At 42.0% G+C, this 288,358-nt stretch overlaps 4 protein-coding genes across 4 annotated transcripts in view; 3 read left to right on the top strand and 1 right to left on the bottom strand.

Annotated features, from left to right (window-relative positions):
- hint2 (histidine triad nucleotide binding protein 2) overlaps positions 1 to 1,502 on the top strand; it is a 4,917-nt gene extending 3,415 nt beyond the window's left edge. The window contains 1 exon segment of the mRNA NM_001292867.1: positions 1,327 to 1,502. Within this exon segment, the coding sequence (NP_001279796.1) occupies positions 1,327 to 1,418 (92 nt within the window). The 3' untranslated portion in view covers positions 1,419 to 1,502.
- Positions 1,503 to 42,987: 41,485 nt separating this feature from the next.
- Positions 42,988 to 63,662, top strand: LOC103181008 (long-chain-fatty-acid--CoA ligase ACSBG2-like). The gene is made up of 13 exons (XM_007897191.2): positions 42,988 to 43,198; positions 46,476 to 46,759; positions 47,972 to 48,060; positions 48,916 to 49,036; positions 49,821 to 49,901; positions 50,171 to 50,320; positions 53,169 to 53,342; positions 54,275 to 54,456; positions 56,991 to 57,224; positions 60,506 to 60,723; positions 61,160 to 61,299; positions 62,013 to 62,259; positions 63,367 to 63,662. Exons 1-13 carry the CDS (start codon positions 42,988 to 42,990, stop codon positions 63,441 to 63,443), a joined length of 2,208 nt encoding a protein of 735 aa, XP_007895382.1. The 3' UTR covers positions 63,444 to 63,662.
- A 23,940-nt stretch (positions 63,663 to 87,602) lies between these two features.
- On the top strand, positions 87,603 to 106,578 carry LOC103181022 (long-chain-fatty-acid--CoA ligase ACSBG2-like). The gene is made up of 12 exons (XM_007897211.1): positions 87,603 to 87,881; positions 88,588 to 88,676; positions 90,593 to 90,713; positions 91,788 to 91,868; positions 93,275 to 93,424; positions 94,482 to 94,643; positions 95,557 to 95,660; positions 98,416 to 98,649; positions 98,918 to 99,135; positions 99,764 to 99,900; positions 100,380 to 100,626; positions 106,517 to 106,578. Exons 1-12 carry the CDS (start codon positions 87,603 to 87,605, stop codon positions 106,576 to 106,578), a joined length of 1,884 nt encoding a protein of 627 aa, XP_007895402.1.
- A 3,908-nt stretch (positions 106,579 to 110,486) lies between these two features.
- On the bottom strand, positions 110,487 to 233,779 carry LOC103181023 (probable E3 ubiquitin-protein ligase HERC1). Its single transcript, XM_007897212.2, has 78 exons — positions 233,744 to 233,779; positions 220,469 to 221,410; positions 219,007 to 219,102; positions 216,773 to 216,952; positions 214,650 to 214,961; positions 214,088 to 214,184; positions 213,264 to 213,407; positions 211,776 to 211,903; positions 209,181 to 209,325; positions 205,594 to 205,765; positions 204,987 to 205,121; positions 204,075 to 204,240; positions 203,802 to 203,927; positions 202,552 to 202,761; positions 202,306 to 202,458; positions 201,425 to 201,557; positions 200,350 to 200,541; positions 199,128 to 199,340; positions 198,539 to 198,712; positions 198,026 to 198,137; positions 196,224 to 196,350; positions 195,034 to 195,187; positions 193,864 to 194,158; positions 192,096 to 192,189; positions 190,580 to 190,627; positions 189,323 to 189,562; positions 187,330 to 187,539; positions 186,464 to 186,584; positions 185,689 to 185,926; positions 183,351 to 183,523; positions 179,428 to 179,583; positions 178,750 to 178,847; positions 176,452 to 176,547; positions 174,662 to 174,829; positions 173,960 to 174,199; positions 172,952 to 173,035; positions 172,067 to 172,596; positions 169,938 to 170,695; positions 167,418 to 167,631; positions 163,047 to 163,204; positions 162,545 to 162,646; positions 161,355 to 161,568; positions 160,571 to 160,698; positions 159,222 to 159,454; positions 158,042 to 158,307; positions 153,869 to 153,921; positions 153,165 to 153,356; positions 152,067 to 152,238; positions 150,837 to 151,107; positions 150,187 to 150,400; positions 149,544 to 149,803; positions 148,494 to 148,621; positions 147,341 to 147,468; positions 146,101 to 146,307; positions 145,063 to 145,193; positions 142,240 to 142,439; positions 141,142 to 141,250; positions 140,742 to 140,888; positions 139,429 to 139,530; positions 138,399 to 138,572; positions 136,943 to 137,227; positions 134,850 to 134,915; positions 134,281 to 134,406; positions 129,366 to 129,504; positions 127,140 to 127,321; positions 125,561 to 125,716; positions 122,887 to 123,009; positions 122,105 to 122,207; positions 121,709 to 121,878; positions 121,133 to 121,271; positions 119,827 to 119,996; positions 118,883 to 119,052; positions 117,948 to 118,113; positions 116,221 to 116,297; positions 114,325 to 114,577; positions 113,360 to 113,512; positions 112,238 to 112,543; positions 110,487 to 111,452 (listed from the first exon to the last, which is right to left on the bottom strand). The coding sequence occupies exons 1-78, from the start codon at positions 233,747 to 233,749 to the stop codon at positions 111,267 to 111,269; spliced, it is 14,439 nt and encodes a 4,812-aa protein (XP_007895403.2). The 5' UTR covers positions 233,750 to 233,779; the 3' UTR covers positions 110,487 to 111,266.
- Between the last annotated feature and the right edge of the window lie 54,579 nt (positions 233,780 to 288,358).

Genomic DNA, 288,358 nt, shown 5'->3' with positions numbered 1-288,358 from the left:
GGGATTTCTCCCTGTATCCCGGCCAACAATCCTTCTGATAAAATTGATCATTCACTTCATGGCTGTTTGTGGGACATTGCTTTGTGCAAATTGTCTGCCTACAAAATACAGTAACTAGACTTAACAGTAAAAAAAGAAGCTCTTTGAAACATTTTGGTGATGTAATAAGGCGCTATAGTAAATGCAAGGATTATTATTAATAAAACAATATTAGTTACGTAAATCGCATAAACCTCCAGAGCCTATGTTCCTGGCTCTTAGACTTCCTCGATTTGATGCCTAATCCTTTAAAATGCATTTGAAAGAACCTCCTCCAAAAGCTCAGCCTTACAGATCAGGGGACTGCTAGCTTTAGTCCCCAAGGAAGCCCTCGGTAAGGTGATAGTTATACCCAGGCAATAGTCGTTATTCAAAATTTATTTTTGCTTTTGCTTAATTTTAACATCATAATCAGAAGTTGTTAAGCAATATAGTGTGTATTTCAGTCAAATTACATCTATCTTGTCTTTATTGAACATGTATTAATGTTTTCCATTGAACATTTTAATGCAAATGTTCTACTGTACTGTCCCGAGTTTGACTGAGCTCAGACCTCCATAGACAGACAGTTAGATGATTCCCTTCTGAAGTCAGTCAGGGTTCCCGCTGCTAATGCTAACCCGTGATCTCCTTCCACACCCCCCCAGCCTCCACACTCACCAGGTGGTGGTATGTGTGGATGTGTCCATTCAGTGAGAACAGGATCGGGCTGGTCTGGAATGCCCTGGAATCAAATAGTCTGTCAGTGATAACACATGAGCAATAGTCACTTGGGCAAGATGGCAAAAGTCCACACGATTCACATAAAAAATGAGTCGAATGCCATCAGGAGGGAGAATAATTATTTCGAGGAATTTTGATCTGAGGAACAAATGAATGCTGAGGCTCTGTGTCGTTGCGGAGAGGAATGAAGCATTTAATTTTCCACCACATTTCAGATCAAACCTTTCACTTTTTCTCTCTACCATCTTGAGTAAAAGCAAAGTGGTGTATTAGTAAAATAATAATAATAAAACTAATCCTTACATTTGATAAAACGCCTCTCATGTCGGACAGTCATCTCAAAACGCTTTCACAGGACATATTTCTTTCCCCTGACCTGAAGCATCTGATTCCTGGCTGGGAATTAACATTCCACAGGCACTTGTTGCCCATTTTTACAAATTGAAGGTAAACGCCTATAAATCTAGATTTGTCGATTTTAGCTCGATTTTTTTTTTAAACCGCCTTTATAAATGCTACCGTGTCAACTGTCTAATGCAACCCTTGCTCTTTGTTTTTTTCCAGTGATTAATGATGGAAAGAATGGATCACAGTCCGTATATCACCTACATATCCATGTCATTGGAGGTCGGCAGATGGGCTGGCCACCTGGCTAGGCAGAGCCAAAGTTATTGTGTGCCAATGGGATCTGTCACCAAGTCCTGAATTTGCCCTCATGGTTAAATAAAACATCAGTTCCGAAGAAGTTAAAAGAAGCGATTAACTATTTTGCTTCCCATCATAACTTTGGCTAATTATTGGGTTCCCTGCAAAACACTATAGAATTCAGTAACAAACTGGAATAGTATCTCATTCCCTATTAAGGAAAGAACTTGAATTTTTATGGCGCCTTGCCACATAGAATGATCTCAAAGTACTTTATATGAATTACTAACTTGTACAGACTGTTTTATGGGCGCCCGTAATATCTCACATAGAACTATGGGTTGAGTGACTAAATAAACCTAGTTATAGAATCTTAAACACCCATGAGATGTTGAATGTCTACTTGGAGAACAGACAAGAGGCTCTATCAACCTGATCCCATGCACTTATACTCTAGGTTGTCTTGTTTCTGCAGTCAGACACTCCCCATCACTTAGAATCACAGAGAGATTCTGCACCACTATTTTAAAAATGGTAATAAAAATAATCAGAGTCAATGATATCAAACAAAATGCACTCTGTTACTTGTGTTGCACCCTTGCGTGCAGTAAACCATCATTAGAGCAAAAGATATGTCTGGAATGTATGTCCAGAGAAGATTGGATGAGTAGGAAGAGTGAGATCAGGATGTGGATTCAGGCCACCCTTGGACACTTGGATTTGATTGCTGAAGTTACAAGGAAGGGTAGTGTAGAGTTGGGGGAATGTCTGTGGCAGACCTGAATCAAAAAGTGGAGATGACAAAAGAGTCATGAAGAAGGCTCTTCAGTCCATTTGATCTCATCCTTCTACAATACCCATCTTCCCATCACAGTATCAAGCTGGTTCACAAAAGAGTTTAGGTTCCTGGCTTTAACCAATGATTAAAGTTCATCTCAATGTCAACTCAATGATTAAAAAATTCCGCCGTCCTTGTCCTCATCCATACTAGCCTCTGCCCTTCGACCCTTTGGATCTCAGCTCTCCAGAATACGCACCCTACCATCCTCCCATAACAACATCAAACCGCTTTTCAGATAAGTCCTGGCAGCCTGTCCTGTTGTTAATTACCCACTGGATAAAGAGAAACATCCTGGTATCTGTCCTAATATTGCACTTTGCAACTCTAAGCCTATGTCCTCTTTTCCTGCTGTCTTGATACATCCTAAAGTAATAATAATAATCCTTGTATTTGATATAGTGCCTTATCACGTCTTCGAGACGTCTCAAAGCGCTTCACAGGATATACTATAAAATGAATTAACTATATTTTGTGGGCGAAATGCAGCAGCCAATCAGAAACAGCAGTGTCCCACAAACAGGATTAAGTGATTTTTTTTGAATAGATTTCTACCACCAGAAAAATGATCTGCCAATCGACTAACAACCGGATTCGGAATCAAACCCAGGACTTTTCGCTTGCAAGGCGACTTCTCTAACCACTAAGCTACAGGACTCCACAAGTATTGATCTGGATTTTTTTCAATCCCATTTAAAATTTTGAACACCTCTTTGAAGGTGGCAGTACAGGTAGATAAAGCTGTTAAAAAGCATATGGGATACTAGGCTTTATAAATAGGGGCATAGAATACAAAAGTCAGGAAGTTATGATGAACTTTTATAAAACATTGGTTAGGCCTCAGCGAGAGACTGTGTTCAGTTCTGGGCACCACACTTTAGGAAAGATGTCAAGGCATTAGAGAGGGCGCAAAGGAGATTTACCAGGATGGTACCAGGAATGACGGGCTTCAATTATCAGGAGAGGCTAGAGAAGCTGGGATTATTCTCCTTGGAGCAGAGAAGGTTAAGAGGAGACTTAATAGAAATTTTCAAAACCATGAAGGGATTCGATAGGGTGAAAAGGAAGAAACTATTTCTACTGGCGGGTGGGTCGGTAACCTGAGGACACCAATTTTAAAATAGCTGTTAAAAGAAACAAGAGGAGAAATTTTTTCACACAAATTTTTTCAGGCATTGCCTGAAAGGGTGGTGGAAGCCGATTTGATAGCAACTTTTAAGAGAAGTAGATAATTATTTGGGGAGGACAAGTTTGTAGGGCTATGGGGAGTGAGATTGATTTGGAAGCTCTTTTCAAAGAGCCGACACAGATATGATGGGTCGAATGGCCTCCTTCTGTGCTGTATAATGCTATGATTCTATGATATGGTGCCCTCTGAGTTGTCTTCTTTCAAGACAAAATTGTTGGTCATAGCTCCTTCCTCTAACACTGGGGATCATACTCGCTGCTCTCTTCTTCATTGCGCTTTGGCAGTGCCGGCATGCTGCGGTGACCAGAACTTATGCATTCTCTTGGTGCAGCCTGACCAGAGCACGATGGAGCCTGAGTATGACCTCTGGGGGCCTAAGCTCAACAACTTAATGATGAGAAAGTGGATCTGAACTGCCTTTGAGAGTAACTTTACATTCAGATTTAATCTTGAACCAATTTGTTAGATTGCGTAAACAGAGCCTTAGGGCTGTTTTATGGCAGATGGCTGACTTATCTGTAATTCTGCTTTCTGAAGCCAAATAGACTTGACCAAATTTAACCCTTGGTTATCCAAGAAAAATCAAGGATGCATCTGTATTGCTACCGAGGGTCCCATACCTTAAGCTATACCACACCTCAGGCACTGGCTATATCAACATCCACAGATGCATACTCCACCTTACCAAGCCAGTCGGGAACCTACTCATCTTGTTCAATAACAACAACAATTTGGATTTATATAGCGCCCTCCACGCTGGACGGCGTTTCAGAGCGCTTCACAGTAATGGATCCTGGGACCGAGCCAGGGGAAGGGGGAGGAAGATGACCAAAGGTGCGGTCGAAAGGAAAGGTGTTCAGCAGAGACCTGAAAATGGGAAGGGTGGGAGCGAGATGAAGGGAGTGAGGAAGGCAGTTCCAGAGCCTTGGGGCATAGTGGTGGAAGGCACAGCCACCGAGGGTGGAGCGGAGGACTCAGGGGACAAGGAGGAGGCCAGACCAGGAGGAATGAAGGTAACTGGTGCTGTTTTGAGGAGAGAGGAATTCAGAGAGGTAGGGGGGTGCAGAGGAGTGCAGGGACTTGAATACGAGGGTGAGGATCTTGAAGTCGATCCTCTCTGGGAGAGGCAGCCAGTGCAGTCTGGCAAGGACTGGGGTGATCGGGAAGCGGAGTTTCGTGCGGGTGAAAATGCGGGCGGCAGAGTTCTGAATGAGTTGGATTTTATGGATGGTAGTGGATAGGAGACCGGTGAGGAGGGCATTGGAGTAGTCCAGCCAAGAGGTAACAAAGGCATGGACCAGGGTTTCAGCGGCTTTTGGGGAGAGGTATTGGCGGAGTCGGGCGATGCGACGGAGGTGGAAAAAGGCGGTGCTGGTGAGGGACCGGATGTGGGGGAGGAAGGATAATCGGGGGTCGAACCTAAATCCTAGGTTGGTACGGGTTTGGAGAGTTTTAGGGGGAGGTCGGGTAGGCGGAGGAGGTGAGAGCCGTGAAATTTTAGACATTAACGACATGGAAGTATGGCTTCCATCTTGTCAATGTTCAGTTGAAGGAAATTTGCGTTCATAACGCAATCATAATTTTCCTTCTTTAGATCATTCCTACCGGCTGCATTAATCTAGGGCTATCAGACACTTCCAAATCAGCAATTCCATTTGCCTTGGTTAATTGACATCTCAACTCCGATGGTGCACTCCTAGTTGCTGATAAAATTCCTTTCAACTGGGACGACACAACATTTATACAGTGGTGAATTGTACATTACATCAAGCATTTGTTGTTTTCGCTTGGTTTTCTCCCCCCCCCCCCCTCACTCTTTGCTCCACACCTGTAAGATGGTGCATATTACACTTAACAGATGTGCTCTTATCTGATCTATTCCCAAAGACTAGAATTTCAACTTAGTTTAGTTAGTCAGCATTCTCAGAAATGTTTGCAGTATTTGGCTAATACGAAACTCCTTCTACAGTTTTTAAGATGACAGACCTTTATTAACAACAATAATAATCCTTGCATTTGATATGTTGTTGAGATGTTCCAAAGCGCTCACAGAATATATTGCAAAATATATTACGAATATATTGTAAAGTGGATTGACTGTGTATTTCGTGGGCGAAACACATCAACCAATTTACAAACCAATTTATACCCAATTTATAGCCAATATAAACCAATTTATAACCAATCAATTTACAACCAATTTTTACAACCAATGATTTGATTGGCATGATTCCTACACTACTCTTTAGTAGTAAAATAGCTTTTCAAAATAAAAAGCAGCATTCGAGGGGGATGGGTTTCAGCTTTACCTTTCAACTCATATTCTAGGAGAGGAATTGTGACCCAATTAATAGTTCAGATAAAATAGTTGCACTATACAATTGGCAAGTTGGAACAATCAGTACTTTGCTGTGAGACTCTTGTTTACAAACCTGCTGTTAATAATTTAGAGTGACATTTTCCTTTGAGATCCAGCTGCAGATTATAAAGTTACAGCAGTGTCATGTTGACCTAAGAAGCATAGGAGAAAGGAACAGTACGAACCATAGAAATTTACAACACAGAAGAAGGCTATTTGGCATGTCTGTGCCTGCTCCCTCAATAGCAATTCTTCCAGTCTGACTTACCTGCCCTTTCCTCATACCCCTGTAACTGACTTTTTTTTGACCCCTTTGCACACCTTCCTTCCCACCTATCCTTATTCTTCCTCCCAAAATGTATAGTGCTATGTAAGTGCAAGTTATTGTTGTTGTAATTTGCTTTTGAAAGATTGATGGCATCCAGAAACATAGAAACAGGAGTAGGCCAATCAGCCCTTCGAGCCTGTTCTACCATTTAATTAGATCATGGCTAATCTGTACCTCAACTAATCCTGTCAATTCCAATTTTTTGCTTTTGCTCCATATCCCTGACCTAGCAAAAATCTATCAATCTGACTCTTATTGTTTTTCTTTTACAAAGAAAAGATGACCTCAGTGTTCTGGGGGAACGAGTTGTTGAATTGATGACTGGTTCTGGTCATGTTGATTAAATGCCCATAAATGTTGTGAAGAGCAGCAGTTGATCTACACAGACGAGCAGCTCATTCACATTTGGCAAAGCCTGTTCATTCAGTTTTCAGTGCAGAACAAGGCAATTTCACCCATTGTCCTGCATTGTCTGTAATAACCTCCTGTTTACTCCCACTCCCTGTTTTCTCCCTATGCCCTTTCCATAATTTCCCTTGTCATATGCTTGTCTAATTCCCTTTTAAATCCCATTATGGATTCGGCTTCAACCACTGATTTGGTGTCAAGGGCCCAACCGGAGATGTTTAACTGTGTGAAAGACACTATATAAATGCAAGTAGTTGTTGTTTAACGGGACAATCCATCATCTAACAAATTCTCTTAACCACACTCTCTTTCTTGATAAATAAATTAATCTAACTTGAGGAAGCTGAACATTGACGCTGATTAGAAATGAGTCATTGAAGGCATTGGCCGGTGTGTACACAGTATTGACTGTTTCAGACTGAAAGCTTTCAGGTTCAATTCCCAGGCTGTTCTAAATTAGCCGTTTACATGTGTGATGCTGCAGGTATCCCCATTAGCCCTGAAGAGAGGGCAAGGATTATTATTCTATTAAGTCAGCCCTGGTGCCTAATTTTGCTGGATGGATGTTAAAACAGTGAACAGATTGAGACTCTGCTGTGATTCCCTCAATGTTGAGGACCCTGCTAAGACTTGAATGGCCACTTGGCTGAGTACTGGAAAGGCTGCGCCATCAGCCAATGGGTCCCTAACCCAATGAGAGCCAGCACCTTCCAGAGAGTAGGAGGGGAGAAATCTAATCTTGATCTTGTTATCTTCTGTCTGTCATTCAACACATGGTGGTGCTATTGTGATATGATCCATGGTTATCTTCATTCACATGTACATTGCATTCAGCAATAACAGCTTGTGTTAAATGCAAGAGGGCGAAACCTTGGGCAAGTTTCCTTACTCTACACGCCTAATAATAATCCCTCCAAAAACCAAAAACAATAATAAATTGGTCATTTTCAACCTACGACTGTTTGTGGGACATTGCTGTGCGCAATTGGCTGCCGCGTTCGCCCACAAATATACAGTCAATTCACTTTACAGTGTGTTCTGTGAAGCGCTTTGGGACGTCCTCCCGACGTGAAAAGCGCTATATCAAATGCAAGGATTATTATTATTATTATTAAGTTGTTTTGTGGCATTTATATAGCTCCCTTCACGTGGGATAATGTCTCACAGTGCTTCACAAAGACTGGGGGAAGGAGGGTACAGGTGCAGTTTAAAGAGATACGTTTTAAGAGGGATAGAGAGGGATCGAAACAGATGTTTAGAAGCAAGGAGTTTGAGAGGTTAGGGTTGTAATATCTGAAAGCCCAGCCACCACCACCACAAACGACAACAACTTGGATTTATATAGTGCCCTCCAGCCGGACGGTGTCTCAGAGCGCTTCACAGTAACGGATCCCGGGGCCGAGCCAGGGGAAGGGGGAGGAAAGTGACCAAAGGTGTGGTCGAAAAGAAAGGTCTTCAGCAGAGACCTGAAAATAGGAAGAGAGGGAGCGAGACGAAGGGAGTGAAGAAGGAAGTTCCAATGGTGGAAGGGAGAGCACAGGGGATGTGCAACAAGCATGAGTTAGTCGAGCAGAGGAGTGGGGTAGGAGAAGATCACAGAGGTGTGAGGGTAGAATGATGAGGATTTTGTCAGATGCCCAGCAATGTCAAGGATGTGTTAAGCTTCTACCGTATAAAATATCGGCGTTGGGTATATTGGACAAGCAGATTTCTGAAATCTGCATTAGCACTCAACATTTTATTCTTATAAGGGTTTCCCATAACCGTGATAGTTTGAAACCATTATTTGTATAAGAACCTTGCGGTATCTAATATATCTTATACAAGTGCTCTGGGATGCTAACTTGAGTGAGAAGCGTTATCTATATAAATGCAAGTTGTTGTATCTAAAGAGCCAATTCTCAACTCATGAGAGACGTTCAGAACACAGTGCTACAAAGAGCAATCCAGAACAGCTTTCTAAGATATGAATGTCTGAACAAGAAAGATATAAAGGGATTTGGGGAAACGGCAGGGAAATGGAAATACGCGAATAGCATTTTTTTTCCAGAGAGCTGGGACAGGCATAATCGAAGAGAAGGTTAATGGTCCTGTACATATTTTGCAAAGAAATTGTGGATGACAGGACTCTAAAGGGGAGAGATAGTTCCAATGTTACAATTTAGGGATTGTTAAAATTATCATTATTCAGAATGAGAAAGGAGTTTTCCCCAGTGTCTTGGCCACCAATCTTCTAGATTCATGGGCTGTTCTCTGCCTACAAGGACACTAACTACAATTGATCGTATTTAACAGCCTTCTGAACAGGCGGATGAGAGTACAGGCAGTTTAATGCCATATCCCAAAGAATGGCAACTCTAACAATGCAGGATTCTTCTATCATTCTGGACTGGAATGATAGCCTGACCACAATTTCTAAGTCCCTTATGCAGGACTTAACCAACAAGTTTCTGACCAAAGACAGAGTGCTATCCATTGATACCTTACAGGAGGACCAATTAATGGTGGGAATCCTCAATAGTGAGTGAAGCCTTTGGTAGAATGTGGTTTGAACCCTTGGAATGAGTCGATATACTGTAGGAGTTTGTTTAATTTCTGCTGCCAATAGTGTTAATAACATAAGCAAGTATTATTATCTATACTAATAAAGACAAAATGTCTGTCTGTCAAGAATGTAATAACTGATTGATGTAGAGACATGATTTATACCTCATCGGATAAGTCTTGAATAGGGGAGTGTCATGGGCAGATTTTTGGGGGGAATCTCCCAAAATGAGTGATATTTGATGAGCTGTATTTAAAAAAAATACTTTAATAAGCCCCAAAATATGAGGTATGCATGGTATTCTGCAACAAAGTAGTGACAGAGGAAATCACACACTTCTAGTGAGATACATCTAAATTAATATAATCTGCAACAAAGTAGCAACAGAGGAAAGGTATGGTCTACAAGTTCATCACTTATGCATACACTCCAACCAGGAGTCCTCCCAACCAGGAGTCCTCCTAACCAAGTCTTCCCACTAAGTCCTCGCAGCTGAGTATAGATAAAGATGAAATGTCTTGTCTGTGTGTCAATCTACATTGCATATTGGATCCTTTGGTTGCAAGCAAAGCTTCAATGGGTACAGCTAGTTATTCAATAATATGATAACAATCCTTGATTTTGAAGTAGCGCCTTATCAGATTGCTGAAACATCTCAAAGAACTTCACAGGATTTACTGTAAAGTGTAGCGACCATGTATCCATAGACAAACACAGCAGCCTATTTGTGCACAGCAATGTCCCACAAGGAACTATGAAGTGATTTATCAATTTTGTCTGAGGAATTACTGGCCAGGACTCTGGGTGAAACTCATATCTCTTTTTGAATAGTACTATGGGGCCTTTAAAGTCCATCTAAACAGGTAGACAGGACCTCAGTGTAATGTCTCATCCGAAGGAAGGCACCTTTGACAATGCAGCAACCCTCAGCATTGCACAGGAGAGGCAGCCCAGACTATGAGCTAAAAGTCCCAACATGGGACTTGAACCTACAAACTTTTGACTCAGAGGCGGTTTGTTATCAACTGAGTCAGACTGATAGTATTAAATGAGGAAAGTAGCGGAAGCCATTATCTCCCCAGCAAATCTCACCAGACTGGTACAGTGTGAAGGTACAATAAATATAAAGTGGTGACATTTGCAGTTGATGTTTAACATGCAAATGGATTATTAATCTCTTGTCCCAGTACACTTCAAACATATACTTTATACTTGGGTGTTTTTTATAGATGATTGTCCTCTTTCTCATAAGAATTCCAAGCACTGTTTTGATTTGAAGTGAAATGTCTACGGAGCATTAACCGTTTCTCTGCCCAAAAGCGTTGTTTGTACTCTTGTGCTAAGAAATGTTGCAGATAATCCCTAAGGCATGGTACACTTGAGAACGTCATGGTCACTTGAACAAGTAAGGCTAGGCGAGCTGGTTCTCTCTTATTTGCTCTATTTCCACATTGAAGGCCCTTTTGGGTTGAAATGAGGAATCTTAATTAGATTTGCTGTTTCTTATCCTCTAGCGATCAAAAAGAACACAAGATGCATGCTCAAAAATGCAGTTGCAGGTTCAGACCATGTAGAATCAGATAAACCAGCAGTGATTGAGTAAAGTCAGCCTTTAGCTACTGAGAAACCACAACAGCAACAAATTGCATTTATATAGCACATTTTGTTTTGGGAGGATGGCACAAGGTGCTTCAACACGCAGCATTATTCAAATAAAAAAGGGAGTTTCTCCTGATGTCTCGTCCAGATAACGTTGGCTATGGCTGTTTGAGAGGCATTCATTGTATCGCATAAATTGGCTGCCATGTTTACCTACAAATATACAGTCACTACACTTTGAACTGTCCTATGGAGGACCTTAAGACATTTCAATGATATGATAAGGCATTATATAAAATACTTGGATTATGATTAGTAATAATTATTATAATATTTATTCAGATATATTTAACTATGATTGATCAGGAGTTTCTTTCAAAATATTGTGTGTGACAACAGGATCATTCCTTTCTTTTTGTTTACAATTAGTGCCTGGAGATTATTGTCATCTGGGGAATATGAGAGCTTGGTTTAACATTAACTGAAATTTATTGATTCTAACAATTTATTCCCCTCAACTCTCAGTGCACTGAGATGTCAGAGAGGCTGGAGAGAGTATGTGAACAGGCAGTAGACAAAGTCGGAGTGATTGGAGAAAGCAAAGGGTTTCATTTTAAATTTAAGATCATAATAATCCTTGAATTTGTTTTTTAAAAACCTTGCATTTGAGAGAGCGCCTTATTAAGCCTTCAAGATGTCTCAGAGTGCTTTGCAGAATATATTGTAAAGTGAATTGATTGTATATTTTGTGGGCAAAATTGTGGAATCATGGCAAAAGTCTTCTATTAAGTCCGATTCTGGAAGCTGTTTTTCTGCACTTTTAAACAGAACTGACTTCCAAATTACGATTGAATTGAAGAATTTTCACCAATTCTGCCCAATCTTAAATCTGAAATAGTCTCACATGGTGCAATTTCAGGCTCTATCTGAGTGACAAGTTATATAAAATATTGCTTTAGCAGGGAGATAAGAGTACAGGTGTAAAAAAAAATTACTTATATTACATTATGTATTATTTATTATTAAGGTAATAATCCATTCAAAAAAAATAATAATTTGATCACTCAATCCACAATTGTTTGTGGCATACTGCTGTGTGCATTTGGCTGCCACATTTCACCTACAGTAATTACAATCACTACACTTTACAGTATATTCTGTGAAGCGCTTTGAGATGTCTCGAGGATGTGATAAGGCAGTATATCAAATGCAAGGATTATTATTATTATTTTAGTTATTGGTTGGGTGCTAACTGGAATATTTGAGTTTTAGTCACTTTATCTTAGGAGGGATGTTATTGTTCTTGCTAAGGTACAGAGACAGGGAACCAAGAAGTTACAATAATAGCAGGTTTTAGGAATTTAAATTATGAGGCAAAAGTGAAGAATTTGGGCTTATTCTCTTTGCAAATGAGGAGCCTGCAATTACAGGATAATTGACATTTTTGATTATGAAAGGCTTTTCTGTCCAATGTGATTCGGGCAGATTTTTCAGTTTGCTAAATGTCTCGAAAATCCAGGGAACTCCGATTAAAAATGGAGATGTTAGGAGAAAGAATAGCAGTCAGGCACAACTTTCTTTTTTCCCCACAAACAGATTTGTGGAAACTTGGAAACGCACCCATTTGTGACTCAGTAAGAGGATATGGATATTTCACCTCTCTCGTAGCCATTGAATGACTTGATCAATGCAGCTGTTGCAGAAGAAACAGCAATCTCCTCACTCTTCAGTGTATTAGTTTCTCACTAGCAGTGCACAGGAAGTGATGTCAGGGTAACCTGATGACCCGGAACGGCTGACCAATGACCATTTTTATAGTATGACCCATTATAATCCAGGTTCTGATTTTATGGACCCAAATCATCAAGGTTCAAATGAGTCTGGCTGAATAACAACTTCAAGTCAACATGGGAATAGGAAGGGGGAGCAGTTTGGCACATAATGGAAGCAACACCCAATGTCAAGGCTCAAACATGATTTTTTGTGGGGTCAGACAAATAACTGATACTTGGGAAACACATCACCACACTTAAGAATATCTAAGCCGAAGTATTGAGAGCCCCACACATGTAAGGGACATTTCAACATGTGGATAATGTCCTCTTGGGTGAAGTACAAATTGATGATCTGCCTAACTAGGTGGAATGTTCAGGTGGACGTTAATGATCCAATGGCATTATTCAAAAAGAGAAGGGAATTTCTTCTGGTGTCCTGGTCAACAGGTAAAATACCTCAGATAAAATTGATAATTTGTTTCCTGGCTGTTTGTGAGATATTGCTGTGTGAAATTGGGCTGCCGTGTTTGCCTAAAGTACATAGTCACTTTCCTTCATAGTAAATCCTGTGAAGGCTTTGAGACATCCTCCTGATGTGAAAGACACTATTGCAAATGCAAATATGATTATTATTATACTTTAGCAGCATGTTAGGATGACCCCTCTCTTTACTCCATATGATTTATAACAAACAAGTGAAATGACCTGACAACTGATAAGTAATGGACAGAATTTTCATGCTAAGAATGTCCTCCAATATTGCCTCGACCTGCACTAAGTATGAATGCAGCCTCTCTCTATTCATTTGTTTTGTTGTACGCTCTTTTACAAAATTATTAAAAATGTAACCAAACTGCTATTGACATTTTAACTCATGCAACAAGGCACCATATTTGCTCCAATATGAATAAAACAATATCAACTTGGATTTATGTGGTTCTCTTCACCTCCACTTGAATTCAGATTGACGCTTGCCAACTTAATTTCAATTATATTAAACCAATCTGTGCCTAGTTGATAAATTCATTAGTATCTAACTGTATATAATTTAGGTAACTGTCTGAAATAAAGTTTTCTTGTAAAAACATTGATTACATTTAAATGACATTTGAACATCCAAACCAGAGTAAAATCTATGAACAGTAATAAGTATACAACAACTTGCATTTATATAGTGGCTATCACACAGGATGGCACCTGGGAGCGCTGCACAGTGGCTGGGCAGGGGAAGGGGAAGATGACCATAGCTTTCAAAGAGATAAATCTTAAAGTGGGATTTAGAGATAGATAAAGAGGGGGTGAGGCAGTGGGATTGAGGCAGGGAGATCCAGAGGTTAGAGGTGTAGGCCTGTAGGCATGGGCACGGATGGTGGTGCGGAGGGGTCGGGGGATGCGCAGCAGGTCGGTCTCAGTAAAGTAGTGGAAAAAGCTACAGATTATTCTTCAAAACAAATGTTTTTTCTTGCCGAGAGTACGGCTGCTAAACTGCTCGAGACAGAGACAGAGAGAGAGACAGAGCGATCGCTCACATCTTTCTGACAGATTATGATGTCACAGAGTCAGGTACTTTATTACATAAACAATATTGGAGGAAACCCAACCTATCGACATAACTAATCCCTGGAGGAATAATGATCGATTCACTTTCCTTAAATTGGGGCATTTTATTAGATTAATTACGTTTAGTCATTAAGCAGGAAAAAAAGGAACATCCTCTGTGTTAAGGACTACCTTGTAGTTGAAGAAAATCAATTTATGGTTAAAACTGGTGAGAACGAATGAGTCGCTAGTGAGTTCAGCCAGAGCCTGACACCCTTCAGGCATTGAAAGGCTACGTGCAATCTATCTACAACAGGCTGCTTTCAGTAAGTGGAAAATATTCTTTTTCAAGTATTGGCACCATGTCAATGAAATTCTGGCCCCAATCTAAATAGGTTGGATTCCAGAGGGGTGCTTTGTCTACCAATGCGAGCAACTATTTGTCTCCTAACGGTAAATGTTTATGCACAAATAGCAGGAGAAAAATCGATTTAGTCATACAGCTTTTTTGGGTGATTTTCAAGTGTCAGTCTGTTTCCTTTAGTAGGACTCTCACCTCAGAGTCAGAGCTTTGTGGGTTCAATCCCCAATTGGAACTTTAAACTCATAGAATAATAATCCTTGTATTTGATATACTGTAGTACCTTCTACAACAGGCAAATGTTTTAAAGTGCTTCACAAGATATACTGTAAACTGTAGGGACTGTATTTTGTAGACAAATGCAGCAATCAATTTGTGTATAGCAAGGTCTGACACAAACAGCCACAAAGGGAGTGATCAATTTTATTTGGGGGATTGTTGGCCACTACTGTTGGCTACCATAATTATTAGAAACCTAATGTTTACTCTTTGTTCTCAATCCATGTTATCCTTCTTCCTCTTTGACTACCATGTCTGTTATCGGATGCATAAACAATCTTTACCCTACTCTGTGCTGCATTTTGGAATCCAATTGGGTACTACATGCCCTCATGCTAGAAGAGTGAAAAGGGTCATCGAAAACACTGCAGCCCTCATTTTCCCATTACTCCCATCTTTACCTGGTTTCCTGTACCTTAAAATCCTTATCCATCCCTTTAAATCCCGTCATCGCCTTGCCCTTCTTATCCATGCAATTTTCTCCAGCTCTTTTTCCAGCGCATTCCTACACTCTTCTGATTCTGGCCAATTGCACATTCCTCATTCCGTTTGTCCTAAAATGGTGGCTGAGTGTTCAAGCACTGTCCCTGCCATGGCAGGGAGGGTGGGGGTAGGAGGGTGACTGAAGGCACAGTTGAAGAGGAAGGTCTTGAGGTTCGTGAAATACCAAAATGAAAGTGCGAGCCCATGGAAAGAGCAAGTCCTTGAATGAGATATTGTGTCCCTGAGGCCAAAGTTGCCCTGTCTTGAGTATTGCCAGCAACAGCAATGGTGGTGAGTTCAATTTTTTATATGTATATATACCAGGGGATTTCCCCTTTACAGTCCCTTGTTATGCTTGAGGTTGGCACCACACAAAGCTATGCTTTTCTGGGCTGGATTCAGGTGGTCACATCAAAGGGAGGAGGAGGCTGACAGTGGTGGCTCTCAGAGAGGAGTGATTGACATCCTGCCCTCCTGGGCAGGGGAAGGGAGGCGAGACTCACTCTCGAGTTTAATTGAGAGTGCTACAAAAGGACATGTTGTGAGAGGCTCAGCAACTGTAAGGTGGAGCAGGTCAGTTCACAGCAGCACAAAGCTCTCTCTCTCTCTCTCCCTGAAGTTTTGAGCTGTTCAGCTTTAAAGTGACTAAGTTGATTGTCATTTTTCTCTCTCTGATGCCAGAACAAGCTCAAGCTCTCTGCTGGTCGCCTGGGCTGCTACATTTCAGGTATTTAAAACTCTATACAACAAATACTGTCAATGACATTTATTATCTAAACTTTAATCTTTAAAGGGGACAACTTTTTAATGCGTATATCTTGCCATTCAGGTAATTAAAGACTCTTTCTCTGTGTCTCCCACTGTGAGCTGCTGAGTTTAAGGTGAGTTTATTTTAACTCTGTCTTAACTGATGCACAGAGCTTGTTGTTGTTGTTGTTCGTGTCTGTCTGTGCCTATTAGCAATTTAAATGGTGAAAATGGAAAGTTATGAAAATGTTAAAATTACAAAAAGTTTAATTATGAAACTTTTCAGAATTATAAAAACATAATAACAATTCAAATTATTCAAATGTAAGATAATCCCTTTGTTTTTTGCCTTTTTTCTGGTTGGAAATTTGCAGTGTCTTGAAGGAGAGGGTTTCCCTTCCCTCTTGTTATGTGTCTGTGACTTTATTGTGAACTTATTTCTTTATTGTCTTGTTATTGAGCACATACACACGCTATGAAGGAATAACATCAGCTGTACTCTGTCCGCTCCCTTAATAATAAAATAATCCTTGTATTTGATATAACACCTTATCACATCGTTGAGACTGAATCAAAGAGCTTTACAGGATGATAATAATAATAATCCTTGCATTTGATATTATAGCACGTCTTCGATACGTCTCAAAGCGCTTCACAGAATGTACTGTAAGGTGAATTGACTGTATAAGGATATACTGTAAAGTTAATTTTCTGTATATTTTGTGGGTGATTTGCCCCCACCTTTAACTTTACAAAATGTAATTGCTTTAATTAGCGATATCTCTGTTTCCAAAGCAAGGAAACTTGACGATTCACTGGCAACCTTAGGAAGTCTCATTTCGCCTCCTTGGTTTCAGCTCTTTATTATAAAATGTGGAAACAACAATAATTCTTATAATTCTTCTCTACATAGATCAAATTATTAGTTCATTTTATTATAAAAATAATAAATCTCCCGCCCAACCATCAGTGGCTGGGCTTTTAGCCTCTCTGCCCCTTTTTGGAACTCCATCCCACAATCCCTTCGCTTTGCTCCCTCTCTTGCCTCCTTCAAGGCAGAACTCAAGACCCTCCTTTTTGACCGTACCTTCAGCCACCCTCCTGCTCCGTCTGCCCTCCCTCATCCCAACCCTGTCCCCCCAAGCTCGGGTCCTGATCCCTGACTGTTCAGCGCTTTGGGAAGTCCTCCCGACATGAAAGGCGCTTTACAAATGTAATTTTGTTGGTGGTGCTGTATGAATAATAACAATCCTTATATTTAATTGAACTCATTTTACTGAAAGCCAGTGTGATGCAGACAGTCAGCCTCTCGTTGCAATCACCTGTGTCTGTGCTGCCACGAAAGGGTATCGATCCAGAAGTTGTGTTTGGTTTTGTGTCAGTCTTGCTGGTTTCTGTGTTATTACTGGGACCTGTTACCACTGGTCAGTTCACTTTTAATAATATGTAATAATAATCCTCGCATTTGATACAGAGTCTTTTCCCATTGTTGAGATGTCTCAAAGTGTTTCACAGAATATATTGTAAAGTGGATTGACTGTGTATTTTGAGGGTGAAACACAGCAGCCATTTGTGCACAGCATGTCCCACAAACAGTCGTGGATAGAGTTTTGGAGGGGAGGGATTATTACTTATTATTACCAAAAGCAATCTGTCAATCGACTAACAACTGGGTTCCTATTTTCTGTTAGGTAAACACAGGTGCGTGGAGTCAGGAAACTTGCCTAAGGTTTTACCCCGCCCGGGAATCAAACCAAGTCCTCTTGCTTGTGAGGCGAGTGCTCTAACCAATACACTATAGGACTCCACTTTAAGGCCTTTTGGATTCACAGAATGACACCTCATGGCTGTTTGTAGGACATTGCTGTGTGCAAATTGACTGCTGCGTTTGCCTACAACATGCACAGTGTCTCCTATGCTTCATGGTGTATCCTGTGAAGTGATTTGAGATACTCCTACCCCAGTGAAATATGCTCAATCAAATATAAGGATTATTATTCATAATAAAATTAACTAATAAGTTGCTGTATGCAGGAAGAATTATTAGAATTATTATTGCTTAAAGGCTTTAAGCAAGGGTTAAAAAGAGAGGGAGGGAGAGCTGAAAAGTTGTGTCATTTTGTTGCAGCGATACAGCCAAATACTGATGGTGTTTGGCATTGTACAGTTGCTGTACCCTTTCATGTCGGATATTATTTACTGTTCCCTTTCACGTCGGATATTTTGACATTAAATAAAGTCAGTGTGCTCTAATGGCCTGGAACATGAAATACTTGTGGCTGACGAATTGATTTTTAATAAACACAGTACAAAGAATGTGTTTAAGTGCAATAGTTATTGCAAAAAGACTGAGGAGGGATTGGGTACTTGGACCATTTTCAAGAATCACCCTTTCTAGAGGGTGTTCAGTTGTTGTGGCTGTGATGGATGTTAAAAATCCCATGACACTATTCGAAAAGAGAAGGGAGTTTCTTTCCTCTGGTGTCCTGGCCAACAAATCTCCCAAATAAAATTAGTCACTCAACTCCATGGCTGTTTGTGGGACATTGCTGTGCGCAACTGGCTGCCGCATTTAATCCACAAAAAATACACAGTCAATCCACTTCACAGTATATCCTGTGAGGCATTTGACATCTCAACAACAAGATGTTATATCAAATGCAAGGATTATTGTTATATTAAACTGGCTGCCTTGTCAAGGCTGATTCATTCTGTCCTTAGATAAATATACACAGAATTTTGTGCTTCGATTTTGTAGACAAAGGGGTCACGTAACCACCAAAATACTATGGTGAGCAACTGCTGGCAAATGGGTTGGTGCAGTTTAATGTAATGCTATTTAGATTCAAAAGTGCTTGAAGCTTAATATTTTCCTACTGGTATAAGTGATGCCCTTTTTTTAAGACAGGTGACTCATTTATCAGTTACACAATGGAACTGTAATGCCAGATTGTGTAATAGTTCGATTTCCTCTAGTGTTGTTTGCACTACCCAACTTATGTAAGTGAGCACTGGCATTGAACCATCTTCCTCCGGGCGTTGGTCAGCCTGGCTCGTATTGGTAGCATTCTTTCCTCTAAGTCGTAAAGTTGTGTGTTCAAGAAGCGAGAGCACTACTAATTGAGCCAGGATGACATCTACTTTTCCATTCTATTTCGGGAAAGTCCTTTTTAATTTGCATACGTTTGCTACAAAATTGAGTTTCACTTAACTTTTCTTAAAAAAACACAGAACAGGACGTTTAAAAAGCTAGAGTTGAGTTTGAAAAAATTGACCACAGTTGTGAGACAACAACAACAAATTGTATTTATATTCACCTTCCATGTTGGGAGGACGTCCCAAGGCATTCAACAGTCAAAGGTTTGCATGCGAGCTGCAGGCTGGAGTCAAGAGGGATGGAGGGCAAATGAATGGTGATGGGAATATGACCGAAGATGTGGTCGAAGGCCAGACCTCCGATGCTGGAGTGGGCAGATCAGGGGACATGGAGCAGGCCAGTACCCGCCAAGCGGAAGGAATGGGCAGTTTGGTAGTTGGTAGGGTTTTAGGAGGTCACAGAGGTAGGGCAGAGCAAGACTGTGGAGGGCTTTAAAGGTGAAGCAAGGATTTTAAACTCGATCCTCTGGGGAATGGGGGCCAGTGAAGTCAAGCAGGGATGGGGGTGATTGGCTTATGGAGTTTAATGTGGGAGAGGACATGCGCTGCAGAGCTCTGAATAATCAGCTGCTTGTGGAGGAACGAGTTGGGATGACTGGCAAGCAGGGAATTGGAATAGTCGAGCCTGGATGTTACGAAAGCACGGATAAGGGTCTAGGTGGCCTGAGGGGAGAGGTAGTGATGGAGGCAGACAATGTTGCAGTGGGTGTAGGGGAAGGCAGTACCGGTACATGGTGTGAGCCACTGCAGTGGATCTACAATCTGTGTCATGGGAGGGGGTAAGGAGGTGAGGTCAAGACTTATTTTTAGTTGCTAAACCATCTTGAATAACTGGCTCAGAAAATCTTTTCCTTTTTACGAATTCTAAGAGGAACTTGAATCATAGAATCATAGAATTATACAGCACAGAAAGAGGCCATTCGGCCCATCGTGTCTCTGGTGGCTCTTTGGAAAGAGCTTCCAAATCAATCCCACTCCCCCTCTCTCTCCATAGCCCTGCAAACTTGCTCTCTCCAAATAATTATCTACTTCTCTCTTAAAAGTTGTTATCAAATCGGCTTCCACCATTCTTTCAGGCAATGCATTCCAGATCCGAACAAATCGCTGTGTGAAAAAAAAATTCTTCTCACCTCCCCTCTGTTTCTTTTAACAACTATTTTAAAATTGGTGTCCTCAGGTTACCGACCCACCCGCCAGTGGAAATACTTTTTCGTTGTTCACCCTATTAACTCTCCTTATAATTTTGAAAATGTCTGTTAAGTCTCCTCTTAACCTTCTCTGCTCCAAGGAGAATAATCCTCGCTTCTCCAGCCTCTCCTGATAACTGAAGCCCCTCATTCCTGGTAACCTGATAAATCTCCTCTCCAATGCCTTGATATCCTTTCTAAAGTGTGGTGCCCAGAACTGAACACAGTCTCTCGCTGAGGCCTAACCAGTGGTTTATAAAGGTTCATCATAACTTCCTGACTTTTGTATTCTATGCCCCTATTTATAAAGCCTGGTATCCCGTATGCTTTTTTAACAGCTTTATTTACCTGTCCTGCCACCTTCAAAGATTTACTTATATGAACCCCCAGATCTCTCTGTTCCTTCTCCCCCTTTAAGATTGTACCATCAGCTTATATGGCTTCTCCTCATTCTTCCTCCCAAAATGCATCACTTTGCATTTCTCCACAGTAAACTTCATCTGCCACCTGTCCGCCCATTTCACCAGTCTGTCTCTGTCCTCTTGCACATAGTGATTGTGTGATTTACTCTCCTTTACAATATATCATTGACAATTTTATGTTTCCTTTTTTATGGATGGGAAGTTTGTAAAGAATAATAAGGCAGTATAAAACTGGGACTTCAGTACCGACTACAAATTCTACATTTCAATGAAGGGATTGGGGCATGGGTGAAAGAGTTTCAAATATTCATTCATGGCATCTCAATGTTCACCTATGCTACCCTATGAAGTACACAGTCAATACACTGGATTTACAGTAAATCCTATGAAGCACTTTGCCATCCAGTCTGACTGTATCAAAGGGCTTATGAGTACTGGCTGGATTGTTGTCCAGGGAGAAACTTCCTTCTCTTTTTGAGTAGTGCCACGTGTTCTTTAACATCCGCCTGAACAAGCAGACAGGACTTCTGTTTAATGTCTCATCCAAAGGACAGCACCTCCAACAATGCAGTACACCCCCAGGACTGCATTGTAATATCAGACGAGACTGTGAGTTCCAACATGGGGCTTGAACCCAAAATCTTCTGACTCGGAGGCGAAAGTGCTACCACTTGAGCTGGGCTATTTATCCTTTGTTCCACTAAGAATTCAAGTTTGTCAAGAATGTCCTCTTTTATCATTTCATTAGGATTACGAGTGTCAAATTTCTTCTAATATAAAAAATGCATAGAGTGCAAAGTGTTGCAGGAGCTATCAGGATTACACTGTCTTGATCGGGGAATGATAAAAGATAATCCAAATGAACTAAACCTGGGTTGGGGGTTTCACACCTGTTGGTGCTCAACAGCAGTGAGATCAAGAAAAAAAATGTTTGGTTCAGCACTTGTCACAACATGGGCAGGACACTGATGAATGAACATGAGTGCAAAAGAAAGATTTTTTGTGACTTATCTCGTTCATTCCATCCCCCTCAAGGCAATGTTTGGGAACAATTGCATCTGGGTTTATAGTCACTCTATTAATGTCACGTTTTAGGGTGTTCAGAATTTGGCAATGTTTCAAAGCTGATTTTCTGTGGGTTTCTTTTAAGAAATTTACAGTAAACTGATTTCAAAAGTCAGGATTGAGTTCAACAATTTGCTCCTCCCTTTTTTCTTACCACTGTTTCTGTTTCATTGTTCACAAAATATACAGTCTTTTCAGTTTACGGTATAATCTGTGAAGTGCTTTGAGAAATCTCAAAGACTTGATAATGCAAGAAGTATTAATAATAATAATAATCCTTGCATTTGATATAGTGCTTTTCAAGTCTTCGAGACACCTCAAAGTGCTTCACAGAGTATATTATAAAGTGAATTGACTGTATATATGTGGGTGAAACACGGGTACTAATTGCGCACAGCAGTGTAGAAAGTATTCAAAACTTCAAATACGAAAATCAACGTTTTAACTAATTCATTATTATTGTTGGAATTGTCTGACTGTCAAACATGAGCTCAGCACTGCTGAAGTTGGGAGCAGGAGTTTCTGATGCTCACCTGCGGGGTACCCCAAGGATCCATCCTTGGCCCCCTTCTCTTCCTCATCTATATGCTGCCTCTCGATGATGTCACCTGCAGACACGGGGTTAACCTTCACATGTATGCGGATAACACTCAACGCTACTTTTCCACCCCCAGCTGTGACCCCCAGTCCCCTGATGTTCTGTTATCTTGTCTGTTGGACATCAGGAGCTGGATGAACGCAAATTTCCTGCGGTTAAACTTCAACAAGACGGAAACCATACTCTTTGGCTCCCATTGACATCTTCTGTCCCATGGTTACGACCTCCTCAACCTACCCGACCTATTCTTAAAACTCTCCAAACCTATGCACAATTTAGGCATCAGGTTCATTCCCCAGTTATCCTTCCTCCCCCCACATCTGGTCTCTGACCAGCACCACTTTCTTCCACCGTTGCCACATTGCCCATCTCCGACAGTAACTCACCCCAAAAGCTGCCAAAACCCTTGTCCATGCCTTTATCACCTCTCGGCTGGACTACTCTAACGCCCTTCTCGCCGGTCTCCCCTCCTCCACTATTCACAAAATTCAGCTCATTCAAAACTCTGACACCCGCATTCTCACATGCACCAAACTTCGTACCCCGGTAACTCCAGTCCTTCCCAATCTCTACTGGTTCCGTGTCATAGAGTGGATCAACTTCAAGCTCCTCACTCTAGTATATAAATCCCTCCATTCCTTGGCACCCTCCTATCTCTCTAACCTCCTCTCTCACCACAGCACTACCCGTTGGCTCCGCTCTACTGGGTCCGGCCTCCTCCGTGTCTCCCGAATCCTCCGCTCCACCATCGGTGGCCGTGCCTTCAGCCACTACACCCCGAAACTTTGGAACTGCCTCTCTCAACCCCTTCGCCTCACCTCCTCCTTCTCCATCTTCAGGTCGCACCTGAAGACCTTCCTTTTTGACTGCGCTTACGGTCACATTCCCCTCCCCCTGGCTCGGCCTTGGGCTCCACCATTGTTAAGCGCTCTGAGATGCTGCCCAACTTGGAGGGCGCTGTATAAACGCAAGTTGTTGTTGTTTTAAGGACAACATTTCAAATCGTTTCTGGTCCTGTCACCTAATCAGGAGCACAATATTTTTAATAATAGTAATTAATTATAATCAATGCATTTGAAATAATGAATTGCTGAGGTTAGCTATTCGGAGGCTGGGTTTGGAGTGGTTGGGACACTGAAACATGGGGAAGTATTTGAGGCAAGTTCAATCTGCATTTCTGCTACAACAATACAACTGCAACAAAAATTACATTTGTACAGGACCTTTCACGTCGGGAGGACATCCTAGGCGCTGTGTACAACACCGTGGTAGGGAGTGTATAATACTAAGGTAGGGAGAGGAAAGAAGCACTGTGCTCCATTTCAAACCTTTAGATCAGTCTGCAACAAGAACAAGATAACAATAACAAAATTACATTTGTAAAGTGCCTTTCACGTTGGGAGGACATCACAAGGCCCTGGACATTCAGAGTTTTTCAGACCCGAGCTGGGGGTGAGGGGGAAGCAGGGAGTCTTGAGTTGGGTCTTGAAGGAGGCGAGGGAGAGGATGAGGTGGAGGAACTGCGGGAGGGAGCTCCAGAGAGTGGGGGCAGAGTGGCAGAAGGCCCGTCCTCCAATAGTGGAGTGAGCGAGCAAGGGACATGAAGCAGGCTGGAGCCCGCTGAGCGGAGGCAGCAAGCAGGATAGTAGCAATCTGGGTTTGATAGCAAGTGTAGAAAATCTTCAAAACTTCAACCACAAAAGTCAATTTTTTAACTATTTTAGGGGCAGAGAATGGAGAGAAACTCTGTGCTTTAGCAGGTTTTGTTAATCTGAACCGATGCAGACCCATTCTGTCTGATTGGGAAACTGCAAGGGTGGCAGAAAAAATGTCCCATGACATTTTCTAGGTTTAAAGCGTGAAAGGTTTTCTTTATCGTGCGGAAAAAATGTACGACTTGCACCTTGGGCAAAATGGTGATTTTGCACTGTGCATTTGTCAATTCGACATACTGAAGTGTTACTGATCTTCTCCAACATTCATCACCTGCGGCACGGTTCATATGAGGAGTATTTACATACTTTCATTTAAATAATAAAGAACCTCAGATTGCAGACTGATCTAAAGGTTCGGAATGTAGCCAAGTGCTTCTCTCCTCTCCCCAACTCAGTGTTGTTCACTGCAGAAACCTTGATAATAAAGAAATAATTCTTGCATTTCATTTAGCCTTATCAGGTCGTTGACATGTCAAACATTTTACAGTGTTTGTGTCTGTCTGTTTGCTGTAAATCAGCTGTAATTTTGGGGAAGCCTGGACTATACTTTGCAGTCAAATCAGTATTATAAAAGTAGCCTAGTTTGGGAGATTGGTAGAAATAGGGTACATCAGCTCTTAGATATTACCTAGGAGACTGCCCAAGCCCCAAGAAGTGGAGAGAACAATGCAGATGCTCCCCAGTGTTGGATGAATGAGCTGTGAGCTTATTAGATAAGCTGAGGCTGTTCAGTCTTAAGCAAAGACATCTTAAGGGATATTATAGAGGTGTACAATAACAGCAACAACTTACATTTATATGGTGCCCCTCACGCAGGGTAGTGTCCTAGACTGCTTGTCTGTATCTGCTTCCGTGACCGAACAGGTATAACATTTTTAAATGGGATTTAATGGGATACAAACCAAATAAATACTTTAGGATGCACCAAGATAGTCGATAGGACATAGGTTTAGAGTTGTAAAGAGCAATTTCAGGACGGATAGCATAAAGTTTTTCTTTGCTCAGAGGGAAATGAATGCAATTGGTGGAGTTTACATTGAAATAGTGCCTTTCACCTCAGGAGGACAGCTCAAAGTGCTTGACACGCATGGCCTGGGCACCTGAGCTGGGGCTGGAAGCTGAAGAATGTGAGATAGGGAAAGATGACCAAACGCGTGGTCAAAGGGTGTTCGTTGAGCAAATGGTGGGGCCAGGTTGGAAATAATAATCCTTGCGTTTGATATAGTCTCTAAGCGTTTCATGGAATATACTGTAAAGTGAATTGATTGTATGTTTTGTATGTGAAACGAGGCAGCCACTTGCGCACAGTAGTGTCCCACAAATAGTCGTGGATTAAGTTGTGGTAGTTGCAGAGATGGAGTGGGGCAAGACCTTGGAGGGATTTGAAGAAAGGAAAAAGGATTTTGAATTTGGTTGGCTGTGAAGCCAATGGAGCTGAGCAAGGATGGGGTGATAGGCTTGGGGAGCCTGGGACAATAATTAACAGCTGGAACCAGTTACCAAGAACAGTAAGGCTGAAACTCGTGTAAAAAAACAGCTTGATGCTGTGATGAGAGGACGGTAGACTAGGATATTCTGGAAGGATGAGATCAGATTAGCTCAAGGCCTCATTCTTTGGAACCTATCTTGTGATTTATGGTATCTGTGGTTTGTCTGTGATTCCGAACGCAGTGTGCCACCCTAATATTAACACAGGATGGATTTCATTCCTTGTAAAAACAAGTTTGTTCTCTTACTTCTCAGTTATAAATGATCAGGGTGTTGTCTGGCTCAGTTTTTGCCATTCTCGCCTCTGAGTCAAGACAGTCTGTAAAGGTCCTTCCATCACGCTGAAGCCAGATGACTGCCAGATAGCTTATGAGGAAACTCTGAGGAATGGGGCAACAGCTGCTGGAAGGCATTACCTGGAGTCCCAGTTTGTGACACACGTTAGTACATCCAGGGTCTGGAATCCACCGTGACTGGCTCATAGAGAGGCAAGCGGCCGCTGCTTCAACTCTGCACATCCAACTGGTGGAACCATTGCTCAATGGGAAGGGACGTGTCTCTGAACTGAGGACAGGAAGATGGTGGCAATGCTCTCACGCATTTCTTGCTGAGCTCTCAAGGAGTTCCTGGTACCTAGCTTGGGGAGATGGGGGCGGTTGTTAAGTGGGCTCTTCTTGGAGTTCTGAATATGGAATTCTCGGTTTGGTTTGGATGCTCTTAAGGACGGTGAAGGGTTTCCGCATTGTGTCAGACACCCAACTGACCCGCCAAAAAGTCAAGACAGTTGTGGGTTCAAGACATGCACTGGAACTTTGACTGCACAGTGCAGACTGACATGTAGTGCAACACTAGGGAAGTGCTCCATCATTGTGAGAGACTGCCTCAACTTCTGCCTTGGTGGAGATCAACGGTTAGCAAAAGGCAGGATTCAACAATAACTCTGGTTTAAAATTTGCGTGTGTTTAATTTTCTTAACAATTTGTCACAGACATTGTATTGTACTGTATTGTACAGACATTGTGTCAAAGTCATTTTGTGAATGATTGATGGTGGGTAGGGTTGTGGTATTTTACCAAGCATATAGTGGGAATGACTCCTGCGAGGTTAGACAGGCTAACTAGTGCCTCCAGTTTGCTGTACGGCTGCAAGAATTTGACAGATAAAATAATTGGCATGTTGTCTTGTGGAAAAGAGATGGATGTAATTTAAAATTGCTGTGGTTTGCGCAACAAACTGGGAGAAAGGGCAAAGTGGAGTCACATTATCTGCAGTAAGGTTGAGTTATGAGGATAGGCTGACCAATTTGGGCCTATATTCTCTAGAATATAGAAGAATTAAAGGGGATCTTATAGAAACCTATAAGATCATCAAAGGGCATGATAGAGTAGATAGTGGGAGATTGTTTCCCCTGGTTGGAGAAACTAAAACCAGGGGTCACAACCTTAAAATCAGAGGCCAGCCCTTTCGCACTGAGTTGAGGAAGAACTTCTTCACTCAAAGGGTGGTGAATGTATGGAACTCGCTACCCCAAAGGGCTGTTGACGCTCAGTCCTTGAACATATTCAAGACTGAGATAGATATATTTCTTATTGCAAAAGGGATTAAGGGATATGGGGATAAGGCAGGGTCAGGTTATTAGCTGGAGTTAGATTAGAATATCAGCCATGACTGAATGGCGGAGCAGGCTCGAAGGGCCGAATGACCTACTCCTGCTCCTACATGTTATGTTGTTGTTTGTTTGTATCCCATCTGAGACATCTTTTCTCAAGACTGAAGAGCCCTGTCTTGTCTAATCGCTGCTCATAGCTGATTCCTCTTTACAGTGGGAATCACCCTCATTGCTCTTCACACAGTGCCTCTACAGCTGAGTGAAACTTTTTGCAAAGTAACCTTCATTCCACAAATCGCCAGTTTCTTTCTTCCTCAACAATTATGCCCTGTTTCAGTAGGTGACTTTCAGAATTAGCTGCAAGCTGCAGTTTTGAAACGTGTGAATGTGCAGGACTGGAAAAGACAATGATGCGGTCCAACATCATTGTCTCAAGGGTTATCTCACTTAAGTAAATAAATGTGTAAATATAAATGATATATATTTTAAGAGAAGGAGGAGGGAACACTCCATTCTGCTGAGAATGGCAACTTGCTGCATGCTTTTGAAGTCTCGTACGTCTGACATTCATTCCTGTTTACTTTAACTCTTCCGAGACTGGTGCATGAGTTGGTTGAAGGAGGTCACAGATGTAGGGTGAGGTGCATAGGCAGTGTGTGAAAACATATTGTTAGGGGAATTGGTGGGTGAGTGGTCAGTGCTCTTTAAGACAGTCATAGCCTTGGGCCAAGGTCAAAGATGGCTGCCCCTTCCTCCTTCTCATTGCATAGGCTCCATGCCAGCTTCAAAGATGACCACCCTACCCTCCTCTTGAGATCCATCAGAGTTTGCGTATTGACGAGGCCGAGGTGGGGCGGGCAGTGTTATCCAGGGGATTGCTGGTCAGGACACCAGGAGAAACTTCTATTCGAATAGTGCCATGGGGTCTTTAACCTCCACCTGAACAGATGGACAAAACCTCAGTTTAATGTTTCGTCTGGTGTTAGTTCAACTAACTAATAATTGCCTGCAAACTTGTTTTCAAACCAGCTCTAATTACTGGTAACTAAATACCACGTTGCATTGTGCAATCTGTTGATGGGGTGGAAGGCGTTGTTATCTATATTTAGAGCTGCAGCTGGCTTCAATAACCAACACACAATAAATTGTAGTCTCGTGTTACAGATCGCTGGAGCTACTGTTTTTCAAATTCTGCTGCAAATTCCTTGGATGCTTTTACTGTGTTGTAACCCGGCTCATCCATTGCATTCTGCATTGAGAATGTTATGAAATGTGCTCTTTGTGAAAACAAGATGGAAAGTCTGGATGGGGTCCTGGATTCTGTGTGGCAAACACTTTCCCTCGTTTTCCGGTAACTTTTAATGATCAACCTGCAGACTTCTTCTTCTTCTTCCCTTGTGTTCAGTGTCTGCAACAACCAATGCCTGTCTGAAGCTAAATTCACAGCTAAATTGGGAACTCACAAGATTGATCTGGATGAAGAACCTCTTTTGGTAGATGCTACCCTGTGTGAAGGGCGCTGTATGGAGTCCTGTGGCTTAGTGGTTAGAGCACTCACCTTGCAAGCAAGAGACCTGGGTTCAATGCCCACAGGGCTAAACGTTGGGCAAGTTTCCTTACTCCATATGCCTTTGTTTACCTTGCAGGAAACGTTGTTAGTCAATTGGCAGATCGCTTTTCCAGGGGTAATAATTCCTTCTTAAAAAAAATTGGTTATTCTACAACTGTTTGTGGGACACTACTGTGCGCAATTGGCTCCTGTGTTTCTCATACAAAATATACAGTCAACTAACTCACTTTAACGTATATTTTATGAAGTGCTTTGAGACGTCTCGAAGACACAATAAGGCATTATATCAAAAGCAAGGATTATTATTATCATTATATAAATGCAAGTGGTCATTGTTGATGTTGTTGCCCCCCTCATTGCCTGCCTTCAGATCACACCTGAAGACTTTTCTCTTCAACTGTGTCTTTGTTTGATCACCTCCCTTTTCTCCCGGCTCGGTGTGAAGCTGCGAGTGAAGGGGACTGTGTGAGTGCAAGTTGTTGCTGTTGACAGATTTTGACAACATGATAATGTGCTGAGCTAAATGCAAGGATTATTAATCAAAGTCCATTGTTTTTGGTGAACAGGTTGAAATGACCTTCTTTCTTTAGTGCGCTTCTGACGTTATGTGAAATTTCTGTGTTTCGAGTGAGGGCTTCAGCTGTTGCTAAGTTGCATGTGTTCTGAGTGCCAGGGAGCTTGCTTGTTTAATAGAATAATTAGCTGTACTAATTCAAAAAGGGCTGCAGTTAGTTCAAAGTCTTCTCACTTTGACATGCTCTGTCTAACATTAGGAATTCCTCCCTCCCTAAGCTACCAGGTGGTTGGATAAAGCTCACTCAGAAGCTTGTACACCTGGATTTTTTTGGTTCTGTCTGTTTACCTCTCCTTAAAGTGACTCAGTAACTTGACATAACCCTAATGAAAATAACCATTTAGGATTTAGTTCAATGCTTATACCAGACCCAGGAATATTTGGAATTGTGAGTTGGAATGGGTGCAGTTGTTAACATTACAGTGTGGGTTACAGCAGAGGCTGTAAAATTTATGGTTAAAAGTAAGGAGCCCTTTCGTGACTGGCTGTTTTTGACACTTCTTGCTATTTGTTTTCAACCTGTGACACAAATAGGCAATGTGCTATATTTTATAGTTAATATGTAACAATGTGTTTCACAGGTAATGTGTAATAATAGGGGACCTTCAAACCTGAAATATTTTCACTTTCATTGTTTGGACTTGCATAAATACGGGATGAGGTATGATCAGCTAGGTAACAGGCCTGATTATATTGCTGCAAGATGCACTGAACAGGCATATTTCCTTTTTCCTTGTTTGTTAATGCTGGCTGGTCCCTTGTTTAACCTGTAGCACATAGCTGTGTGAAGCAGTAAGTACCTGGAAGACTGAAACCCTGAGTTCAGATTGTATTTGTTGTCTGCTTGTGTTGCCTGTTTTGCTTGCTGGACCACTACATAGCAGCAAATCACCTTTTGCATCAGAGAGAAGATTGTGGGACAGAAATAACTTATGAATAATGGAAGGGTGGTGGTGGAGAGAATGAGGTGGTTTTTCATCCTCAATGGGTCTTTGGCTCCACTGGCTCCCCATCCCCCAGAGGATCGAATTCAAGATCCTCATCCTCACCTACAAGGCCATTCATGGCCTTGCTCCCTCCTACCTCTCCGACCTGCTATCCCCCTAATTACCTGCCCGTAGCCTCCGTTCCTCTGGCTCCGGTCTGCTCCACATCCCCCACCCTAACTGCCCTACCATCGGTGGCCGGGCCTTCAGCCTCTCAGCCCCTAAGCTCTGGAACTCCATCCCCCAGTGCCTTCGCCGCCTCCTCCCTTTCCTCCTTCAAGGCCGGTCTCAAGACCTTTCTCTTTGACCGTGCCTTCAGCTCCCCTCTCGACTCACTACACCCTCCCACTCCCTTCTTTCCCCTCGCCCTGACCATTTCCCCCTGCTCGGGTCCTGACCCAACTGTCCAACGCCTTGGGACGTCTTCCCGACGTGAAAGGCGCTCTATAAATGGAATCTTGTTGTTGTTGTCTTCTACGTGTGAATATCATATCTGGTGCATTCCGTTCTTTACCTCTAGCGATATACTTTGTGTTAAAGGCATATTTAATTGAGCTTCTTACTGTTTAAAAGTTTTCAGTTGTTTTTGGCAAGTTCGGGTCCTTCATCGACAACTTGCAGCTTCCGGCAATGCATTCACAGTCATAATAATAATCTTTGCATATAATATAGCAGCTCCTTATTGCATCGTTGAGATGTCTTAAAGCGCTTCATAAAATTTAGTGTAAATGAGCAGGACTGGTCTGGAATAAAACTGAAGGGCAAATTATCTTCCTCCGGGGAACTGATGGAATATTGTCAAGGATACAGAGCCTGTATTAAAGGGGAGTAAGATTTACCCTCTTTTCCAGATTATCTTCTGCAGGGTGAAGGGGGAGAGAGGGCATTGCAGAGAGCTGAGGGCTGAAATTATTCATCTGATTTGAAGAATGTGTCATTAAGTTACATGAATCAAGGATTTGTACTGTGAAGTATAGTGATTGTCTATGTATAGGCGAATGAAGTGGCCATTTAGCATACAGCAATGCCCCATAAACAGCCATGAAACAGTCACCAATTATATTTGGGGGATTAAACACAAAATACCGCAGATGCTGGAAATCTGAAACAAAAATAGAAGTTGCTGGGAACACTCAGCAGATCAGGTAGCATCTACGGAGAAAGGAAAATGAGGCAAAGTTTCGGGTCCGTGACCCTTGGTCAGAACCTTTAATTCCCCCAAATATAATTGGTGGCTGTGTTCTGACGAAGGGTTGTGGACTCGAAATGTTGACTCACTTTACTTTCTCCATAGATGCTGCCTGACCTGCTAAGTGTACTCAGTGAGTTCTGTTTATATTTGGGAGATTGTTGTGCAGGGCACCAGGGAAAAGTTCTCTTATAATAATAATAATAATAATAATAATCCTTGCATTTGATATAGCGCTTTTCACGTAGGGAGGACGTCCCAAAGCGCTTCACAGAACACACTGTAAAGTGAATTGACTGTATATTTGTGGGCGAACGCGGCAGCCAATTGCGCACAGCAATGTCCCACAAACAGTCGTAGATTGAAAATGACCAATTTAATTATTGTTTTTTAGTTTTGGAGGGATTATTATTAGGCTCTGTGTGGAGTAAGGAAACTTGCCCAAGGTTTCGCCCTGTGCCTGGAATTGAACTCAGGTCTCTCACTTGCAAAGCGAGTGCTCTAACCACTGAGCGACAGGACTCCGTTCTTCATCTGTTCTTCGACAGGAATCTTCATTTTTTAACTAGTGCCGTAGCATACTTTAAGCCCACCATGAACAAGCAGACAGGACCTTGGTTTGTCTTGTCTGAAGGACGGTATCTCTGACAATGCGGCTCGGTGTTGGAGTGTCAGCCTCTACACTGACTACGCATTGAGGGGAGAGAATTAGGCGTGGACATTCTCTTGTGTGGTTGAAGAGAATAGTAGTGCTGACTTCCTAAACACTTGTACCAGCCTCTTGGAACAAATTTAATGTCACCACCCACCCCGTAGTGTAGTGGTTAGCATGCTCACCTCGCAAGCAAGAGTAAGTAAGTTTGGTTCCCGAGGGGCAAAACCTTAGGCAAGTTTCCTTACTCTACATGCCTCGGTTTACCTAGCAGTAACTAGGAATGAGGTTGTTAGTCGATTGATGGATTGTTTTCCAGGAGGTAATAATCCCTTCCCCAAAAAATGTGGTCACTCAATCGATGACTATTTGTGGGCAATTGGCTGCTGTGTTTCATCCACAAACAATACAGTTAATTCACTTTGAAGTACATTCTGTGAAGCGCTTTGAAACATTTCAATGACATGATCAGGCCCTATATCAAATGCAAGGATTATTATAATGAATTATAATGAATGGGCACCTCTTTTCACGTGTTTAGAGTGTGTAGCAGTGGTTAGAAGTGTTTTGATAGAGCTGAAAAATAGTGTTGCTCTTTTTAGGTAGATGAGCTTTTTGGTAATCTTTCCTCTTCTCTTTCCCCCACCAACCCCCCACAACCCAACCTCTCTCTGTTCTTCATTTTCATCTTATAAAATGCCTGTTTAAGCCATAATTCACTTGCTAACAAAAGAGACCAGTTCTACAGGTTTTAATCACACCACCATGTTGCCTTGAGCGTCATCTTGTACAGTATGGTAATTCGAGAAAACCATTCCTCTACTGAAACTTCAGTAGACCAGCTCTCATCTGTTTGGATGTTGAACACTCCCAATATTGTTTTGTTTTTGCCTTGATCTCTTTGACAACTGTCTCCATACCGATTTGTCTGCTCCCTCTAGGAGTCTAAACAGACTCTGGCCTGCTCCATGTCACCCGCCCTGCTTGCCCCAGCTTCGGTGGTTGGACCTTCAGCTTTTCTCCATCCCACAGTCCCTTTGCCTCAACTCCTCCTTTGCCTCCAATAGGCCTGTTTAAAGACCTTCCTCTTTGACTGTACCTTCATTCACTCTCCTGCCTTCCACCCCTCTTGATCCCAACTCCTAACTCGGGTACAAATCCTTGACTGTCTAAACCTTGGGATGGTCTCCCGACGTGAAAGGTGCTATATAAATATAATTTGGTTGTTGTTGTCCTCCAAACGTGAAAGGCACTATATAAATGTCAATTTATTGTTGTTGTAATTCCAAACACTTTGCGCGAAGATTTATTTTCACAAATCTCCATTTTTAGCAATTATTCCACATCTGTTATTTTCCTGGCTTGCTTTGGAGTTAGTTGTCTGTCTTGCTTCTTGTTTCCAAGCCAGAATGTTTTCATTATGTTTAGTGCAGGCAGGTGGGTGCCTTCGACCAGGAACTGATCTGATGACACGTCCTAGGAATATTCAATCCCAGCGAGTCTGGATAATACTCCACAGGATATTGAATATTCCTGTTGTTCAGTGTCTCCGAGTTCAATTCTCAGCACAAAGTTGCTGTAACAGATGCAATTGAGCAGTCTGAAGCAGGGGTCTGTGACGCTGTATTACAGCGAAAAATTTATTGTGACTTATCAATGAGAACAGTACTCCCTTCTAGGCTATGTTTCTCTAGTTTAGACATGCAGTCCAATATAATACAAGGAGAGCCTTCCATTGTCAGGAAAGCCACTCTTCGAATGAGACATTAAATCAACGTCCCTGGGTGTCTGCTTATTGATGTTCAATTTAAAGATACTATGGCACTATAGAAGGAAGTTTCTCTCAGTGTCCTGGCCAACAATCCCCCAGATAAATTGGTCATTTATTTCATGACTCTTGTGTGAGACGTTGCTATACGCAAATCAGCTGCTGAGTTCACCCACGAATGCACCGACTCCACTTTACAATAAACATCTCAAAGTGTTCCACAAAGTGTGGATTACTTTGAGACATCCTCCCAATGTGAAAAGTGCTATGTCAAATGCAGGGATTATTATTATTACAGTCTTTACATTCAACCCTATGGAACGCTTTGAGATGTTTTAACAAAGTGATAGGGTGCAAGGAACAACGTAAGGAATATAAAGCTTTATGAAAGTCTAAGTGAACGGTATTGATCTACTTTTTCCTTATTGCTCACTGAAACATTTTGACATATGCTGTCCTGCAGCAGAGGAGTCATGTACCTTGACTATTGTCTGACTTTCCAATTTTAGTTAGAAACATAGAAACAGTAGTAGGCTATTTGAGCCCCTCAAGTCTATTCCGTCATTTTATAAGATCATGGCTGATCGGTACCTCAAGTCCAGTTACCCGCCCTTGCCCATATCCCTTAATACCCTGACCTAACAATTATTTATCCAGCTCAGACTTGAAAATGTGAAGGGGGAGGGATAGAGAGAAAGAGAGAGAGAGTGCGAGTTGGAACCAGAAAAATGTCAAATAAATAGCATGATCTGGTTTGTTCAAAGAATATACTATGAATCAGCTACTGTGGGTTTGGATGGGACTAATGGAAAGTAAAAGAATAAGTTACAGAGGAACACAAATTTCAGGCTGCTGGCAAACAATTCAAAGCAGTGCAGATGGTGAGGATTAATGTGGGGAATTGAAGGGACTTTCCAGAGAAAGTGCCTTCCTTTCTTTAGAAAGTCCCATCACTTTCCCACATAATTCCTTACCATCTGCACTGTTTTGAATTATTTGCCAGTAGCCTAGATTTCCTGAATTTGCTACCATGTCTACGACGACTTTCCATGGAAAGTCCAGTTGTTGAGGCATGAAATTGAGTTGGGATTGTGAAATCTTGAACTCATTGATGTAACCTTAACTCCCTCCCTCCACCCAAAACTTTTAGTGGACATATTGGAGTCCTGTAGCTCAGTGGTTAGAGCACTCGCTTTGCAAGCGAGAGACCTGAGTTCAATTCCAGGCAGGGCGAAACCTTGGGCAAGTTTCCTTACTCCATATGCCTAATAATAATCCCTCCAAAACAAAACAATATTAAATTGGTCATTTCAATCTACGACTGTTTGTGGGACATTGCTGTGCGCAATTGGCTGCCGCGTTTGCCCACAAATGTACAGTGAATTCACTTTACAGTGTGTTCTGTGAAGCGCTTTGGGACGTCCCCCCGACGTGAAAAGCGCTATATCAAATGCAAGGATTATTATTATATTTAGTACAATAGCCAAGCACAGTTTGATTGCTGTAAGTCATTGCATGGCATGAGTGTAGGGTTCTTTTTTTCTGCTCTTATTGTATGTACTCACATGCATATACTCACATGCATATACACGCACATGTACACTTTTCACTGGAGTTAATTGAGCAGTGCAGGAAAGAGACAGGTCGTCATCCAATCTTTCCCTGACAGATCACTTGGTTGTGATACGGAAGATGCCCTAAAATGCAGGATAACCATGATAATCCTGGAATTTGATAAAGTTAAACATCTCAAAGTGTTTCACAGATGCATGCGTATAGTGACCGTGAATTTGTAGGGAAATGTAACAGCCAATTCCAACACAGTGAAGTCGTACAAAAACCCATATACGACCAACCAAACAATTAATTTATCTGGTGGATTGTTGGCCATGACCATGCCCTTTTCTTTATGAGTAAGTGTAGTAGGATATTTTATGTTGGCGGAACTTTTTTTAAACGCCTCCTGAAGGACATCACCTCCAACGATTTAACAGCCCACAGTTCTGCACTGGACGGTCAACTTCAACTGTGGATTCAGTTACGGACTTGGGCTGGAACCCACAATACTTGGAGATGAGAGGGATGAGCCAAACTGTAATTCCACACATCTAAAGGCCTGATGTGGTTGTGGGGCTTGTAATAAAAACATGGCAATATAGTCACATGAAAAAAAGCATACCCTGAAATTTTAAGATTTTATTTCAAAGTAAGTTCTCCATTGGTAAGATGAAACTAGGAAGTCTTTCATGCTTTGTAAGATTTACTGTTTAATGAACAAGCAGCACATCACGTATCCTATACTTTAAAAGAATTTATCCTAGCTTCTGCAGTGGCTAGGATTGTAAAAAACAAATATGGATTTTATTCACCTCTGATATGGATTCTGTGTACAGCTCATTATTTTGGATCTCGCCCAAGCATGTCATGCACTTGACTCATATGCTATTAATTGGTAACAACTAGGTCAATAAAACTAAAGCCAACTCACACTTAAATGAAGACCATAATAGACCATAAAAGACCATATATATATCTTGTGTATATATAATATAGATGAGGGAAGAGAGACAGTGGAGGAGGATTGCATGATTGACTACATGAATACATACTTACATACCTAGCATTAAGTTGGAACCTGGTTGTTAGATGATTGGCGGATTGCTTTCAAGGGGTAATACTCACTACAAAAAAAAATGCTCACTCAATCCACCACTGTTTGTGGGACACTGCTGTACACAATTGACTGCCGTGTTTCACCCACAAAATACAGTCAATCCACTTTCCAATATATTCTGTGAAGCACTTTGAGACATCTCAAGACTTGATGAAGCGCTATATCAAATACAAGTATTATCATTATTAAGGATGGAGCATTGGGGAGCGCAGGTGACCGGGCAGGGGTGGGAAGAAAAAACATTTACAGAAAGTCATGGTAGTTGGTTAAGTAGAACTCGAACCAGGTGAGTGCGATTCCACTGAGTTGGATGAGGGAAGAGAGGCGGTGGAGGAGGATCGCATGATTGACATTGACAAATGCAGTGGCGAGGCCAAGGAGGTAGAAGGAACCCTGGTCACAGAGAGAAAGGACATCATTTGTGACTTTGACGAGCGCTGCCTCTGTGCTGTGGGCAGGGTGGAAAGGGACTGGAGGGGTTTGAAAAGGGAATATAGGGAGAGGTTTGAATGAAGTTGATTTTCAACAATGAGTTCCAGAACTTTAGTAAAGAAAGTTAGAAATGGATTGGTAGTTTGTAAATATAATAAACATTTAACTTAATTTTTCACTTTTGTTTTAATCATTTGTCTCCTCCAACTACTTATCTGGACAAATTAGCAGAATGCCTTTAGATATATATCTTCTAATAACACTGGCATTCAATAATAATAATAATCCTTGTCAAGTGAATTGACTGCATATTTTGTGGGTGAAATGTGGCAGCCAGTTGCGCATAACAGTGTCCCACAAACAGTCGTGGATTGAAGTGACCAAATTATTATTATTTTATTATTTATTTTATTTTAAATTAGGGAATGGGGCAGGAACAGGGGTGTTTGTGTTTGACAGTCTTGTTTTTAACATGTGTTTTTGTTTTGACATGTCCCCAGGTATCGTGACAGATTCGGATGAAGAAGGCCCCTTTGCTTTCAACCTTCCAGATCCAAGACTCATCCTCTCGTCTTCTCATTTGCAACAAGCTGCTTTATAAATGGTAACCAGTTCCTGTTCATTATTTTCTGTATAAAGAAATAATTCCTGGTGCCTAACTTCAACTTGCCTTTCACAAATCTGAATCTGTACCTTCTTGTGATTGTGACCTTTGTACATCTAAAAGAATTGTTCTGGGTTTATTTATCCCATTATATGTCTAGTAACATGAGAATATACAAAACGGGGGAAAAGACAACTGAGGTAGTCCAACTGGCCAGTCACAAAGCCATATCTATGAAAATCTCAGCCTTTGGTCAGTTTTCGTTATGATTATTTCCTTTCTTCTTCCAGTCGAAGAAGAACAACAACAAAATTACATTTGTAAAGCGCCTTTCATGTTGGGAGGATGTCCCAAGGCGCTGGACAGACAGAGTTGCGGACCCAAGCTGGGGCTCGGGGTGGAAGAGGGTGGAGGGCAGGGGGGGAATCAGGGAGATCAAAAGCACGGTCGAAGAGGAGGGAATTGAGATGGATCTTGAAGGTGACCATGGAGGGGGCAAGGTGGAGGGACTGTGGGATGGAGTTCCGGAGGGTGGGGACAGAGTGGTGGAAGGCCCGCCTGCCAATAGTGGGGTGAGCAAGGTGGGGGACGTGAAGCAGGCTGGAGTCCGCTGAGCGGTGGGCGCGAACAGGATGGTAGGGGGTTAGGAGGTCACAGAGGTAGTGGGGAGCAAGACCACGGAGGGCTTTGAAGGTGAGGACCAGGATCTTGAACTGTATCCTCTGTGTGATGGGAAGCCAGTGGAGTTGGGCAAGGATGGGAGTGATAGGGTCGTGGAGCCTAGTCTGGGAGAGGACATGAGCTGCAGAGTTCTGGTTGATCTGCAGCCTGTGAAAGGAGGAGTTGGGGAGGCCGACAAGCAATGAGTTTGCATAGTCGAGCCTCGATGTAATGTAAGTATGTTAGAGGGTTTTTGGCGGCCTGCAGTGTGAGACAGTTGCAGAGCTGGGCGGTGTTACGGAGGTGGGGGAAGGCAGAACTGGTCATGGCACAGATGTGGGGTAGAAAGGATAATTGAGGGTCAAACAAGCCCCCAAGGTTCCGGACTGGCTTAGTAAGGTGGAGTGTGCAACCATGGATGGTGATGCTGTCAGCGCCTGAGGTGAGGAGGTGCTGACGGGAGCCAATCAGAAGAGCCTCGGTCTTGTTGACTTTCGACTGAAGAAAGTTTGCTCTCATCCAGGACTTGATGTCTGACAGACATTCTGACAGGACTGCAGTGGTCCTGGAGTCAAGGGTGGATGCAGAGAGGTTGAGTTGGGTGTCATCCACATACATGTGGAAATTGCCCCCATGTCTGCGGATGATGTCGCCAATAAAAACTCTGTGGAGAGTTTTGAGATATTTCGACATAAGATAGAAATGCAAGGACTGTTATTATTAGTAGTAATAGTAGTAGTAATAGTCATATATTACCTCCAAATTGGGCCTTGATAATTTTATTTAAGGCCAATGTGCAATAGTTATTTTCCTAATTTTGGACATTTTCCAATCCTTAGAAGGAGAATTATTCCCTGTAACGTGCAGGAAAGTCTTGATGGTAACTTACTGAGTTACTCCTCTTGAAAGGGGAATAAGACCAGACTGTCCATTCTCAACCACCTTATTCAGTGCATTCACCAAAGATGTGTAATTGGATGGCATCGAGGAGGGTGGACTTGGTGGATCTGTTCCAGGTATTCCTGGCAGAATTGGGCACTTCAATTTACAGATTATATTGTGCTGCTGACAGACTCACCTGGGGATCTTATTTGCTGTACTCATCATCTCGAACACTGGGCCACTCAGTGGGACATGATGGTGAGTGCCACAAGTGCAGAATCACAGTTCAGAAGGTTTGAGAGGGTACCTTGAGGATATTGATTCGAAGATGAGATACAAAGGGCAGCAATTCTTCCTACTCAGCTCTTGCTAACCCTGTAGCTGGTTAAACTCAGCAACAACAACAAATTGCATTTGTATATGCCTTTCATGTCGGGAACAGTCCCCCTTGGACACTCCCAAGTCTTGGCTCTTGCAAACCTCTGCCTAATACTTTCTGGAATTAGCTAAGCAGGATGTGTACCTCCAAGCGGAGAGTGTATATGCCATTCCAAAATGAGAATTTCCATGTGTAGGTGGGATGCATGGAATTCTGTTTGGCTTGGATACTCTGGCATGGTAATGGGTGTCCACATGTGACAATACCCGGCTGACCAAAAAAAAGTGTAGGGTTGCCATTATAAGGCAATTCACGATGTGGAAAGCTCTTACGCTTTTAGCTCCCAAGTAACAGATCATAAGAACATTTTTTTTGTGTGTAACTTAAATAAATAAACTCAAAAAAAACCTGAACTTCGGATCAAAGGTGGTTAAATCTGTGGTTACTTTTGCAACTTTCCGTTTTTCCTTGGCGGATGCCAAATTGAGACCTGGCATAAAACTTTAATGTGGTTACAGTATGTAATATTGTTGCTACTAGTCATTTCTCATTTCCATTCCCATCATCATTGCAGAAGATTTATGTATGTTGTAGATTGTGGTAAGTCTGAGTGCTATCATAAATGTACTTCAGGAACTATAATGTTAACCATGGATCTCACCAACACAAAGCTTAGGGTTTGATTTACAGCACTTGGTCCCCTTGCACTCCCTTACCCTTTAGCCATTTTGCTCTCAGGGTTCAGGACATGTCCATACTTCTAAATCTCATTGTTCTCATCACCCCCATTCTTGCCCGACTTCACTGGCTCCCCATCCCTCAGAGAATCGAGTCCAAAACCCTCATTCTCACCTTCAAAGCCCTCCATGGTCTTGCTCCCCACTACCTCTCCGACCTCCTAACCACATATCAGCCTGTCCACTCCCTATGTCTGACAGACACCAGCCTGCTTCAGGTCCCCCACACTTCCCACCCCACCATTTGTGGTCGATCATTCAGCATCTCTGCACCCACACTCTGGAACTCTATCCCATGATCCCTCCGCCTCACCCCCTGGCTTGCCTCCTTCAAGTCCCATCTAAAGATCTTCAACTTTGACAGTGCCTTCGGCCACCTTCCCACCCCCAATCCCCAACTACCTCCAACTCCCAGCTTGGGTCCAAAAACCCATGATTGTCCAGCGACCTGGGACATCTTTCCGATGTGAAGAGGGCTATACAGTGTAATGAGTCGTCAACAGTGCATTGTAATGCCAATAAAACAAACAGTCACTACACTTTACAGTAAAATCCTCTGAATCCCTTTGAGACATCATCCTGATAGGTAAAGCACTCTCTCAAATGCAGAAATTACTATTATTATTATTGCAGGACTTACATTTACTAGCCTGAAGACTCTGTTTACCTTCCCCCACCCCTCCCTTGCAATCATGCCATTTTTTGACTGTCTCTTTGGACATAGCTACATTAACTATTGTAACTTTCATTTCTCTTATGCAAGATTCAAAAGCCAATTTTGCAGTTTTCTCAATTTTGTTTTGCAATGGGTTAAATTGCCAAGATGTCTGTGAGTATTAACACTTCTTCTGCAGATGTTGGCTTGAATATAGTAACAGAACCTTTCTCCAGGAATGAAAATATTTTGGAGAGGTTAGTAGAATTTTGCGTGTTTTTTATATAAAAAGGGAACATTTGCAAAACCTTTGGGAATTTTTGCAGTGTGTAAATACAGTAATATTTAGCAAGGAATTGTTACCACTTGAATTTGTTGCAATTTACAAGAACATTGATCCACAGGTGGCACTGTTGACTTTGCCCATCAGCAGTACTTATTATTATGATGATGATGATGTTATTACAGTTTAAATCACTTCGTAGAGGTCATCTCTGAGTGGATTTCAGTGATGGGTCAGCTAGACCAATAACACTGCTATGTCACATATGAATGGATGTTACTTATCTTAGTATACTAGAAATTCCTAAAATAGCTACTTTTTGCAGGAGGTTGATATTTTATTCACCAGGTATTTTATCAAACCGTTTCTGAATAGTGTTATTAACAGTCCTACTTCATTGATGATTATAGGAACTATATTTGATTTATGCTGCTACATACGTCCGCATTCAATTTGTAGATTGATACATTTCGTGATCTTCTCTAGTTTCTTATTTCTTGTGTTGTAGTCACTTGGGATAGCCACATCACCAATAATAATAGTAATAATAATAATCCTTGCAGTTGATATATCGCCATATTACGTTGTTAATATGTCTCAAAGCGCTTCACAGAATATACTGTAAATGTTTCGCCCACAAATATATGGTTAATTCACTTTACATTCTATTCTGTGAAGTGCTTTGAGATGTTGAGAAGACGTGAAAAGCGCCATATTAAATGCAAGGATTATTATTATTATAAAGCAGTTTTGACTATATATTTTGTGAGTGAAACCTGTCATCATTTCCAGCCCTAGCATAATCAGCATTGTCTCACAAACAGCCATGGATTGAGTGACCAATTTTATTTGGGGAATTGTTTGGCCAGGACACGGGAAAAATTCCCTTCTCCTTTTAAATCTTTCCTGAACAGACAGACGGGACCTTGGTTTAACATCTCACATGAAGCACGGCTTCTTTAACAGTGCAATACAGCCCCAGCACTGCGTTGGAGTGTCATCTTAGATTAAGTAATTGCAAATCCCGACATGGGGCTTGAACCCACAATCTTCTGACTCAGAGGCGAGAGTGAGTCTCTCAACTGAGATTTGCTCTCTTTAAGTTGGACATAGTTAAAAATGAGAGATGTGTATTTAGTGAGTATTTGTTTTGGTTTCCTCACCTGAAGGTGCTCGTTCTTGCTAGGATACGTTTTCACATGCATAACCACCATCTAATATCTCACCCAAGTAGCCATTTGTCACCTGTGAAAATAAGCAATGAGTGATAGTAGCTGAGTCCTGTCCTCAGCCGATGCCCACATTTTAGGAAGGGTCGCTGGATACAGATCAAGACTGAGAATCCTACATAATTTCCCCTTCTTTAGACCAGGGGGAGCTGACTTCAGCTCAGACCTGAGACTTTCCATCTCTGTGTGGCTCAGTTTCACTCCAAGCAAGGAATTTATCAAATGAACTATGGGCTCGAGTATGAAAGTATCTTATTTGCATGACTATTATCCTGATGATAATAATAATAATAACGATCTTTGCATTCGATATGGCACCTTATCACGTCTTTGAGACGTCTCAAAACTCTTCACAGAATATACTGTAAAGTGAATTGACTGTTTATTTTGTGGGTGAAACACAGCTGATGGCAGATGGTTCCTCTTCCCGCAGACTTTAGACGATTTCTTCTTTCAAAAAGAAACACAATAAGGATCCTTCCACTGTGCCCGGGCCTCAGTTCCTTTGCCAGCTCCAGCACCCGGCCAGCGAAGTCGGAGGCGACACCTGGGCCGCCTGCTTGCTCAGGGGTGGAAACGGAAGCATTCAGAAGCAGGTTTTATAGAGCAACTGGGCATGCCTTTAGGTAGCAAGAAAAATGAAAAGGTCATGCCTGAGCAAATTGAGACCTCGGAGACTAACACAAAAAAATCTGAAACCCCCCAAATCTCCGTGCTGAAGGAATTGACTCCATCCATGGTGGAAAATGATACTCATTCTGTGTCGACTGAGTCTCAGTATTCAACGTTCTCAGACTTAAAAATGGAGATAAAGAAAGCAGAAATGGGTAAGCTTGGCTCGGGTGACAACCAACCTTGGAAACCTTATGGTTGAACGTCCAGCTATTTTCTGTTCAATTTAACTTTTGTTTTCCAAAAGAAAGGGCCCATGTGTGTATATGTGGTAGGGAGTGTACAATCCCCACTGTAAAGAGGCTGGTGTATTTTATGTGTGTGGGCTCCAGTGATAGAACGTCCTTTGGGCTACTATCCTATTCTATGTGTTTGAAGTGTTGACTCCAGTCTTCTCCCCATCTCCGAAATAATTTGGTGATCACTTTATCCCATGAGAGCAGAGATCTTAAGGAACTAACGGGATTGCATTGTCCTGGACCATGATCTCTTTTCTCCTTCCTCCTCAAGCCCCTCCAAATCGCTTTTCCTCCCATCCACAGCACCAACTACCTTGAACAGTTACCAACCAAATTCTCCATCTGTGTCCAGGCTCCCTTTGCTTCAACAACAACAACTTGGATTTATATCGCCCTCCATGCCGGACGGCGTCTCAGAGCGCTTTACAGTAATGGATCCCGTGACCGAGCCAGGGGAAGGGGAGGCAGGTGACCAAAGGCATGGTCGAAAAGAAAGGTCTTCACTGTCCTTCTTGATCTTGCCTTGGTCAATGTGAATCACTCTGTCTTTCTCCACCACCTCTTCCCTTTGCTCCAGCAGAATTTTTGCTGCGAGATTTGCCCATTTAGCACCTTGCCAAGGGAATAGTTTTGTACCGAGTCGTAAGATTTTTTTCGTTCTCTCTAAGTGGAAGTTTAACTGGTGTAGGGCCAAACAGATCCACAAAGTCCTCTTACCTCCCGTTACAGTGATATGAGATCACGAAGGAGCTGAAACAAGCTGTCAGAGATGCATTTTGCCTCGTCACTCCATCATGTTACGGAAGATGGCGACAGATCATTAACTGCCATGAAAATTATAGTGCTCGCTCACACCGACCCTCTGGAAGTCTAACTACAGTTAAACACTTCTCCTGAATACTATTGAATGATTCCACATAAAATTATCATTATTCTTCCACATAATTCAGTTGTTGGTCAGTGCACTATGTTAAAAAAAAATCACATGCATGGGGGTAACAGGACTTTGTGGACGAGGTGGTAGCTCTTTCAAAGAGTTGGCATAGGCACGATGGGCCAAATGCCTCATTCTGTGCTGTAAGATTCAATTAATCTATTCCATATAACCAGGAGTAAGCGATTACTCCTCTTCATTGGATGGCGGTTTATTTTGGTGGATTCTTTCAACTTGTCTTTCAGTTAAGATGTTTGATTTTGTGTTCAAGGCGAGGAAACAAACTGCTGTGGGCAGCTCTGTCAATGTTCCTGCTGTAAACGTGAAGAAATCCGAGGTCAGGTATAGTTTGAGATAGATGCAGAGTATAGATCTCCCTCTACATTAACCCAATAATGTACCTTACATAACCTATGCTGCCCTACATGCTCCTGCTCAACAATGCTGTGCGCAGGCATGGCGTTAACTTCCAAATGTGCACAGATGCCATCCAATTCTATCTCTTGGCCTCCAGCCTCGACTCCACGACCACTGTTGTTCTTACCGATTGCCAGGGGAGCATCAAGTCCTGGATGAGAACTAACTTTCTCAAGTTGAATGTTGACAAGACAGAGGGTTTTCTGTTTTACTCCCATCAGTGCATTCTCACCTCAGGCACTGTCAGCATCATCCTACATGGATGCACACTCCATGCCATGGAGCCAGTGCAGAACCTTGGTGTCTTGTTCAACTCTCAACTGTCCCCAAAACCCCATAGCTGTACTCATGACCCATTCAGCTTTTCCCCACATCTGCAACATTCCTGCCTCTGCTACTACCTGTCCCCTCAGACTGCGGAGACATTGTCAATTCTCTCCTTTCCGGATATACCAACTCTTCCACAAGCTGCAGCTCATGTCTTCTCCTGCATAGGCTCTCTGAGCCTATCATTCCCAACCTTGCTTGGCTCCATTGGATCTCCATCTCCCATTGGATTGAGTTCAAGATCCTCGTCCTCACTTTTAAATCCCTCCACACTCTTGCCCCACCCTATCTCTGTGACCTTCTTAAGCTCTACCATGCCGCCTGATCCATCGGCGGCAGGCACTGGCCTGCTCCACGTCCTCTGCCCTGCCCAATCCACCATTCAGTCGGGCTTTCAGCCTTCCTGTCTCCATTCTCTGTACCTCCATCCTGAAGTACCTTCACCTTGTCCCTTTTCTTGCATCCTTCAAGGTCCGACTCAAGACCTTCCTCCTTGATTGTGCCTTTGATTACTCTCCCCCCCACCCACCGCCTTGTTGGCCCTCACTGGAAGCTGGAAGTCTCCTCCACAAATTGTGAGAATGGAATGCACTTCCTTAGAAGCTTAGAAGCATTAGATGCAAAATTAATTGGGATATTTAAATAGAAGATGGATGAATAATTGGGAGATAAGAGGTATTTAGGGGATAATGGGAAAGGGCAGGAAAGTGGGTTTAAAAGACCTGCCATGATGTAAAGCAGGGATGGCCAATCCATAGAAGAGTCCAGGCCCATGGGCCACAAGTTGGCCATCCTTGATCCAAAGAATGAGTATCCCTCCGCCCACCCCCGCTATTGCATCTCTCCCGCACCAGGCTGTGCGAGCCTATCACCCACATCTTCGCCCATCATCCTCGAATAAGATAGCCTTGTGCCTGTTCAGTAGAATGCAGTTGTTAAAATCTCTACATTTTAACCCACTGGGTATTTTGTTTCACAAATGTTTACTTGTGGAGGCCTGATACAGGATTTAGCAGAGATAAGGGCTGGAAGTGTGGGAAGAGAATATTCTATAGGGCAGAGGGAAGAGCTGTCACTATTACATAAGGCAAGTATTCAGGCTAAGGTGTTAATTTCATTGACATTGTTTTTAGCAGCTATAATTTCTGTGTCTCTGCTCCAGCCAACATTATAATTAATGCATTCAAGTAGTTATACAATAGTTAGCACATCATAAAATGGGCCACTTTAATTAAAATAGTAATATCTGCTTTGCATGTAATGAAGAATTCAGTTACTTTTGTGCATTGAAGGGAATGCAACCCAATCCCACAGTTATACTCAAATGACTATCAGAAGTTCTGTAGTCATTTCAAACTATCCTTAGTCAAGTTAGTTGCAATGGCTGCCTAGGGAAGAGGAAGCTTTCAAATAATCTCAGGGTGCAATGCAATAACCAAAACCCTGGTTTACCGTGTCACTATCACTTAAGTCACCACAATTTACTAACAGAGAATTCTCATTGGTTTGCTTCAGTTACAGTTACTCCATTTTCTGCAATTATTGTACCATCATTGCTTCACATTGACGCTTCAAACAACCTGTGGACGTCAGACATACGTCAGACAGTTAAGATCCGAATGGAGAAGTTTGGGCCTGGTTCAGAAGCTCCTATCACAATTCATCAAATGTTCAAGCACTCTATGGAGAAGTATCAAAAACATATCGCTTTAGCTTACAAGCATGAAGAGAACTGGCACAAGATATCCTACCGAGAATTCTACAATGAATCCAGAAGGGCGGCAAAAAGCTTTCTATATGTAGGTCCATATTGCCTAAATTAAGATGACATTTAAAGTTTTTAAGGTGATGACTGACTATTTTGGAAGAGGAATTGTAAAGTTTCATCAGTCTCAGTGAGATGAAATGTGTAGATCGAATCTAGCTCTTATCAGTTTTAAGGTCCTTTTTGAATCACAAATAGTTTAAATCTGTCCCTGGCTGCAACTGTTGGTAATTGTATTGCAGTTACACACAGCACCTCTGGATCAGAGCGGAAAAATTCAGTTGAGCCTCCTGTTCCCAATTGCTCTCTAACGTGGGGAAATTGGGTGAGAAAAGCATTGGACATCTCCCCCTCGTAGCTTCGGCTCCAAACTGAAGAATGACTTGCTGAGCTCTCAGGAAGCCTGGAAAGATATCCCTGCAAACATCAGCATTTTAATTCCATATCTGTACTCTGACCTGCTCAGCGTTCTCCCATATCGGAACCATCGCCCACCTCCACCCATCACCTCTCACTGAGGCCACCGAGACCCTCATCCCTGCATTTATCACATCCAGGCTTGATAGCGCAAATGCTCTCTTTGCCTCCCTGCACAAGCTGCAGACTTTGCAGAAGTCTGCAGCTACATCCTTTTCCACACCAGGCCCCGTGAGCCAAATCCCCCCTATGCTTGCCTGGCTCCATTGACTCCCTATCCTCTACCAGATGGAGATCAAGATTTTTATTCTCATCTTCAAATCCTTCTACAGTCTCACCTCACCCTAGCTCTGCAACCTCGCCAAACCCAACTCACCCAACTGCTCCTTTCACTCAGCAGGCACCAGACTGCTTCATGTCTCCTATCCCACCACTGGCAGATGGGCCTTCAGCCTCGCTGCCGCCCCCACTCTCTGGAACTCCATCCCAGGGGCCCCTCGATCTCTCTCCTTCATCAAAGGTTCATCTCAATCTAGCTCTTTCCATCATCTTTCTGTTCCCTAATCCTCAGCTCCCATCCCCAGGTCTGGTTAAGATCCTTGGGAAGTCCTCCTGACGTGAAAGGCGTCATATAAATGTAAAATTGCCTTGTTTTGTAGACAGTATAGGAATGAACCCCTCAGAATTCAAACTCGTGGTTTTAGACCGTTTTGTTATTTGTAATTACACAGAACGATTTGCAGTGTTAAGCTTTCATAACAGGTTTTATTTTGTGCCTATTTTTTGAGCAAGAGCAACTTGTAAAATGTCTGTCTTATTGTGTTCACAGCTTGGCCTGGAGCTGTACCATGGAGTTGGTATCATCGGATTCAATTCTCCAGAGTGGTTCTTTGCAAACATGGGAGCGATTCTGGGAGGGTAACATTTCTCTTTAGTTGTATCCCAGTGTCTTTAAATGTTCCCAATAGCTTCTCCTCCTGCCTTTGCACAGTCACACACACATGGCCTCTATCCTCATTCCTCCCATTTACACCATCAGTATACTCACTCCCACCTGGTGATATCTTCCACTGGCATGGGGTCCATTTCCACATGTATGCAAATGACACCTAACTCTTCCTCTCTGCCTCTACCCTTGATTCCAGAACCACTGCTTTCCTGACCAATTACCTGTCAGACAGCAAGTCCTGGATGAGTTTTTTCTTCAGTTGAATCCATCAAAACCAAGGCTCTCCTGCTTGGCTCCTGTCAGCATCTTCTCATCTCAGGGTCTGGCTTAATTGGCCTGTACGGATTCAACCTGCACCTCAAGGAGCCGCTGTAGAACTTGGAAGTCTTGTTCGATCCTCAGCTATCCTTTAAGCGTTACATTCAAACTTTTGCTTGCTTGGCTTTCCTTCACCTACATCTATTTAACAAGATTCTGTCTTATTTTTAAAAAAAAATATATTTTATGAAATGCTTTGAGCCTTTTTTTGCACATACATGGAAAGATATATACATGGAAATAATAATCCCTCCAAAAACCAAAAACAATAATAAATCGGTCATTTTCAATCTACGACTGTTTGTGGGACATTGCTGTGTGCAATTGGCTGCCGGGTTCGCCCACAAATATACAGTCAATTCACTTTACAGTGTGTTCTGTGAAGCGCTTTGGGACGTCCTCCCGACGTAAAAAGCGCTATATCAAATGCAAGGATTATTATTATTATATAAGGTGCTATCTGAATGGGAGTTATTGTATATAATTTATTTTCTCAATGTCTGCAGTGGTGTGTCTGTTGGGATTTACACAACAAACTCGCCCGAAGCGTGTCAATATGTGGCCTTCGACTGCAAGGCAAATATTCTGGTGGTGGAGAACCACAAACAACTGGAGAAAATCCTCAAGGTACGGCTTTTGTTTTAAGATTTGTCTTTGCGTTTGAAATGAAAAGAGGATTTTATACAAGTGGAAACATCTGGTAATTTGATACGGTCAAAGAGGAAGGTCTTGAGGTGGTCCTTGAAGGAGGCAAGGAGAGTGGGTGAGGCGATGGGAATCTAGGATGGAGATCCAAAGGGTGGGGGCAGAAAGGCTGACCGCACATAGTGGGACGGGCTGGGTGGGGGATGTGGAGCAGGCCACAGTCTGCCGACCAGACAGGTTGGTATGAGTTTAGCAGGGTATAGAGGTAGGGAAGATCAAGACTTTGGAAGTTGCTTTACACTCTAATTATTAAAGGTATTGGACAAGTAAACTGTATAATGAAGCACCTGATTATCTTGATGCACTTGCGGGCAAAGTCGATGCTGAGTGAAAGTGCGGACCACACAGATAAGAAGGTTGTAGGATCTGATCCCTCAGGCTGGGCTCTGATGGTTGATTTCACAAGAGGCAATAATAGGATGTTGCATATGGTCTCATTCCTGGTTGCTGCTGTTGGAAATCCCTGTAGGGAGGTTCTACATGTGTGGATATTCGTGAGAGGATAGAATCCTTTAGAGTGGAACAGAAGCTGTCCAGGATCACTTGGGCCAGGTAAATGAACAAGGTTCTGGAGGCTGTCTTTGGAAAGGCCGTCCAATAGAAGTAACAGAGCTTTAAAACCTTCGGGAGGATTAGTTAAAGGAGGGTAGGAAGATGGTGAGGAGGGAGGAAAAAAACTTGACTAACTTATTATCTTTATCTTTAGATCCAAAATAAATTGCCCCATCTCAAAGCGATTGTTCAGTACAAGGGTCACCTGAAAGAAATTCTTCCGAACGTTTACACAGTAAGTCCTCCTGAAATGGTTACCTGCTCAGTTATAGGGGTGTAAAATGTAGCGTTTCCTCCTGACTTCGGCATGGCTGACATGTGTGTTCCTGGTCAAAACTGTCTCCATGGAGGGACGCATCCTGCTTACCTAAGCTTCTGGTCTGTAAGCTGTAGCTCTATCCACTTCATCATTGGAGTTGTTGTTTTTAAATTTTAAATGCAGACATGTCAAGATTTTGCTTAAACGACACAATATATATATATATATTAAATCTTTATTTCAAGTGGAGGCAATTTATGGAACTGGGGGCAAAAGTCTCGGATAAGAAGCTGGATGATATTATTGAGAAGCAGAATGCCAATCAGTGTTGTTTGATTATATACACATCTGGCACCACAGGAAATCCCAAAGGAGTCATGCTCAGCCACGATAATGTAAGTTCTTGCATTACTATACAACAATACAAATTTGTATAGCTCCTTTCACTTCAGGAGGACATCCCAAGGTGCAAGTCCTGGGTTGACGTCTGAGTTGGGGTGTGTGACCGAGTGAGGGGGAGAGGTGACTGATAATGTGCTCAAAGAGAAAGGTCTTGATATGGACCTTGAAAGAGGTGAAGGAAGGACACAGGGCACTCTGGGATGGAATTTCAGAGGGTGGGAGATAATAAGTTGATATATAACATATACCTTATAATAATAATTATTATTGCACTCTTGCATTAGTTATAGCGCTTTTCAGGTTGGAAGGACAACTCAAAGCAATTCACAAATTTACTGTAAAATGTAATGACTGTCTATTTTATAGGCATATTACTCCCTTAACATTCTTATTCTGACAGGTAGAATAACTGGATTGAAATTGTTCTTACTGATTGATCATAGAACATTACAGCACAGGAAAGACCGACTTGGCTCATCAAGTCAGCACTGATGTTTTCTCCATGCATCACTTAACCTCTCCTCCTCCCACTCCCTCCATAAACCCCTCCAATTGGGTTTCTGTGCTGCCCACAGCACGGAAACTGCTCTGGTCAAGGTCACAAATGACATCCTGACCATGTGTGAGCAGGGCTCCCTCTGCCTCCTCATCCTCCTCGACCTCTCTGCCGCCTTTGACATCGTGGACCACTCAATCATCCTCCACTGCCTCTTCTCCCACCTCAACCTTCAAGGTTCTGTCCTTGACTGGTTCAGCTCCTACCTTTCACACAGCCTCCACTTCGTCGTGGCAAATGGCTCCTCCTCCAACCCCGGCACTGTCTCATGCGGTGTTGCTCAGTGCTCTGTCTTCGGTCCCCTCCTCTTCACCTTCTACATGCTGCCCCTTGGTAACATCATCTGCAGACATGGGGTAAATTTCCACATGTAGGCGGATGACACCCAACTCTACCTCTCTGCCTCCACCCTGAACTCCAGGACTACTGGCGTCCTGACTGACTGACTGCCTGTCCGACATCAAGTCCTGGACGAGGGACAACTTTCTCCAACTTAACGTTAGCAAGACCGAGGCCCTCCTGATTGGCTTGTGCCAGCGCCTCTGCATCTCAAGCGCTGGCAGCATCAGCCTCCATGGCTGCACACTCAACCTCACGAAGCCAGTCAGGAACCTGGGTATCTTGTTCGACCCTGAACTGTCCTTTCTCCCCCACATCTGCGTCAAGGCTGGCACTGCCTACTACCACCTCCGCAACATTGTCAGACTCTGCCACTGCCTCACCCCTCAGGCTGCCGAAACCCTCACCCACGCATTCGTCAAGGCTTGATTACGGGAACTCCCTCCTCATCGGCCTTCCCAACTCTTCCCTTCACAAGCTTCAGGTCATCCAAAACTCTGCAGCTCGTGTACTCTCATGCACCAGGCTCCGCGACCCCATCACTCCCACCCTCGCCCAACTCCACTGTCTCCCCATCTCCCAGAGGATCGAGTTCAAGATCCTAGTCCTCATCTTTAAGGCCATCCATGGCCTTGCCCCTCCTACCTCTCTGACCTGCTGACTCCCTACCAACCTGCCCACTCCCTCTGTTCATCGGGCTCCGGCCTGCTCCATGTCTCCCGCCCGACCCGCTCTACCATCGGTGGCCGGGCTTTTAGCCACTCTGCCCCCACACTCTGGAATTCCATCCCACAGTCCCTTCACCTCACTTCCTCCCTCGCATCCTTCAAGGCCGGACTCAAGATCCTTCTCTTCGATCGTGCTTTTGGTCTCCCTCCCACCTCTCTGCCTTCCCTCACCCCTACACCACCCCTCCCCCATACTCGGGCCCCAACACCTGACTGTTCAGTGCTTTGGGACGTCCTCCCAATGTGAAAAGCGCCTTAATGATGTAATTTTGTTGTTGTTGTTAATCTCCACCACTTACACCTGTGACATATCCCAAGGCTCTATCCTTGATTCCTTTTTCTCATTTACTTGTTCTGTCTCGTTGTTGTCATCCATAGACATTGAGTGTGGATGAGCACCAGCTTTCTGAAGCTTAATGTTAACGAGACAGAAGTCATCCTCCATGACTCCTGTCTTCTCATCTATGGCTCCGACCTCCTTAACCTCGCTGGCCTATCCCTCAGACTTACTGAACCTATGCACCAAAGGATTGGATTCAGTCCACATTTGTCCTTCCTACCCCACATCTGGTCACCTCCCTTCTCTCTCTCTCTCTCTCTATCTCTCTCTCTCTCGCTCTCTCTCTGTGGCTTGGCATCAAGCTCTACCACTGTTGAGGGAGGGCTCTGAGACCCTGACCTGTGTGAATGTTGCTTTATAAATGTAAGTTGTTATTATAATCTAATCCCACTCTCCTACTCGCTCCTCGTACTCTTTAATGCTCCTCTTCATCATTCTTCTCTTTGACTCCTTGTAAAAATAATTAGATTAGATTTAATAGAGGTGTTCAAAATTATGAGGGACTTTGATAAGGAGGGGCTTTGATAAGGAGAAACTGTTTCCACTGGGTTGGTAACCAGAGGTCACAGATTCAAGATCATTGGCAAAAGAACCAGAGGGGAGATGAGGAGACATTTTTTTATGCAGAGAGTTGTTACGGTTTGGAATGCACTGCCTGAAAGGGTGGTGGAAGCAGATATAATAATAATTTTCAAAAGGGAAGTAGATATTTACTTGAAAAAAAATTACAAGGCTATGGGGAAAGAGCAAGGGAGTCGGACTAATTGGATAGCTCTTTCAAAGAGCTGGCACAGGCACGATGCAGCATTCTGTGATTCTAATTTGTTGGTCTCTGATATTTTATGGTGGACTGTGGTCATGTACTATTCTTTTTCCAGATAACATGGACTTCATATTGTGCAGGGAAAATGGTGGGGGCTGACATTCTGGGTGAACATGAGCGTATTGTGAGTTATCTGCCTTTGAGTCATATTGCGGCACAAATGTTTGACCTCTGGATTCCAATAAGATATGGAGGGACCACATTTTTTGCAGATGCAGATGCACTCAAGGTAGGTAATTTGAAACTGCAGCATTATCTCCATCTTCAAAAAGGTTTTACCGTTACATTCACTTTTGTACAAAACCTCAGGGATCGATTCACCATTAATAGGGAATTTTAGCTGCCATCTAGCAATTTACTTTTCAGTAGCTTGACTTAAAAGGAAAAGACTATTTTGCACTTGACACCTACTGTTCTCCCAGTTGGACACATTGAAGGCCCTGTTTTTGGTTAATCATCAGGATGATGATGATAGTCCTGTGAAATTGAACAACAGTGTCCCACAGACAATCTTGGATTGAGTGACCAAATTTAACATTTCAACATGAACCTTGGTGTGAGCATATGTTTTTAGCTCAAACTCATTTCCCTCACTTATTTTACACTAAACCATTGCATAGCCAGTGGCCGAAAGATTTTCATCTCACTAATCCACACGGCATTGAACGAAAACCAGATCTGTTCTTTGAAAACTTGGCGTTATCTTGTTTCTCCCTTGTTACTGTTTTGTTTCTTTACTAAAGTAGACCCATGTTATAACATGCTTGTTTGGGAGGGATGGGTGCCGTGGGGGTGGGGGGATCATTAAATCCCGACTCACTTTATAATTAGCACCATCGATGGTCAACACTTCTGTATTCACTGTAATTGTGTGCAGAAAAGCTTGCTAGCTGCCTATGCTTAGAAAATGGCGATCAGGTTACTTTCTCTGTCACCTTTTGTGCAGGTGAGAAACCGGATGGCTTTTTGGGTGCAAAATCCACTTTACAGTATACTCTGCGAAGCTCTTTGAGACGTCTCAACGACATGATAAGGCGCTATAATCAAATGCAAGGATTATTATCATTATTAATACTGAAATCTGAATGTTGTGTTTTGTTTTAACCAACAAAATCTGGTAGGGCGTTTTTAAGAAATGTGATTTTGTTCTTCTATTTTCAGGGTTCCTTGGTGATCACCCTGAGAGAAGTACAGCCCACAAGCTTTTTAGGAGTGCCCCGCGTGTGGGAGAAGTTACAGGAAAAATTGAGGGAAGCTGGACTTAAATCATCAGCTCTGAAGCGGAAGATTGCAGCTTGGGCAAAGCGTCTGGGCTTGAGAGCGAGTGAGAACATTATGGCTGGGTAGGTTAAAGATGCTCTGCTTGCTGTTTCGGAAGCGTGTAGCTTTTAACACTTAAAAGAAAGGTCCCGAAAGCACTTAAGATTGACAGTCATTAGTCTTGCTCCCAGTCGCTAATGGACTAACTGGCAAAATGCTTCACTATAGAGTTTACGTTTACATAGATTGTACAACATGGAGAGAGACCATTCAGCCCAACCAGTATGTGCTGGTGTTTCTACTCCACGAGTCTCCACCCAGTCATTACTCCCTCTCATACCCTTCCATACACTTCTATTCCCTTCTCCCTAGCATCCTAGGGAGCGCTTTAACAAGTGGTCCGGGACGCTACCCCATGTGAAGGATGCTATATAAATGAAAGTTGTTGTTGTTGTTGTTGTGTTCTCAAATACATCTACTACACACATACTTGCCTGGACCAAACTCTGTACCCCCATCTCACCAGTTCTGACCAGGCTCCACTGGCTCTTCATCACCAAATGGATTGACTTCAAGATCCTCACACTTGTGTTCAAATCCCTTCACTCTCTGGAAACCTCCCTACCTCTCCGACCTCCTCACTCAATCCACTTCCCGGCATCTCCGCTTGACTGGCACTGGTCTCCTGCTTGTCCCTCCACTCCACCATCGGAGGTTGCGCATTCAGTTACTATGACCCAAAACTCTGGAACACACTACCTCAATCCCTTCACCTTGCCCCCTCTATCCCCATTTTTCAAGTCGCCCCTGTAAACCTTCCTTTTCGACCATGATTAAGGTTACCTTCCCCACCCACTTTGGCTCAGAGTCAGGCTCCGCCACTTTTAAGCACTTTGAGACCCTGCCCTGCATGGAGGGCGCTATAATAATAATCCTTGCATTTGATATACTCTGGTCCATGCCTTTGTCACCTCCTGGCTGGACTATTCAAATGCCCTCCTTGCCGGCTTCCCCTCCACTACCATCCATAAAATCCAGATTATAAAAAACTCTCCCGCCACATTCTTACTTGCACCAAACTCCGCTCCCCGATAATCCCAGTCCTTGCCAGACTGCACTGGCTGCCTGTCCCAGAGAGGATCGACTTCAAGATTCTCACCCGTGTCTTCAAATCCCTCCACTCCTCTGCACCCCCCATACCGCTCTGACCTCTTTCCTCAAAACACCCCCCGTTGCCTTTGTTCCATCGGGTCTGGACTCCTCCTCGGCTCCGAGTCCTCTGCTCCACCCTCAGCAGCCGTGCCTTCAGCGACTACGCCCCGAGGCTCTAGAACTCCCTTCCTCACTCCCTTCGTCTCGCCCCTTGTCTTCCTACCTTCAGGTCTCTGCTGAAGACCTTTCTTTTCAACCGCACCTTTGGTTACTTTCCTCCCCTTCCCCCAGGCTCAGCCCCGGGATCCGTTAGTGTGAAGCACTCTGAGATGCCGTCCAGCGTGGAGGGCGCTATATAAATCCAAGTTTTTAACATAGCATGTAGGAGCAGGAGTAAGCCATTCGGCCCTTCGAGCCTGCCCCGCCATTCAATCATGGCTGATCTTCTAATCTAACTCCAGCTAATAACCTGACCTTGCCTTATCCCCATATTCCTTAATCCCTTTTGCAATAAGAAATATATCTATCTCAGTGGACTGAGCGTCAACAGCCCTTTGGGGTAGTGAGTTCCATACATTCACCACCCTTTGAGTGAAGAAGTTCTTCCTCAACTCAGTGCGAAAGGGCTGGCCTCTGATTTTAAGGTTGTGACCCCTGGTTTTAGTTTCTCCACCCGCCAGCAGCCCAAATCTGGTATGGTACGGCCCTGCCCGGATCTGACCAGGAGCAACAGGAAAAGCACCTGAAAGGCAAAGCCACTCGAGGTAACTTCCACCTCACCACTGCCAGGCTTTGCCTGAATGCGTGCGTACGTACTTGCTCTGTGAAACATGATGTCATAACGCCACTGTGAGTCCGCGCGGCCACTAGGTGTAACTGCAGCGCAAAACACAAAATTGCCATTTATGTGTGATGAGTTTGTTTAGGTCAGAACTCATCAACAATAGGATATCCCTGAAAATGACCAATTTATTATTGTTTTTGGAGGGATTATTATTAGGCGTGTGGAGTAAGGAAACTTGCCCAAGGTTTCGCCCTGTCTGGAATTGAATTCAGGTCTCTCACTTGCAAAGCGAGTGCTCTAACCACTGAGCTGCATACTCTAATCCTTTCATAATGAATGCTAACATACCGTTCGCCTTCCTAATTGCTGCTGCACCTGCAGACTAACTTTCTGTGATTGGTGTACAAGGACACCCAAGTCCCTCTGGACACTAACACATTCCATCTCTCCCCTTCTAAAAAAAATAATCTGCTCTACTGTTTTTGCTACCTAGGTGGATGACTTCGCACTTCCCTACATTATACTTCATCTGCCACCTGCCCAATCACCTAACCTATCCATGTCGCGCTGCATTTTTTTACTGCATTTGTTCACTCAATCCATGACTTGTGGGACTCGAGTGCAATTATCTGTCACATTTCGCCCGTCTTTTTCACAATTCTTGCGTCTTTTCTATTGTAGAAATGACGTAATGCCCTGTGGGTACTCACTGGCAAACAGCCTGGTGTTTAAGAAAGTTCGTAAAGCACTGGGTTTGAACCACTGTGGGAAGTGTTTCACTGGAGCAGCACCCATCACTAAAGAAACACTGGAATTCTTCCTTAGCCTCCATATTCCAATCTATGAGCTTTACGGCATGAGCGAGACTAGTGGGCCACACACAATTTCCTATGCAGGAGCCTTCCGTACTACAAGGTTTGTGAATTGTATTGCTCATTCAGTTAAGCATTACTCAGTCACGTAGATAATGGTGATGAATTTACTTCTTAAGTTGTGACTGCTTTCGCTCTTAGGTATAATTATTGGACAAAACTGAATTGGTCTAAAGGTATTCAGCTCTATTTGAATAATATTAAAAGCTCTCTTTTTTGAAACTAGAAATGCACATGAAAAGATTTCCAGTGGGAATTGTGTAGATAATGACCTTACACTTGAAATTTTATAATTGCCCTTTGGCGATGGGCAATAGATGTTTGTAGTTATTATGGATGAAAGTTATGCTTCTGCGTTTTCTTCCATTATTTTTATTTTTGATAAATGCAGTAGTTATTATTTACCTGTTCAAGCTTCAGATTAATTCCTCTTTGACTCGTAATTAGTTTTTTTTATGTTCGTTGGATAAAACTAAAATGCCATTCAACATCAATAACTTTCATTTATATAGCGCTATTCACACAGGGTAGCGTCCCAGGGTGCTTGACAGTGGAGGAACACAATGCCGAGCTGGGGGGAGGGTGGTGGTGACGGTAGGCATGGTCGAATAGAAAGGTCCTCAGGCGCGACCTGAAGATGGAGAAAGAAGGGGCAAGTGGGAAGGTGGCCATAAGCATGGTCGAAGAGGAAAGTTTTCAGGTGGGACTTTTACTCCGAAGTCATCCTGATAAGATGGGGCTATGAAAACATGAAGGAGACGTGGGGAATGGGAGGAGGACGATGCAGCCAAGAGAATGTTTTCAATTTTTGAGGCGAAGAAGTCTAGGACCTCTTCACACTTGGCGTTTGACGTGAGGATCAAGGGGGCTTGAGGGAGTACACGGAGGAGGCAATGGATGGTGGAAAACAGTGTTTTTGTTGATTGCCTCCAGGATGACTTTGGAGTAAAAGTCAGCTTTGGCCTGTGAAAGAGAAATGCTCAGGTCCTCAAGCCACACCTGGCGGTGAATCATGAAGCCGGATTTCTGCCATCTGGGCTCGAGCATCCGGGTTTGTGTTTTGAGTGAGTGGAGATGACTGTTGTACCAGGGGGAGTGGGTGGGTTTGGAAACAACCCTGTATTTCAGGGGAGCCAGGGAATTGAAGGATGTGGAGAGACAGACATTCAGCACCTTGATGGCTGCATCAGGATTGTTTTGGGTGGAGGGCCAGATGGAGAGGAGGTCTGAGGAAGAGAGGGCAGTTATTAGAGACTCAGGAAGCATTTTCCAGGGGCGGAAAAAAATGGTGGAGGGCTTGGGGGATACTTATGGAATTCTCTACCCCAAAGGGCTGTAGTTGCTCAGTCCTTGAACATATTCAAGACTGAGGTTGATAGATTTCTAAAGGATCGAGGGATTAAGAGATATGGGGATAGGGCGGGTAATTGAAATTAGGTAAGAAGATCAGCCATGATCTTATTGAATGGCGGGGGAGGCTCGAGGGGCCGAATGGCTTACTCCTGCTGCTACGTCTTATGGTCCCTCAACCCATCTGATCTCAAACCGCCCTGTCTCTCCCACCCTGTTGCAACATAATTTTTTTTAAAATCAGTCTCGTATCCTGGCGTCTTCCACCCATTCTGTCAAAAATCTGTGGAGATGCTGGGGATAGAACATACATACATTGTGGACTCCTGTAGCTCAGTGGTTAGTGCACTCGCTTTGCAAGCGAGACACCTGGGTTCAATTCCAGGCAGGGCGAAACCTTGGGCAAGTTTCCTTACTCCACACGCTTAATAATAATCCCTCCAAAACCAAAATAAATTGGTCATTTTCAATCGACGACTGTTTGTGGGACATTGCTGTGCGCAATTGGCTGCCGCGTTCGCCCACAAATATACAGTTAATTCACTTTACAGTGTGTTCTGTGAAGCGCTTTGGGACGTCCTCCCGACCTGAAAAGCGCTATATCAAATGCAAGGATTATTATTATTATGATACAAAGCATGTGCTCTACCACTGAGCTACATTCCCTTCTAACCCACAATCTTCTGTCTCAGATGTGAGAGGAGTGTTACCAACTGCAGTAAGATAACACCCATTGGATTACAACACATAGAATGCCTACTCTGTGTGTCCGGAACTTTGGCGTCTTGTTTGACCCTCAATTATTCTTTCTATCACACATCTGCGCCATGAACCACTCTGCCTTCCCCCACCTCCACAATGTCACCCGGCTCCGACATTGTCTCACACCGCAGACCGCCGAAACCCTCATACATGCCTTCACTACATCGAGCTTGACTATGGAAACTCACTACCTGTCGGCCTCCGCACCTCCTCCCTCCACAGGCTGCAGATCATCCAGAATTCTGCAGCCCGTGTCCTCTCCCACACTAGACTCCGCGACACTATCACCTCCATCCTTGCTCAACTCCACTGGCTTCCCATCACACAGAGGATATAGTTCAGGATGCTGGTCCTCACCTTCAAAGCCCTCCATGGTCTTGCTCCCCCTTACCTCTCCGACTTCCTAACCCCCTATCACCCTGTTCGTTCCCTCCACTCAGTGGGCTCCGGTGTGCTTCACGTCTCCTGCCTCGCTCGCCCCACTATTGGTGGTTGGGCCTTCCGCCACTCTGCACCCACCCTCTGGAACTCCATCCCGCAGTCCCTCTGTCTCACCCCTTCCGTCGCCACCTTCAAGCTGACCTTAAGACTTTCCTCTTCGACCGTTCTTTCGATCTCCCTGCTTTCCCCCCGCGCTCCACCCTCCCCCACCCTGACCCTCAGCTCGGGTCTGTAACTCTGTCTCTCCAGCGCCTTGGGACGTCCTCCTGACATGAAAGGCGCTATACAAATGTAATTTTGTTGTTGTTGTGCTTAATTGAAGTTGAGTGTGTTTTCATTGAGATACAGGTTACATGTTTTCTCTTCATTGGCCCCTGAGAGCCTTTTATTTACTGTCATTCTGTCTAAGCACTTGGAGGTAAGTAAGTGAAACCTATAATAATAATAAAAATCATTGCGTTTGATAGTGCCTTAACACGTGCGTCAGAGAATATACTAGGTTAGTTTTTTTTTCTTGTGGGATTTTTATTCTCTTACCCAACCCAATATTTACCCAAAAGCACCTCTTCTTTACCCGAGAGAGTTCTGCTTTCGTAAGGGTTTCACTTTAATCACTTTGATTTGGTGTGTTATTTCACTTTGCAGTATATCACTTCGAAATGTCCTCCCGCCATGAAAGGCACCGTATCAAATGTAAAGTGTTATTATTTGTTGCATTTTTGATCGTACTGAGGCAAATGCTAACTTCTGATAGTTATAATTTGTTACCAGTTGCGGGAAGCAGTTACTTGGTTGCAAGGTAATGCTTCACAAACCGGATGAGAATGCAAATGGAGAAGTCTGTTTATGGGGAAGGAATATCTTCATGGGATACTTGAATATGGCAAAACAGACTGAAGCGGACGTAGATAAGGATGGCTGGCTGCATTCTGGAGACTTGGGACAACTAGATCAAGATGGTTTCTTGTATATAACTGGTAGAATAAAAGGTAACTTTTTCTTTTGGTCAGCCGATTGTCTGTACACATAGAAATCTGTCGACGTGCTTAGCGGATTCTAAACCAAACTGAAAATTCCACATACGCATTGAAATCTCCTGTGTGGAATGGAGCATGCAGTCTTTCCACAGAGGGATGCAATGCTGCTTATGTAATCCCAGAAAGTAAATGGGGCCGGTCATAGAAACAAAGAAACCTACAGCACAGATGCAGGCCAATTGGCCCATCGTGTCTGTGCCAGAGGTTGGCAAGGCCAAAAGCTGGGGACCCTAGTGGGTGCTGCTGCTGGAGATATTAGCTAAAACGGTGTTGTTTCCAGGGTAATAAAACCAAATATGGCATTATAATGGGGTGCAAACCCAAATTGGCCTACGCTTATATGCAACAACTTGCATTTATATAGCATCTTTACTCTATTTTGTTTCAGAATTGATCATCACAGCTGGTGGAGAGAACATTCCTCCAATCCCCATTGAGGATGCTATCAAAAAGGAAATTCCGATCATCAGCAATGCCATGCTCATTGGTGATAAAAAGAAATTCCTCAGTGTACTGCTGTCATTGAAGGTAAGCATTTCTTCAGAATATAATGTGAGCCTGTGTTACGTGAACGGTTATGGACTTTTCCACTGTGTTTTACCTCCCACACGCACAACACACACGCAACACAGAGTATGATCACCAAAATGGATCCCTATTGTTCCTCAGTGCTTTACTTTGCTTGCAGCTGAAGTGCTAGAATTTAACACATCACAAAATAATCCTGCAATTTGGGACCAGATAGAACTTTGGGCCACTAGAGTTGTGATTAACCATTGGATGTGAACCTTGGAAAATAGTGAGAGTCCCAACTTACCGAGCGGCGTTTGGAAGCTGCTCTACCAAAGAAAGAGAAGGGATTTCGAATTGTATTTTAACAATGTTCCTTAGTTAAATGTTAAATAGTTCCTTAGAAATGCGATGTGAGGAATACCGCAATTTTGACTCATGGTCTTATAATGCCTTAAAATCAACATTGCTTTGTTTCACTGTTGTGGCCGGTCACAGAACTAAGTGGTGACTTGGGAAGAGGACTACTGTCAGAGATCAGCAGAGCAGGATGGTGGTGAATTGTCTGAAGTAGAGGAAGAAAGTTTCTTTATTTTCTCCGTTCCATTGAATCGCTGGCAAGTTGTAAATGGAGGTTGCTTGCTAACTGACGGTCATTGTCATACTGTTTGTTATTTGCAACTGCATTTGTGTTGACTGCATTTATAGCAAACCGAATCTCCTTCTTCTAGTGTATGGTCAATGAGCAAACTGGAGCACCATTGGATGCACTTAGTCCAGAAGCCATTGCTTTTTGCAAACAGCTTGGGAGCCACGCTACAAAAGTGTCTCAGATTGTGAATAATAAAAACTCTACCATTTATAAAGCCATTGAGCAGGGCATTGATAGAGTGAACAAAAAGGCAACTTCGAATGCTCAGAAAATCCACAAGTTCTTCATTGTGTTGACAGACTTCTCGATCACTGGAGGAGAATTAGGTAAGCAGATGCTAGATTTTTATTGTTTGAAGTGTGCTTGATAGTAAAGGGAATATATGGGTATAGGGGGGAGGAATTGGGATGGGTGACTGTATCTCCGGTGGGATCTTCTAGAGATATAATTTTTTTTTAAATGGTATTGAAAACATAAACCCAGAACAATATTTTAGAATGCACCAAAATAATAGCACAACAACAACAAATTGCATTTAAATAGCTTGGAAATGAAAGGGAGGTTGGTAATCAGTTAGGAAATAGTGATGGATCAAGGGAAGGTTTTTTGAGGAGGGATTGATGACAGCTCTTTTTAAGAGGGTGGGAAACTCTTCCGGTGGACAAAGAGAGGTTGACAATATCCATTGGGGTCAAGGAAGTTTGGAAAAGGGTGGGGAATAAGAGTTTAAAGTTGCAAAGAATAATTTTACAGGACATATCCCTTCCTTCGGATGAGATTTTAAACTGAGGTCCTGTGTCTGCCTGTTAAGGCGGACATTAAAAATCCCAAGTCAACAACAACAAGAATACATTTGTATAGCGCCTTTCACGTCGGGAGGATGTCCCAAGGGAGGGGAAGGGGGGTGGCCGATGGCATGGTCGAAGAGGAGGCTCTTGAGGCGGGACTTGAAGGAGGCTAAGGAGGGGGGCGAGGTGGAGTGACTGGGGGATGGAATTCCAGAGGTTGGGGATTAGAATAAGGCACTATTCTAAAAGAGAAGAGAGTTTCTCCTGGTTTTCCTGGCCAACAATCCCCCCCAAAAAAATTGGTAGCAGTTTGTGGGGCACTGCTATGTGCAAACTGGCTGCCATGTTTCGTCAACAAAATACACAGTCAATCCACTTTACAGTGTATCCTGTGAAGTACTTTGAGACATCTCGACAACGTGATAAGGCGCTATATCAAATATAAGGATTATTATTATTATTATATACCTAACCTGGCGCTCCAGATAACTCATCACTGAGTCTTTTCCCTGAGAGTGACGAGATTTCAGGAGTTTACTGTAATTGCAATCCAGGTGTTGAAACTGGCAGTCCCAGTGACTGAAAACTGCCCTGGTCCAAATAGACATCCAAGGGCATAAATTTCTAACTAATTTTGTTTTGCAGGTCCAACAATGAAAACGAAAAGGCCGGTTGTGCACCAGTTGTACAAAAATCAAATCGATGCTCTTTATATAAGTTAAAGTCTCTCCACGGATGGTTTTACAGAATGTTTATGAAAAAAGAATCAACCTTGAAGTCTCTTAAAACTATTAAAACCAGCAAATTCCGTAACTGCTTAATTTTCAATATATGATGGAAGGTTTATTTGCTTGGAGATAAGTAACAAACTGACATGGTTTTATTTTTTAGGACGTTTCAATTGGGGAATTCAGAATAAAACTTATATAAAAAAAATTGTCACACAATCCACAACTGTTGTGGGACAGTTGTTGTGCTGCCGCATTTCACCTACAAAATGGACTGTCAGTTAATTCAGTATACAGTATATTCTGCGAAGCGCTTTGAGACATCTCGAAGATGTGATAAGATGCTATATCAAATGCAAGGATTATTATTATTAAAACTGCTGAATGATGTGAAGTGTTTTTTTTGACGCATTAAATAGTGGGGGTGCAAATGATCATTGCTAACTAGTGATGAGGAAACAGGAGCTGAATGTGAGGAGATAAATGGCATTTGATGTTTAGGGTTTATTAAGGGTTTATGCCTTATTAAGAACGGAACATGTGCCTCTGAGAAGGCACATGGATGAGGCACTTATTAATGCCGGATCAGAGTAGGTGATTTAACGAAAGATTCATGTGGGAAATCACATTCCCAAAATCAGTGCTGAAATTTTCTGAGGCCCTTTTGCCAAAGAATAGGATGTAATGGTGTTGAACGTAACTTGCAATTCCAGGGAAAATTGTATTTATATTGGAGCAGCATTCATTAGGTCATTGCAAATTTGAGATCTGAAGAAATGTTTCTTAATTTACCTTATAACCAATATTTCTTGTACATGCAATACAAATGCATATACTCGCATTATTCTGACCACAGGACATCAGGGTGTGACATTTTAAATGGGATTCCTTAATCAAAGAATCTGTAAGTGTGTCACACTGACTTGTGGAACTGTGACACCAATCTATTTTTGGAACAGACCCACACGTGGAAGGTTTTTTTTACTTAAAAGAAATTGGTGAGGTTTAGTTACAGCTGTACAATATTAAACTATTGCAAATGACCTTTAAAAGATACATTGCAATATAATTTACATTGATATAGCACCTTTCTCATCAAGAGGATGTCTTAAAGCACTTGACAATTCTAGGTGAGCATTTAGGTTTGTTTTCCTCTTGCAAACTTTATTTGTAAAGGGGAGTCCTGTAGTCCATTGGTTAGAGCATTCGCCTAGTGAGCAAGCAAGCAAGAGGGCCCAGGATCGATTCCTGGACAGGGCAAAACCTTAGGGAAGTTTCCTTACTCCACACACCTTTGTTTACCTAGCGGTAAATAGGAACCCGGTTATTAGTCGATTGGAGTATCAATAACCGTGGGTAATAATTCCTCGAAAAATAAACTCAGAAATTGTTCTTCAAAGGTATGAAGTGGTTGCTTCATACATCTGGGTAACGTGTTCTAGCTCGGACATAGCGACCCAGCTTTTGGTAGAACTGGGTCATTTCTCATATTATTCATTTTGCCTGTAAAATATACAGTTAGTCCACTTTACAATATATTCTGTGAAGCGCTTTGAGAGTCTCAATGTCGTGATAAGGCTCTACATCAAATGTAAAAATTATTACTATGTGTTGCATTGATAAAAGGGGGCAATTCATATGCTAGGAGATGACGTTCCTTCTCCTCCCACCCGTGCCCCACCCCCAAAAAAGTAAAATATCTTTGTCCCCAATCCATTAATCTCTGCCCAAGGACCTGCAGAGCCTTTGATCTTTATTCAACTTAAATTTAGGGGAAAATCTAATTTGATGTGACATTAATATGGAGCTTTTAACTCCCAAGATTGCATGCAGAATTTTTTCTATATGTCATACAATTGGATCAGGTTACCTTATTAGTGTCACGCCCAATGTAGCTGAAATCCTCACCTCCAAGATGGACTATTCAAATTCCTTCCTCACTGGTCTCCCCAACTCCACTATTCACAAAATCCAACTGCTCCAAAACTCAGCCACCTGTGTTCTCATCCACTCTAAACTCTGAACCCCCATCACACCAGTCCACGCCAGTCTCCACTGGCTCCCTATCACAGAACGTATTGACTTCAGATCCTCATACTCATCTACAAATCCCTTCACACCCTGGCACCTCCTACCTCTCCAACCTGTTTATTTCCCATACCATCACCCACCTCCTCCAGCCTCCTGGATATCCCTTGTTCCCTCCGGTTCCACCATTGGCGGCCATGCTTTCAGCCACTACGCTCTGAAACTCAATGCCTTCGCATTGCCCCTCCATCCCCAGTTTCAGATTACACCCTAAAATCTTCCTTCTACGGTCACTTCCCCCGACTCAGCATCAGACTCAGCATGGTTAAGCGCTCCGAGATGCTGCCCTGAGTGAAGAGTGAATGCAAGTTGTTGTTGAAAATGTGTGTGGTGCAGTTGCCTCCTGTTGTTTTGGACAATAAAACCGATAAAAGGAAAATATTTCTCTCAACCGACCGGCATCAGAATAACTAGTTGGTGCTTGTGAGATTTTAACCCCCATTGCATTGGAAAGTTGTGGTAGGTGGTTGCGCTTGTTTTTAACCATCTGAAAAATGTCTAGTGAGGATTGTAATAAAGGTTATATTTCTATATTTTACATACAAATTGTACTTATATGTTTCATTCTGCTTTGACAATAAACTGCACTGTTGTGTTCAGTGATGTTAAATTTCTTTCATTTTCATTGGGGGTGTGGGGCGCTTTCTCTTCTTACACTGCCCCTGTGTCACTCACTCACATTTATCAATGCCTAACATATGTCTAGCCTAGCTGTTTACTTTTGTGGGGTGGTGGATGTTGCGGGGGCAAGGGTGGGGGTTGTCACAGCCAGGACCATGCATTTTACATAGAATTACATAGGCTCTCCCTTACTCTTTATTCCCTGATTAAGATTGAATTAGCAACTGGATCAAATTGGATCAATTGGCAACTGGAGCAACATTTGTGGCTCCTGTCTCCTACCTTACAAGATTGGTTTTCATCTCATGCTTATAGAACATCCCCTATCATCACCTCCCCCCCACCTCCACCCCAAACGCAGCATCAGCCTGTCTTTTAAATGAGTCTAGTGTGGCCTCACCCCCCCACCCCCCCTTCCTAGTAACCTATTCCAGTTGATGATTCCTGGTATCTGTCCTGAAATTGCCCACTAAAACTCTAAACCCGTGTGCTCTTGTTATACTTCCTTGGTGCATCCTAAAGTATTGACCAGGGTTCACTTTTTCAATCCCATTCAAAAGCCTCTATGCGGCTTCCTCTGAGTCTGACCTCAAGCTCTAAAGACACAACACTGTTATCTTTCAAGCCAATACCTGAATAAGTACACAAAATAAACATTGGGAGTTTGCCCTGAAGTACAGCAGCTGCAGAAATCTCATCATTGACACACATAGACAGAAAACCAAATGCAATGGATAGTGCATAGTACAACCAGTGGTTTCAATTCTGCGAGCATTGATCTGTTAGAATTGGATAGAAGAGAAGTATTTTCAAGTCTTAAAAGAATAATGAGTTGGCAGCACTCTCACTTGTTAAGTCAGAATGTTGTGGGTTCAATCCCCACAATGGAACTTCGAACTCACAGTCCATGTTGATACTCCTCGGTTTGTAGAGGAGGAGCTGAGAGCCCAGAGTGAGCTAAGTCCGGAGTGAGGCGAGGCCAGAGTGTGGGGGAATTTGGTGAGAGTGGGAATTGCTGCTGTGAGTGTCCTGAAAACTGCTATCGTGAGTATATAACCCAATTTGTTGTTATTCAAGTCTTGTAGTAGTTGTTGTAGTTGTTTTAAGTCTTGTGTTATTTAAAATTGCTGATACCATTGGTACATTGGTCTTGTGGGGTAACCTTACAGGGAGCAGTTGTAGCCAATTAAGCCAAACCAATAACAAATAACTTATTGATTAAATTAACTTATTGATTAATCACTTGATTAGGCGTTAATTCCAAATCACTGCTGAGCAAATCAGAAACGGGTTGCACCCAGAAAGTATAAATAGGAGATAGCTGCGCGGACCTCACTCGAGCTGAGAGCCCAGAGTGAGGCGAGGCCAGAGTGTGAGGGAATTTGGTGAGAGTGGGAATTAGGTGCAGAGAGGGAAGTGGGGGCAGGCTATATATCTTTGTATCTATATAAAGTTTGTGAAGATGGTGTAGCAGGTAAACTGCGAGGTCTGTCACATGTGGGAGTCAATGGAGGGCGCCTTAAGTCCGGGCGACTTCGTTTGCCGCAAGTGTCTGGAAATCAGAGAGCTCCAGCTGAGAGTAGCTGAGCTGGAGTCTCAGGTGGAGATGCTACGCAGCATTAGGGATGGAGAAAACTTCCTGGACAGCTTTATCCTGGAGCCAGACACTCACTCCCCTGAGTCCCAAGGAAGAAGAATGTAGTAGCGACAGACATGATTGGGTGACAGTCAGGCGGGCAGGCAAGCGTTCCCGAAAGAGAGGGGCTGAAGAATCCTAGACTTTAGCCTTGTCTGACAGGTATGAAATATTGGCAACCTGTGTGGACAAGGAAACCTGCGAGGAAGACGGGCAAACTGACCCCAACACCCCTGTGCAGGAGGTTAAAAATGTAATTCGGGAGGACTGATACAGTTTTCTGTAGCTGTAGCAGGGAGACAAGTTGTCTTCCTGGGGCCAGGGTGAAGGATGTCACCGCCGGGCTGGAGATAAATTTGAGGCATGAGGGAGAGGATCCAATCGTAATGGTACATATAGGGACCAATGACATTGGTAGGACCAGTAGGGACGAGTTAAGGAGCGTTCCGGGAATTGGGAATTAAACTGAGGAATAGAACTTCCAAAGTGATGATATCGGGACTGTTACCTGAGCCAGGAGCTAATTGGTACAGGCAAAAGAAGATCATAGATCTGAATGCCTGGCTAAAAGAGTGGTGCGGAGAGCAGGAATTCCAATTCATGGGCCACTGGCACGAGTATTGGGGAAGATGGGAGCTTTTCCAAAGGAATGGGCTCCACCTAAATAGGGCTGGGACAAATGTCCTGGCTACACGAATAAATAGGGAGGTAGAAAGGGCTTTAAACTACTAAGGGGGGGGGGGAGGTAAAAACATAGTAAAGTATAGTCCACCACAGTTAAACTTGAGATCAACAAAAGCAAGAGAGCAGATTAACAAGGGAGAAGAGCAAAGTGTGTCAAGCAGGGAAAGGAAGTACAGTGATAGAGTGCTGGTGAATAGGGTTAATAGCCGGAAGTCAGAATTAAGGGCGCTATATCTGAATGCACGAAGCATTCGTAACAAGATAGATGAATTAGTTGCACAAATAGAGACAAACCGGTATGATCTAGTAGCCATCACCGAGACATGGTTACAGGGTGATCAGGGATGGGAACTGAATATTCCCGGCTACGTGGTATATAGGAAAGATAGGCGATGTGGTAAACGAGGAGGGGGAGTGGCCCTGCTAATAAAGGATGGGATAAAAACAGTAGAGAGGAAAGATTTTAAATCTGAAAAGCAAGATGTAGAGTCAGTATGGGTAGAGATACGTAACTTCAAGGGGCAGAAAACTATAGTGGGAGTAGTTTATAGACCCCCAAACAGTGGTCAAAGTATCGCTCAAGGTATAAATCAAGAGATTAGTGGAGCATGTAGCAAAGGAAAGACACTAATTGTGGGTGATTTTAACCTGCACATAGACTGGGACAACCAAATTGGGAAAGGTAACATAGAAGAGGAGTTTATAGAATGTATTAGAGATAATTTTCTAGATCAATATGCTGAGGAGCCGACCAGGGAACAAGCCATATTAGACCTTGTTTTGTGTAATGAAACAGGGCTGATCAGCAAACTGGAACTTAAGGCTCCTCTAGGGCAAAGCGATCATAATATGATGGAATTTAGCGTTAAGTTAGAGAGGGAAGTAGTTAAGTCTGAAGCAAAAGTCTTCAATTTAAATCGAGCCAACTTTGCTGGTATGAGAGAGGATTTAGCCAGAATAAACTGGGAGACTAAACTTAAAGATTTGACGGTAGACCAGCAATGGCAGACATTCAAGGAGATAGTGCAAAATTCCCAACGAGCACATATTCCTTTGAGGAATAAGAATGCCATGGGAAAGGTGGTGCAGCCATGGCTAACTAGAGCAGTTAGGGAAAGTATCAAATCAAAAGAAAAAGCCTATAAAACAGCGAAGATGAGTAGTAAACCCGAGGATTGGGAGAACTTTAGGGAACAACAGAGGAGGACCAAAAAATTGATCAAGAGGGAGAAAATAGATTACGAGGGCAAACTAGCAAAGAACATAAAAACAGACTCCAAGAGTTTTTACAAATATATAAAGAGGAAAAGGCTAGCGAGGGTGAATGTGGGTCCATTACAGGCAGAGACCGGAGGAATTATAATAGGGGACAAAGACATGGCAGAGTCATTAAACAAGTATTTTTCTACAGTCTTCACCGTAGAAGACACTGGAAACATACCAAAAATAGAGGACCAAGAAGACAATGTTAGCGAGCAACTTAGGGAGATTAACATTAGTAAAGAGATGGTTCTAGGTAAATTGTCGGGTCTTAAAACCGATAAATCCCCTGGACCGGATGGCCTGCATCCGAGAGTTTTAAAGGAGGTGGCTACTGAGATAGTGGATGGCATGTCTATAATCTTCCAAAAGTCTGTGGATACTGGAAAAGTTCCCATTGATTGGAAGATTGCAAACGTAACTCCACTATTTAAGAAGGGTGGGAGAGAAAATAGGGAAAACTATAGACCAGTTAGTTTGACGTCAGTTGTAGGGAAAATTCTTGAGTCCTTAATAAAAGACGTAGTTATGGGATACCTGGAAGACCATAAAAAGATTAGGCAGAGTCAACATGGCTTTACAAAAGGGAAGTCATGCTTGACTAACCTTTTAGAATTTTTTGAGGATGTATCCAGCAGGTTGGATAAGGGGGAACCAGTAGATGTGGTATATTTGGATTTTAGGAAGGCATTTGACAAGGTGCCACACAAAAGGCTGTTACTCAAGATCAAGGCCCACGGGATTAATGGGAAAATATTAACATGGATAGAAGAGTGGCTATCGGGTAGAAAGCAGAGAGTAGTGATAAACGGATCATTCTCGAATTGGCAGGATGTAACTAGTGGAGTGCCACAAGGATCAGTGCTTGGGCCTCAGCTATTTACCATTTACATCAATGATCTGGACGAGGACATTGAATGTAATGTGTCTAAATTCGCGGATGATACTAAACTAGGTAGCAGAGTGAGCTCTCAGGATGATGCAAAAAGATTGCAACAAGATATAGATAGGCTAGGGGAGTGGGCAAGTAGGTGGCAGATGGAATTCAATGTTAGCAAGTGTGAAATTATTCACCTAGGTAGCAAGAATAAAAGAACAGATTATTTTCTGGAAGGGGAGAAGTTAGATAGTGTTAGTATTCAAAGGGATTTGGGTGTCCTTGTACACCAGTCCCAAAAAGTTAGTTTGCAGGTGCAGCAAGCAACTAAGAAGGCGAACGGCATGTTAGCGTTCATTTCGAAAGGTTTAGAATATAAGAGTAGGGAAGTCTTGCTGCAACTGTATAGGGCTTTGGTGAGACCGCACCTAGAGTATTGTGTGCAGTTTTGGTCTCCTTATTTAAAAAAGGACATACTTGCCCTAGAGGGGGTGCAGCGTAGATTCACTCGGTTAGTTCCTGGGATGAGGGGACTGACCTATGAGGATAGGCTGAATAAACTAGGGCTGTATTCTCTAGAGTACAGAAGAATTAGGGGGGATCTTATTGAAACTTATAAGATTCTTAAAGGGCTGGATAAAGTAGACACTGAGGGTCCGTTTCCCCTGGTAGGAGAATCTATAACCACGGGTCACAGTCTTAAAATTAAGGGTCAGCCTTTTAGAACAGAGTTGAGGAAACATTTCTTCACTCAGAGGGTAGTGAACTTATGGAATTCACTCCCCCAGAAGGCTGTGGATGCTCAGTCCTTGAACATTTTCAAGGCTGAGACTGATAGATTCTTGAAAAAATAAAGGGATTAGGGGATATAGGGGATATAGGGTTAGGGCAGGTAATCCGAGTTAGGTGAGAAGATCAGCCATGATCTTATTGAATGGCAGAGGAGGCACGAAGGGCCGAATGGCCTACTCCTGCTCCCAATTCTTATGTTCTTATGTCCTTCGGATGAGAAGTTAAACCAAATCCCTCTGCCTCATTTGTCCCCTCCTTCCTCATTTGCAAAGCCTTTCTTTTCAATGGTACTTTGGTCATCTTTCTCCCCTCCCCCAACTCACCTTTTTCAGCTCACCCCACCCTCAGTTTGGGCTCCCAATCAGCTCTGTAGTTTGTGAGTTGTCCTCCTGATGTGAAATGCACAATACAATCTAAATTGTTTTAGTTATCTAATGCTGAATTTTACAGGTAACGTCTAGTAATATATCAGATAATGCTTAACAATGAGATTTATAAGGTAATGTGTAATAATGCATCTTAAAAATGTACAGTAATATACAAGTAATGTGTATACAAGAAAACACCTCTGTTTACCTAGCACTAAGTAGGAACCTAGTAGTTGGACAATTGGCTTTTCCGGGGACAATAATCCGTAAAAAAAAAAAAATTTGGATACTCAATCCATGACTGTTTGTGGGACACTGCTGTGTGCAATTGGCTGCTGTGCTTCACTCACAAAATATCCAGTCAATTCACTTTATAGTTTATTCTGTGAAACGCTTTGAGACTTCTTGAAGACGCGAAAAGGCTCTGCATCAAATGTGAGGATTATTTATTATCATTGAGATTTGTGGGCAATGTGCAACAATGTATTTTGTAGGTAATATGTAACAATGCAGTTTACATGTGAGGTGTAATAATAGGGATATTTGACATTAAACTTGACTTGTTGAGCAATTGAGCAGTAAAGCAGTCAAGTTGTTTAGGCATTCGTAACATCTTGAAGGGACTGTGACAGCCTCAGTATTGAATTAATTATTTGCTTCAAGATGCAATTAACAGGTATTTCCTTCTTCCTTGTTTCTGGTGTCTGATTGAAAACTCTGCAACTTCTAAGGGTTTTGCCCATTGCAGCCTGGGTTGCCAGGAGAAGCAATGCAAAGCAGTAAATTTACTTCTCAGAGCCTGGAAAAGATCATGGAAGGAAATCTGCTAATGGACTCATCAGCCAAGGTCGGAAATAACTTGAAAATAATCATTTTAGAGTTTAGTGCACAGTGTGTTAGTCGGACTCAGTTGGTGATACTCTCACCTCTGAGTCAGAAGGTTGGGGATTCAAGCCCGCGCCAAGAGTTTGAGCTTAACAACAACAACAAATTACATTTGTATAGCGCCTTTCACGTCAGGAGGACGTTGGTAGCTGGGATCAGGAGGGGAGGAGGGAGGGGAGGGGAAGGAGGGTGACCAAAGGCACAGTCGAAGAGTCTGCGTATTCCGATGGATGTTAAAGACTCCATAGCATTATTGGAAAAGGAAGTTTGTCCAGGTGTCCTGGCCAATAATCCCCCAAATAAAATTGGTCATTCATTTTGTGGCTGTTTGTGGGACATTGCTGTGCACAAATTGACATGACACTTCAAAGTAAAATTCCTGTGAAGTACTTTGAGACATTCCCACAACACTCTATATCAAATGCAAGGATTATTATTACAAGCTGTGCACACATAATATCAGAAATTCCTTTCCTCTACTCTTACTACACACTTCCACACAGACACCTGAGCATTGCTATAGAGAAGAGACACTTCATTATCCAATCTACTTCACAGGAGTCACCCGGTTGTGATGCAGGAGATCACCTTAACTGCAGGTTCCAATTGATCAAGGATTTTAATTCTACAATCCAAAGGCTAGCATGATTAAGGAGCTCATAATATTACAGTTGACATGGAATACCAATAATAATAATGATTAGATTGTACATGCAGTGTTATTGATGTGGCTATCCAAACTGATTGCAACTTAAGAAATGAGGAACTGGAGAAGATCAGGAAATACAGTATATTGATCCTCAAATTGAATGCGGACCTAAGTGCAATACAAAACATAGTTCCTACAATCATTGGAGCAACTAAGACTTTTAACAAGACTATTCAGAAATGGCTTGACATAATATCTGGTGAACAAAATATTAACCTCTTGCAAAAAGTTGCTATTTTAGGAAGCTCAAATATGCTAAAAAGTAACATCCATTCATATGTAATGTGGCAGTGTTGTTGGTCTGGCTGACCCATCACTGAAAACTACATGGAAACTGCCTCTGCGGAATCATTTAAACTGTAATAATAGATTGTGGAATTTATAATATATTACATTATATATAATTAATATATTGTTACAATATATTCTGTGAAGAGCTTTGCGACATCACAAAGATGTGATAAGGTACTGTATAGAATCATAGAATTATACAGCACAGATGGAGGCCATTGGTGCATCTTGTCTGTGCTGGCTCTTTGAAAAGAGCTATCCAAATCAATCCCACTACCCCGCTCTCTCCCCAGAGCCCTGCAAATGTGTCCTCCCCAAATACTTATGCACGTGTCTCTTAAAAGTTGTTATTGAATCAGCTTCCACCCCCCTTTTCAGGCAATGCATTCCAGATCCGAACAACTCGCTGTGTAAAAACATTTCTCCTCATCTTCCCTCTGTTTCTTTCAACAACTATTTTAAATCGATGTCCTCGGGTTACCGACCCACCTGCCAGTGGAAATAGTTTCTCATCCACCCTATCGAGTCCCCTCATAATTTTGAATACTTCTATTAAGACTCCTCTTAACGTTCTCTGCTCCAAGGAGAATAATCCTAGCTTCTCTTCTCTAGCCTTGCCTGATAACTGAAGCCCCTCATTCCTGGTACCATCCTGGTAAATCTCCTTTGCACCCTCCCCAATGCCTTGACATCCTTCCTAAAGTGTGGTGCCCAGAACTGAATACCATCTCTAGCTGAGGCCTAACCAGTGTTTTATAAAGGTTCATCATAGCTTCCTGACCTTTGTATTCTATGTCCTTAGCGAGACACCTGGGTTCAATTCCAGGCAGTGCGAAACCTTGGGCAAGTTTCCTTACTCCACACGCCTAATGATAATCTCTCCAAAACAAAACAATAATAAAATTGTTTTCATTTTCAATCCACGACTGTTTTTTGGGACACTGCTGTGCGCAATTGGCTGCCGTGTTTCGCCCACAAATATACGGTTAAATCACTTCATAGCATATTCTGTGAAGATCTTTGAGAGGTCGAGAAGACATGAAAAGCGCTATATCAAATACAAGGATTATTATTATTATTATAAAGTCTAGTATCCCGTAGGCTTTTTTAACAGCTTTATCTACCTATCCTGTCACCTTCAAAAATTTACTTATATGAAGCCCCAGGTCTCTCTGTTTCTTCATCCACTTTAAGATTGTACCATCAGCTTATATGGCCTCTCCTCATTATTCCTCCCAAAATGCATCACTTTGCATTTCTCCACAGTAAACTTCATCAGCAATTTGTCCATTTTACCAGTCTGTCTATGTCCTCTTGCAGTCTGCTACTATCCTTCTCATTGTTTACTACTTTTCCTAGCTTAGTATCATCTGCAAACTTGGAAATTGTACTCCCTATACCCAAATCCAGGTTATTTATAAAGATCAAAAAGAGCAGTGTCCCAATACTGATTCCTGTGGGACACCACTGCACACTTCCCTCCAGTCAGAAAAACAACCATTCAACAACAACAACAAAATTACATTTATAGAACACATTTCACGTTGGGAGGACGTCCCAAGGCGCTGTCCCAAGTTCACCACCACTCTCTGCTTTCTGTCTCTGAGCCAGTTCTGTATCCATGCTGCCACTATCCCTTTAATATCATGGGTTTCTATTTTGCTTACAAATCTCTTATGTGGCGCTGTATCAAACGTCTTTTGAAAATCTGAACTACATCAACTGCACTACCTTCATCCACCCTCTCTGTTACTTCATCAAAAAACTCTATCAAGTTTGTTAGATATGATTTGCCTTTAACAAATCTGTGTTGGCTGTCCTTTATTAACCCATATTTTTCTAAGTGAAAATGTATTTTTTCCCGGATTATAGTCTCTAGAAGTTTCCCCACTATTGACATTTGGCTGACTGGCCTGTCGTTCCCGGGTTTATCCTTCTGCCCCTTTTTGTACAGGGGAGTAACATTTGCAATCCTCCAGTCCTCTGGCACCACCCCGGTGTCCAAAAAGGTTGAAAGATGGTGGCCAGAACCTCCTCTATTTCCACTCTTACTTCCCTCAGTAACCTAGGATGCATCCTGTCCAGACCCGGGTGACTTATCTACCTTGAACACCAATAACCTTTTATTTTAACCTCTTGGTTTATTCTTATCTTATCCAATTTCTCTCCCCTCTCCTCCGTTATTGTGGCATTGGCTTGACATTTCCCATTGACATTGACGCCCACAGCCTTGACATTTCTGACCTCAGCATAGTGGACAAGGCCATCTCGGACCACTTCCTCATCTCCTTCTCCTCTCACAGGCCTCTCTCCTCCACCAAGCCCTCAACCATCCTCTACCGCCCTTGGAAAAGGCTACCTCCTGAGACCCTCACAAAGGCCCTCTCATCATCAGACATCCTATCGTCTGGCCTTCCACCCATGGAGATCCTGAAGCAGCCGTCCAGCTGCTCCATGATTGCCTGTCCTCCACTTTCAACTCCCTCGTCCCCCTAAAATCCAGGACCAATTCCAAGCCCACCCGCTCCCCCTGGTACAACAACCATCTCCGCCGCCAAAAAACCCAAACCTGTCTGCTTGAACGCAGATGGTGGAAAACTGGTCTGTCAGTTCACCGCCAATGGTCGCTCGAGCATCTCCACAGCTACCATCGTTCTTTGACGTGCAAAAATGGCCTTTTACTCCAACATCATCTTGGAGGCCAAAAACAATCCCAAAATCCTTTTTTCCACCACCCACTACTTCCTCCGTGCTCCCCCTCAGTCCTCCTCAATTTTCACATCAAATGCCAAGTGCGAGGAGGTCATGCACTTCTTTTCTGTTAAAATACTCAACATCCGCCAGGCAGCCTCATCCAGCTGCCCCTTGTCATCCACCACCACATCCTCTCTGCCTCCTTCACCTTCCTCATCATCTACTCCTACCACTACCTCCTTTCTACACTCTTTCCTCCCCATCTCTCCCTTCTCCCTCTCACCCACCATCACCTCCATGAAACCCACCACCTGCTGCCTCGACCCCCTCCCCACCAACTTACTGGTCACACAACTCCCCCTCCTATGCCCACTACTGGCTGACGTCATCAACCAGTCCCTCTCTTTTGGATCAGTCCCTGCCTCTCTCAAAACTGCTGTCATCGCTCCCCTCCTGAAAAAACTCACCCTAGATCTCTCAAACCCCAGCCATTACCGCCCTATTTCTAACCTGCCCTTCCTCTCAAAAGCTCTAGAAAGGGTTGGGGCCAACCAACTCACATACACCTCTCCTCCCACTCCCTCTTCAAACCCCTCCAGTCTGGTTTCCGCCCTGCCACAGTACAGAGACTGCGCTTGTGAAAGTCACAAACAACATCCTCTCCATCAGTGAACAGAGCTCCATCTGCCTCCTTGTCCTACTGGCCCTCTCTGCTGCTTTCAACACAGTCGATCACGCCATCCTCCTCCACTGCCTTTCTTCTGTCATCCACTTCAGTGGGACCGCACTCGCCTGGTTCGAGTCCTAACTCACAAACCGCCAGCAGTACATCTGCATAAACGGCTTCTCCTTCCGCTCTCACCCGATCACCTGTGGGGTACCCTAAGGATCCATCCTTGGCCCACTCCTCTTTCTGATCTACATGTTAACTCTTGGGGATGTCATCCGCAGACATGGGGTACATTTCCACATGTATGCAGATGACACCCAACTCTACTTTTCCACCTCTCTTTGTGACCCCCAGTCCCCTGATGTTCTGTCAGCCTGCCTGTCAGATCTCAGGGGCTGGATGTGTGCAAACTTCCTTCAGCTGAACATTGAACATTGAATCAGAAGCCATACTCTTCGGCTCTCGTCAACGTCTAAAATCTCATGATTCTCATCTCCTCCGCCTACGCAACCTCCCTTAAAACTCTCCGAACCCGTACGCAACCTAGGCATCAGGTTCGACCCCCGATTAACCTTCCTCCCCCACATCCGGTCCCTCACCAGCACCGCCTTTTTCCACCTCCGTCGCATCGCCCGACTCCGCCAATACCTCTCCCCAAAAGCCGCTGAAACCCTGGTCCATGCCTTTGTTACCTCTTGGCTGGACTACTCCAATGCCCTCCTCGCCAGTCTCCTATCCACTAACATCCATAAAATCCAACTCATTCAGAACTCTGCCGCCCGCATTTTCACCCGCACGAAACTCCGCTTCCCGATCACCCCAGTCCTTGCCAGTCTGCACTGGCTGCCTATCCCAGAGAGGATCGACTTCAAGATGCTCACCCTCGTATTCAAGTCCCTGCACTCCTCTGCACCCCCCTGCCTCTCTGACTTCCTCTCTCCTCAAAACAGCACCAGTTACCTTCGTTCCTCCTGGTCTGGCCTCCTGCTTGTCCCCGAGTCCTCCGCTCCACCCTCGGTGGCTGTGCCTTCCACCACTATGCCCCAAGGCTCTGGAACTGCCTTCCTCACTCCCTTCGTCTCGCTCCCACCCTTCCCATTTTCAGGTCTCTGCTGAAGACCTTTCCTTTCGACCGCGCCTTTGGTCATCTTCCATCCCCTCCCCCTGGCTCGGTCCCAGGATACGAAACTGTAAAGCGCTCTGAGACGCTATCCTGTGTGGAGGGCATTATATGAATCCAAGTTGTTGTTGTTGTAGCTGTTTTATCTTCCAATCTTTGTTTCCAGTCCACCTTGGCTAGGTCCCTTTTTAACTTACTGAAATTAGCTCTCTTGCAGTTGAGTATCTTCACCTTTGATTGCTCCTTGTCCCTTTCCATAAGTACTCTAAACCTAAGGATGTTGTGATCACTGTTGTCCACATGCTCTTCTACGGAAACCTGCTCCATTTGCCCCACTTCACTCCCCAGAACTACATCCAGCACTGCTTCCTTCCTTGTTGGGCTGGAAACATACAGACCCAGAAAGTTATCCTGCACACATTTCAAGAATCCTTCCCCTTTACACTGTTATTTTGCCAGTCTATGTTAGGATAATTGAAGTCCTCCATTATGACTACCCTATTGGTTTTGCATCTTTCTGAAATCTGCTTGCAGATCTCATCTATCTCATCCCCACTATTTGGTGGTCTATAGTATACACCTAACAGAGTAACAGCTCCTGTTCTGCTCCTTAACTCTAACCAAGCAGATTCTGTTTTTGAACCCTGAGCACATCGTCCCTTTCCAGGTCCTTAACTGTGTCTTTAATCAATATTGCCACCCCCACCCCCTCTTTTTTTCTTCCCTATCCCTCCTGAATACATTGTAGCCAGGAATATTAAGTTCCTATTCCTGCTCTTGTTTTAGCCAAGTCTCCGTTATTGTCACTACACCATAAACCCATGTCCTGCAGCTCACCAGTCTTATTTGTCACACTCTGTGGTTTACGCACCTGTACTCCAAGACTGACTGAGTCTGTTCCGCATTTCTCCCCCGTCTAATCCCTCCTTTTTCTGGACTACTCTTTATTGTATTGCTATTCCTCTCTCCCAGCCCTTTATGCAACTTGTTTCTCCTCTCTGATGTTACATCCTGATTCCCTTCCCCCCTCAAAATTAGGTTAAACCCTGCCTCACAGCACTAATTAACTTCCCTGAAAGGGCATTGATAGGATTAAAAACCAATAAAACCCCTGGACCTGATGGCCTGCAACCTAGGGTTTTAAAAGTGGTAGCTGCAGAGATAGAGGATGTTTTGTTTTCGATCTTTCAAATTCCCTGTGTTCTGGAATGGTTCTCATTGATTGAAAGGTTGCAAATGTAACACCGCTATTCAAGAAGGGTGGGAGACAAAAAATGGGGAACTATAGACCAGTCAGTCTGACATCGGTAGTAGGAAAAATTCTAGAGTCCTTAAATAGGGACGTCATCGTGAGATATTTAGAAAATCACAATTAGATTAGACAGAGTCAACATGGCTTTACGAAAGAAAATCATGTTTAACAAATCTTTTAGAGTTTTTTGAGAATGTAACTCATAGGTTAGATAGGGGGGAACCAGTAGATGTGGTGTATTTGGATTTCCAGGAGGCATTTGACAAGGTGCCACATAAAAGGCTGTTGCATAAGATTAGAGCCCATGGAATTAAAGGTAATATATTAGCATGGATTGGAGAGTGGCTAACAGGAAGAAAACAGAGAGTGGGGATGAACGGGTCCTTCTCAGATTGGCAGGATGTGACTAGCAGAGTGCCACAAGGATCAGTGCTTAGACCTCAATTATTTAGTCTTTATCAATGATTTAGATGAGGAAGTAAAACTTAACGTATCTAAATTTGCGGATGATATGAAGATGGGTGGGAGAATAAGCTGTGAGGATGACACACAAAGAATGCAAAGGGAAATAGATAGGCTACGTGAGAGGACAAGAAGGTGGCAGATGGAGTATAACGTGGGGAAGTGTGAAGATATTCACCGAGGTAATAAAAATAGAAAAGGGGATTATTTTCTAGAGGGGGAGAGACTAGGTAGTGTTAGTGTTCAGAGGGATTTGGGTGTCCTTGTACACCAGTTACAAAAAGTTAGTATGCAGGTACAGCAAGCAACTAGGAAGGCTAATGCCATGCTAATGCCAAGATTAAGGGTCAGCCTTTTCGAACTGAGTTGAAACATTCTTCAGAGGTTAGTGAATTTGTGAAATTCTCTACCCGAGAAGGCTGTGGATGCTCAGTCTTTGAACATATTCAAGACTGAGGTTGATAGATTTCTAAAGGATAGAGGGATTAAGGAATATGGTGATAGGGCGGGTAAATGGAATTGGGTTAGATTATGGTCAAATGTTCCAGGAACCTGAAGCCCTCCTTTCTGCACCAAGTTTCTGCACTGTAGCTCACTTATTAGAGCACTTGCCTGGCAAGCAAGAGACCTGGGTTCAATTCCAGACAGGGCGAAACCTCGAGCAAGTTTCCTTACTCCATACGCCCAATAATAATCCCTCTGTGCATGCATTTGCTTTTGACTCCTCCAGAGATGTCATCACCATCACTGGTATTCAGTACAGTGGACCCGTTTGTGAGTGCCACACTTTCAGGGCCTGTTCCCTCTTCCTATCATGCTGGGTGGTCACCCACTCACTCTTTTTCTGAACCTTTAGTGGCTGTGGGGTAACCACTTCCTAAAACGTCCGATGCATGAACTCTTTAGCGCCCCATAAACTATATAATGAGAACAGCCTCTCCTCGAACTCAGAAACCCTGAGCTTGAGCAGCCGGAGGCACTTCCTACATATGTGTTTGTCCAGGGTACACAAAGCTTCCTGGAGTTCCCACATAGCATACATTGTGCATGGAACCGGTCTCAGCTGCCCTGCCATATTCCCAGACATGTTTTGTATAATTTTAATATAAATGTGATATATTTTATAATTATGCACCTCTTTTCCCCACTGCACTCCCACTCTCACCAAATTCCTCTCAGCAGAATTCTCACTCTGTTTCACCTCATTCAGTTCCCTCCTCACTCTGCTGGGCTCTCTGCTCCTTGCATATCAAATTATTATTATCATAATAATAATCCCTCCAAAACAAAACAATAATAAATTGGTCATTTTCAATCCACACTGCTGTATGCAATTGGCTGCCGCGTTTCGCCCACAAATATATGGTCAATTTACTTTACAGCCTATTACGTGAAGCGCTTTGAGACATCGAGAAGACGTGAAAAGCGCTATATCAAATGCAAGGATTATTATTATTATCGCTCCTGGTAATTCACTGCCAATTGAACCAGGGTTAATGCTGCCTTGATGGTGACTGGGGAGTCAGGGTTGAACTGGGACCATGAGTTAACGATTATACTGGTGCATCTCATGAGTGCCCAGTTTTGTGGAACATGATCCTGTAAATTGGAATTAATCCTATACAACTAAGCATAGCTGTCACAGGACTTGGGGCGAGGGAAAGAATGGGAAAGTTAACGAGGGAAGGGAACTTCAGTGCAGAACTGTGCTGTGTGAGAACATATAAATATCTGATTGAATGTTACAAATGGGTACTTGCTTATAACCAGTATTTAGATGTTTTGCTCGGAGTGGAAGACAAAATGACTAGTCACAAATACTGGCTTCCCTTCTCTTTAACTCACCAAACCACTCCACCCTGTACATTTTAAAACAAGTAATTTATTGACCTCAAAAGGGTGGAAGGCAGAGAGTGTGGACGTCGTAGCATCAACTATTTGTAACCAAGATTAATCTTGTGCAAAACCTAGTTTTGTGCTTTTTTGAGTTTTGTTTTACAGTGAGTTAAGTTGCCAAGATGTCTGTGAATATTGACCGTACTGGAGAAGATAGCACGAACAAAGTTACCAAACAGTTCTCTGGGAGTGATCAATTTTCAGAAAGGTTTGTGGAAATTTGTGTTGTTTTGTTCTAAAAATCGATTAGGTAAATGTGGCATATCAGTTTGCAATTCAATGAATTCACATTTAAAAATAAGTAAAAATACTATATGAAAATTGCATTTGAGTGGTTTGATTTTGGTTTCACATTAAGTAGAAGTTTAACGTTTCAGAACATGGCACGTGATCTGAATGTTCAATTTTAAAATTGGACAGAAGCACATTTGCGGCCAATTTATATTTTAAATAAATGTTTCCCTTTTTTTACTCATCTGGAGGAGTTTGCTTTTGCTAGAACACATTTTCCCAGGGATAACCACCTTTCAATATCATACTCAAGTGGCAATTTATCATCTATGAATATAAGGTAACGAATGTTAGTTGCTGAGTCCTGTCGTCAATCGATGCCGACTCTCCAGGAGGGGTCTCTGGATAGAGAATAAGAAGCTGTATCTACTATCTAGCCTTGGGTACAGAGGTCAGTTGTGAGCTCCTCACAGCTACCCTGATTGATGTCAGTATCTCAGCACAGGCCAATGGAAGACTGACCTTTCATCTCTGAATGGCTCTGTTTCACTCCAGGAAGTGAGTTTATCAAGTGACCTAAAGGGTTGGGGGAAACTGTCCTACACTGTTTCATGTGGGGTATCAGCGATGTGATAAAGCGCTGTATCAAATGCAAGGATTATTATAAAGCACTCCAAGATACGGCCCCGCATGGAGGGCGCCATATAAATGCAAGTTGATGTTGTTTTATTTGCATTACTCTGATGGAAATCAATTTCTCTGCCTGCAGTCTCGAGACAGCTTCTGGTTTGCAAACAGATGGACCTGGTGAAGACCTTTCTGTTGTATCTGGGGGTCAGATCCTTCTCAGTCTCAGCCAACAGACCAACGACGCAGGAGGGGATGTTGGGATATCTTGCTTACTCAAGGTTGGAAATGAGGAGCCTCCAGAAATTGGATTTGTAAAGAAACTGACGAAGTCTTTAACTAACACCGTGACTCAAATGTTGGTTTCTGAGAATTCAGTTGAACGCGAGGCCTCAAACACTGATGCAATGAAGAAAAGCAGTGACATGAGCTTAACCCAAATGAATACATTCGTTTTTACACAGCACAACAATTTTGATTTAAGGAATATTGAGTCAGAAGGCTCAAGCTCAGCTGCTGAATCAAGTAAGTTTAGCAAGTTTGAACAATCAACCTTGTAAATGTTATTGTTCATAGTCTAGGAAGACTTTGTGGAGTCCTGTAGCGTATTGGTTAGAGCGCTCGCCTCGCAAGCAAGAGGACACGGGTTCAATTCCTAGGCATGGCGAAACCTTAGGCAGGTTTCCTTACTCCACACGCCTCTGTTTATCTAGCAGTAAGTAGGAACTCGGATGTTAGTTGATTGCTTTCCGGGGATAATAACCCTTCAAAAAACTATAATACTTTAGTCACTCAATCCATGAGTGTTTGTGAGACACTGCTGTGCACAATTGGTTGACGCATTTCGTCCACAAGATATACAGTCAATCCATTTTAAAGTATATTCTGTGAAGTGCTTTGAGATGTCCCAATGACATGATAAGGCACTGTATCAAATGCAAGGATTATTATAAGACCTTGCAGTGCATCCCTGGGGAGATTCTGCTTTTTCAGAGGTTTTATTTGGATTAGACGTTAACTCAAGATCCTGTCTGCATGTACAGGGGGATGATAAAGATTGCATACTTGTAGCCACAATTCAACCATATCTTTCTTTGTCTCTCTTATACACAAACGTGTCCACACAAACACACACTATACTTTTCCGGTTGTGGTCCAGCAAATCTCTATTATATCACAGATCTGATTTCCCCCCCCCCAGAGGAATTTGTGGTGCGTTTTACCAGGTCAGGTAACAATGAACTTTCATTTGCCCTACCCTCCCTTCACCTGTTTCTCTGTTAACCCCTCCTCCCAACATTTCTTCAGCTTTTGTTTGTCATCCCCCCGCCACTCCTCATTCAGAACAAGCCCCTTTCCTGGGCTTCAGTCATTTTATGATCCATCTACAGTGTGTCTGTGTGTGGGTGTGCGGCAGTGTAGGGCGGGTAGATAAACAGGGGTGGGGGGAGATAAGATAAACTGGCTACGAGGAGGCAATATTAGCAACAGAATGTCAATCCTCTCTGGTAGTCTTCCTGGAAGTCCAGTCACTGAGCCACGCAGGTCCGCAGTACTCCACAGCACTACTGATGACCGACCAGCTGGGATGGCGCAACTGCAGATCTTGTGCAGACAGACCAGGGGCAGGAATTCTTCACACTCAGGATAACCCTATAAACCAAAGCCCTAATGGTAGGGGTTGTCCAGAGCTGTTGTATGTTTTTTATTGGTTCAGTTCTAGCAGTAACCCAAAACACTCTCTGGGGTCCCCAAGCCTATGGTTGTTCCCAGCTGGATTAGTAGCAGGAAAGCTTGCTAGGCAATGCTTTCAATTGCAAGGTGTGCAGGATTAGCTGGTTAGACTCCAGCAGTACCCCAGTGCATATGTTGGGGTCCCCAAGCCTGGGTTCTTACCGACTTGTGCCCCAATACTCTCTGGAATTAAGTAAACAGGATGCGTCCCTCCAGGGAGAGTGCACATTCCATTCCAATACATGGGTCTTTCAAATTGTAGGTGGGATGTATGCTACTCTTGGTCTGGTTTAAATACTGCTAGATGGGCTTTCTCATCTGTACCCAAAAAGACACTATGAGTAAAGGTTATTCATGTTCTATAGAACAATAATTTGTTTTCTGTGGGCTAACTAAGGTAACTGATCTCAGGCAAGTGGAACTGGCGCCCTTCAATTGGCCTTAGTGTCCCTGGGCTAGAGGGAATGGGAAAAGGTGGAGCCCCACCACTATCCAACAGGTCTCACTTGTAAAGCCCTCCACTGTTGTGCTCCTCCCTTCCTCTGCAACCCAACCTGACTGCTCCCTCCATTCAACAAGCACTGGCCTGCTCCATGTCCCCCATGCTCCATGTCCCACACCATTGGCAGACTGGGCTTCAGCCTTCCTGCCTGGAATTCCATCACCGAATCCCTCTTCCTCACCCCCTCTCTCGCCTCCATCAAGACCTGTCTCAAGAACTTCCTCTTTGACTGTGCCTTCGGTCATCCTCCCACTCCCACTCCCCGGTCCCCCATCCTCCCCCACTCTTAATTCCAACCTCCAGCTCGGGTGCAAACCCTTAACTGTCCAGCGCCTTAGGACAAACCTGACACTAGATAAATGTAATTTGTTGTTGTCGGATTGTAGTTTAGGAAAGGGAGGTTGATAAATATTTTCAGGAGAACCTCTGGTTAAGATGTCTGACTTTTTGTTCAAGGTATTGGAATGCTGTGCTGCCTGTGTAACTGCTTTGATGCTTGCTGTAAAAGTGAAGAAAAATCAGGTTAGGTAGAGCTTGAGTTAGAAGCAGAGTAAAACTGTTCACAGTCAAAGTGCCAAATGAAATGAGCAAATATCCGCTTCACTCTTTCTATAATACAGTAAAACTCGCACAAATTCTGTGTAAATCATATCATCGCCTGTAGCTCAGTGGTTGGAACACTCGCCTCGCAAGTGAGAGACCTGGGTTCGATTCCTAGCAGGTCAAACCCATGGGCAAGTTTCCTTACTCCACACGCCAGATAATAATCCCTCAAGAAAAAAATAATAAGATTGGTCACTCATCCACGACTGTTTGTGGGACACTGCTGTGCGCAATTGACTACTGCGTTTCCACACAAAGTCAATTCACTTTGCAGCATATTCTGTGAAGCGCTTTGAGACGTCTAGAAGACGTGAAAAGCGCTGTATCAAATGCAAAGATTATTATATTATCGCCTAAGTTGTACATCTGCCCAACAGTCCAATTCAACAGTTTATATTCCAAGCAAGTTTGACATAACTCATACTTTGCCTAAGTCATATTAAATGTATGGTCCCAAAAGATACAACTTCTGTGAGGTTTACTGTATTCCTTAAACAACGTGCAAATCCTTGACTGTCTGGCACCTTGGGACGTCCTCCAGACGTGAAAGCCGCTATACAAATATAATTTATTGTTGTGGTGAACTCACTTAAATTTTTTTGCTGTGTAGAGTTCAAAAACAAGGGCTCCAAAATAAGCAAGATTGTTACTTTATATGGTTGGTGAGGGTGGGGGCTGCGGGGGGAGAGAGTATAGAGAAGAGCCACTGGGAAGCTTCCATATTCTCTATCCTCTCTCCACTGGCATTGTGGGGAGAGAATAGAGAATAGATAGCATGAGGGAAGGAAGAAGAAGGCCGGAGATTGTAAAGATTGTAAAGTGTTAGGAGCAGGTTGTTTACTTGTCTACTATCAAGGAAGGATGCAAAGAATGGGAACACATGAGAAAAAAAGTGACACAAACGTGAATTGCATTAACAGATTTTTCCAAGATGTCAAGCAGCTGTAATTACTGTGTCACTAATCCAAATTTTAATGTTCTGTTGTAGAATGTATATTAGAGTCCATTATCTGCTCGAATTAGGCCCATTGTTCCTTAGTATCTTAGTGGTTAGAGCACTCGCCTCGCAAGCGAGAGGACATGGGTTTGATTCCCAGGCTGGGCAAAACGTTAGGCAGGCTTCCTTACTCCTCATGTCTCTGTTTATTTAGTAGTAAGTAGGAGCCCAGTTGGTTAATCGATTGGCAGTTCGATTTCCGGGGGTAATAACCCCTTCAAAAAAAAAATGGTCACTCAATCCATGACTGTATGTGGGACACTGCTGTGTACAATTGGTTGTTACGTTTCACCCACAAATATACAGTTAATCCACTTTACAGTATTTTCTGTGAAGCGCTTTGAGACTTCTCAACAACGTTATAAGATTCAAAGTAAATTCAAGGATTATTATTATATCATGGGTTATATGATCAGCCCCGAGGCTCTAGAACTCCATCCCCCAGTGCCTTTGCCTTGCTTCCTCCCTTTCCTCCTTGAAGGCCGGTCTCAAGACCTTTCTCTTTGACCGTGCCTTCAGCTCCTCTCTCGACTCTCTACCCCCTCCTCGCTCCCTCCCTTCCCTCCCCTCACCCTGACCATTTCCCCCCTGCTCGGGTCCTGACCCAACTGTCCAGCGCCTTGGGATGTCCTTCTGACATGAAAGGCGCTCTACAAATGAAATCTTGTTGTTGTTGTTGTTGTAGGTAGCACTCTTGCCCCTGAGTCAAAAGGTTGTGGGTTCCAGCCCCAGTTTGGGATTTTGAACTCACAGTATAAGATGACACTTTATTGCAATGCTGTGGTGTGCTGCATTGTTTGAGGTGCCGTCCTTTAGATGAGATGTTAAACTGAGGTCCTGTCTGCCTATGCAGGTGGACATTAAAGATCTCACGATACTATTCGAAGAGAGAAAGGAGTTTCTCCTGGTGTCCTGGCCAACAGTTCCCCAGATAAAATTGATCATTCATTTCATGGCCGTTTGTGGGCTGTTGCTGTATCAAATTGGCTTTCGGGTTTGCCTACAAAACACACAATCGTTATATTTTACAGTAAATCCCATGAAGCGCTTTGAGATACCCTGAAGTGAAAAGCGCTTTATCAAATGCAAGGATTATTATTATTATCATTGTTAATAATAAACTGATAGAAGTGCCCTGGTTTGCTTTAGATTTAATGGTTCCAGTGATTCCATTTGTTGTATCATCCTCCATTCGAATTACCCCTGCAAAGCAGCTTTGGGTTTCAAAAGTAAATGATTCAGTGAAGATCCGAATGGCGGAATCGGGCCTTGGTTCTGAGGATCCTCTCACTGTTCACCAAATGTTCAAGTACTCAGTGGAGAAATATCACAACCATATCGCTTTAGCTTACAAGCGCGATGAACATTTGTACAGGATTTCCTACTCTATTTACTACGAGAAATGCAGGATGACAGCAAAGGGCTTTTTGAAGGCAAGTCCAAGTTAAAGTGACATTTTAAAAGTTTTGAAATAAAGTTTGTCTTTGAAGCGGAATGGTATGGTTCTACCCCTTTCATAAATATATGAAAGATATTCAGATGAGTCTTCAGTGAAATGAATCATAGATCAAATCTGACTCCCACGGTCAGTCTGGCTCCTTAGAATTCAAACACATATTTTTAGACCATGTTATTCAACATGTTGTTCAACAAGTTCAACACTTGCGTTAAGCTTTCATAATAGATTTTATTTTTTTGGCTATTTTTTGAGAAAAAGAAGTTTGTGCTCCAGGGCCTAGTGCTTCCCTACCTCTGTGACCTGCTAACTCCATTTAGACCTGTCCGTTCTCTCTGCTCACCAGGCTCTGGCCTTCTCCCCATTCCCTGCTTGGGCCACCTCACTATCGGCGACTGGGCCTTCAGTCTTTCTGCCCCCACCCTTTGGAACTCCATCCCACATTCCCTTTGCCTCACTCCCTCCGTTGCCTCATTCAAGACACATCTCAAGACCCTGCTTTTCGACCACACCTTCGGTCATCCTCCTACCCTCCCTCCCCTCCACTCTCCCTGATCCCAACCCCCTGCTCGGGTCTAAATCTCTGACGATCCAGTGCCTTGGGATGTCCTCCCGATGTGAAAGGCACTCTACAAATGTAATTTTATTGTTGTTGTAAAATGTCTGTCTTATTCTGTTTACAGCTTGGACTTGACCGCTACCATGGAGTTGGTATTATGGCATACAACTGCCCAGAGTGGTTCTTTGCCAACATAGGAGCAATTATGGCAGGGTAACGCTTCTCTTTTGAGTAGTCTTTGCATACTAAAGTAATGATCTGTAGTAAACCATTCTTTCTATAAAGGGTTAGGTGGTAATGGAATAACGAAAGCGTCCAGATTTTATGCATTTGCGCATTGATCGGGTTTTCTCACTTCAAGAAAAATATTTTTTTCGTCCCCCAAATATATAGGCAATTCACTTTACAATGTACTCTATGAAGCGCTTTGAGATGTCTTAATGATTTGATAAGGCAAGGTTTATTATTAATATATTGGCCTTGGAGAGGGTACAGCGCAGATTCCCCAGAATGATACCAGGATTAAATAATGAGGATAGGTTGCATAAACTTGGCTTGTATTCCCTTGAGTTTAGCAGGTTAAGCAGTGATCTGATTGAGGTGTTTAAAGTGATAAAGGGGTTCAGTAGGTTAGATGCAGGGAAACTATTTCCTCAGGGAGGTGGGGGAATCCAGAACAAGGTGACATATCTTAAAATTAGAGCTAGACCATTTAGGAGTGAAATCAGAAAGCACATTTTCACACAAAGGGCAGTGGAAATCTGGAATTCTCTCCTCCAACAGACTTTGGATGCTGAATCTATTCAAATTTGTCAAGACTGAGGTGGATAGATTTTGTTAGATCAGGGTATCAAGGGATATGGAGCAAAGGCAGGTAAATGAAGTTGAGGTACAGATCAGTCATGATCTAATAGAATTGTGCAACAGATTCGAGGGAATGAATGTTCCTATTTCCTACTCGGAGTGAATGGTACAAATCAACCACACAATAGAAGGTCATTTGAATTCCTTTTTCAGGATGCTACACAGAGGCTGTTTAGCAGAGTGTTAGTCTTGCTCAGTTGGTAGCTCTCATTTCCGACTCATAAGGTTGTGGCTTCAAGCTCTACACTGGGGCTTTGTCTGACTAGGCTAATAATCCAGTATGGTACCGTGGAGGAGTGAGGCTTTGTCAGAGGTGAATGAGATGTTAAAAATAAAAATAAAAATAAAATCCTGTCTATCTGTTTAGGTGGACATTAAGATCCTCTGGCAATAAAAAAGGAAGTTTCTCTGGCCAACAATCTCCCAGATAGAATTGGCTGCACAAGTGGACAGGGTTATGAAAAAAGTTAGTAGTATTGTGGGTTTGATAAATGGGGCCTAGATACAAAAGCAAAGCTACGTTTCTACAAATAATTGGTTAGAACCTGGAGAAATGTATTCAGTTTTGGGCATCTAACTTTAGCAATGATGTAAAGCCCTCGGAGGGAATGCAGATGACATTTTACAAGGTGCCAGGGATGAGGGCCTTTGGTTATGAGGAAAGATTAAATCACCTTTAAATGTTGCTGTGTTAAATGTAATGCAAGTGCCACTGTGTGTCTGAAAGTTTGCATATTCATTGATCACTCACATCATTGCTGATCACAAAAAAGGTTAAGATGATGAAGAAGACCCTTCGGCCCATTTGATCTCATCCTTCCAAAATGACCCTTATTGTCCTTCCATCACAGCATCAAGCTGTTTTATTTAAATGAGGTGAGCGTCCTGGCCCCAATAAGCCTTCCTGGTACCCCCTCCACCTCACCCCCACCACCCCCGAAACTTAAGCAGAAGTATGAAGGACACCCTACACAACAAAGACAGGGTATTACTAAGAATCGGTGTGGATTGCTGGAGTGTCTTGGTGACCAGAACTGTACACACTATTCCAAGTACGTTGGATTTATAAAGTGGCAGGATTACCCTACTATTTCGGCTCAATATTGACCTTATCATACATCCCAACATCTGGTTTGCTTTACTCATTGCTACCGAGTATTGTGATAGCTTCAAGTTATTGTCAATTAGGACCCCCAGGTCCTTTTCGATTTCATTTATAATTAGAGTTATAATTTTACCTAAATCTTGTTTTCACTTCACTGCAGTGGCTTATCTGTTGGGATTTACATGACAAGTTCTCCTCAAACATATCAACATTTGGCCTTGAATACAAAGGCAAATATTCTAGTGGTGGAGAATCGCAAATTAGCAGAAAAAGTCCTCAAGGTATGATTTCTTTTTGATTTTAGTTTGGGTCTCGTTTTTAAATAAAAGTGACTTTATACATCTGTGTAACTTCGTACTGTACAATGGAATCCTGTAGAGTAATGGTTAGAGCACTTGCTTCGCAAGCGAGAGCACCAGGGTTCAATTCGCATTCAGGATGAGACCTTAGGCAAGTTTCCTTACTCACCCGCCTCTGTTTACTGTCGATTGTCAGATCGCTTCTCCGGTGTAATAACCACTAATAATAATTTGGTCACTCAATCCATGGCTGTTTTTGAGACACTGCTGTGCGTAATTGGCTGTCACATTTCACCCATAAAATATACAGTTAATTCACTTAAAATATATTCTCTGAAGCACTTTGAGACATCTGAAAAACATGATAAAGTATTATATCAAATGCAAGGATTATTATTGTTTCATCATTTACTATGGACTCCAATATCTTCCTTCCCATTGATGATAAACTGCCTTCCTGGATTGGATCTACAACAACAACAAATTACATTTTTAAAGCGTCTTTCACATCGGGAGGACATCCCTTTTTTAAAAAAAAACATCCTCCCACATTTGCCACCTCCACTTCTCTGCCACAATTCCTTTCTCCATTGAGTTCTTAAATATATATATATCATTGCCCCAGCCATCTCCTCCCTAGTTTCTTTAAGGATTCTTCACCCACAGAATATACAATCAACTCACTTTACAGTATATTCTGTGAAGCGCTTTGAGACATCTCTAAGATGTGATAAGGTGCTATATCAAATGCAAGGATTATTATTATGATTGTTTTTATTATCTTTGGTGCAGTGCATCTGGATATGGTGCCAGTGATGATGATGATAATAATAATAACAATAATAATAACAATAATAATCTTTGCAAATGATACAGCACTTTATCATGTCGTCGAGACGTCTCACAGCGCTTCACAGGATATGCAGTTAAGGTTTTTTTTTGACTATGTGTTTTGGAACAGGAACAGAGTTAAATGCTTTCATGAGAATTCTAGAAGGGGAAGAAATGGTAAGGAGAAAGGAAAAGAATGGACTAACCTGCTATTTTTATCTCTAGGTTAAAAATGAATTGCCCCATCTCAAAGCGATTGTTCAGCTCAAGGGTAGGAAGAAAGCAACTGATCCGAAGATTTATACAGTCAGTGCCCTTGAGACAATTTTGTTCAATGCAACACTACTTTATATATACTTTACTTTTAGATAATGTTTTTCACGTTGGGAGGACGTCCCAAGGTGCTTAACAGTCATGGGTTGGCACCCAAGCTGGGGGTGGGAGGATAAAAGATGACTAAAATGAGGAATGTCTTGAGACAATAGTCCTGTAGCTCAGTAGTTAGAGCACTTGCTTTGCAAGTGAGAGATCTGAGTTCAATTCCAGGCAGGGCGAAACCTTGGGAAAGTTTCCTTACTCCACACGCCTAATAATAATCCCTCCAAAAGAACGCTGCTGCGTTCACCCACAAATATACAGTCAATTCACTCTACAGTATATTCTGTGAAGCGCTTTGGGACGTCTAGAAGACGTGAAAAGCGCTATATCAAAATGCAAGGATTATTATTATTATAAACAAGGTGAGGGAAGCAGTAAGTCGGAGAGACTCCAGGATGGTGTTCCAGAGAGGGCAGAAAGACTGAAAGCCCGACTGTTGATGGTAGGAGGGTTGGGTCGGGGGACTTGAAGCAGTGTCTATCGAGCGATGAATTGGGCAGTATGGTAGGATTTCAGATGGCTGCAGAGGTAGGGTGGAGCAACACCATGGAAGGCTTTAAAAGTGAGGATGAGGATCTTGAACATATTCCTCTGGATTGGTGGGTAATGGTGGGATAGATAGGTAGATAGGGCAGGGGAGGTCAAGCAGGTTGCTCAATGCTCGGGTACAGGAGCGAAAAATGCAGTGTTCCTTACTGACTTCGGCTGGCATTTGTGTTCCCGCTAGTCATTTGAAGGGAATTCCTCCCAGTGTTCTGCCCACCAATCCTCCCAATAATATTGGTCATTCACTTCATGGCTCTTTGTGGGACATTGCTGTGAATGAACTGGCTCCTGCTTTCACCTACAAAACACACAGTTCCCATGAAGCACATTAAGATGTCTTGACAACATGACAAGGCTGCTATAAAATTTAAGGATTATTAAAATTATTATTAAGAGTATAGGTTAGAGCACTTGCCTCGCAAATGAGAGGACCCGGGTTTGATTTCCGGGAAGGGCGAAATCTTGGCCAAGTTTCCTTACTCCCTACACCTCTGTTTACCTAGCATAAGTAAGAACCCTATTGTTAGTCGATTGGTGGGTAATAATCCCTTAAAAAAATAATAATAATTTGGTCAGTCAATCCGCGACTGTTTGTGGGCCACTGCTGTGCTCAATTGGCTGCTGTGTTTTGCCCACAAAACATACAGTCAATTCACTTTACAGTATATTCTCTGTGAAAAGTGCTGTGAAGAAAGCTGTGAAGCGCTTTGAGACATCTCAATAATTATTTATTATAAGTTAATTGTTCAAGGAACAGATATAAACATTTTACTTGTCTTCATTTCAAGTGGAAGCAGTTGATGGAATTGTCGAACGATATAGCAGATAAGCAGCTGGATGACATTATTGACTCTCAGTATGCTAATCAGTGTTGTCTGATAGCATACACATCAGGCAGTACAGGAGCTCCTAAAGGAGTAATGATCAGTCATGATAATGTAAGTTTTACATAGATTTACACAGACTGTACACCATGGAAACAGGTCATCTGATTCAACTAGCAATAATAATAATAATCCTTGCATTTCATACAGCGCCTTATCCTGTCTTCGAGACATCTCAAAGCACTTCACAGAATGTACTGCAAAGTGGATTGAATGTATATTCCATGGGTAAAAGGATCCTTAAAGAAACTGGGGAGGAGATGGCTGAGGCAATGGTATATATATTTAAGAACTCAGTGCAGAAAGGAATTGTGCCAGAGAAGTGAAGGTGGCAAATGTGTTATCCATTTTTTTAAAAAATGGCACGTCCTCCCGATGTGAAAGGCTCTTTACAGTATATTCTGTGAAGTGCTTTAAGACAGCTAGAAGACTTGATAAGGTGCTATATCAAATGCAAGGATTATGATTATTATTACTGTGTTACACTTGGATTACACTGTGATGAATAATTGGCTCACTCTTTGGCCTCTGAGTCAGAAGGTTGTGGGTTCAAGCCTCATGTTGAAGCTTTGAGTTAACACACTAGTGCAGTGCTATGGATATGCTACATTATTGGAGGTGCCATCCTTCGGACAAGAGGTTAAACCAAGGTCCTGTTTACCTGTTCAGATAGACTTTAACGATCCCACAACACCATTCGGAAAAAGAAAGAAGTTCCTACTGGTGTCCTGGCTATCAAACTCCCTGATAGAAAATTGGTTATTAACTTCATGCCTGTGGGACATTGCTGTGCGTATATTGACAGCTCTGTTTGCCCATAATTGTACAGTCACTACTCTTTATAGAATATAGAATATTATTACAATTAATACAAGGTAGCATTGGTATTTCACCACATGAGCCATTTAATGTAGTCCCATTCTCCTGCTCATTCCCGTACCTTTAATAACCTTCCCTTACAAGTATAAATCTAATTCCGTTTTAAAATAATTTTATTGACACTGCAATTTCTTGACAACGACTACAGCAAAACAACAGCTTTACACAGAACTGGTTCTCAAAGTGCTGCTCTGAGTAGATAGACTGAGACTATTTACATTTCTTTTTCTAGATAACATGGAATGCCAATACATCAGGAATAAATATGGATTTTGGCCATAACAATAGTCAGGAAAGACTGGTCAGTTATATGCCCTTGAGTCATGTTGCAGTACAGATTATGGATTTATGGATTCAGATGGCTTTTGGAGGCCTTACGTATTTTGCTAATTTGGTAGGTGATTTGAGTGCACAGTATTTTCTCCTCTTTGAATAGGGTCCATTCATATTTGTATGAAAACATCTAGTATCCATTTGTTATTATTAACTGGGACTTTTAGCTACTGTCTAACCCTTTACGCTTTACATTTGTGGTTTAGAATAAGCCCAGGAATCCTCTGGACTCCTTTGTGTATTTGGTCCAATTACATCTGATTCACTGCTGGTGACCTGGTGAGTCATCAAGACAACCCTGTGAGATGGAACAAATGCTATATTGAGCTAAGCAATGCCATAGTCAGTGGATCAGAGAAAAGCTCTATGGTTCGGTCCCATCCAGTGAGTGAACTAACAGCCTCATTAATCATCCCATGCTCAGTTGTGGGTGCATTTTGCCCATAAGCTATACAGTCAATTCACTTTACAGTATATTCTGTGAAGCGCTTTGAGACGTCTCGAAGATTTGATAAGGTGTTATATAAGTGCAAGGATTATTATAATTATAGTGCCATGCAGCACGTGACTGCAAAGGGTAAGACTTATGTGTTCATTATCTTTAAGTGTCAGCCTAGCTCAGTTGATAGCACTCTCGCCTTTGCATCAGAAAGAAGGCTGTGAGTTCAAGCTACACATCGTTGGAAGGATTTTGATTTCTATTTTCAGAGTACCTTGATGGACGAAATGAGGGAAGTGGAGCCTACAGTTTTTGAGGGGGTCCCTCATATCTGGGAGAAAATGCGAAGAAAGGTGGAACATAATCAGGCCCATCAATCACCTCTGAAAGTAGTCATAGGCCTTTGGGCAAGGAAAGTGGGAAGGATGGCGAGTAAAAACAAAATTAATGGGTAGGTCAAAAGGGCAACATTTTTTTCTCTGCTCCAGGAATGCGTAAAACTTTGCTTTGCAATTTTGCTTTGTTCTCGGATCAGGGAAAAAATAAAAACACCAGCAAGCTACCCTGGCAAATTTGTGGCCACTGCCTGGAGAAGAAAAAGCATCATAACTTGTATTTACAGAACTCCTTTCACGTAACGTAAGATAGACACTTCAAAGACCTTTGCAAAATGTACAGAATGCAGTCTATTATATTGGTTAGAGTACTCGCCTCGCAAGCGAGACGACTCAGGTCCGATTATTGGGCAGGGCCAGGAACCTTAGGCAAGTTTCCTTACTTCACACGCCTGCTTACCTAACAGTAAGTAGGAACCCGGTTGTTAGTCAATTGGAGGATTGCTTTCCGGAGAGGCATAATCCCTTAGAAAACAAACCAAAAAAATCCGGTCACTCAATCCATAACTGTTTGTGGGACACTGCTGTATGCAATTTGCTGCCGTGTTTCTCCCATAAAATATACAGCTAATTCCATTTACAGTATATTTTGTGATGCTTTGAGACATCTCAACAACATAAGGTGCTATATCAAATGCAAGGATTATTATATTATTGTTATTATTATTATATATGAGGAGACAGGCTCGGTGGTGAACTGGAAAGAGCTGCAGAGGGAGCTTGTTGGTTTGAATCTCGGCCTGTGTTGTTGTTGTGGCTACGTTTGCGGGTCCAGTCAGAGTTGCCAAGGGAGGCTAAATGAGTCCTTCCCAGCATTTAGGGGAACAAGGCCAGATTAAGTGATCGGGGTGGGTGGGGGGGAGCCGCCCTAAACAGCCTCATAGCAGAGACCGACAGGAAGAGAGGCACAGCCACGAGGTAAAGGCGTCAATCATAACTGGGGCCTTTTAGACCCCTGATTTGCCCACAAAATACCCAGTCACATCACTTAACAGTAAATCCTGTGAAGTGCTTTGGGACATCTTGATGAAGTAATAAAGCACTGTATCAAATGCAAGGATTGTTACATTTCCCTTGAGAGGACGTTATCAATCTCTTCTTGTCCACCGGTTCAGTTCCCACCCCCCTAAAAACAGCCATCATCAACCCCATCTTGAAAAAAACCTTCCCTGGATCCATCCCTTCTCTCCAGCTACCGCCCCATCTCTAACCTCCCATTCCTCTCCAAGGTCCTGGAACGAGTCGTCGCATCCCAGCTCCGCTCCTTTCTTTCTTGCCATTCCCTCTTTAAACCCCTCCAATCTGGCTTCCACGCTGCCCATAGCACGGAAACAGCCCTGGTCAAAGTCACTGATGATATCTGTGATCAGGGCTCCCTCTGCCTCCTTGTCCTGCTCGACCTCTCTGCCGCCTTCGACACTGTTGACCACTCCATCCTCATACACCACCTCTCCTCTTTACTTAATCTTCACGAACCTGCCCTTGCCTGGTTCGATTCCTATCCCTCTCACCATCTCCACTTTGTTGCCTCTAACGGTTTCTCCTCCAGCCCCCGGACTGTCACGTCTGGCGTCCCCCAGGGTTCTGTTCTTGGCCCTCTCCTCTTTAATATCTATATGCTCCCCTCTTGGTCACGTCATCCGCAGACATGGGGTCAACTTCCATATGTATGTGGATGACACCCAACTCTATCTTTCTGCCTCCACCCTCAACTCCAGGACCACTGCTGTCCTGACAGACTGCCTGTCGGACATCAAGTCCTGGATGAGGGCAAACTTCCTACAGTTAAATGTGAACAAGACTGAGGCCCTCCGGATTGGCTCACGCCAGCGCCTCAGCACCTCAGGCTCTGGCAGCATCAACCTCCATGGTTGTACACTACAACTCACCAAGCCAGTCAGGAACCCAGGTGTCTTGTTCAACCCTCAACTGTCTTTTCTTTCCCACATCTGAGCCATGACCCGCTCTGCCTTCCCTCACCTCCATAACATCACCCAACTCCGCCACTACCTCACCCCTCAGGCCGCTGAAACTCTTGTTCATGCCTTCATCACCTCCAGGCTCGACTATGCAAACACCTTGCTTTTTGGCCTTCCCAACTCCTCCCTCCACAGGCTGCAGATAATCCAGAACTCGGCAGCCCATGTCCTCTCCCGCACCAAACTCCGTGACCCCATCTCCCCCATTCTCACCTGACTCCACTGGCTCCCTATCTTTCAGAGGATCCAGTTCAAGATCCTGGTCCTCACCTACAAAACCCTCCATGATCTCGCCCCACCCTACCTCTGCGACCTCTTAACCCCCTATCAACCCGCCTGATCCCTCCGCTCAACCAGCTCTGGCCTGTTCCATGTCCCCCGACCCACCAGCCCCACCGTTGGCGGGAGAGCCTTCAGCCACTCTGCCTCCAACTCTGGAATTCCAACCCCCAATCACTCTGCCTCGTCCCCTACTTACCTTCCTTTAAGTCCCGCCTCAAGACTCTCCTCTTCGACCATGCCATCAGCCACACCCCTTCCCCTCCCTTCTCCCTCCCTGACCCCAGCTCGGGTCTGAAATGCTGTACACTGTCCAGTGCCTGGGGATGTCCTCCTGACGTGAAAGGCGCTATACAAATGTAATCTTGTTGTTGTTCTTTTGCCTCTCCCCTCCTATAATAGTCCTTGAGTTCTGACAAAAGGTCATTGACCTGAAACGCTAACTCATTTTCTTCTCTCCATAGAGGCTTCCTGACCTGCTGCATGTTCACAACGACTTTTGTTTTTATAATAATCCTTGCATTTGATATAGAGCCTTATCATGTCATTGAGATGTCTCAAAGAGCTTCACAAAATATGTGTATATATATATATATATATTGCCCACCTTTCCCACCTCAAACAAAAAATGACTGGATGGACAGCAAGAATGTGCTATTTGTAGGGAATCAAATCAAATTACTCATTGTTTTATTACTTACTGGAGGCCAAAGTGTTTCACTTTTATTTCTTCTGTCTCAGGAAGGCATCAGTGCCCCTTTGCTACAACGTGGCGAATGCTCTGGTGTTTAAGAAGGTTCATGAAGAAATGGGTTTGGATAAATGTACAAGGAATTTTGTTGGAGCGGCACCCATTTCTAAACGTACTCTGGATTTCTTCCATAGCCTCTGCATCTTCATTATGCCAATTTATGGCTTGAGTGAGAGCACTGGTCCACACACAACTTCAATCTCACATCAGTGCCAGCCTTTAAGGTTTGTGCCAAACAGTGGTGGTGGAGTCAAGTGTCAATTATTAACTAATAATAATAAAATGGTTATTAACTAATAACAATAGTCACTTATTAACTACACAGATAAGACAAGCCTTTCACTTGGTGATAAAATAAACCCGAAGGACTTTCCATAAATTGTGTTATTCACCCAGCTTCAATTTCGCCCACAAAATGCACAGTCACTCCACACGAATTATTATTATTATTGTTTTCCCCACCAAACTCTTATGTTTATAATTTGTTCCAAGCTGTGGCAAGGTGATGGAGGGTTGCAAGATAAAAATTTACAAAACGGATGAGAAGTTGGATGGAGAAATCTGTTTATGGGGAAGGAATATTTTCATGGGATACCTGAATATGCCAGAACAGACTGAGCAGACTATAGATGCGGAAGGCTGGATGCACACTGGAGACTTGGGATACCTCAGTAACGATGATTTCCTGTTTCTAACTGGCAAAATAAAAGGTAATGTCATATTCCAGTTTCCTTGCTTTTTAAACTAAATAAATGCATTGAGGTAGGAAAGAGTCTTTTTGATATATAAAATGAACACACTACTATATTAAATTTTTGGGGTCAGTCAGCCGGTTGTCTGACCCATTCGGAAACTCATCGCCATGCTTAAGAGCATCCAAGCCAAATTGAGAGTTACATGCATCCCACCTATACATGGAAATTCCTGTGAATCGGAATGGAATGTGCACTCTTTCCCAAAACACATCCTGCTTACTTAATTGCAGAGAGTATTAGGCACACGTTCACAAGAGCCAAGGCTTGAGAACTCAATTTGTGCATCTCAGATCGCTTAAAATACACAAGAATTTCTATGTCTAGGTGGGATGCATGGAACTGTGTTTGGTTTGGGTGCTCTTAAGCACGGTAATGGGATTCCGCATGTGTCAAACACCCGGCTGACCAAAAAAAGTATTAGACCGAACGAGTGATTCCCTATTGTCACATTTTATAAAATGCAATCGTATTTTAACATTTGATACTTTACTTCCACACTTGACTCTATACTCTTGGTGCAATGGACCATTCCTGTTGTTAATACCAAAAATCTAATTGATCGTTAAAAACTGTTTTGCTCTAGAATTTGTCATCCTGGGAAATGGAATGCACATTAACCCCTTACCCATTGAGGATGCTATTAAAAATGAGTTAACAATCGTCAGACATGCAGTACTCATTGCCATTGCGAATGATCTCATTATACTTCTGACACTGAAGGTAAGCGCCTGTATAAAATATAATGTGAGAATGTGTAACGCTTAGCTTTCACCTTGGCCCCATCATTTCAACATTCAGATATTCAGTGCTTAGTTCACACTTTTTTTTGGCAGCAATGGGGGGTGCACTGCATTGTCAGAGATGCCGTCCTTTGATGAGCCATTAAACCCATGCCCTTTCTATCTGTTCAGATGGACGATAAAGAATCCATGGCACTGTTCAAAAAGGGGGGTTTCTCCCAGTGTCTCGGCCAATAATCCCCCAAATAAAATTGGTCATTCGCTTCATGGCTGTTTGTGGGACATTCCTGTGCACAGACTGGCTGCTGGTTCATCCGCAACATATACAGTCCCTGAACTTTACAGTCTATCTTGTGAAGCGCTTTGGGAAATCCTCCTGAAATGAAAGGCATTCATACTAAATGTAAGAATTATTGCTATGTTTGTTTGGAGACCTTATTAATACTGCTTTTCTTCCAGTGTGAGGTCAATGAAAACACTGGTGAACCATCTGACGTATTGACCCGAGAAACCATTGCCTATTGCCGACGGATTGGGAGTAAAGCCACGACTGTGTCTAACATTTTATTCCAAAAAGACCCTGCAATTTACAATGCCATAACAAAGGGCATTGAGAATGTGAACAAAAAGACCAACTCAAACATTCCCAAAATGAACACATTCATCATATTGAAGAGAGATTTCTCAATTTACGGAGGAGAATTAGGTAAGGTATTTTTATGTTTTGATTTGTTAGATTTTTTTTAAAAAATTGGGTCAGCCAGGTGTCTGAAACATAAAAAACCATTGACAAATATCTAAACCAGATAATAATTCCCCACGTGTATAAATTTCCCTTTTAGTCCAAACTGATACCCCATTGCAGTGCTGGCCGTGTGTTTCATTGTCAGAGATGTTAATTCAAGGCCCCATTTGTCAGGTTCATAGGAACACAGGAATAGGCCATTCAGCCCTTCGAGCCTGTTCCGCCATTTAATTAGCTCATGGCTGACCTCAACTAATCCTTTCAATTCCAATTTCCTACTTTCTCCCCATATCCTTTGATACCCTGACCTACCAAAAATCTATCAACCTCACTCTTGAAGGTGTGGATGGATCCAGCATCCATGGCCTTTTGGGGGAGAGAATTCCAGATTTCTACCACCCTTTGAGTGAAAAAATGTTTCCTGATTTCACTCTTAAATGGCCTGGTTCTAATTTTAAGACTATGTCCCCTTGTTTTGGATTCCCCACCAGAGAAATAGCTTATCTGTATCTACCCTATCAAATCCCTTTATCATCTTAAGTACCTCAATCAAATTACCCCTCAATCTTCTAAACTCAAGGGAATACAATCCAAGTTGGCAGGGCAGGCTCGAGGGGCCAAATGGCCTACTCCTGCTCTTACGTCTTATGGTCTAAGTTTATGCGGCCTTTCTTTGTAACTTAACCCTTTTAGGCCTGGTAACATTCTAGTGAACCTGTGCTGCACCTTCTCCAGGGCCAATATATCTTTCCTGAGGTGTGGTGCCCAAAACTGAATGCAATAGTCCAGATGGGGTCTGACTAACGCTCTATACAGCTGAAGCGTCATGTCTTCCCCTTTGTATTCCAGGCTCCTTGAGTTAAAAGCCAACATTCCATCCACTTTTTTGATTACTTGTTGCACCAGGGAAGTAGTGATTTGTGAATATGGACACCCAAATCTCTTTGCTCCTCCAGAGTTCTTAATTTCTTCCCATTAAGAAAATATGCTGCTTTATCTTTTTTCAGTCTATAGTGGATGATCTCGCACTTCCCTACATTGAACTCCATCTACCACAGCTTTGCCCACTAACTTAATCTGTCTAAGTCCTTTTGTAACTTCCTACTCCCATCTACACAAGTTACTGAGCCTCCTAGCTTAGTGTTGTCTACAAACTTGGATATAAGACTTTCAATTCCTTCATCCAAGATATATATATATATATATATATATATATGGCGAATAGCTGGGTCCCAGTACAGACCCCTAGTCATGTCCTGACAATCGGAGAACATTCTCTTTATCCCTACTCTTTGTTTCCTGCCTCCCAACGAATTACCAAGCCACGTCACAAGGTTACCTCCGACTCCATGCGCTTCTATTTTCGCTAATAATCTTTTGTGTGGAACCTTATCAAAAGCCTTTGGAAAGCCCATATAAACGACATCCATAGACACTCTTTTATCCACTATTTTAGTGACCTCCTCAAAACATTCAACTAGATTAGTCAGACACCACCTACCCTTCACAAACCCATGCCAATTCTCTTTGATAGCTCATACCGGTCCAAGTGTTCAGTCACTCGGTCCCTGATGATGGATTCCAGTATTTTCCCTACAACTGACATTAAGCTGACAGGTCTGTAGCTTCCTGGTTTCTCCCTCCCTCCCTTCTTAAATAATGGGCGACATCCACAATTCTCCAATCTAAGGGCACAATTCCCGAATCTAGTGAGCTTTGGAAAATTATGACGAATGCATCCTCTCCTATTTCCCTTAACACCGTAGGGTGGAAACTATCAGATCCTGCAGATTTGTTTATCTTGAGTCTCATTATTTTCTTCATTACCATTTTTTAATTTATATTAATTTTATTAAGTATTTCTCTTTGACTTATTTTTAGGTTCCTCTGTATGTCTGGTATTTTGTCCTCACCCTCTACTGTAAATACAGTAGCCAGGTATTTATTTAACAAGTCAGCTATTTCCTTATTTTCTGTTATAGTCTCTCCTACATCAGTCTTTAACGGACCCACATTCCCCTTGACATTCTCTTTCTTTTAAAATATATTTATAAAAGCTTTTACGATTGGTTTTAATATCCCAAGCAAGTTCTTTTTCATACTTCCTTTTTGTTGCTCTTATTATTTTCTTTGTATCCCTTGTGGCCTTTTGTAGTTCTCCCAGTCCTATGCATTTCCACCTTTTCTTGCATTTGAATAAGCCTTTTCTTTTAGCTTGATACAGTCTCTAACCTCTTTTGTCCGCCATGGTTGCTTAACTACACAATTGGAGCTTTTGCATTCTGGGGGTACAATACTTGTTCTGTATTGTATCAAATCCTTTTTTGAAAACTTCCCATTGTTCATCTGCAGGTTTACCCACTGACAATTCAGCTCAGTTTACTGTGGTCAACATATTTCTCATCCCATCAAAGTTTGCCTTACTTAAATTCAAAACCTTGGTTTGGGATTCTCCCTTTTCCCTCTCAAATTCAATGTAAATTCAATCATATTATGATCACTATTTGCAAGATGTTCCCTTACTGTCAGATTGTTAACTAGTTCTGGCTCATTACTCATCACCAAATCCTGTGATGGCTTGTTCCCTTGTTGGTTCTAAAACATATTGTTCCAAAATACTATCCTGAATACATTCTAGAAATTTGTTGCCTGAGGTGTCCTTCTCCCAGTCTAAGTGAAAATTAAAATCTCCCATTATAACTACATTGCTTTTGCTTCATGCTTCCCTGATCTCTGTATTTATACATTTCCCCACTAATCACAACTCTCTGGAGATCTGTAGACTACTCCTAAGAGAGTCTTACCTCCTTTGCTGTTCCTTAATTCTACCCACAGTGTTTCCACGACCTGATCGCCCTTACCGAAATCTTTCCTTTTTACTGGTGTAATAGCATGGATAACGACAACTGGTTCTTTCCCCTCCATTTCCAAGTTCCTTTCCAGTTGCTTTGAAATATCCCTTACCCTGGCACCAGGAAGACAACACATCCTCCTGGACTCTCAAACTCGACTGCAGAGGATCCCTTAGTTATTTCATCCCCTATAACTACAACATTTCTATTCTGCTCCTTTCCTTTTTGCACTGCCTTCTGCTCTATGGTACTTTGGTTTGCATTCAGGTCTCCTTCCCCTCATCCAATGTAGCAAGTCTGTGCACCCCCCTACCTCTCTGACCTCCTCTCTCCTCAAAACAGCACCCGTTGCCTTCGTTTCTCTGGGTCTGGCCTCCTCCTCAACCCCCGAGTCCTCCGCTCCACCTTCGGCGGCCGTGCCTTCAACCACTATGCCCCGAGGCTTTGGAATTGCCTTCCTCACTCCCATTGTCTCGCTCCCTCCCTTCCCATTTTCAGGTCTCTGCTGAAGACCTTTCTTTTCGACTGCGCCTTTGGTCACCTTCCCTTCCCTCCCCCCGGCTCGGTCCGTAAAGCGCTCTGAGAAACTGTAAAGCGCTCTGAGACGCCGTCCAGCGTAGAGGGCGCTATATAAATCCAAGTTGTTGTATCAAGTACATTGTACCTGATGGACAGAACCAGTTTCTCCTTCTCTGCCTCTACTAAGTAAATGCTACCCTGCTGGCAATTAATCTCACACTCCTATTCCTGAACCTCTCTATGTGGTATGGCTTGGTTCTGAAGTAAACTGTCCAAATATTCCTCCCCTCCCTTATGGGTCAGAGTATCTCTAACGTGCACTCCAGGTCAAAAACCCTGAGTGACTCAAGATACGTGCACCTCTCACAGATGGGACCATCAGGGTCAGTCTTACTGTCCACAAATTCCCACATACTGCAGCTGTGACACACTATCTGTGTTGCCATTATCCCTTTCTAGCTTCTACTCCACTTAATGTTTAGGATTATTTATATATATTTTTTAAATTTACAAGGTTTTACCTTTGCCTTTTTTAGTTATTTTCCCCTTAATCTATTTTACCGTTAACAATTTCAGGGTAAATAGGTAAACAAGTAATTTTTATACCTTTTGACACCTTTCGCTCAAACTCCTTAATACTTAACACTACTTCCTCAGGAATGTTATCATTGGTCGAGATGCCTCTATGTCTACACCAACTGAAGCACCTGACTTCACTCTCCCATCTCCCACAGGCCCCCAAAAAGCTCCCACAGTGAGCACTCTCACTGGTTCTGTTTCTCCTTTACAAGGAGACCTTTACAAGGAGATTCTTACCTGCACCTGTTAGGTTCGCTTTACCATAATTGGATCCTCGCCATTAACCAATAAAGGTCTGAACACAGAGTTGTACAATCAAGACAGTTTATTCAACAAAGTAACAGAAATATACTACCAGATAAGCAGTCTGGCCTGATGACCAGCTCTCAGCTCAGCAACCTATAGTTCTTACTCTGTAGAACTCAACTTTTTCTTTGTGTGTCTGTTGTATTCATACCCAGCTAATTGGTGTACTTGTGATGGTACTTTTCCACTAACCTATGTGCCCTGCTGAGACTACTTTTCCTCCTTAAGTAGTTGCTTTGTTCGCTCTCCCTTTTCTTCCTTAATCAGTATGTTTTCATAACCTTGCATTCCAGTGGTCTCTGGTGAGGCTCTCTACCCACAAACAGCTGCATACAAGTCTTATTCCTGTCAACTCTTTTCTATACAAACACACCTCCTTCCTCCTCTGCACCAAATTCCCACTCTCACCAAATTCCTTCACAGAATTCTCAATCCGTTGCACCTCACTCAGTGCCCTCCCCACACTGCTGGGCTCTCGGCTCAAGTGAGGCTCTCACAAATCTTCCCCTTTACATAGGACTCAAACAACAGCACGCAGTTTCGACTGGTCTGCAAATTTATTAATCCTCAACATCTGGCCTATTAACTGCTAATTGACGTGTTTGCCTGCTTACATGTAAGGTTGTTTCTACCTAAAGATTTCCCACTCGTCTGCTGAATGAAAGCGTTCTCTCTTGCTGTCTGGTATCTCTCTTGCTGAAGAATTCCCACTCTTACCAAATTCCTTAACAGAATTCTCACTCTGTTCCACCTGACTCAGGTCCCTCCTTAACTGCTAGGCTTCCTGCTCAAGTTTAGGATTCAGATTGATCCTAAAAGTCCAATGACACTATTTGGCAAAGGTGTTTTTCCTGGTGTCCTGGCCAACATTTGCCCGAAATAAAATTGGTCACTCACTCCATGCTTGTTTGTGGGGCATTGCTCTGCGCAAGTCAACTGCCACCTTCGCCCTCAAAATACACAGATGCACCACTTAATGGTATATGCTGCAAAGTGGTTTGAGACGTCTTGACAACATGATAAGACGCTACATCAAATGCAAGGATTATTTATTACAGTGTTTCAAAAATCTCACATCAAAAGAATTGTGCTGGTTTTATTTTTAGGTTCACTAATATAGTAGCACTCTGGTCTCTGTGTTGTAGGTTTGAGCCCCAGATCAGGACTTTGAGCTCACTATCTAAGATAATATTCCACTGTATTATGGAGGCATACTGTTTTATGGGAATTGGATTAAATAAAGTCATGTCTGTCTGCTAAAGTGAGTGTTAATGAACCAATGCCTTCTGATAATGCCACCAGCACTGTATCAGAGTGTCAACCTACATTAAGTGAGTTCCATGTCCCAACGTAGGACCTGAACCCACAATCTTCTAACTCCCAGATAAACATGCTACTAGGCTGATGTGTGTAATTCATGATACAAGTGATGTATATAAATCAAGCTAAAATAAATTATTGAATAGAGAAAAAGTATGGGAAATGAATGGAAAAGATGTGGAGGAAAAACTGGCTGGCCCAGAGACGACAAAATTCCCTGATCCTGGCAGCCATTCAAAGGATGAAACTTCTAACTTACATTGTTGTGTTTGCAGGCCCAACTCTGAAAGTGAGAAGGCATGTTGTGGAACAGCTGTACAAGGAGCAAATGGATTGAGGTCTTTCTAGGGGTGGTTCACATAAAGTTTTTATTATCACCTTGTAGTTTGTTAAAAATATTAAAGATGAGCATACTCTGTCACTGCTCAATGTTCAATAAGTTACAAAGGAAGATTTATTTGCTTCAAGATGACTATTGTAATGTGATCAGGGAACGTCTTGGGAGGAACTATTGAGGATTTATTACAACAGATTACAGTGACTCAGAAGTGTGCAGACCAATGCCTGTGGGAGGCGTTACTCAGGGACCAGTTGGTTAAGCATAAATGGACATCCTTAAAAAGCATTATACAGAGCTTGCACGACACATATATAAAGCTATAATGGCAAATTAAACCAAAACATACCAAAATGGCCAACAGAAAAATAAAAGGGGAGATTAAGAAAAAAACACCTGTTCTCCTCTGCATTGCCTGTAGAGCCTGGGCAAGCCTCTTATATTGATGTAGGTGTATGCAGTGCTCTAGGTGTGGCCTGACCAGAATACAGCTAGAGTATGACATCTGGGGATCTGAACTCAACTGATTGAGCCCAGCGTGCTGTTTTCCTTTATTGCTACGTCACACTGTTTTGACATTGTATGATGAGCAATGAGTCAATTAACTCCACGAGATCTTATTCAGCTTCCGCCTCTATCCCTCTGCGCAAAAACAGCTTTGGTCAAGATGACAAATGATATCTTGTCCATCTGTGACCAGGGCTCCCTCTGCCTCCTCGTCCTCCTTGACCTCTCTGCTGCCTTCAATACCGTTGATCACTCTATCCTCCTTTACCGCTCTGTCCTCTCCTCTCACCTCAACCTTCATGGTTCTGTCCTTGAATGGTTTGGATCTTACCTCACACCGTCTTGATTTCACCTCCACAAACGGTTTCTCCTCTAGCTCACGCACTGTCTCGTTTGGCGTTCCTCAGGGCTCTGTCCTTGGTCCCCTCCTCTTCAATATCTATATGCTCCCTCTTGATGATATCATCCGCAGACATGGGGGTCAACTTCCACTTGTATGTGGATGACACCCAACTCTACCTCTCTGCCTCCATCCTCGATTCCAGGACCACTATTGTGCAGACAGAATGTCTGTCAGACATCAACTCCTGGATGAGAGCTAACTTTCTTCAGTTGAACATCAACAAGACCGAGGCTCTCCTGATTGGCTCCCGTCAGCACCCCCTCACCTCAGGCACTGACAGCATCACCATCCAGGGAGTCACACTCCACCTCAACGAGCCAGTCCGGAACCTTGGGGTCTTGTTTGACCCACAACTGTCTTCTGCCCCACATCTGTGCCATGACCCGCTCTGCCTTCTCCCACCTCTGCAACATCATCCAGCTCTGACACTGCCTCACCCTTCAGGCCGCCGAAACCCTCATCCACGCATTCATCACATCAAAGCTTGATTATGCCAACTCCCTGCTTGTCGGCATTCCCAACTCTTCCCTCCACAAGCTGGGAGTGATAGGGTCTCGGAGCCTGGTGTCCACTTCTGCACCATCACCTCCGCTCTCGCCTGGCTCCTCTGACTCCCCATCCCCCAGAGGATAGAGTTCAAAGTACTTGTCCTTGCCTTCAAGACTTCACGGCCTTGCTCCTTCCTACCTCTGCGACAAGCTGACCGCATCACCCTGTCCGCTCCCTTCACTCAGCAAGCTGTGGTCTACTCCACATCCCCAATGCGCCCCCCCACAACATTGGTGGCCAGCCCTTCAGCTTTTCTGCCCCCACCTATGGAACTCCATCCCACGTTAATAATAATAATAATAATCCTTGCATTTGATATAGCGCTTTTCACGTCGGGAGGTCGTCCCAAATCTCTTTACAGAACACACTGTAAAGTGAATTGACTGTATATTTGTGGGCGAACGCGGCAGCCAATTGCGCACAGCAATGTCCCACAAACAGTTGTAGATTAAAAATGACCAATTTATTATTGTTTTTGGAGGGATTATTATTAGGCTCTGTGTGGAGTAAGGAAACTTGCCCAAGGTTTCGCCCTCTGCCTGGAATTGAACTCAGGTCTCTCGCTTGCAAAGCGAGTGCTCTAACCACTGAGCTACAGGACTCCACTCCCTTCATCTCGCTCCCTCCCTTGCCTCCTTTAAGGCCCGTCTCAAAACCCACCTCTTCAATCGTGCCTTCGGCCACTCCCCTACCCTCCCCACCCCCAGCTCGGGTCCAAATCCCTGTCCACCCTTGGGACGTCCTCCCAATGTGAAAGGCACTATACAAATGTAATTTCGTATGTAATGCTTCCATGGAGTATCTACATTTCCTATTCTAACTTAATAACATTTGGTATCAATATAAGAGGCTTGCCCAGGCTTTACAGGCAATGCAGAGGAGAACAGGTCTTTTTTTCTTAATCTCCGCTTTTATTTTTCTGTTGGCCATTTTGGTATGTTTTGGTTTAATTTGCCATTATAGCTTTATATGTGTCCTTTCACACTGGGATGTTGTCTCAAAACACTTCACAAGATTTACCATGGAGTGACTCAGTACCCTGCAATAGTTAAACTTGTTTTGTAGATTTCCATAAGGGAATCAATTTATTTCAAGATACTTCACTGGACCGGAGAAATTGAGAATCTGTTCCCTATGCAGATGTGATGAATAATGTGGTGATTCTGGCAGGATTCCATAAGTAAGTACGTCACTATGTAAGCAGATGAATAGATGATTTCATCCGATTTATGCTCCCAAGATTTTAAATCAAATTTTATCCTCAGAAATAAAGGCGCAGAGGATAATTATTGTGAGATGAGGTGTTAATTATCAGTTTATAACTGTACTTGGGGCACGCAGCTAATGTTTATTTTACTTTTGTTTTGTTTTTATTGAACAATTTTGGTGATCACAAAAATTGGTCAACTTCCACCACTGCTGCAGGAAGTGATGTTGCTTTGAGCAAACAGGAAGTGACATCTGTGGTGACCTTACACCTTGGAAATTGGCCATTTTTGAAGTGTAAAATTTTAAAAAAAGGAATAGAAAACATTTTATGGTGGGAATCCATTTTCTTACAATTGGAGAACATCAGAAAACCTATGAATACATATTTTAAATAAATTAACATGTGAAAACCGACAAGCCTAAATATTGTCAGGTCTAGGCAATGACTGGATGATCCACTTCATCATCACATTCTTAAATTACGTCATTAACTGAGTAACTCGTTGTTGTAAGGATTATTATAATGTAGGAGAGCTTCACAAGGATGGGATGGGATTCAGATGGAAGGTGAAACTGAGGCAGTGGGGAAGGAGAAGAGTGAGGTGCCTGTAAAGATAGATATGTTTTAGGCAGATTTAAACACAGAATGGGGGTAAGATGGAAGGCTACAGGGAGAGGGTACCAGCGGTTAGCGGTCATTATATACTAGCTGATATAATGATTATTGAATTGAAGAGGATGTATCTTATACACACATCTGGCAGTGGGACAGAAGGTACTGGGAAAACATACAAGCTTCTGGCAATATTCAACAATATAAAAGGTAAAACATGTTTTTTTCCCTCGACTGCCTTTTTATATCAGTTCTCCCCTCCACCCACACAAAAAGGTTTGTTCTTTGTGTGCTCAATATCACCCTCACTTGTACATGTACTGCATTGTCCTTCATACCAGAGACAAACGAGTTGAATAGTGTCTGTAAAAAAATATCAAATGTGGGAACAATGGTGAGGCAGGAACTGTGGGGGACATGAAGCAGGACCGTGCTTGACCTCTGAACAGAAAACCTTTAAACAGAAATAAAGCACATACAAATACTGCGTGGACAGTACTGTTACATGACATGACAATAACAATTCTGCCTTGTAATGTTCTCCCCCTCCCCAAAAAGCGCTATCTCGACCTCAAGGGCCACACCAAGTTGTTTTAAAAAAGAGCAATATTAACGGTCTCATTATTATTGTATTAAGTATGCTTTTAATATTCATCATTACAGCTATACAGAAAACAACCTCTAAACATCTTACATGATGAAAAAGATGTGCATATTACTGTTGCAATCAGCAGAGAAAACATTCAGTAATGGAAAGGGACAAATAGTCCTTTTCCACTGAAATGTGTGTAATCTTACAGGCTAAATTCATGGGGCTAAGAAACCAAATTTTCCTTCAAATATTTAATTGTCGTTTTTCCTCAATCACCATTAAACATGAACACCCACCGGCCACAGAAGACAATGCTGTGACTGCTTTTTAGCAGAAATCAGATACTGTAATGTTCAGTGTAGTGTGAGATTACTTTAGTACCAAACAATTAGATTCACCATTAGCTTCCATCATTAAGATTACTGTTTGGCAATCATCCACTCTGGCTCTGTACACAAGATGCTTAAATTAATCAAAGTGCTACGCTTACTCTTCACTGTACCATACAAACATGCTTTCTACTCAAAAAAACATTTTACAATTTACAGGATGCAGAGTGTTCCTGATTTTCAGACGTGTACAAAGTCAAACCAAACAGGTTTTTTAAAAAAGTAACACTGGTGCATTGTTTTTGGTGTAAAACTTGTAATGTAGCAAATGCTTATCCTGCAAAGTAGAAAAGGTTAATTTTAAAAAAAACGTTCTCCTATGTGTAAGCTGCTCAGTTCTCAATTTTTTTTAATCTCCTGAGTTTCCTTTAATTGAAAATGTGACTTTCAGCGGGTTAGGGTGGTACTGAATGAAGGTGTCAGCCGTCAATATTCGGTGTCTGAACCTTCCCCGGTGTCAGCATTCCTGGATAGCATGTAGTTGTCCATGTCGATTGATCGGCAGTTCTGTATGGCATATCGCAAGCGTTCAGCCAGGACTTGCTGGCTTGTGTAAGGAGGCAGACGGAGCTGGAAGAAGCACGTCTGCGCTGTAGGAAGACCATCCACTGGCTAAAGAAGCAGAAGTAAATCAGTCAATAGAACTCGTCAAGGTATTACAGTAAACCTCACGTAAGTTGGGGCCATACATTTGATAATACTGTACTACTTTCGCCAAGTATGAGCAATGTCAAACTTGCATAAAATCTAAACTCTTGCATGGGACTTGGGCAGGTGGCAATTATACGATTTATACAGATCAGATTTATGTGAGCTTTACAGTAGTATTATTGAAAACAACAAAGATTTTACATTTACACAACTCATTGCATGTTTGGAGGATGTCTAAAAGCGCTTCACAGAATCAGCTGGTGCCCCCGCCGGGGGTGGGGTGGGGAGGAGAGCTGATGATGGATGTGGAGGAATGGTGACCAAAAGCGCAGTCAGGAAAAAAAAATCCAACTTACTCACTGTACAATTCCATACATGAAAAAAACTAATTACAGGACCCAGATAGTTCCTGACTTTCAGATGTGTAGAAGGTCGAACCAAACAGGTTTTGAGAAAAGTCCGTTAAAAGGGTGTTAAAGCCTGGGAGGAAGCTGGTGAGGCGAACTCCACAACCGAGTTCCAGAGAATGGGAGTGTGGGGCAGAATTGAAAAGCAAAGACGCACAATGAACATAAAGTGAAATACCATTGTTTATTGTCATTTGCTAATCCTATATTTTGGGGGTTATGCTTTAGGTGATGGGGAAGAGAACAGGAAGATCATAGTGCACAAATTAAATATTTTCCCATCCTTTTGTGCTATTATTTAAAGGATTTTCTCTCCATCCTTGAATGCAGCACACTTACCCTGTCCACTTTAATAATTTGAAACTTCTGGGTGATGTCTGCAGGGTTGGCTGGCAGTCTGGAGCGCCCGGATACAAAGCGAAGAAACAGCACTCTCTCTTCATTTGAGAACTCCTGCAGCGTTTGCCAGAGCCAACTCAGAAGCTGGTGGTTTTCAACAATGTCACGGTAGCGGACAACCTTCTTCAAGGTGTCCACGTTAACCTCTGGCATTCCACAAACCAGCTGTTCCAGTTGTCTCTCTGTGAGCAGAGACAGAAGAGGCACGGGGACAATGGCTGACATCCCTTGCCTGACTGCTGCAATCTGAAAGCAATCAAAACACCACAAGGATAATTTGTCACTTTGTCATTCCATCTGACTAGGTTCTAAGAGGGAATCTAGAGGGGAGCAAAGAGGAACAACTAGAAGAGATAGGGCTCTTTAGCCCCAAAAGGAGACATTGCAAAAGTGTCTTCATAAAAGGTCATTTATAAATAAAATTGGTTTCATGAAAAATAGTCAATTTACTTTATAGCATATCCTTTGATGGACTTTTAGACATCAACAACAACAACAAAATTACATTTGTATAACACTTTTAAAGTCAGGAGGACGTCCCAAGGCACTGGACAATCAGTGTTTTGGATCCGAGCTGGGGGTCGAGAATCAGAGAGGGTCTTGAAGGACTTCAACGACTTGAGAAATGCTACATCAAATGCAACGATTATATATTAAGGTATTGAAAGGGTTTAATAACAAAATACTAATCATTGCATTTGATAGAACGCCTTTCACTTCATGAGGACTCTTAAATTTCCGGGGGTAATAATTCCTTCAAAAAAATAATAATTATTTTCTTACTCAATCCACAACTGTTTGTGGATCATTATTTTGTGGACCACCGCATTTCACCCACAAAATACAGTCAATTCACTTTACAGTATACTCTGTGAAACGCTTTGAGACGTCTCGAAGATGTGATAAGGCGCTATATCAAATGCAAGGAACATTACTATTATCATTCTTCAAATGTGAATTCAAAATTCTAAGGGATGAGGAAGAAAAAGTGGATAAATGGAATGAAAAGGTTGCCCACAGACATAAATCCACAGATCAAACCATTTAATGACCAATTCTAACCTGCTGATCTAATTCATGGAGTCTGTACTCAATTGCTCTCTCCACGTACTCCTTCCTGTTTCCAAAGGTCAAAGGGATGCTATTTCCTCCAGGAATTATGGGGACTAATTTACCATCAACACTCTGACCAACAAAAGAGTCCAAAGGAATCATCTGGAAAAAATAAAATATGAAAGATAAATGAGAGGTTATTGATAAGACACAATTCTGAGCCACATAAAGGGAATGCTATTTTCTGGAATGTGGATTTAGACATTTCCTGAAGCACACTCGGTGACTAATATTCACTGAACAGTATACAGGGTTCCCTTGGCGTAATTATGTTACCACCCATTTTCATTATCGTTATTAACATGTTTAGTGCAATAAGAACTAACAATCAATTTGGGATTGTTTTGTACCATTCCCAGGACAAGAACGCAGGAAGATAGTTTGCTCACAGTACAACTACTTGGAGATGTGAGGAAATTTGCTCTCCATTTTCCTTTGCTATTGGTAAAGATCCAGCTTCTGCACAATACTCTCTCCAAATAGCTTAGGAAACACCGAACCATATGCAAGCATAAACCACTCAATGGTAGAGTGCCGATAAACCAATGAACACCGTTCTGTCTGCTCACACCCCACTCTACCTACTCACCACCTTCGCTCAGCTAACACAGGTCTTCTGCTCCACAATTAGCACCTGTGCTTCCAGCCCCAAATTGCTGGAATTCCTTGCCTCAATCCTTCCATTCCGCCCCTCTTTGCCAGTCTTCAAATCACATTTGAAGACTTTCCTCTTTAACTGTGTCTTCGTGTACCTTCCCTTCTGGCTCAGCATTAAGTCACCACTGTTTAAGCACTCCGAGACACTAACCTCGTGAGGGGCGCTATATAACGCACGTTGTTGTTGGAAATTCATTTTAGTGTCTCTGCTAATGGAAATGAGAGCTGGGGAGTGGGGCGCGAGGTTATATCCTTACCTCCAGGAAATTGTCCTCTGTAATTCCACTATTGTCCAGATGTAAGATTCCATACAAACTCCGAATATAAAGTAAATCAACCTCCTCCAAGTCTTCAGTGGTGAGAGGGATTGAGCAGAGCTGTTTCCACACCAGAGGTGCGAGATGCAAGTCCAATGGTTTCTTGGTGCGAATGGCCACAGCCATCAGGATTCCCAGAAACTTAAACTGCAGGAGATGTTCCTCAGTGCAGGCTGATGGGTTCAGTAAGAACCTGAAAAGAGCGCAGAAAAGATTCATTTAAGGAATACTGTATTTGCAACTTTCTCAGAATAGATAATAATCCTTGCATTTGATATAGCACCTTATCATGTTGTTGTAACGTCTCAAAGTGCTTCATAAAATATATTGTAAAGTGGATTGATTGTATTCTGTGGGTGAAACGCAGTAACAAAAACAACAAAAAAATTATATTTATAGAGTGCCTATCACGTCGGGAGGAAGTCCCAAAGCGCTGAACAGTCAGGTGTCGGGGTCTGAGCATGGGGGAGGGGTGATGTAGCGGTGAGGGAAGGCAGAGAGGTGGGAGGGAGACCAAAGGCACGGTCAAAGAGAAGGATCTTGAGACCAGCCTTGAAGGAGGCAAGGGAGGAAGTGAGGTGAAGGGACTGTCAGATGGAGTTCCAGAGTCTGGGGGCAGAGAGGCTGAAAGCCCGGCCACCGATGGTAGGGTGGGTCAGGCGGGAGACATGGAGCGGCCGGAGCCTGATGAATGGAGGGAGCGGGCAGTTTGGTACGGAGTCAGCAGGTCAGAGGTAGGAGGGGGCAAGGCCATGGATGGCCTTAAAGGTGAGGACGAGGATCTTGAACTCAATCCTCTGGGGGATGGGGAGCCAGTGGAGTCGGGCGAGGGTGGGAGTGATGGGGTCGCGGAGCCTGGTGCGTGAGAGCACACGAGCTGCAGAGTTTTGGATGATCTACAGCTTGTGAAGGGAAGAGTTGGGAAGGCCGATGAGGAGGGAGTTCCCATAATCAAGCCTTGAGGTGACGAATGCGTGGGTGAGGGTTTCGGCAGCCTGAGGGGTGAGGCAGTGGCGGATCCTGGCAATGTTGCGGAGGTGGTGGTAGGCATTGCCGGTCATGGCGCAGATGTGGGGGAGAAAGGACAGTTCAGGGTCAAGCAAGACACCCAGATTTCTGACTGGCTTAGTGAGGTGGAGGGTGCAGCCGTGGAGGCTGATGCTGCCAGAGTCTGAGGTGCGGAGGCGCTGGCGCGAGCCAATCAGTAGGTCCTCGGTCTTGCTGACGTTGAGTTGAAGAAAGTTGGCCCTCGTCCAGGAGAGCAGCAGCCAATTGCACACAGTAGCATCGCACAAACAGTTGTGGATTCAGTAACCATATTCCCCCCCCCCCAAGGGAATACTATCCCCGGAAAGTGATCCGTTGATAACAACCGGGTTCCTACTTACTACTAGGTAAACAGAGGAGTGTGGAGTAAGGAAACCTGCCTAAGGTTTTGCCCCGTCTGGGAATTACACCCAGGTCCTCTTGCTTGCGAGGTGAGCACGCTATCTCCTGGTTCAAACCCGGTTTGATTTTATACTTCTGTACAAGTGTCATTCAGGACAATATTAATCAGTCACTACTTCCCCAGTCAAACATATTTTGTTCTGTTACATTTGTCAGCCTGGCTCAGGTGGTAGCTCTCTCACCCGAGTCAAGAGGTTGAGGGTTCAAGTCCCATGTCGGGATTTGGAACTCATATAATTTAATGCAGTGCTGGTGATGTGCTGCATTGTTGGAGGTGCCAGCCTTCAGATTAGATGAGGATTCTTATTATTACATTCAATGCTGGAATGTGAAAGGCTCAATGATAGAAAGTTATACTTTGTTGGAAAATTAGCATTTTGTTTTCACCTGTCTCGGTTGCTGCCAACTTCTGCAGTGCCATTAGGGGTTGCAACCAGTAGTTCAACCACTCCAGTCTCCAATTCCTGAAAAGAGAAAGTGAAAAATTAACAGAACAGAAAAAAATCAACCCTTCGTCTCGGCGGATTGAAATTCTCCATATAAAAAACTGTGATAATGTGCGGACACGAATCCTGACAAATGGGCTTGTAAACAAGTCAAATCACAAACCCTAACAAGTCAATTCAGTGTCAATGATTTTGCAAAATTGAACTATTTCAATGATATAAAAAAATTGTACACTTTGGGCTTTGTCCTTGGTCAACCTGTCTGGAGAAGACAGGTTTGCAGGGTTATGGGGAGAAAGCTGGTGAGTGGGGTTAATAAAAGTCAGTTGCTCTGTCAAAGAGCCAGCACAGACTCGATGGGCCGAATGGCCTCCTTCTGTGCCGTAACATTCTATGATTCTATATCTTCTTTAATATTTGCCTGCTCCCGCTCAGAGGTATCATCTGTGGGGCTAAGTTCCACATGCATTCAGATGTCTCCGTCAGCGCCTTGGGACGTCTCCCGACATGAAAGGCTATACAAATGTAATCTTGTTGTTGTTGTCTCCACACTCAACTCCAGGACCACTGCTGTCCAGACAGATTGTCTTGCAGACATCAAGTCCTGGATGAGAGCCAATTTTCTCCAATTGTACGTCGACTAGACTGAGGCTCTCCTGCTTGGCTCCCATCAGCATCTCCTAATCTCAGGAGCTGACAGCATCACTATTCAGGGATGCACACTCCACGTCACCAAATCAGTACAGATCCTTGACCTTGCCTTTAAAGGCTTCCACCTTATCACATTAAAGTGTCTCAAAGTACTTCACAAGTAATTGCTGTAAAGTGCAGCGACCGTTTGAGACAAATATGGTAAAGAAGTTCATCCTAAACCATCTTTTAGATCTGGTAAAGGCTGTCTTATATTTAAATCCCCTTGATTTGGACTCACTATTTAGTGGAAACAGCCTAGTTTTGACCGCCTTATCAAATCTTTTCACAGTTTTAAAACATCTCTTTTAGGTCTTCTCTCAATCATCCAAACTTTAAAGAAAAAAGTTCTAATCTATCCAATCTTTCCTGAAAACTGTATTGACTCATCTTTGATAAAATTCCAGAAAATCTATTCTGCACTTTCTCCATTGCTGCAATATCCTTTCTATAGAATGGAGACCAGAACTGCACTACGAAGATTTTATACAAATTTAAAACGTACATACATTTTTGAAACATTTTGATAATCGCTATACCAACTTCAAAGATTATTATATTATTATTAAAATTTCCTTACTATTGTATTCCTCTGGCTATAAAGTGAAGCACTCTACTTGCATTAGTTATGGTCTAGTCCACCTGGGCTGCTACTTTGAGAGTCCCATGAACCCAAATCCCCACATCCCTTTGTTCCTCTACCTAAGATAAAGACACCACCAGTTTGGTACTGGAAGACCATAATCGTTTGTTCCTAACAATAAATTTGAAATCTGTAACTCTCTCTCCAAAAGGCTGTGGATCCATTCACATCTTCAAGATTGAGTTGGATGGATAATTGTTAGGTCAGGAATACGGGGCAAGGGCGTGTAATTGGTAACTGAGGTGCAGATCAGCTATGATCTTATAGAATGGCGGAACAGGCTTGAGGGGCCGAATAGTCTACTCCTGTTTCTATCTTAATAAATGTCTATTTACCTGGCACATCTCTGTAATTGTGTCATCAAACACTCCACCAGCATCATCAGCTCCTTCACCGATCAGTTTTACTTTCCAGGCTCGTGACGGAAGTCTGAGTTCTGAGGCGTTGAGCTGCACAACTTGCTTGGCAATCTGAATGAAGATTGGTTTGCTCGACCTTCCCCTGAAAGTCACATATAGACAAGTCAGCATCAGGGATATTGACAAACTAAACAAATGTACATGAAAACACAACAGAATCTTAATCATCATATTTCCATGACATATATTCAAAAACAGCATAATTGGGAAGATTAGGGTGAACAAACAAACTGCCTTTGCTCTGGATTGTTAGCACCAATAACAAAAGCCATTTTTGCAAAATTATTTTAGAAAAACAATAACCCTTCAAAATTAAAATGGTTTTGACCAATGCTGAATAATGGTTGTTATGGCGGCACCATGATTGCAATAAGCGTTGGTCCAGCTCAGTTGGTAGCACTGTACGGTATGGACACCTAATGTCTTCATTGGCTAACATGAAGCCCAAATAGCATGGGTATGATATTCAATACGGCAGCAGCTTCCCACAGTGGTGAGGAACTGTGTGGATATTATTGATAGTTCAGGAATTCCTAGTTAATTCATGCTGTCTAGTATTAGTGGCCGTTACAACCATTTTAACTTAAAATCCAAGTATTTACCCCTCAATATGGTTTATATTGCCCGGTGATGCTCTTCTGGGAGAGCATGAGAACTTTTGCTCAAAGGCATGGCGGTGGCATCGAACAGGGGGAGGGGGAAAATCATTAAAGGGCATCAAAATAGCTTGAAGATTTTTACTGTAAAATATTAATTGTTGATGTTGTCCTTTTGTATTTCGGGGGTTCTCCTTTAAGCAACAAGGTTCCCTGTGTTTATAGAGCAGCTCTGAGGTTACTTAGACTCTCTACCTCGTAGAAATTCTCTTGACAGTGATCTGAGGCCCATAAGTCTTTCCCTGAATCATTGTTCTTCCAATCGATCGAACCAATGGCAGAATGTTGACCTTCGGGGAGAGAAGACCTCGTAAACGTCCTTGAGCTATCGCTGAAGCTCCAATATTGTACCGTGATATGACATTCTAGAAACAAAAAAGGTTCAGTTATTGAAGTAACTTCACTAATTCAAAAACAATTTTAGTTACTTTTATAACATAATAATCCTTCCATTTGATATCACTCATGATCACATCATCAAGATGTCTCAAAGCACTTCATAGAGTGTTCAAGTGCTCTGGGACACTACCCTGCATGAGGGGCCTTTATAAATTTGAGTTGTTGTCGTTGTGCAGTAACTGAATCTAAAGGTGAACGTGGCAGTCAGTTTGCGCACAGCAATGTCCCACTATCAGAAACTTGTAGAAAGGATCTTGGTTAACATTTCCTTTGAAGGAAAGCAGATTCAACAATGAATGCTTGAAGGAAGGAAATACAGGGTTACAGAAGAGGGATTTAAGAGGAATAGAAGCTCATTTGAAATATAAACACTGGCACAGACTTGGTCTATTTCCAGTTAATTCAGTCCTCCTAGTTAGATAAATCAAGGAAAATAAATAGCAAACAAAAACAAACCCTTACTCCTGATGTAGGACCTAAAATTTACAAAATAAAAGCACTTGAACAGTGGATGTTAGGATCTGGAATGGATTTACCTATTGGGACGGTGCTGCCCTCTGTTGGTTTCTACCACCATTACTTTACATCAGTACTTTACTAAGTTAACACTGCAAATTTAGGCTTAATATTTCTTATTGAAGTAACATTCCAGAATAACTGGTCTTCTTGTGAAAGTAGAATTGAAGTTGAGAAATAAGACTGATACACTATATAAGCAGGACATGAAAAGAACATCTTACCTGATTGCTAGAGGAGAGATTCAACAGCCTCCAGGACTTGTACATCAGGTCAGAGAAGTGAAAGAGAACCCGCAGCCGATTAGTCAGTGTTTCAGCGCTGCACTCTTTTAGTGTACTATACTGAGGAGGTATCGCCTGAGGTACACCAAGCTGAGCAGGAATTGTGGTACCTTTAATTGTGAAAGTATTCAACATAAGTCATTGATCCAGTTATATTAAGACAACACACTCAGGGTTTCAATTGCTCGTACCCATTTTCAGTTGCTCACCAATATGATACAAACAAAAACTGTACTAATATCTAATACATTGAAAGATTTCAATACATGAATACCTAGTGTAAGATTGCATCATTAAAAGGGGGATTGAAGATGAATTTGAAGAGAACATTATGAAATGGGATGGAGAAGCAGGTGAATTGGGATTACAGCGGAAGAGCTGGTACGAGCATCAGCTTAATAGACCAACTGTGCTGTAAATTGTATATTTGAGGCAATTAAAATTAAATTCATTGTTAGTGAAGTGCTTCTCTGAAGTAAAAATGGCATCAGAAATCTCAGACCACCTGCCAGTTGAATAGACTAATGCTTTTCCCCATAAATTAAACCTCTTTATACTATTCTGAGGGTGTGTGTCTTATTTTCAATTAAAATTTTTATGCTGAAGCTGGTAACCACTTTTAATTTATTTTAAGTCTCCCTTAAACCACACCTTTGCTTGACAGAAAAAGTGAGCAAATTTCCCCCAGGCCTCTGACATCTTGTGCAACTTGATAGGATGCATGGAAGCTTCCTATAAATCGCATAAAATCCGATTTAATCAACAATCTGCTCTAGTTTGTGTAATTCGATGCAGCCGGTAAGTACCCATGTAATAACTTGTCACTGCAGCTGGCACTTCATCTTCAAATGAACTTCGTCTTCGCATGTGTTGATGGAACAAGACTATGTTTCCCTCGATTCAATCCAGCCAACCGCTAAGTGTCCATGCATCATTTCCCACCATTCAGTGCAGCCGGTAAGTGCAGGAGTAATGGAGGGCAGGGGAGTGGCGTAACAAGTTAGAGGATGATTGATACAACTTGTACAAATAAATCTAAGTGGTTTTGATAGGAAACTGAATGGGTTTCGAGTGCATATACGACTTAGGCAATTATGCAATTTATAAAGATAAGACTTAATGTGAGTTTTACTGGAGCCTCCTTCTCCTCTCCCCAAGGAGTGTTTAACACCAAACAATAATATACAATACTATTGTATTGTACCAAGTACCAAGGTGTGAGAAGAACATTAATATAACACATTACCTGGAGCTCTTGGTGAAAGTGGAGGAGTGGTCCATGCAGCACTGTGACAACGCCCAGCTGAAATCTGCTTGATGTTTTTACCTTGAAGTATAGTAACCAGTGTTGGTTCTCTTACTTGATTAGTGTGGTTCAGACCAAGCTGCACAAAACAAATTATGATGAGCTTTTTAATATTATGAACTTTTTAAAAAAATGTTAAACAAGGAAAAATAATTGGAAGCTCATTTAATAATGCATGGGGCAGTGGTGAGAGATGAAGAACTTGGTGTTAACATTACTGATAATTCCCAAAGTGTCCTAAAGGTTTGCAGTTATAATGCTTCTTCCCCACTGATAACCTGTTTTATTTTAAAGCCACAAATGTAAATAAATATTGTGAAGTTTCTTTGCCAAGCAAATCACCTTGATGGCATCTCTGCCCCAAGGAGACCTCTACGACCCAGAAAGATGCAGAGTCTCTGGATTGTTACTGGCTGATTAAAGTACAGCTCCTTTAGAATCAGTTCCAGTCAAAACAGATATCAGTTAGTGTATATTAAGAGTTTTCCTAAATTTTGCAAAGCTTAATTGTCTTACCTGGCCTTCAGCATTACAACCCCAGGCATACACATCACCTGTAGAGGTCAAAGCAAGTGTATGCTCGGATCCCACCACGGTATCTTCAATAAACAAGCCTTCTAGTGCAGGAACTTGCTGGGGTCGATTGTGATTACGCAGCATGGTATCTGGTAGGCCTATGAGACGCTCTTGAATATTAATAAAAAACAGAAATCATTCTGACAATCCACTTCACATCTGAATTATCACATTCCTTGATAATTAATGAAAAGATCGGTTAACACAACCTCATTAACAAACCTAATTAGCATACTAAATTCTAATCTTATATTAACTTGAGGGTGAGTATTTGTCATGAAAACGTTTTGGATTTTAAAGGTTAACAAATATGAATGGGGGGAAAGGAAGAAATACCTTGCCCAAAAGTGAATACGTGTCCATCCTTTGTGAGAACAACAGAAAACTGGGTTCCACAAGCCACTTTCTTCACTCCTTTGTTGCAGAGACTTTCAATTTTCTACATTGCCAAAAAGATTGGAAATTGTAAACAATAATGAGGTTTCTAAGACCATCACATGTCTGCCTCCATCCTCTGGAACTACTCCTGTCTGAAATAGTTTCCAAAACAAAGTTACCTCTGGCTGGACCAACTTTTCTCTTAGTTCTTGGAATATTCAGTAACTAAAGGAACACACCAGAAGACACACTTCATCAACACACCTACTGCTACTGCTATTAGTCAGTCTTGAAGATTACTTTTCACAGCCTGCTCTCGGGCCAATAAATCAACCTCTAACACATCAGTAGTTATTCTTGGAAGTTTCGTGTCATACGACCTGGTGACTACCTGCTGACCTCCATTGACTATTCCAGGCTACAGGTTGTTGAGGTAAAGAGGCTAGGAGAAGGCCACCATTATTAGTTGGTGTAGTCCAATAAGATTTTAAAGTTTATTATAATCTGAGAATAAAAAAAATCTTTTCACAAGCAAACATTTTATTGCAAAAATCCAACATCTACTTTAGCATTTCACCCACAAAACAGATTATACCATGACACGCTTTGGGCACTTTCTCCCATTATACCAAATGTAAGGATAATTATTATTATTTTATCTGCAGATTACAGGCTTTTAATAAATACTATTTATTTTATGGTAACATGTGACCACCCCCTGGAATCTTTTTCATTCTCACCTGGGGACAGCACTTCACGGTACAAACCCCTAAGCCGAGCTTCCCATAGTCTCCATCACCGAACGCCCAGACAATCATTCCATCAGACGACACAACCAAGGTGTGATTCAAGCCACAGGCCACCTGAAGAAATAAAAAAGTATAAATCTCTTCAATTTCAACTTGGAAAACCACACACAACTAGATTGTTTCTTCCCACTCAGCTATACAGCATTCTAAAATAATTAAATGATAGGATATGTAAGTTTATTAGCTATTACAATTATGTTGCGGGGTCAACAACAACAACTTGGATTTATATAGCGCCTGCCACGCCGGACGGCGTCTCAGAGTGCTTCCCACTAACGTATCCCGGGGCTGAGCCTGGGGGAAGGGGAGGAAAGTGACCAAAGGCGCGGTCGAAAAGAAAGGTCTTCAGCAGAGACCTGAAGGTAGGAAAAGAAGGGGCGAGACGAAGGGAGTGAGGAAGGGAGTTTCAGAGCCTCGGGGCGTAGTGGCTGAAGGCACAGCCCTGAGGGTGGAGCGGAGGACTCAGGAGACAAGAAAGAGGCCAGACCCAGAGGAACGAAGGCAACGAGCACTGTTTTGAGGAGAGAGGTCAGAGAGGTATGGGGGGTGCAGAGGAGTGGAGGGATTTGAAGACAACAGTGAAGATTTTGAAGTCGATCCTGGCTGGGACAGGCAGCCAATGCAGTTTGGCAAGGACTGGGGTAAATGGGGAGCGGAGTTTTGTGCGGGTAAGAATGCGGGCGGCAGAGTTTTGAATAATCTGGATTTTATGGACTGCAGTGGATGGGAGCCCGGCGGGGAGGGCATTAGAATAGTTCAGCTGAGAGGTTACAAAGGCATGGACCAGAGTTTCAGCGGCTTTTGGAGAGAGGTATTGGCAGAGACGGGCGATGCGTTGGAGATGGAAGAAAGCAGTGCTGGTGATGGACCGGATGTGGGGGAGGAAGGATAATTCGGGGTCAAACCTGACACCTAGGGGGAGGTCAGGTAGGTGGAGGAGGTGAAAACCATGAGATTTTAAACATTGATGAGAGCCAAAGAGTATGGCTTCCGTCTTGTCAACGTTCAGCTGAAGGAAATTTATGCTCATCCAGCTCCTGAGATCTGACAGGCAGGCTGACAGAACATCAGGGGACTGGGGGTCGCAAAGAGAAGTGGAAAGATAGAGTTGGGTGTCGTCCGCGTACATGTGGAAATGTACCCCATGTCTGTGGATGACATCCCCAATAATAATAATAATAATCCTTGCATTTGATATAGCGCTTTTCACGTCAGGAGGACGTCCCAAAGCGCTTCACAGAACACACTGTAAAGTGAATTGACTGTATATTTGTGGGCGAATGCGGCAGCCAATTGCGCACAGCAATGTCTCATAAACAGTCGTTGATTGAAAATGACCAATTTATTATTGTTTGGTTTTGGAGAGATTAGAGGGAACATGTAGATCAGAAAGAGGAGAGAGCCAAGGATGGATCCTTGGGGTACCCTGCAGGTAACCGGGTGAGAGCGGGAAGAGAAGCAGTTTGTGCAGATATACTGCTGGCGATTCGTGAGGTAGGACTCGAACCAGGCGAGTGCGGTCCCACTGAGGTGGATGACAGAGGAAAGGCGGGTATTATTGGTCAATAATAATAATCCTTGCATTTGATATAGCGCTTCTCATTTCTTCTAGATGTCTCAAAGCACTTCACAGAATATACTGTAAAGTGAATTTACTGTGTATTTGTGGGCGAAACTCGGCAGCCAATTGCGTACAGCAGTGTCCCACAAACAGTCGTGGATCAAAGTGACCAATTTATTATTGTTTTTTTTCTTGAGGGATTAATATCAGGCGTGTGGAGTAAGGAAACTTGCCCAAGGTTTCGCCCTGCCGGGAATCAAAACCAGGTCTCTCACTTGCGAGGCGAGTGCTCTAACCACTACTGGGCTACAGGACTCCACACTGAATACAATCTGAAAAGCATGATGGAGTTGTCAACAGGCAGCTCACAATAATCAGGGTCTTGTGGTGTTGGGGTGGGGCAAAGGTAAGCAGGGTCTCCTTGAAACTGAACTGGCTCTGAGGAGATATGTTAGGCAGCAGTGTCAGAATCAAGCCCACCCTCTGTGGCAGTCTCAGTAGTCGGTTCCTGAGCTAGGCGTGTCTGCAGTATTCCAGGACACTGCTGATGATAGCTCAGCCAGGCTGACTCATCGGCTGAAGTGGAAGAGCAGACCAATCACTGCGGGAATTCTTCCCATTCAGCTCCTGTTAACCCCTGCAAGCCGAAACACATGGGAAGAGTCGTCCCAGCTGGACAAGCTCTGGGAAAGCTAGGCACAGTGATATCAATGGCAAGCTGTGTGGTTTTAGCTGGTAAGACTGCAGCAGTGCCCCAGCACACACTCTGGGGTCCCCAACCTGCACCTTATACTTTCTGTAATTAGGTAAGCAGAATGTGTCCCTCCAGGGAGAGAGTGCGCAATCCATTCCAACAATCTATCTCTGGAATTTCCATGTATAAATAGGATGCATGGAACTCAGTTTGGTTTGGATATTCAAGCATGGTGATAGGTTTCCACATGGATGACTAATCATTCCACAACAGGTTAATAATACAATATATTTGTACCAGTTTTATACATCCAAAAAATATTTAAGATACAAGGAGTTAAATATTAATACCTGTCCTACAGTATAATCCTCCAGTGCAGTCACCCTCTCAGGAAGCATTTTGTTTGATGTACTCCTCAATCCCAATCTTCCATAATCTCCACTCCCAAACGTGAAGAGTTTCCCATCAACTGTTACCACGGCCGAATGCTTAAATCCACAAGACAGCTATCCAAACAAACAAAAAAAATTCAATGCATTGAGGCTAATTAAAACGAATACTTGAATCATTTCCCTTTCAAATCTGATGGAAGAGGTTATGAGGAGAGGCAACATAAGCTAAATGGTACAACTTTAGGGGGGTGAAGGAACAGAGAGACCTGGGGGTTCATATAAGTAAATCTTTCAAGTTGGCAGGTCAGACAGGTAGATAAAGTTGTTAAAGCATAAGGATTACTAGACGTTATAAATAGGGGCATAGAATACAAAAGTCAGGAAGTTATGATGAATCTTTATAAAACACTGCTTAGGCCTCAGCTACAGTACTGTGTTCAGTTCTGGGCACCACACACTAGAAAGGATGTGAAGGCATTGGGGAGGGTGCAAAGGAGATTTACCAGGAAGGTACCAGGAATGAGGGACTTCATTTATGAGCAGAGACTAGAGAAGCTAGGATTATTCTCCTCGGAGCAGACAAGGTTAAGAGGAGACTTAATAGAAGTTTTCAAAATTATGAGGGGATTTGATAGGGTGAACAAGGAGAAACTATTTCCACTGGCGGGTGGGTCAGTAACCTGAGGACAAGGATTTAAAGTAGTTGTTAAAAGAAACAGAAGGTAGGTAAGGAGAAATTTTTTCACAGTGAATAGTTTGGATCTGGAATGCATTGCCTGAAGGGTGGTGGAAGCAGATTTGATAACAACTTTTAAGTAGATAATTATTTGGGGAGGACAAGTTTGCCGGGTTATGGGGAGAGCGCGGGTGAGCGGGATTGAATTGGATGCTCTTTTCAACGAGATGGCACAGACACGATGGGCCGAATAGCCTCCTTCTGTGCTGTATAATTCTCTTATACAGCTATGAACTCTGGAAGTTTCCCTGTGTCGTGCTTTCAGAGCAGCACTGTGGAAAGTCTCCACCCCAACTGCTGACCCAGGCACTGTCCGATGCGAGAAGACGTATAATAATAATACTTGATTAATAATAATTATTATCCTTGAATAACCTATTTCATATAGCACATTATCACACTATTAAGACATCTCAAATGCTTCATAGAATATACTGTGTATTTTGTGGGCAAAACGCGGCAATCAATTGCATACAGCAGAAATGAAAAAAAAAGCCTGAATGAAAGAAGAGGTGCAGAAAAAAAAAAAAAAACAACAAAATAAAGCTTTCACGAGAGGACTAAGGCTGACAGTTGGGTATGAGAGAGGGGGAATGTCAGGTGAGGAGAGGAAGGGGAGCGAGGAGGGGAAGAGAGTCGAGAGGGGAGCTGAAGGCACGCTCAAAGAAAGGAGACGGTTGAAGAGGAAGGAGGAAGCAGGGAAGGCAGGGGGGAGTCAGAGCCGGGCTGAGAGGCTGAATTGATTCACATTGAAGAAAACACTGTCATCTTCGCACATAGTCTCTGGGCAAATGTACATACTTGCACAATTTCCTCTCCTTGTAAAGCCTCGATCTGCCTTGGTCTGCGCTGTCTTTCACTGTTTCCGTGCCCGAGCTTTCCATAATCACCATCTCCCCAGCTGAAAACCTCACCACTCTCAGTCAGAGTCATAGAATGACCATCCGATCCGCAAGAAGTGACTAGCTGGGTCACTACATAACCTGGGAGGTAACAAGGAAGGATATGTTGTGGATATGACAGCTGGTATACAGACATAAATATGGTCATAAAAAGATTCCCTTCTGAAACAACAAGAGGGCCACATCCACTCTCACATCATGACAATTATACCAAAGAAAGCAGGGTTATAGATAGAATTTGTGTACTAAATTAAAAACGTATTGTTTTGGTTTATTTACTATATTGATGGCAATATACGTTTTAAAAAAAGGCTCATCGTTGGATAGGGAAGCACAACTCACCTCTGGTACCCTTCCCTTTCACTTATTCATAAATCTTCTTGTCTCTATTTTTATGTGACCACTGTGGCCGAGGCTCTATCCTCACTTCTTCCTCCAAACTTCAAAGTTTATGACACATAAATACATTGGAAAGACAATCTGTCCAATTGGAGCTAACTACTTACTGTTCTTCAAACTTATCCTCTGTTCTTCTAGCATATCATTTAATATTATTCTTACAATTGTTTTATCCAATGTCCCCTCATGTCATCATACACACTCTTATCCTTCCTCTATTAAAATAAAAACTCATTGCACAGCTTGCTAACGTAATTGATTATATTCTGGGACCCCAAACAATTCACTTGTTGGGTCAACACACAACCATTCCTCTATCCTAGCTTGCGGTCCACATGGCTATGTGCAATGCAGATTGCAAATTGGCCATCCCTGCTCTATACTATTTTTGGGTCCAACACTGACTGGGATCTCAGTGCACATATGTACTAAAACCAAAATGCAAGCAGTGTCCAATTCTGTTTTATAAAAACTTTACTATTTGAAATGTGTACATTCTGTCAGTGGCATGAATAATGCTTGAATGTGCAAGTTTTTTTTTTAAACATACAAACAGCTTCTATGGACGGTTCTATTCTCAGTAACAAACTAAAGGTCAGGCGATAAAGGTCAAAGATTCCGAACTCTCTTAATTAGCCTCTACCGTAAAACATCTCAGAATTGAGATTATAGTGTATACACACACACAAACACATACATGTGAACGCATGCATTTACTGCACATGCAGTTATTTATCTGCAATCTGACAGCAATTGCTAAATATGTAAAACAGTATTGTACTATTGTTTCCTACAGCTCTCTTTTCAGGAAAGATTCAATGAGCATTCAGTCATTGTGCAAACTACAAGTTACAAACAAATGTGCTCCCATATCTATTTCACAACAGAATAGCACTTTAACATCATTGAGGTCATCAGTTTGGAGAACAAGTTTGGAGTCAAATAATCTTACAGTAGAATTACTGGAATCGCACCACTTGAAGTGCAACTCTACTGCTTTTCATTTCAAAATCAGAGCTATAACGACAACACCTTCATTCCACTCTAAAGTGTGTGAGATTCAATAAAATCTAAGACTTCCAAAAGCTGTACTTAGTCAGCTGAATGGCTTTGAAAGCATTACTTTCATGAGGATTCTCATTTGTTTTGCAATTTAAATTGTAGGATTACAAATAAGGTTATAAAGTGGACTGCATAAAAAGGTGGTTATTCATGCTACTGTCACTTTCTTCTGTACAATGGACCTTGAGCTTTAAAAGAATTGTAGAAATATTTCGATCTCGGTAACGGTTTTGATTTTATTAGTAATAATAATAATCCTTATAGTTGTTATAGCTTCTTCCACACTGGGAGGTTGACGCGAAGTGCAGACTGGTTTTGTGGGTGAATTTTTAAGGGAACAGAGCTTGGGCAAGACATTCCCATACCTGTCTAGTTATTAATTTAACGTGATGCTAGACTTGAGATGAAGTACTATCCTGATAAACCAACACAGACCAGGCTAAATTACAAACTAAACAAAATCAATATTAACAGGAAATTTAAGGCTTGTGTGACACTGGAATAAAAATGAATTGCTTTGCTTGTTTTTTTTTGTACACAATGTGAATCACAGAATCACTGGCTTTACACTAAAAATAGTGCATGGTAAACCAGATACATTTTTTACTAATAGGGTATTGACGTATGGGTTTCAGAGCGATTTTACAGCTCTAGGTGTGCTTACCCTGGAGTGCTGCAATGACTGTAGGTGTATGAAGGTCATCAGAGTTTCCTTGGCCGAGGCGACCATAACTACCTTCTCCAAACGCCACGACTGTCCCGTTGGCTTGAACTAGGAACGTACAGTTCTGGCCACATACCACCTGGTCATCGACAAGCCAATAAAACACATGATCATTTTATTCCATTACAAAATCCATTGGTTAAGAAGTGATTTTTAAAAAAAAGCAAAGAAAAATTGTGTAAGGGTTTGACGCAAAGACATAAGTTGCCAGTAGGTAAAAAGAAATGAAGCAATAAGCCTATACAGCCATGTTATCTGGACTGCACAGGAACGTTTGAGCATTTCTTGCAAACCTACTCCTGTAATGGGATCCTGGGTAGGTGACAGAGACCTGCTAATTATTTGGAGTCAAACTCAAAAGTGCTCTTCACAGATGAGTGCATGTCCCTATTATTTTGTGTGTCCCACTGGTCCACATTTGTACCAATTTGCTTAAACAGGGGAAATAATAAATCTAAATGAGACGTTTTAGATCTTTTTTATAAAGCAATGTGATTAACAGGAAAATGTTGCGAGGAAGAAGGCAGAAAGATTTTTGCTAAAGAAATCATGCACTGACATGGAGCTGCCAAACTCCCACTTTGGTCAGCATACTTAGATCTCTTAATTCCCTTTGCAATGTCCACCACTACATTTGGTGTTAGCCTTGCACAATAGGTAACACTTCACCTCCAGTCAGAAGGTTGTGGGTTCAAGCCCCACTTGGGGACTTTTGAGTTTATAATCTCGGCTGACAATTTAAGGCAGTGATGCAATCTTTCACATGAGATCTGAAACCAAGGTCTTGTTTGCCTGTTCGGGTGGATGTTAAAAGATCCGATGGTACTATTTGAAAAGAGATGGGAGATTCTCCCGGTGCCCTGGCCAACAATCCTCTAGATAAATTTGGTCATTCACATGCAGGACATTACTGTGTGCAAAAATGGCTGCTGTATTTGCCTTCAAATAGACCAGTCACTGCAACCAAACCGTAATTTTCCAAATGTGAAACTCTGCTCTCTCTCAGTAGTATAAACACAAGTTAAAATCTTGCATTTTTGCAGCAGCTTTTCTTGTAGACATCTCAAAGCGTTTCAAGTGTAATCACTGTCAAGTGTAGTGACTGTTTTGGTAGGCACATATAGCAGAAATGTTACTCACAGCAAGGCTCCACAAACCAACCAACATGAGGTGAATGACTAATTATACCTGGAGGATTGTTGGGACACTAAAAGAAAAGCTTCTCTTTTCAAATGACGAAATTGGATATAAAAATAATAGAAAGCAGTATTGTGGGGTACCTCAACAACAACAACAACAAGATTCCATTTATAAAGCGCCTTTCACGTCAGGAGGACGTCCCAAGGCGCTGCACAGTTGGGTCATGACCCGAGCAGGGGGGAAATGGTCAGGGTGAGGGGAGGGAGGGAGCGAGGAGGGGGGAAATGGTCAGGGTGAGGGGAGGGAAGGGAGGGAGCGAGGAGGGGGAAGAGAGTCGAGAGGGGAGCTGAAGGCACGGTCAAAGAGAAAGGTTTTGAGACCGGCCTTGAAGGAGGAAAGGGAGGAAGCGGCGAAGGCACTGGGGGATGGAGTTCCAGAGCCTCGGGGCTGAGAGGCTGAAGGCCCGACCACCGATGGTAGGGCGGTTGGGGCGGGGGACGTGGAGCAGACCGGAGCCAGAGGAACGGAGGGTACGGGCAGGTAGGTAGGGGGATAGTAGGTTGGAGAGGTAGGAGGGAGCAAGGCCGTGAATGGCCTTGTAGGTGAGGATGAGGATCTTGAAATCAATCCTCTGGGGGATGGGGAGCCAGTGGAGGCGAGCGAGGGTGGGAGTGATGTGGTCCCGAAGCCTGGTGCGGGACAGTACACGAGCTGCAGAGTTCTGAATGACCTGCAGCTTGTGGAGGGAGGTGGCGGGAAGGCCGGCGAGGAGAGAGTTCCCATAGTCCAGCCTTGAGGTGACAAAGGCGTGAACCAGGGTTTCAGCAGCGTGAGGGGTGAGGTAGTGCCGTAGTCTGGCGATGTTCCGGAGGTGATGGAAGGCGGTGCCAGTTGTGGTGCGGATGTGAGGGAGAAAGGACAGCTCAGGGTCGAACAAAACGCCGAGGTTCCTGACTGGCTTTGAGAGGTGGAGAGTGCAGCCTTGGATGCTGATGGTGTCAGCGCCTGAGGTGCGGAGGCGCTGACGTGAGCCAATCAGGAGGGCCTCGGTTTTTCGCACGTTGAGCTGAAGAAAGTTGTCTCTCGTCCAGGACTCGATGTCGGACAGGCAGGCTGTCAGGACATCGGTGGTCGTGGAGTTGAGAGTAGAGGAGGAAAGGTAGAGTTGGGTGTCATCCGCATACATGTGGAAGTTAACTCCATGTCTGCGGATGATGTCACCGAGGGGGAGCATATAGAGGGTGAAGAGGAGGGGACCGAGGACAGAGCCCTGAGGGACACCACATGAGACAGTACGGGGGGTGGAGGAGAAGCCATTCGTCGAGACGAAGTGAAGACGGTGAGAAAGGTACGACCTAAACCATTCAAGGACAGTGCCTTGAAGGTTGAGGTGGGAGGACAAGCGGTGGAGTAGGATAGCGTGGTCGACCGTATCGAATGCTGCCGATAGGTCGAGGAGGACGAGGAGACAGAGGGAGCCCTGGTCACAGATGGTCAGGATATCATTGGTGACCTTGACCAGGGCAGTTTCTGTGCTATGGGCAGCACGGAAACCTGACTGAAGGGGTTCGAAAAGAGAATGGGTGGAAAGGAAAGAGCGCAGTTGGGAGGCGACAACTCTTTCCAAGACCTTGGAGAGAAAGGGGAGGTTGGAGATGGGCCGGTAGCTTGATAGCTGCGACGCATCAAGGGAGGGTTTTTTCAGGGTGGGCGTGATGATGGCAGTTTTTAATGGAATGGGGACAGAGCCAGAGGAGAGGGACAGGTTGATGATGTCAGTGATATGTGGGGCAAGAAAGTGGAGCTGGGAGATAAGGAGTGGAGTGGGGATGGGGTCAAGGGAGCAGGTGGTTGGTTTTAGGGATAGGATGAGTTCAGTGACAGAGGGTGGGGAAACGGGTACGAAGGTGTGTAGGGGAGGATGGGTAGGAGTCGGAGTGTGGGAGGGAAGGGGTGGGTGGTGGGTGGAAGTTGGAGGGGAAGTGACCGCGGAGCGGATTCCCTTGATCTTGGATTCAAGGAAATCCAGCATCTCCTCGCAGTGAAGGTTGGAGGAGATGACCTGCGCGGGGTGGCGGGGGGACGGAGGAGTCGGGTTGTGGTGGAAAACAGTAGCCTGGGGTTGTTCTTCGCCTCCAGGATTATCCTGGAGTAGAAGGACGACTTGGCCGAGGCTAGAGTGGAGCGGTAAATTTTGAGGAGGTCCAGCCAGATTTGTCGGTGGACCGTTAGGCCAGATTTGACACAGGTGCGCTCAGCAGCCCGCACCTGGCTTTTCAGTGAGCGGAGGTGGGTGGTGTACCAGGGGGAGGAGCGGGAGTAGGAGACAGTGCGGGAAGTGATGGGGGCAAGAGTATCGAGTGTGGAGGAGAGGGTATTGTGGAGGAGGGAGAGAGGAGAAGAGGGGTCGGTGAGGGTTGAAGGCCAGAGGGAGAGGAGTTCAGAGGACTCCAAGGCATCGGTTAGGGATTGTGGGGGTAACTTCTTCCAAGGGCGGTAGAAGATGGTGGTGGGTCTGGTGGAGGTGGGGAGGGGGGTGGAGGTGGTGAAGGAGATGAAGTGGTGGTCAGAGATGGCCTTGTCGGTAATAGTGACATCCGAGACACTGAGGCCCCGGGTGATCACCAAATCGAGTGGGTGGCCGTGACTGTGAGTGGGGGAGTTTATGTGTAAGGAGAGGTTGAGTGAGGAGAGCAGGGAAGAGAAGTCTGTGGAGATGGAGCAGGAGGGTGTGAAGTGTAGGTTAAAGTCGCCCAGGATGATGAGGCGATCGGAGCAGAGGCAAAGAGATGTGAGGAGTGTTGAAATGTCAGAGATGAAGGTGGGAGAGGTTTTAGGGGGCCGGTAGAGGAGGAGGATTTTAAGGGAGAGGAATGAGGGGTGGGAGAGGGTGAGGTGCTCAAAGGAGGGGAAAGAGCCAGTGGAGTAGGGGGATAGGGCAAGTGGTGTCCTTGAGATAAGGGCAACACCACCGCCACGGCGGTTGGGGCGGGGGATGTGGTGGGAGGTGTAGCCGGGTGGCGTGGCCTCCGTGAGGGGGAAGGTGTCGCCTGGGGTGAGCCAGGTTTCTGTTAAGGCCATGATATCAACGTTCTCATCAAGGATGAGATCGTTGATGACCAGGGCCTTGTTGCAGAGGGAGCGGACATTTTGCAGTCCGATGTGGAGGGAGCGGTTGACAGAAGGGTGTGTGGGAGGGGAGGGGGTCCAGGTTGTGAGGCAGGGGTGGGGGGAATGGGGATGAGGGAGGAGAGGTTGACTCCCCGGGTCTGTGTCCGGGGTGGGTGGCGAGTGTGGTGGGGAATGGGGCAGTCGGTGTGGCTGCTGCTGGACAGCCAACGCCGAGTGCCGCGGTGAGCCCGGCGGAGGATTCCCAGACTGGAACAGAGGGAGGTTGTGGGAGGGTCAAGTGGGGATAGAAGACGAGAGGGACGGAGAGAGAGGAGGAGAGAGCGGGAGAGATGGAGAGGGGGGAGGGTTTGGGTGGAGAGAGGAGGGGGGCGGGAGGGAGGGGGTGAGGGGGCTCGGGTCAAAGCGGCAGCCATAGTGCGCACGCGGGGACCGGGAGCGAGCGTTCAGGTGGATGGCATTATCCCGTAGATTGGGGCAGCGAACGCAACAGCTATCTATGGTGGAGAGGAAAATATTAGTCTTGCACTGAACTGAAGGGATTCACCTCATCATTTTTAAAAAAAATACAGTAAAATAACATCACCTGCAGAGCTTGTGATAAAGACGGAGCGAGAGTTGGCACTAAAGCACTGTTTCCAGCATCCGCCAGCTGTCCGTGCCGGCCACCTCCCCACAGGTACACTTCACTTTTCCCACCAAGCTGCCAGTCCTGAATAACAAAAAGATTATACAGAACCAAACAATCAACAAGTCACAAAGACATAGCCCTTTCAACTCCAAGGTCTGGCGTTAAATGTGTTCCAGGCACGAGGGATGCAAGTCGATTAATCACGTGTCTTAAAGATTTCAACATCTTGTACTCATATGTTTCAAAGTGCCTTAAAGAGACAGAGTTGGAGCCCAAGCAGAATGGTGATCCAAGGCACTTTTAAAGAAATAAGATTCTACAAGGAAAGCAACAGGGAGCACAGTTGAAAATTATAATTTGTAATCACGACTGGTGATTTAACCTCAGATTATGAGTTTGCTAACAGCTGCTACAGATAATTCTTTCTCCTGTTTCTTCCAATTTTGCTCATAAATAGAGTAAAATACCATTAATAGAACACAGCTCTGTGCATCACTTTTTGCATTAACTTAAAAGGGCTTTACCTCTGGTCTAGATGTTGCCCAGGCCATGAGCTGCTCATCCATTAAGTAAGTCCACTTATTATTGTCCTGTTAAAATTGAACAAACAAAAGCATATCTTGAAGAAAAGCTGAAGAAATTAAAGAATAAAGGTTTTTGTAATTGTTTGAGTTAAGACCCATAAGAGTAGAAACAGTTTTTTGCGAAGATTTCCTTGAATTTTTCTTGTCGAGAAGCTATCTCAGAGCTTCACAGGATACATTGTACAATTTAGTGGCTCTATTTGGTAGGCAAACTTAAAAGTTACCATAAGATCAGTCTGGATGAAAAAAANCACTCAGACCCATCTGATCTTACTCTTCCAGAACCCTCAGTCTACCATCTCCCAAACACTGCAGCAAGCTCCTGTTTTACACGAGTCTAGAGTCCTGGCAACATGTTTCAGTCATTGATTACTCTCTGCGTAAAGAAAAACTTCCAGGGATCCACTGTCTTACTGCCCTTTACAACTAACTCTAAATCCATGTTCTCTTGTGATGATAGTATTGATCTGGGTTTACTTTTTCAATCCCATTTAAATTTTTGTACACCACTATGATGTTCCCTCTGAGATGCCTTCTCTCAAGACTGAAGAGCCTTAGCTTGTTTAGTTGTTACTCATAGCTCATTCCTCCAACACTGCAGATCTGCCTCATTGCTCTCCTCTGCATCCTCATTGCTCTTCCAGGGCCTTGACAACTCCCTTATGTCACAGTGACCAGAACTGTGGCAGGATTCCAGGTACAGTCTGACCAGATCACTGTACAGCCCGAGAATGATGTCTGGGGATCTAAACTCAATCAATTTAGCAATATAGCCCAGCATCCTGTTTGCCTTGTTTATTGCTGCCTCACACTATTTTGACTTAGTGAGCGTGGAGTCAATTAACACTCTACATCTCTTTCAGCTTCCCCCTTGGTAAGTGCTGGACATTTTTATTTAAGACAATAAATGTATTAGTCTTCCCATGTTTGGTTCTGTCCCTTAACGTTTCTGGATAATTCTTAGTGTCAATTTTCATGGACAGGTTTCAGACCATACTAAACTCATTTTTAAACATAGAGACTATATAAAACAATCTCTGCACAGTTGGATAACATTCATGACATTAGTAAGAGTGATTGTAAGAGGTTTGTCAGAATTTGTGCATCTTAAATTAATTTAATCTGATTTTTTTTTAAATTACCCACTCTTTTCAACCTGAATTCTTTATAATTAGCTATAACAACAACAACAAAAAATTACATTTATAGAGCGCCTTTCACGGTGGGAGGACATCCCAAAATGCTGAACAGTCAGGTGTCGGGACCTGAGTATGGGGGAGGGGTGGTGTAGGGGTGAGGAAAGGCAGAGAGGTGGGAGGGCGACCAAAGGCACGATCGAAGAGAAGGGTCTTGAGACCGGCCTTGAAGGAGGCAAGGGAGGAAGCGAGGCAAAGGGACTGCGGGATGGAGTTCCAGAGTGTGGGGGCAGAGAGGCTGAAAGCCCGGACACCGATGGTAGGGCGGGAGACATGGAGCATACCAGAGCCTGCCGAATGGAGGGAGGGGGCAGGTTGGCAGGGAACCAGCAGGTCAAAGAGGTAGGAGGGGGCAAGGCCATGGATGACCCTTGATCCAAGTTTTTTTTAATGAAAATCTGAAAGTTTAAAAAAAATCATCTTTACATAGGAATAAAGTGCTGTTGATTCCATGAGAATCCTAAGCTTTAACAGATATTACAATTGGAATAACTAGCAGAAGTGACTAATGTGAGTTGGAAGACTGAAAGCATCCCTCAAAGACAACATGAAATTTGGGCGTAAAATTCAAGAGGTTGATTTCCTGCTCAAGCATAAACTATTCTCTGTATAATAACTACCAGTTTAGAATGAATTACTCTGAGGGATGTCACTGACATATATTTTACAAAAATACAATAGTCACATTAAGCTACATGCAAGTACCATTTTCTTTCTGCTATATTTTATGAGTGTTACTAAGAATTTTAAAGGAAAGTCAAGGAAACAATGGAAGAATTACAACACAGCTTCATCCTCAGCAACATATAACAGTGGAAAATTCTTTATTAATCTTACCATTGCTTTGATAGATTCAGTCTCTAAAACTGGAGTAAGATTTGGAACGCTGAATTTTTCTGGGAAGGTCGATCCTTTTGCCAGAGCTTCGGCACTCTTGATGGTAACAGAGAATGTTGCCAGCCAGCCCCAGTCAGTTGAAGGAATATCTTCCCCAGTGTGCTTATGGTGAGGTGGCTCTACTGGCCTGGAGAGCAATTGGTCCAAACACAGACCTACGGTAAGGGAGGCCAAGCTTTGCAGGAAGGTGCTGTGTATCAGTTGATCTCCGCAGCATACATGTGGCTAGAAAGTAGAAGTTCACAACAGGAAAAGTGTATGAGTAAGAAAATCCAGTATTTATATCTACTTTTGATGATAATAATAATTTCAATGTGGATTTCCCTCAGGCTGAATTGTCTGTGATTGACAAAGATTTGCAAAGAATGTACAGCACAGAAACTCACTGAAAGTCATCTAAGTTATTGTTAATGGCTGATCAACCGGTCAGGTTATCGGAAACTTGAAAGGGTAAAATGTGTTCTCAACTCCATGAGCTCAAACATTAATAAATAGAGTGGTCCTACTTGGACAAGTACTGTGCACATCAGTGACCTTTAATTAGAAAAACAGGATTAGGGCATGTACTGATTTAATAATACCATGAAAAACCTTTTTAGGTCAATGGGGAAAAATATTGAATTTGATCTTGAGTTGCATAAATACTATACTGACGGCAACAAAATATTATTTGAAGAGTTATTGTGTATCGCTATGTCACTAGTGGGTTCAAGAAATCTAGTTCACAAAGTTTATCTCCATTCATTGGGAGAAGATTCATCAAAAATTTAATGAGCAAGAACCGTGAAGTAACTATGGCAGAAAATTAACCAAACATAGCATTTTATGGAGTACGTTTAGGCTAATGCCAGCAGAAGAGGAAGATGGAAGTTTATGCATGGTGATGGGTTTCCACACCTGTCAAGACACCCATCTGACTAAACAAAGGTTTAAATTGGGGAACGTCTGCACACAACTTGCACTTACATAGTGCCCTCCACGCAGGATAGCGTCTTAAGAGCGCTTAACAGTGGCGGAGCCTGACCGAGCCGGGGGGAGGGGGCAGGTGGCCGTAAGCACGGTTGAAGCGGAAAGTTTTCAGGTGGGACTTGAAAGAGGGGAGAGAGGGGGCAAGCGGAGGCACCGAGGGAGTGTGGTGGCCTCCGATTGTGGGGCGGAAAGTGCGAGGGACGAGCAGGAGGCTGGTGCCAGTTGAGCAGAGGTGGTGGTGGATTGGGGAGTGAGGAGGTTGGAGAGGTAGGGAGGTGCCAGGGAGTGAATGGATTGAATATCTTCACACAATCATCCTTCAGCAATAATAAGGATGTGCAAAACATTCCATTCTTAAATCCTCGTTTTTTAACATGCACCTTCCAGTAATAACATTAAAACAACTGCTTTTAATAAAAGCCATTACCTTTTCATACGAGTATTGGGTTTGTAGCATCATGGGTAACCTTTCAAGAAAAGCTTTCATACATGGAGCCCTGTTCAATCCAACAATGCCCTGTGCTCGGAGAGCCATTCGACATGATGCTAAGATGTGGTGTTGGGAGGTCCATTCTGGGGAACATCTGATCAGAAGGACATCCTGGGAAAACAACAAAAAGTATTTGGAAATGTTCTATTCTTTCTCAGAAGTGGGTTTCCTCTTCTCCAGTCTCACCTAGAGATGCAACAATATGATGGATTGCCAGAATTAACATAAACATGAAGATCATTTTTTAATCATAATAATAATTATAATCAGTGTGTTCTTGTTCTTAAGAGGAACCATGATCCATGATTGACTTAGCAAGTAGAAAAGCAAGTGTAAGCATTTCCGAAGTAAGGAAATCCAGAGCATACAATACTTTACATAACAAGACTGAAGTCTCAGGTTTTTTTTAATAAAGCAAAAGGTTTGTTTTCATCCACTTTTGTAAACCTGAATTATAATTGAGTGATCACATGCATTTCCTGCTGCGAAGATGAGGATTGAAAATGAAAGCTGGCTTTAAGGCAAATCCCTTTTGGTTACAATTGTTGCACATCTGATATAACTAGCGATTAAAATAGAGTCTCTGGAGGGAGCTATTCCAGATCTGGCTTGTCACCTTGTGACATCAGGACTTGTCTGTATGGAAACACTATGGTATATAGCCACTGAGTTTGAATAATGAGAGGAAAAAAAACAGCATTTGCATGTGAAGGTTGAACAGTAGAAAGAATCAGCATTTTTTCTCCAACTGTTTTTGTTTAGCTTCTAACTTAATTAGACGAAAGGGCAGAAAACACATGCACACACACACACAATATATTTTGAAATATATTTTTCCAGGCTCCTGGTATGACAATTTCTCAAAATGATTTTTTTCCTCCAGTAGTTATTGTAAACCACCATATATGGCCTTATTTCTTGCTCCTGATAAAAAAACACTAAGAATAACAATGAATGACCGACTGACCTTAGACCTGCTGGAGCAAGCTGTTACTCCAATTGCTGGAATCCAGGCTATGCCGACAACAGACCCTAAACCTGTGACTACTGTCTGTAAAACCGAGCCATCCTGAGAACAAAACAAACGGCAGCTTTAGCTTTTCGTTCTCAATTATAAACTGGAGACATTCAATAACAAATCCTGCACATTTTAAGAACCCACATGGAGTCAATCAACAACAATAGATCGCATTTATAAAGTACAATTCATGGCAGGAGATCGTCTCAAGGTGCTGGACATTTAAGGATTTGCATCGAGGTTGGGGGTGGATTCGGGATGGGTGGGGGCCGAGGGGTGGGAGTGGGAAAATGACCAAAGGCACGGTCAAAGAGGAAGTGAGGGAAGGAGGTGAGGCAAAGGGACTACGGGATGGGGTTTCAGGGGGTGGAGGCAGAAAAATGGAAGGCTCGACCACCAATGGTGGGGTGGGCAAGGCGGAGGAGGGATGTGAAGCAGCTTGTTCCTGTGAGTGGACAGGTTGGAAGGGTTTTAGAAGGTCATGTAGTTAGGGTGGGGCAAGACCGTGGAGGACTTTTGAAAGTGAGGACGAGGATCTTGGAACTCAATCCTCTTATCGAATGGGGGCAAGGATGTGGATGATTGACATGCAGCCTGGTGTGGGGGAGGATATGAGGTGAAGAGTTCTGAATGGTTTGCAGCATGTGGAGGAAAGAGTTGGGAATTCCGGTGAGCAGACAGTTAGCGTAGTCAAGCCTGGACATAATAAATGCATGGATCAGAGTCTCGGCGGCCTGAGCCAAGAAATAGTGGCGGAGGCAGGCAATGTTGTGGAGGTGGGAGAAAGTTGAATGGCATGGATTTGGGTTTAAAGGACAGTTGAAAGTCGAAAAAGACACCAACATCCTGTTGGCACCTTGAGGTGGAGTGTACAACCATTAAATTGATGCTGTCAGCACCTGAGGTAGGAAGGTGCTGACATGAGCCAACCAGGAGGGCCTCTGCCTTGTCGACATTCAACTGAAGAAAGCTAGGTCTCACCCAAGACTTGACGTCTGACAGGCAATTAGTCAGAACAGCAGTTGTCCTGGAATCGAGGGTGAAGGCAGAAATAGAGTTGGATCATCAGCACCGGTATTCATTGTGGAAGCCATTGTCTAATAAACCATTTCACCACTCTTAAGGGCAAAACAACATCTTAAAATGTTAACCCTTTTGTGTAAATGCCAATAAAAAGAGTTTGCTATTTGATTTTGAGGCAATTTGCTATATTTAAAGCCTGCCTGTGCATCTTCCTTGTAATTGTGAGGTGAAAGCTTTACCTGCAAAGACCAGATATTTATTAATCCGCCAATTCCTCCAGACAAAAGTGTCAGTCCATCGAAACTAAAGGACACAGACTTCACCGCAGTTATGTGGCCGTTAAGACGAAATGCACACTTGACTTTCCCTCGCACTTGAACCTTCTCCTAAACAGAATAAAAGTTACATTATACAAGAGCTCCAATTATGGACAACATCAATTTCCTGCTGATTTTCTCAAGGAATTAAAACGTAGGGTTGTCGGATTAGTGCTTAGAACTTTCAAACTATTGACTCATATTCATTTAACTACTGTCCATTTTTATATCTGAAATTACTCATTTTTTTACAAAATCAAATATTTTCTCATTAATCGAGGTCACAGACGCGTATACGAACTTTGTGGTTACGATACACTACCTCACTTTGTTTCTCTTGTTCATCAGTGGAGTGCAAGAGATGTGGTAATGAAACAGCAGCACCAGCTTGTGGGAGTGTCCAAACATAAACCAAACCATTCTGGCAACCACTGGTGAGAAAACACTCAAGTCATTTTTGTCTTCGCACTTCTAGCACTTTAAAGCAGCGCTCATAAAAATAAATCGGAATCTCATTTCAAAACCTTCATGTTTTCTAATGATTTTTATCTGAACTTGACAAAGATTCATTTTTTTTAAAAAACAATCTTGTTAGAAGGCAGAGGAAAATAAAGTATATGCATGTCTGGGTATAAGATCCGTGTAACTCAACATCAACAACTTGCATTTGTATAGCGCCCCTCATACAGGATAGTGTCCCATAGACTCAACTCTGTTGAGCACTGGATTTAGGACCAGAAGGTGCTGATTCAAATCAAAGAAAGTCCACTCTGCCCTTCACCCTCCGTTTTTTTGTTGAATAGCACCATGTGATCGTTAACGCCCTGAACAGGCAGATAGGGCCTCAGTTAACTTTTCATCTGGAATTAACGTCTCATCATCTCCAACAATGCAGTGCACCCCCAGCACAGCACTGGAGCGTCAGCTTAGACTTACGAGTTCCAAGTCTTGAAACAGTGCTGAAACCCCCAATCTTCTTACTCAGAGATAAGATTGATACCAACTGAGCCCGTGTGACACCCTGAGCGGTGTCACCATAGTCACACATGTGTGCTACCGGTAGAGGGTGCTGTGGGTGGACCAGGAGCAGGATCACCAGCTGCGTTTCCCCTCTGTAACCCTGGAAAGGCTGGGGAAAATATCCCCTGCATGTGCAGCCTTGGTTGACACCAGCAAATTGGTCTACATTCCTGCCCTCTTTCAATCTCATTTTAATTTCCAGCCAATGATCAGTAACAGTTTCACCATCATACTATTAATTAATAGATACAGTGGTAGGTTGGAGACAGATAGGTTATGAAATACTCCTACCTGTAGAATATAATCACCCCACTTGCCTATTCTCATGTAGGTCAGTGCAGATTGATTGCTTTCAATAGTTTTTGTAAATAAGAAAATGTGAGTATTGTTTTATACTTACACTGCAAGCATCAGTCGGGGATCTGGACCTTTTCCTGGCAGAGGGCACCACGTTGATGTATTGACCAATGCAGAATGGAAAAGAGTGTGGAGAGCAAACCAGGTGGTGCCAACTTTCCCCCAGATCTTCACCATGTCCTCTCTGGAAACAGCGAGCAGCAGATGCCCAGTTGGATCCCACTTCAGGCCAGTTACACTTTCCTTATAACAAGAATGACAATGGATAAGAGGAAGAGTGAATCGGGAATGTTACTTACAACCCATTGTGCAAAACTGAAGATCAAGAAGTGGCTTTTTCTTTCTATATAATGGTTGACGTTGAATTTGGAAAAATATGACATTTTGGATTTATTCTGAGCACCGAAGTACAACTTGGCTGCAATCTTTGTGCAGTGGTTAAAACAATATATATTTGTTCAAGATCTGCTGGGGTGTACTTTGAATAATGAGCACTTATCCCTAACATATACATCCAAAGAGATAGATCTTTAGACAGGTTATGAAGGCAAATGAGAGGGAGGGATTTCAGAAGAGCTCTAGAGGGGAGAGCACATTGAAGCTCTCACAGCAATGCTCTGTGGCAATGAGTAAAGCAAGCCAGATGTTAGGCTGTATCAAAAGATATCAATAGCAAGCAGAAATAGTGGAGTATTCCTGTCCCTGTATAAATTATTGGTGAGACCGCACTTAAAATAAATCATTGGTGAATACTGTGTAGTTCTGGTCGCTGCAGGACAAAAAGAATATGGGAGAAATTGAGAGGAAGCAGAGGAGGGCAACCAAAATGAGAGGGAATGGAGGAACTGGACTATGAGGAGCGACTAAGTAAGTTGGGCATATTCACCCTGGAAAATAGATGATTGAGAGGAAATATGATTGCTGTCTTCAACATTTTAAAGGGGCTAGAAGTATAGATCATGACAGGCTGTTTCAAATAGTCCAGAATAGTAGAAGCATAGGACATTGCCTGCGATTGAAGGAGGGTAAATTCAGAACCAATCTAAGGGAACACAATTTCAGTGAGCGAATAGTGAACCTGTGGGACAGGCTCTCTAGGGAGATGGTTGAAGCACAAAACATTGATTCCTTCAACCACAGATTAAGAAATAACATTATGGGATACAATACGTAGGCAGTTCGGTACTTATGTGCATGCAAACTAAATGGACCTTGGTCTTTTTTTCGTCTAGCATTTCCTGTTCTTAAATTGATTAAAAGTTTGCCTGGTGTAAGAGATCGCAATGGTTGAATGCAGCAAAGCTGTGGAAGCATTTGAAGATAAGGAAGCGGTTCTTGAAGTCCAATGAACAGGGAATAAAGGTGCCGGAGGAGTAAAGCCTGGAGGGAGAAAGGATGTGAGCAGCAGAGGTCTGGGTGATCTGGAATCTGTGAAGGATGGAGCTGCAGAGGATGGAGAGCAGGGGGTTGAGTCAGAAGATGACAAAAGCGTGGATGAGTTTTGACTATTGGGTCTGAGGTAGTGGCAGAAGTGGGGCAGGATCATATTAATTTTGTCAGCACTGAGTTGGAGAAAGTTGAGGCTTATACAGATCTTGATGTCTAATACGCAGGCTGTTAGAAGAACAGTGGGTCGAGAGTAAAGACAGAAAGGTGGAGCTGGGAGTCGCAGGGTAACACATGAGAGTGATGCCCTGTCTGTGGATGGTGTCACCAAAGGGGAACATGAAGATTAAGTAGAGGGCAGGGTTAGGAAGAACTGTTTAATATATTACTGTGAATGTATTAGTGGTAATGTATGTGGATTACACACACATCCACTTTGCCTCCTCCAGCATCGACTCCAGATCCGTCAATGTTCTATCAGTTTGTCTGGCAGACGTCAGGGCCTGGATGAGTATAAACTTCCTGCAGCTGAATGTGGACAAGACAGAGCCATACTCCTTGGCTCCCGTTAACGTCCTCACTCCTGCGGATCTGAACTCCTCAACCTCCCTGGGCTCTCCCTCAGACTCACCGAACTAGTGCACAATCTAGGCATCCGGTTCGACCCGCAGTTGTCCTTCCTCCCCCATATCTGATCCCTAATCGGGACATCCTTCCTCCACATCCGCCACATTGCCCATTTCTGACCATAACTTAGCCCAAATGCAGCCGAAACCCTGTCCATGCGTTTGTCACCTCCCGCTTGAATTACTCAAACGCACTTCTTGTTAGTCTACCAGCTCCATTATTCAAAAAATCCATCTGATTCAGAACTCGCACACCCATCTCACCAGTTCTGGCCAGGCTCCACTGGTTCCCCATCACTGAATGGATCGACTTCAAGATCCTCACTTTAGTGTTCAAATCCCTTCTCTCCCTGGCACCTCCCTACCTCTCTGACCTCTTCACTCCCCAATCCCCCACCTGGTGCCTCCGCTCGACTGGCACCAGCCTCCTCCTTGTCCCTCGCACCCTCCACAATTGGAGGTCGTGCATTCAGCCACTACGCTCTGAAACTAACACTCAATCCCTCCGCCTTGCCCCCCCTCTCCCTTTTGTCAAGTCCTGCCCGAAAACCTTCCTTTTCAAGTTACCTCCCCCCATCAGCTCAGATTCCGCCACCGTTAAGTGCTCTGAGACGCTACCCTGCGTGGAGAGCGCTATATAAGCACAAGTTGTTCTTGTTTGTAAATGTATTCCATTTCTCCATTTTGAAAACACTTAAGACACTAATTTTGTAAAATGTAGAAACTTCACCTTTAAATATTAATAATGGTATTGTGTATAGTTATTTGTTTTATTTAAAAAAAAAGTCCTTTCCACCTGACTCCATTCTGATAATTTTAGGAATGATTGTTCAAAATGGTGAAGACTGTAATACCTGAAATGAATTGAGAACCACCGGCTCCTCTGTGCTATACGATTCCTTTGTTCCGAGCAAAATGTTCCCATCAGAATATCCAACCGCAAATGGCTTATCTTCGCTAAACCAGGCAATGCATTGGACAGAAACTGAATAAAGATATTAAGAAATGCTCATTAACATGAGTTTTTAAACTGTGCATAATTATGATAGGCTGGACATCTATGGCTTAAAAACTTTATCTTTACTAGTGGTGAAAGGGGTTACACGAGTGTCTCCATCAAACATTTTTGTCAGCTGTCCGCTCCTTCCGTTCAGCAGGCTGTGGCCTGTTCCACGTTCCCGCTTGACCTACCCCGCCATTGGCGATTGAGCCTTCAGCCTCTTGTCCCCACCCTTTGGAACTGCATCCCACATTCCTTTCGCCTTGCACTCTTCCTTGCCTGCCTTCAAGGTACGTCTCAAGATCCTCCTCTTCTACATCCCTGACTGTCCAGCGCCTTGGGATGTTCTCCCGATGTGAAAGGCGCTGTACAATTGTGATTTTGTATTGTATTTTGAGTTCATAGTTAAAAAAGGTTTTTGGCAAGGCAGCATGGTGTGCTGAAACACCAACATTAAACTATAGACTGGTAACAAAATTCCAGACGCCGTAATCGCAGGATCACAGACAAGGCAAGGAGCCAAATGAAGGGCAGGCACTTCTCCTCAGGCAGCGTGAGAAAACGAGAATGCAATTGGCCAGCACTAGTAGCTATTTACATTGGCAGATGCCTCTGATCAGCCACTTAATTGCATTGGCAACTGCAGAATTGTTCGGACAGAGATAAAAGTGGGAAACGTAGAAAAATCAAAGCTTGTCCAACTCTCCGCACAACATTTCCCGGTTTAAATCCACTCATTTGTTTCAGCAGGTTATTGCAACAGGGTTAGTTAACCGTAAGAGATTATGCACAATAGGAGCGACTTTTTTAAAAACAAATGAAATAAAAAAACATCAACACAAATGTTGAGATGGTACTTTCATTATGAGAAGCTGCCATCGTTAGGACGTACCATCTTTCCTCTGACAATGCACCAAGTCAATGGTATCATAACCGGAACTTTCTGTGACTTCAATACAGCTGAGTGATCCATCCAGTCGACCCACTAGTAGAATCTCAACATGTCTACTGTTGCCTGTGCTTAGAAATGGTGCCTGAACATCTGCCCAGGACAAAGCAGTTACCCACGAATGTTGAGGCTTTGTCTGGATTTGGTTCCCTTTGGAAACAATATTGGCAGGGAAAAAAAATGGAATAAAAATAATCTGTAAAATTTAGATGTTTACTGCTAACATAATGTTGTATCTTATTTCAACATGTAACACAGTCAAAATTGCCACAATTGATCCGTATGCACTAGTACAAGTACAAGGAGATAATAAATAGAAGCGCCACTAGATTGTTAGAAGATATTAATGATCTCTTGGTAATATTTCAAGCATTAGGAAATGTATCTGCTATCTGAAATTGATCTTAATTGATCATTAATCTTGTTATCATTTGTGCCATATTGTTGGTGCAGATTTAGCTGGAGTATTTACCTACACAAGTCATTTGACTTCAAGGCAAAACTGTGTGAAGCACTTTGAGAAGACATAAAGTAATTAATTCATGAAGGCAATTCATCAAATTTTACTGTGTACTTCAAACAGGCTTTTGTCATTAAAACCTAAACCCATTCAATTATATTTGATACAGTTCTAAGAATGATGGAGAGAATAGGTACGATTAGAGCTAATGTCAAAATATCAATAGAATTATGCACAGATTAGCTTCCTAAAAGAAAGATCAACTTTAATAAAATCCTTCCATTTGATATAGCGACTTATCATGTCTTCGAGATGTCCTAAAGCATGTCACAGAATATACTGTAAAATGAATTGACTGTACATTTTGTGGGCTAAACTACTTGGTGGGTAGTTCTTTTTTCAAGGAGGAAGAAACATATATCACAAGGACAGGCAGTGTTACCAAAAGGGACACACATCGATCTGAGTGGAGCGTGAATATAGGTGGCAGAGATGAAAGCGATGTCTGCTGATTGAATATTCTGAGCGGCTCTCAAGGGCAACTAATGGCTATTCAAAATATACAGCATCAGCACGCTCACCTTAACAATGAATTTCCCTGCTTTAAGCTTTTTGGGAATGGTTGGAACTTATTTGCTCCAATTAATTCATGGATGCCTTAAAACTAAAAGACAGAATTTTTTTATCAATAGATTGGTAAGTGTAAAACAATGCATTTCTTACCATTCACCACTAGTATGTTGACCATTCGGTCTTGAAACGTTGCCAGGAACTCACCACTTGCACTCCAGTATACAGCCGACAAATTGAAGTCACTAGTAGGTGTGCCTGGAATTTTGTCAGATTCCTCACTGACAACATCATGAAAGGAAACAGATGTTTTTCTAGTATTTTGCTAAATTTATCAAGCAGTTCTTTCAATTCATATACCGTTCAAACTTCGAGGCTTGCCCCTCATAGATAAATCATGAAGTGCTTGTGGAAATCAAAATATTAAATTCATTTCTTAACACACAAGTTCTTTACTTTGATACCGTTCACAAACTCATGGGCAATTTTTAAAGGGAAAACATTTAGAAACAACGTAATGGGCCAAATACTGCAGAAGCTGGAAAACTGAAATAAGAACAGAAGTCGCTGAGAATACTCATCAGGCAACATCTTTGGAGAGAGGAGAGTGAGTCAACGATTCAGGTCGATGAACGTTCATCAGATGAGCAGTTCTGAGGAAAGGTCACTGACCTGATGCATTAACTCACTTTCCTCTCTCCATAGATGCTGCCTGGCCTGCTGAGTGTTCCCAGCGACTTCTGTTAGAAATAATTCAATTCCTGATTCCATGATTAGAGCAGAAACACATCAAACACAGAACCATGTGAGGCAGTCGGAGGGCATTTCTTATCTTAAACACCTCTGCTTTTCACCACTTAACCTTCTTTACCTCAATGAGAAGAATCCCAACATCTCCAAACTGTGATCAGTTATATCCTCTCACCCCTTGCATCATCCTTGTAAATCTACACTCCACCCGTGTCAAAGTTCGAATGTCTTTTCTATAGTGCGTTACACAAAAACACACACAATATTCCAGGTGCAGCCTAACCAACTTCTTCTCGAGTTAAACAATTGTAGGTGCCCACACACATTATCTGGATCTTCCTGCGTTGAAGTGGAGCCCTGATATTTGATGTCTGCTCCACATTTCCCTGATTTGCTGTGTGAGCTTTCAGAATGCAATTTTGGCACAGAAAGATGGAGCATTTGCTTGCCTCTGATCTTTCTCATGCATGGAGGTGCCAACAGCACTGGAGAAAGCACTAAAAGATTTAAACAAAAAGACTAAATGCCACAATACACTGTGTATAGCTTCACTTACCATGATTTAAAGCAAACAGTCTGTATCAGAGCAAATGTGTTTTTTGTTATACTCCAAAGTCGAATGGTTCCATCCAGGGCACTTGTGGCCAACAGACCTTTGTTATCTGACCAGCAAGAACTTGTGACCTGTTTTTGAAATAAAACAAACATTATGATTGTATTGCGTTTCTAAACAATTAATTAATGTAACTGTCAGCCAGTTAGAAATTAACTTCTTTAAAATATTCTTCAAACCACCTTAATCATTATTTTCAAATTGCAGAGTACACTGGAGGGATAGTTTCATATCCTTATCTGGCACTTAACACTCATTTCACCTACAAGTCACTTTACAGTATATTCTGTGAAGGGCTTTGAGACGTCTCAATGATGTGATAAGGTGCTACATCAAATGCAAGGCTTACTATTACTACTTGCAAATTGTTAGGCCTTTAATATAACTACCAGATAAAACATCTAATACTTTTTTTTTGCTATTTTATGACTTTCCTGCTTTTTATTTTATTCTGCCCTTTTCTCTCCTCCCCAATTTTCATTCATTTCAAAATATATATTTATATAAACATATATTATCATAGATTTCAAGACTTACACTCATCAAGGTAAATGAATATGTGGTAAGTGCATAATATTCTCACTCTTGTGACACCAAGTCAATATCAAGATCTCCCCACCTATAAAGTACAAGTTAGATGAAAAAAAAAGCACTCTCTCCTCTACCTGAACAACATACTTTAGACACCAACCTGAGAAGTCTCAATTGCACAAAGGTCACATCCACATCCTATATGACAACGATTTGTCAAATTAGGGGCTGGTATTTACTAAGAAATTTACTAAGAAATACAAGCCAGACTTTCACAGTACTCAAAGCTAGCAAAATGAGGGAAATTTCTATCTAGAAACCGTAGTCTAACCTAGTGCAACACCCAGTCTCTTTTTCCCCATTTCTACCTTTCAGCGTTTAATTTTTACTTCACGTTATCTGTCACTGTTCTTATTGGCCACAGTTTCATTCAATCAATTGAAATACATTTTTAAAAATTACCCTGTTTTCATGTGCTTCCAGCTTAACAGTAGGACATTTCCGTAAGTCCCCGGCCAGGTCTGCGTAGGTTTGAGGCCTGTATTGGTTGTACCTCTCAGATGTAGACAAGGCTTGCAGGAGTTGTTGTGCAGCCCACTGGCGATGCCCAGAACTTAATCTTCCAGATAGACAACATGCTGCAAGTGCATTTGCCAGTTCTAAGGGTCCTACTTGTGGTGATGAATAAGGATAAGCAGGTGGGGAAGTATTTGGAGCAGCATCTACAAAGGCAACAATGAGAAGATGGTTTAACAAAAGAGTGGCCACCGGTTGCATTAGACAGGCGATTCCTGAATAGAAGTGGTTTATTATTGAAAATTGCTTGGGATTGTTCCAGGATGGTTGTTGATAGCAGGTGGTTGCTTTAACAGGTTTGACTGTAAATTTATTTGGCTGGTGAAGATTTGATAAGTATCTTTTCTAGCATTTTTTTAAAAAGCCCACTTTTTAAAATAATTTGGAATTAAAAGTATTGTAAGCACTTAATGTCCTCTAAACTCTTCAATGGCACAAATATAGCTTTGACGACCATTTACAGTCTTGAATTCAACTAATGAATGTTAAAAATAAACACATAGATCACAGTTAATTTATGTTTTTTTACCTTTGGGATCTGCCTCCTCTTTGTCACGATTCGATTGATGCCGGAAACCTTTTTCTGTTAGCAGCGCTACAAGTGCCTGAGTTACCAGAAAGTTGGGAGAGCCAGAAGGTTTGTTGTCTTTTACTGGTCTGTGGAAAAGGTGAAGCACCTTGTTCTTCTGCTGTATGTCACGAATTGCACCTATATTTAGGCCTGTTGCAGCAGCAATCAAATCCTTCGAGAAAAAAATGGTTTGCGAGTCAATTTAAAAAAACATACAGAAACCTCACACAGATCCAACACTTAGCTTGTTTACTCGTCATTTGGAACAAAGCTTTTCTTTACATAAAAAAAAGCATGCAAATCAAAATGATGCAGATAAATTATTCACAGAGATTACTCAGAGTTACTTTTTACCAAATTATATTAAAAAAAANGTGCTTAATAATGAAAGCAGCAGACTGACAAATACAGTATATTGTATGATACATAATGGGCTCAATACAAAGAACAAGCAATAAAACAAGACTGAACTGTATTTTCTTGAGCATTTTGCCAGACATTTTCATTGTCACTTTGGGTGTCATTGGGTTAACGTTATATCAGTTCATTTTAAACAAATGCATCAAATCATCAAGGTTTCAAACGACTGATTTCAATCCTCAATTTACCTGAGTGCAGACATCAACTAAAGCTCTGTAAGCAGTGGGACTGTTTGCCACGAGACAGCCAATCGCAGAACTCATGTAAGTCAAAGAAGAGCTGGTATTCCACAATGATCCTTTTTCAGGTCGAAAATGACTGCTTGAATATAAATGTCCAGTTCCAACATTTGTCAACTGAGCTCTTCCTGCTGCTGCAAGGCACATTAATCGAACCAAGACACGGATATCTGTTAACCCAAGTGCTTCCAGGCCACTGGACTGACTGCATACTGATCCACTGTAGAAGTATATTTTGACCAGAAGAAGGTAAAACATTAACACTTTCATTAGCATTTTTCATATCTTTTCAAAATCATTATCATTGGTAACTCATTTTATGCAAATAGTAGAAGAAGCAAACCAAAGATTTACAAAGTCTTGTGGATTTCTTGTTGGCTTTTTGATACATATAATGCCTTTTCTCACAACCCACAGACAGGCAAGTCTTCCAGGATGTAGAATCATAGAAGGTTATACCATAAAAAGAAGCTATTTGGTCAATCAAATCCAGACTGGTACCATTGAGTCTTCACTGGTCAATTACCCTCCAGGAAAATCTCAATGTGGGGATCATTAATTTTAGGTTATTGAAAACTAGACCGTCATTACAGTACCTTATTTAAACCAGGGAAATAATTTGTTTCAAGTTTTGCTCAACAGGAAATCTTCACAACAATTATTTCCTCTAATTATTTACTAAATAAACCTCGTGCGTGTAAAAAAAATAAAAATATTCCAGTCTTGTATAAATAGAACAATCACGATAGAGTTGTGCATTAATAAATATAATTAATTCTCTCAACCACTGTATTAAGCTTGACTTGCCCTCCAAAAAAGAAGATATTTGGTCCACTCAGATTCCTATTTTGTTCTCTGGCACCAACAAAAGGTTGCCCACCTCTGGGGGAAGATGTTGGGCCTCCAGAAGTTGTAAACAGAAATTATAAAATGTAAATCTTCATAGTCTAAAGTTGGCATCTTTAGGTGTCAACCAGTCTCAGTTTATCTGATGCATATTGTCGGTAGTTCTTATAATAATCCTTGATTTGATATAGGGCCTTTCATGTCAGGAGAACATTTCAACGTGTTTCAAAGGATATACTGTTAAATGGCTTGAAGAACATGGGTGCAAAGAAAAAAATATGCAAAACAACTGACAAATGGAATGATCAAAATGGTCTGCATAGCTAGACATACCTCACAGAAATCAATGACAAAGCCTTCATAACCATGGTGTGTGCTAAAAGAATTTGCATTGCCATTGTGATACGCTGGAGAGCAAGAATTCTTTCCTGTGTATCCCGGAGAGAAGCAGCTTGTTCCCCTAAAGTCAGTCTGGAGCACATCTTCTCTTCAGCACCTGTTAAACCTAACAAAGGAAGGACATTAAAATAAAGCATCAATTTTATTTATGAAAACAAAATAAACTCAAGGCCTTCATCATAAGAACATAAGAATTAGGAGCAGGAGTAGGCCATTCGGCCCCTGTAGCCTGCCCCACCATTCAATAAGATCATGGCTGATCTATTCTAACTCCACTTGCCCGCCTTATCCCCATATCCCTTAATCCCTTATCCACAAGAAATCTATCAATCTCAGTCTTGAATATGTTCAAGGACTAAGCATCTACAGCCCTTTGCGGTAGAGAATTCCATAAATTCACTATCCTCTGAGTGAAGAAGTTTTTCCTCAATTCAGTGTGAAAGGGCTTACCCCTAAATTTAAGACTGTGGCCCCTGGTTATAGTTTCTCCAACCAGGGGAAAAAGTCTCCCACTATCTATTCTGTCATGCCCCTTAATAATCTTATAGGTTTCTATAAGATCACCTCTCATCCTTCTATATTTTAGAGAATATAGGCCTAAATTGCTCAACCTATCCTCATAACTCATCCCCCTCATCCCTGGTACCAACCTAGTGAATCTACGTTGTACCCCCTCCAAGGCGAGTACATCCTTTCTTAAATAAGTAAACATCAAACAGAATCTGAGTTCATAAAGGGATTTGAAAATGAGTGAGATGATTTTGAAATAGATCCGTTTGGTAATTGGTAGCCAGTGGAGCCTGGCAAGGACTGGCGTGGTGAGGTTCGGAGTTTTGTGCGGGTGAGTATCTGGGCGCCAGAGTTTTGGATTCATTGAATTTTGTGTACGGTGGAGCTGGGGAGCGAGGAGGGCATTGGAATAGTCCAGCCAGGAAATGACAAAGGCGTGGATGAGGGTTTGGGCTGCGTTGGTTATACACTTAACATGACTCATTACTTCCAAAACAAAACAGGTTAACACAGCTGTGTTACCTTTCTTTAAAAGACTGTCCTCCGTGTTGCTTTCCCTGGTTACTGATGCTCCAAGAGGATCATGATCAGGGAACTGGACTGAATCGGGAATCAATTTGCTGTCGTTCAATCCCAACGGTGCAGCTAACACAGCAAAGTCTTCCAGTCCTGTAAGTCGCTCCTTTTCTTCAGTATCTAACATGTCCCATTCCTCTGTGAAATACAAATGCACAGAAAACAGAGTTTTATGCAAATAATATACTCTGTAAAAAAATAACAGGTATTAACATAAGAATCAATAATATGCAGCTGGGCTATAATTAATTATTGATTTACATACTGCACATCAGTATAGTGTGTTATTAAATTTGTTGCTATACACTATCTACTATCTGCATTATAATGAATCCACAAAGAAGCTAAGAAAGAATAATCTTTACTTTTTTGCATTTGATAATGTGCATTTCACGTCAGGTTTCACAAGAATTGATACAACGTATAGTGACCGCGCTTTAATGGCAAAGAAAGCTACAAAATACTGTGTAAATGAAAATCTATTCAAATTGCAAAAACAAAACAAAAGTAATAATCCTCCCAAACCCAAGCAAAAGAAGAGAAACAAAATAAGGATCCAAGTGCTTATGTGATCGATTAGCATTTTGCATGTTAAAAAGATGATTTCAATTACACATTTAGAATTGTATACAAATATTTTAACAACCTACCTTCAAAATTATTTTCATGCTTGCTGATTAAATCGGGCGCCAATCCTTTTATTCTACAAGGAAAGAAAGTATTCTTGATATATTACTGAGATTCATTTGATGATGGGATTGTAATCAATTATAATTTGATTTGAAAAGTGGGTTGCCCATCAAAAATCCATCTTCAGTGAATGAATGAAAAGCATTTCTTCCCATCAGAATTAAGTCAATAAGTCACAAAAACAATTTAAAATGCAAATCCACTGAAGTGATGCATTTTGGGACCAAGCATGAAGAGAGGCAATATAAGATAATATAAGATGGTACAATCTTAACAACACAATGACATTTGTATAGTGCTTTTAACATTGCGAGGACATCCCAAGGGGCTGCACAGTCAAGAGTTTTGGACCCGAGCTGGAGGTCGGAATCAGGGAGGGTGGAGGGCAGTTGGGGAAGCAGGGAGATCAAAAGCACGGTTGAAGAGGAGGGTCTTGAGACGAGTCTTCAAGGTGGAAAAGCAGGGGGCGAGGCGGAGTGACTGTGGAATGGAGTTCCAGCGGGTGGGGGACGAGTGGAAGAAGGCCTGGTCGCTGAGCGGAGGGAGCGAGCAGGATGGTAGGGGGTTAGGAGATTTGTAGAGGTAGGGGGAGCAAGACCATGGAGGGTTTTGCAGGTGAGGACCAGGATCTTGAACTGTATCCTCTGTGTGATGGGAAGCCAGTGGAGTCAGTTGAGGATGGCGGTGATAGGGTCATGGAGCCTGATCTGGGAGAAGGTTGCAGAGTTCTGGATGATCTATAGCCTATGGAGGGAGGAGTTGGGAGGCCGACAAGCAGGGAGTTTGCATAGTCAAGCCTTGATGTAATGAGAACATGTATGAGGGTTTCGGCGGCCTGCGGAGTGAGACAGTGGCGGAGTCGGGCGATGTTGCAGAAGTGGGGGAAGGCAGAGCGGGTCAGGCACAGATGTGGGCAAGAAAGGACAGTTGAGGGTCAAACAAGACCCCAAGGTTCTGGACTGGCTTAGCAAGGTGGAGTATGCAATCATGGATGGTGATGCTGTCAGCGCCTGAGGTGAGGAGACGCTGACGGGAGCCAATTAGAAGAGCCTCAGTCTTGTTGACGTTCAACTGAAGAAAGTTAGCTCTCATCCAGGACTTGATGTCTGACAGCAGTGGTCCTGGAGTCAAGAGTGGAGGCAGAGAGGTACAGTTGGGTGTCATCCGCATACATATGGAAATTGATCTCATGTCTGAGGATGATGTCACCAAGAGGGAGCATATACATATTGAAGAGGAGGGGACCAAAGAAAGAGCCCTGAGGAACACTGCATGAGACGGTGTGGGGGCCAGAGGAGAAACCGTTTGTGGAGATGAAGTGGAGGTGGTGTGAGAGGTACGATTTGAACCTGTCAAGGACAGAGCCGTGAAGGTTGAGGTGAGAGGAGAGGCGGCGGATGAGGATAGAGTGGTCCACGGTGTCGAAGGCAACAGAGCGGTTAAGGCGGTCGAGGAGGCAGAGGGAGCCCTGGTTGCAGATGGACCAGGGCTGCTTTTATGCTGTGGGTGGTACGGAAATCCGATTGGAGTGGTTCGTGAAGGGTGTGGCGGGAGAGGAAGAGTGATGCTGGGAAGCAACAACTCATTCCAGTACCTTGGATAGGCAAGTGAGGTTGGAGATGGAGAGGAAAGGTAGTTTGAGAGTAGAGATGGGTCCTGGGAAGGTTTTTTAAGGATAGATGTGATGACAGTCGTATTTAATGGGATGGGAACATTACCAGTGTTCTCCAGGGAGAGGTTTATGACGTCTGTGAGTAGAGGGGTAAGGAAGTGTAGCTGGGAGGCAAGGAGAAGGGTAGGGATGGCGATGAGGGAGCAGGTGGTCGGTTTTATGTGGGTTATAGTCGAGGTGAGAGAGGAGTGGGAGACGGGTTCAAAGATATAGAGGGAGGGATGGGTAGGGGCTGGGGTGGGAGGGGAAATGGGGAGGGTATAGTAAACGGAAGGGCAGAAGCAGCTAAGCGGATCTCCTCAATTTTGGAGTCGAGGAAGCCCAGCATCGCCTCACAGTTTGAATTGGAAGTGAGGATGGGCGAAGCTTGAGAGGGTGGGCGGAGGAGCAGGTTGGTGATGGAGAGGAGCCTAGGGTTGTCCTTGGGCTCCAAGATTGTCTTGGAGTAGAATGACGATTTAGAGGAGGCGAGGGCAGAGGGGTAGGATTTGATAAGGTCCAGCCGGATATGCCGATAGACCGTTAAGTTTGATTTAAGCCAGGTGGGTTCAGCGGCACACTGTGCTTTAAGGAATGGAGTTGGCTGGTGTACCATAATGACTTAGGAGTGAATAGGAGAAGGTTCAGGAAGAGAAGGGAGCATGGGAAATCGAGAGTGGAGGAGAGGGAGCTGTCGAGAAGAGTGACTGAGGAGGATAGGTCATTGCAGGAGGAAGCCCAGAGGGGAAGGAGTTCAGATAACTCCAAGCTGAGAGGGAGGTTTCTGATTTTTTCCAGGGGTGGTAGGAGATGGAGGTAGGTTCGGTGGCAGTGGGGAGAGAAATTGAGGAGGTAAGGGAGATGAAGTGATGGTCCAAGACGGTGAGGCCCCGAGTGATCACCAGGTCGAAAGGGTGACCGCGGACATGGGTGGCAGAGTGGATGTGGAGGGAGAGATTGAGGGAGGAGATAAGGGAGAAGAAGTCAGCAGAGGGGCTGAAGTGAAGGTTGAAGTCGCCTAGGATAAGGAGGTGTTCGGAGCAGAAGGAGAGGGAAGATAGGAGGGTGGAGATGTTGGGGATGAAGGTGGGGGAGGGCTTAGGGGTGGGGGGATGCGATAGGTAAGGAGAATTTGAAGGGGTGAAGGAACAGAGAGACCTGGGTGTTCATATAAGTAAATCTTTGAAGGTGTCAGGATAGGTAGGTAAAGCTGTTAAAAAAGCAAATGAGATACTAGGCTTTATAAATAGGGGCATAGAATACAAAAGTCAAGAAGTTATGATGAACTTTTATAAAACACTGGTTAGGCCTCAGCGGGAGACTGTGTTCAGTTCTGGGCACCATACTTTAGGAAGGATGTCAAGGCATTGGAGAGGATACAAAGGAGATTTACCAGGAATGAGGGACTTCAGTTATCAGGAGAGGCTAGAGAAGCTAGGATTATTCTCCTTGGAGAAGGTTAAAATGAGACTTTATAGAAGTTTTCAAAATTATGAGGGGATTTGATAGGGTGAACAAGGAGAAACTATTTCCACTGGCGGGTGGGTCGGTAACCCGAGGACACCGATTTAAAACAGTTGTTAAAAGAAACAGAGGGGAGGTGAGGAGAAATGTTTTCACACAGCGAGTTGTTCGGATCTAGAATGCATTGCTTGAAAGGGGGTGGAAGCTGATTTGATAACAACTTTTAAAAGAGAAGTAGATAATTATTTGGGGAGGACAAGTTTGCAAGGCTACGGGGAGAGAGGGATTGATTTGGAAGCTCTTTTCAAAGACATGAAGGACCAAATGGCCTCCTTCTGTGCTGTAGAATTCTATGATTCTATGAACACATTGTGGGAAGCAGGAACTGAAAGACAGTGAGATTTAGGTTCAATTCTTAGCAATTCAAGAGAATACATTTGCATTTTAAGCAATATTTATAATTTTTCTTAGCCTAACGGTGGAAGGTAGAAATGTTCATTGTGTTACTGTCAACACTAAAACTCTTGAGAGGAAACAGCGACTATGATGTTGTCTAGAGCATGAATTCTGTAACATTCTATCCGTACAAATATCCATCGCCTTGGTAATCATATCTAACCTATACAGGCCCATATGAATGGTAATTTATTTTTAAAAAAGTGACCAATAAAAATCCCAGAGTGAGTCTGATCTAATAGTTTTGCTTACAATTTCAGTGTTCTACAGATCTCATAATCGCTCAGTGTAGACCTAATTGGCAGAGCTGTAGAGGAAACCAATTTCTTGTACAGTAAACACCAATCAAGCCCAGTGGAATTGATAAGGATGACTTAATCCATTTGTGCCAGAGTTGAAATATCGGTTCTATACAATATGACAACTCTGTCGGCATCACAATGGATGTTAGATAATAAGCCTCAAAGTGTATGACAAAAGTTGATGTCTTGCTGCAGCTGTACTTTATAACACTCTACTTCAGTACAAACACAGGCTCAAACATATTGCAGATGATGCTTACCGATTTAATTTGATTGGCTTGCTTTTAGGTTTCTCTGCCAGATATTTTGCACGGCAACTGCTACACATCAGGTAGTAGGGACTCCCTGTGCCACACTCTCCTCCAAACCAGCCGTCAACATAAGCCCCGTTACTGCGATATCCCATGTGGCCTGCACTCTCTCCACAACCGGGGTGATGTCTCTTCATGTGATTGTTGAATTGCAATGTATGAGTATCACATAGTTCACAAACGACTACTTCCTCTGCCTCTGAGCTATCTTGGCACTAATTGAATTCATAAAGCAATTTATAAGTTTAAAATAATACAATAAAACCTACAAATTCCTTATTTATGCCTTCAATTTTAATGCATTTTCTCAACATTTCACACAGTTAGTAAATGTAAAGGTTACAAAAGTACCAATGCTGTTGCTGTATATTCAGATTAACTGGAAATTACCAATATTTAACACTAGACGTATCAGTGAAGGTTTTATATCTATAGCACATTTATCAAAAAGTTTAGAATTCAAAGCCCGAAATATCGAGCGACACTTTTGACTTAATGAATCCTTCCGTATCTATATACATTAGTGATCAGTGTTGGCACTATGATTTCAGTTAAAATGTTTACACTCGCTTCCTGCTGACATTATTTTCATTCATGTTTCAATGAACATTGATGTGTATGGGAACTTTTCCTTCTATGTGTATTTGGATTCTTCCCAGCAGTAGAATTACTAGATTCCCTCCCTGCCCCCAAACTCAGATGTGTGGAACAAGCATTTTTAACTATAAAAGGTTAAGGTGAAGTAATGCTGAAAGTAGATTTGAGAGTACATTTGTGTTTGGAGTGTCACAGGGGGCTCATTCCCACAATGCTGAAATATTTAGTTAACTGCAATTGTTCCTAAAAGCAAATGGACACAAGTGTGCTAACCAAGCCTAACAACATACTGATGGAGAAAAAAAACAATGTTTACATTGCTGCATTTTAAACAAACTGCAATTACTCATCATAAAAAATATTCTTTGTTAAAAGAAAATACAAAATGGCTTTAATTCAATATATAAACAATTCTGCAGGTATACACACACTAATTTTATTATGTTGTTATAAAGTGAGCATAAATTAACAGATAGGGGAAAGGAGTGGAAAGGAATTAAATGGACAAACGAATGAATCATTTATGGCTTACCATGTTTGGCCAGTCCATCATCTCAGATAACCAAATGCCTTGAGTCTCGTTTTCAGTAGCACATTCAGAAGGGAACATATCTTCAACAGAACCTTCTGATAGCGGGTCCTCAGAAAAGCACAGCTCCAGTTCTCCCTCCAGATTGCGATCAGACATGGCATCAGCCTCCTGCCACCCTGCAGTCCCTGGCTCCCTCCTTAATGATGGCTGCACCAGCTGAGGGGATCTGGAACCTTTGTGAAACATGAATTTTGATTAGTTATCCACGAGAGATACAAGTGTTTAACTTTCCTCTGTTCTTTTGTAAAGCAATACATGATTATTAAAAAGTGATATGTTGTTTACATTATATACAATTAGAAACTGGTTATTAATAGAAATAACTTGAAACATTGACATAAAATAGAATTCAGGTTTTGATTCTATAGATAAAATACTATTTGGTAAAAGTTAACCGCATCTCAAGGTCAATCTATTTATTTCACTTGAAATTAGTGATTTGGGGGCTCGTCATGATGAGCAATGTGAATCTGGGAATGGAATCATGTTATTCTCTGTATTGTGTGTCAATAACAAACAATCGAAGAATCCTGGATTCTACCTTGACAAAACTTCCTTGCACTCAGTCAAAAGTGAAACGGGTTATAATTCCAAGCACATTACTCAAAATATTGGACACAGTTAATGATCTGAGACAGCCCGATTTAGTGTCAATTACTGCTGTATTATGGTACTTCTGTGAAGTTGACTCAGATGCTCATGGAACCAGCTCAGACTGCTGAAACTCATCTCAAATAGAGGTCCTCCAACTATCAGAGGGCAGAATTTCATCAGTCTGAGCTGCCTTCAAATCAAACTGAAAAGCTCCAACACCATTGCACCATTTTATAATATTAAAGGTAATAGTCCCTGCATGCGACATAGCACCTAATCAGGTGGTATGTCTCAAATGCTTGAGGATTATACTATGAAGTGTAGTGACTGTGTATTTTGTAGACAATCTCAGCAGCCAATTTGCACACAGCAATGTGCCACAAACAGCCATGAAGTGAATGACTAATGTTAATTTTAATCTGGGGGATTGTTGACCAAGAAACCGGGAGAAATTCCCTTCTCAAATAGTATCAGGGGATCATTAGTGTCCATCTAAACAGGTGGATGGGACCTCAGTTTAATGCCTCATTATGAATGACATTTATTTAACCCTCAATGTTGTTGCTTTCACACGAGACATTTGTATTGCCAAATATTACATTAATGAGGCACTTTTGATACTCCTGGCAACTCCTTACCGAATGTCAGGTATAATCAACCACAGCCACAAATTAAGGTAGCTAACTAGAGCTCACCAGCTCTTCTGAATGAAGATCGTTGTCCCTGGTTTCCTCTGTGTCTTCGAGCAGGTGGAGGCCTATTTCTAGTCAAATGTACATCTATGAAGTTTCCTCTCTCTACCTGATCCAAACCATTAGTAGTTCTGTGTGGAATTGATGGGCGGGGGGGGGGGGGGAATGAAACAAGAAACAATTAAATCAAAATAGCAATGACAATTTCTAGCAAATACTTAAAAAGGTGCAAACTTTAAATATACTAATGTCAAATTACTTTCATCTTCCTCTAAATCAAAAATGAGCAGAATGAACGAATTGGGAAACAATAATCAGTTTAGTCTCAAAAAGCTAACTGGTCGTGATTCAGAAATCACAGTGTTGCCTCCAACTGGATTCTTTGTTATCTTGCAAGTCCCATTGAATTCACCGCATCAGTTCTATCATATCAGTACACATCAGTGCTAGCAAGTCAAATTGAAATTGATTTAATATTGTATTTAAATGGGAGAGAGGCCAATTGGTACTGCCCGATTATTCTGTAGACATGAAAATAATATGGACACCTCAGTCTTGGTGTGTCTCTAATTTTCACCTGTTTCCCTGTATTTTTGTGTGGATCTCTCTCTACCTTTACCCATCTTCCTGTGTTTGTGTGTGCATCTCTCTCTCTAGTCCTGGATTTCAATCTCTCCATCTTTCGCCTCTTGGGAAATTGACCCAAGTGGTACTTAGCTGAAATGGGCAGATTGTTTTTTAAGAATGCTTAAATGTTTAATCAACTTTCTTCACACTTGATGCCTACCCTTCAATTGTATCTTCCCTGTCAACATCTCCAGGAGACACGAGGGCAGCTGTTTGATTATGCACTATAACCTCGGACTCCATGGGTGTATCCAAACCATGGTCTAGATTTCCTGAGGAGTAGACAATTACTTCCTGTTCTTCTGTCAGTGGATGTTCCAGCATCCAGCTGGCCAGTTGTTCGATTGATTGTGGATCTGCATCCCCAGAAACTCCTGGAAATAGAAAATTAGTGAAAAATGATAACTATAATCCAGGACAGTTAAATAGTAAGCCTTAAACCCCAGTTTGGCTCATTTGGTAGAAATGTTATTGCCTCTTGGCCCCAAGATTGTGGGGTTAAGGCCCACAGTGGAACTCTACTTGAGCTAAGTTGATGCTATAGTTCTGAGGAGGTTTGTACTATCATCGGATGAGAAATTAAATTAAAGTCCCTTCTGCTCATATAACAGAAATTAAAGATTGCATGACACTATTGCTAAAGAGAAGGGAGTTTCTTCTAGTGCCCTGGCCAAAATCTTTCCAGATTATTTTACCATCCATGTCATGGCTGTTTGTGGCTTACACTTGTCATGGCAATATGCTTTACAGTAATTACTTTGAAGCACTTTGAGATGATACAACTAAATCGGAACAATATTAGATTGACAGTGAAGTGCCCAGAAGCAGAATTTACTCAGAAGATGTTAAATCTTTAAATAGTTATTGCAACTGCTTGTTTTGATCAAACATTCAGGAATTATGAACGTTTCCTTCATTTCTCGCCCCAGAATTATTTTGCTGCAAGCATCAAACTCTTATTAATAAAAGGGTTCCCAAAGGAAAGAAAGTAGCAACACTACAGTCACGCCAAAATATCCAAACCTCAAAGGACCAAGGAGTGCTGAGGGAAGATAAAATTATAATCAACACTTTACAAGTGTATGATAAAGCCCAAAATGCTGATAACACAGATCATTGTGAAACACAAGGATTTTAATACTAGGTTCAACTACAGGGATATCTTCCAACATCCTAACAAAAACGTAAGGTTTGGCGCTCATTTTCCAATATGAATTGTTAAAGATTATAATGTAAGAAAAAGTATTTGCAATAACAGTATGCATACGTTATCTAAGGTAGCAACAGTATCCGATGTAGGTTATTTGGGTTCCTGGCATTACCAGTTTATGACAAAACACTTCTGCGTACCTGCAGCATCAACTGCTGAGCAGATGTGTCTTAGAGAAAAGCCCATTTCAAGCAAGGGGACAGCAACAGGAGGTGGATGCTCAGGAGGATCGCTTCTGGAATCTATTGAAATGAAAGAAATGGCATTGGATTTGTCTCGAACAGAAATTTGAGTTTTTTTTAAAGCAACTGACTGCTGCGTTTCACTCACAAAACTGCAGTCAATCCACTTTACAATATATTCCGAAACTCTGGAAAACTCTTCCTCTATCCCCCGTCCGCCTTGTACCTTCTTTCCCCATCTTCAAGTCGCAACTAAAGACCTTCCTATTCGACCGTGCCTACGATCTCTCCTATCTCCCCTGGCTTGACATCATGCTCTAAGCGCTCTGGGACACTACCCTGGGTGAGGAGTGCCATATAAATGCAAACTGTTGTGCTGTGGTCTACAAAACCTGATAAGGCGCTGCAATTATGCAATGAAATGCAATTATTATTATTGATTTTTTGAACAACATCTTACCAGGAGAACTATGCTGTCTGGTAGAAGCAGGAGGATATGAAAAATAGTTTCTTTGTTCACCATCATCAGAGGTGGTGGATACCACATTCAACCCAGGGAGTAACAGAGGGTTGTTCAGCAATCCAGAAAGTGAGGGAAATCGCACAAAAACCATTTGTCTATAAGGAAGAAACTTATGTCAGTGCAGAACTAAACAATTTATAGACAACACATGCACAGGTAAACCAAAAATTCAGCAGAACTTTCAAACTGCAAATGTTTATTATAATTTAAAATAATACATGATAAGCTAGACTTAGTGTTTCTTTAATGCTAGCATGATAGTGCGACCTATTGGTATGCTGGTGAACTATTTCAGAGTCATGGGATGTTGAGACAAGCAATTTTAATCTGTGCCATGCTCGCGTGGCGGCATTGAATGGAGGCCACTCATTTCTCCACAGAAGGAAAATCAGAGTGACAGTATTGCATGGGTAGCTTTTCAAGACTTACTAGCCCCAAGTTTCAAAGTTACTTTAGCAGAGAAAGTCATCCATCCAATTCACAATGGATGATACTTGGGGAAACTTAGTAAATCCTAGGTAAGAAGAAAATCACATTACTGTGACAAACTAAAAGCTCCTTCCAACCTGGAGTATGATCTTCCTCATTCTTTAAAATAGTTTTGTCCTTCCCATACAACAATATGATGGCACCATTGGAAAGGATGAACTACAGACATTGTCTCTTCTCAAAGTTTTAGCTGGTGGGAACCTCGGCATACATTAAATCTTCCCTCCTACATAAATTGTTCTCCTCTTCCCTCAACAGTCTTACAGATCTCACAATGAAGCAAAGATGAAACAAACTAAAATACATAAATTTGGCAGTTTCAAAGTAGAGGGCCCAGAGGGAATTTTATACGTGGAGATGTTTCACTTAAAGAATAAGGAATACGATATCAAAAGTGGACAATAGGTCTTTATTTATTCATCCTCCATGTACAAAAATAGAATTATGCCAAAGAAACTAAGGTGAGAAATGCTAAAAACTTGGGAGATGAATATTTATTCTCCTGAGTAGAAAGATCCAAATAGACTTTTTTTTTGAGGGGGAAAACAAACATCAAGACTGCTTCATGTAGCTTCCTTCCAATTAAGAGTCAAGGCAAACCCTTCTAATGATGGTTCATTAAGTGGCTGCTGGACGACTAGAATGGACTTTTATTCTGCCTGGCCAGATAATAATAATATAGTGCCAGATAATTACAAGTTTATACTCTGGTATCCATCTATTCCACAATATGCGGGTTGATGGAAGTTTTAATTCCAGACAAAATCTATAGTTTCAACTAATTCTTCTTTTGTTCATTAGGTACTGAATACTGGAGTCTGAATATATTTGTGGAGTCCTGTAGCTCAGTGGTTAGAGCACTCGCTTTGCAAGCGAGAGACCTCAGTTCAATTCCAGGCAGGGCGAAACCTTGGGCAAGTTTCCTTACTCCACACGCCTAATAATAATCCCTCCAAAACCAAAAATAATAATAAATTGGTCATTTTTAATCTACGACTGTTTGTGGGACATTGCTGTGTGCAATTGGCTTCCGCGTTCGCCCACAAATATAGTCAATTCACTTTACAGTGTGTTCTGTGAAGCGCTTTGGAACGTCCTCCCGACGTGAAAAGCGCTATATGAAATGCAAAGATTATTATTATAATGGAACCCATAATCACTCTTAAGAGGATTGCAGTGGCACCATCCTGTAATTTACAAGGCCAAATGAAATTCTACACACAGGTTTTGCAGCATTTGAAGAAATCCTGTCAATACTAAAAGGAAATTTTGGATGCTGATGTAAGGCCAATTGAGTACTTTGCTTTGGCAGTATGCTCAGCTGCAAATATATCATGAGCAGGTCTCAGACCAATATTAAAGTGTGTGTCCTCAAGGCTGATTGTACTAGCCAGCATCAGTCAACATCGTAATCTCTCTTTTCAGAAAAATGTGCTTTAGGATCTGTGGATGAAAACTATTTCCCATTGATCGATCTGCTAAAATTAAATAACACGAATAGAATTATTTGCTTTTCTAATAAAGCAAAGTAAACCTTCGGCAATGTTTTCATGTTGTAGACTTTACAAGTGCATTTGCAGAACAATCAGTGTCATTGATTGGTGAAAAGGAACAAGGATGGGGAGGCCAGTTTAGTGTGTAAGATAGGAGGAGATCACGTGGTGGATCTCATAAGGCCACTGCAACTGACATGATATTCACTCAATTTCCCATCTCCACAAGGTGATATTGTCCTATTGTATGTTACGGATCAACAATCAAAATTGAATTATTTTCCAAAGACCTTTTCTACTCCATTTTACAGTGTATCCTGTGAAGTACTTTGAGACTTCCTCCAGATATGAAAGGTGCTATATCAAATGTAAGGGCTATTATATTTTCTGTACACTTTTCTGCATTTCTCTTTGAAACCAATGAGTCTCTTAAACTGGACTTCATCTGAATGGATGGGTGGTGACCACAGACCTCTCAATAATGTCCGTTTTGGCCATCACCACTAAAACACTAGGAGATGATGAAGGAATGGAGGTGGAACACCAACTACTTTTTTTGCCTCCAAAAGCTTATAACTTCACTTTGGTGTTGTACCCGATAACCCACCCAAAATCAGCAACTTGCAATCTTGAAGAATATACAAATCTCAACCACATGGTGACGAGTCTTAGAATTCCACTGCACAGCACAACAATCATAGAATTGCAGAATTATACAGCATAGAAGGAGGCCATTCGGCCCATCGTGTATGTGCCGGCGCTTTAAAATGAGCTATCCAAATCAATCCCACTCACCCGCGCTCTCCCCATAGCCCTACAAACTTGTCCTTCCCAAGTAATTATCTACTTCTCTCTTAAAAGTTATCATCAAATCGGCTTCCACCACCTTTTCAAGTAATGCATTCCAGATCTGAACAACTTGTGTGAAAATTTTTTCCTCACCTCCCTTCTGTTTCTTTTAACAACTATTTTAAAATCGGTGTCCTCACGTTACCAACCGACCTGTCAATAGGTTGCACTACCAGGCTAGTCTAGAACTTGTCTTTAAAAATAGTGATTAATTTTGAACAATCTATTTGTTAACTGCATTCACTGAGAATATAACTTTTAAACAGGACAGTCCCTGTTAAGTACATTATAACCTGAAATCTAATTTGATTGCAGAATTTCACATGCTGAAGCATCGTATACAAATCAATTTGGGTTATTAGGCAAGACTTTTTCTTTCAATATTATATTTTGAATGACTAACTTTTGTAAACATTAATATTGTATATTAAGCAGCTATACAGTTGTTCTGCAACAAATTTCACAAGGAACGAATAACAAATGCATAGTTTGAACACGCACCTACCTCTTCTATCAGATCACTTTTGTTTTGTATGCTATAAATTGTCTTATTTATTTACATCTCCACTCTGTCTCATGCATTTCTAATCTCACAGAGAAGGATGGGAGGGTCCTAATTTCTGCTCAGCCACACTTAATTACACTCTGACCACAGATAACTGCAATGAAGGAACGTGGGGCACTTCCAGAAGTCGGTACTTTCCTGACACTAAAAGCTTCATCTGGTCAGAAACAGTCAGAATTCAGAGGTAAGCAAGAGCAAATCCTAGTCCAAGCTCGGATACAAATCTTCCGCCTTTTGGTTAGAAATTCAACACTATCACCAGAGAAATCAAAAGCATCATTTTGCATTTAATTATATTTTAGAAATAAGGACATCTTCAAAGTTTGAATGAGAATCCATTCAAAAGTAGGCAGCAATGTTAAGTGTGTGGCTCATTAAGTCTGCATTTCCCCCCATAAATTACATACTTATTATGTTAAATCAATGCTAGAATTAAAGGCAGCATTAAAACTATCATCTTGCACTGCTGCCTCTGGCCTCACTAAGATGAGTCATTTCACACACCACTGGATGCCCAGATCTAAAGGCAAACACTGAACCTACATTAAACAATTCTTATGAATAATATTACTACTACTACTAATAATAATGAACTTTGTGATCATACAGTAGGTTGCAAATTAGAAGAATAGTTTAACTGAAGGATTCAACCAGATTGTAACAGACCATTTTTCTGGGTATGCTTTCGCATAAACACTCAGGAAAACTAAACAGATTATACAATATTCTGAAGTTTGTAACATCATTATTGACAATAATGCTAATTCCAGTCATTTGAAATTGGCACAAACCCTATTAAATAAAAGCTGAAAGCGCTTTAAACAGACACACTAAATCCAGATTAGATGCTGTACTCTGGTTTAAGAGGAGAAACTGCTGAAATGTGAAGTTCATTTTCAATATTTCACTCACTGTAGGACATTGATAGGCAAGAAGGGATTAAAATTTTCCAGTCCATTAGCAGAGACTAAAGAACCCAAATTAGTAGCTGAAGAAGAGTTTGAAGCCGGCATTGAGAAGGGGATGCCAGTACTTTCCTCAGAGGAGTTACTATAGAGAGAAACCGTACTCGATGAGTTTGACACTGCTTGTGACTGAGGTTTCACGTTGTCTGTTACTGCAGCATCTAGAAAAAAGAATGAGAAATAAAATTAAATATCTGACAGTAAGAATTACTTTTAAGCAAATGATTTATGCAGTTTATCATATTTAATTTTAAATAATCAATAAGATTTTAAATGACAGACCCATACCCAATAAAACTTCATTATCAACAGTCTGTCCAATGTTCATAATTGGTCAAGATGCACTCAACTACTCCAATCTTTCCATTGTTTTTTAAAACTCAAGCTATTTAATTAATTTTGCCAATGTTCAGTGAAATGAAAGTAAGCATTCTGCTAAATGCTTAGTATTTCTGATTTACTTTTGTTTACACGCTGTTTCAAGAATATGAATGAAAGTATTGTTCGGCAATTCTTTGGTTGTATTTTGTTAATTGAAAGAAACTGACAACTTAATTCAAAAACTAGGAATTGAATTACACTGTATACATCCCAACAATAATTGATCGGTTACTTTGTGAGTTAGAGAAGCAAGCATCCAATTTAAATGTAGGCATCCTAAGCTGCACTTTTCACCATCCTCTCGTCTGACTCCACTTCTCAGTCACTTAGTTGGAGGATCAATGACAAGAGCAATTGGCTCACTATTCTACCAGTCAACCTGCTTACGTGGAAGGACATTCACAAGGAAAATCCTTGCATTTGTTGCAGCGTCTCTAAGTGTTTATCCCTCCACAGTCTTGCCCCAGCTATCTCTGCGACCTCCTCAAACCCTACTGATGTGGCTACTCCCTTTGCTCAGTAAGTGCCGACACCATCAGCATCCAAGGCTGCACTCTCCACCTCTCAAAGCCAGTCAGGAACCTCGGCGTTTTGTTCGACCCTGAGCTGTCCTTTCTCCCTCACATCCGCACCACAACTGGCACCGCCTTCCATCACCTCCAGAACATCGCCAGACTACGGCACTACCTCACCCCTCACGCTGCTGAAACCCTGGTCCACGCCTTTGTCACCTCAAGGCTGGACTATGGGAACTCTCTCCTCGCCGGCCTTCCCGCCACCTCCCTCCACAAGCTGCAGGTCATTCAGAACTCTGCAGCTCGTGTACTGTCCCGCACTGGGCTTCGGGACCACATCACTCCCACCCTCGCTCGCCTCCACTGGCTCCCCATCCCCCAGAGGATCGATTTCAAGATCCTCATCCTCACCTACAAGGCCATTCACGGCCTTGCTCCCTCCTACCTCTCTGACCTACTATCCCCCTACCTACTTGCCCGTACCCTCCGTTCCTCCGGCTCCGGTCTGCTCCACGTCCCCCGCCCCAACTGCCCTACAATTGGTGGTCGGGCCTTCAGCCTCTCAGCCCCCAGGCTCTGGAACTCCATCCCCAGTGCCTTCGCCTTGCTTCCTCCCTCTCCTCCTTCAAGGCAGGTCTCAAAACCTTTCTCTTTGACCGTGCCTTCAGCTCCCCTCTCGACTCTCTTCCCCTCCTCGCTCCCTCCCTTCCCTCCCTCACCCTGACCATTTCCCCCTTCCTCGCTCCCTCCCTTCCCTCCCCTCACCCTGACCATTTCCCCCCTGCTCGGGTCCTGACCCAACTGTGCAGCGCCTTGGGATGTCCTCCTGACGTGAAAGGCGCTTTATAAATGGAATCTTGTTGTTGTTGATGTTGCCCGCCCGCTTCATGTCCCTCACACTACCATTGACAGGCAGGCTCTCAACCTTTCTGCCTTAGGTAATTTTCTCCACCAGTCTCGGCTCCCACCCCTACATCGGGTACCGATCCAGCACTGTTAAGTGCTTTGAGACATCTTCCCAATGTGAAAGGTGCAATCCAAGTTTAAATTTCTATTGTATTTTGTTGTAAGCAAATTGCTAAGTAATTGCTGTATTATAGGCAAACTCAACAGCTGATTTATTTTCAGCAATGAGCCACAAATTGTCATGAAATAAATTTATCTGGGGATTGTTGACCAGGACACCAGGTGAAACTCTTCTCTTCAAACTGTATCATGGGCTCAATGTCCATTGATAAGGCAGATGGGATTTCATTTTAATGTTTTAATCAAAGGATGCACTTTAGACATTGCAGCGCTCCCCCAGCACTACACTGGAGTATCAGCCTACACCATCATGGGATTTGATCCCACAACCGTCGGACTCAGAGACAAGAATATTACCAAAGCCAGGGTGACAGGTAAATAGAAATGGTGGGCACAATTAACAAAATCTCCAGGAAAATAAAAGCCCATTTTCACAATCATTAAAACAGAGAATATGATTTATATTTGAGGCGGTCATAAGAAAATGTGCTGTATCAGAAGCTGACGTTCTAGTGTGTAGTAGTCTTTGATTAAATAATTCTTACCTTTACTCTCCTGGGTAACATAATCCTTCACAAAGGAATCCAGTGCACATTTGAAGATCATGACATGTGCGCGCTCCAGATCAGCCAGTGAAACTACCCTTTTGATTGGGCACGGACGCACTGCCCACTTTACCATGCACCTCATTAAGAAATGGAGGACGGTCCGTAGTTCCCCAATATCTTGGGAGCTCGAGGCTTTGGCACAATCGGAATCAGAAGAATTGCTTAGGGTGACATTTGGAACTAAAAGCATGTCTGCATATTTGCCGTAACTCAGGAGAACACTGAGGGTTTTCATGGCCCCAACAGACAGGTAAGACAGCTGCACTGCACGCAGCTCAGCCAGGAACAATTCGTGACTCTGTAGATTCCAGTCCCGTGAGCTCTGGTAACTTTCATTTGACTCAGGGTCCACTTTTTTTTCACGATTTTTTCGTGGCTCGTTTTCTTGATTACGATCCTGCGAGTCTCTAGGAAAGATGTGTAAAGATTCTTCGCTCATTGCGGTGGATGGGTCTTTGTGCTCATCCTCTGCCATAACTCTTGCTATTTCTTCGTCCAGACTTTTTTCCAAATCGCTCTTGACTGTTGTCTCGGAGGGACACTTACTTTGTGCTCCTTTGCCACATTTTTCAGGCTCTTCATGGACTCCTGTCAGGTACGTCAGGTCCAGTAACATGTAGGGCTTCAGACCATGGAATTTGGCGATATCAAATCGATGGGACTTGCATGGTTCAAGTGTGGAGAGGGGTGTGTCACTGGGAGACCAAGAATTCAGGAAGCTTTGTTAGCACAATGATGAATGGAGAATGAAAGCAGGAAAGAAAGAAAAAAAATGAAAGATGTGAAAAAGGGAGTGAAGTAAAAACAGAAAAGCACTGAAAAGAAACCAGATAGAAAAATATATTTAAAAAGAACTAAATAAAATGTGTGTGTGTGGGGGGTTGGGGGTAGAAACAGGTGTACGACAAAATGAAATAGAAAGGATGGTCCTGATAATTCTAAATAAAAATCGCACAACGAAAGTACAATAATGTCAAACAATGGAAAAAAGTAAGCTTTAAATATTTGCCACATAAATATTGAGACCAATCGCTCTGCTGTAGTAGTAATTCTTCAAAAATTTTGTGAAAGGTGCAATACTACAACAACATTTTCCCTAGCAATTATAGTGGAATGGCCCAACCGAGAACACATCTACGTAAAGCCTGGGATTATGCTTGAACTGCGCTCCTTATTAAATCACTCGTGGTTATTTGAGTAGCATTAGAGGATCTCTCTGGCTCTCTCTCTCTCTCTGATAATCTGCAAACCAAGTAAATTTTCAACCTTCCCATGAAAAGCTAAATATTGTTAAATGAAAATTAAGATTTCTATGAATACAACTGGGCATGCTACTCAGCTTCTGGATGTCAGCAATTTAAAAATAAAACTATAAAGTACGAGATACAATGCACACCCACAAGTAGCTCCGGGGCAGCAATTCAAACCTAGCCCAGGCTGACTGGATGAAGTATCTGCTCTCTGCTGGCTGTAAGGTTTCTAACTAACTCAAGACCCCCCTCTTCGACTGCGCTTTCGATCTCCCTGCATCCCCCACTGCCCTCCCCCACCCTGACCCCCAGCTCAGGTCCGTAACTCTATCTGTCCAGTGCCTTGGGATGTCCTCCCGACGTGAATGGTGCTTTACAAATGTAATTTTGTTGTTGCTGTTGTTGTAACTGAAATGAGTTTGGACAAAGCTAACTCAGTGACTCGTGCCCCCAGCACAAAACTGTACATGTCTTAGCAGAAATTGGCAATCCTTCTCAGAAAGAGCAAGAGCATAAAGATAGCTGACGCAGAAAGCACAATACAACAACAGCAATAACAACACTAATAATCCTCATTAGTGCAGCAGAGGGAGGTCTTAGGAGATACAAGACTGACTATACCTGTAGCAAGGGGAAAAGATTAAGACATTTATTCCATGTCCAACAGCACATAAAATGGACGAATGTTCTCTTCCCTACGAACCACATACCTTATCTTGGTAAGTACCGAAAAAAACCTAGCATTTAAGTGAGATTCAAACAATATTTTGTAATACCGCAACCAGATCCGTTTCTAAATTGTACATAGCATTGTACCTGATGGTTACATCTGCATCCTCCCATTGTAGTCGGGCAGATGCGCTTCCTTCTTTTGTAACTCCTAGAAGGGTTGCTTTGCGTCCTGAAGTTTTATGCAAACACTGACCACCAACTCGTAGTCCACTGTCAATTCCACCGATAACTGCCAGAACAGGCCACACTTCCATGCACAACATTCTCAGTTGCATTTCAGCCAAATCTGTGATGCCTTGGCCCTTATCTTCTTCCCTAGTGAGCTTTTCTTCCTGAACCCTTTCTTTATCTTCAGAGCTGATTTTCTTCAAGGAATGTTTACTTCGGCTTTTGCTCAGCTTAAAAGCTTTTGCCTCCTTCACCGCTGGACCAATAAGTTCAAGCCTGCTGAGCATATGCTGGTTAATGGTGGATGTCCAGCTGTCGTAACTGTGGAGTTTTCGGATCAGCTGGATGGTGGCTTCTACCAGTACAGTTATAAGAGGGCTGCAAAGTGGTTCACCAGGCATGAGGTCTCGAGGAATTCCACGCATCTGCATGTCGCAGAGCGCCACCTGAAACAAAAGACTTTGAGAAATAACCTGTCAACTTGCCTGTCCCTGGATTTAACATAAATGGTTGGGGTGGGGGGAGAAAGAAAAGGTGGAAAATGTCCTCTCTTCATTTATATTACCACACTAATTCCATGAGGGATAGAACTGGCTTTTGTGGACACAATTTTCAGCCTACTTACAATGGCAGATGGAATTCACACCTAACCCCAGTGCAGGCAACACTTCCTTCCAATACAGAAAAGTAATGTGAATTAAACAAAAAATAATTTATGATTGAGCTCTTGGCAAAAAGGAAGGATGAGGTTTCAGAAGTATCTAGACAAATCTGATTACTGAAATACAGCAGTGTGGTTACCTTCTCTCCAGGATTACTGCTGTAAAACATCACACTAGGATAGAGTTCAGTGGCATCAACATCTTCAAATGCTAACTTGGGTTCCTAAGAAAATAAGAAAAATGGTGATAGTGACTCACTTTTTTAAAAAGAAAATACCTCTCTTTAGTTATGAAATAATAATAATCCTTATATTTGGTTGAGTGTTTTACATGTCAGGAGGATGTCTCAAAGTGCTTCATAGCATATAATGTAATGTGGAGTGATTGAGTGTTTTTCTGGGTGAATGCGACAGCTAATGTGTACACAGCTTGACCCCACCCATAGAGTGAATGAACAATTTTATTGAGTGATTGTAGTTCTGGACAAGAGGGAGAAATTCCCTTTTTTTTTTGAATGGTGCTATGGGATTTCTAATGTCCCCCTGAACAAGCAGACAGGAACTCATTTTAACATCTCACCCGAAGAATAGCATCTCCAACAATACGGCACATCTCTACTGCATTGGAGCCAAGATTGTACGGGTTCCACTTCCCAATGTAGGGTTTGAACCCTCAAATTTCTGATTCAGAAGCAAGATTGCTAACTAATGGGATTGGTAACTAAACATTGGGATCCTAACTAATTTCCAAGTTGAACAGGTCGATGATGGGTAACAATGCTAAGTGAGCACACGTAGTTTGGATGATGTGGATTCTTTGGCTCATTTGATATTGCACTGTCCATTTCCGCATCAAGTTATTCTTTTAACTGAGCATAGTAACTCGGCTTCTAAATCGTCATATTTGTGGCAAAGATGTCACATTGCAGTCTTTGGGGCAGTACTTTAAAACAAATTCTAATGTTCCTGTACTTAAATTATATCAGTGAATATAACAGATTAATTAAACTGGTGAGCTTAGATCGATAATAGTCATGAACTTCCATAGGTGAATAAATTTGCATATAATATGCTCATATAGCAGTAGCATTTCCATATGAATTACTGCCTTTCTAAAGAATACCAGTCAACCAAACATAGTTTCTTACCTCTTCGTTCTTTCCAAATGAAATTGTTCTGGCTTCCACATCCAGGACACATGTTATACAGTCGCCCTGTGTATAGCTGGGTAGAACACAGGCTTGTTCCCCACCATGGTACAGGTTTCCACTGTAAGCTCTGTATAGCCACATGTCTGTTGTTGTACGATGATTAAAATCTCTGATAGGCCACCGTGACACTCCAACACACGTACCTTCATTACCTTTATTCTCCCGGCTGACATAAAACTACATAGAAATACAGGAGGAAACAACAAAAAAATTGCTGATTTGCGATGGGAGATGTTGATCTCTTTGTTTGAGGTGTGCTGGTTTCTTAATAATACTGAAACCAACAGATCCTCACTGGTACCATCAACTGTCACACCATCTCCTGATATCAGGAGTGAAGAGCAGTCTGCATCTCAGAACACTTTATAAATACTGGCAATGCCATGTCAATGTGTGCATTTGGACTCATTTTCAAATTTAAAAGTGGAATTGCTTTCACCTCACACCTAGAACTGCACCATAAGGTGTGACCATTTTTGCAATGATGGTTGAGAATCAATTACAACATAAGACGGATCAGATGTCAATCCAAATGAGCAGAATTTAACATTACACAATTCATGACCTACAAATTCCTCTTGCCCAATGCTCACTACATTATCATTTGAGTGGTATTTTATTTTAGAGTGCAATGCTCACCTTCCATTGAAAGCATCCAGATGTTATTGCTGTTGTTGCTAAGCCATACCCTTTTCCTCCTGCTCCATGAGATAACACATTTCCGGATTCCATCGCGCAGCAAACCATTTTATCGGGATCAAATGAAAACTCTTTAATGGGAATGTTGTCGTCCTCTTTGTCTTCAGTCTTCAACAAAATAAAAAAAAGTATTGCTGGTAAATGAGCCATGAAATTATAGATCCATTAACCTAACCCCCTTAGTGCGGAAATCCTTGAAAGCAATCAATCCTCAAAAAAACACAAATTTTCCTAAGTGGAAAAAATCATTAGGTTCATTAAAAAACGTATACAAATCCATCATGTGATTTAATTACTTTGCTGTATTGTTATCAATTTCTTCTTGAACTTGCTGACAAGATGTGCAGTATACTGAGAGCAGAGCAGCCAAAGTGTAATGTTGTAATAAACCGTGAATGAGGGCAATCTGGTGTAATATTTTTTATTACTTATTGAAGAGCCAAAGTCCATAGTATCAAACGCACCATCAAGGTTGAAGAGCATTAGAGAGAACAATTTAAATAATGAGGAATGATTAGGTGACACTAAACTTGGGGTTTTAAAGCACAAAGATTGCAGGGGGAAAAAAAATGTGAGGACCTAAGAAGAAATCAGAGTAGGAGAATGTCCAATGAGGTTTGATTACAACACGAAGCAAGCAATGACTGCTGTGCGAAATTGGCTGCCGTGTTTCGCCTACAAATATATAGTCAATTCATTTTACAGTATATTCTGTGAAGTGCTTTGAGACAGCTAGAAGACGTGAAAAGCACTATATCAAATGCAAGGATTATTATTATAATAACGAAGCAGGGAGAAGGAAGGAGTACATGTAGGATAATGTGATCTAATCTATGCTGGTCACTAAAACAATGAAATTATTAAAATCACTACATCTTTACAACTGAAAATCACATTCTAAGGACATGCATGTCTGCATTTAAGATTAGTATACATTATACCCAGTGAAACACAACTTGGGAGGAACAACAATTCAAAATGAAAAGGGATCTTCTTGGTGTTCTTGTCAACAACCCTCTCGATAAAAGAAAAAAAGTCATTTATTTTGAAGCTGTTTGTTGGACAATGCTTTAGCAAATTAGCCTCCACGATCACCTCAAACACACAATCTCTTCATTTTGCAGTGAAGCTTTTTGAGATGTTTTGACTTGTTCAGATCCTTTCCCAAATGCAAGGATTGTTATTTACTATCATACAACAACAAGCCCTTATATAATGCCCGCCTCGCAGGGTGGTGTCTCAGAGTGCTTAACAGTGGCGGAGCCTGACTCCGAGACGGGGGCGCGGGGGGAAGGTGGCCGTAAGCACAGTCGGAGAGGAATGTTTTCAGGCGGGACTTGAAAAAGTGGATAGGGGCGAGGCAGAGGGATTGAAGGATTGTAGCAAGGAAAGAAAGCATGAATGAGCAATGACCATAATACAATATGTTGCATTTATATGGCACTTTTTATTTTAGGGCTATCCAGTCCCAAAGTGTTGGACAGTATGCTAATTGTATGCACAAAATAGAGAAAGACTGCAGTACCCTCTCTAATAGACAGGGAGGGGAGAGGATCGAGGTCAGAGGCAAGGGAATACAATTTACCTGGATATTTTGAAGGCATATGATAGTGTTTCAGTTTCACACAAGACATTTGAAAATTTAAAACTCAATGTAAATGACATGGCAACCTCATTATCATGTAGTTGTCTATAAAGTTGCTTTTTCTGACAAAACATCTGTGCCATACCTCATTTGTTTTTGCCTTTTCTCGTTCCCGTTTGCTTATAGCTAGTGGCATTTCCCACATAAAAGCAGAGAGTGAACTAAAGAGTCGATTCAAAGTCTGAAAAGATACAAGAATAGTTCATGAAGAAAAATCCTGTTTAATATTTAACACCATTAATTATTTATATCATTAATAAAATCAATTACTGTCAGCTTTTCTTGGTTAATATTTAGTCATAATTGTATATTTGCACTGAAAGTGTAACACCAATATCATACTACAACATTACAGAAGAACTGAAGTGCATTGCTTTAATTACAGAATGAATGTCTATTCAAGAAGAAAACTCTCTGATTTATAGGTACGTAGAAACAGTAGGCCATTCAGCCCCTCAAGCCTGTTTCACCATTACAATACAAAAATTATACTTGTATAGAGCCTTTCACGTCACGTCTGGAGAATGTCCCAAGGCACTGGAGAGTCACGAATTTTGCTGACCTATAAGATCACGGCTGATCTGTACCACAAGTCCAATTACCCGCCCTTGCCCCGTATCCCTTAATACACTGACCTAACACACATTGATTGAATGTATAATTTTATTTATTCTCTGAATGGAATGACAAAAAACAAAACAGTTTCTCAGCCTGTCCCAGTGTTAGCACTCTCGCCTCTGAGTCAGAAGGTTGTGGGTTCAAGCCCCAAGCTGGGACTTGAACTTGCACAGTCCAAGCTGACACTCCCATGCAGTGCAGGGGTGACTGCATTGTTGGAGATGCCATCCTTCCGATGAGATGTTAAACTGAGATCCCGCCTGCCTGTTAAAGACCCTACTTTACTATTCGAAAAAGAAGGGAGGAGTGTCTCCTGGTATCAGGCAATCAATCCCTCCCCAAAATTTGGTGATTCATTCACTTCATTGCGGTATTATGTTCGACCCTGAGCTGCCTTTCTTCCCCACATCCGCGTCACAACTGGCACTGCCTTCCACTACCTCCGAAACAGCGCCAGACTATGGCACTACCTCACCCCTCACGCTGCTGAAACTCTGGTCCATGCCTTTATCACCTCAAGGCTGGACTACGGGAACTCTCTCCTCGCCGGCCTTCCCGGCACCTCCCTCCACAAGCTACAGGTCATTCAGAACTCTGCAGCTCGTGCACTGTCCCGCACCAGACTTCACGACCACATCACTCCCACCCTCGCTCGCCTCCACTGGCTCCCCATCCCCCAGAGGATCGAATTCAAGTTCCTCATCCTCACCTACAAGGCCATTCACGGCCTTGCACCCTCCTACCTCTCCGACCTACTATCCCCTACTTACCTGCCTGTACCATCCGTTCCTCTGGCTCCGGTCTGCTCCACATCCCCTGCCCCAACCGTCCTACCATCGGTGGCCGGGCTTTCAGCCTCTCAGCCCCAAGACTCTGGAAATCCATCCCCCAGTGCCTTTGCCTTGCTTCCTCCCTTTCCTCCTTCAAGGCCGGTCTCAAGGCCTTTCTCTTCAACTGTGCCTTCAGCTCCCCTCTTGACTCTCTACCCCCTTCTCGCTCCCTCCCTTCCGTCCCCTCACCCTGACCATTTCCCCCCTGCTTGGGTCCCGACCCAACTGTCCAGCGCCTTGGGACGTCCTCCCGACGTGAAAGGCGCTCTATAAATGCAATCTTGTTGTTGTTGTTTGTGGGCGATTGCTGTGCGCAAACTGGTTACTGCATTTGCCCATAACACACACCGTCACTACACTTTACAGTAAATCCTATGAAGCGCTTTGGCTGTCCTCCCCATGTGAAAAGTGCTATAAAAAAATCTAAAGATTATTATGATGATATCCTTTAAATCTTGCGTACCATGGCTACATTAATTGCTCACTGGCTGCTGAACCTCAAGATCCACACAATCAAGATTGTTTTCGGGAAACACGATGATTGAATGCTTGGAGTGTTACTATCTGGGTACTGCTGAATCTCATTTGAGAATAAAAGAGTGTCATTCAGTTAGTATTAATAGACTGCACTGATACTCGGAAGCTTCCATGTTGCATTAGCTGAATTCACCACAAAAAAGCTCTGCACACAACTTTTGACTTCCATGGAGTAACAAAAATGTAACAAAAAGTGCAAAGTGAGACAATAACACACACTGGTGCAAGTATTTGCTGTTGAAGTGACTTCTCCAAAAATTGGCTTTGCTTTTACAACAATATCCAAATTCATTTACATCTACTAGAACTCTACAATTTACAACCCCCTGGTTTAGTCAAAGTAAATCACACATGGTATACAGGGCACATAGCATACAGTATAAATGACTACTTCTTACCTCCCTAATCTGGTTCTCTTCAGTGCAGGCAGGCAACAAGGATTCCAAAATATGTAACGCCAAAAGCTTGGTTCGTAAATTGTGTACAATTGGAACACCTGTAGGAAAAATATTTTTGTGGTAACAATTCATTATTGGTGTGACACAAAGCCAATTGGAAAGTCATAGTACTTTTCAGAATATAACTTGCACCAATACATACAATATGTAGATAAACTGTGTGCCAAGTGTAATAATGAACTGAAGTCATAATACAACTAAATGCAATCACAAATGCATATTTCAGAGGTTAATAAAGGTTTAAACACAATCACAGAATATTATTGTTTTATTATTGGTAGTAATGTGTACCCTTTAACTCAACAGCTCTAATTATAATTACACCATCTGCATAACTTTCTGATGCAAACACATGCAGTGTAAATTATTCCACAATCCACACATCTGTAAAACAAACTATTTGCATTTGTACAGAATTATCAGCATTTACTAGCTTTCTGAAACTATCAGAATTGGTGGTTTACAGCATAATGGAAAACGCTTTCAAATGAGCATACAGTACCATATATGAAACTGATAAACCAGAAATTTCCACCATAATCAAACAGTATAGATCAAATGATCTCTCAATGACCCAAGCAAAAACTGCTGAATTAGATTTTGTTTTAGCCATCTCACCTGTTGAGTGAGTCTGCGTTGCTATCAGTAACAGTGGATCAATCCATTTCACAGACACCATATTCTTCTGAATGTTTTTGAAGGAGATAACCCGCCGCAGAAAAACAAGAAAGTCTCCCAACTGGGTTTCTACAATTCTTCTGTCCTTAACACAATCTGTTTTTGAGAGAAACAAAACAAAACATAATACAGGGATCATTAACCAGTGAAAATAAATCCAGAAAGATAACAGCATTTATTTTGTTCAAATCACGTTATTCACTTGGTGGAAAATAAGATGCTGAAAACATCAATTTTGGTGATATGCAATTAAGTATTATTTTCATCCCATTCTCATATTCTAAATAGACTCAACATTGATTGTACTCCATATTCCAGAGGGTAGTACTGGTATGAAGGATAGATGATTAGATGACACATCAAACATTTTGTCCTGTAGCCTATAGTAATATCCAACACTTGAGTTCACCGCACATAAGTGATTTCTGTGGAAAATATTTCAAATCACACAAAAGATTGCAAATGGTGTACAAATCATTTTTCTCTCAGGAAATGTCTTGTCCTAACCTTATTATGATTTTTTTAATACTGTGTGTAACAAAAATGTTACTAATGTCAGTATTTCAGGATTATATGTTTGTATTACAAACATTCAGAGCCAAGACACAATGTGATTCTATTGTGTCTAACCACTTGGCTATATACATACAAAGGCAAAATAAGTTAGTTTCTGTATTAATCAATGTTATTTCTGTTCACAAATGCATTCATAAAACACTATATCAAAGGCAAGCTCTGCGGTTTTAGCTGGTTAGACTCCAGCAGTACCCCAGTGTATACTCTGGGGTCTCCAATTCTTGGCTCTTGTCAACCTGAGCCTAATACTATTTGCAATTAGGTAAGCAGGATGTGTCCCTCTCAGGAGAGAGTCCTCATACCATTCCAACAATTACTTCTGGAATTTCCATATGTAGATGGGATGCATGGAATTCTCAGTTTGGTTTGAATACTCAAGCACGGTGATGGGTTTCCGCATGTGTCAGACATTCGGCTGGAACAAAAACTAAGAAATTCTAATTTAGCGTCTGAAATATACTTACTGTGGGTATAGCCTTCCTCACTATTTGAAGTTACAACAGATATAATAAGGTTATTATCCTATTAGGACAAAACCCTTTAAGAAAGTTGGCATGCATATCCTAGATTTGTAGATTACACAAAGCTTGGTTGTGAAAAAAGCCAAATTCCTCTCAACTAATCAGCCTTTTGGAGCACATTTCATAATTTTCATTAAACTGTTATTCTGTAGTAACAGTGTGTTGATATTTCATGGGAGTCATTCTCAGGGCAGACTTGTGACAAGCAATGCGTATTTTGTACAGCCAGTCTGCCAAAGCAGAGAAGCAGAAAGAACACCTTGAAAACCTCACAACTGTGCAAACAAAATAATAAACAAGAAAAAAAAACTCTGAAGAGATACAGGCTGTAAGAGAGTTTGACAACCTGAGAAATCAATAAAGATTGGTGATTAAAAAAGGAAGAATAGCAAAGAATGGTATCTTGCGCACAGCAAAGGACATGTCCTCGTGAACAACACAAAGTGCATTGGGTAAATTTTTCTCTCATGGGATGACACTAGTACCCTGTTTATATGTGGAAGTTGGATGAAGCAGCTTACCAAGTAATTTCTTTACCATTCCAAAAACCCTGATCTTGATTCTGACACTACTCACCAATACAATGAATTCTCAACTATATAACTAGTTTCTCATGAGGAATCTGAGATAAACAAGTTGTAAAGTCTCTGGTCAGCCAGGCATCCTGGGGAAAGAGAGAGTGGGAGAAGGAATCCTTTGCCAGACTGCTCAAGTTTACTGACCAAAGAAAGGCAGTGGCACTAATGTTGGAAAGAGTAGAAGGATGCAGTTGTGTGGCAGGACAAATGGAAAAGAAAACCCAGGATAACATATAACCAAGCCTCGAAAATAGTCTTCAAGTCGAAAATGGTAAAACATCTAAAATTCAAAAAGAAAACCCCTTAAAGACAAAATATATTCTACTGAATTCCCTCACAATTCCAAAACGTGTAGAAATAACTGCACGCTTAAGTGGGTCTGTCATTGATCCCATTACTGTTTCAGACTTTTAAAGTACTGTTCACATTGTGGTACATGCAGGCTGCTGTTCCCAGAGCAGAAAGAACTTTGTTGCACAGGGAGGGAAGCAATTTATCTGTTCACAAACTATCCCTAAAAGACATTATAGAACACAGAAGACAATTAAAATGGGCAATTAGGATGCGTTTTTTAAAAAAGAGAATAGTTTTTTTTCCTTCTAGCACAACACCCCTCTTTTCCCATTATGAGAACAGAACTTTTTTTTTACTAGAGTTCTCCAATCTTCAGATAATGAAATTCTTATTGCAAGAATAAAATCTGTTCTCAGGCTTTCTCAGTGCAGCTGGGAACTACACAAATGGCCTCAAGAGAATTTCTTGATGCACTTTAGCTTGTGCACAATCACAGCAAGGTAGAGTTGGTGCCAGAAATGCTGTCACAGTGATGGTGTGGGTACCTGAGGTGAGAAGGTGCTGACAGGAGCCAAGTGGGAGAGCCTTTGTCTTGTCGACATTCAATTGGAGAAAGTTAGCTCTCATCCAGGACTTGAAGTAATTATTTAATATAAATAATAATTTAAACATTTAATCTAAATATGCCAAATGCGCAATATAGGCTTTTGGGGCTTTAGTTAAGATAGAATAGTTTGAACTTAATTGAGGAATTGTTTGATAAAGTTCAATTATATATTTTCTTAATTGCATCTGCAGTAATTTTAGGTAGAAAGTCAGAATGACAGGATTCGGCATATTAAAGCCTCCATCCCTAGACTCTATAAATTACACTACTAGATTCTGTCAGTTTAAGTACTACCAATTAAATGTTTTATTAATGCTAATAAATGCATAATAACTTATCATATAATTGTAATGGCAGCATCCATAAAATTAATAATCATTACAAATACTGCCAGGAATGTGTGAAATGTAGGTTAATGACCACTTCCAGTCAACTTAATCCTGCAGCTACGTATAATCAAAGGATCACCAAGAAGTTTCAATGGTATATTTACAATTCAATTTTATTAGAAATTTCTTATAGGATGCTCACAGCAGTTCCAGAACAGAACAATCCAACTTTCGCTGCTCTGTTGCTTGACTTTACTAACCCACACACTGCTGAATTCCTTTCTTCTCATTCTCTGCCATTTTATCCAATACTTTGTAGAGCGAGTCTTTCAGGTTTCAGTAGAATTTGTTGGGTTTATTTTATTTTGCATCCAGCTTCCTCTGCTCTGGAATGAATTGTCTCCCCCTTCAGTGGATCCAAAAAGCATCGCTCAAGCAATCAAAGCCCCACTAGCCTTTCACAATCCAAATCCTGACTAGGATCCATTCAGCTCTTGGTTTTCAGGCTGCTCAAACCAGACGAAAATAACCTCTCACTAATTAAGGCAAACGAATCTCCATGCTTATCCTCTAACTGAATAAATAAATGCGTAAAATACCTTAATGTTAAACAAGTGTGAGAATTTTTTTTTAAAAATCACACAACCAGTCCACTATTAACTTGCAAGAACATCTAGTATATTGACACTAATCATTCTAAGCTGCATTGAATCTAATGACTAGCATCATTCCAGTGTCTTTTCCATTCTTAGCTGCCTGAAATGGGTGTGGATAGTACTCAATGTACATCATGTTAAGATTCCTCACCCAAGTTAACTTTAATCACTTTCCTTGCCTAAATGAAATGGATCTTATAAAGTTCCACTGCTTAACATAATGCAATATCTTCTTTACTTGTAAAAGGGAAAATGCCAATAATGCACTTGTTAAACAAAATATATTATTGTTTAATGCCCACCTTTACTTTCTGGTTTGGCTGCCGGTTCACTGCTTGATTGTTCTACAGGTCCTTCCCCACTAAATTCACGGTCTGGATTTCCACACATCGCATGCAGGAAATTTTGCAGCTGACAGCACAGCACATCCATTGGTGCTTGAACCACCTCAGGGCACAAGTTGTCTGCACAGGAACTGCAATTATACAAACAAATCAAAAGTTAAAAAGGATCAATACAAAGGACAAATGTCAAACAAATCCATATCTGCCAGTTTGGCTTAGTTGGGTAGTACTTTTGCTCTGGGTTAGGAGGTTGGGGGTTGAAACCCCATGTTAAAACTTCAAACTCACAGTCCAGGCTGACACCCTAGTTGAGAACTGTTGACAGCACTGTATTGTTGGAGATGCGTCCTTTGCATAAGTCATTAAACCTGCTTGCCTGCTCAGGTGGATCTCCAATCATTTCCAAGACACAATTTCCAAATGATATCAATGGCAGCCATTTCCAGCATCGGAGGCCAGCCATTCCACGCCAGATGTCAGAACTGCACTACAAACAAAAGTAAGTTGCCCTGTAGGGAGTGCTCTGCAATGCTAGCCTGAGGGAAAGGTGCTCTAATATATATATATATATATATATATATGAAGTTGTTGCCAGGGTGATTGCTGCTAAACAAATTCTATTTGCAGTTGAAACCAGGAAGATTTGAGATTTGTTGGTTAAAATAATCTGCAATTGTTAGGCTGTTTAACATAAATGTTGATATAATGCTAATACAACACAATACAAAATTACATTTGTAAAGTGTCCCAAGGCGCTGAACAATCAGGGTCAATAGGACCCGAGCGGTGGGGGCGTGGCATCAGGGAGGGTGGAGGGCAGAGAGGGTGGCCAAAGGCACGGTTGAAGAGAAGGGTGTTCAGGCATGCCTTGAAGGAGGCAAAGGAGTGAGCGAGGCAAAGGTAGTGTGGGATGGTGTTCCAGAGGGTAGGGGCAGAGAGGCTGAAGGCCTGACCGCTGATGGTGGGGCGGACATGGGTGGGGGACATGGGCTGTTTAGCGGACAGAGTGGACAGGTTGATAAGGAGTTAGCTGTTCGGAGAGGTAGGAAGCGGCAAGGCCATGGAGGGCCTTGAAGGTGAAGATTTTGAACTCGATCCTCTAAGGGATGGGGAGCCAGTGGAGCTGGGAGATGATGGGTGTGATGGGGTCATGGAGCCTGGTGAGGGAGAGGACACAAGCTCCAGGGTTCTGGATAAAGTTGTAAGATTATGATGAACCTTTATAAAACGATGGTTAGGCTTCAGCGAGAGACTGTGTTCAGTTCAGGCACCACACTTTAGGAAGGATGTCAAGGCATTGGAGAGAGTGCAAAGGAGATTGACCAGGCTGGTACCAGGAATGAGGGGCTTCAGTTATCAGGAGAGGCTAGAGAAGCTAGGATTATTCTCCTTGGAGCAGAGAAGGTTAACGGGAGACTTGATAGAAGTTTTCAAAATTATGAAGGGTTTCAACAGGATGAACAAGGAGAAACTTTTCCACTGGCGGGTGGGTCGGTAACCCGAGGACACAGAGTTAAAATAGTTGTTGAAAGAAACAGAGGGGAGATGTTTTCACACAGCGAGTTGTTTGGATCTGGAATGGATTGCCTGATAGGGTGGTAGAAGCCGATTCAATAACAAGTTTTAAGAGAGTAGATAATTATTTGGGGAGGACAAGTTTGCAGTGCTATGGGGAGAGCACGGGAGAGTGGGATTGATTTGGATAACTCTTTTCAAAGAACCAGCACATACACGATGGGTCGAATGGCCTCTTTCTGTGCTGTATAATTCTATGATTTGTAGCTTATGGAGGGAAGACCAACAAGCAGGGCGTTGGCATAGACGAGCCTAGATGTAATGAAGGCAAGTATGAGGATTTCAACGGCCTGAGGGGTGAGGCAGTGGCGGAATTGGGCAATATTGCGGAGGTGGGGGAAGGCAGAGGGGGTTATGGCACGGATGAAGGGGAGAAAGGACAGTTGAGGGTCGAACAAAATGCCCAGGTTCTTGACTGGCTTGGTGAGGTGGATGCTGATGCTGCCACTGCCTAAGGTGTGGAGGCGCTGACGGGAGCCAATCAGGAGAGCCTCTGTCTAGCTGATGTTCAACTGTAGAAATTTGGGTCTCATCCAGGACTTGATGTCTGACAGGCAGTCTGTGAGGACAGGGTGGAGGTAGAGAGATAGAGTTGGGTATTACCCGCGTACATGTGGAAGCTGACCTCATGTCTGCGGATGATGTCACCAAGAAAAAGTATGTATAGGTTGAAGAGGAGACGATCGAGGACAAAGCTCTGAAGAACACTGCTAATACTTACCTCGCAGTTATGGCTAAAATCTGCAGAAGCCTGGCACTGGCCAGTTTTAATGCGACATTCAGCTGGGAATGGCCAGACACTGAAGCCATCAGCCAGCGTTGGTTTAGTAGAAGGCAGGAGTTTGTCAGCTTCGAAAGGGCTTCCAGGAGACCAGTGCTAATGACCACCGATAGGTCAGTAGGCTGGTAGCGAATATTTAAGGCAAATATGGTGGCCAACAGAAGATGTTGCTGGGCTCCTGCGATCATAAAACATTTAGAATTATAAATGATACAGGTGAACTTTAAAAACAAAAATCTGTATTTCTGAAACATGATTAGTCTTCTTTTCACAAATCCCAAGAGTTGATTTAACAAATTATTAGATATCAGTCAAATATCAGTATTAAAATAATGTCAAAGTAACCTATTTTTAGTTTATAAACACTTTAAATATACATACATGACCAACTGGGAGCTTGTAAAACATTTAGTCCAATTGAAAAAAAAAGCTGCAAATATTTCCAATCACCTCACAAATCATTGTTTTTCTCTTGTTTAAAAAAAATCCAAAGGCTCCAAAATAAATAGGCGTGTTTCAGCGACCAGGATTAGGTAATGAATTTAAAATTTCAGTGATGAGAAGCTAACAAAAATATTAGTGTTCAATTTCTTGACGAAAATCATGGCATTCAAGTGACAAGTCTTCGTATATTAACAGTTGCAACACTCACTATTAATTAGGTCTATTTAAAATTTGCATTTATATAAGTAATCTGAGTTACAAAGTTGAAAACCTGAGAGGTCCTTTCCACTCGCAAGTCCCTTCTTCAGAGCGGACACCAACTGCTGGTAGAGTTTGTGGGCTCCAGTCTGGAGCTCGGTTTGTGTAGTTCCACGAGCAGCTTGGGTCACATCCTGAAGGGAAAGGTTAATAAAACATGGCTTACAATTTATTTTATAGCCAAGAACATTTCAAATTGAAGTAGATTTATACAGTATGCAATGCAGAGGGTATATAAGCTCTGCTGACATTAGACTTAGCTTATAAATGTTTAAAATGATAAAAAGAAAACAAATTATCTTTAACGTTCAACAGTATATCAGTCTAGTTGAAAATGGTGTCAAAGGAGCTTGTTCTTATTTAATATAGTACTATACTGCCCGTGCATGACCAACGTCCGAAGTGATACAATAAAGGTTTCAAAAATAGAATCAAATGAATACAAGGCAACATGAAAATGTTTAAGATGCAATATTCTTAAATTTCCCCATCATATTTATGACTATAACAATTTTTTGACTGAGGAAAACCATGAAGTTAAAGATGATAACTATGACATTTAAGAAGAATAACTGAAGCTTCATCTGCAAACACTTATGTATAGAAATACCATAAAAGACATCTGAACAGACTGTTTTAGTTTTGGTTAACCCCAAATACCTAACGTCGTGTTTTAAGCTTTCTATTTCCTCTTCCAGTACATAACCATTAGGCTCAGATTCTGTGGTCAATCAACAGCAGACATTTTCTGTTTATAAAGTTAGGTATCTGAAGTTGTGAAGTGTTTTGTTGCATGTTTACCTGTTTTAAATGCTTATGTCATTTTGATAAACTGCATTCTCTTCTAAGCAGCCCAAAATGGAGGAATTGATCACTTACCGTATAATGCTGCAGTTTTCCGATACTCTGTTTATTATTTGCAGAGTTTGCTGTCCCCAGATCAAAGCAGCCGGTCAAAAACTGCAACTGGACTGACATTAGTAGGCCAGACGACTTTAAAGGCAGCCCTGATACCTCAGATGAGCAGGGGCCTTTTCCCTCCATTTCAGAGAGAAAAGATGAAATTTGGCAAAGAGCCTCAAGACGAAGCTGTGACAAAGAAATCAAGCGTTTGATTTTTGAAACTAAAATGTTAGGGATGATTAATGCATTCCTTAGGATTAAGTTTTAGAATTTAGCAACACATAATACAAACAAAATGGTAGAAATCTCCACAACAGGACTATCAGAATCTGAAAATGATTGAATACAACAGCAACAACCTCTTGTATTTATATAGTGCCCTATGCTTAGGAAAACATCTTGGGATCGCTTCAGTGGCAAAGCTAGAATGAAGGGGAAATGGGAAGGTGTTCAAAGGCGTGGTCGAAGAGGTAGGTTTTAAGATGGGATTTAAAGACAGATCGAGAAGGCATGAGTCAGAGCGATAAAGGCAGAGAGTTCTAGAGGCTGGGGGCGTATTGACTTAAGGCTCAGGCACTGACTAATTATGTGGATTTCCAGCATTCAGATTTCCTTTTTATTTCTAGCAATTTATAATCTGTGTCTAAACAAATCCCAAACTCTTAAACGTGTAAATTATAGCATTATTTACAGCCTGTTTCACTAATTGGTTTTGAATAATTGATACAAACCTTGTTCCACTATGTTTTAACAACAACAACAAGATTCCATTTATAGAGCACCTTTCACGTCGGGAGGATGTCCCAAGGCGCTGGACAGTTGGGTCGGGACCCGAGCATTGGGGGGAAATGGTCAGGGTGAGGGGAGGGAAGGGTGGGGCGAGGAGGGGCTAGAGAGTTGAGAGGGGAGCTGAAGGCACGGTCAAAGAGAAAGGTCTTGAGACCGGCCTTGAAGGAGGAAAGGGAGGAGGCGGCGAAGGCACTGGGGGATGGAGTTCCAGAGCCTCGGGGCTAAGAGGCTGAAGGCCCGGCCACCAATGGTAGGGCGGTTGGGGCGGGGGATGTGGAGCAGACCGGAGCCAGAGGAACAGAGGGTATGGGCAGGTAAGTAGGGGGATAGTAGGTCGGAGAGGTAGGAGGGAGCAAGGCTGTGAATGGCCTTGTAGGTGAGGATGAGGATCTTGAATTCGATCCTCTGGGGGATGGGGAGCCAGTGGAGGCGAGCGAGGGTGGGAGTGATGTGTTGTGAAGCCTGGTGCGGGACAGTACACGAGCTGCAGAGTTCTGAATGACCTGCAGCTTGTGGAGGGAGGTGCTGGGAAGGCCGGCGAGGAGAGAGTTCCCGTAGTCCAGCCTTGAGGTGATAAAGGCGTGGAACAGAGTTTCAGCAGCGTGAGGGGGTGAGGTAGTGCCGTAGCCTGGCGATGTTTCGGAGTTTTAAGAGTTTGCGATTGGGCAATTTTGAGAAAATTATGGTCAAGTAGATTTCAATTTGACTCAAACAAAGCAGTTTGACACGGATAAATGAAGTGACATGTCACCAATAGTATTGTCTTGCACTGTATGTATAGTTGCCTCTCTTTTCACTTGAACACGTTGTGACCTTTTGTGAGTTAGGTAATGAAAGTAGAAAATATTAAACATTTTAGTGCATTTGGTTTGGGTATTGTAGTGATAATACATATTAATGTCTTACCAGTATGCTAGGATCATTAATTATTTTGATCAATTAATCTAGCAGTACTTGCCCCTTCCTTACCCACCTTCAGGTTGCCCCTGAAGACCTTCCTATTTGACCGTGCCCTCCCTGGCTCTGCATCATGCTCCACCACTGTCATGAACTCTGGGATGCCACCCAGCGTGAGGGGCGTTATACAAATGCAAGTTGTTGTTGTACTGAGCAACATTCACATCGGTGGTATCTGTATGGGTAAGAGTATTATACTGGCTGATATCATGAACACTCTTACCTCTGCCCTTTGCTGCTGGTGACCCATTGCTGTAATAATTGCTTTAGGGTCAGCCTCCTTGCCTGCTTCTTGTTCTACCAGGTTTGAAGTGCGAGCAAGGTGTCCACAGAGAAACTGGAAGATATCATTCAGCAAAGGTGCAAAAGAGGTGGGGTGGACACTCTCTGATGGACTAATGCACTGTCTCAACAGCTGCCAGGCATCTTTCATAATTCCCAGTGAACAAAGTTGCAATCCTAGGTGAAAAAACAAATTCTGGTATAAACAGGAATAAACCTTCCCAGTACATAGACAATAATCGTAATAATGCCTGTATTTGATATAAAGCCTGATCATATCAAAATGTCTCAAAGCGCTACAAAGTAGTTGTTACCATGTATTTGGAGGCAAAAGGCAAAACTTGTGCCCAGTTATGTCTCTAAAACAGCAGGAGGTGAATGAATGTCAAATGAATTGAAGGAATGTCTATTGAACTGAGCCATATTGCTCTATTCTATTATTCCTCCATGAGGTTTGTGATGTTAAGGCCTCCATGTTTCTTAATCCAATAATCCAGAATTCTTATAAAAAGTGAATTCTTCGCACTGAGTTTCTGTTAACTCTACAAGCCAAAGGCTCTAACAATTAGGGTTAAACATGCAGTGTGAAACTTTCCAGCTGTTCAATCAATACGATTTTCACTGTTTAAACTCTAGCAGTGCCTCAACACAGAATCTAGGATCCCACAAGGAAATAAGCTCTTATCAACCAGTGTCCAATATTTTCTGGAATTAGTACTTTAATTACTTTGGGGAATTTGAAATCATGGGGTCGGGGTTGACATTCCTATGTAGTGATTATAGTGAGTTGCTGTCCTTCAGATAAGATGTCAAACGAAGGTCCTATCTGCCTGTCCAGGCTGATGTTAAAGATCCCACATCACTACACAATAAGTGAAGACAGTTTCTTCCAGTGCCCAGGCCACCAATCCCTCAGTTGAAATTGGTCATTCGCTTCATGGATTTTTGTGGGACAATGCTGCAGGTAAATTGGCTGATGCATCTGTCCACAAATACAGTCGCTAACCTTTATAATAAAACTTAATGAAGCACTTTGAGATGCTTCAATCACGTGATAAGATGTTATATCAAGTGCAAAGATTATTCTATTTGGAATGAATGTAGATAACTGTAGCTTTAATATAAATCTTATATAATATAAAACGACACCTGCACTTAATACAATGATTACAAGGAAATACAAGGAAACAATACCTAGTGTTTGTTCAGATGATCTTGATTGTATTTTGAACTGACCTTCAGAAAGCTGGAACAAAGCAGAACAAATCAATTTATATTTGTATAAATAATTTACTTGTTAGAATAAGTGGTTACATAAATCTGTAATTATGTTTCTTTGTTTACTCATCAATTTTTCTCCTCACCATTGAACGAATGGATGAACTGAGCCTATTTTCACAGGTTAAAAATCTTTCAAATGATAAGTGGTTTTGATAAGGAGTAATTAGAGAGAAAATTCATTCTCACTGGTCAGTGAGTCAGGGATTCAATTGAAGATAACTACCAAAGGGGGAGATTTGGCGGAATTGGGGTTATTAGGATATTGAATGCTCTGCCAGGAATGTGGCAGGATCCATATAAGCTTTCAAGAAGGAAAAATATAGATATCCAGAAAGCAGTATATGCAGGAATGCATAACTGAGTACACAATGAAATTGGAACCAACCACTTTCTGGTCTATAATAGCCTTGTGCTGCACAAATAGCACCGTCATCTACAAGATTGTTGGGGAAGGTCTAATAAAGACTCAAACTTACTAAGACCATAGCCGTGGGAAGAAGAAGGAGAGAAAGGGGGACAGGTGGGCCAGTTTTCTATTCTGCTTTGCGAAAGGTGCTGAGTCTTGATGGGCACATTTCCACAGGCCACAGCAAACAACTGGTACCGCAGCAAGCTGTCAGTCTCCAAACGAAAGCAGGCTATTCAACCAGTTAAGTACACAGCTAAGCCTCCAAAGCCCCCAGTCACTGAGTTCAGTTAGAATTTCCTAAATCCTGTTGAAAACTCAACATCTGCACATCCAATTTTCCAGCAGAGATTACTGGATAGCAATCAGGTGTGCAAACCCTGGCTGATTTTTCAACTCGCTCGCCTGGGGAGGAAGCAAGGCTAAATTTCACACCCTTATAACTTACAAGCCCGAGATCAGCTAACACAGCACTGAGAATCAAACCTACAACTCTCTGGTGTCTATGGGGTATTTTTCCACAGGTCAGTGCTTTTACCCTCAGCACTATAGTAAGCCAAGATTGATGCTTTGAAATTACGCTTTCTGAAACTTCAAGGACTACATCAGCATGGGAGCCACATTCAATAATGCATGCACATAATTACAATGCCAAGCACCAGTGGGACATAATGCTGAGGAATCCACAAAGGATGCTTTGACAATTCGGCCAGGAAACATTTAAAACTTTCAATATTTTTACAAGCCAAGATTAAAGAATGAAACAGGTCATTTTCAAAGTAATAGGGATAGAAAGGGTGCTTAACAGGTAAAAGTTTCCCAAACATATTTACAGCATCCTCTTTCTTCTACAAAGGTAATTTTACGGATGTGAAACACCTCAACGTCACTGCCAAAATACTTGACCTTACTTAAGAGTTTACCACTAGAACATTCCATTTTCTGAGGAGAGTCCATGGTTATGGTCTTAATAAATGTTGCTAGTAATGCTTTCCAGTTTAAGCTGTTAGGAGACTGTAATACATACTTCCTTGTGCACTTGTTTCCTTGCACTGGATTCACCGAGGTTGAGTCTGGATCGATTACTGAAAGTCTGCTCATCTTGTGCAGAAGCTACTTTTCTATGCAAAACAAAGAAATAATAAACATTAGGTTATTATTATTGCAAATGCTTGTAGAAAATAAAATCACAATGGAATTTGATCATTTTCTGTTGCTCAGTGGATCATTTGTATTCCACATCCTCCTCTCTTATTCATCTTCTATACTAATAAAATCACAATGACTATCTGTGTGTCATTGTATCCAACAAACGCCATAACCAATTGACGTAAAGGCATGATTTATACTTCATCGGAAAGGTCTTGCCTCTGGCAGTGTCATGGGCATATTTTTTGGGAGGAGGATCTCCTATCAATGATGAGCTATATCAAAAAATGCTTTAATTAAGCCCCAAAATATGAGTTATGCATCAGATTCTGCAACTACATAGTGACAGAGGAAAGCACACACCGTTCAGAAAGATCCAACTATATTCTGCAACAAATGTATGGCCTCTTTTTTCTGGTTGTCATGGGAGCTAGAGTCCTCCCATGTGCGACAGGCAGAGAGAGAGCGAGGGCGACAGGCAGAGAGAGAGAGCGAGGCGACAGACAGAGAGGGCGACGGGCAGAGAGGCAGAGAGAGAGAAGGGTGGGGGCAGGCAGGCAGAGAGAGGATGGGGGGGGTAGACAGGCAAGCAGAGAGGGATGGGAAGTCAGACAGGCAGAGAGAGAGAGCGAATTACAGGCAGAGAGTGCGAGAGCGAGGGAGACAGGCAGAGAGAGCAAGAGGCAGAGAGCGCGAGAGGCAGCGGGAGTGAGACAGGCAGAACAAGAGAGGGACAGGCGTGCGAGAGAGACAGAGAGAAAGGCAGAGCGAGAGAGGAACAGGTAGAGAGAGAAGCAGAGAGCATAAGAGACAGACAGACAGACAGACAGACAGACAGACAGACAGACAGACAGACAGACAGACAGACAGACAGACAGACAGACAGACAGACAGACAGACAGACAGACAGACAGACAGAGCAAGACAGAGAGGCAGGTGGAGAGAGTGAGTGGCAGAGAGAGCAAGAGAGGGGGTGATAGGCAGACAGAGAGAGAGAGAGAGAGAGTGGGAAGGGGTGACAGGCAGGCAGGCAGAGAGAGAGAGGGAGATAGAGACAGTGAGAGACAGGCAGAGAGAGAGAGAGGGAGAGGGAGGGAGAGAGAGAGAGACAGGCAGTGAGAGAGACAGAGAGAGAGAGAAAGACAGGCAGAGAGAGGGCAGTGAGAGAAACACTCAGTGTAAATGAAATGTCAATCTGTGTCAATCTGCATTACATATCGAATCCTTTGGTTGCGAGCGAACCTGCAATGGGTACAGTTAGTATCTCATAAAACAGATGACACACAATCCAACCATTCTACTTCTACCCTTCATTTCAGGTCCACTGATGTTCTGACCACCTGCCTGCCAGATATCAAGTTCTGGATGGACCTCAGCTGAACCTGAGTAAGGTGGAAGCATCTTTCTCTGCCCCCACCAATGTCTTCTTGCTTCCGGCTTTAACATGGCACTACGCAAGGATTCTACAATTTTTCCTATTTTTTTCCACCCTCTAAGGGAGTCAAATTAAAGACAGCAGTTCAGGAATCATATGAGCAGAGATTAGTTACGACTTTGAGCTGAATAGTGAATGAACATGCATTCTTTTTGAATGAAAACTTGTTTTGGAGTATGGGAGCAGGCCTCAAGTTTAAATAATGGCGAACCTTGGTGGAATAGGATCAGTCAAGGTGGGCTCTTCTTCCAGCCACCCCTTCTTCTGCCACATGGCTCTGACTCCAAGGATCAAGAAGGCACAACGTGATATCACATAGTGACATGTGGAGAAAAAGGAGTACTGGTCTGTCGAATCTTTTCGTTTTTCCTTCTGAGCGGTTTCAGCCTCTGGGACGTCCACACTGCCTGCACTGCTCGGCCTGGTACTTGTGCCCGAATATTCATAAACAGTTTCATTTTCATGGTGACAGGCTGCTTTTCGAGCTAGGAAACACTCCAAAACCTCTGTGAGATAGGGGGAAAAAAAACACACCACTAAGTACATATCTCAATATTGCCTTATTTACTTAGATAAAAGGGAACCCGCTATAGTGTCATTCAGGTCCCCTCTGTGTTGTTCTCATACACTAGAGTGCTCTCTCACTTATAACATGGGTCTACTGTGAACCCGTACTAACTGGGCTCCGGTGCCGGCTAGTGAAACTTCCCATATTAGAAAATGGATGACTCTTAGGTCTAAAGTCACTGCTAAAGCCACTTCCTGCGTACATGGAGGAAATCCTATTTCCTGTGTGCCAAAAGGCACTTCTCAAAGAAATAATGGCCATGAAGTGGTGTTGGGAGTGATCTGACAACCTGAAAATAAGCTACCTTTCACATTTCATGGCTTCTGAGATAGTGGACCCATCTGACCACACTATATTGAAGTTTTCCTGCATTTCACAGAGGAATTGTGTTAAACAGTAAGAACCAATAATGTCCATTCTAATATAACAGGAACTATAGAATGTAGCAAACAATAAAGTCCAAAAATTGAATTTGATGTAGAAAGTACGAGCTACAGAGAATCATATTAATTATATACAAATATTATATAATTTAGTTCAGAATTACAATTAAGAAATATTGCCATTAAGAATGCCTCAAGTAAAAATGTACTCCTTCAAATATTTTGATACTTACTTAACCATAATATTTGATGGACATTATATCTTTTATTCAAAGCAATTCCTATTGCAGTTGCTATGAACATAAAAAGTGCCAAACGCAAACAATGAGTTTTGAGTTTTGAAATACTCAGGATTATTTCTGAAAACTATTGATGTGTATCAAAATGTTACAATTCTGCAAAACAAAGCATTGAAAATCAGTTTACACACTGCTTATCTTTGGAAAATCCTCTGTATCTAGGAGCACAATTTCCCTTTCCACATTGAACTGCGGTTCTTCCGGTTGTCTAATGTTCTCAGCTTGCTCAGCAGAAGTGCTTCCTTGCGGTTCTTCCTCAGCATTATCATCGGAGATGTCCGAAAACTGAAAAAGAACTTGGGTTAAATGTGGTGACAACTATTCATTAAGGTGATATACATTTGTTTACGTTATCCTAACTGATTTCTCTATACGTTATCCTACTTTATACTGTCAGGTTAAAGGTTGCTTTCTAACTAAATAAAATAAGGGCTGCCTTGATCCTTAAGAACTCTTTATAAGGAACCCAAGTCACAGGCCCTATAATAAATGCTCTGGTTCATTTGATGAACTTCAGAACTTTTGATCAAAGTAGGGGAATATTAATACGAGGATTTTGTGAAGAAACCCTTCAACTTTATTTCATGTGTCTTAATTTACTTTACAAAATAACCATGATGAAAGTCATCAAAAGACTTTTAATGTACTTGAATTTCAATAACCATGACATAGTCGCTCTATCCACATCTCCTTCCCCAGAGGAGGAGCTTTAGGGTAACACAAATCAGGCATTCCATTTGAAATCAATTTGTCTAAATCAATTTGTTTTAATCATGCTTTAATGGCTTTATTTTCTTCTGAATAGTACACTTTTAGTAAATTTGTTTCCGTTTCCCAGAGATCAGCGATTTATACAACCCAACTTGCCTGGGTAATGGAATAAAAATGCTAAAAGCTCTGGGCGGTCAGAAAGGGCTTGTTAAGGTAATGTGAAGAGATTGAGGTTTTAGAATTAGAAAATGAGGAAATACATTGAAAGGTATCTAGATTTAGCTGAAACACCTGAAAACAGTCATGAAGTGAAAGATCACTTTTTTTTATATGTGGAATTTTGGCCAGGATTCTGGGAAAAATCCCTTTTTTTAATTTTTAAAAATTTGAATAATAAATAATGCCATGGGAATCTTTAACATCTACCTAATGAGGTAGAAACCACCCCAAAAATGCAGCCCTCTCGCAGTATTGCATTAGAGTGTCAGCCCAGACTACACAAGTTTCAAATCCCAAATTGGGGCTTGAACCCACAACGTTCTGACTCAGAGGTGAGAATGTTATCACTGAGCCAGGCTGATATTAAACACTATAAGGGTCATGGTTTTACCTGTCTGGACCAATTTGGAGGCTGGACATTTGCTGTGTTATAGACAACGTTCTTCTGAGCCAGTATAGTGCTTCTTGCCTTGTAGACACATTGATAAACTTCCACAAGTCTCTCGCTGGGCTGAGACCTGAGAAAGAATGTGGCACATACTATACTTGTTTTCCAGTGTGCAGTTCCATATTTTACATACATCAAAAATTCTGAGTGAATAATAAGTTTGTATCCCAAACATCCTCTGTTTCACTGACTGCTTTTTACTCATAGCCAAGCAAGAGAACTATCAGAATAAAATGTTTACTTCTATGAATTGTCCTTAAACAAATTGCATTCTATCTATTGTCTTTTTTTCCCCCACCAGAAGCAGTCAGTTATATAGGGTTATGGTTCTACAGCGACAATGGCCTACCAATACATTGTTCAAATGATCGTTCTTCCCTTGTGAACGTGGACAGTGAATAGCAGTCATACCTGAAGATGTATATTGCTTCAGTTCCATGCATCTTTATGATTTTTACTAAAAAAAATTAATCCCACCATTCACCCTATGATAAACATGTTGATAAATACTACACTTTGCCGAGTTGACTGAGAAACACAGTTTTGGTTACCGTTGACAAAAATGAACTGACCCAAGCCCAAGAGGGAACGCAAAAGATAGCAACAAGATTGATCCTCACTGTTAAGAGGAACAAGCTCTGAGCCACCATTCCACAAACTAGAGTTCTTCAGTCTTGAGAATACAACACAGAGAGGACCTTATAGAAGTGATTAACATTTTAAATGGGTTTGAAAAAGTTTGCCCAGAATAATAATAAATAATAATCCTTGCATTTGATATAGCGCTTTTCACATCTTCTCGACGTTTCGAAGAGCTTCACAGAATAGACTGTGAAGTGAATTGACTGTATGTCTGTGGGTGAAACGCGGCAGCCAATTGCGCACAGCAGTGTCCCACAAACAGTCGTAGATTGAAAATGACCAATTTATTATTGTTTTGTAGGGATTATTATTAGGCTCTGTGTGGAGTAAGGAAACTTGCCCAAGGTTTCGCCCTCTGCCTGGAATTGAACCCAGGTCTCTCACTTGCAAAGCGAGTGCTCTAACCATGAGCTACAGGACTCCACAAATGAATGAATACTATAAGGCAGTAGAACAAGAGGACATAGGTTTATTGTTGCAAAAGGCAATTTTAGGTCAGATACTTTTGTTAGAGATAATTAACAACTGGAACAAGTTGCCAGAAAGGTGGTTGAGGCCAGGACAACGGACTCATTTAAAATGCAGCTTGAGATACTGCGATGAGAGGATAATAGGATGGGTATTCTGGAGGGATGAGGAAGGGCCTTCTTCATCTAAACTAATCTTATAAATTCAGGGAGGAAAATCAATCATTCCAATACATCTTATTGAAATAAGTCAAATAGGAATATTGTACATCATAGTATTTTGTGGAGACATGACCAACAATTGAAAACACTAGGTGTACATATTCATCTTGCAAATGTTAATTTGTTAAGAGATTGTACAATTTACACCGTAATAACATGTCAGATCGGTATAATTAACAGTCTGCATATACCAGAGCTGGACCAAGCCATCAAAAACCATCATCCTTAATTTATTTACAGGTATTAAACGTATAGAAATGACAATTTAATCTATTGAACAATTACCGCAATTTTTACTCCATAGCAATTCTCAATGCCTTTTGCCCTAACATTTTTATACTTCTTCAACCAATGCCGGTATTGGCTATTTGGACGATTTCAAAACCAGCCCAACTTCATGTGCAGAGCGCTCACCTGTCGTCTTTGCAAGCCTCTCGCAATAAGCCAGTGTGCTTGAGTAAAACTGCAAGAACAAATCGGGATACTGTGTCCAACAAAGGCTCTCCAACCACGCCGTTTTCCCATTCTGAAACAAATGGGTTAACAATGTTTTCTAAGTAAATAGAAATTCTCAAATGGGGACATTTAATAATTTAAGATGTGATTAGGAACTACGTCAAATGCAAGGATAATAGTAATAATAAATTCAAAAAAACTTAACATTTATAGCACAGAAACGGGTCATTCGATGCAACTACTGGCCGTCCTTATACTTCACGCAAATAATTAATCCACAAATGCTGGATGTCTAGGTTTTAAAACAATCAAGACATAACAGTTTGGATTTTTTTTTTAATATGAGCTTATCTCAAACCAACCACAACCAAGAAGCTAGATTTGCTGCAAATACTGTCCCATCAAAATGCTGACTACTAATATTACAAACAAAATGCAACACATAAGAACTGCATGATAGATGTAAGTTACCGCTACTGGTGGCATAGGCTTGCATCCTACTCCAGATTTTATATGCGGGCTCCATAGAAGAACCCAGCGCAACATCCAAAAGTGCTGCAATGTCCTCAGCAACTCGGAACTCAAAGGACTTGCGTTCTGCAGAGCCAGTCAATGCCTTCCCAATCAGACAGTGCATGTACGCATCTGCAGTAAGAAAGGAAAATCGGTTATATAAAGGGACCTTTAACATCTTCTCCCAAGAAGTAGTCACCCTGTCGTGTGCCCGTTAGGAATGCATCAAATTTAATCACATTGCCAGCGAAGGCTTTTGTACCACACTCCCTTTCCTTTAAACATCACAATGAAATGTATACAATTAAGGATCTAATAATAACATCCCTAAAGAATAGGAGTTTTAGATACTTTCATTGATTCCTATTTTATGAATTAGAAGAGGTCAAACATGGCTATTTCTCGGTTTTAAAAAAAACTGATAATTAAAAAAATATTCAGAGGTATAATGAATAAACAGAATATTAAGTACAGAAGCTAGGGCACTCGATTATCACATGGAAGCTCAATTGAGGATTTTGTGATAACAATAAAAATATTAGCCTACCAAGTTGCTCAGAGTCCATTTCAAGTCCGTTGCTGAAGAGCTGGTTTTGGAGCCAATACACTGAGTTGTGTTCTTCTGGTGAAGATGGAGGACCTTGCAGCATTTCCCCGAGACACTGGCCAACAGTGAATGAAATGGTTCGCTCCATATCAATAAGCCAAATCCAAGACCTCACATCTGCAGGAATGGATGCTTCGGAATTGTTTGCTGAGTCTGCAGAATATAAGTTGTGCACAAAACCTTCCTGAATGAAAATGTACAGCGTATGCATTTTGCTGGATTGTTGAAGAATGACAGGGTGACAGCTTATATGTTAATAATTACCTCCTATCTTCCAGCAGTGTCACATCAGTCCATCCATCATTATAAAATGTTTATCAACGGATTCAATAAGTAATTACCATACCTACTAAAACTACCTAGGATTTTTTTGTAAAGATTTTATAATGATGTAGTCAGATTTTAATGGTTATGAAATGATCTCCCAACCCTGGAATTATCTCCCATCAATAATTCCAGGGTTGGGAGATCATTTCATAATCATTAAAATGGCAAATATACAGGCACATATTGTTTGCCACAAACACTGATGGGATGGTTTAAAGGTATATTTTCAAAGATGTTTGTAATATTTCAAACAACTATTTAAAAAAAAATTCCTAAACACAATTTGCTGGAATTGAATTTTATCACTTAGACTTGAGTCAGTAGACTGAAGGTAGTGAGTAATAGGTTGTATTATACCAAGGTTGTAAAGTGGTTTGATGAGTCTGAGGGATAGGCAAGGAAAGTTAAGAACTGCAGGTGAGAATACATTGACAGGAGCCAAGGAGGTGACCTCAGTTTCGTCCATTTTCTGCTGTAGAAAGTCGGCGGTGTATCCAGACAATGCAGACAAAGAATTACAGTACGAAAACAGGCCATTCGGTCCAACCAGTCTGCGCCGGGTTTTATACTCCACACCAGTCTCCACCCATTCAGTTACTCCCTCCTACAACCCATTCTCATGTGAAGGTCTAGCATGCTCTTGAACGCAGACAAGACTATCATATCACTATATGCTTTTGTTTCTCTTTGCCAGCCTCTGCCCACCCAGTGTCAAAACTGTGATTTTTAACAGTGATATGGCTTGTCTTTTTTATTGTACCATTTTTTCTGAATGCAATATTATCTGAATAAAACATCTATATGATACACTCTAATGAAATGATTTCATACTGACCATGCAGCGCCCATTCGAGTTCTTGCTCTTCCAGTAACATAGCAGCTGGCAAAAGTCGGTTAAGACGATCAAGAGGTTGAAGCAGGTCCAAGAGATTGCCTAGCAAAGGTCGTACCATGTTGACCGGCAACAACAGAAGGGAATAGATGACCTGACACAAAATGCTTCCAGCAGCAGAGTTGAAAAGAATACCTACAATCAAAAATGTGATTAAGTGAACGACAAAATTTCAAAACAAAGTATTAATTAATCGTGCATTAAACCTGACCTTTATATTCACATTAGCTGATTTATTGCACAATATTTAGTCAGTTTTATTCAATGCTCCAATCTGCCGCTATGAAAACTGACCCTGCATCTATTCTGCCATTTGAAAGAACAAATATGTTTATGGAGTTCAAATACACTCTTTCCACCTGGTGTATTATTAATAGAACAATTCTTCTATGTAAAACAAGAACATTACATTTTCATAAAGAAAAATTCACTTCTTTGTATTTTTTACATTCCTGATACAGTTTGTTCCCGATATGTTTAAAGCATTTTACTTCCAATTACTACTGAATGTGCTCATTTTCTAGTCAACTACTTATTTCAGACATAATAATAATAATAATCCTTGCATTTGATATAGCGCTTTTCACGTCGGGAGGACGTCCCAAAGCGCTTCACAGAACACACTGTAAAGTGAATTGACTGTATATTTGTGGGCGAACGCGGCAGCCAATTGCGCACAGCATTGTCCCACAAACAGTCGTAGATTGAAAATGACCAATTTATTATTGTTTTTGGTTTTGGAGGGATTATTATTAGGCGTGTGGAGTAAGGAAACTTGCCCAAGGTTTCGCCCTGACTGGAATTGAACTCAGGTCTCTCGCTCGCAAAACGAGTGCTCTAACCACTGAGCTACAGGACATACGGATATGTTGGGAGGATGTATAGAACAAGGAGCTTTGCATTCTTGACAGAATAAGTTGTGAATGCAACATATCAAATGTTGAAATTACAATGGAAAACACTGATGTGCTATGAGAAAATTCTTAAATTATGAAGGTGATAAAGGTTTGATTCTCACCATGCAGTTTTTCGGTGACACTTTTATCCAGGAAGCTTTCTTTCAGAAGCACTGCAGATCTCCTGTATGTATCTGCTGCGTACAGCAGCAACAGGTGTAAATGCTTATGCAGCAAAGCTATACTTAACTGATCCTAGGGAACAAAACAGCTAACATTAATTGAATGACTGATTTATGTAAAATGCAAAATAAATATTTACTTATGAGTGAAGTAGTAATTAGTAAAATTATTAATTCTGGTGTACTGAGGTTTACATAAAGGTTTGTACTCCTGGAAGCAGAAATATTGAAACAAAAAAAGTTGCTGAACTAGATAATTTCAGCATTTCATTGTCCACAGAATTTATACACAATCAATGGCAACTGACATATACCTTGATAAATATACAATCATATTAAATCAACTTTTTTTAAGCTTTATCATACTGATAATTCACACCCCAGTTGAACACTGCTTTTAATTTCAAGAGATATAGGAGAAGATCCTTGAACCCATTTGATCTCAACCTCCCACTATACTTTTACCCATTAAACCATCAAGCCTTTTTTTAAAACAAAACGAGTCTACTGGCTTGGCCTCAACCACCCCATCTGTTACTTCATTTCAGCTGTTAGTTACCCTCCATATGTGACTTAAAATTGCTCTTTACATCCCTGTATCTGTGTCCTCTGGTCTTGCTGCCTGGCAAATCTGAAAATAATATTCTAGCTTTATTTTCTCTTCCATTCAGCATCTTCTTAGGGATGGAGATGATCTTACACATTCATGACATTGACATCCAAGAAAGGTCTATCATTATACAGTTATTACCTCATAGCCATGATTATTCCATAAAAATAGCAGAACTGTTAAATATCGCTGTTTCCCCACAATGAATTACCTCAGTAGCAGAGTTTGTGTAACAGTGAGCCAACAAATGTTTATGCATTGCAGACAACAGCTGACGGACATGCGAAGGTGGCCCAGTTTCGGTCTGGGTTGTATTATTTTGTTGTTTATCACTGTTCTTTTCCAATTCACCAAAGGCCCGTTCCTTTTGAGACATGACGAGCAGCATAAATTCAGGTTATGAAAGTTTGAAGAAATATCTGATTGCACGAGAGAAAAGGTTTTAAAAAACACTTACGGTGTAGAAACCTATGTTCTTCAGGAGAGTCTTCAAAAGGATTTCTGCTAAGTGAAAGTGGTCAATATTTCCTGAATTGAGTGAGCACTGATCTGAACAGTAGCCCTGTGAAAGGCCTTCTGTTAAGTCGCCAGGTGAGCTGTAACCAAGAAGGGATGCGATATGGGACTGGTCTTGTAGGCTCGTCAGTATGATATCCAACTGCATTCTCTATTTAAAACAAAGTGTAATATGTAATTGACCAACATTTTTTGAGGGAAGAAAAGTCTCAAACACACAGTAGCCTTTGGCTCAACTACAGCAGTCAGAACTAACCTGTGCGAAAAACATTACCAACATGTTGTAAGGCTTTGTTGCCTCAATGCTAGAACATTTTTAATTAAAATATTGTGAATGTAAAATACTCTGTGGTGCTTTCCACCCACCTAAATTACAAAATATTTACTTCAAATAATTTTGATATAATATAATAATCCTTGCATTTGATATAGCGCCTTTCACGTCGGGAGGACGTCCCAAAGCGCTTCACAGAACACACTGTAAAGTGAATTGACTGTATATTTGTGGGCGAACGTGGCAGCCAATTGTGCACAGCAATGTCCCACAAACAGTCGTAGATTGAAAATGACCAATTTATTATTGGTTTTGGTTTTGGAGGAATTATTATTAGGCGTGTGGAGTAAGGAAACTTGCCCAAGGTTTCGCCCTCTGCCTGGAATTGAACTCAGGTCTCTCACTTGCAAAGTGAGTGCTCTAACCACTGAGCTACAGGACTCCACCCACTGAGCTACAGGACTCCAGAACTTATAGAAAAGACAAGTTTGAAAACTGTGAAGTCCTTCCTCAATTGAGCTTGGACTGTGAAGAAAGCAAAGAATGAAGAAAATGTGGAGGGAAAGCCTATCTGCTATTTTTGCACGCTCCTGTTGTCAGCATCAACACGCGATTGGGGGAGAAATTCTGTTGAGAAATCGTGGGGAAAATGAAGTATGTGGAATAGAACAATATTCATGAAGGGTTATTATAAAGGTCCAAAGCCTTATCCACAACAGAAAACCTGAACAGTGCTGAACAAAATATAGAATTGTTGCTACTGCAAGTTACAGTGATGTTCAAGAACTAAACAGAACCTACATAATATTCCAGCAACAACAACTTGCATTTATATAGCACCCCTCACACCTGGATGCTCTGGAACACTACTGCTTTCACACTTGGTGGGCAGATGAGATGCGGAATGCCATGCTTACCTGTCCTTTTGATAAGCTCTCCCATCTCTCTGGACCTTGAGGTAGTAGACAGTGTAGCAATTCAGTACGTTCCCTGAGAGGAGGCAACAGTAAGGATGCACCAACTGAAAGTGTTTCGTTGACTGCCTGCAGGACACAAATAAATATTAATAATACTTTCATTTGATACAGCAACTTTCACGTTAGGAGGATGTCACAAAGACTTTTTTTTGCAGGCCCTAACCCGAATTGCATTTCTCAAACATTGGAATAAAAATAATTTACAAAAGTTACCTTTTCGATAGAATCTGGGACATCGGAATCAATTAATCGAAAGAGCAGGTTTCTCAATGGTTTTCCCTGTTGCCCAAGAACAGCAGCTCCAGTACCTCCAGCTTGAGCCAGTGACAGATGAGTGGAGAGCAGCTTTAAACAAAGGAACACAAAGTGATGGTGTTCTCTGCAAAGATCAAAAAGCAAATCTATTAGTCAAGTAGGACATACTGAGATACTGTTGGCAGCGTTTCAAAGCTTTCTTCAGCATTTGTACTAAGTGGACATTAAGCTTTCATGACTGTAGTTTCAGAGATTATTTACTTCCCCTACAGTGTAACACAATCAACATCTCTGCAGTGCAACATCACAAAAATATCAAGTAAATCCCTCGGTATTTTGACAGTGAAAATAGAGCGCAATTGTTTGCTGCAACTGATGGTGGATTGCGAAATACAGCATTCACATAAGTTGTATCAGTCAGGACAATAACATTTAATATGATTTACGTGAAGCCTGAGTTGTAGACAAACTGTACAAGTCATATAAAATCTAATTCAATCAATAAACTGCTTCATATGATTTATACAGTTTGGCTGCAACTCTTATTGAATCACGAGAAATGCAGTCTTGACCCATTATTGCATGAGTAATTCAATGCAGTCCATAAGTGCAGTAATGGGTCAAGACTACATTTCCTGTGATTCAATGTGTATTGACCAATTGGTGCATGCATTTTATGGAATTTCATGAAAATGAAGTTCTTCTGTGCATGTATGCAGTTCTCCTGATCAAGACTACATTTCTCACGATTCAGTAAGTGTGCATGCATTGATGGTCAGGGTGTAATTTCCCACTATTCAAAGCAATGTGAAGTAATGGAGGGTACAGATAATCAAATCACAGGTTCGTCTTAGATTTATCTAACATTACCTTTGAGAGGAGAAAGGCAGTGGTGGAACCTCACTGTTAATACCATCACAGTACTGTTCCAAAAATGTTCGAAGGTAAGTAAAGGTACTTTCTTCCAGATCAACACAGAAAGGCCTGTGCCAGGCTACCAATTGCCTAAAGCAAAAAAGAAACAATAATGCGGGTGGGTTACAAACAAAACACACACTTTCCTACAGTAAATCCTCTGAAGCCATTGTGAAAGGTGCTGTATCAAATGCAAGGATTATATTTATAAAAAAAGAGGTGACAATGAATGTTCAGTGATTACTAATAGCTTCTTTCTTTGTTAGTCGATTGGTGGATCGCTTTTCCGGGGGTAATAATGCCTCAAAAAAAAATTTGGACACTCACTCCACGACTGTTTGTGGGACACTGCTGTGTGCAATTGGCTGCCGCTTTTCTCCCACAAAATATACAGTCAATCCACTTTACAGTATATTCTGTGAAGCGCTTTGACACATCTCAAAGACTTGATAAGGGGCTATATTAAATGCAAGGATTATTATTATAAGCTTATTTAGAAAAATGCAAGCAATATTCAGAATCCACACAAATTATGATTGGACAGCCTATGAAGTTATATTACCTGTCTGTAGGTGCAGCTGTCCAGGCCAGGCTGTGGGATGTTCCAGCTGTTATTTGCTGAATAGGAATTCCTTCCAAACCAATCACTTTCTTCGGTTTAGAGATTGGTGTTGATGTGTGTCCTTGCCCACACTGGCCCATTGCATTATTACCCCAAGCAAAAACATCATTATCTGTTAAAATGACAAACAAATGCACAGTAATTAACTTCTAATCATCATGCAAATTATCTGATATTGCATTTGTTAAACAATCTGATGTGCTTTATCATCAATAATCTACATCTTTAATTTAGCAAATTCAATCCATCTCTCACTCTGAAACACTTATGCAAATCAAATACAAATGGGATCAAAAGTGCCTCCCTCAAACCACGCCCAAACCCAAATCCTCATAACAAATGCATTATCTTAATTACAGAATATAATATTTAATTAGATTGAGCACCAAGCTAATCTAATTTCAATACGTTCCAGTTCATATCCTCTGTTCTTCCGTCTCTGATCTCTCTTCACGCCACATAGCTTTCAGTCACTCTCCCCTTGTCCTCCAGAAATCTCTTCTAAGATAATTTTGCATTACTATCTTTCTCTCCATCTTCAAAAGGCTCTGAAAACAATGTTATGTCAAGCATGCCTCTGGTCAACATTCTTAAATGAAGTGATAAGGGACTATACCAAATGCAAGGATTATTATTATTCATTTTTCACACAGCGACCACCATATTTGTCAAGAGTATTGATACCTAGCTACTTGAATCAAAGAATCATAGAATTATACAGCACAGAAGGAGGCCATTGGGCCCATCGTGTCTGTGCCAGTTCTTTGATAAAAGCTATCCAATTCAATCCTACGAATCCACTCTCTCCCCATAGCCCTGCAAACTTGGCCTCCCCAAATAATTATCTACTTCTCTCTTAAAAGTTGTTATCGAATCAGCTTCCAACCGCCCTTTCAGGCAATGCATTCCAGATCCGAACAACTCGGAAACATTTCTCACCTCCCCTCTGTTTCTTTTAACAACTATTTTAAATCGGTGTCTTCGGGTTACCGACCCACCCGCCAGTGGAAATAATTTCTCCTTGTTCACCCTATCGAATCCCCTCATAATTTTGAAAACCTCTGTTAAGTCTCCTCTCAACCTTCTCTGCTCCAAGGAGAATAATCCTCGCTTCTCCAGCCTCTCCTGATAACTGAAGTCCCTCATTCCTGGTACCATCCTGGTAAATCTCCTTTGCACCCTATCCAATGCCTTGACATTCTTCCTAAAATGTGATGCCCAGAACTGAACACAGTACTTCTAGCTATGGCTTAACCAATGTTTTATAAAGGTTCATCATAACTTCCTGACTTTTGTATTCTATGCTCCTATTTATAAAACCTAGTATCCCGTATGCTTTTTTAACAGCTTTATCTACCTGTCCTGCCACCTTGAAAGATTTACTTATATGAAACCCCAGGTCTCTTGTTCTTTCACCCCATTTAAGATTGTACCACCTAGCTTCTATTTCCTCATTCTTCCTTCCAAAATACATCACTTTGCATTTCTCCACATTAAACTTCATCTGCCACATGTCTGTCCATTTCCATTTGCAGTGCTACTATCCTCCTCACTGTTTACTACTTTTCCTAGCTTAGTATCACCTGCAAACTTGGAAATTGTACTCCCTATACCCAAGTCCAGGTCATTTACAGATCAAGAACAGAGATGCTATATTAACACAAATTGTTGCTCTCGTTAATTGGTGCAACATTCTTTGATTAGTGCAACGTCTGGTTATTTTCATTGGGCTTTGATAGTAAGTAGATGCAGGGCTGAAAGATATCATTCAAATAATCCAGTTGTGCTCTGTGCTTGACTATGCAAACTCACTGCTTGTCGGCCTCCCCAACTCCTCCCTCTACAGGCTGCAGATCACCCAGAACTCTGCAGCCCGTGACCTCTCCCACAATAGGCTCTGCGACCCTATCGCCCCCATCCTTGCCCAAATCCACTGGCTTCCCATCACAGAGGATACAGTTCAAGATCCTGGTCCTCACCTTCAAAGCCCTCCACAGTCTTACTCCCCACTACCTCTCCGACCTCCTAACCCCCTACACCCTGTTCGCTCCCTCTGCTCAGCGGGCTTCAGCCTTCTCCACATCTCCAGCCTTGATCGCTCCACTATTGGTGGGTGGGCCTTCCGCCACTCTGCATCCACATTCTGGAACTCCATCCCGCAGTCCCTCCGTCTCACCCCCTCCCTCACCACCTTCAAGACCCACCTCAAGACCCTCCTCTTCGACTGTGCTTTCGATCTCCCTGAATCCCCCCTGCCCTCCCCCCACCCCGACCCTCAGCTCGGGTCCATAACTCTATCTGACCAGTGCCTTGGGACTCCTCCTGACATGAAAGGCACTATACAAATGTAATTTTGTTGTTGTTGCTGCAGGAGTGCAAAGACCCTAGGGATACAATTTAGTCACAATGTGCAGATATATCATGTCTACAGTGATCTCATATACAGGTGCATAAATTCACGCCCAACTGGATTTTTGATACAACAATTTTTTAGTTTGCACTGTGGACAATTTGCATTGTGCAGGAGGTGCAATGATCCACTGTTTACTTCTTCCTAATAGGACTGGTCGCAATCAGTGTTATTTTCTCTCTAATAATAATACTTGCATTTGAAATAGTGCCCCATCACGTCTTCGAGGCATCTCAAAGCTCTTCACAGAATATACTTTAAAGTGAATTGACTGTATATTTTGTAGGCGAAACACAGCAGCCAATTGCGCACAGCAGTGTACCACAAACAGTCGTGGATTGAGTCGTGGAATTATTACACAGGGAAAAGTGCTTTGCCAATCGACTAACAACCGGGTTCCTACTTACTGCTAAGTAAACAGAGGTGTGTAGAGTAAGGAAAAATGCCCAACATTTTGCCTTGCCAGGGATTGAACCCAGGTCTCTTGCTTGCTTGCGAGGAGAGTGCTCTAACCACTGAGCTACAGGACTTCACTGTACACTTAGACCATTATTTTCTACTAGATTGAATAGTTTGATCCTAGCATGATCAGACATCTACCAGATACGAATTCTAAATTATTTCTGAAAGTGACTGCTACCTGCATATGGAATCTGGTTTTTAGAAAGAAATTTATCCGAAAGGTCACAACTCATCTCAGACTGCGATCACTGCTCATACATTGCTCACTGTCTACTTCATGTAACCATCCCATATAAGATAGTGATTAGGGAATCTAAAAGAGAATTCAGGAGGAAATACTTCACACAGAGAGTAGTGAGAAAGTGGAACTTGCTGCCAAACTGACGGTTGAAGTATGGATGCAATTAAGAAGAAAGTATATATACATACACATGAGGAAGAAAAGGGGGATATGGGAGGGAGTAAGGAGCGGGTGGAGACTCGTGCAGTATAAACACCACATGGACTAGTTGGTCTGCATGGTCCTTTTCGGTGCTATACAGTAATCTATATAAATCCCAAGGCCCATGAATAAACAGGTTCAACTGGATGTTTAACGGTAAATGTATGAGTGAATGCAATTTCAGGTACATACAATTAGGTTGTAGCATCTCACCGTGTGTTAGAGCTAAACAATGGCTGTCTCCACAGGAAATGTCAATGATTTTGGTTGAATTTAGCTCGTCGACTAGTCGAGGTCTAAGAGCAGTAGTCTCTGAAGAACCACTTCCCAGGCAAGAGCCACAGCCCCAAGCAAACACCTGAAATCGAAGAGAAGACAACCAATATAGATCATGACAGAAATACAATTTCCCTGCCTTTTCTCTATTCTCCTTAATATCCTGCTTGCTTGTCAATCCGTCTGTCTCTCTTTCAAACATCCAAATTGATTCAGTCTTTGCAGTCTCCAAGGCAATGTATTCTGTAAGGCTCTGCGTGAAGAAATGTTTTTTGATCTCACTTCCAACTGGTTTAGTTGTTATGTTATTAATTATGTCCCACTTGTTTTGAATCCCTGTACAGAAGGGAAGAGTCAATAGAACCATAGAAATTTAGGGTAAAGAAGGCAGCCATTCGGCCCATTGTCTCTGTGCCCACTCCATCAACGGAAATGCTTTCACTTATCTGCCCCTCTCCCCATACCTTAAAATGAGTCAGCTACAAGGGTGTGTGTCTATTTCCCACTTGAAATTTTCACCGCTTCTGCACCTCAGGCTCTGGCAGCATCAACCTCCATGGTTGCACACTAAGACTCACCAAGCCAGTCAGGATCCTAGGTGTCTTGTTCGACCCTCAACTGTCTTTTCTTCCCCACATCCAAGCCATGACCCGCTCTGCCTTCCCTCACCTCCATAACATTGCCCGACTCCGCCACTACCTCACCCCTCAGGCCACTGAAACTCTTGTTCATGCCTTCATCACCTCCAGGCTCGACTATGCTAACGCCCTGCTTGTCGGCCTTCCCAACTCCTCCCTCCACAGGCTGCAGATAATCCAGAACTCGGCAGCCCGTGTCCTCTCCCGCACCAAACTCCTTGACCCCATCTCCCCCATTCTCGCCCGACTCCATTGGCTCCCTCCCTATCCTTCAGAGAATCCAGTTCAAGATCCTGGTCCTCACCTACAAAGCCCTCCATGACCTTGCCCCACCCTACCTCTGCGACCTCCTAACCCCCTACCAACCTGCCCGCTCTTCCGCTCAGCTGGCTGCGGCATGCTCCACGTCCCCCGACCCACTTGTCCCACCATTGACGGGAGAGCCTTCAGCCACCCCAACCTCTGGAATTCCACCCCCCAATCACTCTGCCTCACCCCCTCAACAACAACAACAACTTGGATTTATATAGCGCCCTCCACGCCGGACGGCATCAGTGTGCTTTACGGTAACAGATCCCGGGACTGAGCCAGGGGGAAGGGGAGGAAGGTAACCAAAGGCGCGGTCGAAAAGAAAGGTCTTCAGCAGAGACCTGAAAATGGGAAGGGAGGGAGTGAGACGAAGGGAGTGAGGAAGGCTTATATTATAAGCTATAGGGTTATTATAAGGCTTATTAAAGCCTCCTTCAAGTCCCGCCTCCAAATTCCTCCTCTTCGACCGTGCCATCGGTCACCCCCCTTCCCTTTCCCTCCCTCACCCCAGCTCGGGTCTGAAATGCTATACATTGTCCAGTAACTTTGGACGTCCTCCCGATGTGAAAGGCGCTATACAAATATAATCTTGTTGTTGTTGTTGAAGGTCAATATAGATTTTGCCTCAACTATTACCCCCAGCAGGGCATTCCATATCCTAACTATTCTATGCGTGAAAACATTTCTCCTAACCTCTCCTTTTGCTTATTTCCGATCTTAGATTGCCACTATCTAGCATTTTTATAAGATTCTTTATAGGATTCTGTGATACAATTTGTACTTGTTTTTAAATCAACTTTTTAAATATAATAATCCTTGCATATGATATAGAGCATTATCATGTCTTTGAGACATCTCAATAGTTCAAATTTTGGATACATTAAAATACAAGATTAGCTTCTTGGAATTTGAGTTGTAGACATCCCAAAATTTAAAATACTAATTGCCTCAACGAAAACAATGTGCATTTATAGAGGGCTCATTGTAGGGGGTAGTGTCTCAAAGCATCTCTCTTAGTGGATATTTATCAAACTCCATCTGGATATTTTACAATAGCTATTTTAATGATACACACCAAATACCATAACAAGTTAAATTCAAAAGCCAGTGTTACAATCAGATAGAAAAGCAAGACCTATAACATGAGGTCATAAACTAGATAAGATTTTGCCTACGAAAATGGCATTATACTTGATAGCAATTATTCATAAAGCATTTTTAAGATATTTCCATGTGATAAGGTGCTTTAAAATTTCAACTTACATAAATTGTCATAGCCATTCCAGCTGTTGATTACCCTCTTTGTATAGAGTTCCTGGTGTCGGTCATAAAATTATCAGTTATAACCCTTAAACCTGGGCACTCCTATCCATCTGCTTTCACAATGGATTGTTTATGATCACTGAATTGTTTAACTTGTTTAAGGTTCTGTAATTTTAATGTAATTTACTTCTCTTTCATGTAGTTCAAGATTATAGCTGAGATTAAAGGATTTTCCAGAGACTTTAATCTATAACAATCGATACCAGCGTTAATACAAAATCACCACAGAATCATTCCTTTTCCACATGGAAAATCACCTTACCTGTCCAGCAGACGTTAATGCAAGTGAGGACTGGCTCCCAGCACACGCCTTCCTGATGTACAATCCCTGCAAACATTCAACTACCTTTGGCCTGTAGACTCGGTTAGTGTCCCCGTGACCAAGTTTACCTAAGATCACAAGATTATTTCAATTATCACAATACAAGTGAAAAAGGGAAATGTATACTGCAATGGTTTAGAACAATAAGGATTTTAACATGATAGATTTTGGAATCCGTGCTATGAAGGCAACACTTGGTGGTTAACTGTGGAATTCTATATTACCCCATCAATGAGGAGATGTCAGAATGCACGAGTCAAGAATTTAAGATTAAATGATATCTTCTTCCAAACCACTGAGTACATGCATTTCCTATTCTTACTTCCTATACGTTAAAACCAGTTTTGCCAGTTATCAGTCGATGTGCAAAATCTATCAAACTCTCTTTGTAAGACCTTTACCTCCTCCATTGATTCCACAGTTCACCCCAACTCATCATCTGCAAATTTAACTAATTTACACTGGGTCTGCGAATTCAGATCAATAATGTATGCAAGGAACAGAAGAGGCACAGACCCCTGAGGCACCCTATGTAATATCCCGCCATTTTGACCCAGTTCCCCTAAAAATAACCCTCTGCTTCCTTCCCTTTCACGACATGTCCACGTCTTGCTTCAGTTTGTGAAGCAGCGTTTGATGTGATATTTTGCCCTCAACAGGAAGATTACATTTGTGATACAATCACTGCAGGTTATCAGAGGACAATTAATCTTGACTGGATTACTGAAACATAACATAAAGAACAATTAATACAGACTGCGGAACACCGGGGAGGTAATACATCGAGCACTAAACAATCTCACGAACTGAGAATCCAAAGCTCCAGCATTTATCAATATCATCAATCTCACTGTTTGCTACTGCCTTCAAAAGTGTACACCTTACGTTTTTTCTTTAGTTTGCACACTTCAATGTCCCATGAAGTGAACGATCAATTTTGGCAATCAGGCGTGATATCAAATGCAGGGAATTTAAAAAAAAATTGGACAGATTTTTCTCTGGAAATTAAACAATTGAGAGGGGACCTGATAGAGTTGTCACAATTTATTAATAAAGGAGACAAATAATAAACTCTTTCCTCACTAGTTTGTGAATTCAAAACAATAAGTTATAAACATAAGACTATAACCTTATAAACAGTGGATCTAAGAGATTTTAAGAGGGTCAACTTTAAGCATAGGGTGGTGAGAATGTTGTACTTCTTGTCTGAAGCTGTGGTGGAAGCAGAAAGCATCAACCTATTGAGAAGAAAGCATGATGCACGTTTGAAGGGAGAGAATAAAAGGATTTGGAAGAGGGGATAAACAGCCAAAAATGACTCTAGTTTGTGATGGTTATTTATGAGTAGATAAAAAACTGTTAAGAAAAGAAACCATTGAAAGCTGCATATTATTTCTGATGAATCACTAAGTGGAAATATAGCCTTACCATTGTCTCCCCCTCCAAATGACCACACTGTTCGTCCATCCTGAGACACAGCGATGGTATGAGAGCTGCCACAGGCTACTTGACCAACACTGCTGATGTCCTTGACAAGAGCTGGCAAATTACGGCTATGGCTGTCACTATGTCCTAAAGTTTGAAAAAAAATTCCAAAGAAAATACATCAAACATGACACTGTTTATCACCTTTTTTTATTATGATACAAGACTAGTTTGCTGCTAAAAAAAATTGTAATAATCAAATAAGTCACTCAAAGTATATTTCAATGCTAGAACGTGTCACAGGGTGACCCCATTAAGTGCTTCTCCAGAGTTAGAACCCCAATACAATTTTATATTTAAAAGGCACCTTTCACATTGGGAGGACATCCCAAGGCAAAACAGCAACTAATAATATTCAATAATACTTTGCCAAATTTCAGTTACCCAAGAAACTAAAAGGAAACTAAAACCTAGAAGGTCATGCTTGAAGGCTTAGTTGAGGAAGGGCAGGAGGAAGCTCATTGGAGCATAAACACTGGCAGAGACCAGTTGGGCCGAATGGCCTGTTTCTGTGCTGTATATTCTAATGTAAACAAAAAAAACAAGACTTTCAGGTCAGCGCTGACATCACGGCCTGCTTTGCATACATAGAAAGTAATGTTGATAATCCAGTAGCTGGTCATTTTAGTGCAGGACCTGGGAGTGAGTGAGTCAGCCGGCTGTGCGTTCACATATTGAACCTGCCTATCAAGTTTGGATTTTTATGGATCTCAATACCACGTTATAACAGGGCAACACTGTACAGCCCTAGATCCATTTGTACTCACCAAGTCTCCCAAAGTCACCCTCTCCCCAGGTATAAAGCTCTCCATCAGATGTAACTGCTGCACTATGCCTGTAGCCTGCAGACACACAGACCACAATCTGCAAAAGAAAAAAAAGTGAATTATTTGAAGGGTCTTAAACTTCAAAGACTTATTTATTTGATAAAATAATAATCCTTGCATTTGATAATTACACTGGAGAGACGTCTCAAAGCGCTTCACAAGATGTACAAAGTGTTTTTGACTGTTTTTTGTGGTGAAATGCGGCAGCAATGTTCCACAAACAGCTGCTATAGGAATCATCCCATATCAATGTTCCAGGATTCTGCAATGAGATGTCTACCTGACACAATGTTAGATCACAATGCTAAATTGGACATTCTATTACAACTACTGTAACATGCAGAGTCCTGGAAAAGTGTGGATCTTTCAGAAATTATATTGATCAGCAAGCTTAAGGCAAAGCAGAATTTCACTTGTAACAAAATGTGCATGGGGCAGAAATAAAAAATTATGTTTGAAATAGAAAAGCTGCATTAGGATAACTTCAAATGCTATACAGTACCTTTCCTAATAATGGTCCTTGAATCAGCTTAGGATATTTCTGTGTTGCACTGTTTCCATGCCCCAGCTTTCCATAATCACCATCTCCCCAGCTGAATACATCTCCCTCAGTAGTCACAGCTAACGTGTGACCATCAGAGCCTTTAGAGGAGGAGATTTTCCGGATGCTGCGATGAGGTTCAAAGGTCAGCTTTTTTGGTGCAGATTGATTGTTAGAGTCTCCTAAGCCGAGTCTGCCATAACTCCCCTTTCCACAAGCTTTCACAGAACCATCGTCGGAAATTGCAAATGTGCAGTATTGTCCAGCCTCAATCTGGGGGAAATGTTAGTAAAAGATAAATAAATATTAGATTTGATAAAAGAAAAAATGTACGAAAAAGTAATGATGATCCTGCCATTTTGTAGGAAATAGCAATCTGATACAAATTTAAAAATTAGGAATCCGATGATTCATTTTCTGGATGCTCCAATTAAGTCACTTTTTTTCTGTGCTATTTCACAAATATAAAATAGTGTGTAAAGATACTGATCTTGAATCACAATTACCTCAGGCTTCTGCATCCTATAATCAACATTTCCTTTGTTTTGTTTTCTGGTGTTGCACATATTCCTTTTCGTATCTTAAAAACTTCAGTCACATTTCTCTTCCCCTCTTCACATGAGAACATACTAAGCTACATTAACTTCTCTTTATTGAATGAATCATTTCCTGCTTTTCTTTGAAATTCTGTCTTTATTTACAAAAGCTCAAACCCAAAAGGTGAACACATAGCAGTAATGTGAAATAATAATAATCTTTGCATTTGATATAGCGCTTTTCACGACCCCTCAAAGCGCTTCGCAGAATATGCTGTAAAGTGAATTGACTGTATAATTGTGGGTGAAACATGGCAGCCAATTGCACACTGCAGTGTGCACAAACAGTCGTGGATTGAGTGACCAAATTGTTATTGCTTTTTTTTCTTGAGGGATTATTATCAGGCGTGCAGAGTAAGGAAACTTGCCCAAGGTTTCACCCTGCTGGAAATCAAACTCAGGTCTCTCGCTTGCAAAGCGAGTGCTCTAACCACTGAGCTGCAGGACTCCACACTTAATGTAAAAGCCTTTGTAGTCGAGCAGAATCCACATCAGATTTCAAGAGGGAACTCGAAGATTTACATCTACTGTACAGCAATAATAAGGATTACCTCTGAGATGGAATTCTAATAATAATCCTTGCATTTGATATAGCGCTTTATCACATCTTTGAGACGTCTCAAAGCTTCAGAGTATTCTGTAAAGTGAATTTGACTACATATTTTGTGGGCGCAATGCGGCAGCCAATTGTGCACAGCAGTGTACAAACAGTCGTGGATTGAAATAACAATTAATTATTATTATCTTTTTGAAGGAATTATTACCCCCGGATAAGCAATCCACCAACCAGGCTCCTACTTATTGCTAGGTAAACAGAGCGTATGGAGTAAGGAAACTTGCCCAGAACTGTAAATTTACAAACTGTAACCACTGCCACTGTCCTACCATAACCTCTGTTGATCACAAGATTTCTGTGTAGCAATTATAAAATAGCATGCAGGTAATCTCTTAAAAATCAGGGTGCTTGCTAATGCAGTGAATCGTTACCCAAAGACATTGTGCCACAAAGTTATACACCCACCAGTCTGTGCCGGTATTTATAGTCCACGCAAGTCTCCACCCATTCCTCACCGCCTTCCTTCTATTCCTTTCTCCATCATATGAAGGTCGAGCTGCCTCTCAAGTGCATTAATACCATTTGCTTTAACCACCGCTTTGGGCTTTGAATTCCATATTTTCACTACCCTTCTAAATTCTCTTTTAGATCTCCTAGTTGCTTTCTTATTATAGTTGTGTCCCCTTAAATACGAACACCCCAAAAAGCCTACATATGCTAATGTTATCAAATCCTTTTTTTAAAAATAATTTTAAGCACCTCTAGTAGGTCCCAATGTTAAACGTCTCTTTTCTAGTAAAAATATCTAGTGTTAACCTGCTTCTGCAAAACCGTTTATGGATAGTTATCTTCATTACACGGCTCTTATGCACAAGTACAGGTTAGCACAATGTTATCACAAACACTAAGTTCTTGATCTTAAACCTGCTTACCGTCTGAGCATTGGCAAACCCGTGTGCTAATTTGGGTTGCAATATTTTTTCCAGTGTTCCTTCTGCGAGTTGATGGCTGCTGTTGCTACCCCAAACGTATACTGTACTGGACTCACTCTCTCGGCTCTGAGAGTTATGTGAACTGGTGCTGCACAGGCAGTCTAAGGCTAGCCTGCAAATCTAAAAGGAGGAAAAGCAGACCAGTTAGCATGAAATACTACCGAGATTCAGAAAGCCTAAAGAAATGTTCAGCACTGCAAGCCAGACAAATTAATTCAAATTAGTACACCAGTAAGTTATTCTCCAACAATAAATAGGCATTTATTCTATATTGTCAGTTTTTATTTTAATGAAACCTGAGTTGGGAAGCTACTTATTTGTGGAAGGCATTGTAGACCAGCTCAATCCTATTCTCAACATCTCTACAAATGTGGGGGAGGGAGGGGCGGCTGTGAATAGCAGCAAGAATAGAATTTTATCTGCACATTGTCAGTTATACTAGAGTTATAAAAATTGTATCTGTTATTACGTGAGAATAAATTTTTTTTTGGTCAATTTTCTCCTCCACCAACTATAGCTAGTTACATTCCAAGGTGTAAGAGAGAACCCAGGACCTAAGCAGAACCATCACCTACGTGGCACAAATAGAACAATGCTCTGTGCCAAGCCAATCAGATAGAAAACACCAATTCAACAAATCCTCAGAAATCTGTTCCAGGAACGACCTTAAGATTTATTTTTTCACTCGTTCCAACTATAATGCCAATAGCACTCCCTTATCAAATAGCACTATTCAAACACAATCCTTGGCACTTGTCAAAAATGAGCCTTACTATTGAGATGAAATTCTAGAACTGCAAGTTTACAAACTTGTAATGACTGCCACTGTCATATCATAACTTCCGTTGATCATGAGATTATCCTGTACCATTTGTAAAACAGCACCCAGCTAATCTCTTAAAAATAACGGTTCAAACTACTGCAGTGAATTGTTGCACAAAAACATTGTGGCACAAAGGTATAGTGTCTGGGGCCACTATTGAGATGAAGATGGCAGGGGTTTCAATCTTAGCCAAGGCATTGGGGGAGGAACCAAACAGTGGTAATATATCTCCCTATGTGAAAGGATGCCAAAAAATACAATTAGTTTTTCTTTTAAAAAAGGAGTCAATCTGAGCTATTCTTGGGCACCTTAGCTCCTAGCAACTGTTTCAAAAGTGACAAACACATCCCTGGGTGCAGCTCACCTGCAACCATCTTAGTTGTGGAATGGTACATTGCCTAGGCCCTAGAGAACCAAAAGAGAATAGGGAAGAATAACTAGCCTATTTTTAAAAAAAAATTTAAAAATTGGGTTTGAAACACACTGATAGATAATAGCTTTTCATTTTGTTACTTAGCCACAGCTCTTGTAAATCACAGGGATGAACTGCAACATTACAGAAATGGTCACTGCTTTTAAGTGTTATTTATGGCACTGTCTCATACAAAACTGTCCCAGCCTGCCTGCAAATTTCTGAAATTATGTAATTTCTGCTTAAGCAAAGTAAAGTTTGAAATTGAACCAGTTAAGAAAAAGGTACACCTCTCACAATACTATAATTGGAAAGCAAGTACAGTTCTAATTAGATTATGTACAGCAAGTGAGCTGCTTTCACAGTCTCCATAGAAAACTTCTCATCTCAGCTGTAAAATTGGTGTCCAATATCAAGACAAAGTACTAGGGGAAGGGGATTCACCAAATTAGGGCAAGTCATCCAGTGCACCACTTAAGTGATCATGTTCCATGTGCAGGTATTAATCAGCACAGTTGGCAATGAATGTTCCTAATGGGAAATCTCAAGAATCAAGCACATCAGATACAGAGAAGAGAAGTTGGTTATTCAGTCCCTCAAGATAGCTCTGCAATTTTAGCAGATCACATCGTCAAAATGCACTTAAAACAACAACAAAATGACATTTGCATAGCTCCTTTTATTAATTAATTTCATTCATTAATTGGAAGTCCACATCAGTGAACTTGACAGCTTAGACTAGGTGAATGGGGCAGAGTGAATTAAAATAATAAGGCATATAAAAATATTCACATTAAAAGTACTTCGAGAAGAATGAAATTGAAAAAAATGTTGCCAAGAAAACAACAAATTGTACTTGGATTATTCAGTCAACAGTTATCTCCATTTTATAATATAAAATACTATGTAAATTGTGAAAGTAGTGAAAGCAGTACAAACCTCTTCAAAAACACAAACTGCAGCATTAGCAAGAGAACACAGACCATTTGGAGTCTTCTTCAGCTCCTGATTCTGAAGGTAATCTACACACATATTCTAGAATAAAAACAGAAAATAAATAAATAAGTGTTTTGGCAAATAAATATCCACTATATTGTGCTCAAGGACTCAAAAGGCGGGATGAGTGAAAGCAAGGTTCTTTCTATATATTTACAATTTGCAATGAAAGATCAGAATAAGTAACCAGTCAGTTTCCATTCACAGATACCTTTACTTGATTAGTTAGAAACTATCCTTTTAAATATAAATAAAGCAATACTGTTGCTTAAGCCCCATCTGAAAAGAAGGCAAGACAGAAAATATGGAGAGGAAGATATCCTTTCCCTTGGTGTAAAATATACAACTACCAAAATGTATTTAAAACTGTTCACTACTTGTGGGAGGCAATACCATAAATAAATAGATTAAGGACAGAGAGAACACACAAATAAGATTGGGCCATTGAGCTCATTGAGTATGCATTTATTAATTGTATTAAATTATGGAATAACGTATCTTTCTCATCTAGTTCCAAGTATTTTCTCCATATCTGTAACTTCTCAAGTACCAATTCCTTCTCAAACACCTGTGATCTATGTTCCAGAGTATTCCACATTCATACAATCATCAAGTAAATGTTTCCTCAAATCACCTTTAACCAGAAGAGGTCTAATTTGAAAATTATTTGGACACGATATTCCAGATCAAGTGCAATACAGGGTAAAATCAATCTACATCAGTTTTCCCTTTATTATTTCATAGATTTCAATCAGATCCCCCTTAACTTGCTCAGCTCTAGGGACTATAACCCAGTTTTATTCAGTCGCTCTTCTCTTCATAGGTAATTATGTCTTGGAGTAGCGAATCTCTTTTCCTAAAGAGGGGTGACCAAGATTTCAATAGAATATTTCAGATGAAGTCTAACCAGGACATTTTAGTTTGCTTTCATATTCCAGTTAACTTGTCAAAATCCCAGCATTTCACTGAACTTTTTGATTGCTTTCTGCACCTCCAAATGATAATGTGTGGATGTGGATGGCTTCCAACAATCCTCCTAACTACCACCTCAAAGTTTCTGTCAAAACCATGTTGCCTCTCCCTGGTCAGCTCATACATATCCAGGTTCTCAGTTTGTCTGTCCCCGAATTTGAAATCATAGTGCGGTTCAGAACCAGAAACAGCGCATTCCAAATGCAGAAATACATTTGCATGTTATTCAGTCTTTAGTCTGACTGAATAACATGCAAATGTATTTCTGCATTTGGAATGCGCTGTTTCTGGTTGTAAACCGCACTATGATTTCAAATATTCTGAAATATTAAGAATCCATGCCTTTGATTTACCATCTTATCACTTCGCTAGGAAATGTCAAAGCGCTTCAAAGAATTTATTGTAAAGTGGATTGACTGTGTGTTTTACTTACTGAAGAATGCTTCAGTTGCTCCAAAGATTTTAAAAAACAATCATGTCCGATCATTCCTTCTTTATCTGGTGCAAAATGAGCATTAGCAGCAGCTGCTGAAGCAGCCAATGCTACTTCAATCCATTCCAGCAGGAACTTCAAGGAGCCACGCTGCACTGCAAGGCCTAACAGGAGCTCTGAAGCCAATCTTCGTCCCTCACTGTCAGCCCCAGAACTGGGCATGGTCATCTTCTTCAGAAACATAGTCACTTGCGTGAGGCAGTCCAGACCGACTTGCGGAATTTTATTTTCGTTTGCTAGAGAAAGCGGAGGTAGAGAATTGATAATTGTGCACGCTGTACACAAAACATCATTGCACAGGCTCAAGCTTGGATCCAGCTTCGATTGTTGCCAGTTTTGTTGAATTAGTGCAAACAGTAGGCTTAGGCCAGTCTTCACTCCCAGCTCGATTAGAACATCAGTACCTGATTTTACTCTGGTATTCCTGGCCAATGTATCTCTCAGATCCAATCTGCTGTCCGAACTCTGCCTTTGTACTTGCTGCCCTGATCTAAACCGATCATGGTATTTGTTAGAAAGTGCATAGAAGATTCTTTGAAGCGATACTAATCGCTTATGCAAGGCTACAGCATAAGGCGAATTTCCAAAGACTATCCGAGCCAAATTTTGTTGGCTGTTGAGCAGTGCAGAGAGATACTGCTCACGTTCTTCCACAGCTGAAGACTCATGCTCGAAATCTGGCAGTCGAGGGCCTATTAGGTGTTGTGCCTGCTGAGATACTCCGACCACTTCTTTGTTGTTGAGCAGCTTTTCATATAATGCTGTGGCACCTTCCCTTGTGGCTGCAGACTCGCTGTCTTCCAAGGCCCAGGAACTGTTCAGATGTTCAAGCCACTTCAGTATCACATTCGTGGGACATGAAACCATTTTACAATCTTGAGTCTGAAAAATAAAGGGGGCAAAATGTATGAGCACAGAAAGTATGAAAATAATATTCTATTTAACTCTTGATATTGCCTATCAAAAACCATCAGCAATTTGTATTAAATTCAACATTAAGCACCACTAAACATATACCTTTAACAATGTAATCTATATCCTTAACTTGCTAAAGTTCTGAAGTTTATGGTAATGATAATAATTCTTGCATTTAATATACTGCCTTTCAGTCCAGGAGGTTGTCTCAAAGCGCTTCATAGGATACATAATAAACACAGTAAAGTCTCTTATAGCAATGTCCTACATGAAGTGAATGACCAATTTTGTCTGGGAGATTGTTGGTCAAGATACCATGAGAAACTCCCTTCTCTTTTCAAACAGTGCCATGGGATCTTTAATGTCCACCTGCACACATTGTAGGAAAAAAATAGTTCTAATGTGCTGTTTAACAGAAGATCTGATTATATCTTTCCTAAAACAGAATAGATATTACCATTGTTGCCTAATTTAACATCACAGATTAAAAGATTCAGTAAGTAGGACAATTTTCAGTTTCAAGGACTGGGTTTAAATCCAGAGGTGGATTAAGCGTCTTCTGTTGGCCAATATGACTATAAGTAACTGAATGAATCAAGATCACAAGAGCAGCTTTAAATAAAGGTGGACATTCAGCCAATTTGACGTCACACTTACAGAATAATATTACCCATCACACCGTTTCTTATATTGTGTGTCTAACTACACTAGACATTAGTTTCCCACTGACATTTTGGGATATTATCTCCACAAAAGTCCATAATAATTGTTACAACAGGAGCTACCTATCTGAAGTTGTGTTTTTTNCCCATTACATTAAACTTCTGATTATTGATTCAATTAGTTTTCCAATTATTGAGTTCTGGCTATGGGTTTGCAATTCCAGGTATGTCTTGGTTACACTTCTTGCACATGGAAAAATTTTCTGCTTCCCAGTCTGTTAGAAACTCACAACTGTTGACTCACTCCTTCAAACTCTCCTTCTCACCTATCTCTTTAAGTAACCCTAGGTAGAGTTAATCTCAAAATTCCACAGCAACACTACATGAACTGGATGTTCATCACACTACTACCTCCAAGAAGACATTTAATATGTTGACTTACAATAAAACCTATGAAGCACTTGGAGATATTGACAAGATAATAAAATGCTGTACTAAATGGAAGGATTACTGATATATTACTGTATTTATCTCCTGGTTGTCCTCATTTTCAATTCCCTTTTGGGTCCTTTTAAACTTTAAAATTTCATCTTGTGCTGAAATGTTTTGCATTATGGTTTCTATCTCTTACTGTAGCTATTTCCAAATCCAGATCAGAGGACAGAGGTAAGATTGGGGCAGAAGTGGAGAATGTTCTAGAGATAGTCAAAAACTGAGTGCAAGGTTTGAAACAGAAATTTAGTCAAGGAATACATCAAGTGTAAGCACAAGTTCAATTAAGAGCAGATAGGGATGAGAAAGGGAGCTACAGGACACACTGATGTTGGTTTGCAACTTATCTTGAGAGACAGAGTCCCAAATTAATCCATCTCAGCCCCTTGGGATGTCCTCCCGACGTGAAAGGTGCTATACAAATGTAATTTTGTATTGTATCCATTAGATTTCCTCCTTCCCTACGAAAAATACATATGTGGCCTTTACTTGAAACAGCTGAGAGCAGCTGAGAGGCAATCATGTTTTGTCAAGCTATATAGTATTGTACTTGAGTCAATAAAGCACTAATACAAACAACCACAATCAGCAAAATTGTTTCCAACAATTCATTACCGACCAGTGCCTTTTCCAGTTGAAGTACACAGTTATCCAGTACTGTAGCTCACAAATATCACCTGACAACATCTTTAAAATTGATTTACAACCATAAAAATAGTAAGTCATCCAATCGTGCAACATCTTAAGCACCAGGCTCTGGCATGAGGTAATGCCCAATATTTGGAGTAGAATTGGCTCCAGGAAAGTCACAGCTGCTTCCATGGACCTTAGGACTCAACTATGACACATCATAACAATTACAGCCTAGGAACAACAACAAAATTACATTTATAGAGTGCCTTTCACATCGGGAGGATATCCCAAGGCACTGGACAGTCAGAGGTCAGGATCCAAGCATGGGGGAGGGGTGGGGTAGGGGTGAGGGAAGGCAGAGAGGTGGAAGGGCGACCGAAGGCACGATCGAAGAGGAGGGTCTTGAAACCGGACTTGAAGGAAGTAAGTGAGGAAGCGAGGCGAAGGGACTGTGGGATGGAGTTCCAGAGGGTGGGGGGCAGAGAGGCTGATAGCTCGGCCACCGATGGTAGGGCAGGTCGGGCGGGAGACAAGGAGCAGGCCGGAGCCCGCTGACCAGGCAGTTTGGTAGGAAGTCAGTAGGTCAGAGAGGTAGGAGGGGGCAAGGCCATGGATAATGTTAATAATAATACTTGCATTTGATGTAGCGCTTTCCACATCTTCTAGACATCTCAAAGCACTTCACAGAATATGCTGTAAAGTGAATTGACTGTATATTTGTGGGCGAACGCGGCAGCCAATTGCGCACAGCAATGTCCCACAAACGGTCGTGAATTGAAAATGACCAAGTTATTATTGTTTTGTTTTGGAGGGATTATTATTGGCCTTGAAAGTGAGGACGAGGATCTTGAATTCGATCCTCTGAGGGATGGGGAGCCAGTGGAGTCAGGCGAGAGTGGGAGTGATGGGGTCACGGAGCCTGGTGTGCAAGAGTACACGAGATGCAGAATTTTGGATGATCTGCATCTTGTGAAGGGAAGAGTTGGGAAGGCCGATGAGAGTGAATTTCCATAATCGAGCCTTGATGTGACCAAAGGGTGGGTAAGGGCTTCGCAGCTTGAGGGGTGAGGCAGTGACGGAGTCTGGCAATGTTGCGTAGGTGGTGATAGGCAGTGCCAGTCATGGCGCGGATGTGGGGGAGAAAGGACAGTTCAGCGTCAAACAAGACAACAACAACAAGATTCCATTTATTGAGCGCCTTTCACGTCGGGAGGACGTCCCAAGGCGCTGGTTCCTGACTGGCTTAGTGAGGTTGAGTGTGCAGCCGTGGAGGCTGATCCTGCCAGGTGCGGAGGTGCTAGCGCGAGCCAATTAAGAGGGCCTCGGTATTGCTGACATTTAGCAGGAGAAAGTTGTCCCTTGTCCAGGATTTGATGTCGGACAGGCAGTCAATCAGGATGGCAGTAGTCCTAGAGTTGAGGATGGAGGCAGAGAGATAAAGTTGGGTGTCATCCACCGACATGTGAAAATTTACCCCATGTCTGTGGATGATGTCACCAAGGGGGAGTATGTAGAGGGTGAAGAGGAGGGGACCGAGGATAGAGCCTGAGGAATGCCGCACGAGACAGTGTGGAGGCTGGAGGAGAAGCCATTGGCTGAGACAAAGTAGAGGGGGTGTGAAAGGTAGGACCTGAACCACTCAAGGACAGAACCTTGGAGGTTGAGGTGAGAGGAGAGGCGGTGGAGGAGGATTGAATGATCCACAGTGTCAAAAGCGGCGGAGAGGTCGAGGAGGACAAGGAGGCAGAGGGAACCCTGGTCACACATGGTCAGGATGTCATTTGTGACATTGACCAGAGCAGTTTCCGTGCTGTGGGCAGCACGGAAACCCGAATGGAGGGGCTCATGGAGGGAGTGGGAGGAAAGGAAAGAGCGAAGCTGGGAGGCAACGGCTCTCAAGAACCCTGGACAGAAAAGGGAAATTGGAGATGGGCCGGTAGCTAGATAGCTGTGTTGGGTAAAAAAGGAAGGTTTCTTCAAGGTGGGGGTGATACTGGCTGTTTTGAGGGGGGTAGGAACAGTGCCAGGTGACAGGGGGAGGTTGATGAGGCCATTCAACCCATCAAGCATTTAATTGGTGCTAACTCATCTACAGTCGGTGACTAACCAAATATCAATTCCCGGCTCTTTCCCCATACCCCTTCCTTTATAATAATAATTCTTGCATTTGATATAGCCCTTTTCACGTCTTTTCGACATCTCAAAGCACTTCACAGAATATGCTGTAAAGTGAATTGGTCATATATTTGTGGGCAAAACCAGCAGCCGAATGTGTACAGCGGTGGCCCACAAACAGTCGTGGATTGAAAATGACCAATTTATTATTGTTTAGTTTTGGAGGGATTATTATCAGGCGTGTGGAGTAAGGAAACTTGCCCAAGGTTTCGCCCTGCCTGGAATTGAACCCAGGTGTCTCGCTTGCAAGGCGAGTGCTCTAACCACTGAGCTACAGGACTCCACAGTCCTTTACATTCTATGGCTTCAACATTTCATCCAATTTATTTTTTTAGTGCTGTTATGGTTTCAGCCTCAACAGCTAAACACTTAATATTCTCATAAGCCTCCAGGTGAAAACATTTCTTCTTTTCTCCCTCAAGTAATAATACATACATGAGATTAATAATAGATTAAGTATAATAGTTTCTGATTGTTGGAATTTATGTAAATGACTGAAGAAGCAAGACTTGTCTCATATATTCAAGAGCGCATGTGACATAGGTGGGAAAGTCTCTCCCTCACATTTTACCCTTTCAGAGCAATTTAGACAGGAACAGGAACTCAGTAGTATGAGGGAAAATAATTTATTTCTCCTCCTTACCCCCCTGGCACCACAAATTGGTGCCCCCAATGCGCTGTACTTAAAGTGAAAGGATTTGCAACAATATACTTAAAACAGTTTTCTCGAGTCCTCTTAAAACAAGCTGCTTCTAGGACTGTTTGGAAATAGTTACTATGAATCCAGCATAAATGGAGGTGGCCACGTTTTTAACCATCCCTATAAACTCAAGTTGACATTAAAATGAAATTACCCATACTTTTGGCAAGAGTTGTATGAAGATACCACAATTGGGAGTATTCTGCGTTCTATCTTCCACCCCATTCTACCCAAATGCTAATATACTACTGACCGAAGCAATAAAATTGACAATGAGGACAGATACAAACGCTTTTTCTAAGCACCACAAACCACTCCAGCCATGCATGTTGAAGCTTAGAAATCTACTACACTAGATGATATGGCTAGTATGGCTGTTAAATGTCTGGGGAAAACTGCCAGCAAGAGACAAGCTGTCCATCAGAGCATTTGCCAAACATTATCTATACACTTCATGGTAAACTAGTGAGACAGACTCGAGACTTTGCTATAAATTTTCTGCAATGTTCTGCACAATAATTCTGAAATGTTGTGATGTCCTGACATTTTTAAAATCACAGCATTTTCTTTTTACTCAACATTCCTTCAGTTTGTTTTGCTGTGCTGTCCTGGAAAGGAATGCTTGGAATTGTAGTATGCCATAAGTGGTGTAAAAACATTTTGATTTATAGCCCATACTATTAATATCACATGAAAGCACATGAAAAGTAATTTGGACAACAATATCTGGTTGCTGAATGTGGCTTAGTTATCAATTTCATCAATGTGTGGCACATTTAGTCCCAGGGTGGTTACAGATAGAGATAACAACAAAACATATAAAAAATTCTAGTTGCTCTTTCCAGGCTAATGTAGTACTGCAACACAGGTCAACAACAACAACTTGCACTTATATAGTGCTCTTTATGCGGGGTAACATCCCGGAGGGCTTTGGTCAGGAGGGCTTCTGGTCTAAGCAGTTTGGTTTGATTGGCTTTCGTGCCCAGGTGGGTTGGTTGGGGAGGCAAAATAGAAGATAAAAAAAGAACGAGTCTCTCTCTCTCCTGATTCAATGACGCTGGTTGATGGCATGCTATTTCCTGAACATTTGGTGAAGACACAGGCCAGGGTTGTTGGGATTAACCCAGTGACAAATAGCCTGCTGAAACTCACTGTCCAGATTCCACCACTTGGCCAAGCTGCCAGATGGCTGTCAGCACCTAATCCATATCCAGTCTAGAAACCCTGCTCGTGGAGATGAGGAGTGAGGAGGGGAATTCAAAAATATAGTTTTTTAAAAAAAAAATTGTAGTTTATTATGAGCCTCACCTTGTGCAACCAGTAAAACACTAATAGTGTGGAATTATGAAGCATGTCATAATACTGAGCATATTAGATAAAATAGATGGTTGGGAGTATGTTACCAAATTAAAATATGTTTAGAGTTGTTTTGAAGACACTATAATACACAAGATTAAAATCAGCACTGTCAGTGTGACAGGTGCCATCCACCTTGCATTCAATTATAGTCTGATAACAGGGTAAGTATATACTATACACCACTACAGTGTGGAATGAAACTCATTAATACTCTTGTTGATATCTGAAACCGAGATCTTTTTGTGCAAACAACTTTTAATAATAAGAACATAAGAATTAGGAGCAAGCCATTCAGCCCCTCGAGCCTGCCCCGCCATTCGATAAGATCATGGCTGATCTTCAGACCTAACTCTAATTACCTGCCCTATCCCCATAGCCCCTAATCCCTCTGTTTTTTTAAAAAAATCTATCAGTCTCAGCCTTGAAGATGTTCAAGGACTGAGCATCTTCAGCCTTCTGGGGTAGTGAATTCCATAAATTCACTAACTTCTGAATGAAGAAATGTTTCCTCAACTCTGTTCTAAAAGGCTGATCCTTAATTTTAAGACGGTGACCCCTGGTTATAGATTCTCCTACCAGGGGAAACAGACCCTCTACTTTATCCAGCCTTTTAAGAATCTTATATGTTTCAATGAGATCTCCCCTAACTCTTCTGTACTCTAGAGAATACAGCCCTAGTTTATTCAGCCTATCCTCATAGGTCAGTCCCCTCATCCCAGGAACTAACCGAGTGAATCTACGCTGCACCCCCTCTAGGGCAAGTATGTCTTTTTTTAAATAAGGAGACCAAAACTGCACACAATACTCTAGGTGCGGTCTCACCAAAGCCCTATACAGTTGCAGCAAGACTTCCCTACTCTTGTAGTCTAAACCTTTTGCAATGAACGCTAACATGCCGTTCGCCTTCTTAGTTGCTTGTTGCACCTGCAAACTAACTTGTTGAGACTGGTGTACAAGGACACCCAAATCCCTCTGAACACTAACACTATCTAATCTCTCCCCCTCTAGAAAATAATATGTTTTTCTATTTTTTCTACCTAGGTGAATAACTTCACACTTCCCCACATTAAATTCCATCTGCCACCTACTCGCCCACTCCCCGAGCCTATCTATATCCCGTTGCAATCTTTTTGCATCATCCTCAGAGCTTACTCTCCCACCTAGTTTAGTGTCATCCGCGAATTTAGATACGTTACATTCAATGTCCTCGTCTAGATCATTGATGTAAATTGTAAATAGCTGAGGCCCAAGCACTGATCCTTGTGGCACTCCACTAGTCACATCCTGCCAATTCGAGAATGACCCGTTTATCCCTACTCTCTGTTTTCTACCCATTAGCCACTCTTCAATCCATGCTAATATGTTCCCATTAATCCCGTGGGCCTTAACCTTGTGCAATAGCCTTTTGTGTGGCACTTTGTCAAATGCCTTTTTAAAATCTAAATATACTACATCTACTGGTTCCCCTCTATCTAACCTGCTAGATACATCTTCAAAAAACTCTAAAAGATTAGTTAAGCATGACTTCCCTTCTACCTAATCTTGTTATGGTCTTCCAGGAATCCCATAATGACATCTTTAATTAAGGACTCAAGAATTTTCCCTACCACTGATGTCAGACTAACTGTCTATAGTTTCCCATCTTTTCTCTCCCACCCTTCTTAAATAGTGGTGTCACGTTTGCAATCTTCCAATCAATGGGAACCGTTCCAGAATCCAGAGAATTTTGGAAGATCAAAGACAAGCCATCCACTATCTCAGTAGCCACCTCTTTTAAAACCCTAGGAGGTAGGCCATCAGGTCCAGGAGATTTATCAGTTTTAAGACCTGATAATTTACCTAAAACCATTTCTTTACTAATATTAATTCCTCCAGGTTGCTTGCTAACATTTTCTTCTTGGTTCCCCTTTATTCTTGGTAGGTTTTCAGTGTCTTCTAAGGTGAAGACAGTTGCAAAGTACTTGTTTAATGACTCTGCCATGTCTTTGTCCACTACTATAATTCTCCCCGTCTCTGCCTGTAGCGGACCCGCATTTACCCTGGACAGCCTCTTCCTCTTTATATATTTATAATACTTGCATTTGGTAGAGCCCCTTATCACATCTTTGGGACACCTCAAAGCATGTCACAGAATATACTGTAAATTGACTATATTTTGTGGGTGAAGCGCAGCAACCAATTGTGCATTGCAATGCCCCACAAACAGTTGTGGATTGAGTGACCAATTATTATTATTTTTTTATTTATAAAATGAGTGTGCTGGTAACAGCACAAAAATGTATATATTTTTAACAATAACTTGGATTATATTGCCACAACATTTACATAAATCATAAAAATAAACATCCCAAAACGCTTTACAAAATATACTTGAAGCTGTATGTTGATGCATAGGCAGACACGTCAGATATTATGCACCTGTAATGTTCCGTAAACAAAAAGATTGATTTGAATTTGGAATTAGGAAAATAGGAGGTTAACAGGAGAAAAAAATCCATGTTTCTTTCAAATAGGAATGGTAAGCTGGTCTCTGTACACCACCTGACAAGACACTCTGAACCTCTCTAACGACAGACTTGCGATTCGCCATTAATGAACACGACTTGTATGCATATTAATCACAGCACAAACACAAGAAGAGCGGGTGCTATCAGACCTTCATTGCTGAACTAAACAGTAAAAAGTAGTTTATTTGGATAATTATTGGTGAGGACACCGGGAGAAAATTTCTTTTCTTTTGAATAGCATCATGGGATTGGTAGAAAGCACTTTAACAAACAGACAGAAGACCCTGGTTAAACATTTCATCGGAAGGGCAGCACCTCTGACATTGCAGTACTTCCAACACTGCACTGACATGCAACTATAAACCCAAAGTCCTAACAAAGAATTTAAACTGATAACGTCGTTCCATTTTAAAGAAAGTTTCCAACACTGCACTGAGGTATCCATACAGAAATAGTAATACAGTAATAATAATCTTTACATGAGATATAGCAACTTATCATGTTGTCGGGATATTTCAAAGCATTTCACGATATACTATAAAGTGTACGTATTTTGTGGATAAATATACCAGCTAATTTGATCATACAATGTCCCACAAACAGCTAGGAGTGACCAATTTTATTGGGAGGAAGGGGCAGTATTCTTTCCAAGAAACTGGGAAAAGCTCCCATCTCTTATTTGAATTTCTCTTTAAGAATGGGATGCTTAACTTTCATCTAGTCAGGAAGCTGAGATTTGGTTTAACCTCTCATACAAAGAATGGTACATATGGTACAAAATTGGATCCCCTTCTTTCTTCCGAGTGGGAACCACATCTATGGATGACCACCAAGGACAACACATCTGAAGATCCCAACAACAAGACCGATGGTTTCTTTGAATCAAGTGTAAACTGGATAATATTTAACTCTGTACCGCCTCTTTTCTCCAGTTGTTCAAAAGCACAACTTTGCAGCACGAAACAAAGATCAGTTTCAGATAATAATGCTTGTATTTGATACAGTACCACTCACGTTTGAAGGATATCTCAAAGCATTCACAGAATTTAACAAAAGTGAAGAGGTTTCACATTCTGTAAGTATAGCAGACAACTTGCTCAGAGCAGGTTGGTTACTAATGACTTCCAATCTAATATTAGAGCTTAAAAATGCATAACCACTGCAGGAATGAAACCATAAGAAATGGAAATAAATGATTAATTCAGAAGCAGTTATAAAATGGCAGGTACACTGCTGATTTGGACATCCTCCTGACGTGAAAAGCACTATACAAACATAATTTTGTTGTTGTCATTGAATAGAAAAGACCAAAAATTATACAAGCTTGTCTTTTTTATCACTTATAATACTAAATATCATACTGTATTATTATTAAGTTATATATAGTTTCTCACATTACAAGCAGCTGTTATACAACATATGGCTACAATAGTATTTTTCCCCCCAAATAGTATTCTGCTGTTAGAAAATATACCCTTAGTAGAATTCCAAGGTTACATTATCGTGTAATGTTTCACAAGGAAAAAAATGTGTTCTGGTGAAGATTCCTATCACTGGGCCACCTCTCTTTTTTTATTAAGTGCAAAGGTTTATTTTAACACATTCTACCACTGAACAGAAAAGAAAGCGCTTCCATTTTTGTGTCTACTATTTCTCTCTAGGTGAAATCACAGTCGTATCTTTCTCATCAGGAAAAGCAGAAGTCATTGCTTCCCCCGGGAAAAGTGGAAAAAGGTAAGCATGGGATCAATCTCACACATTTTTGGTTAGCTCAACAGCATCATTGTCAAGAGAACCGGAAGGATGAGGCATCTGGGGAACGCAACTCAAAAACAGAACCTAAGCATTTTTATACCCCAATCAGAAATAATAATAATGATTGGATAAAATGTTAATTGCTAAAAACAGATATGAAAGCCTTTAGCCATGAACATTGGTGTGCAGTAAAATTATAAAAACAGAACACAACCTTCATAAATATCCGAAACAATGCTAAGTGCAGGTGCAAAGCAGCCAACAGTTGTGTCTGGTTATGAAGCCTGGCACTGACAATGATCATTATTACAGATTTACCTTCACACTGTAAACTTTAGGTCACAACATTCATACTTTAACATCATTTATAAAAAAAGGACACCAATCACCAAATCACCAATTACATCAAAGCATCATGAGTGTGTAAACAAATAAACATATTTGCTAAACACATTTGGATGCCACATTGTTCTGCAAAACACCGGCCCGTGAATTAAGATGCAAAAGTTTAACAATAAATAATACAAGCTGATACAGTATATCACATCATCTCAGCTTAAACAGATCTCACATTTAAGGGGGAAGGTCATTGATCTGGTTGAGCAGAATGATATTCACACCTTACAACAACTTGCACTTGTATAGCGCCCTCCACGCAGGGTAGCGCCTAAGAGCGCTTAACAGTAGCAGAGCCTGACTTGGAGCCGGGGGAGAGGGGGATGGTGGCCGTAAGCACATACACCCATTCGAAAAGATCTTCCCACTGGCGAACAACAACAACAAGATTCCATTTATAGAGCGCCTTTCACGTCGGGAAACACGCGCAGCTCAAGGAGGCTTACAGCCAAGAGTCCACGAGGAAGAGGAGGAAACAATTTACATTTTGAGAGAAAACTGCAGAAGAGCAGGAGCGGTGTTTGCTGCAGGTCTGTGACAGATTAAAAAAAAAATCACGTCGCATTTACAATCTTCCGCACATGCAGTGCCCAAGAAATAAAAAAAAGCACTTTCCCTTTTCACGGTGTGACAAGACGGAAAGAGTTTCTTCCTCTTTGTACCCACACACAAACACACACACAACACACACCCCCCACACTGCAGTGGGAGGACATTAAGAAGAAGGGGGGGGGGGGGGGAGATACTCAATGACACCACTTAAAGCAGACAGCCGTGCGGCAGCGTCTCGATTTTGATGTATGACCGGTCCTGTTGCAATCACCCATCACACACACACACACCGGCAGCAACATCAGAACCAACACCGCAAACAAGCAACTGTGTGTCTCTCACCCCCAGCAAACCCTACAAGGGTGCACACCCTATCATCAGCAACCGAATAAAAATATATAATAGGGGGAGGAGGGAGCAGAGAGAAAAGGGGGTGGTGGGTGGGTGGGGGGGAGCAATATTCTATTATAGATAGATCAACATGTGTGGGTCTACTGTAGGGCGTTTGGAGAGCGAGAGAGGAGGTGGAGGGTTTATAAATAAAATATATATTTGTCCTCCTCCCCTTGTGACGGGGAGTGGGGAGGGAGGGAGGGGGGGGGGGAAGGGGGTTAAGGATTTACAGACATGTATTTGTCCTCCTCCCCTTGTGACCAGAGTACTGACAGAAGCCAACACCCGGTCTCTCTTTCTGTCTGTCTGTCTGTCTGACACACACCGGAGCAAAGCGGCCTAAGCGGTGAGGGAGCGGTGAGCCTCTATACATACACACACACACACACAGCACCTGCCTACCTTCCTCGGCGCTTATCCTCTTAAGGGTTACCGAACAGGAGACACACCCACATACCCTGTCGGCCGCATATAGGCACACACCGCGAGAGCAGCCAGTCCCTACCAACCACCCCGCCCCGCCAGCGGGCCTTCTGCTGCCGCCACCTCCCCCTCCGAGCCCCGCCCCGCCCGCCCGCCCGCCCCCACCCCCGCCCTCCCTGTCGCTGTGGCAACGAACGGCTCAGCCCCTCCGCTCGCGAGCCCGGCCTGAGCTGCTTCAGGCCACCCCACCCACCGCCATTGGTTGTCACAGTGCCGATTGTTGCCAGGCGCTCATCACACCACAATGCACCGCACCTCGCCCTCCCCCCTCCTGCCCCATCCTCCTGTGCCCTACCATGACGGCAACACGTTTCCCCGCACGGCACGTTTCCTCCTGCCCTCTGTGATGTCATCGCGCTCCGCCCACACACACTTCCGTCCTCTGACGTCAGCTCACCCCGCCCGCCCCCCTCCGGCTTGATCCGCCCCCCCTCCTGCTCCCCTGCTCCCCCTCTCTTGCGGTGTCACGCCGTTTGCCTTACGCTCCCCTGCAACGTCATTCCGTTTTCTTCTCCTCCTCCTGTTCTTCCGTCTCTCCGTGACGCCAGCCACCGATACATCATGTCGGCTCGCTTTAACTCCTCCCCGTCTCTCGCTCCCCAACATCTCCTGCCGCACGTGACATCAGTGCGCCCCGGCCCCGCCCCTTGACGCTCACCGAGCTCAGCAGGCTCTCCCCGCGCCTCGCGTGACGTCATTGCGCCCGCCCAGCTACCACGTGAATTAGCGGGCGCGCGGCTCTCGCTACCCGCACGGCCGCCGTAGTCGCCGGGGCAGTTGGCGTTTGAATTTTATCGTTTGTGTCGAAATACCAGCGGCGGCCGCGGCCGGTGAGCAATGTGGCCAGATTGGGCGGTTTTTTTTGGCTGGTGCGTGAAAACGTGGCTTTGGGCGTGTTTTCTCATTTTTATTTGTTTCATAAACTTTAACCTGATTAAACTCTCTCTCGCCCCCTCCCTTCCCCCCCTTCCTTCTCTTACAGAGTTTCAAAAGCACTGAACTAAACCAGTCGCTCTGCCGCGACCCAGCAGGAGGCGACGCGTCATATTGGGCTACTTTTGGGCTCGGGTTTGGGCTACTAAACGGTGTTTCAATTACCGGCAAAACTCCGGTCGTGCGGTGGTCGGTGGCGACGTGTCTGGCAGCGCAATGTCGGGATCGAGCCGGGCCGCCCGGGAGGGTCTCCGCAACAACAACAAGATTACCCGCGTATACGTATATAGCGCTGTTCAGGTCGGGAGGACGTCCCGGGGCGCTGGGCGGCGGACGGCCTTTCAGGCGAAGTTCTGACCGAGGGTCGTGGGACCCGAAACGTTTGCCTCACTCTCCCTTCTCCGCGGACGCTGCCTCCTGACCTGCCGGCCGTCCCCAGCCACTTCTGTTTCTGTCTCAATGGCAAGTCTTAGCCGGTCAGACTCCAGCAGTACAACAACAACAAGATTCCATTTATAGAGCGCCTTTCACGTCGGGAGGACGTCCCAAGGCGCTGGACAGTTGGGTTGGGACCCGAGCATTGGGGGGAAATGGTCAGGGGGAGGGGAGGGAAGGGAGGGAGCGAGGAGGGGGAAATGGTCAGGGGAGGGGAGGGAAGGGAGGGAGAGAGGAGGGGGGAAATGGTCAGGGTGAGGGGAGGGAAGGGAGGGAGCGAGGATGGGGTAGAGAGTCAAGAGGGGAGCTGAAGGCTCGGTCAAAGAGAAAGGTCTTGAGACCGGCCTTGAAGGAGGAAAGGGAGGAGGTGGCGAAGGCACTGGGGGATGGAGTTCCAGAGCCTCGGGGCTGAGAGGCTGAAGGCCCGGCCACCGATGGTAGGGCGGTTGGGGCGGGGGATGTGGAGCAGACCGGAGCCAGAGGAACGGAGGGTATGGGCAGGTAGGTAGGGGATAGTAGGTTGGAGAGGTAGGAGGGAGCAAGGCCGTGAATGGCCTTGTAGGTGAGGATGAGGATCTTGAATTCGATCCTCTGGGGGATGGGGAGCCAGTGGAGGCGAGCGAGGGTGGGAGTGATGTGGTCGTGAAGCCTGGTGCGGGACAGTACACGAGCTGCAGAGTTCTGAATGACCTGCAGTGTGGAGGGAGGTGCCGGGAAGGCCGACGAGGAGAGAGTTCCCATAGTCCAGCCTTGAGGTGATAAAGGCGTGGACCAGAGTTTCAGCAGCGTGAGGGGTGAGGTAGTGCCATAGTCTGGCGATATTCCGGAGGTAATGGAAGGCGGTGCCAGTTGTGGCGCAGATATGAGGGAGAAAGGACAGCTCAGGGTCGAACAAAACACCGAGGTTCCTGACTGGCTTTGAGAGGTGGAGAGTGCAGCCTTGGATGCTGATGCTGTCAGCGCCTGACCCCAGTACCACCCCCCCACCCCCCCAACGCGCACTCGGGTCCCCCAAAACCTTGCCTCTTGCCAAACTGCGCCCAATATTTTCTGGAATTAGGTAAGCGGGAAGCGTCGCTCCGGGGAGAGAGTGCGCATCCCACTCAGACAATCTGTCTCTGGGATTCCCATGTGCAGGTGGGACACATGGACTTCTCAGTTTGGATTGGAAGCTCTTAAGCATGATTGATGATGATGGGTTTCCACACGTGTCAGACACCCCCCCCCCCCCCCCCCAAAGAGGCCATGTGAGGATATAATAATAATCCTTGCAGGGACGAGCAGGAGGCCGGTGCCAGTCGAGCGGAGGTGTCAGGTGGTGGATTGAGGAGTGAGGAGGTCGGAAAGGTAGAGAGATGCCAGAGAGTGAAAGGATTTGAACACAAGTGAGGATCTTGAAGTCGATCCGGTGGTGAGATGTGAGTACGGAGTTTGGTCCGGGTCAGTATGCGGGCGGCAGAGTTCTCAATGAGCTGGATCTTTTGAATAGTGGAGCTGGGGAGACGGGTGACGAGTGCGTTTGAGTAATCCAGACGAGAGGTGACAAAGGCATGCATGAGGGTTTGTATGTACACTATGATATGCTATCAATTATAAATTTACAACAGAAGTTAGTTTCATAGCATTCTACTATAGTAGTACTTTAATATTTATCCAAACACTGGCACAGGCTGAAGTCCTAGGAAGTTCAGATTTGTAACATTCTTCAGTCTTGGTGAATGGCACATGCTTAAAATACAGTGCTAAGTTTTGGATGTCTGCTTTGAGGATGTCCCAAAGCGCTTCACAGAACACACTGTAAAGTGAATTGACTATATTTGTGGGCGAACGTGGCAGCCAATTGCGCACAGCAATGTCCCATAAACTGTCGTGGATTGAAAATGACCAATTTATTTTTGGTTTTGGAGGGATTATTATTAGGCGTGTGGAGTAAGGAAACTTGCCCAAGGTTTCGCCCTGCCTGGAATTGAACTCTGGTCTCTCGCTTGCAACGCGAGTGCTCTAACCACTGAGCTACAGGACTCCAACCTACAACCCTTACAGGTAGGAGTGCTACCAACTGAACCAGGCTGGCATAGTTCTACCAATTTAATATCAAACCTACCATTCTCCCATTAAAATTGATTTCTCAGTTTATAAACCTGATAAAATGACCAGGTACAAGTATATATTGTGTAGTCGAAATGTATTTGCAGGTTGGAGGTGGGCCAAGACTCTCAAGGGGAAATAATGTTGTGATTTTGTTTTATGAAACCTCAAACTAATACTGGACCATACAGTGTGTGCTTTCCATTTCTCTAGTTAATACAGTAACATTTCAGTAAAATTAAATCAACAATCTTGCTAAGTTCATCCCTGAACCAAAAGTGAGATTTTGAGAAAAGCAAAGTGAACGATCACAGTCCACTCAAGTCGAAAAGTTTGAAACAAAAGCTACAAAATCATTGGGTCTCACTGAAAATTACAGATTCTCAACAGGTCTGGTACTATTTGATGTGGTGTTGATGTTAAATAACTGGAAACACTGAACAAATAGTGGAGCTGGGGACACACATTGGGTCAGCAGATAAAAACAGGGCTCCTTTCTCCCATGCCTTCTTCCCTTTCTCAGGAGTGCCAAGTCTCACACTTTTTGGCTGGGAAATGTAACCTGTTTCACTATATCCCTCTCTTTCAAAATAAACATATTCTCTATATATTTCAATAACCTGCAATCCATTTCACTCTTTGTGCTCATAAAACTCTCATCCCGAGTGATGTGCCAAGGGTTGGCAGCTATACCTTTCTAACTATAGGTGGCTCATTCACACTGCCCGCCAAAGGAGATCCTATTACTTTTTGGGATCACTCTGGGGGCAGTTAGACCCTGTTCGGGTTCTCAGTAGACATGCCAACTCAGACTTATTACTTCGGCGACGATTCTGTATCACTATCAAACCTCCTTGACCCTCCTTGTATTAAAAAACAACCATTCCCCCCAAAATTATCCCACCAGAAAAATCAATGGCGAGCCAGCAAAATGTCATGGTGTAATATAAATTGACAAAAGAAATACATATATCTAAACATAATTGACATTTATTGAGTTTGTAGGTTTTAGCACCTTAGCCATGAAATTCAATGAGGGTATTCGTTTTGGTGGGAAAGTTTTATAACTCAATTTCCTGTCAGAAATTTGGCATCCAATGTGTCAGCAAACATGAGGAGAAATCGTGCCACCGGTGGAAATGGCATAAAGCTGTCTGATTGAATGAATGTTGAGGGCTAAAAACACCATGCTGACTTGGATCTGTTAAACTGAACATTTAAAAAGGTAAGTAATCCAATCCTGGAATATGAGCCTTGTTTTAGTGAGGAGTTTCCCTGGTAAGGGCAGCAAGGAGAAAAGTTTGCCTTGTTCACCTCTACACATTCTATGGCATAAACTATTTCCCCAGATTATTTTTCACAAATATTGTAACACTTAGAATGGCTGATGGTTTGGGGCACTATTCCTCAATGGACGGCTGGTGAGTTTTCCTGTTCAGAAACCATCTTCCCACTTTTGATGTGTAAAAATGTGTCAACTGGTTAGATTGGCTGAAAATCATGAAAATTGGTCTTACCCCCAAAACTAAGTTTAAAACATGTTTAACAACAACAAGTTCCACTTGGATAGGGCCTTTCATGTAATAATAATAATAATAATCCTTGTATTTGATATAGCGCTTTTCACGTCTTCTCGACGTCTCAAAGCGCTTCACAGAATAGACTGTAAAGTGAATTGACCGTATATTTGTGGGCGAAACATGGCAGCCAATTGTGCACAGCAGTATCCCACAAACAGTCGTGGATTGAAATGACCAATTTATTATTGTTTTGTTTTGGAGGGATTATTATTAGGCGTGTGGAGTAAGGAAACTTGCCCAAGGTTTCGCCCTGCTTGGAATTGAACCCAGGTGTCTCGCTTGCAAGGTGAGTGCTCTAACCACTAAGCTACAGGACTCCATGTAGCTAAATATCCCAAAGCACTTGACAGAGATGGAATGGAAGCATAAAAATTTTTTAAATAAATAAATGCAATTTGTAATTTTGGTGGGGTAGGAGGCAGAATGCCTAAAGGCATTCAAGTGGTAGGTTAGTTACAAAAGAACTTTGAGAAGGTAATAAAGGTTTGATTAGTCACGAAAATATTGAAATCGGGTGGAAATTGAGTCCCTCTGGGATGTATGAATACTGACCTAACTAACACCATCAATAATAATTCTTACATTTGATGAAGTGCCTTATCACTTTGCCGGGTTGTCTCAGAGGGCTTCACAAAATTTTACTGTGAAGTGTAGTGTTGTTGTAGTGTTGTCTCTAGGTAAAGATGTAAATATATCAATATATTAATCAAACATCACTCATTGCAATTTTTATCCCTGTCCTAAAACTTTTTCTTTTTCTTACACATTATAAACAAAATAATATTTATTTTTGAAGCCACGTCGAGCCTTACTACCTACTACCTAGAGGCTACAACAACAACAAGATTACATTTGTATAGCGCCTTTCACGTTAGGAGGATGTCCCAAGGCGCTGGACAGAGTACAGCATTTCAGACCCGAGTTGGGGTATAAAACATAAAACATATAAAGATATACGAGGCGGAAAAACAAATGACATTATCGCTCTGAACACAACAGGTTAATCTGTGGTACTTAAAATGCAGAACTAGATGGTCAACGTGGAGTCCTGTAGCTCAGTGGTTAGAGCACTCGCTTTGCAAGCGAGAGACCTCAGCTCAATTCCAGGCAGAGGGCGAAACCTTGGGCAAGTTTCCTTACTCCACACAGAGCCTAATAATAATCCCTCCAAAACCAAAAACAATAAATAAATTGGTCATTTTCAATCTACGACTATTTGTGGGACATTGCTGTGCGCAATTGGCTGCCGCGTTCGCCCACAAATATACAGTCAATTCACTTTACAGTGTGTTCTGTGAACCGCTTTGGGACGTCCTCCCGACGTGAAAAGCGCTATATCAAATGCAAGGATTATTATTATTATTATGTTGTACTTACCGTATGTCCCCCAATAAAGGGCCTGCTTTCTTTTGCAAGGTTAGACTTATCTTGGGATGCCAAATTCCCTAAATAAAAAGACACAAACTAAAAGATGATGTTTGAAGCATCATCTTTTCTTACTAATGATGGTAGTTTGAGAACTCTAGGCACCAACATAATTTTACAGTTTTGTTATTTATTCACTGAGTGTTGTACATTAGCACAGAAAGGAAGCTTTCTGCCCATTAAACCCACACTGGTGCTTTTCTCCACATGAGCCACCTAATCTAATCCACTCCAGTTCTTGTTTCTCTAAACCCTTCATTAGTCCTTGCAAAATAACCCCTCATCACTGTGCATGTTTGCTGGACAGTAAAGTGCTGTACACAGAGCAGCACTGCTCATTGTTTTATGTATTGCAAACATTTTGTTTTACTTCTGCTCGCCTTAAAAGTTTTGACTTTGTGGAAATTAATTCTTGTCCTTACAAGAATGGCTGTTTGATAAAATAATAATAAAATAATGCGTTTGATACAGCTCCTTATCACAATGCTGAGGTGTTTCAAAGCACCCCACAGGCTTACTGTTAAGTAGCGTGACTGTATTTTATATTATATTGAAACTTAGACTCTTCTCCCTCCCACCCCCGCCATCCCAAATAAACTGCAAAGGCTTTGAGAAATATAAGTTGCTTAAAAAGAAAGTCAATAAGGAATTATTGGTTGCAAAGTGATTAAAGTGATAACTTTGTGATTTCAAGTTCAAAGGTTATAGTGTAATGTCTGGGCCACAATCTACTTAAATTATCCATCTTGTTTGATAAGATTAGTTTCCTGATTATTCCATCCTAAACAGTAGAAAGAGAGTTTAAAAACAAAAGCTGTTGGAATGGTCCAGCATAATAGATTCAGTATGTTTTGGTTTTCTTTGAACACTAAGTGGGGTAGAATTCCAGGTCTAGATTTACTCTATTAACAAGGCATTTCAGAGTTTGCAGAATGTGGCAAATTGTTGAATTCAGTTGTAACTTTGAACCCGGTTTTCTGCAGTTCTTAAAAAAGACTCAAAAAAACTGAAAATAAATTCTGAACAGTCAGAAATGTTACTTTCGGAGCACATTGCTCTGTGCAAATTGGCTGACGCTTTTACCTAGAAATACACTTTGCAGAAACCTCTGAGAAGCACATTTCAACATGAAAATAATAATAATAATCCTTGCATTTGGTATAGTGCATATCATCGAGAAATCTCACAGCAGGATGTACTGTAAAGTGGATTGACTGAATTATAATATATACATAATAAATACAAGGATTGTTCATGGACAAGTTAGATCCAGGTGGAATTTCTACCTAAAGATTTATCCAGTGCCTCGTCCATTCTACACTCTGATTTCCAATATAAACAAAAGTTATAGATGCACAACATTTGTCATTATCTCCTGCGGGAATGGTTATGCAGAATAACTGTTATCCAACTAATATTTATGGAAACTTTGTGAAGCGCTTTCATATATTCTCGATGGTCTATCAGCTGTATTAAATGTAAAGATTACTAAAATACAATTCCAATGAAGTCAGAACAAAGGAATATATGGAAGAAAAAAACAAGTCATTTTTAAATAATATTTAATCCAGCATCAATAAAACAAATCCTGAAAATTTGAACGGTAGCATAATTTATCAATTATTATAGCACATTCTTGTATTTGATGTAACACCTAATCATACTGAAACATACCTTGCAGAGGTTTCTGTAATGTTTAGTAACTTTTTTTTCTACAAAACTATTTTGTAGAAAAAAGAAGCAGCCAATTTCACACAAAAATAATAATCTTTGCACTTTGTGTCATAAATAGCCGTGAAGTAAAGGGTAAATGTTAACTGGGAGATTGCTGAGCAGGAAACTGGAAGAAAGTCTTCTCTTTTTAGTTAGCGCTCTGGGATTTTAATGACTACCTGAACTGGCAGATCAGATCTCAGTTTAACCTTCCATCTGAAGGTCATCACCTTTGACAATGCAGTGTTACAGTGTCAGCCTCGGCTATGGGCTCAAAGTCTTGAAATCAATCCCACAAGCGTCTGACTTAGAAGCGAGAGTGCTACCAACTCATCTGGGGCTGACACCTATCCTTTCTATCACAGGATGTGCATTTCATATGACCACTCCAGACATCTCAGAGGACACTGTGTTTTAAGAGGGAGACCCTAGTCTAACACACACATTATTTATTAATGAAATATTTTGAAGAAGATTGAAATTCTGTGCCCTGTGGAGAGCCAAATGTTTCCTTTTATATTTCTTTCATCCCGGGGGTGATTCCTTATACAATAAAATATCCCTGTACTCGTAAAGAATTACCGCAGAGCAAATAACTTCAGTCTCACTGACGATTTCGAGCCATTAACCATCACTTTTGTAGGATAATTTGTTGCCTGCGTACCATAATAAAGTCCCTATGGGACAGTTTCAGTAGCTATTGGCATCTGCTGCATCTGCTATTTAATCTGGTGCTGAAGAAAAACAGCCAATAGGAGAGTATTGATCGCCCAATGTCGCTACTAATATGAATATGGCTTTTACAGGATAGTCTGTTTACTGGCATTGCTGCGGATCAACAGTAATACTTGTGGATATTGGTGAGTTGAGTAAGAGATCATTTTTAATCTTTACTAGCACATTTCTTCAATTTAAATGAACTAAATCTATTCCGCTGTCTCTCTACTCACGAGAAATCAGAAATACAAAGCTTTTCTTTAAAAGTGAGGAAACAGTTTTTGCATAGTTTATGCAACAGCACATTGCAGTTGTATAGAGCCTTTCACTTCAGGAGGATGTCCCAAGGCGTTTGCCTTCGAGCTGCTGGTTGGGGTCTGAGAGGGATGGTGGAGGTAAAATGACCAAGACACAGTTGAAAAAAAAGATCTTGAGGTGGGCCTTGAAGAAAGCAATGGAGTTCCAGAGGATAGGGGCAGAAAGGCTGAAGGCTCAACCGTCTATAGTGGAGCAGGCAGGGCAGGGGATGTGGAGCAGGCCAGACAGTACTTGCAGAGTGGAGGGAGGTTGATGAAGTTTTAATTTTTTTTGTGCGGTGTGTGGAACGGCTCTTGTGCAATTGATGTAATTGCAAATCTGGGAAATATTCCAGTGTGGCAATTCCAAATTGGTGCCAATTTAAAGGTACCAATTTAAACTGGCAGCCGATAGCTGGCGAGATAGTGACTTGAAATTATTCTCTGCTCAGCTTTTGCTGCATCAACACAGCTGCAATAAGAGCTCAGGGGGTTGGGAGGTGGAGTCATAAGCACAGTGGCTAAATTTGTAGATGACACAAAGCTAACAAAGGTGGTAGACTGCAAAGATGAACAGGATAGATTACAGGAGAACTTGAACTTTCTTGGAAATTGGGCAGATCGATCGCAGATGAAATTTAATGTAGAGAAATGCAAAGTGCTTCACATGGGGACAAAAAATCCAGGAAGGGTCTGTTATTTAAATGGTAAAAAATAATCTGTACGGAAAATGAAAAGGACTGAGGATCCTGATTGATAATAAATTGAAGCTATCCCAACAGTGCTCGGCAGCAGGGAGTAAGGGAAAACTTACTCTATTAAATACAGACTGGGTTAAAATGGCAATATTAAGCCTAAAAAGTGGAGTAATTCTGCTATTTTACAAATCACTGGTGCGACTGCACTTGGAATACTGTGTGCAGTTCTGGTCACCACAACATAAAATGGATATTGCAACGATTGAGAGGATACAGAGGAGGGCAACCAAAATGATTAAGGGAATGGAGGGGCTGGACTACAAGGAACGACTAGATAAACTGGGCATGTACATCTGTGTGTATCACACACTCTGGAGAAGAGAAGGTTGATTCTGAAGGGAATGGATAATGCATGTTTTATCTTTGCTAAATAGTAGAACCAGAGGACATGGCCTACGGCTGAATTCAGAACAAATCTGCAGAAAAACTACTTCAGTAAGCAAGTAGTAAACTAGGGAGACAGTGGAAGTGGAAAATGTCATTTGTTTCAAGAACAAATTAGATAGATTTCTGCTAGAAAATAATATGTCGGGATACAGTATATAGTTTGGGACAGGACATGTCAAGGGACTGCCAGAATAGTGGTAGGCAAACTAGATGGACCTTGGTCTTCTTTTGCCTAGCAAATTATTATGTTCTTATGTTGTTAGGTGTTTCCTCATCCAGTGCTTAATGTCAGACAGGTAGTCAAGTCAGTCTAAGCAGCAACAGTTCTGTAGTCGAGGGTAGTGGTTGGGTATCATCAACATACATATGGAAGCTAACCCTATATTGCATATAACATCACCAAGAGCCAGCATGAGGAATATTAAAGGACCAAGGATCAAATTCTGTGGTGCACCCAGCTAACTGCAGTCATGGAATGAGAGATCAGTGGAGAAGATGTAGTAATGGTCTGGGAAAGATATGAATGAAAGCCTGGTTCAGCGTTCTGGCCTAATCATTCCTGAGAACTTGTTTCAACCTGTTAATTACCCGCTGTGTAACTATTGTAAATAGTTCCTGGTGTCTGTCCTAAAATTGTCCTTCTCAACATTAAATTTTTCATCCTGCTGACACTTGATGCGCTCCAGGAGGCTATCCTGCGTGAAGGATAAAAATAATTATCCTTGCATTTCAAATATACCATTTTGCTTCAGGAGCAGGAGGACGATTCAGCACAGTTCCCAGGATTTTACTGCAAATTATAATAATATAACAATAATAATAATCCTTGCATTTGATATAGCGCTTTTCACATCTTCTAGACGTCTCAAAGCGCTTCACAGTATTTTATTTTTTACAAATTTGTTTATTATAAATTTATTATTATAATTTATTACAAATTATTATTACAAATTTTAGTGAATATATATTTACTTTGTCGACAGATGTGGCAGCCGATTTTCACACAGCACAACATGTCCCACAAACAGCCAGTTTGTTAATGATCAATTTTATCTGGGAATTGCTGGCCTGGACATCAGGAGAAACATTCTTTGCATATCAGCCTGGCTCAGTCAATAGCACTCTCACCTCTGAATCAAAAGGTTTTTGGTTCAACAACTCAGACTTTCCAATGCAGTCCTGCCGGTGTGCTGCATTGTCGGAGGTGCCTTCCTTCAGATGAGATGTAATACTGAGATCCTGTCTGCTGTTCAGGTGGACATAAAAGATCCTTTGGCACTATTCTAAAAGAGAAAGGAGTTTCTTCTGGTTGTCCTGGCCAACAATTCTCCCAAATAAAATTGATCATTAATTCTACAGCTGGTTGTGGGACTTTGCCTCGTGTAAGTTGGCTGTCATGTTTGCCCATAAAATACACACAGTCACTACACTTTACAGTGTATCCTGTGAAGTGCTTGGAAAAACCTTGATGAAGTGATAAGGTGTAAATGAAATGCAAGGACTGTCGTATTACTCCCCAAGAAACATGTTAATCAGAGGAATCTTTGATCAACATCAAATTGTGAGAGCTTTGGGAATTCTGTTTGATTGGTAGATTGAGAATTGCTTTCATGGTACAATGAAATGTTTCTGCTTTCATTGAAAATGCTGTACTCTGCCTGGATTTGTAAAAAGCAATTAATTATAATCTTTACATTTGATACAGTGTCTTTCACACGGGAGGACATCTCAAAGAGCTTCACGGGATATACCGTTAAGTGCTGTGACTGTATTTTGGCGAACATTTGTGCACAGCAATATCTCACCAAGAGCCACAAATTGAATAGGATTTATTGGTAAGACACTGGATCAAAAACTCCCTTCTCTTTTCAAATAATAATAATAATAATCCTTGAATTTGATATAGCGCTTTTCACGTCTTCTCGACGTCTCAAAACGCTTCACAAAATAGACTGTAAAGTGAATTGACCGTACATTTTTGGGTCATGCGATCTTTAACAATACTTCAGTAGGGAGACAGGACCTCAGTTTAAGGTCTCATCCAAAGAACAGCACTTCTAATTATTCCCTAGCACTGCACTGGAGTGTCAGCCTTGACTGGTTCAAAATCCCGACATACAGCTTGAACCTTCTATAGTCAGATCACTCGCTTCGCAAGCGAGAGGACCTGAGTTTGATTCCCAGGCGGGGCGAAACGTTGGGCAAGTTTTGTTACTCCCCATGCGTCTATTTGCCTAACAGTAAGTAGGAACCCGGTTGTTAGTCGATTGGCAGATTGCTTCTTCGGGAGTAATAATCATTTCAAAAAACAATTGGGTCATTTAATCCAGGGCTATTTGTGGCACACTGCTGTGCGCAATTGGCTACTGCGTTTTGCCAAGAAAAATACAGTCGTTTGATTTTACAGTGTATTCTATGAAGCGCTTTGAGACGTCTCGAAGCCGTGCTTTATCAAATGCAAGGATTATTATTATTATAACCTTCTAACTCAGTGGTGAGAATGCTACCAACTGAGTTAGGCTGGACACGAATAGCGATTCCTGACGGTAACCAGAAGTACAACATACAAACCTACAGGAATTCTGCTCTGATATAATCTTACTCCCACAAAGGATTCCCATTGAACTAGCGCTTACCGTTAAGGAATAACTATTTGTCCTGCACCATGCTCAGACAGCAAGAGCTAACATTTTATAATACAGTTTTGAAACTAATAATATTCTAAAATAATTTATTACAAATAATTTGTTTTAAAAAAGTGAAAGGAAATATAAGCCATTGTCCAGTTACAGGATTCAGACAATATTCTGCAATTTGTTCTCTTTTTTTATATAACAATATCTAACGCTTCGACTGGGCTACACCCTGGCAATAATCTGCTTGCTATAAGTTATGCGCCATCTAATGAGGATTGAAGAAATTACTTAAAACGTCTTCTGATGTTACCTACAAAGATGTTAACAAACTGATGATGGTGTGTGACATCTGTTTTGGACCATTTTCACCTTCTCCCTTTAGAGAAATCCGAAAGAGATGTCGCACACATCCTCGAGAGGGCAGTAGACAGCTATCAACGATGATGCAATGCAGCCTATTTTTATATTACTTTGGAAACATTGCTTTTTGTTGCAACTGTGGAAGAAATCAGTGCAGTTTGCCAAAGAATAATGGAGTAAAAATTATGGAGTACATTATTCTCTCAAAATTGTCATCCATGTTAATATTTTAACATGTTACAGTGACACTTAAAAATAATAATCCTTGCATCTGACTGCTGTGTTTGCCTACAAAAAATACAGTTTCCATTATACTTTATGGTGCAGCACTTTGAGACATCCTCCTAACATGTGTATCAAATGTAATTATTATTTTTTAGAATATCCAATTTATTACTCAAATGATCCTCAACATTTAAAAAGGATTCATTGTACAAGTATTTTACTTGTTTCCGCCTCAGATTTTAATCAGTGCTTTGGGTCTACTTTAAATACTTATTTGCAATTTTTGCAGTGCTTTTTAGCTCATAACTTCGGTCTTTGGAAACTATGTTGTTAGGTCCAAGGACTGAGGGACTGAATATCGATTGTCCTTAGCTTGCTTTAATGGCATTCAGGTACTGCTCTCACATTTCAGTACACACAATAATGCAATTGATTCAGGAATCAGGAACTCTGGTTGGGGACCAGACCAGCCCAGCAAAGCCAATTTTACTTAACAAAAGGAAATGAGACAGTCTAAAAATTCCTAAAAGACACTATATAAATGCAATTTTTTTTGTTGTTGTTAGATAAGTTATTTAGAAATGGGGGAAGGTATTGAGTGGAGTGCCTCGGGGTCAGTATTGGGTCTTCTGTTTTTTGCAGACATTAATGGACTCGATTTAGGGTAACTATATTTATGGAAGACCCAAATTTAGGGGAAATTGGAATAAGTGGAGGCAATCAAGATCTCACGAAGATCTCAACAAGATATGCAGTTGGGCTGCTCACTGGCAGATAAATGCAATGTACTGTACAAAGGAAGTAAAAATAAGAGGCAGATGTGCTCTACAGACAGAACAAAGTTCAAGAAGACCAAGGGGTACTAGATGATGCATTGCTCACAATGTTAAAACATTAAAGTGTTAGGCAGCAATAAGAAGGCAAATAGGTACTGGGTTTTATTGGCAGATGAATTGAGATCCCCAGAAGTCATAGTCAGAATCTACAGTAATCTGCTCAGTCAGACCTGGGGTACTTTGCAAGCAGTTCTGGTTGCCATGACATGAAGAGACTCCATTCGTAGAGGCAATGTAGAGGAGAGCAATTAAGATAATTTCCTGTATTAGACGAATGAGCTATGAGGAAAGTCTAAATAAGGTAGGGTTCTTTGGTCTTGAAAAGAGATGTCTGAGAGAGGATCTAATAGATGTATATGTTGTTAATCATGATGATAATAATAATAATCCTTGTCAGGTCTTCGAGATGTCTTAAAGCGCTTCACAGAATATACTATTAAGTGGATTGACTATATGTTGTGGGCTAAAACATGGCAGCCAATTGTGCACAGCAGTGTCCCACAAACAGTCGTGGATTGAGTGACCAAATTATTATTATTATTTTGATGAATTTAAACCCAGGATAGTACTTTCAAATATGCCAAGACAGTACAACAAGAGGGCACATGATCAGGATTGTGATGACAATTTCAACACAGGGACCAGGAAGAATTTCTTTACACAGATGAAAGTTGAAAATCGCAACACGTTACCAGGAAGGATGGGTGAAGGTAGAACTCATTTAAGAAACAGCTTGAAGCTATAATGGAAATATGGTAGGTGGATATTTCTGAATATATCTTTACATCTGACGATTTTGTAATTAAACAAGGCAGACATCTGAGGTAGCAAGGCCCCACAAACAACCATGAGGTGAATAACCAAATAATCTAGAGAATTGTTGGCCGAAATGCTAGGAAAATATCTTTATTTGTGTGGTGCTCAGCCTCTCACCTCTCAAACATAACAGCATCGGGCCATGTACAAAAACAGTCATCAGATTTGACAGTGGTTTGAGATATTTTGACATATAAAAAAGCTATTATTTTCCTTCCATACCATGTAGCTTACTTACGAACTGAGCATAAATCGTGGATTGTAGATTTTCTTGTGTGATCTCTCGGGGTGAGGAGGCTCAGTAACTATTGGAAAACATAGTTCTGTTAAAATCAAACACAAATTGGCTGTAACTGATCATTAAAATATTTTCCCTTTGTAACATGTAAGTGGTGAACTCTGTGAAAACTGCTTTTTGTAATGCTCTATGACCTTAGGGGAAGCAATTGTGCAGTCATGTAGGTTTGAATATTACTCTCGTTCAGGATTATTAAGCAGCTACTTCTCTAAACCATATCCAAGATGATCTTATCTTAAACAGTTCAAAAGGCAGACACTTCCTCATCACGTTCCATTTTCTCAACCGTGTCATTCTTCAACTGCTATGTTTGCCAACAAAAAATCTTATTGTAATTACTGCACTTTGTGAAGCTCTTTGAGATGTTTGACCGGTAAAACACAATACACCCTCCCTCCCTCCTTCCCTCCCTCCCTCCCTCCTTCCCTCCCTCCTTTCTTTCTTTCTTTCTTTCGCTCTCTCTCCCTAAAGCTCTCCCTTCCTTTCTCTCTCTCTCTCCCTCAAACACAGGCACACAAACTTCTGCTTATTTTCAATTATAAAGGCCAATGTTTTAGAGTAAATAACTTTTTTCTCTCTGTCCTTTAAACAGAAACTAGTAAACCAGTTAAGGCAAAACCTGAATGGCTGATGGTCAATGTCTTGTGCACGGTCTGAGGATTTAATGTGTTTATAATTACCTGGAATTAAATATAAAGCCACCATTTGTTTTATCTTTCAAGTGTAACCTCAAAGGAGGAAGCTAAAACGTACAGTAGACACTACTTTAGTAACTATTTATTCAATCAATCCCCGAAGCAAGCTATAAGATAACTGTTATCCCTGTCCTCAAATTCTAAATCTAAAATTATGTACAAATAACCAATGCACATATAGTGTGTACTCAGAAATCTCATCTCTTTTACTTGACTTCTATTAACAGTGGGCGAATGGTGAAATGTTTTCCTACCTGTGATGGAGGTTGTTTTTTTTAACAAAACTCGTCCCCGTTGGGAGGTGAAGAGGTTAAGAAATTATGAATGGGGTAACTGGAAAATTGGAATGTCTCACTAAATCTGTGTGTATTAATGCACCATTGTAGAGGAAGTAATAAGCAAAGTGCAAATTACTCTTAACATTTTCACCCATTTTTACTCCTTGGAATCCGTAAGAAAAAAATATTTTGTGTTATGGGAATGAAATATAAAAATACCCACCTGTTCAGTGGGTGTGTACAAAATCCCACGACACTATTGGTATTATTCCCATGAGAAGAGAAGGGCGAGATGCAGATTTGTAATTAAGAGGTGCTCCAATGTTAGCAACATATAATATTAGATTTGATTTGATTCCATTGAGTAAGTAACCCGCCCTGCGCAAATTGATTGTCATATTCCATTGCAAAATTCATAGTACACATTGTGTTTGTAAATGAAAAGCTATGGGATGTGTCATACCGTTATTTTTGAGTGCGACAGAGGAGAAAGAACTAGTTTTTCTTCAGACTGTTGGTGTGGGAAAGGGGCAGAGACCCCAGTCTAACTAGCTTTGGTGTCACTCATAACTGCTAGTTATTCACTGCACAAAGATAGCAGATGGAGGAGAGAAAGGGAAACATCAGGGTTGTACAGCACTTTAAATATCGATGACTTTTCTTTTACATTCAGGGCCACAGATAAACTTGCAAAATTCTAAAAAAAAGTGTGACAAATCATCCTCACTCCAAGGTGACTTTTAAGAAGGAAGTAATATCACTCACAGGCACTAAGCTGAAGAAACCGGATCTCCACATTATTGATTGAACTACTTAAACAGCAATCAATACGTAGATGGCTGACTGATATGTTGACGTTTCAATATCAGAATCAAGAGGAAATAACAAGTCTGTGCATGTACTACTAAAACTTAGATTTATTTAATAAACTGGAAAGCATATGAAATATTATTCAGGATTAAAACCACACAAAAGTAATTTTGGATCCGTTTCCCTCACTGCACTGTCAAATAATGAATGTCTTTGCAGTTTTATCCAATCAGTTTAGATCTTCATGAACCACTGTAACATTTGCCAGTTAATCCATTTCAGTGTCTGCCTTTGACCTGACAATGCATTTCAGATTACACCAAAACAATTGTGGTCAATTGTTCCTATGTATTACTTTATTGTGTCAGTAAAATACAAGCTTGGATGATGTTTATTTTAATATCATTTCTGGATTCAAAGGTACATTACCAACCTTGGTAATGTGAGCTCACAATGGGAAAATCTCATTAAATTGTCAGTGGAGACGTTAAACTGTGGTCCCGTCCTGCTGAAGCCACATTGCATGTCAATCATTAAGTTACTTTCATAGATTTACAAAGAATGTACAGCAATGGGTTACTTGGCCTAGGCAGTCTGTGCTGGTGTTTACAACAACACCTTCCATTTATATAGCATCCCTCACTCAGGGTACCGTCCCAGAGCACTTAAACAGAGTGTTTATACTTCACACGAGTCTTCACCCACTTCTTACTCCCTCCCATACCCTTCTATTTTCTTCGAGCTCATGTGTATATCTAGATTCCTCTTAAATATATCTATCTGTGAAGTAATTCCTCCAAAATTCTTTTTTAGATCCCTGGTTGCTATCTTGTATTTGTGTCCCCTAATTATAGACTACCCAACCAGTGGGAACAGCCAACCTTATTGAACCCTTTCATAATTTTAAACAACTCCATTATCAATTATGTCCTCTCTTCCTTATAGGTACTGTTTTGCTTATTACTGATGCAGTTGATTCTGCAATTTTTGAGGACTGGCTCTGTTGTCTTCAAGTATGCCTCTCACCCTGACTGAATATGGGGGAGGTGGCGGGGAGATCGGCAAAATGTTGAATTCAGTCTGAACTTCAAAGATAGTTTTCTGTATTTTGCTTCGAAACTGAAACTGTTTTTAATGCCAAATTTTGGACACTCTAAAATGGTTTACAAATAGAGTCAACCTGGACCCAAGGGGAATTTTTACGTGCATGTTTGCTGCTATCCAGTCTGTCAGAAGCTCCCCAGTGTTCACTGACCCTCTCATTGAGCCTCATGGTGACCAGGAATACATCACACCGACCTGCCCAAACACCTTTCATGCATGATCGACTTGCGAAACAGAATTCAGAAGCAGAAATTGAGTCCTGTAGGGTTGTGGTTAGACACTAGCCTCGCAAGTGAGAGGACCCAAGTTTGATTCCCGGGCATGGCAAAACCTTAGTCAAGTTTCCATAGCCATAGCCTCTGGTTACCTAGCAATAAGTAGGAACCCGGTAGTTAGTCAATTGGCATATCGCTTTCTGGGGGTAATAATCTCTTTAAAAAAATCACTCAATCAACGACTGTTTGTGGGACACTGCTGTGCGCAATTGGCTGCTGCGTTTTGTCCACAAAATATACGTTCAATTCACTTTACAATATATTCTGTGGAGTGTTTGAGATGACTCAACGGCACTTTATCAAATGCAAGGATTATTATTATTAATTCCCAGGGACCAGTGGCGATTCCTAAAATCCCACTATTTTAGAATCCAGCGATTCGTTTCGCTGGCTTTTTTTCCTGTGTTTTTACAGAAAAGGGAAAGTTGGGCCCACGATACCCTTAATAGTTTTTAAATAGAACCTGGAACAAAAAGGTCTAATGTGCTTTTTATGACATTTAAAAAAAAACTCCCACTGGCTGGCAAGTGCACAAAAATCATAGTTAACCTTTAATTCTATTTTAAATAAACATACGAACACACACCTTCATGGTTTATGGCTTTGCTTGTTAAAAAAAAGCTGGCAAGCTGTCATAATTTACAGGCCCTGTGGAACGAAGGCACATTGGCAGCACAATGACCCCTTTTGAAAACTGAACACAACCTCATTTCATAGTAACTCTTGCTCAATTCATTCTTAGCAATTAGGGGCATACAAGACGCTATTATGGGAATGGCTTTGATCAAGGAGGCAATAATACCATTATTTTTACTTGAAATTTTCTCGGAGAGGATATTTTCTCGGCTGCCTTTCTGAGAAAGAGAGTGCTCACACTTTGTAAGATAACAATCGACAAGGTGGCCTTAATCCTTTAAGTGTCGAGTAATTTTGCGGTTTTCCACCCAGCAGCATGTCAACACCACAAGGGCACAAGGCTGAACATTGCAGAACATTTTTCTAGAATTGGCGATCAAAGGAAAAGAATAAAACCTCTCCTGTTCATCATATAGAAAATGCGGGTTATCTGGAGAATGTTGCTAAATATAAATGCGTTACACAGCTTCTGCCTGGTTCAGTTCCACTGCCACACGGCACAATCCTTTTTCTCTCCTTTGCTAGTATGGTCAGGGTTAAATCAGTTGCTTCAGTTTCCCAGTTCCTGAAGCCCTCAGAGTGAGTATCAAGATCCTAGTTTTGAATCCCGATCAGTGACGATCGCTGATCTTATTTGGCTATAGCTCTTAGAGCCCTATATTTGGCCTTTGCCCTGTGATAGAGGAAAAAGCATCATCAACAACAGCAACAAAAAAAAACATTTATAGAGCGCCTTTCACGTCAGGAGGACGTCCCAAGGCACTGGAACCAGGTTCTTCAGTCCTGATCGCTATTCAGGGGTCCATTGCAATACCCCCCTCCTTTGTATCGCAAGATCACAAGCTTTCGACTCAGAGCGAGTTATTCCAGCTGAGCCAGGCTGATACATTATGTGGGATAAAATGTTCTTATGTTCCTTTTTAGGAACAGAATAATTTATACAGTGTGGCATCGCATTGATCTCAACAGCTTGAACTATCAGCAGTGCAAGCATTACTGACAATAACACCCTCAAAATGAACCGCTGAATGCACAATTCTATCAATTTGATGAATCATTGTGGTCATCAAGATGAAGGATGATAGTGTTGGGGATGGAACATGTTTCCTTTTTCCACTGTGAAAATCAAGCATCTCTAGCTGAGGCATTAGCACAGTTAGCTCCAGAGTAAAGGTTGCTCCCCTCTGCCCATCAGTCACTGAGCTTCCACTCAATCTGAATCACTAAGCAGAACTCTCACTGTATCAGTGTGACAGTGTGACGCTCCATCTTTATGCCCTGCCTGAGATGCTGCCAGTTGAATGTCAGTCATTACCATCTTAGCCTAACTGCCTTTGTGCTGTAGCCCACACCCATGAGGAGTTGTCTTAAAACTCATTTTGTGTCACGTTTCGCCCACAAAACACAGTCAAAACCACTTGACAATATATCCTGTGGAGCACTTTGAGACATCTCGACGACGTGATAAGGCGCTATATTAAATTCATGTCAAATTATTATTATTTCACATTGGAGTCCTACAGACAGCCAAGAGAGGAGACTTTCATCCCATCAGTCTTGTGTACACCAGGGGTGAAAGGACAGTGGTCTCACTGTGAACTCAGTCCCACATGTTTCTAAGCTTTCTCCACTTTAGCTGCGTTGGTATGTTTCAGCCATTAGTGAGTTACTCCTTGGGTCAGATGGCCTGACCTTTGGTTTACACCACAGCTTCTGACAGGGTGGACGACTGGCCCTGTTGGGTTGCGATTGCAGAACAGCCTTTCATGGATTCTCACTCCTGAGACAGAGCTTTCTTCTCTGCAGGGCGACTGATACACTGTTGTGACTAAGCCCAGTAAAACTCACACTGTTTTATTCAGGCTGGAGTTGGGGGGTTTGAACAGGAGCCAAGGCTTTTTTTATTAAGGACTCCTGGATAGCTAGGGTGTTGAGTGGAATATTTATTCTCCCCTTGTTATTACATCTTGTGGAGTCCTGTAGCTCAGTGATTAGAGCACTCGCCTCACAGGCGAGAGACCTGGGTTCGATTCCTGGCAGGGCGAAATGTTAGGCAAGTTTCCTTACTCCACACCCCCCTGTTTACCCAGCAGTAAGTAGGAACCCGGTTGTTAGTCGATTGGTGAATCACCTTTCCGTGCGTAATAATTCATCAAAAAAAATAGTAATAATAAATTGGTCACTTCAATTCACGACTGTTTGTGGGACAATTGGCTGCTGCGTTTCGCCCACAAAATGTACAATCAATTTACTTTAAAGTATGTTCTGTGAAGCGCTTTGAGACGTCTTGAAGACGTGAACAGGTGCTATATCAAATGCAAGGATTATTATTATTATTATTATTTGGTGGTGTGGGTTATGAGAAATTCCATTAACGGCAACATATGCTGACAACTCTTCCCACCCCACCTACTCCCTTACTTTCAGCAGGTAATAATTAATTAACATAGAGAAATCTTCCTGTAAAGAAACATTTTTTGGCAGCTATCCCAAGCTTCAATTTATATCAAGATCTTAATGGAAGGAGGGGGTGGTGGTGGTGTGAGGATGGGGGGTGGAAGGGCGCAAAGAGAGTGAGAGAGAGATTAGAGAGATTGTCGATATACAATAATAATAATATACGATAAAAGAAACACAAGGCTAACAAGGTAAAGTAACCACAAAGAGAAAAACACACTATTTTTCAATCAGAAGAAGGTGTTATTGGGATGTCCTTCCGACATGGAAGGTGCTATATCAATTGTAATTTGTAGTTGCTTCGTTGCTGTTCAATCAGAAGTCAATATGAGAATATATTTGACCTTTGATTTTCTCCACTGCTGCTGTGTGCATGTTTCGCCCACAAAATATACAGTCAATTCACTTTAGAGTATATTCTGTGAAGAGCTTAGAGACGTCTCAAAGACATGATCAGGCGCTGTATCAAATGCAAGGATTATTATTATAATATTGGTTTAGTCTGACATTTCTTGCAAATGTGTCTTGTTCCTAATCTTCTACCCTGGCTGATGAGAGAGGTGATAGATTCTGACTTGTGAGGTCTGAAAAAGCTTACTGCTTGTGAATGATCGCCAAAGACGTCTCTGTCAACGTATTGCTTTTTCAAATGCACAACTTGAGAACTATTCATGGAGAATCCCAAATGTTTTCTCCCCCTTCTCCCCCTCTCCTTCCCCCTTGAGTGACGGGCACAATATTCTAGTATTAATAATAATAATCCTTGCATTTGATATAGCGCCTTATCACGTCCTTGTGACGTCTGAAAGTGCTTCACAGAATATATTGTAAAGTGCATTGACTTATATTTTATAGACGAATTGTGTCAGGGTTGTGGAATTTTTTCAAGTCCGAAGTGGTCAAGAACATTCTGAGACCTGCTTTTGTAACAAGGCTGTGTTGGTGTCAATAAATGACAGAGTTATTATCTTTCAATCAAGAACCAATTATGCAAGTGAATTACCCTGAGCCACCTGACTTTCTTCATTAATGAATTATTATCCGAAATCTGTTTAAAATGTGACCACCAGCCTGACAGTGACGCCACTGCCCCGTTAAAGCAATTCTAGAATCTAATAAATCCCAGCTACGTACGTTCTGAATGAGGCGATTTTTCCCAAAGAATTGCTGTGATTTTTTTTGAACAATCATATTTCATTAATAAGTTCAAATGACATATTGCAAAGTGCCCAACGAAGGGCAAGTTTGAGATCTGCAGATTGAAGATGAAAATTGCCACGCTGGCTGCAGATTGCTTTTGAGATCGTTCAAACCAAGGTCACTTTTACTGGGCTCCATGTTGTTTACATCCTGTATTAGAGGCTCGCTGCTTAAATTACCTTTTCATAAGCGTTTCGAACATGATGCCCACAAAATCGGGTAGATGTGAGGGACTTTTATTCTGTTATTACGCCAACAAAATACTCAGTCAATCTACTTCACAGTATTTTCTGTGCAGCGCTTTGAGACAGCTGAATGACGTGATAAGGCGCTGAACCAAATGCAAGGATTATTATTATTACCCAAATTGCTAGACATTAATATTGTTGCTTTTTGCTAAGTGGGTGCAATTTAGTACAACACGAAGATGGGGAGCCACCAGCCAATGGCAGAAAATGACTTTTGATTAAACTTCAAGGCAAAGTTATCGCTCTCTGCCCATGTGGAATTAAGAGTAGCTCTCCCCTGGTGCCTTCCTGACGGAGCCCACACACTCTTGCCACAAACTCCCTTAGGTTAGACACTAGTATTTTTTAAAATTCCACGGCTAAAGAGAAAACGTTCTGTTTTTGCTTAAAAGGTTTTGCCCACAAAATACACAGTCAATCCACTTTACGATATATTCCATGAAGGGCTTTGAGACTTCTCAAACACGTGATAAGGATCTATATCAAATGCAAGGATTAATATTAAAACAGGCACCCATACTGCATGTATTTGCAGCTGGCAGAAAGATAAATATTGACGTGACGAGCATTGTGCACAATCAGATGTGAACCTAGACACACAGTGTGATATTGCCAGCAATGTCACATCACATACAGTGGGAAGTCGCAGAAGTCATACACACTTTATAATTGAAACTAAAACTTTTCTTTGAGATCTATCTGAAACTTTTGAGCATTGCCAAAAACAGCCCCAGACGTTTATTTTGCTATTACCCAAACTCACAATAATTATCAGACAACACTGGAAATAATTGCCAGGCAGTATTACAGATCCGGTGTTGCCTGTAGGCAGATGGGAGCAATTTTGTACCAGTGATTTAAAAACATGTAGAAAGATCATTTACCGATTTCACAAATATGGGGAATGAAAGTGAATTGGGTGCGAAACAAAGCTTCACTTGGAGGATTTTGCCAGCAGATGTCACTGTTGTTAAATCATAGACATTGCAGCACCTCACTTTGCACAAAATTGCTTTCTCCCTTGGGTTGCATAACTGAAGGTGCCATTACATAAACTGTATATATAATGCGCTGAAATCCAGTGAATATTCACAAATACAGCCCCTCCGAGCATTTCATAAGTTCTCACATTTTGTCCGAACATGGCGCCAATTGTGAAAAATAATTTTCAGATCATAATATCCTTCTTCTTCTAATAAAGTCTGTTTTATTCTATATAGATTCATAGGATATTGCAGCAGAGAAACAGGACATTTACTCATCAAGTCCATACTGTGTGATGTTTCCATATGAGCTACTTAATCAAATCTCACTCTTCTGTTTGCTCCCATTGCCCTTCAATATTTCTCTTTGTCAAGCATATATCTAATTCTCTTTTTTTTAAAAAACACAGAGATTTTGCTCATTGATTGTGTGTGGCAGAAAATTGTACTTTACAATTGTTCTTTGTGTAAAAAAATTCTTTCTATCCTCTATCAGTTCTCCTTTTAAATTCTCTGCTCTAGCAGAAAAGGCCCTAACTTCTCAAGTTTCTACATAACTGGAACCCCTCATCCCCGGTAACAACCTATCCTCACCTTTTTCCATTGCTTCGATATTCTCACTATAACAGGATGCCCAAATCAGTGCACATTACTCCACATATGGCTTAACTTAGAAAGTCTTGTATATATTCAAAATTATCTCCTTGCTTTTCTATTCCAGATTAATGTCTGGAATACTGAGGTCCCATCTGTCTCTTCAGGTGGATCCCATGGCAAGATTTAAAAAACAAAGAGAATTTCTCCCAGTGTCCTGGCCAAGAATCCCCCAGATAAAATTGGTCATTCTCTTCATGACTGTTTGTGAGACATTACTGTGTGCAAATCGGATGCCGTGTTCACCTACAATTACACTTCATAATAAAACCTTTGAGATAACTCAATGACATGGTAAGGTGCCTATAATCAGATACAATGATTATTATTATCTCTATATTAAAGTACGGTCAATACAAATCAATAGCACACCATACAAGGTCACTGTTAACAATTTAATAATGGAACAGTTGTTCAGAAATAAAAATATGCCATTTCTGTGATTAGTGTGATTTTTCCCAGTTCATTAATATTCCAATGGCACCATTCAGACACAGATTCTTTTTAAATATTATTCCTTATATAGGGACAATAATGGACACCTGGTGTTGGGTTTATAATGTCTATTATAGATAACATAGAGTGGCAGGTAGTTTAAAGCCATAATATAATCCTGGGTGTGAAACACGTGAAAGTTTTGCTCTCTTGACACCATCTGAATTCAAGAGCTCAGGTCGTGATGGAGATCCCACAGCCAAATAACCCTAATGAATCAGAATTGTTACCAAACTCTATGATTACCATAAAGGTTTGAAATTAGTCCCCGGTATATTGATTGCCCATATTGTGAGCTCTGTGATCTCCTAACTCCATATCAACCTGTCTGCTCTCTCCTCTCAGCAGGTTGCGGCCTGCTCCACGCCCCTCAGTGGTTGGGCTTTCAGCCTCTCTGCTGCCACCCTTTGGAACTCCATCCCATATTCCCTTTTATCCGTTTTTCATTTATGGAGCACCTTACACGTCAGGAAGACATCCCAAAGCGCGAACAGTCAGGTATCGGGGCCCGAGTATGGGGGAGGGGTGGTGTAGGGGTGCGGGAAGGCAGAGAGGTGGGAGGGAGACCAAAGGCACGGTCGAAGAGAAGGGTCTTGAGACCGGCCTTGAAGGAGGCAAGGGAGAAAGCAAGGCGAAGGGACTGTCAGATGGAGTTCCAGAGTCTGGGGGCAGAGAGGCTGAAAGCCCGGCCACCAATGATAGGGCAGATCGGGCGGAAGACATGGAGCGGACTGTAGCCCGCTGAATGGAGGGAGTGGGCAGGTTGGTAGGGAGTTAGCAGGTCAGAGATGGCTTTAAAGGTGTAAACGAGGATCTTGAACTCGATCCTCTGGGGGATGGGGAGCCAGTGGAGTTGGGCGAGGGTGGGAGTGATGGGGTCGCGGAGCCTGGTGCATGAGAGTACACGAGCTGCAGAGTTTGGATGATCTGCAGCTTGTGAAGGGATGAGTTGGGAAGGCCGATGAGGAGGGAGTTCCCGTGATCAAGCCTTGAGGTGACGAATACATGGGTGAGGGTTTTCGTCAGCCTGAGGGGTGAGGCAGTGGCAGAGTCTGGCAATATTGCGGAGGTGGTGGTAGGCAGTGCCGTTCATGGCGCGGATGTTCAGGGTCAAACAAGATACCCAGGTTCCTGACTGGCTCAGTGAGGTTGAGTGTGCAGCCGTGGAGACTGATGCTGCCAGCGCCTGAGGTGCGGAGACACAGGCGCGAGCCAATCAAGAGAGCCTCAGTCTTGCTGACGTTGAGTTGGAGAAAGTTGGCCCTCGCCCAGGACTTGATATGGGACAGGCAGTTGGTCAGGACGCCAGTAATCCTGGAGTTGAAGGTGGAGGCAGAGAGATAGAGTTGGATGTCATCCGCATAAATGTGGAAATTTACCCCATGTCTGCGGATGACGTCACCAAGGGGGAGCATGAAGAGGGTGAAGAGGATGGGACCGAGGACAGAGCCCTGAGGAACACCGCATGAGACAGTGTGGGGGCTGGAGGAGAAGTCTTTGCCTCACTCACTCCCTTACCTCCTTCAAGGCACATCTCAAGACCCTCCTCTTCGATTGCACCTTCAGCCACTCTCCCTGCCCTCCACCCTCCTGATCCTTACCCCCTGCTTGGGGCCAAATCCCTGACTGTCCAGCACCTTGGGACGTCCTTCTGATGTGAATTGGGTGAATATTGTATTCACCTTTGGTCCCTTTTGCGCTCACATCTGAGTATAGGCACTCATTGTCAATACTCCACATATTCCAGAGATTGACCACTGTGAAAATAATTGAATGGCCAATAATTGTCGGGCCGTGCGTGTAGGAACTTGTTATTTAACTTGTTAACTATTACCTAGTTCACTGGTTGTGTGATATTAATTTGGTAGTCCGGAGTGCATTTAAAATGGAGATAATAATAATTATTGCATCTTAGTGAGAAACAATCAGCAGTTGACCACTGAGAAATTCTCTATCTGATATCAGGTAGATGTCTTTTAATAGGATCTTGATATGAGCTAGAGAATTTCTTGGTGGATCCATTGAGTGCTCATTCTCATTGTATTGTCATCAAATCCCATTCTTTCACTCCACTCAACAACAACTTGCATTTATATAGCTGGACAGCATCTTGGTGCGCTTAACAGTTCAATGGATGAACCATTGAACTTGAATCTCCTCCAGATAATGTGTTCTCTGCACTCTTTCTCATCCTTCCTTCCTCACAAGTGTGGAGACAAAGCCTACTGCTCCAATCCATTCTACCTGAGATCCTATGACTTCCAAATTCCTTATTTCTCTTCCTTTCTACAGTCTACAGGCTGTCAAATCCCTTAATTGGTGCCAAAAAATCACCACTTTCAACCTCTCTCATTATCCTCCTATTCTTTCCAACCATAGCTGCACTGTGGGCCTTGGCTCTGCTCCAAGGTCACAATGAATAAAAATTGATTGTAACATGAGCATTTACTGGAAGTTACAAAGTACACAAAGAAACAAGAAAGTTCACGTTTTAAAACGCTGTATGTTCTACGTGTTATCTTGTCTGATTGTAAACAATTTTACCTTTGTGTCCTTTGGGTTTATTTCATCTACTACACTCAATTTCCCTTCTGCCAAGACTTTGACCCGGATGCATTTCTGGTGAATAATTTGATTGAAGGCAACAGGGAAAGAAGATCATTAATTTTAGGGAAAACCTCTAATTCCAGGCTGTTGTGGCTGTTTGTAGAATACAGACCCGTCTTGACCAGTGATAGATTCCAGTCTTAGATGAATATCTTTGAGCTTCCACTTGAAATCTCACATTGATTTACCTTATAGGAAGTATTACTTTGTCATTGTATCTCCCTCTCAGATTGACTTAGTGAGAATCTGTGGCAGGTCACACAGTGGGCAGTTTGTTTGGAAGGAGTGAGCTTCCAACATCTCTGTAGCAGTCAATATTGTTTCATAATAATAATTCTTACATTTGATATAGCGCCTTATCACGTTGCTGAGACGTCTCAAAGCCCTTCACAGAATATAACATACAGTGAATTAATTGTATATTTTGTGGCCAAATTCGGCAGCCAATTGCACACCGCAGTCTCCCACAAACAGTCATGGATTGAGTGACTAAATTATACATATATTTATATGTAAAGAGAGATTTTTTAAGGGATTATTACCCCAGAAAGCGATCCACCAATCGACTAACAACCGGGTTCCTACTTACTGTTGCTGGACAGAGGCATATGGAGTTAGGAAACTTGCCTAAGGTTTCGCCGTGCCCGGGAATCAAACCCAGGTCTTCTCACTTGCGAAGTGGATGCTTTAACCAATATGCTACAGGACTCCGAATGGAAGGGCCAGTTGAGATTCTTGCAAGTTTTTTCTTCTGTTCTCTCCGTCTGCTGAGGAAACATTAGCCAGAGGTTCGCTGTGAAGTACATCTTCCAAGAGCCCACTGACAGCCCACTCCAGCACAACTGAGCAACAGAGTGAAAATGACGAGGAAAGTGATTTGGAACTGGTTCCTCTAAATGGGATCCCCACACCTTACTGCCAAATCCAGCAGGGTAACTAATTTGCTTGCCGTTTAAATTTAAACCATTCAATTTTCTGCAGAATATAGTATTGCTCGCAAATGAGAAAATGAAACTTTTTGCAGTTTCTTTCCTGCCGTTGCTCTGAAGGCAGTTGTTTCTGTCAAAAAGAGCTATTACTGTGAAGTTTTACAGATGAGTATTTCAACTAAATTTAGCTGCAGAACAGGAAAAGATTAAAGTTACCATATTTTATCTCTCAGGAAATGCTTTAGCAAAATGGTATAGCTCTACTATTTGCTTAACAACATGGCTTGTTTCTGGCATCAGTCCTAAACATATATTAAATTATTCCCACGCCTGCCTTTTCAAATGTAAAACCTCTTAATTCTATTCCAGTCCAATAAAACACACATTTTTGATGGTATTCATTCTCTCAGCTGACTCCCAATGTGGTCACTAGGATTGATCATTTTGTTTTGCTTGAGTAAACGAATTATGATTAAGGGCATTGATGAAGAATTCCTCAGTCATGATAAATGATTGTAGTTTAACTGTTTCTTACTCTTTTCACCCACAAAATACACAGTCAATTCATTTTGCAGGATATTCTGTGAAGTGCTTTGAGATGTCTCAACAAGGTGATAAAGCGCTACATCAAATGCAAGGATTATTAGTAGTATTATTTCTGGAGAGATCATGAAAACAATGTAAATCAATAAAAGCATTTTTAGGCATAAATGAGGAAATATATGACTATTTAACACTGACTAACAATTTAAACAGATGACACTAAGGAAAGAATAGAAATTCGCCCACCAAATCTACTGAATCACCTGAGGTTTTGTATGGTTTTGAAACTACACCACTGATAGATCCACATTACTGGATTTCTTCTTTTCTCCAGGCAAAATTTCAGCGGCAACAAAAGAAAGTGAATGTCTCAAAAGTGTACTTGGGTGAATTACCAAACTGGTTACTTTACCAGCAGTAGAGCAGTCGGCAAAAGAGATCTCAAAAACGGAAACGCTAGTAATTGTACTGCCTGTGGCTCATGCCGTCTGCACCCAGAAGGTAATGTGAATCTCCAAGTGAATTATAAGGCAGTAATCTAATTGAGCGGACTGGGTGATGTCACTGTCTGTAAAAGTGAAGCTTGAGTGAAGATCACATGAGCATTGACTTTAATGGTCCGCTTGTCAGCTGTCAGCTGCTTTCAATTATCCTTCTTGACAATGTCATCCGTAGACACAGGGTAAACCTCCACATGTATGCGGATGACACACAAATCTACTTTGTCTCCTCCAGTATTGACTCCAGGCCCGCCAATGTTATATCAATTTGTCTGTCAGACGTCAAGGCCTGGATGCGTGTAAACTTCCTGCCGATGAATATGCGCAAGATGGAAGCCATACACTTTGGCTCCCGTTAATGCCTTCAATCCTGTGGATCTAAACTCCTCAACCTCCCTGGGCTCTTCCTCAGACTCACCGAACCAACCTCGGCATTCGGTTCAACCACCAGCTGTCCTTCCTCCCCCACATCCGGTCCCTGACCAGGACCGCCTTCCTCCACCTCCTCCACATTGCCCACCTCTGACCGTACCTTACCCCAAATGCAGCCGAAACCCTTCTGCATGCATATGTCACCTCCTGCCTGGATTATTCCAACACACTCTTCACCGGTCTCCCCAGCTCCATTATTCAAAAAATCCAGCTCATTCAGAACTCTGCCGCCCGCATACTGACCCGGACCAAACTCCATACCCACATCTCACCAATTCTGACCAGGCTCCACTGGCTCCCCATCACCAAGCGGGTTGATTTCAAGATCCTCACTCTCATGTTCAAATCCATTCACTTTCTGGCACCTCCCTACCTCTCCAGCCTCCTCACTCCTCAATCCACGCCCGGTGCCTTCGCTCGACTGACACCAGCCTCCTGCTCGTCCCTTGCACCTCCGCTCTTCCATTGGAAGTTGCTCTTCCAGCCACCGCACCTGGAAACTGTGGAACACTCTCCCTCAATCCCTCCGCATTAGCCCCTCTCTCCCCCTTTTCAAGTCCTGCCTAAAAACCTTCCTTTTCAACTGTGCTTACAATAACCTTCTCCCCCACCACCCCACCCACCCTCGTGGAGGGCGCTATATAAGTGAAAATTGTTGTTATTGTTCTCCAATAAGATGGAGAATCATAGTTTCAGAGCAGTTTTAGGACTTCCTAAATTAATCTTGTGGTCTGTTTGTCTGACATGGGACTCTTTCTCATCTTGTCTCAAATCACTACTTTCACCTTCAATTGAATGAACAATCGAATGATGTGAAAGTGACCTGAGATCTCGGGCAAAGAGAATTCATGATTTTATGATAGTCAGGCTGTGGGTAGTATTAAGAGATTAATTTCAACAGTGACGTCTGTCATTCATCAATTTTTAAAAGGTCTGTGAAAGATCCTTGAGAGTCGGTCACAAATCTACTATAAATTGGATTTAATATTAATGATAAGAATCCTGGCATTTGATATACTGGCTATAAATTTCATTAGGAATCCCATAGTGTGAGACATTAAACCGAGGTCCCATATGCTTGTTCAGGTGGATGTTAAAGATCTCACAGCTCTATTCGAAAAGAGAAAGAAGTTTCTCCTGGAATCCTGGCCAACCAAATAAAATTGGTCATTTGAAATATATTGTGTGAAACTCTTTGATATGTCTTGATGAAGTGATAAAGTGCTATGTCAAATGTAAGGATTATTATTATTTTATTTATTGAAGGATAAAGCCACAACTGGTTACTGGAAACTAACAAGCCCAGTATATACTGCAAAGAAATAATCATCTGCCCACTAACACTGCTTGTTACTGTAGTCTACGAAACACTAGAACATTTTTACCTTTGTTGGCTGTTTCAGTGGAATTTATACAAGAACTGCTAATACAGGTAGTTCTTTTTTGAGCTTTCAAGGAATAACTAAAATAACTATAATAATAATAATCCTTGCATTTAGTATAGTGCTGTTCACATCAGAAAGACATTTCAAAGAGGTGTAAAGTCCTATAGTTTAGTAGATAGAGCACTCGCCTTGCAAGCGAGAAGATTTCCAGCAGGGCGAAACCTTGGGCAAGTTTCATTATTCCACACGCTTGATAATAATCCCTCAAGAAAAAAAATTGGTCACTTCAATCCACAACTGTTTGTGCGACGCTGCTTGGCTGCCGTGTTTCACCCACAAATATACAATCAATTGACTTTACAGTATATTCTGTGAAGTGCTTTGAGACAGCTAAAAGAAAAGCACTATATCAAATGCAACAATTATTATTATTATACAGTGTAGTAAGTATTTTGCAGGGAAGCGTGCTACCAATTCATTATTGAGCACAGCAATGTCCCATGAACAGCCTAAAAGAATAACCAAGTTTATCTGAGAGATTGTTGGCCAATACATTGGGAATAACTAACTTTATTTTTCAAATTGTGCCAACGTGATCTTTAACATCCAACTGAACAGACAAACAGGACCTCGGATTTGATGTCTCATTTGAATGACGGTACTTCAAACAATACAGCACCCCCCCAGCATAGCATTCGAATGTCCAACTTGACCATGAGTTCAAAGTGCTGAAGATATTTGTACAACAACAACAATAATAATAATCCTTACATTTGATATAGCGCTTTGCACTGGATATACAGTGACTGCATTTTGCAGACAAACAAATAATTAGATTGAAATAAATCCATAAACCCATTTGCATTGAACAGAGTTTTATGGCCTTTGAATCAGTAAAGAATTACAAATGGCCCACAGAACCATTTGTGAATAATGAGAGCAAATTTGATAAAGGATAAATTTCATTGAACATGTCTGGTTGTAGCAGACTTTCTTGCTTCCTTCTTACAGTGAAAGGCAGGGCTTTGAGCAACCCATGTTTTTGAGGAAACATTAATGCACTCAAAACGGGCCATCTGTAAATTGTTAACAAAGAGCTCAATTAAATTGGATTAGCGCCCTTTTTGGGAGATGAACATGGTTTGTTTTTCTAAACAATAAATCACGCAATATGTTGCGTTTCAGTTCTGTGTTCTTTTCCAGCTGCATTTTAATATCACCACCCTCACCTTTGCATCATATTGGAAATTACCCAGGTACCACAATTACTCAGGTGCAGTTTAAAACTGTGCTCCAGTAATTGTAGATTTTGACTTTAGCCTGTTGGAAGGAAAACAGGTTCTGAGATTGTATCAGAAAGCAATGCGTTTTATGAATATGTTACATCTAAAGACAATTATGATTGCTTATTGATACAGCAATGCAAGTACTACTCAAAGGGACATTGGCTTATTGGCAGGTTTGGACACAGAGAGATGTCAGTGATGTGATCGGTGACTTCATATGCCATTGATTTACCATTAATGCCTGAGATTATCCAAAATCCGGCCACATTTGGTGCCAAACATACAATCCCAAAAGCTGGCAAATGTTATTTTTTGCAGCTATTTCTTTGGTTTCTGACCTTCTTAAAAGTCCGACAGATATTTGGAAATTCAAACCCCTCTTTTATCGATATCTCCTGAATGTCATACTTTCAACCTTATTGGTTATGACATTGGGAAAATCCATGATGCTTATTCAGAACAGTACCATGGAATCTATAACGTCCCTCTGTAATGTAGAATTACCTAGAAAATTTACAACATTGAAACAGGTCAACTAGTTTGTGCTGATGTTTATACTCCACAGGAGCCTCCAACCATCCTTCACCCCACAGCCTCTTCCCCCACACCCCCACTCCCCAACCTCTCTATCCCCCTCTCCCTCATTTATGCAGATTGCTGCCAACTGAGCCAAACACAACAACAACAATAATAACAACAAATCGGATTTATATAGCGCCTTTCATATCAGGAAGGCATCCCAAGGCACTGCACAGTGAAGTGTTTGCACACTGAAGCAGTGATAATGGGATTTATTATGGTAATTGGTTAATATCTTTTAAGACGTAATAATGTTAACCTGGTTAGTAGAATTCCCGTGGGTCAGCATAAGGATGGTAGGAGTTACTATTAGCCATTCTTGACGACTCCTGTTAAGAATTTCTATTTTTATTCTACCACTCTGTAAAAATGACTCAATGAGGTTAGCGGAGTGGTCAGAGCATGTTCTACATCCCACAGTCCCTTCACCTCACTCCCTCCATTGCCTCCTTCAAGGCATGTCTCAAGACCCTCCTCTTCAACCGTGCCTTCGGCCACCCTCCTACCCTCTCTGCCCTCTGCCCTCCCTGATCCCAACTGCCTGCTCGGGTCCAAATCCCTGACTGTCCAGTGCCTTGGGACATCCTCATGATGTGAAAAGCACTATATAATTTTGCATTGTATTGTAATATTCATTTATTATTATATATTCAGATTTAACTTTGAACCCCAAATTTTTACAAATGACTCTTCCATCCAGTCAATTTATGTGCCAGAAACATCATAGATGAACATTGGATGCCACAGGAATGGGTTTGAAGGGCCAAATGGCCTTTTCCTCTTTTTTGGCCTCACTTATGTTTCTGAAGTCATGTGTGAAACAGATGCTAGAATGTACGTAAAATCACGCACAATTACCCTAACAAGGGCTCCGCTCCACCCATTTAATTTCCTTACCATTAGCAATCATGAGTAACTCTAATTCAGACTGATATGTCAATGCGCTTTCTTAGCCATGAAAATCTGCTCACTTTCTCTCTTAAGTATCCTTTAGAGAGGACTTTACCAAGCCTTTTCATTCACAAAACTCCTCACACTCTTTTGTCAAGGGTGGGGATTTTGAGCATTGCAAAGAAAAATCTGTCAGTGTAACATCGTTTCCCTGTCAATGCATGTTTATATTTTTGGCAAGGATTAGTATTTTGTGGCATAGGTTTTAGAGGTAAAAAACATGATATCTGACGTTGCAAGTCTGACTTTTAAACCAGAAACTGCTGCAGATGAACAGCTTGGGACCCCAGAGTATACATTGGGGTACTGCTGCAGTTTTATTAGCTACAACCACACAGCTTAGCATTTACAAACACTGATGCTTGTCCAGCTAGGACCACCCTACCAGCTAAGAATAACAGGAGCTGAGTGGGAAAAGTCCCAACTCTCAGTGACTGGTCTGTGTCTCCAAGTCCAGCTAATGAGTTAGGCCAGTCTTCAACATTGCCTGGGAGTACTGCAGACCTGCTTGGCTCCTGAGACTGCCACAGAGGGGTGTTTCGGTGCCAATCTCCCATTGCCAGATGTGTCACCTTAGAGTCAGCTCAGCCCCAAAGAGACACTCCCCACACCACTCCCCACACCCCACCACTTAACTCAGAGAATATAGGAATTGTGAACGGTAATGTGCCTAACTAAATAAAACCAGGAAAGGATCAGTTATTAGATGTCTGAGAAATAGGTCAATAACAGACACCAGGAACTCCTTGTGAGCCACATGAACTCAGGTTAGGAGGTGCCATGCTGATGCAGTTTAATATATATTTTTATAAATTGCTAGCAGACTCCCTACTGGTCAGAACATCAGTCAGTACCATCCACAGAATTCAGTGCATCGTTGGCTGCCGTTCCGTTTTTGTAATAAAAAAAGTCAATTTTCCATTCTCCATCTGGACACACTCAAAGGGATAAGCGCAAAGTGCCAATTTGAAAACAAACCCGACTTAAAACAAACCTCAACCATGGAACTGTCCTGCCTCATTATACACAGGGACACACAAGGTTGATCGGGGGTTGAATTTGGGTAACTGAATACATGAAGTAACAAAGAACGTGTACGAGTATGAACAGAGTGATCTGAGAACATTGAACCCTTTGATTATAGTAGTAATTTTAGAATTATCGAATTTCGCGATGCAAAAAAGAGGCCATTCAGCCTATTGTGCCTTTGCTAGTGACTATCCTCCCAACTCATGACTATCCTCCTTGGGGTGTAGGTAAGGGGGGGGGGTCTCTTTGGAGCTGAACTAGCTCCAAGGTGACATGTCTGGCAATTGAATGTCTGAATCAAGCCAGTCCTCTGCGGTGGTCTCTAGTCTGGTTCCTGAGCCAGGCAGGCCCGCAGTATTCCAGGACACTGTTGATGACAGCAGAGACAGTCTGGTTCATTGGCAGGACCTGGAAGGGCAGACTAGTCACTGGAGGCAGGGGATCATCCCACTCAGTTCCTGTTCCTCCAGGTCTGGCCTCCTTCTTGTCCCCCGAGTCCTCCGCTCCACCCTCGGTGGCCGGGCCTTCAGCCACTATGCCCCGAGGCTCTGGAACTGCCTTCCTCACTCCCTGCGTCTCGCTCCCTCTCTTCCTATTTTCCGGTCTCTGCTGAAGACCTTTCTTTTCAACTGCGCATTTGGTCACCTTTCTCCCCCTCCCCCTGGCTCGGCTCCGGGATCCGTTACTGTGAAGCGCTCTGAGACGCCTTCCAGCGTGGAGGGCGCTATATAAATCCAAGTTGTTGTTGTTGTTGCTAACCCTGCAAATCAAAGCCCTGATGGGTAGGATGGTCCTAGCTGTATAAGCAGCAGGAAAGCTTGCCAGACAGCGATATCAATGACAAGCTATGCAGTTTTAGCTGGTTAAGTCTCCAACAGTATCCAACGCACACTCTGGGGTCTCGAAGCCTTGGGTCTTGCCAATCTGCGTTTAATAATTTCCGGAATTAGGTAAGCAGGATGCGTCCAGCCGATGCATGGAATTCTCAGTTTGTTTTGGATACTCTTAAGCATGGTGATGGGTTTCCACATGTGTCAGACACCCGGCTGATCAAAAAAAACAGTGCCTGTGCAGGGTCTCTGCAAGAGCAATCCATTTACCTCCATTCATCTGTATTTCCCTCATAACCTTTCATATATTTTTCCCAAATATTTGTTGAATTCTCTTTAAAAGTTTCTTATTTTTGTTAGCATAAAAGCTATTGTAGATTCTGGTTCAGCTACTGTTTTTGGCAGGGTAAACCCTGTAACCCCTAATAGCCCAGTATAACCCCTAATAGCCCAGTGTCAAAAATAAACCCACCTAACTTTTCCCTTTTTTTTGGTAAATTTTTTTGTAGAACCACATACTCACCTGTGCTAAACTCCATACTCCCATCACACCACTTCTAGCCTAGATCCTTACACTTGTTTTCAAATCCTATCATGTCCTGGCACCTCCATACCTCTTTGACCTGCTTGCCCCATCCAATCCACAACCCACTGCCTCTGCTCGACTGGCTCCAGCCTTCTGCAAGTCCCCCGTGCCCTCTGTTCCACCATTGGTGGCCGCCCTTTCAGCCATTATGCCCCAAAACTCTGGAATACTCTTCCTCTATCCCTCTTGCCCCTTACTTCCCCATTTTCAGGTCGTGCCTTCCCGTTCGAACGTACCTATGGTCACTTCCACCTCCCCCTGGTATGGAGTCGTGCTCCGCCACTGTCAAGTGGTCTGGGACGCTACCCTGCATGAGGGGCGCGATATGAATACAAGTTGTTATTGTCTTACATTTATGCTCTCTGGTTGTTAACTTTACAATAATTATTGATCTCCCCTCTTGTTGCACCATCATTTAGTGAGAGAATAGCCAAGTGGCCAGACCCCAAGCCTTTCCCAATACTGTTTCACACACACACGCACACATACTGAGTACCAACTCCGTCGTATTCCCTTTGGCAGATGATGAGAGCAACCTTGGATGATTCTCTCTCCATTTAGCAGGCTATGTAACCATCCCTTTTTCCTGATTTTATTTAGCTGAACACTTCACTGTTCAAAGTTGTTGCTTTCTCTGAGAATCAGTCACAGAGATTTTATTTTTGGAAAATCCTGTGTGCTTTTATCTTTATGGCCTCTTTTCGTCATTTTTCAGGTGAGATGTAATCAACCATCAGAAGCAAAGTGCTTGCGAATCACAGAAATCTGCCTTGGCGGCAGATTTTGTTGCTGTGCATTGATGTGTTTCACTGGTTCTGTTAACTCCCACATGGCACGATGTTGTGGCTGGCTACAGGAATGCTAATAGTGAGAGGGTTTCCTTACACAAACAAGAAGGAGCAAGCTGACTGCAGGAGTTCAAACCTCCATCCATGAGTGCTTCCTGTTGTTTTCATTTGACGTTAAAGGAAAAAACAAACCGTGGAGCTTTGTTGCCTCATTAGGAAACCTTGTCATTGGCCTGAAAAACCTTGAAACCAACCCACAATTGTCACAGAATAAGATTTTAAAACTTACAGCATGCGGAGTGCCTTTCAGATGAAAATAGAGCTTTACTCCATGAAAATAAAATCATGTCCTTCCAATCTCCACTCTCCGGACCCACTCTATTCACGATCCCAAATGTTGTACATTAGTACTAAAACTTCCTGAAGTGAAGCCTTAAACTCCAACTCTTCGACCGCACTACGTTCGCCTACCCATCCCCTCTCATCTCTGCTTTTGTGAAGCACTCCAAAACGTAATCCTATGTGAAGGGTTCTAAGTAGATGCAAGTCGTTATACAATAACAACAACTTGCATTTATATAGCGCAGGGTAGTGTCCCAGAGCGCTTGAAGGTGGTCATCTCAATAATGAGTGTCCAGAATTTCTAGCCTGCTGATCAGCTATTCAACCTTGGGGGCTCAATCCCATTTGAGCCCATTCCTTTTGCCTTAATTGTGCAATTTTCAACAGTGCAGTGAAAGGGATGTGGCCACTGGCACGCAAGAAGAAAAGTGAACAGATAGTTTAAGATTTAAAGATACGGAGAGTGATTAACATGTGGAAAGGATACCTCAGGGAGGGGAGTCAGAGGCAAATAATGTCAACAAATCTGAAAGGGAACTAGGTAGAGTTAGCTCCTGATAACTCGACCCTGGTTTAACTTGTCACTACCACTTAAGTCATCACGCTATCAATATCCCAGCCGCATTTATTTAAGTGGTGATGTAGAAGTCTAACTCACCACTTCAGATGATTCGTCACAAGGCCCTTTTCCCTTGGAGTGACGAGTTATCAGGATTTTCTGGAGTACCTTATTTGGCAAGCAAATGAATTGCGGAGTATAGGAACAGGAATACACAGGGATACAGGAAAAGAGTATCTTTACTTTGCATAGGCCACTTTCAATGGAATTTCAATTACTATGGAATGGCACTTTCAAGTTCCATATATTCCCTGGATAAGATGAAGGAATCCTGAGGATTTCCTCTTCTGCTAGCTCAGGTTAACTGTAGAGCTCACACTATTGTACACATATTTATATATATACATGCTCATCACAGCATACCTCTAAAATGCTTTGAAACATCTTGATGATGTGGTAAGGCGCTATATCAAATGCAATACTAACAAGAAGAAAAAATCCTTGCATTTGATATAGTGCCTTATCATGTCTTCGAGACGCCTCAAAGTGCTTCACAGAATATATTGTAAAGTGAACTCACTGTACACTTGGTAGTTGAAATGGTTATTATTATTATTATTATTACTACAGGTATTATTAACATCACCCATGTTGATATCAGGGACTGGGGACCATCCTGATGTGATTTGGACGATTATTAGACTGTTTGGTGGGGTTAAGCGCCATGCTGTTAACTAGCTACACAATGGCTGTGTTTGAGACACAAACATCTTTTCTCAGACGAGGACAACTCCATGATTTACTCTGCACTGGAGTGCTATCTCCATCGTTCATTGTTACCCAAATTCCTAAAAGGAGCCTGAAAAACCAAAGCCTGCTTCAACTTATACATTATGAGAGTGGAATACCTCTATCTCTGGTGGACATGGAGGAAAACCTCTGACCCTACTATTGGTAGTTCTTTGGAGGTCTGTTTAACATTGAAAAGAGCGGTGTCAGTAAACAGAAGTTAGAGTTTGGACTTCACTCCTTTGTCTCCAGTGCTGCATAGCTGATTTAGCACACTTGCCACTGTTGCTACTTGATCTTGCAAATTGCTACTGGTCAAATGATTCCTTCAGCTACAGAACAGGTGAGTAATCATGAGCCTTACTGAAAGTGCCTCATTCTAATTATGTTTAATGCCAGGAAATAATATTTCTCAAGAATGTCAGGGCGCATGTGCAATTGGAACAGGCATTTAAGCGCATTGGGACGTTACCCTACATGAGGGGCGCTATATCAATGCAAGTTGGTGGTGGTGGTGGTATTCAGAAAGTTAACAAAAATGTTTTTTAATTACAGTGATAATAGACAGGGGAATTCAGTGATTCTGTAAAACACTTGCTCGGTTTAAACGTTAATCTCTGCCGTGAATTCTCGTTGGGGATGCCTTGTGAAACAGGGCTGCTACCTGTCTGCTGGAGATTCTGTGTCAAGGACGTGATATTGGACTGAGGACTGAGCTATGAAATCCTAGTTCTGCTACATGGACATTCCTAGCAGGAGCCAGTGGAAAGCAAAAGTCATTTGGTTTAAAAGAAAGCAGTTGTGGTCCATCACTTGTTATGCAATTGGCTTGAGGAAGTAAACAATGAAATAAAATCCCCAAATAGACCAGGAATGTCAAACAATTTAGTCTTTGCTTTCAATTAGAAGAATCCCAGTATGTGTGGATGTTCCAGTCAGCGACCAGTGTTGAACAGGCTTATGTCATGTCAGGGGGCATAGAATTCTGTCCTTGTTTCCTTCAGTGTAAATATTACAGATGTTTTCTAAAATATTATAGGAACTGCTCTTTTTTCTTGGAAAAAGCGGGACGATAGCCAAAAAGCTCCAAATCCAGCCCTGCTTTGTGTTGACCTTGTTTTTGCAGCAAGTTGCACTGATTGCTACATGAGATATTGGGCCAGGTAATTGTATGGGAATCTTCCTGGCGTCCTGGCTAACAATCTACCTCCCCCTCCCCCCTTCCCCCACCCACTCCATAAAATTAATCACATATTTCATGTCTGTTTGTGGGATATTGCCGTGCATAAATGGGCTGGTGCATTTGCCACAAAACACACAATCACTACATTATATAGTGAATCCTGTGAGGTGCTTTACTGAATGCTAGTATTAAAGAATGATGAGCACTAGGTTGATCCCGTTGTTAGGTTGATCTCAGCCTGCTTCATGTCCCCGACACTTCCCACCCCATCATTGGCAGTCGGGCATTCAGCATCTCTGCCCCCACATTCTGGAACTCTATTCCACGATCCCTCCACCTCACTCTCTCTCTTGCCTCCAAGTCCCGTCTAAAGACCTACCTCTTCAACTGTGCCTTTAGCCACCCTCCCACCCCAACCCTCCCATGCCCTCCACCCCTCCTGACCCCAACTCCCAGCTCGGGTCCCAAAACTCCTGACTGTCCAGCACCCTAGGACGTCTTTCTGACGTGAAGGGCGCTATACAAGTGTAATTTGTTGTTCTTGTTAGTGTAACAGGATTAGATAAGTTTACTGAATGGTGATTGGCTCCAGCAACATTGCCTGGTGTCACAGACACAGCTAACTGTGACCTTTCATCGCTCATTCACAGCTATAGGGTCGGTTCAATTACCCTGAGATGTTTCTTTGACTATATTATGTGTGTTGCTGCTGATTTGTGCCTTAGGTATCACATTCATGCACTTTTACACTCAAAACATTGCAATGGTTAGCACTAGTGACTAAATGAATGGAGCCAGTAGTTCCCGCCAACTGATTTATCTTATAGGCATGCTTCATATTTTTCTATGAGGTGAGAGAGGGTGCAGAAAAATAGTGAACTTTCCTGTGGTGTAACATGAATCAATGGAGTTGTATTCGTTTTCCATAATATTTTCAGAGAAACAATATTTTTGAATTTCTGGAGGCCTGAATTTGTTATTTTGTCCTGCGGTACTTATATTAGGTTTCATTGGCATGTATTCCTCAGAAATGTGTCAACATATTGACAAGCTACTATTTTCACAATGGTGCCTCAAATTTGGCGGAATTGTACATTTTGACGCTAACATTTTTTTAACTTGGAAAATGAAAACGGATACTATATTTTTTTGTGTGAATTGCTAATAAGAATTAGAGTGCGTCCAGATTGTAAGCATGTTCAGTTTCTGAGAATCATAATATTTATTATAAACAGTAATCTGTAATAAACCATATATCATGATAACAAAACTAGAACAGGCTTCCTAAAGAGATGGTTGAAGCAGGAAGTGTTGATTGTTTCAAACACAGATTAAATAGTTTTCTTTCAGTCACCTACAAAGCCCTCCATGGCCTCACCCCACCCTATCTCTGCGATCTCTTATCCTCCTACTAACCTGCCCGCTCCCTCTGCTCAGCCGGCTCTGGCCTGCTCCACCTCCCCTGACCCACCAGCCCCACCATTGGCGGGAGAGCCTTCAGTCACTCTGCCCTCAACCTCTGGAATTCCATCGCCCAGTCACTCCGCCTCACCCCCTCCTTAGCCTCCTTTATGTCCCGACTCAAAACCCTCCTCTTCGACCATGCCATCAGTCACCCCCCTTCCCCTCCCCTCCCTTCTCCCCCCTGACTCCAGCTTGGGTCTGAAATGTAGTACACTGTCCAGCGCCTTGGGACGTCCTCCCGACGTGAAAGGTGCTATACAAATGTAATCTTGTTTTTGTTGTTTAGGAAATAACATGGGATATAGTACAAAGTTAGTTTGGGACATATGTGCATGCGAACGACAGGAAGGTGGAAGGCGAACTAGATGGACCTTTTTTCGTCTAGTATTTCTTATGTTTTTATGTAGATTGTACATGCAGTATCCTTGATGTGGCCATTCCAACATACAAAATAAGGAATTAGAGAAGATCAGGAAGTATGTTGCCATACAAATTGAATGTGGATGCTGGTGGCAGTACAAAACAAGCATAGTTCCTATAATCATTGGTGCAAATGGGACTGTTAATAAGACAATTCAGAAATGGCCTGACAAGATTCTCGGTGCACAAAATATTCATCTCTTGCAGTACGTCCTGTGGAGTCCTGTAGCTCAGTGGTTAGAGCACTTGCCTCACAAGCAAGAGACTTGGGTTTGATTCCTGGCAGGCGAAACATTGGGCAAGTTTACTTACTTCACATGCCTCTGTTTACCTAGCAGTAAGTAGGGACCTGGTTGTTAAGTCGATTGGCAGATCGCTTTTCTGGGGGTAATAATCCCTTAAGTCAAAAAATATTTGGTCAATCAATCCACGACCGCTTGTGGGACACTGCTGTGCGTAATTAGCTACCACGATTCGTCCACAAATATACAGTCAATTCACTTTGCAGTATATTCTGTGAAATGCATTATTATTATTCTAAAGCAGTTATTTTGGGAAGTTCAAATCTGCTGAGAAGAGTAACATTCATTTAAGTGTTGTAACTTAGTAGTATTATTGGTCTGGCTGACCCATTGCTGAAAACTATCCAGAAACTACCTGTACGGAGTGATCTAAACTGTAATTATATAATAATAAATAATAATCTTTATATTTGCTATAGAATCTTTCACCTCAGTAGGGGGTGGTGGGGGTGAGGGGGGGGAATCCAAAGAAGTTTCACAGCGTATACTGTAAAGTTCAGTGATTGTGTAGTTTGTGGGTGTCTCAAAACATTATAGAGGTGTTAATTCTCATTTGCTTACCTTGGTCAGATTTCTCGTGTGATTGTTTTGTCAGCGCTAACAGGTCTTTCAAACCTGGGAGCACAAAGACACACTTGAAATGCGTCTAACAGCTACAATTGAAGAGCTTAAGTGCTCCCTTGTAAACTGCCTATAATTCACAATCTCCGTGGCAACCTAATGCAATACATTTTCAAGCCCTTTTTGTGCTGTGCTTTCTGCTCATCACGATGTGTGAGAGATTCAGACATTTCTCATACTTCAGGTAAAATATGTCCAGAACAAAACTCAAGGTTTGAACATGTGCAACGTTTCAAACATAAATATATGTACAAACATATGTTTTCTAAACCCAGCTGATTGGACTCAGCAAAATCTTTTCTACGTTAAGTTCAATGTTGGGAGTTGCCATTGATGGTGATGGAAGATGACATGAGAAGTGTCCAGAAAACAGGAATGTTATCAGTCTGCTGATAGCTTAAAGAGACGAGTTCCTGAGCGGGGGGGCAGTGGGTGGGGGAGGGACAGAGTGTGTCTGCTGATGACATAATCTGGCTCATTGGCAAGACTTGGAGGAACAGGGACTTTTAATAATAATAATCATAATAATAATCCTTGCATTTGGTATAGTGCCTTGGGATGTCCTCCCGATGTGAAAGGTGCTTTACAAATGTAATTTTGTTGTTGTTGTTATTGTCTTTCAAGTCGGGAGGACATCCCAAATCACTTCACAGCATTTACTGTGAAGTAGAGTGACTGTATTTGTGGGTGAACGTGGCAGCAATTTGCGCACAGCAGTGTCCCAAAAAGAGCCATGGAGTGAGTGACCAATTTTTATCTGGGGGATTTGTTAGTCAGGATACCAGGATAAACTCCATTCACTTTTCCAATAGGGCTGTGGGATCTTTAATGTCCATCTGAACGGGCAGACAAGACCTCAGTTTAATGATTCATCTGAAGGACGGCACCTGCAGCAATGTAACACACGTCCAGCGTTGCACTGGAGTGTCAGCTTAGACAATGTGATTTCAAGTCCCAACATAGGGCTTGAACTCGCAACCTTCTCATTCAGAGGCAAAAATGCCACTGAGCCAGGCTGACACACAATTCAGCTATTTTCCTATTCAGCTCCTTTTAATCCTGAAAGCCAAAGCCCTAATGTATAGGGTGGTCCTAACTGGAGAAGTGGTGGGAAGCTTCCTATAGATGCTTTCAATGGCAAGCTTTGTGGTTTTAGCTATGTGGTCCTTGCCAAACTATACCCAATACTTTCTGGGAATTAGGCGAACAGGGTTCATCCCTCAGAGGAGAGAGTGTACATTCCATTCCAGACAACGGAACCTTTCCATTAGAAATGTGAAACCCTCAGGCGTTTGTATACTTTTAAGCTTGGAGATGGGATTTTTCGTGCGTCAGGCACAAAGGGCAGAAAAGCTTTCTCGGTAAGTGACAAATCTAGTTTAAATTATAAAGGTCAAATTTGTGTGAAACAGTTGGCGTAAAATCTCCACATTTACCTCATAAATGGTACCTGATCCATCCAGTCGACTCCTCAGTTCAGGGGCTGTCATCCAAGTAACAAATTCCCACGAGAAATCCACAGTGGCGAGTTCCTGATCTAGTCTGTGGGTATGATCGTTCTAACTCCATATAAGGAATGTGAACATTGGAATATTTCTGCCAATATTTACCAATGTTCGGCCAAGGGCAACATGAGGGGAAAGGGAATAGAAGGATGTGGGAGGGGATTACAGGGGATGGAGGATTGTGTGAAGTATAAACATTGGCTAGGACTAGTTGGGCTGAATGGTCTATTTCACTGCTGTACAGGTGATATAATTCTTGCTGATGATGGATCTGGGAGGCTTGGCTCAGTTGGCATCACTCTTGCCTCTGAGTCAGAAGGTGATGGGTTCAAGTCCTCATGTTGAAAACTTTCAGCTCACAGTGTAGACTAATGCTTCAGTGCAGTGTTGGGGGGATGTTGCATTGTCATAGGTGCCGCCCTTCAGATGAGATGTTTAATCAATCTTAGCGTGCCTCTTCAAGTAGGCATTAAAGAACCCATGGCAATATTTGCAAAGGGAAGAGAGCATCTTCAAATAAATTGTCATTCACTTCCTAGCTGTTTGTAAATTGGCTGCTGTGTTTGCCTTCTGTAAAGAGATGCGTTAAGTGTTTTATGAAATGCAAGGATTCTTCTTAATATATTCTTCGGCAGCATCAACATCTCTTTGCAAACCAACTATCCAGCAAAGCACACTTACCCGAAGAAATATCTTGCTAAATCACACTAAACAAAATATCTGCACAATACAAGCCCAAGAAAATGCTCAATCAAATCAGAATTTCAGAACAAAGAAATGCTATTACTTGTATAGAAACCTTAAAGCAAACACAGCCTCAGTGAGACCTTATCCCTACAGGAATTGTATTAATTTATTCATTTTATTTAATATTACTTAAAATAATAAAAAGATTTGATAGGGTAGATACAGATAAACTATTTCCTCTGATGTGGGAATCCAGAACAAGGTGGCATACTCTTAAAATTAGAGCAAGCTCATTTAGGACTGAAATTAAGAGTCAATTTATTCACCCAAATGGTAGTGGAAATCTGAATGGTCTCCCCCAAAAGGCTGTGGATGCTGGATCCATTCACGTTTTGAAGACGGAGATAGATAGATATTTGTTACGTCAGGGTATTAAGGGATATATGGCAAGGGCAGGTACTGGACTTGATTTACAGATCAGCAATGATCTTATAAAATGGTAGAACTGGTTCGAGGGGCTGAATAGCCTACTCCTGTTTCTATGTTTCTGTGTTCTATGTTTCTATATTACCTTTGCAAAGAATGACACTAGATCTCAGAAACTTACATGGAACAAATTCCCCTTTTATTCTCATTTGGAGAACTGTCGCTTGGCATTTCTTCACAGACAGTAGTGAATTTGGTTTGCCTATACTTTATGTGTTAAGCTAAGATTGAAAAGAACCCAACTTGGCTAACAAAGAAGCAAAAAAAANTCACATCACATAACAACAGAATAAAAGAGAGCCTTTCCCCAGGGTTACTGATGGGCAGTTAAACCGTGTGAAGTGACTTTGATATCCAACTGTATACCAACCAATATAGTTAAATGCTCCTTCAGAGACCAAGGCTATCTGACTCACTGGTGAATTTCAGTCATTCAGAATAGAAAGTAAACAATAATTGGAAAAACAGTTCCAAAATCTTGAAAACAGCACTAAAGTGCCAAATGTTATCTATAGTCAGCCTGTTGGGGGCAGGCTTAGCATGTGTGTACTTTCTATGTATCACTCTTGAATATATATTGATATATATACAGTACACATATATATATATTTGCTGAATAGCTTGGACATTTTCCCCAGTGCAGACCTCAGCAACTGAAAATGCACATTATTGACTCTCCGTCTGAACACAGTTTTCTGCTAAATTGACAGACTATTTCCTCATTACTTGGAAAAAACATGTAAAATGTTCAGTCTCTGTGCCTTATTGAAAGGTTTCAGTTAAATTCCCATTGCAGTTCTTTTCCCCCCTCTCCTGTGCCTCGTTCACAGGCTCAGAATCCTGGAATCGGAACGGGACAGAGACAAGCCTCTTGGAGTCTATCTTGGAGCTTTTTCTCCGCATGAATCACTCTCTGATTTATAGGAACATAGAAACAGAAGTAGGCCATTCAGCCCCTCTAGCCTGTTTCTCCATTCTATAAGATCATGGCTGATCTACACTTCAACTCTAATTATCCACCTTTGACCTGTATCCCATAATACCTTTACCTAACAAAATCTATTCACCTCAGTCTTGAAAAATGTTACCGGATCCAGTATCCACAGCCTTTTGGGGGATAGAGTTCCAGATTTCCACTACTTTTGCATGAAAAAATGCTTCCTGATTAGTGATTTAATCCCACTAGGATCATAGGTAAATAGGAATCTCTAGACGAAAAAAGATCAAGGTCCATCTAGTTCGCCTTCTACCATCCTTGTAGAAGGCGACTGCCAGGAAGGTGGAAGGCAACTAGCATTTCGTCTAGCATTTCTTTATGTTCTTATGGAAGTCGCATGCTACAATAATGGATATGTTGATAGCAATTAATTCTGTATGGATTAGTCTACAACAGAGTGGAAAGCTATGGGAACCTTAGATCCAAAATTGCCTGGTTCTTCCAAACCATACTACACTTATTATACATCATGTCTCAAGTTACCTATGTACTCTATCTCCCCCCAAAAAAATTGTAAAAGAAATTTTGAAACAGGAATTGTTAGATGAAAAAAGACCACTTCCAGCTCACTGCCCCGTCTTTTAATATTCTTCTTTGTCAAGTGTTGGCAAAGTTGATAGCACTCTGGTCTCTGAGTCAGAAAGTTGTGGGTTCAAACTCCACTTTGGGACAATGAACACATATAGTCCTGACTTGCACTCCAAAATAATGCTGGGGGAGCACTGGCATTGTTAGAGGTGCCGTCCTTCAGATGAGGCATCAAACCAAGGCCCCTTCAGATGGACTTCAAGATCCTCTGGCACTATTCAAAAAGCAAAGGGAGTTTCTCCCAGTGTCCTGGTCAATAAATCCCCAAATAAACATTGGTCAATCACTCCATGGCTGTTTGTGGAACATTGCTATGCACAAATTGGCTGCTGGGTTCGCCTACAAAATTTCACTTCTCTTTACAGTAAATTCTGTGAAGAGTTTTTGAGACATGAAAGGCGCTAAATCAAATGCAAGGATTCATATGTATTATCTAACTAATTCAAGGAGCTTGTGGCTGAGAATTACACATCCCACCACTCTCTGCGTGAAGAATTGTTTCCTAAATTCCCTTCTAATTCCTTTCGTTATTATCATAATGTGCTGCATTGTAAACCATGATGGCAGAATTTAGTGGTTTTCTCCCTGGAACAAACAGCGGGAGAGAGAAATGAACCACATTCTCCCCCTCCCAGCATATAATGGAAAAGTGTTAAAAAAAACGAAATACTATTACTACAAATAATAATAATAATTTGATCACTCAATCCATTACTGTGTTTTGCCCACAAAATATACAAACAATTTACTTTACAGTATATTCTGTGAAGTGCTTTGAGATGTCTCAATGACATGATAGGCACCATATCAAATGCAAGGATTATTATTATTGAAAAATATATTAAAAAACTTGTAAAAAGCACAAAATGTAATGATATGAAAATGCAGTGATTTTTCTCTATTACCTTCTGTTTCTTCCCCTTCCTTTGGTTGCCTTGATGTGAAGGGTAACTGAGGACATCTCCTAAGGGCAGCTAGTCAAGCAGGAAGTTGACATGAGGTCAGGCACACTTGCACCAAGAAATTCAGATGAGGATGCCAGAGCTGTATTTGCAGGCTAGGCTGCCTATGCTTTCTGCTTATTGAGGTGAGGAGCGGAGTTTATAAGCTACTGAACTTTTTCCACTTCAAATCCAGAGTGGTTTGTATTGTCAGGGCTGATGCGAAACTGGGCAAATCCTGGGCTCTCTCTGGCATTACACAGCAAAGTCCTCTTGTTCTTGACCTGACCTTGCCTGCCCAGTGCCAACCTTTTCTCTCCTGCACTTTCACAGTTTCTCAGGGGTAAGAATGACAATTAATAATACATAATAATCCTTGCATTTGATATAACGCTTTTCACATCGTCTAGACATCTCAGTGCGCTTCACGAATGTACTGTAAAGTGAATTGACTACATTTTGTGGGTGAAAGATGGGGTGAAAGTGGCAGAACTCAGTTTCTTTCTGACCGTTCAGGTCTACTGGAGCTCAGGTAAATTGCAAAGAACTTTCTTGTGGGAATTTCGCCCACAAGATATACAGTCAATTCACTTTACAGTTATTCTGTGAAGTGTTTTGAGATAATAATAATAATAATCCTTGCATTTGATATAGCGCTTTTCACGTCGGGAGGACGTCCCAAAGCGCTTCACAGAACACACTATAAAGTGAGTTGACTGTATATTTGTGGGCAAATGCGGCAGCCAATTGCGCACAGCAATGTCCCACAAACAGTCGTAGATTGAAAATGACCAATTTATTATTGTTTTTTGTTTTGGAAGGATTATTATTAGGCGTGTGGAGTAAGGAAACTTGCCCAAGGTTTCGCCCTGACCTGCCTGGAATTGAACTCAGGTCTCTCACTTGCAAAGTGAGTGCTCTAACCACTGAGCTACAGGACTTCACAGATGATGTGTGTCTGAACGATGTGAGAAGGTGCTATATCAAATGCAAGGATTATGATTATTATAATGTGAAAGCGTCATAAAGAACTTCATAGGCAATTGTTGTCAGGTGTAGTGACTGTCCATTTGTATGGAAATTTCGCAGCCAATTTGTGCCCAGGCGGGATGACATTACACCTGTGAATTAAAGTGTTACCATGACAATATCAGAGGAAGTTAGGTCATGATTTGCTGAAGGTTACAAAGGCAACAATTTCTTGGCTCATTAAACATTCTGGAAACGCACCACATGATAGTTTGACCCCCAAATAATCTCAGAAAACAGGTCAGGTTACGTGTGCAAACAAGAAGCTATTAAACAAGCTGACGCGGCGAACTCTCTGTTCAACATTTGGAAAGTTGTTGCCACATAGCAGTGACAAGCTGTGCTGGACTTTTGCTGTTTCTCACAAGAGGACTATTTATTTGCATTCAGGGACATTGATCAAATGGCAGCGATCATGCTGCAATATGATTGCTGCCATACAATCGAACATGCTGCAATGTTAGTTTAAATGTCTTTGTTTTCTCTCAGTTTATTTTATCTTTTCAGTTAACAATTCAAAGACTACTTATCATTCCATATTTGTTTCTCTTCTGGGGTATTCCTCTGTCATATTTTCTGTATCTTGTGGCAAACACAGAATATGGCTGCAGGGAGGGAGGGCTACAACCTACACTGACCTGTCACTAGCCACCCTAGAGGTAGAGGTGGTTTCACAACAGGAACGTCTACTTGCCATGGTCTCTCACATAAGGACCTGGATTAACCAGCTGCTGGAAAGCATTACCTGGTGTCCAAATTCGTGAAGATGTGTTTGTACATCCAGTGCCTGGAATCCACCTTGATTGGCTTGCAGAGAGGTAAGCATCTTAAGCTGCACACACGCAACTGATGGACCCATCGCTCAATGGATAGGGATGTATGTCTGAGCTACGGACAGGAAGATGGTGCTTTCAGTTTGGTTTGGATACTCTGAAGAATGTCGATGGGTGGACACTCGGCCGACCAAAAAACCACAAAAATCAATCTCTTCAATTTTCTGGCATTTGTTGTGTGCAGAGCTCCTATTTGCTTGCTCTGTGAATATGATTGTGAAGGGTACATTTTACCTGCATAAAAAGAACAATTTTATCACTCCACTCATTGCTTGGAACCACTGGCTCCCTATTGCAGAACGGATCAAGTTCAAGATTCCTCACACTTTCGTACAAATCACTTCATTCCCTGGTACCTCGCTATCTTTCCGACCTGCTTAACCCTACTCCTCTACCTGGTCCATTCGCTCAGCTGGCTTTGGACTCTTCACTTCCCCTACACTCCACCATTGGAGGCCGTGATTTTAGTCATTACCCTTTGAGACTCTGTAAGTCTCTGCCTCATTACCCCTTCTTGTCCATCTTCAGATCACACCTGAATACTTTCCTCTTCGACCATGCTTACGGTCACCTCCACCTTCTCCCAGGCTCGGTGTCAAACACTACTAAGAGTTCCGAGATGCTGTCCTGTGTGAAGGGAGCTACATAAATGCAAATTGTTGTTGTTTTTGGTTACAATAATGCAAGTTGTTGAAAGCATAAAACATGTGTTCCTTTACTTACTTAGTGCCAGTTAACTAAGTGCACTGTCCTTCAGCTACACCTCCTGATCAGCTGGCCACTTGCCTGTGAGTAACAAGATGCTGACTTTATACTAACGGTTTCTTAGTGTCGGCTTTGAGAACTCCGCATAATGGCTTTTGCCTAATTCGAATGTCAAATTCTGAGCACGCACGTACGGTTTTCAGCAGAGGACATTGGATAGCGTCTAGGAACAGGCTGGCTGAACTTTTCCCTCTCCAACACTCTCGAGCACTAAGGTCAATTGTAGCGTCTCCACTGCTAGGCCAGCTGAGATCAGATAACTCAGCAGAGACCAGGGTTCGAAGCCTGACCTTCTCAGCAAGGGGAAGAGTAAGTAATCAACAGGGAGATCCCATCATACAGATCTTTCAGATGCAGATGTGCATGAAAACGCATTACGACAGGAGTCCTATTTGCTGAACATTTGGTTTGTGTTTTAGCCTTATGTTATCAATTCAACATACTCTTCTCGTTCATGGCAATAAGATGTCAGCAGGGACTCAAGGAAAGTCCATAAGTCTTTACTGAGAATTAAAAATAAGTTCATTGCGCAAACCCCTTTCCAGTGCTCTTACTGAATCAATTAAATATAAACAGTAAACTGGCAAAAGCATCATGCATTGCTTACTTTTGCAAATAGATTTTTAACTTGACTATAGTATGTGTGTGTTTTATTAAACTCCTGCTTTACTTTTGGCATCATCTCAGTGATCCTCTGGATCTCTACTAAGCACCTTTCCCCGTGATCTGAAATAAACAATATAATAGAAATAATTTTTTTTATAGCACATTGCGAGGACATTTCCAAGACACTTGTTAGTCCAGACTTGGCACCAGAACTCAGGGACAGAGCCTAGGGAGGGACAGGAGGGGAAAGATGACCAAAGGCACGGTCAAAGGGGAAGGTCTTGAAATGGATATTGAAAGAGTGAGGGAGGGGGTGAGTCGGAGGGATTCCGGGAGGGAAATAAAATTGTCGACAGATACCCGCAGTAGAAACAAAGATGTGATTGCCAGCAGCTATGGCTAGTTTCAGTGTTAACCATTGTGCTTATTTACCCTAAATATTAATACTAATAACAATGTTTGCATTTGATATAGCTCTTTTCACGTCAGGATCATAGGAGTTGTTTGGATGAAGAATCCACACACGTTGCATCACTAATTACAGACAATACAAGAAACAACAACAACTTGCATTTATATAGCACCCCTCATATAGCGCACGGTAGCATCCCAGAGCGCTTGACAGTGGCGGAGCATGATGCTGAGCCGGAATGCTATGGAATCTTTCTTTGGTTGGGTGAACGGTAGGAAATAAGGACTGTTTTTTTTCTTGGTTATGGAATGTTCTGGCTAATTATAATTTAAATCAGGTAAAGAATGAAAGGCTTGCTGAACGCTATCATTTGTGCCAGTGAGTCATTATAGGAAAATAGTAATAGGAACAGGAGATGGTCATTCAGCCCCTTGAGCCTGTTCCACCATTCTGTTAGATAATGGCTGATATAATAATGATAATAATCTTTGCATTTAATATAATGCCTCATCACGTCGTTGAGACGTCTCAAAGCGCTTCACAGAATTTACTGGTAAAGTGAATTGACTGTATGTTTTGTGGGAGAAAAAGTGTCCCACAAAGAGTCGTGGATTGAGTGACCAAATTATTTATTTATTTACTTGTTTGTTTGTTTGTTTGTTTGTTTATTTATTTATTTGTTTATTTGTTTGTTTGTTTGTTTGTTCGTTCATTCATTTATTTATTATTGAAGGGATTATTACTCCTCGTAATCAATCCGGCAAACAACCAGGTTCCCACTTACAGCTAGGTAAATAGAGACGTGTGGAGTAAGGAAACTCGCCTAAGATTTCGCCTTACCCTTCAACTCCATTTACCCAAGGATTGAGCAAGGAGAGCCAGAGTATTTATCTTATACTTTCTTTTCGAGACACACTAATGAGAGGAAACAGCATATCATTGCTCACCTAATCAAATCCTTTCATAATATTTATCGTGAAATCAACTGCCAAATTTAACAGCAAAGTGACAAAACCAATTAATTTCAAGTGACGTTTCCAGCATTCAGAGGACAGAATTTCAATCAGATTCTTAACATCAAGGTGAAAAATACCAGGTTGGATTCCACATAATTATCACTGATAGGTGTGGGAGTGAGCAACCCAGGCTCTGAGACTTTGGTGCAATAGTTTAGTCTGAAACTAAGCATGGTGTCTGTGCCTTTGCCATTGCTGCTGTCAGTTGCTGGAAAAGGGAGGTAATAATAATAATCCTTGCATTTGATATAGCAACTTATCACAATAAATTACATTTGTATAGCGCTTTTCACATCTCAAAGTGATGTTAATATTATTTTAAAAATATTTTGAAGGTATTATTATTAGTAACTCAATCACAGTTGGGCAGTGGAACTGAAAAGCAGTGATGGACATCAGCTTTGAGTCAAACAATTGAGTTGAAGGTGGATAGAGAAGGGGAGGGTGCCGGGAAGATTGGGTAGGGCAAGGTGGGTGGATGTTCACTCCCATAGTTGTCCGCAGCTAAAGACAGGTTAGGAATCACACTTTTTTTGCATGATGTAATAATCCTCACCAGCGGTACTGGTTCTATTTGCGACGTTCACAAATATTGGCAGGTAACACAAGTTGTTGTTGTGTTGTTCCTATCACGCTGACCTGCTTTGCTTGTGATCCTGTTTGACTGCATCTTGCAGCTGTTTCTGATTTTCAAATGAATCTTTGTTGAGACGTTCGAGTTGCTTGATTTAGAGGCCAGGATCTCTTTCTTGTCGTCCTGCCAGGGGTTGAAATAAAGGTCTTATTTTTTACAGTGCTTTAGCCTTTATTTGCTCTTAGGATATTTTGTTTCACTGTTTTCAGATGGTGAGCTGATAGCTGGCTGAAAGAGAAGCAGAGTCCAATGAACACACTGAACCTTCAGGAAACTTTCTTACAGAGCAGTCACTTACTTGTTGACTTTTTTCCTCCACCCCTCCCCTTCCCCCAGTTCAAAATATTCAGGATTATAACAAATTTCTGGGTCGTTTGATCTGGCTTCATTTGCACTAAAATGAAAGGCTTTTGCATAGAAATGGATACATACAATAATATATACTAATATCTGCAGTACTTTGCCTTTTTTATATAATATCATATTACTTGCATTTGTTACAGTGTCTTATCACGTCACTTGTGTTCAAATCCCTTCACTCTCTGGCACCTCTTTACCTCTCCGACCTCCTCACTCCCCAATCCACCACCCAGCATCTCCGCTTGACTGGCACTGGCCTCCTGCTCATCCCTCGCACCCTCCGCCCCACCATCGGAGGTCGCACTTTCAGCCACTATGCCCCGAAACTTTGGAACACTCTCCCTCAATCCTTCCGTCTTGTCCCCTCTCCCCTTTTTCAAGTCCCACCTGAAAACCTTCCTCTCTGACCTTGCTTATGGCCACGTCCCCCCAACAACCGTGGAGTTCGCTATACAAGTGTAAGTTGTTATTGTTGTTGTATCTCAA

This window comes from Callorhinchus milii, unplaced genomic scaffold, assembly GCF_018977255.1.
Source record: "Callorhinchus milii isolate IMCB2004 unplaced genomic scaffold, IMCB_Cmil_1.0 Scaffold1, whole genome shotgun sequence".
NCBI lineage: Eukaryota > Metazoa > Chordata > Chondrichthyes > Chimaeriformes > Callorhinchidae > Callorhinchus > Callorhinchus milii.
The sequence above is the reverse complement of the archived record's forward strand: the minus strand, read 5'-3'. Positions and strand labels throughout refer to the sequence as shown.

Coding starts and splice junctions, on each gene's coding strand:
- LOC103181008 (XM_007897191.2), top strand. CDS start 42,988: ATGCCTTTAGGTAGCAAGAAAAATGAAAAGGTCATGCCTGAGCAAATT. Junction 54,457..56,990: donor AGTGAGAACATTATGGCTGG/GTAGGTTAAAGA, acceptor TTTCTATTGTAG/AAATGACGTAATGCCCTGTG. Junction 60,724..61,159: donor TATAACTGGTAGAATAAAAG/GTAACTTTTTCT, acceptor ATTTTGTTTCAG/AATTGATCATCACAGCTGGT.
- LOC103181022 (XM_007897211.1), top strand. CDS start 87,603: ATGGTTCCAGTGATTCCATTTGTTGTATCATCCTCCATTCGAATTACC. Junction 88,677..90,592: donor ATAGGAGCAATTATGGCAGG/GTAACGCTTCTC, acceptor ACTTCACTGCAG/TGGCTTATCTGTTGGGATTT. Junction 93,425..94,481: donor TAATGATCAGTCATGATAAT/GTAAGTTTTACA, acceptor TTCTTTTTCTAG/ATAACATGGAATGCCAATAC.
- LOC103181023 (XM_007897212.2), bottom strand. Junction 121,879..122,104: donor CGTATTCACTTTTGGGCAAG/GTATTTCTTCCT, acceptor TTAATATTCAAG/AGCGTCTCATAGGCCTACCA. Junction 114,578..116,220: donor GTTGGCAGCAACCGAGACAG/GTGAAAACAAAA, acceptor CGCTCTTTTCAG/GTTCTTACTGAACCCATCAG.